The sequence below is a fragment of the Balaenoptera musculus genome, chromosome 2, assembly GCF_009873245.2.
Source record: "Balaenoptera musculus isolate JJ_BM4_2016_0621 chromosome 2, mBalMus1.pri.v3, whole genome shotgun sequence".
Taxonomy (NCBI): domain Eukaryota; kingdom Metazoa; phylum Chordata; class Mammalia; order Artiodactyla; family Balaenopteridae; genus Balaenoptera; species Balaenoptera musculus.
In genome coordinates this window covers 143922538-144175167 of record NC_045786.1, presented here as the reverse complement: position 1 = coordinate 144175167, position 252630 = coordinate 143922538, and the positions used below count along the sequence as shown (strand labels likewise).

The 252630-nt window shown below is 42.6% G+C and overlaps 1 protein-coding gene across 3 annotated transcripts; it reads left to right on the top strand.

Moving 5' to 3' along the window:
* The first annotated feature begins 80187 nt into the window (after positions 1-80187).
* Positions 80188-240579, top strand: SLC8A3 (solute carrier family 8 member A3). Of its 3 annotated transcripts, XM_036843743.1 has the most exons (8): positions 80188-80740; positions 100904-102749; positions 224962-225065; positions 230006-230023; positions 233998-234122; positions 234682-234781; positions 236446-236721; positions 238525-240579. In XM_036843743.1, the coding sequence occupies exons 2-8, from the start codon at positions 100966-100968 to the stop codon at positions 238899-238901; spliced, it is 2784 nt and encodes a 927-aa protein (XP_036699638.1). In that variant the 5' UTR covers positions 80188-80740; positions 100904-100965; the 3' UTR covers positions 238902-240579. The 3 variants fall into 3 exon arrangements, with proteins under 3 accessions (XP_036699638.1, XP_036699639.1, XP_036699640.1); XM_036843744.1 differs by lacking the exon at positions 230006-230023; XM_036843745.1 differs by lacking the exons at positions 80188-80740; positions 100904-102749 and adding an exon at positions 222358-222414.
* The last annotated feature ends 12051 nt before the right edge of the window (positions 240580-252630 follow it).

Below are 252630 nucleotides of genomic sequence, written 5' to 3'. Positions count from 1 at the left end.
TTATTTCATGTCTGTGCTCTAGATTTATGTTTTGTGGTTACCGTGAGGTTGTATAAGCTTTCTCTTGGATAAAATAGTCCTTTTTCTGCTGATAGCATCTTATCTTTATTTACCTATATGGGTTTCATCCTTTTACCCTTGCCTTTTGTGTTTTTGTCATCTCAAATTATCCCTTTTTATATTACAAGTTTATTACCAAATTGAAGTAGCTAAAGTTATTTTTCTGCTTCCCCCCTGCTTTAAACTTTATGCTATAATAAAGTGTTTAAAAACCTATTCTGGGGAATTCCCTGGTGGTCCAGTGGTGAGCACTCTGTGCTTTCACTGCAGAGGGCATGGGTTCAATCCCTGGTTGGGAAACTAAGATCCCACAAGCCACATGGCATGGCCAAAAAGAATAAAAAATAAAAACCTATTCTGGTAAAGGGTTGAGATATTCTGCTTCTGCCTGTCTATTTATTACCTTACTCAAATTTTTGTGTACTCTTGCCTTTTTGTTTCTTGTAGAAGAGCTGTTTTCAGCATTTCTTGTAAGTCAGGTCTACTGTTAATGAACTCCCTTAGCTTTTGTTTGTCTGGTAAAGTCTTTATTTCTCCTTATATCTGCATGGTAACTTTGCTGGATAGAGCATTCAAGGGTGATAATTTTTATCTTTCAGTATTTTGAGAGTGTTGTTTTACTCCCTCCTGGCCTGTAGAGTTTCTGTTGAGGAATCTGCCAATAGCCTACTGGATGGTAAGTTACCATCCTTTTTTCCCTGGCTGCCATTAAAATTCTTCGTCATTGACTTTTGACAGTTTTAATACAGTATGTCTTGGAAGAGATCTTTTTGCATTGGGCTAATGAAGTGTTCTCTTTGCCTCATGGACTTGTATATCCAGCTCCTTCCCCAGGTTTGGAAAGTTCTCAGCTATTGTTTCTCTAAATAAACTCTCCGCTCCCTTCTCTCTCTTTCTTCTTCTGGGATACCCATTACTCTGTTGCCCTTCCTAAAAAAGTCAGATAGCTCTCATAGAATTTCCTCATTTTTAAAGTATGTACTTCTCTTTCTTCTACTGGTATCACTTCTAGACTTCTATCTTTGAGCTCACTAATTCTCTCTTCCCTATGGTCTGCCCTATTTCCAATGATTTCTAATGCATTCTTCATCTCATATATTGAGTTCTTCAACTCCCAAATTTCCGTTTGTTTCTTTTTTAGAGTTTCAATACCTTTGGTAAAGTATTCTGTTCATTAATTTTATTTTTCAGTTCACTGAACTGCGTTTCTGAGTTTTCTTGTATCTCATTGAGTTTCTTCATGGTAGCTATTTTGAATTCTCTATCAGTTAGATTGCAGTATTCCATGACTTTAAGTTTGGTTTCTGGAGAACTGTCATTTTCTCTTTGTGGTACAGTGTTACTGTGGTGGGTATTCATGGTGCTTGATGAGTTAGTTGTTTATCTACTGATGCATTTGAAGTAGCAAACACCATTCTACTTGATTCTAATGATTCAACAGGTTAGAAATTAAAGGCTTTTATTCTGTATTCCAGTAGGTGGCACAATAGCACAAGTTTTTGTTTTCTCTTACCTGAGCTGCCTGTGGTTAGAATTGAGAGTTGGCCCTTTATGCACTCCACTGCCGCCTCAGAGGTGTCGCCCTGAGCCCTTGTTATGGCTTCTTGTGCCTCTAGGGTCATTGGTGCTGTGCTACTGTCAGTATCACTGGTGTTGCTGCCTGGGGCACCAGGATGGTGGGTTCTTCTGCTGTGTGTAGGTTCCCCTGAGTGTCAGCTCTGCTGCAGCAGGGAGAGAGGGAGGCTGGAGGATGGGAGCCAGGATGCATGGGAGCCTCTGCTGTGTCTGGTGTTTTAAGCTCCATGGGCTCTGCTGCAACAGGATTGGAGGAAAGGGGGTGGCATCGTGGGCACCTCAGTGGTTGGAGTGTCGGGGTCCCAGACCCCACTGCCACTGCTGCCCAGTTACCTGTGGCCACAGGTGCCACTGCGGCCAGGAGGCTGGAGTTGTATGCACCACCTCCCCTGCTACTACTGCGTCCTCTGGAATGCCAGGATTGCAGGCACCACCTCCAAGATTCCCCTGTTTCCACCTCCTCTGTGTGTTCCAGTCCACCCACCTTTAGATGAACAGGTGTGTGGAATTCTTTGGCACCCTGGTATGTTGGGTAGAGGCACCTTTGTTGAGCTGTGGGTGTTTTACTGGTTGTAGATGGAAGGGGAGAGACTGTGTCACTCTGCCACGCTGCTGATGTCACAGACTCCATCTCTTAATGGCAGAATGGCAAGGTCACCTAGCATAAGAGAATGTGGGTTGGGAGATATCTTTGGAAAATATTATCTGTCAGATATATGTAATATATATGTATATATTTGTGTGTGTCTATGTGTATACACAGAGAGAGATAGGTTCCCCCCACAAAGAACGACATTAGTAAATTAGTCTCAACTCTTTTTCTGTTCTTTTGTAGGAATCAAGGTTTTCACCCTGTCAGTGTTACTTCCTTCTCCTCTCCCCATTATTTTTTAGTAGCACAGATGACTACTATACACAAAAACATATCCTTAGATCAGGTAACTGCTTCAGGCAAAATGGCAAGTCTACCCACTTCCTTACCTTAGTAAGTGAACTTTTATAAAGAGGAGAGTAGTTTGGCTTCTCAACGTTCATAGCTAATCAAGAAATAGAGAATAGAGTATCTTCCCTATAATTTAGATGTTATACGTGATCTCAGTTTACTGGGGTTTTGCTAGAGCCCTTTAGCAGATTACCAATCCTTTTTTTTTTTTAATAGTAATCTTTTATTTATTTATTTAATATTTTTATTTTTGGCTGTGTTGGGTCTTCGTTTCTGTGCGAGGGCTTCCTCTAGTTGTGGCAAGCGGGGGACCACCCTGCATCATGGCGCGCGGGCCTCTTCACTATCGCGGCCTCTCTTGTTGTGGAGTACAGGCTCCAGATGCGCAGGCTCAGTAGTTGTGGCTCATGGGCCTAGTTACTCCATGGCATGTGGGATCTTCCCAGACCAGGGCTCGAACCCGTGTCCCCTGCATTAGCAGGCAGATTCCCAACCACTGCACCACCAGGGAAGCCCACCAATCCTTTTTATAGTGCCCTTTTTCCTGAACTGCAGCTAATAACTTTTTTTCTTACCACTCCCATGTTGCTTTTTGCTATTGGAGGAACATCATGTTGCATGCTTGAACTTATATTAGTAGATAGCCAGGTGCAATTTTGAATGTAACACAAAGACTTTGGAATTGTCGTGGTGGTTGTTCTCTTCACGTAGTCCAAGGCCAGAGAGAGAAGGTGCCTCATATTGTGGTTAACCTCAGTTTGCTCTAGTGTAGTTAGGTCAACAGAAACTTTCAGCCAACGGGTGAAATTCCTGAGACGGCAGAGAGCAGAAGCGGGAAGAACTACAATCCTGCAGCCTGTGGAACAAAAACCACATTCACAGAAAGATAGACAAGATGAAAAGGCCGGAGCACTATGTACCAGATGAAGGAACAAGTAAAAACCCCAGAAAAACAGCTAAATGAAGTGGAGATAGGCAACCATCCAGAAAAAGAATTCAGAATAATTATAGTGAAGATGATCCAGGACCTCGGAAAAAGAATGGAGGCAAAGATCGAGAAGATGCAAGAAATGTTTAACAAAGACCTAGAATATTTAAAGAACAAACACTTAGAATAATTAAAGAACAAACAAACAGAGATGAACAATAAAATAACTGAAATGAAAAATACACTAGAAGGAATCAATAGCAGAATAACTGAGACAGAAGAACGGATAAGTGACCTGGAAGACAGAATGGTGGAATTCACTGCTGTGGAACAGAATAAAGAAAAAAGAAAGAAAAGAAATGAAGACAGCCTAAGAGACCTCTGGGACAACATTAACCGCAACAACACTTGCATTATAGGGCTCCCAGAAGGAGAAGAGAGAGAGAAAGGACCAGAGAAAATATTTGAAGAGATTATAGTCGAAAACTTCCCTAACATGGGAAAGGAAATAGCCACCCAAGTCCAGGAAGTGCAGAGAGTCCCAGGCAGGATAAACCCAAGGAGAAACATGCCGAGACACATAGTAATCAAATTGGAAAAAATTAAAGACAAAGAAAAATTATTGAAAGCAACAAGGGAAAAACGACAAATTACATACAAGGGAACCACATAATGTTAACAGCTGATTTCTCAGCAGAAACTCTACAAGCCAGAAGGGAGTGGCATGACATATTTAAAGTGATGAAAGGGAAGAACCTACAACCAAGATTGCTCTACCCGACAAGGATCTCATTCAGATTCGATGGAGAAATCAAAAGCTTTACAGACAAGCAAAAGCTAAGAGAATTCAGCACCACCAAACCAGCTCTACAACAAATGCTAAAGGAACTTCTCTAAGTGGGAAACACAAGAGAAGAAAAGGACCTACAAAAACAAACCCATAAAAAAAAAAAAAACCCATAACAATTAAGAAAATGGTAATAAGAACATACATATCAATAATTACCTTAAATGTGAATGGATTAAATGCTCCAACCAAAAGACACAGGCTTGCTGAATGGATATAAAAACAAGAGCCATCTATATGCTGTTGACAAGAGACCCACTTCAGACCTAGGGACACATACAGACTGAAAGTGAGGGGATGGAAAAAGATATTCCATGCAAATGGAAATCAAAAGAAAGCTGGAGTAGCAATACTCATATCAGATAAAATAGACTTTAAAGTAAAGAATGTTACAAGAGACAAGGAAGGACACTACATAATGATCAAGGGATCAATCCAAGAAGAAGATATAACAATTATATATGCACCCAACATAGGAGCACCTCAATGCATAAGGCAAATGCTAACAGCTATAAAAGAGGAAATCGACAATAACACAGTAATAATGGGGGAGTTTAACACCTCACTTACACCAATGGACAGATCATCCAAACAGAAAATTAATAAGGAAACACAAGCTTTAAATGACACAATAGACCAGATAGATTGCATTGATATTTACAGGACATTCCATCCAAAAACAGCAGATTACACTTTCTGCTCAAGTGTGCACAGAACATTCTCCAGGGTAGATCACATCTTGGGTCACTAATCAAACCTCAGTAAATTTAACAAACTTGAAATCAAATCAAGCATCTTTTCTGACCACAGCACTATGAAATTAGAAATCAATTACATGGAAAAAAACGTAAAAAACGCAAACACATGAAGGCTAAACAATATGTTACTAAATAACCAAGAGATCACTGAAGAAATCAAAGAGGAAATCAAAAAATACCTAGCGACAAATGACAATGAAAACAAGACTATCCAAAACCTATGGGATGCAGCAAAAGCAGTTCTAGGAGGGAAGTTTATAGCAATACAAGCCTACATCAAGAAACAAGAAAAATCACAAATAAACAATCTAACCTTACACCTAAAGGAACTAGAGACAGAAGAACAAACAAAATGGAAAGTTAACAGAAGGAAAGAAATCATAAAGATCAGAGTTCAAATAAATGAAATAGAAACAAAGAAAACAATAGCAAAGATCAATAAAACTAAAAGCTGGTTCTTTGAGAAGATAAACAAAATTGATAAACCATTAGCCAGACTCATCAAGAAAAAAAGGGAGAGGACTCAAATTAATAAAATTAGAAATGAAAATGAAGTAACAAAAGACACTGCAGAAATACAAAACATCCTAAGAGACTGCTATAAGCAACTCTATGCCAATAAAATGGACAACCTGGAAGAAATGGACAAATGCTTAGAAAGTTAAAACCTTCCAAGACTGAACCAGGAAGAAATAGAAAACAGGAACAGACCAATCACAAGTAATGAAATTGAAACTGTGATTAAAAATCTTCCAACAAACAAAAGTCCAGGACCAGATGGCTTCACAGGTGAATTCTATCAAATATTCAGAGAAGAGCTAACCCCCATTCTTCTCAAACTTTTCCAAAAAATTGCAGAGGAAGGAACACTCCCAAACTCATTCTATGAGGCCACCATCACCCTGATACCAAAACCAAAGACACTACAAAAACAGAAAATTACAGACCAATATCACTGATGAATATAGATGCAAAAATCGTCAACAAAATACTAGCAAACAGAATCCAACAACACATTAAAAGGATCATACACCATGATCAAGTGGGATTTATCCCAGGGATGTAAGGATTCTTCAATATATGCAAATCAATCAATGTGATACACCATATTAACAAATTGAAGAATAAAAACCATATGATCATCTCAATAGATGTAGAAAAAGCTTTTGACAAAATTCAACACCCATTTCTGATAAAAACACTCCAGAAAGTGGGCATAGAGGGAACCTACCTCCACATAATAAGGCCATATACAACAAGCCCACAGCAAACATCATTCTCAGTGGTGAAAAACTGAAAGCATTTCCTCTAAGATCAGGTACAAGGCAAGGATGTCCACTCCTGCCACTATTATTCAACATAGTTTTGGAAGGCCTAGCCATGGCAATCAGAGAAGAAAAAGAAATAAAAGGAATACAAATTGGAAAAGAAGAAGTAAAACTGTCACTGTTTGCAGATGACACGATACTACAGATAAAGAATCCTAAAGATGCGACCCGAAAACTACTAGAGCTAATCAATGAATTTGGTAAAGTTGCAGGATACAAAATTGATGCACATAAATCTCTTGCATTCCTATACACTAACAATGAAAGATCAGAAAGAGAAATTAAGGAAACACTCCCATTTACCACTGCAACAAAAAGAATAAAATACCTAGGAATAAACCTACCTAGGGAGACAAAAGACCTCTATGCAGAAAACTATAAGACACTGATGAAAGAAATTAAAGATGATACAAACAGATAGATATACCATGTTCTTGGACTGGAAGAATCAATATTGTGAAAATGACTATACTGCCCAAAGCCATCTACAGATTCAATGCAATCCCTATCAAATTACCAATGGCATTTTTTACGGAACTAGAACAAAAAATCTTAAAATTTGTATGGAGACACAAAAGACCCTGAATAACCAAAGCAGTCTTGAGGGAAAAAAACGGAGCTGGAGGAATCAGACTCCCTGACTTCAGACTATACTACAAAGCTACAGTAATCAAGACAGTATGGTACTGGCACAAAAACAGAAATATAGATCAATGGAACAGGATAGAAAGCCTAGAGATAAACCCACACACTGATGTTCAACTAATCTATGACAAAGGAGTCAAGGATATACAATGGAGAAAAGACAGTCTCTACAGTAAGTGGTGCTGGGAAAACTGGACAGCTACATGTAAAAGAATGAAATTAGAACACTCCCTAACACCATACACAAAAATAAACCTAAAATGGATTACAGACCTAAATGTAAGAGTGGACACTATAAAATTCTTAGAGGAAAACATAGGAAGAACACTCTTTGACATAAATCACAAGATCTTTTTTGACCCACCTCCTAGAGTCATGGAAATAAAAACAAAAATAAACAAATGGGACCTAATGAAACTTAAAAGCTTTTGCACAGCAAAGGAAACTACAAACAAGATGAAAAGACAGCCCTCAGAATGGGAGAAAATATTTGCAAACGAATCAATGGACAAAGGATTAATCTCCAAAATATATAAACATCTCATGCAGCTCAATATTAAAAAAACAAACAACCGAATCAAAAAGTGGGCAGAAGACTTAAATAGACATTTCTCCAAAGAAGATATGCAGATGGCCAAGAAGCACATGAAAAGCTGCTGAACATCACTAATTATTAGAGAAATGCAAATCGAAACTACAATGAGGTATCACCTCACACCAGTTAGAATGGGCACCATCAGAAAATCTATAAACAAACGCTGGAGAGGATGTGGAGAAAAGGGAACCCTCTTGCACTGTTGGTGGGAATGTAAATTGATACAACCACTATGGAGAACAGTATGGAGGTTCCTTAAAAAACTAAAAATAGAATTACCATATGACCCAGCAATCCCACTACTGGGCATATACCCAGAGAAAACCGTAATTCAAAAAGACACATGCACCCCCAGTGTTCATTGCAGCACTATTTACAATAGCCAGGTCATGGAAGCAACCTAAATGCCCATTGACAGACGAATGGATAAAGAAGATATGGTACATATATACAATGGAATATTAGCCATAAAAAGGATCGAAACTGGGTCATTTGTAGAGACGTGGATGGATCTAGAGACTGTCATACAGAGTGAAGTAAGGCAGAAAGAGAAAAACAAGTATATATTAACGCATATATGTGGAACATAGAATAGTGTTACAGATGAACCTGTTTGCAGGGCAGAAATTGAGACACAGATGTAGACAGCAAACATATGGACACCAAGGGTGGAAAGTGGCCGGGGGTGTGTGTGGTGAATTGGGATATTGGGATTGACATATATACACTAGTATGTATAAAATGGATAAGTAATAAGAACCTGCTGTATAAAAAAATAAATAAAATTCAAAAATTCAAAAAAAAGAGTGAAATTCCTAATTTTGTCCATCTCCAAGGTAACCCTGCTTTCTACTTGCCAATTACAACTCTAGACACACGTGTGTCCCTCAGTATTCTTTTAGCATACAGTGCTTCCCAAACTCTGTGTCCCACTTCCACACTTTTCGGTAGTATGTGTGTACCAATTTACCATCTATATTAGTTTTCTATTGTTGTGGTAACAAATTACCACGAAGTTAGTGGCTTAAAAACAGTACAGATTTTTTATTTTACAGTTCTGAATCTGATGTGGGTCTCACTAGACTAAGATCAGGGTGGTCTCATGGCTGTGTTCCTTTCTGTAGGCTCTAGGGGAGAATCTGTTTCCTTGCCTTTCCTGGCTTCTAGAGGCCGCCCTCATTCATTGGCTTTTGGCCACTTCCTCTATCTGCAAAGGCAGCAATGGAGGTTAATCCTTCTCACATCTCATTGCGTCACTCTGGCCTTTTCTTCTGCCTTCCTTTTCCACTTTTAAGGGCCCTGGTGATTACATTAGGACCACCAGATCATCCAGGATAATTTTCCTATTTTATTTATTTATTTTTTATACTTTTATTTATTTTTTTTTTTAGAAATTCACGTTCTTTTATTTATTTATTTATTTATTTATTTATGACTGTGTTGAGTCTTCGTTTCTGTGCGAGGGCTTTCTCTAGTTGCGGCAAGTGGGGACCACTCTTCATCGCGGTGCGTGGGCCTCTCACCATCGCGGCCTCTCTTGTTGCGGAGCACAGGCTCCAGACGCGCAGGCTCAGTAATTGTGGCTCACGGGCCCAGTTGCTCCGTGGCATGTGGGATCTTCCCAGACCAGGGCTCGAACCCGTGTCCCCTGCATTGGCAGGCAGATTCTCAACCACTGCGCCACCAGGGAAGCCCAATTTTCCTATTTTAAGGTCAACTGTTAGCTATCTAAATTCCATCTGCAACCTTAATTCCTTTTTGCCACATAAGATAACACATTCACAGTTTCCAGTGATTAGAACGTGGACATATCTGGGTGGGTGGGTGGGGGGCAGGTGGCACAGCACTGTAGGAGGTATTATTTTGCCTGCCACAAGGAGAGTTTTATTATTTTGGAGAAGTCCTATCTGAGAAGTCTTATCACCAATATGATAGGAAAAAGGTGGAAATATATCAGAAATAACAATCATCATCATCACAATCTTCCATTAAGAAGTAAGACATCTTAAATATATTTGAAAGGTAAATGATATACAATTGATATATATCAATTCACTATAATACTTAATGATATAAAGCCATCTACAAGTCACCACTTAACACTTAAATTCTTTTCAGCCTTAATAACATCCAAAGAAATATGAATCAGTGAAATCTTTCCTTTTTTTAACATCTTTATTGGAGTATAATTGCTTTACAATGTTGTGTTAGTTTCTGCCGTATAAAGTGAATCAGCTACATGTGTACATATATCCCCATATCCCCTCCCTCTTGCGTCTCCCTCCCACCCTCCCTATCCCAGCCTTCTAGGTGGTCACAAAGCACCAAGCTGATCTCCCTGTGTGATGCAGCTGCTTCCCACTAGCTATCTATTTTATTTTATTATTTTTTTTAACATCTTTATTGGAGTATAATTGCTTTACAATGGTGTGTTAGTTTCTGCTGTATAACAAAGTGAATCAGCTATACATATACATATATCCCCATTTCTCCTCCCTCTTGCGTCTCCCTCCCACCCTCCCTATCCTACCCCACTAGGTGGACACAAAGCACTGAGCTGATCTCCCTGTGCTATGCGGCTGCTTCCCACTAGCTATCTATTTTACATACAGTAGTGTATATATGTCAATGCTACTCTCTCACTTCGTCCCAGCTTAGTTTTCCCCTCCCCATGTCCTCAAGTCCATTCTCTACATCTGCTTCTTTATTCCTGTCCTGCCCCTAGGTTCCTCAGAACCTTTTTTTTTCCCCTTAGATTCCATATGTATGTGTTAGCATACGGTATTTGCTTTTCTCTTTCTGACTCACTTCACTCTGTATGACAGTCTCTAGGTCCATCCACCTCACTACAAATAAGTCAGTTTCGTTTCTTTTTTATGGCTGAGTAATATTCCGTTATATATATGTGCCACATCTTCTTTATCCATTCGTCTGTCGATGGACACTTACATGGCTGCCATGACCTGGCTATTGTAAATAGTGCTGCAATGAACATTGTGGTACATGACTCTTTTTGAATTATGCTTTTCTCAGGTACCCAGAAGTGCGATTGCTGGGTCGTATGGTAGTTCTATTTTTAGTTTTTTTTTTTTTTTTTTAAAGTATTTGTTTTTATTTATTTATTCATGGCTGTGTTGGGTCTTCGTTTCCGTGCGAGGGCCCTCTCCAGTTGCGGCAAGCGGGAGCCACCCTTCATCGCGGTGCGCGGGCCTCTCACTATTGCGGCCTCTCTTGTTGCGGAGCACAGGCTCCAGGCGCGCAGGCTCAGTAATTGTGGCTCACGGGCCTAGTTGCTCCGCGGCATGTGGGATCTTCCCAGACCAGGGCTCGAACCCGTGTGCCCTGCATTGGCAGGCAGACTCTCAACCACTGCGCCACCAGGGAAGCCCTATTTTTAGTTTTTAAAGGAACCTCCATAGTGGCTGTATTGATTTACATTCCCACCAACAGTACAAGAGGGTCCCCTTTTCTCCACACCCTCTCCAGCATTTATTGTTTGTAGATTTTTTGATGCTTGCCATTCTGACCAGTGTGAGGTGATACCTCATTGTAGTTTTGATTTGCATTTATCTAATGATTAGTGATGTTGAGCATCCTTTCATGTGTTTGTTGGCAATGTGTATATCTTCTTTGGAGAGATGTCTATTTAGGTCTTTTGCCCATTTCTGGATTGTGTTGTTTGTTTTTTTGATATTGAGCTGCATGAGCTGCTTATATATTTTCGAGATTAATCCTTTGTCCATTGGTTCGTTTGCAAATATTTTCTCCCATTTTGAGAGAAAATAACTCTCTTCCTTCTAGAGAGTTTTTAATTTCATTTATTGTGTTGTTCATCATTGTTTGTTTGCTCTTTAGTTCTTCTAGGTCCTTGTTAAACGTTTCTTGTAGTTTCTCCATTTCTATTTCCAAGATTTTGGATCATCTTTGTTATCATTACTCTTAAGTCTTTTTCAGGTAGACTGCCTATTTCCTCTTCATTTGTATGGTCTGGTGAATTTTTACCTTGCTCTTTCATCTGCTGCATATTTCTCTGTATTCTCATTTTTTTAACTACTGTGTTTGGGGTCTCCTTTTTGCAGGCTGCAGGTTTGTAGTGCCTGTTGTTTTTGGTGTTTGCCCCCAGTGGGTGAGCTTGGTTCAGTGGCTTGTGTAGGCTTCATGGTGGAGGGGACTGGTGCCTCTCTTCTGGTGGGTGGGGCTGGATCTTGTCTTTCTGGTGGGCAGGGCCGCACCCAGTGGTGTGTTTTGGGGTGTCTGTGAACTTAATATGATTTTAGGCAACCTCTCTGATGATGGGTAGGGTTGTGTTCCAGTCTTGCTAGTTGTTTGGCCTGGGGTGTCCATCACTGGAGCTTGCTGGCCGTTGGGTGGAGCTGGGTCTTAGCGTTGAGATGGATATTTCTGGGAGAGCTCTTGCCGATTGATATTGCGTGGGGCTGGGAGGACTCTAGTAGTCCAATGCCTTGAACTCGGCTCTCCTACCTGAGAGGCTCAGGCCTGACACCCAGCTGGAGCACTAAGACACTGTCAGCCACATGGCTTGGAAGAAAATGGAGAAAAAAAGAAAGAAAAAAAATAATAAGTAAAATAAAATTATTAAAATAAAAAAATTTAGAAATATTAATTAAAAAAAGAGAGCAACCAAATCAATAAAGAAATCCACCAATGATAACAAGCACTAAAAATTATACTAAGATAAACATAAAAATTAGAAACAAATCAGTCACAGACTGCAAACCCCAAGTCTACAGTTGCTCCCAAAGTCCACAACCTCAATTTTGGGATGATTCGTTGTCTATTCGGGTATTCCACAGAATGCAGGGTACATCAAGTTGATTGTGGGGATTTAATCTGCTGCTCCTGAGGCTGCTGGGAGAAATTTCCCTTTCTCTTCTTTGTTTGCACAGCTCCTGGGCTTCAGCTTTGGTTTTGACCCCACCTCTGCATGTAGGTCACCCTCAGGCATCTCTTCCCACCCAGACAGGATGGGGTTAAAGCAGCGCTGATTAGGGAGCCCTTGCTCACTCATGCCTGGGGCAGGGGGAGGGAGGGGTACAGTAGTTGTAATTGCAATGTGGGCCGAGCCTGCAGCGGCAGAGGCTGGTGTGACCTTTCAACAGACTGAGGCACACTGTGTGTTCTCCCAGGGAAGTTTTCCGTGGATCACGGGACACTGGCAATGGCGGGCTGCACAGGCTCCCGGTGGGGTGTGGATAGTGACCTGTACTTGCACAGAGGATTCTTGGTGGCTGCAGCAGCAGCCTTAGCGTTTCATGCCCGTCTCTGGTGTCTGTGCTGATAGCCGCAGCTTGAGCCTGTCTCTGGAGCTTTTTTAGGTGGTGCTCTGAATCCCCTCTCCTCGTGCACCCTGAAACAATGGTCTCTTGCCTCTTAGGCAGGTCCAGACTTTTTCCTGGACTCCCTCCTGGCTAGCTGTGGCACACTAACCCCCTTCAGGCTGTGTTCACACAGCCAACCCCAGTCCTCTCCCTGGGGTCTGACCTCCGAAGCCCGAGCCTCAGCTCCCCGCCCACACCCGTCCTGGCCAGCAGGTGAGCAGACAAGCGTCTCAGGCTGGTGAGTGCTGGTCAGCACTGATCCTCTGTGTGGGAATCTCTCCACTTTGCCCACTGCACCCCTGTTGCTGTGCTCTCCCCCGTGGCTCCGAAGCTTCCCCCCTGCCCACCTCCCATCTCTGCCAGTGAAGGGGCTTCCCAGTGGTGGAAACTTTTCCTTCCTCACAGCTCCCTCCCCGAGGTGCAGGTCCTGTCCCTATTCTTTTGTCTCTCTTTTTTCTTTTTTCTTTTGCCCTACCCAGGTACATGGGGATTTTCTTGCCTTTTGGGAAGTCTGAGGTCTCACCCTTACATAATACAACAATCAAATATAGGAAGACTCTAAAAAGTGGAAAGAAGGTGACAGACTGCTTAGAGACCTTATGTAAAAGAAGTGAGATGACATAGTCACCTGCTTCTGGATAATGGGTATTTCCTTCATTTTCTATTACATCCAAATCTTTTAGTAAGTAGTAAAGTGTATTTAAAAACAAAGTCTTTTATGGCGAAGTCAGGGTTTTACAGAGTTACTCCTTAGCTTTGGAGTTGATATACTTGTGGGCAGGATGGCTGAAAACCAGACGATATTCCTTGAGGAGTCCCATGCTTCTGAAGAAACATTCTTATTATAAAAATTACATCTATGTAAGTGGGTGAGAAATAGAATCATTTTTATTAACAAGTCTCTTGTTCTACCTGAAAGACATTTACATAGAGGTTATTGGGACATGTGGATCACATAGCAGCCACTGAGGAAACCCTTTTGAAAAGCAATGGAATTTAAATGGCTTGGAGAATGGTGACAGGGAAAGAATATGGGAATTTTAGAAAAGAAAAATATGTGGAATGGATCATAGTCTTCTCAAGCAGGGCATGCCAGGGCAAGGACAAAAGGGGGTGGTCCACAGTAGAATCTGTCTTCCTGGATCATTTTATTCGCTTGTATCATCTACTTAATCCTTGGAAGTGTAATAAATCACTTTGGAATGACTCTGGGGTTCAAGAAACCTACTTTCTAGTTCTATAGGATATCTACTTCAATTTTTGAAATACTGAAAATAGATTGAATTCCCTTCTCAATTCCTTCACAAGATCAGGTTTCTCCAAAACTTATCATGCCCTTTCTTGCCCTCTCTTCCTCAGCATTCCCTGCTCTTCCCTATTCCATCCCTATTCCATCCCTATTCCATCCCTTTTCCTGTTGGTCTTCCTGTTTAGCAGTAGCAATAGCTCTACTTTGCCCCGGAGCACATCTAGCATCAGTACCCAGGATCTAGCTTTGTTGGTATCAGCAATACAAGTGCAGTATGTGGGCCTGCCGTCTGTGGAGCTAGGTTTGCTCTAGCTTCATAGTTACTGTGGTTGGCTCTCTGGCTTTCCCATATTCTGTGAGCAGCTTTAATTACTTAGCATCAGTTCCATACTTGAAAGTAAAAGCTTAGACTTTCATAACATTTGTAAAACATCTACTAGGTGACAGGGTCTGGTGCTGCAGAAATGAACAAGAAACAGTCCTTTTCCTCAAGGAATTCACAGTAGAGTTGGGGAAAACTGACAACTAAAGAAATAACCACAGGACTTCTAGTATCAATAGTGATAGACTAGGTAATTCAGATCAAACTCTGAGAAAGCTAGACCATCTAGATAAAATGTATAATAAGAAATCTACTTGAAGGCATAAAAGATGTAACAAGGTAGAGAATAATGATCAGGTTGAGAACAGAGAGAAGGAAGAAATCCAGAGAGTCAAGCATGGTATTTAGTGTTATTTTTCCCTTGGGAGTGTTTCTGCTATAGGCTTAATGTTTTCATCTCCCCCAAATTCATGTTGAAACCTAATCTCCATTGTTATGGTATTTGGAGGTGGCTTTGGGAGTTGATTGGTCATGAAGGTAGAGCCCTCATGAATGGGATTAGTGCCTTTGTAAATGAGGCCCAAGAGAGCCCTCTTGCTTCTTCTTGCCATGTGAGGTTATAGCCAGAAAACTCGGTGAGCCAGGAATTGGGATCTTACCAGACACTGAATCTGTTGGCACTATAATCTTGGACTTCTTAGCCCAGAACTGTGAGAAATAAATTACTGTTATAAATAAGCCACCCAGTGTATGGTATTCTGTTATAGCAGCCAGAATGGACTAAATCAATTTCCAGTTTTGAAAGTGATGGCTGAGATGCTGAGAGAGTAAGCAGCACATATGACATTGTTGCAGGTATTGTATAAGAACAAAAAAGCTGAAATCCAGGGCCCACCAAAAGGAGAACCTAGTAAACTCTCATGGCTTTGGATTGGAAAGCCAGAGAGCTGCACTGACTGACACTTAGAGGAACTTCAGCCCAGAATCCATTCACTTTGAAAACAGGTTGGTAGTTCCTTAAAATATTAAACATAGAGTTGCCATATGACCCAGCAATTCATATACCCAAGAGAAATTAAAACATCCACATAAAACCTAGTATGCACATATTCATAGCAGCAATATTTATAATAACCAAAAAGTGGAAATAATCCAAATGCCCATCAACTGATGAATGGGTAAACAAAAGTGGTATATCCATTCAATGGAATATTCTTCAGCAATAAGAAAGAATGAAGTACTGACACATGCTACAACATGGATGAACCTTGAAAACATTATGCTGAATGAAAGAATCTAGTCACAAAAGACCACATACTGTGTGATTCTTTTTATGAAATGTCGAGAAAAAGCAAAGCTATGGAAAAAAAAAGTGGATTAGTTGTTCCCTAGATTTGGGCAGGGAATGAATAGTGAGTACTAATTGGTATAGGGTTTCTTTTTGGCATGATAAAATTGTTCTAAAATTAGATTATGGTGAAGGTTGCAGAACTCTATGAGTATACTAAAGGCTCTTGAATTATATGTACACTTTAAACAAGTGAATTTTATGGCATTTAACTATATCTCACTGTTTTTAAAAAATCCAGTTGTCTCAATCCCTGAATTTGGATCAAGGTATTTTGGATTGCTGTTGCCTCTGGGCACTGGCAGAAGAAAAAAAAGTGAAATCCTCTCTGGAGAATGAAAATGTCCTCTTGGGCCACAAATTAATTCTGAGTTTGCAAATACAGTGTTAAACAAAAACTTTTTAAATGGCTAGGCACACAAAGAAATAAGATAACATAAACAAGAATCAGCAGAAACAACAAATATTAGATCCATGAGGACTCCAGCTATTGGAGTTATCAATCACAGACTTAGAAAACTGTGCTTAATAGATTTATGATGATAAAAGACAAGATTTTAAGTTTTGGCAAAGAACTAGAAACTATAAAAGACATAGTAAGTTTGAAAAAGATCCAAATAGAATTCCAATATGAAAAATATAATAACCAGTGTTTAAAACTCAATAGGTTAAAATAATAAGAAATGAAACCCAACTGAATAGAGAATTACTGTACTGAAAGAAAGGTCTGAAAAAAAAATCCAGAATAAAACATGGAGACATGAAAGGATTAAAAACAGTGATGAGAGGGTAAAATAAAAAGAAGAGGCTGTGAGAATATGTAAGTTGCATATAATTGAAGTTCTAGAACACAGATAAAAAAATGAATGGAACAGAAGAAACATTTGAACAAAACAATGGTGAGAATTTGCCAAATCTCATGAAAGATAACAATCTGCAAATTCAAGAAATGTTACAAACCACATGCAGAATAGCCATAACAGTAGTAATAACAACAACAACAACAACAATGACAACAGCAACAGTAAATGCACATCATAGAAAATCTGCCAGAAAACAATGACAAGGAAAATAACCATGAAAGCAGTCAGGGAGAAGATTTTTAGGTCATCTAACATAGCAATAGTACTAAAAATGGAGGGGAAATTTTTTATTCTGATTCAAGATTATCTATAGAAAACCTACAAAAAACTGTCAGGCTTAATGGTGAAATGTTGAAATCATTCCCTTTGACATCAGATTAAGGATCCCCACAGTATTCTCACTATTACCACTTCTATTCAACAGTGTACTAGATATCCTAGCCAATCCAGTAAGGCAAGAAAATGAAAACAATTGGTGAAAGATTGGGAAGAAAATTTTACATGTCATTTTTTGAATGTGATTGTTTGTCTGAAAAATCCAAAAAGCTTCACAGATGAGTTACCAGAATTAATAAATTAGTTTAACAGGTTTGGAAGATATAAGATCAATAGACAAAAGTCAGTTGTATTTCTCTATACCAGGGTAAAAAATTTGAAACTTTCAGAAACAATACCATTTATAATAGCATAAAAGTACCCAATATTTTACATTGAATAAAGGTATTCAAGAATATTTCACAGAAAAATAAAAAATATTACTGAGGTGAAACAGTGACCAAAAATAAACGTAATTCCATGTCATGGGTTAGAGGATTCAAAATCATAAAGATATCCTCTTGCTCCAGCATGGTGTAAAAATTTAACACAATCCAATCAAAATTCCAACAGCTATTTTGTGAAACTTGAGATGATTCTAAAGTTTATGTTGGAATTTTACGGGCCAAGATTTGCCCAAGACCATAATTAAGGTATGTGTGCAAGGATAATAGCCAAAATTTTTAATAATAGAAAGTCCAGAAAAAAAGACCTATAGAGATCAACACCTAATTTATCCCAAAAATAAATAAATAAATAAAATAAAAAGGCATAGAGCACAAGGTAAATGAAGACCTTATAAATATGTAGTGCTGGGACAAAGAAATATTCACATGGCAAAAAAATAAAATCTTGACTCTTGTCCCACACATACAAAATCAATATTCCATTAGCTGTACATCTACATGTAAAATACTTTTTATCATTTTAGATAATTCAGAGCAGAAAAGTAATTCTTAGGTGGGACATAAAAATCATTAAATAAAGGAAAATATTGATAAATTGGACAGTATTAAAATTAAGAACCTATGTTCACATTAAGATAACATTAAGAAAGAGAAAAGACAAGCTTTAAACTAGGAGAATATATTTGCCACACATAATGAAGGGCTTGTGTCCAAAATATAAAACGAACTTCTTATAAATCAGTAAGTAAAAGGACAAAGCCTTCACAATGGAGGATATCAAAATGGCTAATACAAATGTGACAAGGGCTCAGCTTCATTAATCAGAGAAGGAAATGCAAAAATAAAACTACAATGAGATACTGTTGCACATCTAGCAGAATGACTGAAATTAAAATTTGAAGAAAAGAAGGATAAGGAGAACAATATCAGGAATTGGCAATGATGTGGAACAACAAATCTCACACACTGCTGGTGGGGTGCAAATTGGTACAATTAATTCGGAAACAGAAATGTGTGCCTGTGCATTAAGATACATGTATAAGATTATTCATAGCCAGGTAATAGCATAATTCGTAGTAGTGAAAAACTGAAATCAATCAAAGTATCCATTCTCAGTACTAGAATGAAAAAAATAAATTCATACAATGGAATACTCTACAACAATGAAAATCAACAAACTACAACCATATGCAGTAACATGGATGAATTTCACAAATGTCATATTGAGTGAAAGAAGTCAAATATAAAAGAATACATAGTATAGACTTCCATTTATGTAAATCTCAAAAATAAGTAATTAAACTCCTCTGTTTAGGGATTCATGCTTAAATGGTAAAATTATGAAGAAGAGTAGCAATTACCATATAGGTCACAATAGTGTTTATCTTTTGGAAGAGGTAGGAGATAGTCATTAACTATGGGTTATATGGGAATTGATCTAGGTCAGGGGTCCGTACATCACAGCCTAGAGGCCAAATTCAGCTTCCTTCTGTTTTTGTCCATAAAGTTTTATTAGAACACATCCATATCCTTTTGTTTACAGTTGTCTATCAGTGCTTTCACTACAACAGATTTTAAGTAGTTGTGACAGAGTCCATCTGTCTGCAAAGCCTGAAACGTTTACATCTGGCCCTCTACAGAAAACGTTTGCTAAACTTTGCTCTGGGTGATTGTTCCATGAGTGTGTTCATTGAGCTTTATGGTTTTCTGCTTGTATTTTATATATGTATTACAATTTTTAAGTTAAAAAGATAAGCAGTGGAATGTAGTAAGTGTTCTAATGCAAACATTAACAAATCACCGGAAGCCAGCAAGGGGGTCAGAACTCTTGAGGTGTGAGAGTATAAGAAGGAGTGTCAGAGTAAGTAATCTTGAATCTGAGTCAGGAAACACGAATAAGATTGTCCCAGTTGCCTGAAATGGAGAAAGACATTAGCAGCACAGGCACCAACATGTGCGAAGGCAAGAGGTGTGAGAGAAGAGGGCACATTTGGGAGAACAGATATGGTTTGGTGAGGTGACATGGGCAGAGTGCTAAGAAATGAGGCTGAGGAGGTAGCTGGGATCTTGACAACAAATGATAGGGGATGTCATGATTACAGCTTTAGAACTGACTTTGCAGAGGTGGTAACTAAAGGGCATCAAGCAGAGATGTGAAAAACTCAAACTTGCAAAATAAAATATTAAAATGATTTTGGCAACAGTACAGAGGATGAGTAGGAAGAGGACAAGACCTGAGGGGGGAAAAGGCAGCTAGAAGACTGTTGTGTTACCGGGAAAGAAGCAATTTCAGTAGGCCCCTGCAGCATATGCCAAGCTCATTTAAAAGCCATTTTTGCCTTCTGCTATTACTGTGTTCGCTGGTGCTGTCCTGAACTTATCTCAATCTGTCCCTCACATCTTGCGCAGTTTGGATCTTAACACATTCAGCAGGTAATCTTTACTTTGCCTCTCAGATTTGAGAAATGATCTTGACTCAAAATAAAACACAGGAACAAGCTTGTGTTCCAAGCCAGGGTTACAGGGTAGCTGACAGGCAGTGCCCACTAGCCAGCTGTATGATCAGGTCACCCAAGGTGGCTGTTCTCTTGTTCTCTGTACCTCCCCTGCTTGACCAGTCCCTGCCTCACCTACACCCTACTCACCTGAATGACTTTCTCTCTTAATCATAGAGCCTAATCAGTAAATGCCTATGTATTAATGCTTGCCCCTGGCCCCAGCTATTGATTGTTCTAATCTTTAGATCAGAACTATCTCTACTATGACAGTTTACCAAAGGGGCAATGAGGGACATGCTCCTCTGCTGGTTTCCCTGGTAACCCATGAGCCAACCTGATGTCAATTCCCTCTGTAACTGGTAATCTCCCTCTTCCCCTGGGAGCAAAGACTGCTGCCACGTCCTGCCCTCTGTCTGCCGCACATGGTGGAGTGTTGGTCCAGGACCTTGCTTCAGACATGTAAGATCCCTCATCTATTAAACCATTCATGTGTCTGTTACCGATGCTGAGCTCTCTCTTTGGTCTTGAGGCTGGGCAAGTACCAGGCTTGCAGGCCTGCAGGGTGCAGCCCAACACCAGCTTTCCCTTTCCATGGTTGGCTTCAGTAGCAGCCACTGCCAACTTCTCTTGCAGCTCCTCCTGGCCTAGTCCATTCAAGCCTTCACTCATCTATTTCCCATGTATTACTTGGATGGCTACTAAGTGGTGGACATTGAGCTTGGTGTCAGATCAGAAAAAGTGAGACACATTCTATGCCCTCAAGGAACTCTCAATCTTGTAGATAAAGACAGATATATAAGCCAGTGAGTGAAATGGAGGGTTTGGGGCTTTGAGAGACATAAAGACATGGCATAGGGAGCGCAGAGGAGGAAGTGGTCCATTCTCTTGGGATTCAATTTTGAAAAGGGATGTTACTTTTAGAAGGACTATTGAGCAGATATTCAGGAGAAACAACAGCTTGAACCAAGCTACAGAGCCAAAAAAAGGTCTGTTGTGTTAGGGGAAACTTTTTGAGACCTTGCTGTTTGCATGGTTGTATTAGTAAGCAGCTGACCATGTTCATATATAAGGCAAAATTAATATCTATTCTTAAGATGAAGATAGTCTGAAGAAGATATAAGAACAGTGAATAGGTGCTCCAGAGGAGGCTAGGTACAAATCAAAGTAAAAACAAAAACAAAACCCAAAACCCACACAGACAGGTTTTGTCATGGAATGACATCGTACATGGGAGTTAAGGGAAGAATATTTTGCAGGAAGGAGAGAGTGTCCACCTGTGTTAAACGCTTGAGACTTTGTGTGAGAATAGAGAACTGATTCTTGAGTTTGGCGACATGAAGGTCATCCATGAAAGTCATTTCAGAGGAGGAGTACGGATAAAGCCAAATTGGAGTGGACTGAAGAGAGAATGGCAAGGAAGTGAAAACAGCTAATATAGAAAACTTCTGAGGAATATTTTGCAGTTGAGGGAGGTAGAGAAATGAAGTGGTAACTGGAGTGAGAAAACTAAGTTGGTTAAGGTCATACTATGGAGAACCTTTTTCACATTGGCAGTGGGAACCCCTGAAGATTTCAGAATCAAAAAATTCGTTGACAGTGTAGGGTTGAAAAGAGGAATGTGGCAGTAATGACTTGAGGGAGGGGTGAAATTGAGAGACCAGTGGGCAGATAGTCCAGAATAAGGGGGTAAAGATATGAACCTGGGGGGTGGCCAGCAGGATGGGAATTACCAAACAGAAATGAGGGCTGTTATAGAAGAATAGTGATCTTTGCTGAAAGATTTTCAGCACAATACCCAAATCACTTACTCAGACAAAACAGTAGAGCTGAAAGGAATCCAAGTATGATCTGACTTTACAGAAGAGGAAACTGAGACTCAAGAAAGGAAGGCGTTAAAGCATATATCTTACACGGAAAGAAATTATGTTATACGTACACGCATACATGTATATATTTGTGCATCCAGAACATAAATGTACCTGAGGACATCCGAGTTAGGGGTCCTGGATACGATCATCTGAGCAGTTGGCTCCTTGGTCTTCAACAGCCCCGATCTGGCAAATGGCAGGATCGTAGGCTTTCCTCATGCGTGTCTCTTAGGTGTTCCCCAAAGGGCAGGGCCATGGTACACCTCATCAGAACTCGCCCTCTGCTCTGGAGGATGTCAGCTTAGAAGCTGGGTTCCTAGGGCCTCTTCTGCATTTCTGTTCTGTGGTCATCTTGAGTGTGTCAGCTCTCACTCTCTCTCCTCTGCACATCTACCATCCTGGGTTGACCACCTCTCCTGACACTCCCAGTGTGGTGGTGCTACCTTGCTGTGCTCCAACTCCGGTTAGGATTTGGGTACCTGCTCTCCATCTTGCTGCCACCTGGAGCTACTCACCTCTGAATCAGCTGTTGGTAAGGAGGCACTTCCTTTTGTATTCAACTCTTTTGGAAGGGGAGTTGCTTAGGCTCTGGTGGCACAGCGCTTTAATGTAGTGTCCACTCTTCCCCCTGGGTTTACACATGCTTGCTTAAAGGAGTGGGGGTTGCTGGCTGAAGGCGTGTTCAAGGGTAGACTCATTGCCATTGCCATTCAGGCATCGCTGCTGACTCCAACACAGGGTGTCTGGTTCCTTCATCACTTATGGGGTCCTTCTCTCCCTCCCAATGGCTTGGCTACCCCAACCATTAGGTAGGTATGGCTATATCCCAACTCCAAGTAGAAACCCCAATAAAGTTATTTCCTATAGATCCTTAAGCTACACATGAAGCCAAGGATGTGGTTAAGCCTGTGTTACATATCCTCATCTATTCAATGACAGTAAAGGAAGCTTTGTTGGGAAGTCTCCTCTAACTTGACACTAGTCTCTACCTAGGGCAAGTTACTTAACCAGTCTGGGTCTCATTTTCCTTATCTGGGAGGGTGAAAAAAGTAAATATAGATAAGGCCCTCAGAATAATGCATCTCATTCACAGCTGGCATCTCAGCTCTGATCCAAATAAGGGGTGTGTGTATAATCACATGTTTACATATCAACCATTTACATACATGCATACCCACTTCAGTTGAAGAAGCCTTACAGAAGCGAAAGTGGAGTTTAAGTGAAAATGTTCCCAGATACTGCCTCTCCTTTCTTTCATTTAGTTTTCTCTTCCTGGAAGCCCAGAGTGTGACTGCTGCCTATAGGAAGATTCCGCACTCCTCTTAACCAGGAAAGAGAAAGCAAGGGACATTGAGGAGGAGAGGCAGGGGAAAGTTGAATGCTTAGAGCCTAAGATTGACCTGTTTGAGATCTCCATCTCCATTTGGACTTTATCTGCAAGGTTGCTTTCTGCACATGGACATGGTGTGGTGGGAGTAATGAGGCCTTCGAAAGGTGGGCTGATGTCTATGGCAGACAGCAAGAGACCCTATGAGGCAGAGACTGAGCAAAAAGCATCAGTATGTAAAACAGCATCAAATAGCCTCATCTGGAGCTTACTTAGCAGGAGGAAGATGGATACAGTCAGAGCTCTAGGTCGAATGGAGAAGTGTTTATAAAGTACAGACACTCAGCTTTGTATTTATTAACCCTCAGAGGGATGAAGATCAAGAAATTCAAAATTGGACCAGTTTTGTGTGTGTGTGTGTGTATGTGTGTGTGAGAGAGAGAGAGAGAGGGAGGATAAGCTGAACAAGCTGGGGTGATCCCATCCTTTAAGATATGGCTAAGACAGATAAAAAGCACCATATCTAATTGTGGAAATTCTAAATCACTCCCTAAGATTTCTGTAAATTTCTAGAAGGGTGTGTGTCTCCCAGGACCCCCACTGACCACACTTCTACTTCCACTGAATGCATTCAGTTTATAGATCTTCTCCACACCCTGTTTACCAACCTGCCTAAGCTGGAATTTGGTTTTGCCTCTTAGCTGCTGTATGACTTGGGACAAATTACTTAACCTCTCTGTGCTTTTGTTGCCTCACTTACAAAATGGTGAAAACACTACTGCTTATCGGTTTGCCTTGAGTTTATTAAATTAATGCATTACCATAAAGCACGTAAATACATTAATGTATGTAAAGCGCTTAGAACACCACTTGGCACACAATAAGTATTTTTACAATATTGTAATTATGCTGACCTGATATTAGGCATCAAACCAGATTTTGAGCTCAGGGTCTCTTTCTTTTCACCCAAAACAGCCCTACTCAAAAGGTTGTGTGTATGCATGTGTGTGCAGAAGACTTTACAAAAGACTGGGGAGATGAAGGAATTTGCATTTCATTTGTAACAACTTACAAACCAACAACTTACAAGTTCAGAGTATACAATTCTGCTCCTCAAAGTTCCTCAAACATTTCCAGTTTGATCTTAATCTTCTCTCAGTCTCCACTCATCCCACATTTCTAATCTTAATGAATGTGAGTAATTTTGCTATCTTTTTTTCATCTTTAGCTCTACTGACCTGTGCTCTCAGGGTGTCCTCATCCACCCTCAACCTGTTTATCAAGAATTTTCTTAAGCATGAGTATTTCCTTCTTCTATAAGCATATAGCAGGCAGTAGATACAGCTTCTAATGGTTCTCATGAATTCTTAGATATTGAAGTATGTTGAAAGCAATCTGATTAATTATTTTATCATTTGAGGCATCAGTGGGGCTGTAGGTTTTCTGTAAATCTACATTTTAACACCTCAGGCTGCAAAACTAATACAAGAGACTCTGAGCCCCTAGAGAGCAGAGATTGAATCTGCCATCTTTTTATCTGCAGCAAACCCCAATAGGTGGCTCAAAAAATTGGACACTTGTAATTCACTGTCTATATCTTTTCAGTAGGAATGAAATACCTTCTTCTGGGAGAAGGCTTCAAGCCTGGTGTTCATTTGCAGTTACTGGGTGTAAAGTTGCAGAATTTCTTCTCTACCATCATGGTAAAGCAAATGGGCTCAGCTAGGTACCAAAGAGACCCAAATGATATTTATTCCATGGCATAATCCCAGGATCTTTTAAACACCATGAGTAATTCCCATTCTCCTCACTCCACAGAACTTGACATCTAACTTTATGTTATTGCAGTAATTCCTCTTGGTATTCTGTTTCTTCTGTGGAATAATAAATAATTTTAAATTGCTACCAAATTTAACAATTTGACCACAGTTATTCTTCTAGTGGTATATTCCTAGCAGAAGAAAGAATTGGGAGAAGTGGTTGCTAAAAGGGAGAAGTGACATTCTTTCCTGTGCAGACATATTATCTTCCAAAAGATATTCCTTCTGTTTCTTATACAATTTTGTTTAAAGTATATTTGTAATAAAGACAGTGACTTTGTTTTTTTTATGTTTGACTGATATCTTTTAAGGTCCACCTCTCTCTTCCCTCTCTGTCCCATATATGGACAAGCTGATAAGAAAGCCCAGGTAGTCTTTCTTTTGTGCCTGTGACAGTTCAAATCATGCATCATGCATGAACCCTTGCTCTAGCCACCCTCCCTGAAACAGGCTGGGCCTGGGACCCTTTGCTGCAGTGCTGCAATGCTTGCACGTGGACAAATGTCTCCTCAAGCTACAAAATACAAAGAAACTATAAGGGACTAAAAATAACTGCATGCATGTGCAGTTGGGACAAATTATGGGTAACAAGATACAAAAGGACCAGAAAAACCCAACTGCCACTTCTGAAGAGCTGGAAGCAAAAACAGGGTGTCAGGAGCAAAAGCAGGGTACTGAGCACGCCCCCTGCACTCAACACCGCAAAGGGGCGGGCAGAACACTTAAGCCACCCTCCGGCCTGACCCCCGGACACACCCCTACCCTCACCCCATACAAGGAACCAACTCGCGCCCACCCCTCCCCCCACCAGGGAGTGAGCAAGGGAACCTGTTACTTATTTTCGAGCCTTGCCTGAATTTATCTGGCCTCTGATCAATTTCTGTTGATTGGGGAAGGCCAAGAACCCTGGTCAGTATCATCCCTAGTCACCATAAAAACCCCAAGTCAATCTTCTTTTCCTGCTCTCCCCAGAAAGTCTCATTTTGTGAGTAATAAATCTTTCCATACTTTCTTGGGGGTGTGTGCGCGCGTGTGTGTGTGTGTGTGTGTGTGTGTGTGTGTGTGTACGTCCAAACCAGACTTTGAATAGGTGTCCATCCTACCCCTACAGTGTGTCTGCAGCAATTTTATTAAATATTTAATGCACACGAGAGAATATTTATATGTTTAAAGTATAAAAGCAGCAATTTTAAAAAGTTCTAGACCTGTCATTTAACCTCAAAAATAGAACATTACCAATATATTTGAAGTGCTTTTATCTGATTTCATGCCTCACCCTCTATAAACCAGTCCCCACCCCAACTCACCAGGGTATTAATTACCCCAGATATTTGATTGTTTACCACTCCCCTTATTTTATTTTTACATTTTAACCACAGATATAAGTATTCCTAAATTATATATTTTTGTTTTACATGTTTATCTACTCAATATAGACAAAGTCATACTGTATATACTATTTGGGTATTTTTTTCCTCAATATTATATTTGAAAGTTTTATTTATATTGATTCATGTAGCTGCATGCATTCATTTTCTCTACTATATTGCATGTCCATTGTATGACTATATTACAAGTGATTTATGGATTCTTCTTTCAGTGGACATTTGGATTTTTCCCCTATTTTTTGAACTTATATGTAATATTGCTGTGAACATTCTTGTACATAATCGCTGGTAAAAATGTGCAAGAGTTTCTGCAGCATGTATGCCCAGGAGTGGAATGTCTGGGTCATACAATATCCAGTTTTAACTCTGTTTGAGGATGACAAATTGATTTCCAAAGTGGCTGTAAAAATTTACATTCCAATTTCAAATTTTCATTCAATTTCCAAATATAACTATTTGGATAAACAATTTTCCCAGCAACATTTATTGGAAGGTTCTTAACCCACTGATCTATATTGTCACCTCTGTCATAAATCACGTTTGCATATATAAGTCGTCTGTTTCTGAGTTCTCTATTCTGATCTATTTATTAGTCTCTTTTTGTCTGTTTCTGTATAATTTGGGCTTAGGAATATAGCTTAGTCATAAGCCTTGATATCTAACAGAACAAGGCTCCCACTTTATTCTTTTTCTTCAGGAGTGTCCTAACTATTCTTGCTCCTTTGTTCTTACATAGAAATTTTAGAAACGGCTTATTGAGCCACCAACCAGAACAAAACAAACAAAACTTAACTAGGCTTTTGAGGGTTGAATTGAATCTATAAATCAATTTATGGAGAACTGACTTCTTTGCAGTATTGGGTCTACCTGTATATGCTCATGGTATAACTCCTCATTTACAGAAGTCTTCTTCAGCATCCTTTGAGAAACTATTACAGTTTTCCCCAGGAAGGGCTTGCCAGGAAGTACTTGGCCCAAGATTTCTCGTGTAGTTATGTAATTTCTCCCCTAATAAAAAACTTGATTATCTCTTTTCTGCTTTTGTAAAATTTATTTTGTATTTTTCCCCTAATGTCTAAAGTTGGAATGCTTAGTTCGTTAGTTTTGAGCCTCTTTTGTGCTTAGTTAGGAATATACAATTATCCATTTCCCTCAAAGTAAGACTTTAGCAGTATCTCACAAGTATTGAATATGAAATTCTTTATCATTCAGTTCTAAGAAATTTTAGAAATTTTCTGATTTCTATTATGATTTTTTTTGACCTACAAATACATTTTTAAATTTCTAAACACATGGAAGTATTTCTATTTGTCTTTTTGTTATTGATCTTTAACTTAATTTTATGGTTGTCAAGTAAGTATTCTGTATACCTAGTTTTTGAAATTTCAGGGGACCTGTTTTATGCAGTATCATAAAGATTTTGTGCTTGAAAAGAATGTATATTCTGTAGCTGTTGACTGCAGTGTCCTGTATATGTCCTTTTCACTGAGCTTGTTAATTGTGTCTCTCAGAGTTTTTATATCCTCCCTTTTTTTGGTCTGTTTAATTTACTCTTAAATTAGTTAAAATCCTCCTTTTTGCTGGTGAATTTGTCCATAGATTTTGAGGCTATGTGACCAAGTGCATAAAGTTTAGGATTATTATATTTTCCTGATGAATCGAAGCTTTTATCATTATGCATTGACCATCTTTATTTCTAGAAATGCTTTTTACTTTGAAGTCTATTTTATATAATATCAGTATGGCTCCATCAGATTTCTTTCTTTATTTTTTATACCAGATTTATTTGTGTAGTATTTTCCCTATACTTTGACTTTCACACTTTCTCTGTCCCTATGTTTTAGATGAGGCACTTATGAAGAGCATAGAGTTAGATTGTTTTTGTTGTAGTCTGACAATATTTGACTACTAATTGCATAGTTTAGACAATTTCCATTTATTGGAATCAGTTTTATATCTGGTATGGTAGATTATTTTATTATCAAAATATTCACTGACCCTTCCTAACAACTCCTCCTTACAAGGCCCCTCTCTTCCAGGCCTATCCCTGTTAAAGTGTTATACTTCTAAGGCCATTAACATCTAAGCCCATTAACGAGCTTGACCATGTGATTTTATGTATTTATTTATTTTAATTTTATTTATTTTTTATACAGCAGGTTCTTATTAGTTATCCATTTTATACATATTAGTGTATATATGTCAATCCCAATCTCCCAATTCATCCCATCACAACCTGTTCCCCCCAACCCCCGCTTTCCCCCCTTGGTGTTGATATGTTTGTTCTCTGCATCTGTGTCTCTATTTCTGCCTTGCAAACCAGTTCATCTGTACCATTTTTCTAGATTCCACATATATGCGTTAGTATATGATATTTGTTTTTCTCTTTCTGACTTACTTCACTCTGTATGACAGTCTCCAGGTCCATCCACGTCTCTACAAATGACCCAATTTCGTTCCTTTTTATGGCTCAGTAATATTCCATTGTATATATGTACCACATCTTCTTTATCTTTTCTTCTGTGGATGGGCATTTAAGTTGCTTCCGTGACCTAGCTATTGTAAATAGTGCTGCAGTGAACATTGGGGTGCATGTGTCTTTTTGAATTTTGGTTTTCTCTGGGTATATGCCCAGTAGTGGAATTGCTGAGTCATATGGTAATGCTATTTTTAGTTTTTTAAGGAACCTCCATACTGTTCTCCATAGTGGCTGTATCAATTTACATTCCCACCAACAGTGCAAGAGGGTTCCCTTTTCTCCACACCCTCTCCAGCATTTGTTGTTTGTAGATTTTCTGATGGTGCCCTTTCTAACCGGTGTGAGGTGATACCTCATTGTAGTTTTGATTTGCTTTTCTCTAATAATTAGTGATGTTGAGCAGCTTTTTATGTGTTTCTTGGCCATCTGTATCTTCTCTTTGGAGAAATGTCTATTTAGGTCTTCTTCCCATTTTTTGATTGGGTTGTTTGTTTTTTTAATGGAGTATAATTGATTTTACATTGTTGTGTTAGTTTCTGCTGTAAAACAAAATGAATCATCTATATGTATACGTATATCCCCATATCCCCTCCCTCTTGTGTCTCCCTCCCACCTTCCCTATCCCACCCCTCTAGGTGGTCACAAAGCACCGAGCTGATCTCCCTGTCCTATGTGGCTGCTTCCCACTAGCTATCTATTGATTTCCTCCTTGATTTCTTCTTTGATCTCTTGGTTATTTAGTAACGTAGTGTTCAGCTCCCACGTGTTTGTGTTTTTTATGGTTTTTTCCCCTGTAATTTATTTCTAATCTCATAGCACTGTGGTCAAAAAAGATGCTTGATATGATTTCAATTTTCTTAAATTTACTGAGGGTTGATTTGTGACCCAAGATGTGATCTATCCTGGAGAATGTTCCATGTGCACTTGAGAAGAAAGTGTAATCTGCTGTTTTTGTATGGAATGTCCTATAAATATCAATTAAATCTCTCTGGTCTATTGTGTTATTTAAAGCTTGTGTTTCCTTATTAATTTTCTGTCTAGATGATCTGTCCATTGGTGTAAGTGAGGTGTTAAAAGTCCCCCACTATTACTGTGTTACTGTCAGTTTCCTCTTTTATAACTGTTAGCATTTGTCTTATGTGCTCCTATGTTGGGTGCATATATATTTACAATTGTTATATCTTCTTCTTGGATTGATCCCTTGATCATTATGTAGTGTCCTTCCTTGTCTCTTGTAACAGTCTTTATTTTAAAGTCTGTTTTATCTGATATGAGTATTGCTACTCCAGCTTTCTTTTGATTTCCATTTGCATGGAAAATCTTTTTCCATCCCCTCACTCTCAGTCTGTATGTGTCCCCAGATCTGAAGTGGGTCTCTTGTCAACAGCATATAGATGGGTCTTGTTTTGTATCCATTCAGTGAGCCTGTGTCTTTTGGTTGGAGCATTTAATCCATTCACATTTAAGGTAATTATCAATATGTATGTTCCTATTACCATTTTCTTAATTGTTATGGGTTTGTTTTTGTAGGTCCTTTTCTTCTCTTGTGTTTCCCACTTAGAGAAGTTCCTTTCGCATTTGTTGTAAAGCTGGTTTGGTGGTGCTGAATTCTCTTAGCTTTTGCTTGTCTGTAAAGCTTTTGATTTCTCCATTGAATCGAATGAGGTCCTTGCTGGGTAGGGTAATCTTGGTTGTAGGTTCTTCCCTTTCATCATTTTAAATATATCGTACCACTCCCCTCTGGCTTGTAGAGTTTCTGCTGAGAAATCAGCTGTTAACCTTATGGGAGTTCCCTTGTATGTTATTTGTCATTTTTCCCTTGTTGCTTTTAATAATTTTTCTTTGTCTTTAATTTTTGTCAATTTGATTACTATGCGTCTTGGCATGCTTCTCCTTGGGTTTATCCTGCCTGGGAGTCTCTGCGCTTCCTGGACTTGGGTGGCTATTTCCTTTCCCATGTTAGGGAAGTTTTCGACTATAATCTCTTCAAATATTTTCTCGGGTCCTTTCTCTCTTCTTCTTCTGGGACACCTATAATGCGAATGTTGTTGCGTTTACTGTTGTCCCAGAGGTCTCATAGGCTGTCTTCATTTCTTTTCATTCTTTTTTCTTTATTCTGTTCCACAGCAGTGAATTTCACCATTCTGTCTTCCAGGTCACTTATCCATTCTTTCTGCCTCAGTTACTCTGCTATTGATTCCTTCACATGTATTTTTCATTTCAGTTATTGTATGTTCATTTCTGTTTGTTTGTTCTTTAATTCTTCTAGGTATTTGTTCTTTAATTCTTCTAGGTATTTGTTCTTTAATTCTTCTAGGTATTTGTTAAACATTTCTTGCATCTTCTCGATCTTTGCCTCCATTCTTTTCCCCGAGGTCCTGGATCATCTTCACTATTATTCTGAATTCTTTTTCTGGAAGATTGCCTATCTCCACTTCATTTAGTTGTTTTTCTGGGGTTTTATCTTGTTCCTTCATCTGGTACATAGTCCTCTGCCTTTTCATTTTGTCTATCTTTCTGTGAATGTGGTTTTTGCTCCACAGGCTGCAAGATTGTAGTTCTTCTTGCTTCTGCTGTCTGCCCTCTGGTGGATGAGGCTATCTAAGAGGCTTGTGCAAGCTTCCTGATGGGAGGGAATGGTGGTGGGTAGAGCTGGGTGTTGCTCTGTTGGGCAGTGCTCAGTAAAACTTTAATCTGCTTGTCTGCTGATGGGTGGAGCTGAGTCCCCTCCCTGTTGGCTGTTTTCCCTGAGGCGATCCAGCACTGGAGCCTACAGGCTCTTTAGTGGGGTTAATGTCGGACTCATGCCAAGGAGTACTTCCCAGAACTTCTGCCGCCAGTGTCCTTGTCCATGCAATGAGCCACAGCCACCCTCTGCCTCTGCAGGAGACACTAGGAGGTAGGTCTGGTTCTGGAGGTAGGTCTGGTTCAGTCTCCTGTGGGTTCACTGCTCCTTCCTCCTCAGTCCTGATACGCACACTACTTTCTGTGTGCCCTCCAAGAGTGGAGTCTCTGTTTCCCCCAGTCCTGTCGAAGTCCTGCAATCAAATCCCCCTTGCCTTCAAAGTCTGATTCTTCGGGAATTCCTCCTCCTGTTGCCGGACCCCCAGGCTGGGAAGTCTTACATGGGGCTTAGAACCTTCACTCCAGTGGGTGGACTTCTGTGGTATAAGTGTTCTCCAGTTTGTGAGGCACCCACCTAGCAGTTATGGGATTTGATTTTATTGTGATTGCACCCCTCCTACCGTCTCATTGTGGCTTCTCCTTTGTATTTGGATGTGGGGTATCTTTTTTGGTGAGTTCCAGTATCTTCCTGTTGATGATATTTCAGCAATTAGTTGTGATTCCGGTGCTCTCACAAGAGGGAGTGAGCACATGTCCTTCTACTCTGCCATCTTGAACCAATCTCCTCCATGTGATTTTATTTATTTACTTATTTACTTATTTATTTATACCAGTTAAAAGTGAGTAGAAGTAAATGTGCCACTTCTGAGTAGAAGGTTTTAGAGCCACCATGTTGTTCTGAGTTTTTCTCTGCCATAATACATGTGGTGTTTCAGAGTGAAGCTTTTCCTTCAGTCTGGGTCCCAGATTGAATAGCTAAAGCCTTCTGAAGACTGGCATATAATGTGAGTGAGAAATAAACCTTAGATTCTGTAAGTCACTGAGATTTGGGGTTGAGTTATTGATGCATGATAACCTTACAAGATATGATTAATACATTTAAATTTATTTCTACCATATTATTTTTGCCCACTGTTGCTCTCTCTCCATTCCTTTTTTCTTTCCTATTGTGCTTTCTTCTTGATTGATTTTAAAATTTTTTCATTCCTTATCTCCCTTAACAGTTTGGAATTATATTCTTTTATGTTATGTCTCTATATATTTTAACTTATACATCAATATCCATTAAGATAGACTATATTATGTACTAGGAATTAACAATTCCAAATTCTCAGTGGCTTAGAACAATAAAGATTTTCATGCTTCCTCTGCAATGTAGGCTGACAGAGAATCCAGCATTTGGGAACATCAATTGTAGTAGCAAGGCAAGAGAATGGATATTTTGCGTGGTGCTTAAATGCATCTGCCTTGGATCACTTCTCATATTCCGTTGGACAAAAGCCACATTACCATACCTAAATTCATGGGAACAGGGAAGTACAATCCTCCTGTGAGAGGGGAAGGAGAGAAAAATTTGAAATATTGGTGAGGAGATATAATGTCTACTACAGTTTGCCCTCTGCTCACCAAATATTTGGGTCACTCTTTCTTCCACGTAGATTACACTTACTTCCACCTGAAAGGAGACAACTCAAAAAGTTGTCTCAGAATTAGAAAGTTTACCTCAGAGTCAGATTTCCTCTATGTTATGGGGTAGGGTGGATGCACAGCAATCACTACAAACAGATCTTGATGTGGTTACTCTTGATATAAGCTCTTCGAGCCAGAAAGACAAATTGTGTTCATTACATGTTCCCAATATACAATGATGAGACAGACACAGCATAACCAGAAAAGTACTTCTTCTTGGAAAAGAAAAACTCCATGATATATAACAATCACTGGTCCATAGCAATTTTGAAATTCTAGTAGGCAAATATTAGTAAGGCCCTCTGTCTTTGGGGTGGGACATGTTCCTTGATTAAATTTACTCCTGAGAGAGTGGAGGGATTTTTTTTCCCATTGTTCTTTGTGGCCGTGACTCTACCTCTGGAAAGCTCTTCCTTTTCCATTATCCTTCTGGGGCACATCTGAAATAGAGGGCAACAGAACTTCCTTGTGGACCATGCAGTTTTCTCAGCCCTTTTTTTCTCCCACTTCCTCTGACAATAAAACTTCCCAAAACTTAATAGGCTTCCTATCTATTTGATTCCAATCAGTTATGTGTGCCAGTATTCATATCCACAGATCTTTATAAGGTGGGCTTTCTTAGAGTGTTATATTTCTCTTTTCCCACACACATATATCCCTACATCCTCACTCTCTTTAATATCAGGTAACTTGAGTCTGTTAGTTGTCACTGGGAAAGATACATACTTTAGCTCTTTACTCTGAGTTATTTTATCTAAATGAAGCAGTTGGTTGGATAGTACACCCTTAATTGGCCTTTTGCCCTGAAGTTAGTCCATCTAATGTTTTTCACAAAGTTATAATGGGCATACCTTTAACTTGACTGCTGTCTCAAAGCTAAGTTTTGATTAGCCTTTGTTGCTCAAAGATTTTCTTACATTGAACCTTTACATTTTAGGGTGGTGAGGTAGTTTTCTTTTTTATCTCTGAAAGTCCATGAACTTATATTCTCTCTACTCCCTTTATTTTATTATTAATTTTTATTGGGATATAGTTGCTTTACAATGTTGTGTTAGTTTCTGCTGTACAGCAAAGTGAATCAGCTATACATATACATATATCCCCCCTTTTTTGGATTTCCTTCCCATTTAGGTCACCACAGAGCACTGAATAGAGTTCCCTGTGCTATATAGTAGGTTCTATTAGTTATCTATTTTATACATAGTAGTGTATATATGTCAATCCCAATCTCCCAATTCATCCCACCTCCCCTTCCCCCCTTGGTATCCATACGTTTGTTCTCTACATCTGTGTCTTTATTTCTGCTTTGCAGATAAGTTCATTTGTACCATTTTTCTAGATTCCACATATAAACGATATTATACAATATCTGTTTTTCTCTTTCTGACCTACTTCACTCTGTATGATACTCTCTAGGTCCTCCCATGTCTCTGCAAATGGCACAATTTCATTCCTTTTTATGTCTGAGTAATATTCCATTGTATACATGTACCACATCTTTATCCATTCCTCTGCTGATGGGCATTTTATTCCTGTTTGGGAACCTACAAATGCTTTCCTGAACTCAGGAAATGGTCAAATGCAGCTAACTATTACCAAAACTCACTGGTAATGTTTTGTTTTCCAACTTCCTCCCCTAGAGCTACATTTAACTTTATGTTGTATGATATGTCTCACAACTTATGGAGGATGGCATTCTACCAAATGTTTTGACGTTACATCTTTCTCACCTTCAATATGCATTTCCCTACTGCTTCCAATACCAGTGCTTGTTTCTGTTGGGATAAAATAATTTATACTATTATACAGACAACGTTGTGTAAGAAAATCTTCAGAAAGAAGCAAGATTTCATCCTCACTCTGGGTTATAGCCTGTTGAAGGTTCACAGGAATAGTACTAGTCACTTGTCACAGTGACAAAGGAAAGAGAGAATGGACACTCAAACTAATTCTTAAATACTTCCTCTTGGAAGTGATACCTTCATTCATATTTCATTGATCAAAGCTACTTTTGTGGCCAAGGCTAACTTACAATAGGCAAGGAGGTCCAGGCCCCCAAAGTTCCCCAAAGGAGAGTAGAATGATAAATACTAAAGAGTAGCATTAATTTCTACAACAAAATACAAAGCTTATACCTTAAGCCTCTTCTAAAATAATATAAAGACATTAGAAAACTTTAAATCTAATTTCCCCCAACCAATATAATATTTCCCAGGATATTAGTTTTTTTTAATTTTTGGTTGCATCTCTATTAATTTATTAATTTAATTAATGATTGCATCTCTATTAATCCCCTTCCCTCCTTTGTGGTTTAGGCAGTCAGCCTAGACCTTGACCTTCAGAACCTGACGCGTAGCTTCGGCACCAGTTCCCTATAAACTCAACAGAGTTTCTACTTCTTCCCAAGCCCAATTACATTTCTTGGGGTCTTCTATTCTCTAACTCACCATAAGGTACAGGAGGCCTAAGCAATGATGAGTTTAAAAAAGAGAGACCAGGTGAAGCAGCAAGTTGATTAGTCCAAGCTGACCTTGATTCAGTTTACCAATCCTACCACATGGGGGCAGTAGGAAACAAGAGAGAGGGAGCTACACACGTGCCCTTTTAATGAACAGTGGCTGCCAGTCTGTAACTGTGGCCCAAACAGTATGCCAGAATTTGACAAAATATTAGCGATTCCTCAGGATTGGGATGGATTAGGGAAGAGCAAAAAGGGAGAATGAAATAAGGGAATAAAGATTTTTCTTTCTATTTCAATATACATTTTCCAGTTACTTTTCTAAGCATAAAGGATAATGTAATATTGTTTAGTAATTTGTCTTTTAGTTAAGAGTATATTTCCATGTCCTTAAATATTTGATAGTACATAATTTTAAATCACTGGATAAATTTCCAGTCAAAGGCTACTATAATATATCTAATCGGACCACTATTTTTGGATAGTTGAGGTATTTTCAGACTTTCTAAGTTATAAAATAATTAACTATAATTAACTTACATAGGGTTAAATGTTTACCAAAAGTCATAGTTATTTCCTCTGACCAAATTACTATAGATGGAAATGCTGGGTTCAAATGAATATAGATTTTTAAGGATAAATATTGCTAAGTTTGCCAAGAAGTGTGTACTAATGTTTACTCCACAAACAACATATTACTTATTTCTCTGTCTTTACCATGCTAACACTTGGTGACTTTTTAAATCTTTGCCAAGCTGATTCTCTGTTTATTCATATTTCTTAAATTGTAATGATGTTGCATATTTTATTTTATTAGAATTATATTATTATATTATAACATTTATTATTTTATTCACATATTTGTTGCTTTTAAAATTTCTTTCTTGAATTTTCCATGAATATCCTTGATCCAAAAGCACTTTTTCTGAGTAATTTTGGTTCTGTTTGGGTAACCCTTGACAACTCCCAGGTCAAGAAAGCATTAGCAAAGAGGAATTTGTATCATTGTGTTTTTGAAAAAGCACTTCCCTTCATTATGGTGCATTTTGTTTAAGTTCTCTTTTCCTCTCTCACCTCATTAACAGCCACCTCCACTCCAACAGTTTCCACATTACATGGCTGCTCCTATAAAGAGTTTGTGTAGACATCCTGATCAGCCCCATTCAGAGTCCTCAGAGTCCTCACAACAGGAAATTGTACCCAGCACTCTGCTACCAAAAGGTGACCACCTGATAAAGCATCCTTTTTTTTTTAACCTTTCCTGGTCCCCTGTTTGTGATGCACAACCTTTCATTCAGTTAGTTTCCTGTGCAACCCATTCTGATGAATTCAGCTCAGACTCACTTTCACTATCAGTGGATCCATAATATTAAAATAGCACTTCAGATTTGGGTGAGGCAGTGACGAGGAAGACAAGAGAAAGAAGAGTGAGAAGAAAAAGAGAGGAAGGTGAGGTGGGAAACCTGATGCTTGAGGGGAAAAATTTAACTGGACTACCCTGGAAGTAGACACCACTTACTTTTGGATCAAACCCAGTATTTGACTGCTGGAGTAGACTATTTTTTAACATTTCTTCCTCTATATGACAAAGTTATTTTTAGGAATAATCATGAAATGAAAGAAATAATAATAATGGCCAGAAAAAATTTAGGCAGTGAACATTTTCCTTTATTGAACCTCATAATACAGTCATGTCAGTAAAAATAAATAAATGCAAATAAATTTGCATTTCAAAAAAGGAGAAGAGTGAAATTTTTATTTTATTGAACTTTCCATATGCTGATTAAAAAAAAAAAAAGCACAACATGAGAGTTGTGAGTTAAGTTTTATTTGGGGCAAAATGAGGACTATAGCCTGGGAGACAGCATTTCAGATAGCTCTGAGAAACTGCTCCAAAGAGGTAGGGGGGGCTTCCCTGGTGGCGCAGTGGTTGAGAATCTGCCTGCCAATGTAGGGGACACGGGTTCGAGCCCTGGTCTGGGAGGATCCCGCATGCCGCGGAGCAACTAGGCCCGTGAGCCACAACTACTGAGCCTGCGCGTCTGGAGCCTGTGCTCCGCAATAAGAGAGGCCGCGATCGTGAGAGGCCCGCGCACCGCGATGAAGAGTGGCCCCCGCTTGCCGCAATTAGAGAAAGCCCTTGCACAGAAATAAAGACCCAACACAACCATAAATAAATAAATAAATATTAAAAAAAAAAAAAAGGTGGGGGAAGGTTAGTATATATGTGATTTTGGTGAAGGGGGAGTACATGCATTCAAGCACATATTTTTTGCAGAAGGTTTCTGCTAGTCTCATGAAGGTTACTGCTCGTCACGAGGAGCAGATGTCACTATGAAGGATTTCAGGGCTTTTTTAGATATGAGGAGATACAAGAATTGGGCTCATAAAATCGTCTCCTGAAAATATCTAACTATCTGAAGACCTTTTCTGCCAGTTTTTCCCAGAGCACAGAGTGCCTCATTTCTGATCTCCACCCCAAACTCGTTTCAGGGTGTTGAAAGTCAGTAGCTGCAGCAGCTCATGATTTAATCCTTGTAGAGGTAGATGGCAGTGCCAATGGCAAGTGCCAACTTGTAGTTGACACGTATATAATTACACAATTGAAAAAGTGTTTTTAAAAAAAGTAAAAGAAAAAGAGAGAAGTACGAAAGAGAAAAGGTAGTAGATTAACACTTTTTAAAAACATTACTGTGACTATGTATATATATGTATACGTATTTGAAAAAATATAGTAAAACTTAAACCTTCATATTGGCCTATCATAGTAATGAATAACATTACAGTTTCTGTTTGAACCTTAACTTATACAGATTTGTCAATGACTTGGTCAAAACTGATCTCCACATACTCATGTTTAATGGACAGTATAGCCAGATTAATTTTTTATTAATTTTAACTTCAAAAGTTTTGTTAACATGTAGCAAGGTAGTAAGCTAGTTAAGAGAAAAGTTTTTATGAAAAAAGGTAAGCAGAGATTCATAAGAATCCAATTTCACAACAAAATCCAAAATTGCAAAACTGCACATGTCTTTATTTCTCCAGGATCAATTCTAGCAACTTGCAAATATCTCTACAATCTTAAATTTTGAATTTCATCTTAAATTTTAAACAAGTAAAAAACTTCATCATATCACACATAATGACAGAACTGAAGTAACTCAAGTTTTGTTTCTTTGTTTTTATAACCACTGTGCTATCATTGTTTATTTGTATCTTTTGTTTAAACACTGGAATATGTGCTATCATAAGAATTGGAGACTCAAACTGCACCCAAAGTTAGCTTGAATAATTATGAACCTTTACAAATTTACTCTCAAACAAATGCATGTAGCTAAGTCTGCATGGGCCAGGGCTCTCCTTATTAACCTCCATGTAGAATGCAATGTTTATTAAAGAAAAAGCAACAAAAATGCTAATTTGAAGGTCGTGTATATAAATAATTAAAACTCAAAAGTAGCCATGGCAATTATTTAGAACCTAATCCAACAAAGAAAGTATTCGGGGAGGCGTATTTATCACTGACTTTGTTTAGAATTACCAGTTCATAGTAATAATAAAAAGCAGGCAGACTTTCACTCAGTTTTTAAAAAATTCTCTACAGATAATGTATCCCTTTACTTTCCTGCATCTGGGGCAAACCTGCAGCCCTGACCTTGGCACAAAAATTAGAGCACATTCTCATAAGCTCAGCATAAAATAATAACACAAAAAAGCTACAATTTAGTGATGGGTCACTTGCTATGTTTCAAAGGCTATGCTTTCCTAATATTACTTCATTAATCCCTACTTTAATCCTATAAGGTTAAGTATCTTGATTATATACATTTTATTAATGAGGTGACTGAGGCATAAAAAGGTTAAATAACATAGCCACGATTACACAGCAGCTGGAAAATAGTCCAGTAATTTAGGACTTGAACCCACATCTGTCTAATGCCAAAGTATGTAGTCTTAATGACTACATGTCTACTAGAAAAGCAACCTATACTTCTCTTATCTGCCACAGGAATTTCATGTTTGTAGTAATGAGTAGGCGCTTATGATTACTGGATGGAGAAAGGAGGAAGCAAGAACCAAAATGGAGTCAGAAAGGTAACTGTGGTATAATGTGAAGAATACCAGACTTGGAGTCACAATACCTTTATCTGATTTGCCTAATGATCTATGAGACCAATAGTATTTGTTAGTGTTTCTGTAGGATGTGGTCCACAGAAACAACTGAGTATTTCTTTTTTTTTTTTAAATTTTGGGTTTATTTATTTATTTATTTATTTATTTATTTATGGCTGTGTTGGGTCTTAGTTTCTGTGTGAGGGCTTTCTCTAGTTGCAGCAAGTGGGGGCCACTCTTCATCGCGGTGCGCGGGCCTCTCATTATCGCGGCCTCTCTTGTTGCAGAGCACAGGCTCCAGACGCGCAGGCTCAGTAATTGTGGCTCACGGGCCTAGTTGCTCCGTGGCATGTGGGATCTTCCCAGACCAGGGCTCGAACCTGTGTCCCCTGCATTGGTAGGCAGATTCTCAACCACTGCGCCACCAGGGAAGCCCTGAGTATTTCTTTAGAATACATATGCCTAGAGCTCACTTCAGACCTGGTGAATTAGAATCTTTGGGGTTAGAGCTTAAGGATATGAAACACACCACATTTAAGTTAAAAAGACCACAAGTACCTGGGAAAAAGATGTGACAGACAAGATGTAGCAAAGAAGGTTTATGTAATAAACTTACAAATCAATGAAATAGTGACTATGTCCCAATAAAAATAGGCAATTAGATAAAGATGAGATACAAATAAGCAAGAAATACATGAAAAAATGCTCAGACTCTATGATTATCCCAGATATGCCTAAAGTTGGTCAGCATGTAGAGAAACAGGAACTCTCAAACTGATAGTTGCAGTATAAATTGACAAATTCCAAACTCAAAAGAAAATAATATGAGAGATTCCCATTTTGGACAATTTGGCCAAGGAGATACCTGGAATAACCCTTTTACACTGAAAATATATATATTTAATAGATATATTAATTATATATATATTAACATTATTTTATATATATTTATAATAATATATATATATAAAATATATAATTAAATTGTTGACACTAGATGTGGGGAGACCATTGGGAAGCCATAAAAAACAGAAGAAAAATTTCTGGTTTCTGGTCCAGCATGTAAGGAGCTTGGAAGTTATCACTTTGTCCAAACAACAAGGAAAAAGCTGAACAAACACAAAAATCAAAAACTTTTCTTAGATCCGTCAGAGAAGTGAGATCACAGACAAACTACTGCCCCCAAATTGAAGAGATACAGGGAATCAAACTTACAGAAGTAAAAACCCTGAAGCGGTAGCCTCCGTGGGAACAAGTGCTGGGATAGGAAAGCCTGACCTGTAATTGACCAATTGCTGGAGGTCATTTTGGACAAGTCGGATAGTTAAAATCTCCCAGGGGTGGAAGTGGTTTGCAAGTGATAGGGAGCCCTCACATTTTTTTGTGAGCTTACCTCCAGGAGTTCTACCAGGTGAATATCAGAGAAAAATCCCCTAGTGCGTCCAAGAGCTGGGGAAAAAAACATTTTGAAATACACCAGAATATCCTATTCTTCTTAGCAAAGCCTTCCCTCAAGAGAAGTTGCTTTACCAGAGCCTTACTTATTGGGGTTTTATCAGAGCTTAACCTCCTAGGAGAAGAAAAATACCCAAATCTAGCCCATTCTAGCCATCTGGTCCCATCTAAGGGAGGTGGGAAACTGAGAAGTATTTGTGAAGTTCACAACTCAAGGGCCCCAGCTCACTAATCATAGAACTATAGAACACTTCCCCTCCTACCACACCTTACCATCACATTACTAAAGGCCTACTTACCAGAATTCCTTTTACCCAGTGCATCATGTCTGGCTTTCAACAACAACAACAAACTACAAGGCATTCTACAAGGCAAAAACAAAACAGAAAAAACAAAAACCATAGTTTGAAGAGACAGAGCAAGCATCAGAACTAGACTCAGATGTGGCAGAGATGTTGGAATTATCAGATTAGGAATTTAAAACAACTATAATTAATATGCTAAGGGCTCTAATGGAAAAAGTAGTCAACATGCAAGAACAGACAAATAATGAAGTAAGAGATATAGAAATTTTAAGAAAGAATCAAAAAGAAATGTCAGAGATCAAAAACACTGTTACAGAAATGAAGAATGCCTTGATGGGCTCATTAGTAAACTGAATATGGTGGAGGAAATAATCTCTGAGTTTGAGGATATGTCCATAGATACTTCCAAAACCAAAAATCAACAGAAATAAAGACTGAAAAGAATGGAACAAAATATCCAAGAACTGTGGGACAACAATGAAAGGTATAACATACAAGTAATAGGGGTACCAGAAGGAAAAGAGAGAAAGGGAGTGAAGAAATATTTGAAGTAATAATGACAGAGAATTTCCCAAAATTAATGTCAGTCACCAAACTAAAAACTTAGGAAGTTCTGAGAACACGAAGTGGAAAACTACAGTTAGGCAGATCATATGCAAACTGCAGAAAATAAAAGATAAAAAATCTTTTAAAAAGCTAGAGGAAAAAACCACCTTACATATAGAGGAGCAAAGATAAAAGAATTACATCAGACTCCTCAAGAACAATGCAAGCAAGAAGAGAGTGGAATGAAATATTTAAAGTGTTGAATGAAGGACTTCCCTGGTTAAGAGTCTGCCTTCAAATGCAGGGGACGCAGGTTTGATCCCTGGTCAGGGAACTAAGATCCCACATGCCACAACTACTGAGCACACGGGCCACAACTAGAGAGCCCGTGCACCACAACTACTGAATCTGCGCACCACAACTAGAGAGAAGCCCACGTGCTGCAATGAGGAGCCCGCGCGTCATAGCTGAGGATCCTGCATGCTGCAATGAAGATCCCAACGAAGATCCCGCATGCCGCAACTAAGACCTGATGCAGCCAAAGATAAAAAATAAATAATAAATAAATAAATAAATATTTAAACAAAAAATAAAGTGTTGAGTGAAAAAACACCCCACCACCTAAAACTCTATATCCTCCAAAATTATCCTTTAAAAATGAACTTTGTCTAACAAACAAAAATTGAAAGAATTTGTTGCCAATGGACCTGCCTTGCAAGAAACGTTAAAAGTTCTTTAGAGAGAAGGAAAATCATATAGGCCAGAATCTCTGCTCTACATAAAGAAAGGAAGAGCATTAGAGAAGGAATAAGTGAAGGTAAAATAACAACTTTTATTTTTCCTATTCTTGAAAAAACATAACAGTTTATTCAAAATAATAGCAACAATATATTCAATCATTACAATTTATATATAAGTGAAATGGATGACAGCGATGATACAATAGACATGAGGGAGGAATTAGGAATCCTTTGTTATTATAAGGTACTTGCACAGCCCATGAAGCAGTATAGAGTTATTTGAAAGTGGACTTGGGTTGATTGCAAATGTATATTGAAAACTCTAGGACACCCACTAAAAAAAGTTAAAAATCAAAGAAGCATAATTGATATTTTTAAAAAGGAGAGGAAATGGAATCATAAATACTCAAAACTACAAAAGGCAGAAAAAGAGTGAACACAAAAATAGAAAAAAAACCAATGAGCAATGAATAGAAAACAGTAACAAATATTGTAGCTATTAATACATCTATATCAATAATATCTGAATGTCAGTGGTCTAAACATACCAATTAAAAGACAGAGATGAATCAAAGGCTATGATGACAGTCAATCAAACATGACCCAACTATATGCTGTCTATAAGAAATCAACTTTAATTATAAAGACACATATAGATTAAAAGTAAAGGAATGGAGAAAGATATCCATGCTAATAGTTATCAAAAGAAAGCTGGAGTAGCTATATTAATTTCAGACAAAGCAGACTTCAGAGCAAGGAAAATTACCAGGGATAAAGAGAATAATTGCATAATGATAAAAGGCTCAGTTCTCCAAGAAGACAAAACAATCCTTAATATGTATGCCCTAACAAAAGACTGTCAAAACATGTGAGACAAAAACTGATAAAACTTCAAGGAGAAATAGATGAATCCACTATCACAGTTCACAGTTGGAGACTTCAACACCCTTCTATCAGAAAGGGACAGATCTAGCAGGCAGATAATAAGTAAGGACATAGTTGAACACAACAGCATCATCAATCAACTGGATATAATTGATATCTATAGACAAGTTCATCCAACAACAGCAGAATACACATATATTCATACATTAATAATCAATTAATGTAATCCATCACATCAACAGGCTAAAGAAGAAAAATCACATGATCATGTCAATAGATGCAGAAAAAGCATTTGACAAAATCTAACAACCATTCATAATAAAAAACTCTCGATGAGCTAGAAATGGAGGGAAACTTCCTCAACCTGATAAAGTACATCTGCAAAAAAACCTACAGCTAATATCATGTTTAATGATGAGGAACTAGAAGCTTTGCCACCAAGATCAAGAAAAAGGAAAGGATATCCCCTCTCATCACTCCTTCTAAACACCATACTCGAAGTCCTAGAAAGGGAAGTAAAAGATACTCAGATTGGGAAGAAAGAAAGAAAACTGTCTTTGTTCTGATGACATGATTGTCTGTGTGGAAAATCTGAAAAAAAATTGGCAAAAAAAAAAAAAAAAAACTCGTCTGAAACTAATAAGTGATTATAGTAAGGCTACAACATACACTTTAATATACAAAAGTCAATCCTATATCCTAGATACCAGGAATGAACAAGTGGAATTTGAAATATAAAACTATACCATTTACATTAGCACCCCTTCTCCTCCAATGAAATGCTTAGGTGTAAATCTAAAAAATATGGACAAGATATATATGAAAACTACAAAACTCTGATGAAAGAAATCAAACAAGAACTAAATGAATGAAGATATATTCCATGTTCATGGTTAGGAAGACTCAATATTGTCAAGATGTCAGTTCTTCCCAACTGACAATCTGTAGTTTCAACGCAACCTCAGTCAAAATCCTAGCATGTTATTCTGTGGATATCAACAAACTGATTTTAAAGTTCATATGGAGAAGCAAAAGACTCAAAATTGAAGGAGAAGAACAAAATTAGAGGACTGACACTACTCAACTTTAAGAATTACTCTAAAGCTACACTATTCAAAACAGTGTGGTATTGTGAAAGAATAAACAAATAGATCAGTATAATAGAACAGAGAGCCCAGAAATAGAAACATATAAATATAGTCAACTGATCTCTAACAAAGGATAAAAGCTAATCTTTTTAACAATGCTGTTGGAACAACTGAACCTCCACATGCAAAACAAAAACAAATGAATTTAGATGCAGACCTCACACCCTTCACAAAAGTTAACTCAAAATAGATCATAGACCTAAATGTAAAACCCCAAATTATAAATCTCCTAGAAGATAACAGGTGGAAAATCTAGATGACCTTGGGTATACAATACAAAAGGTATGATCCATGAAAAAAAATAATTGATAAGCTGGACTTATTTAAAATTAAAAATCTTTGCTATGTGAAAGACACTGTCAAGGTAATGAGAAGACAAGGCATAGACAGGGAGAAAATATTTGCAAAGGATGTGTCTGATAAATGACTATTATCCAAAATATACAAAGAACTCTTAACAATAAGAAAATAAATAACCCAATTAAAAATTTGGCAAAAGACCTGAACAGACACCATACCAAGGATGATATACAGATGGTAAATAAGCATATGAAAAGATGTTCAACATTACAGGTCATTAGGGAATTGCAAATTAAAACAACAATAAAATACCACTACACACCTACTAGAATGGCCAAAATCCAAAACACTGACAACACCAAATGGTAGCAAGGATGTGGAGCAACAGGAACTCTCATTCGCTGTGGGAGTTCAAGATGGTACAGCCACAGTGGAAGACAGTTTGGCAGCTTCTTACAAAACTAAACATTGTCTTACTGTACAGCTCAGCAATCACACTCCTTGTATTTACCCAAAGGAGATGAAAACTTCTGTTCATTAAAAAAACTGCCAATGAATGTTTATAGCAGCTTTATTCATAATTGCCAAAATATGGAAGCAAACAAGATGTTCTTCAGTCAGTGAATGGATAAATAAACTGTGGTATATCCAGACAATGGAATTATGTTCAGTATAGAACATATAGAGCTATCAAGCCATGAAAAGACATGCAGGAAACTTAAATGCCTATTACTAAGTGAAAAAAGTCAATCCACAAAGGCTACATATCATATTATTCCAACTTTATGACATCTGGAAAAGGCAAATCTGTAAAGACAGTAAAATGATTAGTGATTGCCAGGGGCTAGGAGAGAGGGAGAGATGAATAGGTGGAAGGCAGAGGATTTTTAGGTGGTGAAACTATTCTATATGGCACTCTAATGTGGAAACATGTCATTTCACATTTGTCAAAGCCCACAGAGTGTACAATACCAAGAGTGAACCCTAATATAAACTATGGTCTTTGTGTAGTAATGATGTGTCAATGTAGGTTCATTGATGTAACAATTATACTACCCTGGAGCCAGATGTTCATAGTGGGGAAGCTGTGTGTGTGTTGAGAGTGGGGGTGGAGCAGAGGGTACATGGGAACTCTCTGCACTTGTGTTCAATTTTACCATGAACCTAAAACTGCTCTAAAAAATAAAAATAAAAATTTTAAGTAAAGTCTATTAAAACAATTTTGTTTAAAGTCTTTCTGATAGGATCCACAGTTAAGTGATAGGTTGCACAGAGGCCAAAAACAATACTATAGGAGAAACTCCAAGAAGTAAGAGAGCACCCAAGTCTGCTTTCTCCCTAATGGTTTCTCCTGATCCCTGGAGACTGATTTTTGGGGACCTGATTGCTTATATTATGCAGGGGAACAGGAGGTAAAGTCCTTAGAAGTCTGGACCTTAGAAGTCTGACAGAAGACCTCTTTATAGAGCTGGAACCCCAAAAGGAAAATGAGAAACAAACCTGCTACAAAAAGGAAGAGAGTGGGGAAAATTATTACTTGCCTCAAACTTGGCACAAAGGAGAGGTGGGTAATCTCCCATGAGAAATTATAACAACAGGCATCCCCAAAGCAGGTTTGAGGTCAAATTCACATAATCTATGTGACCCAAAAACTTTCTATGGAGAATTTAAAGTCATCTAGGTTGGTAGTGCCCTTAGGCAACTAGTAGAAGCAAAAGCAAAATCTTCTTTGCAGGAATGCAAATTCAACCAAATCCCAAAGCAATCCCAAAGGTTCCAAAGAAAATAAACAGCTCCAGGAAAACAAATTACAGAGCAGAAATAAGGCACTGTAAGTGAGAGCCAAAGAAGCACAGCAATATCAGGAACAAAAAGACTTAAAATATTCAAATTATCAGACACATTATAAAATAACATACTTAATATATTTAAATAAATTTTAAGAAGCTTAAAACATGTTCAAAGAATAAAAGAATTTGAAGAGAAACCAGTAAGATTTAGTAAATAATCAGCTAGAACTTCTAGAAATGAAAAATATAAATGATAAAACTCAATGGAGCAAGTTAGAACAGTTGGGAGAAAATTAGTGCATTGAACAATACATTCCAAAAAATTACCCAGAATGCAAATTATCCAGAAAATAGAAAAATGAAAGAAATATTAAGAGACAAGGAGGATAAAATGACAAGTCCTAACAAACATCTATTCAGTCTAAAACAGAAATAACAGAGAAAATGGGGAAGAGGCAATCTTCAAAGAGCTAATGGCAGAGAATTTTCCAGATTTTATGAGAAACACAAAGCCCAATACATTACAAACAGAATAAATAAAAGTAAATTTATACCTTGACAAGTCATGGTGAAATTGTAGACAACAAAGAGATAAGCTTTATAACAAGCAGAGAGAAGCAACTCAAATATATGAGCTCAAGGACATATATCAACCATTGCACTCAGATTTGGAGAATTCAAATTCCTTTCAACTTCACATGAACTTAGATGAAAATTAGCCGTACTGCACATTCCCTAACCGCAATACAATTTAGTTAGAAATTTTTAAACATAGCAAAAAAAAAACACTATATATTTAGGTATTTGAAAATATACACACATACCTCTAAACAACTCATTAGTCAAAGAAGAAGGCATAATGGTAAAAATATATATATTTAGAAATAAGCTATAATAATAGTATTATGAGCAATAAAGATCCCATTTTTTATATTTGACTGCTGACAACTTTCAGGCCCCACCCCTCTTTCTTCCCCTTCTTCCCTGCTCCTGGGCAAGCTGATAAGAAAGCTTGGCTGCTCCCTTCCTCCTCTGGTGCTGGTGAGAAGTTCAAACCATACAAGTCCCAGCCTACAAGAGGGAACCCTAACCTCAGTCCCACCCCCTAACCACCATAAAATCCCAAGCTGGTTGCCCCTTCCTGCTCTCTCCAGCCATCTTTGGAGTTGCTTTGAAGCTTGTCTTACTCCCCAGAAAGCCTCATTATGTGAGTAATAAACCTTTTCATACTCTCTTGGTGCACATGTGATGTCATGTCTTAATATCCAAACCAAAATTTGGATGAGGGTTGCATCCTTCCTCTGTGGGGGCCACAATGTTACATATCAAAACTTTCTATTTTAGTATTGCTAGCTTACAGGGATATTTATAGTCTTAAATAAATGCATATATTGGAAAAAAAGAAAGGTTGAAAATTAATAAGCTAAGTATAATTTAAGATGTTATGAAAAAATTGCAGAACAAGCCCAGAGAAAGGCAGAATGGAAGAAGTTAATAAATGAATATAAAACTGAGACTCATCAAAGGTGAAAGTTAGTTATTCAAAAAGACTTATAAAATAGGTAAACTCTAGCAAAGATTACCAAGGGAAAAAGAGAATAAACAAATTAAGAAATATGAGTTATAACTACAGGGAACAAAAAGACAATAAAATGAAAACTTTTTGACAACAAATTTGAAAACTTAGATGAAACTAATAAATTCCTAGAAAATTTAATTTACCAAAACTGACTGAAGAATAAAGAGAAAACCTGAATAGTCCCACAAATGATAATAAAACTGAATGAGTAAATAACTTCCAATTCAGATAAGATGGTTAGACTTGTTTCTCCCTGCTCCTCCACACTAAGTACAAATATATACCTTGGAAATAACAAAAGAGACAAGGAAAGGAGAACTCTGAAAGGTTGTAGAAAGAAGGCAAACTGGTTTGGGATCCCAGTACACAGCAGCAGGGTACTTTACATAACATCTCACCCAACAAAAGAAGGCAACTCAGATCCAGTGTTTTCTAACCCCCAAGCTAGCAACAGAAGGTCAGGCTTACTTCCCTCCCCCCTCCCCCCCATCAAACAGGAAGAATCCACCAGAAGAGCCTGGCACTACTGGCAAGGAGAACTGCTAATGATTAGTGGGTAGGAATAACACTTTTCTAGGCCTAAGATCCACTTCCCCCACCAAGAGATACTGAGACTGCCGGGCAGCACTGGACCACTGGCCCCCACCACAATAAGCATCTCAGGCAGGAAAGTGTCCTCATGGGCCTGAGACTCCCTTCTACTGAGAGACCATAGGATGATCACATGATGTGAACAAGACACCATACACCACCACGACACCAGCAAGGCATGGCAGGCCACTTTGTCTCCATGGGCCTGAGATTTCCCTTCCCCATCCCGAGACACTAGGGTGGCCAGGGTAGAGGGTGGGGAGAGATGTGATCAGCAAGAGGGACCCCATGACAACAAGCTGCCCAGCTAGGGAAGTTTCAGTGTCCTTGCAGACCTAGGATTCCCCTCTTCACTGGGGGACACTGGATGGGCCAGTCTGCAGAAATCATCTGCTCCCTCAGGCAGCAACAGCAGGAACAAGTGGGAATCTCAGTGCCACCAGATAAATCAAGCAGACCAAAATAATGCCAGAAAGAGAAAATTAGACTGTTTTTGGAAATACAGTCCACAAAAGTTGGCCAGTACTTGCATGCTTTATAAACCTAAACAAGGTAAATGCCTGCTAAAATAAAGTATTTAAATAGAGCCCAGAGTCTCCTAACATAATAGACAAAATGCCCAAGATATAATAAAAAGTCATCCATAATACCAAGAACCAAGAAGATCACAACTTGAGTGAGAAAAGTAGATCATCTAACGCCAACATGGAAATGAATCACATGTTGGAATTATCTGACAAGGATTTTTAAAGGAGCCATCAAAAATGCTTTAACAATTATTACAAATTCTCTTCAAACAAAAGAAAAAACCCGAAAAAATCTCAGCAAAGAAATAGAAGTTATAAAAAAGAACCAAATTGAAATTCTAGAACTGAAAAATACAATAAAAGGATTCTTGTAAATTGCTAGATGGATTCAACAGCAGAAAGGAGATAACAGAGGTTGGAATCAGTGAACTTTAACACAAATCAATAGTATTTACCCACCGTAATCAACAGAGGTGAAATAGACAAGGGAAAAAAATGCCTCAGGGGCTCAGACCTGTGGGACAATGCAAACATTCATATCATCAGAGTCTCAGAAGAATGGGAAAGTGGAACTGACAGAGTATTCAAAGAAATAATAGCTGAAAATATCCCAAACTTGGTGAAAGATACAAACCTACTTACTCAAGAAGCTGAGAAAACTCAAACAGGACAAACCTAAAGAAGTCTACTCCAACACACAACATAATTAAACTTCTGAAAACTAAATAAAAAGAAAAAAAATCTTGAAAACAACCAGAGGGAAATGATGTATTACATATCAAGGACACAAATTCTAATGACAGCAGATTTTTCATAGAAAACATACAAGCCAGAAGGAAGTGGCACATTTTTCAAGTGGTGAAAGAAAAGAACTGTCCACCATGAATTCTATGTCCTGTGAAACTATCCTTCAGGAATGAAGAGGAAATAAAGACATTCGCAAAAGAAGGAAAACCAAGAATTTGTCTCTAGCAGATCTACCCTTAAAGATTAGCTAAAAGAAATTCTCAAAGAGAAAAGAAATGATAAAAGAAGGAATCTTGGAGCATCAGGAAGGAAGAAAGAACTATGGAAAGAACAGAAATATGGATACATACAATAGACTATCCTTTTCTTCATGAGTTTTAGAAATAGTATTTGATGACTGAAACAAGAACTAACACCACGTGATACTCAAGAAAATGATATTTAAAAGTGGGGAAGGCAAAAGGACCTAAATAGCGGTAAGGTTTTAAAATTTCACTAGAGGTGCTAAAATGTTGATACCAGTAAAATATAATGGCACATATTTATACTTGTAATACTTAGAGCAACCACTATGAAAATTATACAAAGATATTTACTCAAAAACACTATACGTAAGTAAGAGAGAATCCTTAAAAATGTTCAAATAACGCACAGAAAGGCAAAAAAAGGAAACACATGAATGAGAACTAGAAGAAAAAAAAACAGAAACAAATAATAAAATGTCAGATTTAAGCAATAACAATAATCACCTTAAAAGTAAATGACCTAAATATACCAATTAAAAGACAGAGGTAAGCAGAGTGAATAAACAGGACTCAAAAATATGCTGTGTACAGGAAACTTACTTCAAACCCAATGAAATAGGTTGAAAATAAAAAGATTGGAAAAGATTAACCATGCAAACATTGATCAGAAACCAGGAGTGCTACATTAATGTCTGATAAAGTAGATTTCAAAGCAAAGAGACAAAGACAAAGACTAGAGACAAAGAGGAATATTACACAGTAATAAAGGATCAATTCACTAGTAAGATGTATTAGTTTCCTGGGATGGCTGTAACAAAGTACCACAAACTGGTGGCTTAAAACAGTGTAAATTATCTCACAGTTCTGGAGGGTGGAAGACTGAAATTAAGGTGTCATCAAGACTATGCTCCCTCTGAAAACTGTAGGGGAGAATCCTTGCTTTCTTCTTCTAGCTTCTGGTGTTTGCCAACAATCTTTGGTGTTCCTTGGCTTGTAGATGCATCACTCCAATCTCTGCCTCTGTCATCACATGGCTATCTTTTCCCTGTGTCTGTCTATGTCCAAATTTTTCTCTTCTTGTAAGGCCCACCCTAATCCAGCATGACCTCATCATCATCTGATTGCATCTATTTCCAAATGAGGTCACATACACAGGTACCAGGGTTAGAATTTAAACATCCTTCCCCCTGCCACCCCGCCCCGGGGGCACAATCTAGAGAAATCTTAGCTGAAGATATAATTATCCTAAATGTGTATGTACTCAACAACAGAGCCTCAAATTACATGAAGCAAAACTGATCTACCTGAAAGAAGAAATAACAAACCAGATTACAGTTGGGGACATCAACACGCCCCTCTTGGCAACTAATAGAACTCCTAGACAGAAAATCAACAAGATCCTATTGATTGGTTGCGTTGAATTCAACCAAGCAATCAAGAAATAAGATATTGGGCAGAATTCCCTATGCTGTAGAGTACATCCTTGTTGCTTACCTATTTTATGTATAGTAGTTTGTATCTGTTAATCCTATACTCCTAATTTGTCCCTCCCCTCTCCCTCATCCCTTTGGGAACCATAAATTTGTTTTCTATGTTTGTGGGTATGTTTCTGTTTTGTATATAGATTCATTTGTATTATTTTTTAGAGTCCACATATAAGAAAATAACACAATATTGTAAATCAACTCTACTTCAATAAAAAAAAGTAAATACTCCCAATCTTTACCCAATTTTTCCAGAAACTTACAGAAGAGAGAACACTCTCCAATGTAGCTTAAGAGATTGATATAATCATAATACTTAAACCTAAAAAGGAGAATACAGGAAAGAAAATTATAGGTAATGCTCAATAATGAACATGGATTTTAAAATCCTAAACAAAATATTAACAAACTAAATTTAGCAACATATAAAAAAGCCAGTATATTATGACTAAGTTGAATTTATTCCAGTAATGCAGCATTGGTTCAACATTTGAAAATAATTGATATAATTCACTACATTAACAGATTAAAGAAGAAAGATCATGTAACCGGGTCAAGTTCTATAGTTACTTGGTTTAAATTCAACACCCATTCATGACTTTAAAAAAAAAACACTGTTAGCAAATGAAAAATAGAAAGAAATTTCCTTCTATAACAAAAATAAACTTACAACAAACATCATACTTACCTCCAAAACAAGGAAGACTTCTCCTTAAGATTTATTACAAGTCACAGGTTATCTATGACCGCTTCCATTAATCGTTGTTCTCAAGTCCCAGGCCAGCAGAGTAAGGCAAGGAAAGAAATAAATGTGTAAGTATTGGAAAGAAGTAAATAAAACTGTTATAATTCATAAATGACATAATTTTTGTAAAAAATCCAAAATAAATTACTAGATTAAATGCACTTAGCAAGTCTGTTAGATAAAATGTAATTACACAAAATAATTACATTTTTATTTAGCAAGAAAAAACAGTAGAAATTATAAAATAAAAATATTTACAGAAACTTCAAAAATATAAATACCTAAGAAAAGTTAACAAAATACACATGACACCTTCACTGAGGAAATTATAAATCTTTAATGAATTAAAGTTACCCAAATAAAAGAAGAAATACACCATGTTCATGGATTGGGAGACAATGTCAAAATAGATGTCAGTTCTCTCCCAAATTGATGTATTTATTCAATGCAATTCCAATCAAAATTCTAATAAGTGTTTTGCTGATCTTAAAAGCTAACTCTAAGATGTTTATGGAAGAGCAAAGGGCCAAGAATAGCCAAGACACTTAAAGAAAAACTTCACGATGGAGAGGCATACCTACCAGATATGAAGAGTCTTATTTTTTTTTTATAAATTTATTTATTTATTTATTTTTGGCTGCATTGGGTCTTCGTTGCTGTTTGCGGGCTTTCTCTAGTTGCGGCGAGTGGAGGCTACTCTTTGTTGCGACACACAGTCTTTTTACTGCGGTGGCTTCTCTTGTTGTGGAGCACGGGCTCTCGGCTCATGGGCTTCAGTAATTGTGGCACACAGGCTCAGTAGTTGTGGTGCATGGGCTTAGTTGCTCCATGGCATGTGGGATCTTCCCAGACCAGGATTCGAACCCGTGTCCCCTGCATTGGCAGGCGATTCTTAACCACTGCGCCACCAGGGAAGTCCATGAAGAGTCTTTATACAGCTCCAGTAATTAAGGATGGTGTGCTGCTGTTGGTAGAGATGTAGACAAACAGTCTAATAAAATAGAATGAAAGTCCCTTTTCTCCTGGAAAGAGACTCACACCAATACTGAAACTTGATATACAATAGAGTTGGCATAGCAGATCAGTAGAAAAATGATACATTTCTCAATATATAGGGCTGGGATAATTGGTTATCTATATGGGGTAAATGAAATTATACCCATACCGAACATACATAAAAATTAATATCAGGTGGGCTAAGAATCTAATAAATGTCAAAGAAAACTCTACAAAAGTTCTAGAAGACAGTATAGACGAGTGCCTTTACAAGACAGTCTTCTCACTCCTGAGTCTTCATACAGGCTGGTCCTTCTGTCCAGAATAGTCCACTATGCCCTCGGTCTGCTTAACTGTGACTCACCCTTCAGATTCCAGGTTATATGTTACATCCTCAGAAAAGCCTTCCTTGATTATCCAAGGTTAATCAGATTACCCTGTTATAAATACTCAAAAGTAACTCTATTTTTTTCTTTTTCTATTTTTAATGCTTTCTTTGAGGTATGTCCTGATGGATTTTTACATGGGTAAATACCTATGTAACCACTACCCAGATCAGGACACTGAACACCCTTCTCCCAAGTTTAAGCATATGGCTTCTCCCTATTGTTAAATAAAAATGGAGTCAGTGAGGGCTGGACGGAGCTGTTGGCTAACAAATAACAAAAAAACTTGAAAGATTCATTGAGGCAGTAGTCAGCGCAACCCCCAGGCAGGGCCATAAAAGGAATGGATGTCACATATCGGCTCTGGAAAAAAAAACAATCCCGTTTATTCTACTCAAAGCAACTTCTAATTCACACTTATGTCACTACCTGAACTCTGTGAGTGTGCACACATGTGTGTGTATTTTCGATATGAGTTTCATTCTGATTTCAGTATTGTAAACTTTTAATATATTCTCATATATGATATTGGAAGTACCACCTCCATGCACTTATTCATCATTATCATTTTTCTTTTCAGAAATTTTTGACTGTTTTCACCATTATTTTTCCTTCTAGATGACTTTCAGAATAATTTTATCATATAACCATAAAAACATGAAACATTCTAGGAACATGCCATACTTTTTAGTTTGTTCAAGTTTTTCATTCATGTCCCTGTGGGGGGAAGGCATAAGGGGTAATAGCTAAAGGATATGGAGTTTCTTCCTGAGGTGTTGAAAATGTTTTAAGATTGACTATGGTGATAATTGCACATACTTGTGAACATACTAAAAATCATTGAATTATAGACTTTAAATTGGTGAATTGTGTAGTATGTGAATTATATCTCAATAAAGTTATCTTACAAAGGATGTACGAGAATATAGCTTACAAAATTTAAATATGCAATACAAAGTTTTAGAAAGAGTTAAAATAAATTGCCTATATCAGAGGGCAGAAAGAAACAATTATAAACAATTATAAAATATTGTTGTATTTTTCTTAGACATGATTTGTTTAATTGGTTCTACTATTATTACAAATTCTCACTATCAGCTACTCCTATGGTTGTATTGTTTAAACAATAACATTTATGTAACAGATAATAATACGGAATTATGTATAATTCCAATAAACACTTATTTTTCATATATTTCTTAAAGTAATAAAACATAATTATGTTAATTATAATTATAAATGGTATATAATAAATATATTACATACCTACAACATTGTATATTTGTTTATTATTTATGTTTTAGTCTGGTATGGCTGTGTTCCAAGTTGACACTTTAAAAAGTTGGTTGGGGCTTCCCTGGTGGCGCAGTGGTTGAGAATCTGCCTGCTAATGCAGGGGACACGGGTTCAAGCCCTGGTCTGGGAGGATCCCACATGCCGCGGAGCAACTAGGCCCGTGAGCCACAACTACTGAGCCTGCGCACCTGGAGCCTGTGCTCCTCAACAAGAGAGGCCGCGATAGAGGCCCGCGCACCGCGATGAAGAGTGGCCCCCGCTTGCCGCAACTGGAGAAAGCCCTCGCACAGAAACGAAGACCCAACACAGCCATAAATAAATAAATAAATAAATAAAATTAAAAAGTGTTTAAAAAAAAAATCTTTAAAAAAAAAAAAAAAAAGTTGGTTGCCTGAGTTAACCCCACATAAGCCCTATGTGATGATACTATTATCCCCACCAATTTATAGATGAGAAAAAAAGAGGTTCAGAGACATTAACTTGCTTAAACCACAACGTAAGAAACAATGGAGTTTTTTCCTCCCTTCCATCTAAGGTTCATCTGCTAGGTTATCTCCACTTTTTAGGACAATTGAACATAGAAATGCTTCCCCCCCTTCTTTTTTTTGGCTGCATCAGGCGGCATGCAGGATCTTAGTCCCCTGACCAGGGATCGAACCTGAGCCCCCTGCAGTGGAAGCATGGAGTCTTAACCACTGGACCGCCAGGGAAGTCCCAAAATGCCAATTCTTTTTAATATAGGGTTCAGAAATTAGTCATCCATGGTAGTGTGTGTGTGTGCATGTATGTGTGTGCTTTGGTCAGCAGTGTATTTTTAAATTAGGAATTTCACATAAAATCCAGATTTCTGTTTTCTCTTGAAAACTCAGATGATCTGGAAACACTGGGCTTATATTCCTCCACAGCAGCAGTTGCTTGCTAATAGCTGTTTCTTTAGTCAGGACATTCATCTCTAGTTTGCCCAACTCCCCCTTCTCCCTTTGCTTTACATCCTACCAGCTTCACTCAAGGACATTAGGCTTATTTACTACAGAGGTAGCAGACCATAATGGTTAAGAATCAGGCTCTGCTGCCAGACTGGAGTTCAGATCCCATCTCTGCTACTTACTGGCTCTATAACTTTGGACAAGTTACTTGACCTCTCTGTGTATAGGTTTCTTCAGTTTGTAAAATTGAACTAATAAGAGTATCTTCTTCACAGGCCTTTTTGAGGATTTAGGATAATAATTCAAGTAAAACCCTTAGAACATTCTTTAGCGTGTATAAGTGTTCCCTGTGAGTATCATTACTACCTGTCACAGTGTAAGCACTTCAGTTTGCATCCCCTGTTGTAGACGGAACTCCACCTCTTCACCCTCAGAGGTTTGGCTGTAGCCAGACAATGAGCTCAGACCTCAACAGTCCAGCAGCTGTGCTTTCTGGGTTATTCGGTCCTAAGTAATTCCACACGTGGACTTCAATCATCCAGCCCATGTTGAGCTAAACCATGGCCAGTCCAATTACTTTTTATAGTCTCTGGTCTAAACGGAATATACTGCTTCACATCCTTCATGCAGTTTTCAATTTCCCAGCTTCAGATATCCCGCACATCATTAACCAAAAAAGAACAAGCAACACTTGGCAAGTCAGTGCTCTCTAAATTCACAGGCAAGCAAGAGCATTTTTTCCACCTTCACTTTGAACCCTACCCCAAAGAAGTTACAGAGTCTCAGAGACAGCTCTGATTCAAACACACTTGAGAAGGCTCATTACCGAACAGAATTCTGGCCACTCAATATAAATCATCTGAATCAGGTTAAAGGTGACTCCCACCCCCCAAAAGCTGAAATCAACTCTCTACCTCTTTCAGGACTGAAAAAAGCTGGCAATTTATAAAAGATCCCAGAAGAATCTTAAGGGTCTGGCTTTAAATAATTATATCTAGATATAAATTTAGATTATAAATATAATATACATATAATTTTAGCAAAATAGATTCTACTCTCCATACTATCTTAAAATCTGATCTTTTCATTTAGTACTACATTACTAAAATATTTGATGTAAATACATTTACTTTTACAATATTATATTTAGTGGCTTTTTGGTATTCAGCTCTATGGATGTAATAATTTCCTGTACTTGGACACCTGGATTGTTTCCTGATGGTACCCAAGACAACAATGTTGTGATAAACACTCCTGTAAATTACATTTGGAGAGCGGATTTATTTGTTTACCCTGGGATTTCTTCTTAGAGGTGGTTCCCCTAAGTCCTGCCCACCTTTGGAAATAATCCATTTTTAAGGAAAAAAACCTTAAAATATCCTAATTTGAATATTCTATCTATTTCGTGTTAGACCTTAATTGACACAGAAGCTATTACTTATCAATATCTACTATGTGTCCAATAGTTTACATTCTTTACTTAAACCACCCAATAGTCTTTTGTGATGGGCATTATTATCCTCAGTTAAGAAATGAGGCTCAAAGACAAAGTAGTATGTCCAAGGTCACAGCTAATTAATAGCAGGAAATTTTAATACTTGTTGGTCTGACTTCAAAGTTAAGGAACTTTCCTTAATAGTATTTTTAAATAGATCCAACAACATTTTAGATACTGTGAGGAAGATGACCATTTAAACTGTCAGTAATGATTTGTAAAACAAATAATCACTCACTAAAAATTGATGGAAATTAAAATGTTTAGTTATAAGGTAGCTGAAATCAAGAGGTATTTCTAATTTCCTTTTTGTTCTGAAAACACATAATTAGTACCATCTGCTCTGAGAGGGATGCACGTGCCAGCTAAACTCTCTTCCTTAGTGCCTTACAGAGCTCTTTGAGAGGTCTCTATTCATGACACTAACTCCCTTTTCTTATACTATATAGGTTAACTTTTCTCTGTTAGGTGTTGTCAAAAACATATGTACTAATGACAACATGTTTTAGACTTAACAGAGAGCATGTTTAAAGAATATGTCACATACCTGTACTCAAGAGTATTGTGGGATATAGATTCTAGTCGGTTCCTTTTTGCCCACTGGCTGATCTACATCTGCCCATCTTTTGTAACGATCAGCTTCCACCAGTTAAAAGACAAATGCACCCTGTTCACCCAGCTGGTCAACTCCTGAAATTGAAATTGAATTTGTTGGTTTGTAGTTTGCAGTTACTACAATATTAAGGGTGCCCTTCAGAAAAGCTTAACCTCTCACTCTTTGACCATTCTTTGTATCAATTAGGATAGGTTCACTTGCAAGAAAAGTGTCTTAAACCATAAGACATTTTCTTGTTTCTTAAGAAAAATTTCCAAAGTGGGCAGTTCCAGAGTTGACTAGCAACTCAAACATGTCATCAGGGATCCAGCCACTTTTCATCCTTGAGTTTCAGCATCCTCATGCTTGTCACCTCACCATCACAAGGTGGCTGCTGAAGCTCCAGGCATTAGGTCTTCACACGACATTCAAAGATGAGAAAAGGGGGCAAAGGAAAAACACTTTTTCTGTTCATCAAGAAGGAAATATTTTCTAGATTTTCTCCTATGCCCATGATGGGAACTGGATCACACAGCCATCTCTGACTGCAACACAGGCTGAAAAGTGAGTATCTGGCAAAGGGGTTTAAGATTCCCCTGATTGGCTTCGACCAGTCACGATTTCATGCTTATTCAGCCTTTCTATTCCTACCTCTTCAGTGTGTTTTTTGATCTTTCACTCTCATTGTGGCCAAGGCTGAAGAAAGGGGAAAGGAGCTAATCGTGGCTGCTGCTCACGTGATGCAGTGTGTCATGGGATCCTCTGTGCTCCGATAAGAAAGGACAATAAAGTCACCTATATGCTACGATTAGAGCTGGTCAAGAAGTGGGTTTGGTTTACGTTTGGCTCCTTCTTTAGCCTTGGCCACAATCAGAATATAAAAGATAACAAAGACACCAAAATTGTAGCAATACAAAAGCCAGCTAAAATCTTCCAGAGGCTGAATTAGGAGTATGGGATTAACAGATACACACCACTATATACAAAACAGGTAAACAACAAGGGGTTACCGTATAGCACAGGGAACTATATTCAATGTCTTGTAATAACCTATAATGGAAAAGAATCTGAAAAAATATATATATGTATAACTGAATCACTTTGCTGTATACCTGAAACTAACACAATATTGTAAATCAACTATACTTCAATTTAAAAAAATCTTCCATAGGCTGAACTCATTATACATACCATTAAGAGGCTCAGCTGGGCCAAAAATAAGGAAGCAACTGTTATTTCCAAGTCAGGCAGAGAGCAGTTAATCTCTGATAGTATCTCTGCTGAAGACAGCTCCCCTTATCTCTTTAAGACTAAGAATAAGCCAATTTCCCTGGTTAGAAAGGCCCACTTTTTAGGGTAAAGGTCAGGATGTGTGTGCCATGGTAGGGGCAGTCAAAAAATATATATAATGCCATTTGTGTGGGTGTGTATGTGTATGTTCCTTAGCAATATACTGTGCATTGAAATGAGTCTTATTGACAGCTACACACTAAATAAAATAATTGGCTAAATAAAAACCAGTCCCCAGGTCTCTGAGTCTCGTCTATCCTCTTTGTAATAATACACACTTATGAATTGGAGAGGAGAGTCAAGGAGCTGCCAATGTTGTAACACAGTGATGTTTACCTCAGAAGACAACCACATGGGACATAATCTTGGCTTTCACCAACCCCAACCTCTCCCTGCACTAGTTCCCTTGGTATTGCTAGAGCCTAGAGCCCAGTTTGTGGAATTAAAAGGCAGTATCAATGGAAAGCTGATTACTAAATAATGCTTAATTTAAAATTAAGATACAAAATTGTAGCTACCAAATGCTTAGTTATACTCAAATACATATTAAGTGTGTAATTGTATGAAATTACGTATGTTATAATACTTACGTCCAGGTGGTGATATTTGGATGATTTTTCTTTATACTTCTCTGCATGTCTAATTTCCCAACAATAAATACGCATTGCTTCATAATTAGGTAAATATTATTGTTTTCTTTTTTTTCTCTCTTTAAAATCAGAATCACAGAGTAAGATACTGTTACAACAGCTGGTGCTGTTCACCACCTCGGGAAGAAGCAAACCTTTCAAGAGCTGTTTTCTTTTCATCAAGACGTACATTTCTCACTGGTGAAAGGGAGACTCATCAATAGATCAAGACCAGAAGTTTTGTGATGATTTCTCGGGGAAGAGACGGCCCAGGGTGCTTGGAGCTTGTGCTGTCTGGTTCCCTGTTGCCTCTGGCTCTCTGCAGAATTTAGCAAATTCATCACTGCGCTCCAGCGAGACTTTGTTATTTTTAGCTCTGTTGACTTCTAAACTGTAGCATACAGACATACAATAGACAAAGTACCTTGTAGATGGGCAACCAAGCCATGCAGATGGGAAAGAGCCCTCCATTAGGAAGAGGACTACGTACACCAAGAGGAAGAATGATATGATATCTTATGTAGAAAGAATTTAGGGATGAGGAAATCAAGCTAAAAGCCTCAGACATTTCAGGCTGCCTGACTTCAGCAGCAGCCAGAGCTGCAAGTCTCCTGTTGTCTCCTGCTGCTCCCTCCCCCGCCCCCCATCGTTCACTGGGCTCTAGTGGCTGCTGCCTACTTCTCAAACACAGCACTGGTCCTCTGCCCCCAGATCTGCACCTGCCTCACTCCTTCACTTCACTGAAGCTGCTGCTCAAACGTGACCTTTCCTGAGAGACCTTCTCTGAGCATTCAACCTAAATTGCCACCAAAATATCCTCACCACAGCCACTCTCTAACCTTCCACCTGGCCTGAGTTTTCTTCATACCACTTATTTTCATCTGAAGTTTCATAAAAATGCACTTCAGTTTATTTGCTGATTATCCCCCTTCTCCTGCACCATGAGAGCAGGAACTTTGTCTTGTTGACTGGCACATCGTCATACCCAGAACGCTCCCGTAGATAGTCAGTTTTCAGTAAGTGATTGCGTCATCCGTGAACCAATGAACAAATCATCCCCCTCACCTCACTTTTGAAGGTGATTTTGTGGTAGTTTTACTACCCCTCACTAAGGGGTGATAACTCCGAGTCTGGTGCGGAATACGTTTCCCTTTTGTATCTCTCTGTCATCACCATGATCACTGCCCAAGAACGCAGCCCTCTTGCTTACCTCACTTTCTTGTACTTTTATTCATGTCTAGTTCATTCCCTCAACCTTTCTCCTGGGGAGTCCCTCTAGAGCCTCAACCTTTTTCTGGGTATCTTCCTTGTGCTCTTGTTTTGTTTGGGGCTTTTCCTTGCCAGCTTTATTGAGGTTTGACTGACAAATAAAAATTGTAAATATTTAGGTTTACATGTTTTTTTTTTTTAAGGTGTACAACATGATGATTTAATATATATATTTTTTTGAGTGTGTGGTGAGGACACTTAAGATCTTCTGTTTTAACAAATTTCAAGTGTACAATACAGTATTAGTAACTATGGTCACTGTGCTGTACATTACATTCCCAGAACTTATACCTTATAAATAGAAGTGAAACTGAGCAAGTGGGCTTGTGACCTGCTCCACAATGGAAAGACCAAATACTGAGGAAATGGTCTTTTACAGAGAGAAACAGGCCTTATTGCAGGGCAGCCAAACAAGGAGGTAGGAGGCATTGTACTGTTTGACCAATATCTCTCCATTTACCCCAGCCCCAACCCCTGCAACCATAATTCTACTTTCTGGTTCTGTGAGTTCAACTTTTTTAGATCTCACACTACTCACCACAAGATAGACAAATAAATCGAGAGATGAGGTGTTGGGACAATGAATAGTGACTTTATTCAAAAAGCCAGCAGAAGATGGTGGACTACTATCCCAAAGAACCATCTTGCCCTGGTTTGGATGCTAGTTTCTTTCATACAACAAAGAGGGGGAGGTGAGGAGGTAAAGTGAAAAAGGTGATAAGTGGTTGCAAATATTCCCTGGTTCCAGCCAGACTCAGAAGGGATATGTTAATTTCTTTTTCCCTGCAGCCACTTACGGGTGGGCCTGGTCAGGATGTTTCCTGTGAGCTTAAACAAAAATATTTTAGCTTAACACACAGGCATGGGAGGCGGGGGTTCCAGGAGATGGGCCATCATGTATACTTTAAGCTATAGGCAACTTCCCTTTAGTGATTAACTTGTAGCAAAAGCAAGAGAATACAAAGGTAAAAGTAAAAGAAACAGACCCAATATGGAGTCAGGTTTGTTCTTCCCTATTACAATTTCCCACTGTAAATGTCCATTTGGCAATCTTGTGGGAAAAGGGGTGACGACTGCCCTTGCTACTTCCTACTGTATGGGGGCAGTGAGGGGGTGATCGTGGGATGAAATTGATCAACTTGGGACTGGAAGTATTCCTGAGTCCCTGGTTGGGCATACATGATTCCCCTTTTTATGGCCCTGTCACAGTACTTAGACAAGCACTTGAACATATACATACATTCCAGCACTTGGAATAAGGATATCCAGCATGCTCTGCTCTGTGTTATCTTTAGATCCTGCCAAACATTTAATAGAAGAGGTAGAGTTATTCCCCCTCTTTGGTCCTTTCCAACAAGAGGCTGTTACCGTGTAATGAAACAAAAGAGCAGAGCAAAAGTCATCATTACTTATCTGATAGGAAGCTTGGCTCAAAATAGTAACTTAAGCCCTTCTAACGGCTCATAAGACCAAGTCTGCTTTTCTTCATTCCATCCAGTTTCTGGAAAAGTGAGTAATACTCAGGTATGGTGAATCCATGGTCTTATCCCCACTAATTTAAAGAGGAGTCAGTGTTCAACAGTACCTTGTATGGTCCTATCCACTTAGTGGCAAATTGATGTTCTGGTCCTTGTTCTCTCCAGGTTTTGAGGAAGACTCAATCCCCAGGCAGGAAGGGGTGCAGGACTTCCTCATTTGGGAAGGCAGACCTATTGGAAGCAAACTCATGAGTGGAAGTTAGTATAGTGCTAAAGTCTTAACATAGTTGGTGACTGTCAAGTCCTTTAAGACATCTACAGATTCTCCTGCCCGGACAGACACCTGGAATGTCCTACTATACAATATTTCAAAAGGGTTTAATTTCAGCTTGCTTCTAGGAGCCACACTAATCCATAGCAGGGCAAATGGCAAGACCTTATCTCAAGTTAAATTAGTCTCTTGACATATTTTAGCAATGCTCCTTTTTAATGGATGATTCATTTTTTTGGTTTTTCCTGTGATTGTGGTCTCCACAATGAAGACAGTTTCCAATTAAAGTGCAGTGTTTTAGACACTTGTTGGGTTATGCTAGAGACAAAAACAGGCCTGTTATCACTTTGAAGGGTGCTAGACCATCCAAATTGGAGGATAATTTCCTTAAGGAGGGCTTTAACCATTTTAGGGGCTTTTTGCTGTCTGGGTAGGATCTGCTTCCACCCATCCTGAAAAAGTGTCCACAGGCACTATCAGGTATCTGAAATTTCCTGAAGCTCGAGGAATTTGAGTGAAGTCTATTTGCCAGTTCTTGGTGGGGTAGGTTCCTCTGTGTTGAGGCCCCATCTGGAGAGGTCTAACAGCAGTCTTTGGGTTATTTTTAGCACAAATTAAGCAGTTCTGAGTGACTCGCTGGATGGTCTTTTGTAGGTTAGGCCCCATTATATACTTTTGAATCCATTTAAGGTAGCATCTCTCCCATAATGGGTTCTATTAGGAATGTGCTGCAGCACAGTGTCCAGGAGTGCCTCAGGGATCAAAATAATTTCTTGTGCACTACATTTCCAGCCAGGCGATCAAGAGTGAAACCCTACTCTTTGGCCCTTTCTCTGTCCTTTTCTGAATACAATGGCTGGTATTCTGACAAGTCAATCTGTTGGAGAAGTGATCCTATCCTGGCTTGATAATCACCCTAATGAATTGTCCACAAATTGAGTAAAAGTCCTTCACCCAATATTAAGTTTCTAAGGTCCCTAGCCAACATTTCCCCAAACAAGGTAGGGGAATTTTTAAATCCTCGAGGCAGGACTGTCCAACAATACTGTTGGGCCACCTGTGTTTCTGGGTCCTGCCATTCAAAAGCAAATAGCTGCTGTGATTCTTCTGCAAATAGGAATGCAGAAAAAAAGTATCTTTTAAGTCCAAAAATTGAGAAACAGCTGTATTCTCCCAGAATAGTTGTGAGCAGAGCATACACAGGGTGCAAATCTTGGACTACTTCATTAATAGCCCTCAAGTCTTGGACAAAGCGATACTCTGCTGAGTTTGACTTTTTGACCAGGAGAATAGGGGTTTTGTATGGGGACCTGCAGGATTTAATCAGCCCTGTTTTCAAAAACTTTTTGAGAATTGGCTGAATTTCCTTTTGGGCCTCTTGCCTCAGAGGATACTGTTTTAGATTAGGTGTCCCATCATCCTTTTTAATGGGATCCGTATTGGCCATGCATTTTTGGCCTTCCCCGGGGTGCTGTCTGCCCACCCTTTTGGTCTTACCTTTCCATACACCTCCGTGGGGAAAGAGCTCTGTCTCCTTATCTGGGGTTTCTATGAGCGTCATCTGTAGGTTTACAGTGTGTTCTGGTGGGACTGTGATGTTAAGCTGTTCTGACAAAAAAAAAGAAGTTACTTGAACATTTAACTTTACAAGGGAGATATCCACCCAGAAGAGGGACTGGACACTCTGGCATATGTAAGAAGCTATGTTTCAGGGTGAGGTCCCCTAGTTGGCATTCTAGAGGTTGGAAGAACAAACGATTTTGTACTTCTCCAGAGACTTCCGTGACTGGGATGGATTGAGATGTTTTCTGTGCCACCTTGGTGTTTACCACAGAGTCTGTTGCACCCGTATCTATCAGAAAGTCAATCAGCTCATTCCCCACTGTTACAGGACTCCTGTGGTGAAATTGGAATTGGGTGCCTCAAGTCCTAGGGAGCCTCTGGGCCTCTTCATTTATCATCAGAATGTTGCTCTCTGTCTACCATATGAGAGGCTCCCATCTTTCTTTTATTGTTTTCCTTCTTATGTTTTAGCCTAGGACAATCTTATTTCCAATGCCCCTCCTCCTTACAGTAGCTCATTGTTCCTCCCTTAATGGTGGCTTACCTCTCTTTGGGTTACTCTGGGAATCCAATGCCATGCCAGAAGAGTGGCGTTCCATTTTGCATCTTCTGTCATTGTTCCCCATTGTTGAACACTTTAAAAGCAACGTCTACCGATTGAGAAGGGTTTGTTCCAAATGCACCATCTAATTTTTGCAATTTCCTCATATTTACCATTGTAGCATTTTCAGGGGGCTTGGGATCTGCTGTAGACCTGATAAATCCTTTCCAAAAATTCAGAGGGGTCTTCATTTGGTTTTTGCCGAATTTCTTGAATTTTGTTAAACCCACCCTGCTGGCTGTTTGCATTTAGGCCCCCATGGAATAGTGGCATAGGGAAAATTGCCCTGCAAAGGGAGTGGCTCCTGGTCTGAGCTGGGTGTCCTGTCAGGTCTTAGATGGCAATACCAAACCAGGTCCCTGTGCCCCAGGAACTAATACAGGATTTTCCAATTGATCCCTATAAGGAAGGGGAGCCAGTCCCATCACTTCCGAGCCCCAGCATTGGGAGTAGGGCGGGCTGTATAGAAGCAGGAAGTGGTGGAAGGGGTGGATACATTAGCATAGTGGCTGAGTGGCTGGGGCAGCCGGCTCAGCCAGAGAAGTTAAGGTTTGAAGCAATATATCGTCACTCTTGTTCCCTTCCTTTTCTTATTTTCCCTGATGTTATAGCACAAATGCTTGCACAAAGGGGATTTCATCATTCTTCCCCACTTTTTCACAGAATAGCTCTAATGGTAGGATTATATAGAGCCATTTGAAGACCACCATTCCTCAGCGTTTTATTGTAAAACCATAACTAGCAACTGATCCTCTCTAACCATTTTACCCTGGTATCAACCAACCCAGCTGAATTCTGGGCTGGGGCTTTTGGTGATTTTAGAAACCAAGTGCAACCTTTTCCTTCTCCATGGAAATGTCCCACTCTCAGACAAGAACAGACAGCGTTTTGTGTGTGTGTGTGTGTGTGTTTGTGTGTGTGTGTGTGTGTTTTTCTGTTCCTTTCCTCCATTTGACATCAGTAAAAGTTTTAAATAGCACAAAACTGATTTGGTGGTAAATGGAGAAATGGTACCAACACAAATTGAAGTGAAAACCCAAAGAACAAACCCTCAAGTTTGGTCTTGTGGTTTTACATATCACAAGAACCATCAATTCAGCCTCCATGCAATGTGACTCCCTGGCTAGACCAATGACACAGGAGACTGCAAACAACGATGTAATTAACAAAGCAAGGGTGATAGTACATGGTACACAGGGTCCCAAGATAACCCTGCATAAACCCTTTGTGGAGATCCTAACAGGTACTGTGGCCACCACATTGTTACAATAAAATATTATCTTTCTCTTAATCATGGGTTCATAGCTATAATCAGACCACTTATCCAAAATGCACCCCAGAGGACTTTCTTTAGGGATAGTTGAAACATTCTGCAGTTTTTAAAGACAGAAAAACAAGACAAAACACAAATGGCACACACAAATGCTAGCATTCAAAGAAACAAACGAACTAGTTCACAAATTGGGTAAAAGTTCAGCAACTATTTCCTCTCTCCAACAGGGTACCCACTCAAATACAAAATAAATTGGTTTATTCTGGAGGAAAAAAACCCAAATGGAAAGGAACAAAATTTCTGGCTGTATACACCAAAGCGACTTGCCCTACTGTATTGAGTCAGTCGGCTCCCAGATTTCGATTCCTTGCTGCAACTGCCAAGCGCTGGGGTAGCTGGTGCCACTTAAGGAAATTTTGAAGGGAAGATCCTCAGGAAAAGTGGTCCCAGCTGCTGCTAGGGCCTTACCCGAAAATTCCTCAACCAGGCCAGCCTGCTGGCCACGAGCAGAAAGGCTGCTGGCTGCCTTTGCCAAAATTTGTTACCAAGACCAAGCTCGTACTGCTCACTGCAGGACAGGCCAACAAATCGAGAGATGAGGTGTTGGGTCAAAATATAGCAATTTTATTCAGAAAGCCAGCAGACCAAGAAGATGGCGCACTAGTGTCCCAAAGAACCATTTTACACAAGTTAGAATTAAGGCTTTTTTATATGAAAAAGGGATGGGGTGTGGTTGGTTGTTGCAAACTTCTTGGTGTCCAAATCCTTTGTTCTTGCAGCCCTCCACGTAGGTTGGGTAACAATGTTCCCGTAAACCTCCAACAAGACAAATGTTATTTTCTGTGCTGCAAATTTTTCACTCTATATAAATGGGAAAGTGTTGTACCTTCAGAGGTCAGAGACTTGAGAACGGGCTATCTTGTATATTTCAGACTATAGGCAACATTCTTAACTTGTAGCAAAAGCAATAGAATACAAAGGTTAAAGTAAAAGAAACAGACCCAGTATGGCCTCAGATTTTTCTTCCCTATAACAGTTAAGTGGAAATTACAGAAAGGTCTTGCATCCTTAAGGACATTACTGAGCTGCTGAATTACCCTGAAATCACTTTCCTTTCGACTTCTTCTTATGGTTTAAACCGCTCTTGGTTGGGCACTCTGTTACTTACAGAGGGAAGAAATCTTAACAGGGCTGTGGGATTGAGCAAGGATTTCTTTAAGGATGGAAGATACTTTCACAAATGGAAGATACTTGCACATATAAATCCCTTTATTTTTTCTTTGCTCCTTAATAATAATCATAATAATAATTATTATATCATTATTTGAAAACATATATTTCCTTATCAAATTACCAGGGTACATTTGGGTTTACCTATAATTTCTATTTATAATAGTTCTATTAAAATAAGCAAAAAAGACCAAAAATGTGTATTATTTCTCCTGTTATTCAACACTGTTTTACAAGTTTTAGCCAATACAATAAGATCAAAAAATTATCAGAAATATGGCTAAATAGTAGAATTTTCATTTTCAGATTAGAAGATTGTTTTCCAAGGAAGACTAAGAAATTCTACTTTATGTCTCAGTTTCCTCATCTATAGAAATGATATAATAGTATCTACCTTATAGATATATTATGAGGATTAAATGAGTTAACGCACTAAAATGTTTGAAACAATGTGTAGCCCATTGTTAGTTCTCCATAAATGTTTGTTATTGTTTTTAAAATAATTGACTAAAGTGACTGGATACAAAATTAAAATACAAAAGTTAATAGTTTTAATAAACAGAAATTTAAATTTCTGGGGGAAGAAATCCCATTTTTAATAAAACCTCAAACTATAAAATACCTAGAAATAAAGTTCACAAGAAAGGCAAAAGACCTAAATAAGTAGAACTATAAAAATCTTATTAAAATGTGAAAAAAGATATCTAAATGGAGTGACAACTTCCTAAGATAGAATGAGATAATGTCATAACAATATCTACCCTTCCCAAAGGAATATATATATATTTAATGAAATTTCAACCAGAATCCTAGTTTGATATTTTTTACACTGGATATGATGATATTAAAGGTCAATGGAGGAATAGCTGAGAATAGTCAAGTAAATTTTTACAGAAAGATGAAAGCCTTGGCTATGGGCTTGGCACAATAATAGACAAATAGATCAATGAAACAGAATCCAAAGTTGGTTCAAGTAGAATATGAGTCTTAATTTTTGACCAAGTGGGAAAGGGTAGTTTATTTAGTAAATTATGTTGATGAAGTTAGCATCTGAAGGAAAACAAGTTAGACCCCATGCATCATACCACATACAAAAAAACAAAAACCAAAAAACTAGATAAATTAAATATATAAATGTAAAATATAAAATTTTAGGAAATCAATTTTAGGAAAACATTTTTATAAGATTGAAGTGAGAAAGCCTTTAAGCAAAACACAGAATCCAGAAGTCATAATGAAAAAAATGGGCATTTTATGCATATAAAACGTTTACATGAGAAAAGATACCATAAGTAACATCTTAAAAGGCAAATAGACTTTGGAAAAGTATTTACAACACATGTGGCAAATGAGGGGTTCGTATCATGAATTATATTGAAAACTCCTACAAATCGATAACATTAGAAACGGAAAACGGGCAAAGGATATAAACAAGAATTTTCAAAGGAGTATATGCAAGAATTTTCAAAGGAGTATATGCAAATACTCAATAAACATATTTTTTTAATTCTTTAAATATTTTGGGGTAAATTGAAATACCATTTTTCACCTATTAGATTGGCAAGAATAGAGAAAGTAGTAATAACCTGCAGTATTTATGTGGTTGGAAAAAGAAAGAAACAATTTGAATGTCTATCAACAGGGGAATGATTTAACAAATATGACATATATGTGGAATATTAGGCAGTTATTTTTAAATACATCTTTATACATTGATAAAAAGTTGTTGCAAATTGCAACATCATGTATATGTGTGATCCCATTTTTTAAAACGAACCCAAACTGTCTTCAACAATCTCTACATTTACATATATGAGCATAAAGAAATGGAAGGATACTCATTAGACTTTAACATTAGTTACTTCAATAAAGGAGACATTGGGGAAGGGGAATTATTAAACTCCTTCTTATATATATTTGTATTATTTGATTTGATAGAGCCAGCATACATTTCCTTTGTATTAAAAAAAATGTGATTTCCACTTCTAGCTATGATTTGAAGATCATAGAGAGCTACTAAGGCATTAAGGACCTGAAGAGTCAAAAAACATGAGGGAAGGGAGACACCAAGAAGAGAGCTAAATTCTTTAATGCTTTTCTTCTTGAAGCTCTGCATAACCACGATGTGTGGTCTACTGAAAAGCTAAACTGAATGTGGCAACTACAAGACTGAGAGATGAAGGAGAATTCTGAGCAGTCTAACCCATGTGGAGACAAAAACTTCAAAGTCCCTGGCTCACCATGGAAGTGACCCTTGAGTAATAAAAGTGACCAGAAATAGACCAATCCTCATGCAGTATGGAACTCAGTCTCAACTAAACTCAAATACAAACTGGATTGAGATGATTCATCCTGATCCTAACAGCCTACCCACACACCCCCTCAAAGAAAGTGATACCTCTCTCAAAAAGCTAACATAATCCAGAGACTCACCTTAACTCTATAATTTTTCACACATAATGTTAACATTCGGTCAAAAAATACCAGGCATACCAAGAGACAAGAAAAACTGATATATATATCTATATCTATGTGTATATCTATATATACATATACATATAGATATCTCATTCTCTATATATATATACAGAGAGAGAGAGAGGAACAAAATCTAGAAATAGACTTAGAAGAAATCTAGGTGTTGGAGATATCATACAAAGACTTTAAAATAGCTGTGATTAATAGATAATAAGATGGAATCTATAAAAAATGGAAATTTAATTGAAAGATAAATCAGTATAAAATATCTAGACTAAAACAGAGAGATAAAAAAGAACAGAAAATCCAGAAAAGAGTATAGGAGAAATATGGGGCATACTGAAAAAGTTTAACACACCTGTAATTGGACTTCTGAAAGAAGAGAAGAGAGACAATAGGACAGAAGTATTAAGAGGATACTAACTAAACATTCTCCAAGATCATTTAAAAACATTAAATTCAAGAAGTTCTATAAAATCCAAATAAGATAAATTCAGTGAAAGCTACACCCACGCACACCCAGTTTTACTGTAAGGCACATCACAGTAAAACTTTTAGGAACCAAAGACAGAAAAACTTAAGAGCAACAAGGAGATCCATTTACTGCAAAAGAGCAGCAATAAACTTATGACTGGATTCTCAACGGCCTCATTTGTATTACATATAATAAAGCAAGGGTGCATGTTGTAGTCTCTAGGTCAGCAAACTTTTCTGTAAAAGGCTAGATAGTAAATATTTCCCACTTCGTAGGTCATACGGTCTCTGCTGCAGCTACTAGACTCTGCTGTTGTGATGTGAAGCAATCATAGACAAGACACAAACAAACAGGCAGGTGTTGCTGTGCTCCAATAAAATTTTACTTACAAAAAGAGTCACAGGCCATAGTTTGCTAATCCCTGCTCTGGGATAATCACTAAAAATGGAGTCAAAGAGTGTGTAACTAACTCTACACACTCTTTCTGGGGGTCTCATCTGTTCCCACGGCTTCAACGACCACCTTTGTGCTGATGGTTCCCAAATCTGTGTCTGCAGCCAAACCTGTCTCCTGAGCTTGAGACACCCATCTCCAACTGCCTCTGAGATTGCCCATTTGAACATCACGCAGGTTCATCAGGTCCAAAATGACCCTTCCCTCCTTGTTCTCCAAACATGTTTTTCCTCCCATGTTTCCTAAGTCAGTGCTGCCATCCCTTGAGTTTCTCAAGCCAGACAGCTGGAAGTGATGCCAGACTGCTCCTTCTCCCTCATCCTTTAGCCATCAGCAAACAGATTGGGTTATTCTACTGTGGAAAGAGTTTCCCTCAAAGAACTCACAGTCTAGTGACAAAAATCTTCATAAACCAATGTAGAAATTGTGTGAGAGGTAAAAGAATGTGCTGAATGTTAGGTGAAGGGGCTTATATCTTATAAAGAAGATCACTAAATATCAAGAAAATGATTGCAATTTATGGCGAGAAAAGAAACTGTATGTGAGAGGGCCAAGAGGATGCTTTAATACTGACATGCCATTCATTCTTTTATTCCATGACAATAATCATCTACCTGCCATCGGCAGAAACACAGACTCCAAGAGCAGCCCTTTCCACCTAGCTGAAGTCTCCCATAGACATGTAGGGAGGCCCATTTGGGTTGGAAGAACACAGCAAGGAGAGAGTCTTCAAAGGCATGAAATTCAGGGGCTCCTCTTAAAGAGACCTGTTTGCTTCCATAGCAGATAAACAAAGTTCTATCCCTTTGAGTATTCTCAAGGTCACAGTGCACAGAGAGGGAAGGGAGAGGATGTGAGGACTGAACTGAGACAAAGGAACCTGGATGAATAGGGAACCTACTGACCAAGAATATTCTATATATTTTGTGTGTATGTGAAAAAACAAATTTGTGAAAAAAAATTTTTGTGAACGAATTTGTGAAAAGACAAACCTTTTCATTGTTCCAAAATGGAGGCAAGCTGCTTTCTGATTTTGTGTGATTTTACTTAGAACATATATAATTATTTGACATTTATATAGCATTTATGATTTTTAATTATACGCATAGATATGATCACCTTAATATTTGACAGATAAGGAAACAGAGGCCCATAAATGATTAAGCAATTTACTTATGGGGATATTATAGTAGGAGTGTTGGGACCAGAACCCACATCCTCTGAGTTTCAGCTCAGGGTCCTTTCTTCTATTATACGTTTCTTTCTGTAGAAGAGCTGTTAGGTTTCTGGTATTCTTTTTGGTTGACAAAAAAAAAAGTAGTCCCATTAAAAAGACCATAAAAACACTAACCAACAGATGAAAGATATAGCTACAGTAATATCAGACAAACACTTTAAAAGGAAGGAGCATTACTAGCAATAAAAGGGAAGATAATAGCAATTCTAAATATGGGTACATCTTATAGTATAGTCTTAAAAACATACAATGCACAAATTGTCAGACCTCACCCACAATCTTAGTGAGAGATTTGAACATATTTCTTTTAGAAGCTAAGAGAACATGCAGATTAAACGTAAATAGAAAAACAGATTTGAACAATATGAAAATTAACAAACTTGACCTAATTGAAACATAGAACACTGTATCCAGTAGTTGCAGAATACATATTTTTTCCCCAAAGGCATATGGAACATATGACCATATGCTCGGTTATAAAGCAAGTTTCAATACATTTGAAAGACTTAAGTCACACAAAGAATGTTTTTTAAACACAGTGGAATTAAGTTTGATATCAACAAGAAGATAAAATTTCTAGATATTAGACATTTAAAAGTACACTCCAAAATAACCCATGGGTTAAAGAAAAAAAATCACAGTGGAAATTATAAAATGTTTTAAACTGAATGAAAAATAAAATTGCAACCTATAAAATGTTATAAAATAAAGCTAAAACTGCTTAGAGTGAAATTTAAAACTCTATAAGCATGGACTCAAAAAGAAGAAAGATGGAAATTCAGTGGTAACGTATCTATCTCAAGAAATAAGGGAAAGACAAATTACCCATGACGTTTTTCATAGAACTAGGACAAATAATCCTAAAATTTATATGGAACCATAAAAGACCCAGAATTGCCAAAGCAATCCTTAGGAAAAAGAACAAAGCAGGAGGCATAACCCTCCCAGACTTCAGACAATACTACAAAGCTACAGTAATCAAAACAGTGTGGTATTGGCACAAAAACAGATATATGGATCAATGGAACAGAATAGAGATCCCAGAAATAAACCCACACACCTATTGACAATTAATCTTCGACAAAGGAGGCAAGAATATACAATGGGGAAAAGACAGTCTCTTCAGCAAGTGGTGTTGGGGAAGTTGGACAGCCACAGGTAAATCAATGAAATTAGAACACTCCCTCACACCATACACAAAAATAAACTCAAAATGGCTTAAAGACTTAAATATAAGACATGATACAATAAAACTCTTAGAAGAGAACATAGGCAAAACATTCTCTGACATAAATTGTACCAGTGTTTTAGGTCAGTCTCCCAAGGCAATAAAAATAAAAGCAAAAATAAACAAATGGGATCTAATCAAACTTATAAGATTTTGCACAGCAAAGGGAACCATAAACAAAACGAAAAGACAACCTACTTACCAGGAGAAAATATTTGCAAATGATGTGACCAAAAGGGCTTAATTTCCAAAATATACCAACAGCTCATACAACTCAATAACCAAAAAAAAAACAACCCAATCGAAAAATGGGCATAATAGACATTTCTCCAAAGAAGACATATAGATAGCCAGTGGACACATGAAAAGATGCTCAACATCGCTAATTATCAGAGAAATGCAAGTCAAAACTACAATGAGGTACCATTTCACACTGGTCAGAATGGCCATCATCAAAAAGTCTACAAATAATAAATGCTGAAGAGGGTGTGGAGAAAAGGGAACCCTCTTACACTGTTGGTGGGAATGTAAATTGGTGCAGTCATTATGGAAAACAGTATGGAGGCTCCCCAAAAAACTAAAAATAGAGTTGCCATATGATCCAGTAATCCCACTCCCGGGCATATACCCAGACGGAACTATAATTCGAAAAGATACATGCACCCCTATGTTCATAGCAGCACTATTTACAATAGCCAAGACATGGAAGCAACCTAAATGTCCATCAACAGATGAATGGATAAAGAAGATGTGGCATATATATACAATGGAATATTACTCAGCCATAAAAAAGAATGAAATAATGCCATTTGCAGCAATATGGATGGACCTAGAGATTATCATACTAAGCAAAATAAGTCAGAAAGAAAAAGACAATTTCATATGATAGCACGTACATGTGGAATCTAAAATACGACACAAATGAACATATTGACGAAACAGAAGCAGACTCACAGACGACCCCCTTGTGGTTCAAGGGGGAAGGGGAGTGGAGAAGGGAAGGATTGGGTGTTTGGGATTAGCAGATGCAAATTAGTATATATAGGATGAATAAACAACAAGGTCCTACTGTATAGCACAGGGATCTACACTTAATATCCTGTGATAAATCATAATGGAAAAGAATATGGAAAAGAATATATATGTATAACTGAGTTGCCTTGCTGTACAGCAGAATTAACACAACATTGTAAGTCGACTATACTTCAATAAAATTAAAAGAAATTTATTCAAGGAAAAAAAATCGTGACAAATTTTGGAAATATAAGTTATAAGAAGGTTAAAAATTACATAACCCATAGGGGAGAATTATGACTATAGGAAGGAGTTTATTATTACTATACTACCCCGTTATCAAATATTGCTTATTAAACTTTTATCTCCCCTACAGAGCTGCTCCAGAACTTATTTGAAACTTCAACTTGGTTGTCTGCTTCTGACTCTCCTAGACTGTACAATCCTAGGGCCGCGGAATGCTGGTACCTGGGTACAGCCGGGGCCTGTGACAACAACGCTATGGCTTGTGTGATGGAGCGCTAATGGCAGCCAAGGCAGGCAGGGCTGCTCCTTGTGAAGTACCTGAGGCCCCATGTTTGGAGAGGCACTAAGAGGCCCCGACTTGTGGAGTCCTGGGGCATAATGGTAAAGGATGGGGCATTACTGAGAAGCCACATGTCCCCTTCTTACTATTCATCCCTTCTGCCCTATCGTGTTGCCAGCCTCTGGAGAAAGAAGGGCAGTACCTGCTTTGTGTGTGTGACCTTGACGGGAGTCAGTTCACCTGTCTGAGATTTCCTCTTCCCTAGATAAAGGGACAGTATGCATCTCTCAAGGTGGAGTTGAGGTCTAAATAAAGTAACTTTCCCCGAACAAGTCTGATACACTCCTACTTCATTCACGGCCTGGGCGTTTGCTGTTCTGGAACCTTCTTCCCTCAGGCATCAGCATGGCTTCCTCTCCCACTGCCTTCAGGTTCTTACTCAACTGTCACTTTCTCAGTGAAGCTTCCAGGACTCTCTTCAGTTAAAGAGTCTAGCAATTTCCCTCCCTCTCTCAGCAGTCCCTATGCCCCTTACCCCCTCCCTTGCTATATTTTTCTCCCACAGCACCTACCATTTGACATGCACTATGTATTTTTTCCATTTTTTTTTTTTCTATCATCTATCTCTTCCTTTAGAATGTAGGTTCCATGAGAGCAGGGATTTTTGTCTTCATTGCTCACAGCTGTATGCCCAGCCCTTAGAATAGTATCTGGTACATAGAAGGTGTTCCACAAATATTTACTGAGCGAAATAATACATATAAAAATGCACAGCACAGTGTCATAGCAGGTATTTAAATAAAAGCTGGTTTCCTTGCTTCCTTTTTGTTAAATTGTAAAATCCAGGATGTTTCAAGGTTCCAAATGACCCCAGGTAACTCCTTGAAGCTGGAATATAACAAGGACTCATAGAATCAGCCAGAATACTTGGATTCTGTATTAGTTTGCTTGGGCTGCCATAACAAAATACCACAGGCTGGGTGGCTTAGACAAAAGAAATTTATTTTCTTACAGTCTGGGGTCTGGTCAGCAAGTTTGGTTTCTTCTGAAGCCTCTCTCCTGGGCTTGCAGATGGCAGCCTTCTTGCTGTGCCTTCGTGTGCTCTTCTCTCTGTCTGTCTTTGTCCTCTTCTTATAAGGATACCAGTGATTCCACTAAGGCCCACCCTAACGACCCCATTTTAACCTAATTACCTCTTTGCAGTCACATTGTGAGGTCCTAGAGGTCACCACCTCAACATATGCCTTTGGGGGCGGGGAACACCATCCCCTCCAGGGCAGATGCTATCTATTCCTTGCTGAGCTCTGTGACGGGGTCGAATCCCCTCACTTCTTTGGGCCTCAGTTTCCTCCCAACTTGAAAATAAAATCTGTGGCTCTTGCTGCTAATACTGACAATAAATTGCTGACCTGCTGTTTTTCCTGTGAAAATCCCCTTGAGTTCTAGCACAACCAGAAATAAAGGAAGAAACAATGGCAGAAATTAAAGGCAGGTTGTCATCAAATTTACCCTTTTCCAACCCAGTATGCATGTAGTAGAGAGAGAAAAAAAAGTGAAACTCTGTCCAGTGTTAAAAGGAGAAATTTGGTTGCAGAACTTACAGTGGGAGAGAAGCAGGGCTGGAGGGAGAAAGAAAGAGAATTAAGCTTTACTCTGTACCAGAAACTGTAAGCTCACTGAATCCTCAACCATCCCATGAGAAGAATATTATTGTTATTAATATTACTTCAATTTTACTGGTGAGGGCATGGAGGCTCAGAATGCAGACTTGGGCTTTGTTATTTCAGTCCGCCTAGAACTCAGAGAGCCCACACATGTCACTCTGCCTACAGCAGTGGTTGAGCATGCTTTGGCACCTCCCTCACCTCCCCCCCTTCCTACCCAGCAATGCCCTGCTCCAGGTGACAAGGTGAGGAAGCTCCTGTTGGTTTTTGGATAGTTCTTAAAAAAATGACAAGACCAATGCTATTATTATTGTTTCTGATGTTGTTTTAGTGAATGGGTGATGTTCATTGAAGAAATGTCAACAGATATAAATAGGCAAAAAGAGGAAAATTCTAAAAGAATTTTCTAAATTCTAAAAGAATTCTAAAAGAAGCAAAAACGAATCTATAGTGACAGAAAGCAGATCAATGGTTACTTGAGGGGAAGTGGGGGAAAACTGCCAAGGGGCCCGAGAACATTTGGGAGAGATGAAAATGTTCTGTACCTTGATTTGGGTTGTTGTTATATTTGTACGTACTTTTGTCAAAACTCATTAAAACAGGTGAATTTTATTTTATGTAATTATGCCTCATAAAGTTGATTTAAAGAGAAAAAGAAATCACCAGTAATCTCACCGTCCAAAGATAACCATCATTACCATTTTGGTATTTTTCTGCTGCCAGGGCTTGCATATGCATGCACATACACACACACACACACGCACTCACACACACACAGTATCACACTCTACGTTCTGTTTTATTTTCTCTCTCTCAATAACATATCATGAAAATCTTTCCATGTCAATGCACAGAATACTGCTTCAGCATTTTTACGGTGGTAGAATACACCATTACGACAATGTAACATGATCTACTCAACCAATTCTCTCTGTTGGAAAATTAAGATGCTTCCAATTTTTCACTCTTATAAATTTCACTACCAGGAATATCCTTATAACTAATATTTGAGCACATCCTTAATTATTGCCACAGCATAAATTTCTACCAGTAAAATTACTGAGGCAAAAGAGGTTCACATTTTTGAAGGAATTTGATATGTCTTCCAAAACTGCCCTCCCTAAAAGCCATACCAATTTATGGGCCACCAGCCAACTCTCGGTCTTGACTATAGACCGGTCAGCATCATGGGTCTCCACAGAAACAGACACACGGTAAATCCCACCAATTGACATAAGCTGAAATCCCACAATGTTAGGAGTTATTGAAGTCTTACAGAGTCAGTGTCTCAGCCCTTAACTGGATTCAAGGCCCCAGAATGCTCAGGGATCTGAGACCACAGTGCTCAGTTAGGACTGAGGATATCCAGGACTCAAACTCAGCACTGAAACCACCACGTGATTTGCTGAAGTAGCATTGTTCAAGGGACCAGGAAAGAACCCACACACCATGCCAAACTCAGACGCTCTCTAACTCCTATGCCCACTTAATCTCTTCGGACCAAACCTTGTTCCAGAGCAGTCCTCAGGAGAGCCAAGGATCTGGGAATTTGCACATACTGTTGCAGTTATCAGTGAAACTCCAGTTGATTCCACCTTATTCCAATCCTTGGTTCTGCTGCTTGTGGCCTTGGGATGGTTATTTAACCTCTCTAAGGCTCAATTTCCTCAAGAGAAAATGGAGTCTGTAATTGTACCTATCTCATAGAGTTTTGGGAGGATGACATGAAATTCGGCAATCAAATTCGTTAGCAGGGCGCCTGGCCCTAAGAAGGTGCTGACACTTGCTTAGTATATTATTCTCACTTGTTGGCCCATCATATTCGGCTTCAGGCAGTAAAGGCCTGAGAGCAACAACTTCCCTCCCGTATGTTCTGTCCCAGAATCTGCACTAGTGTCTCTACAAAAGGCCAGCCACCATGCTTATTTTAGATCTGCCTAATGTCATCCATACACTAGGGATGTGAAACCCCATTCTTAGGAGAGGCCTGCCCACCCCGCATGCCTCCAGGACCAAATCTGACAAATATAGCAGAAATTATAGGCATCTGATTTAAGGCTACGTGTGTACACTTTGCGTGAGCCAAGCCCCAAACCCTAGTTCTGTTGCTGCATCAAAGGACCATCTCTCTTCCAGACTCCAGGCCCAGAGGAATCAGCAATTTGGGAGACAGCCCCCTCTTATTTTTAGCCTTAAAAACCCCAAAACCAACATACCAGGGCTCACCCAAGCGTCTGTCACAGCTGTTGTTTGATTTGGGTTGAGAAAATGACAGACTGAGTTCTGCACCAAGTACAGATGGAAAAAAAAAAGGGGGGGGGGGGGAAGGGAGTTTTATTTCCCCTCCACTGCCACCCTCCATACCCCCTCAACTCCTCCCCTAGGCCTGGGTGGACCCTGCCTGGGTAATCGTCCCCTGCTATATTTAAAAACCACAGATGTGTTTGGTAGAGACTTAATTTCGGGATTGCAGGCGGCGTCTCCTGAGGACAAGGGGAAAGCCGGTGCTACGCTCCCGCCTGCCCGCCCTCCCCGCCGCTGCCCGGAACTCCGGACTCCACGGAATCCAGGTCAGGACGCGCCGCCGTCTTGGAACTACCCCTGGCCGGTAGGCGCCGGGCGCCAGGCTCCAAAGATTGGGTGGGTGGCCGCGGGCTACGGGTTCCGTCTGCACTTGGTCCTTGGGGCTCTCTGGACGCGACAGGCGGACTCGGCTTCCTCGCTGCTGGTCGGGAAGCTCTCTGAAAATTACCCCCATCGGCGCGCGAGGATAAATATGCGCGGCTTGTGATTCCGTGCAGCTCTCTCGCTCCCAGCTGATAGGGTGACGTTGGGTTTGGAGGCTTGGAGATTGGCTTTTTGATTTGGCTTCTTCCTGCAGCTTAATGGGCAAAGCTCTCGGCTCGCCCAGAAACCAGACCCTCCGCGCGTCCCCTCCGCGCGACGAGGCCGAGACGAGTCCCGCGGTGACGGCGTGCAAGGCGGTGAGCCGGCGCGCTCCCAGCCCCGGGAAAGCCCCGGCGCCGCGACCGCAAGCCCCGGGCCCTCGGAGCCGCCAGGGCGCGCCGGGCCGCTCGCCTTCTTGCCCCTCCCGGCAGGGATCCCCTCGCTGCCTGCGGCCGGGACTCCGGGCCTCTTCGGGGCTTAGTCCCGAGTCCGCCCCCGGGTCGGGGTTTTCCGGGGGGGTCTTCGGAGCGGTTCTCCCTGCTCCTTAAAACAGCGCCGAGGGACCCCTCCCCAGGCCCCCTGCTCTAGCCCCAGCCCTCGCACTCCGGATGCGCTGCCCCGCAGCTCCCTGAAAGCCGCTAGCCCACGAGCCCGGCCGGTGGGCGGCGGCGGCAGACTGACATGCCCCGGACGCGGCTGCGGCCGGCGGGCAGCCCGCGGGGGCGATGAGCCGCTGCGGCCGGTGAGGAGCCCGGCGGCGGGGGCATCGCGCACCTTCCTCACCCCCCTCACTTGCCCACCCCTCCCGGGAGATCGAGAGGAAACGGTGAGTGACGGGGAGAGCCTCCTGCCCTTCCCCCTCAACGGGCGGCCGAGGCCGGGGAGGCAGAAGTCGGGGGGTTGGGGATATCCCCGTGAGGGTTCCTGCTTGTGAATAATGGTGCTAATTAAGTTCTTTCTCAAGATCATTCCTATGAACTGCCTTCCTGCGGGTTGAGTGTCAGAAGAGGTGGGGGGGGGGGGGGAGGGTGCCCCGGAAAGTGTACTGGGCTGCCTGCGGTGCTGGGGGCGGGGGGCTGGCGTTCTGGCGGAGTGAGCGTCTACCGGGGGGTGCGGGGGGCAGCGCAGAAAGAGATGGCTGGGCTTGTGCGTGCAGTCGGGTCGTGGGTTTGTGGGGTTACCGGCAGGGGCGCGTCAGGGAGGCTGAGTGCTGTGCTGCATGCTGGATGAATGTGTGCATGTGTGTGCGGGCTGCGCCAGGGCGTGCTGAGCTCCCGGGGTGGTGAGCGCCCGCCGGGTTTGGGGGCCAGGAGGGGAGCGCGTTACCCGCTCGGCGCGCGCCCGCGGGTGCAAACGCACGCGCGCACCCAACCTCTGGACTCCACCGCCGCGGGTCGGGAACTGCAGCCCCAGCGCACCAGCCCGCGGCGGCCAAGGGGGCGGGGAGAAGGAGGGTTTCTCCCGGCCTCTGTTCTCCCGTACGCGGTGGTCTGGGCGGGCCGGGGCCGGGTGGAGAGCGGTGAAGTGTGTAACTACCTCGCCCTAATCCGTACCCCCCTCTCCCCGCCTACACACCCCTCACCACCACACACAAACACACACACACACACACACACACACACACACGCACACACACACACACGCACGCACACAGCCACAGGCCCTCATTCAGAGGCTAGCCTGCTCCTGCAGACCCTGCCTGACCTGCCCCGAGGACCCGAGCCACTGGAGGAGATGAAGAAAGCAATTTGTTCCCGGGGGGAAAAAAAGCTATCTTTCCTCTTTATTCATTGCGTTTTATTTTTAACCGTGGAGGGAGGGGGTGGGGGCTTTAAATAGAACAAACGCCTTTAATGCAGTGCCATAAATTTCCCCGCGCCCTACCCGCCTGCCTGCCGCCTGTCTCTCTCTGTCTCTCACTCTCTGGCTCTCTGGCTCCTGATGATTAAAAGCAAACGCAGAAGGTCTGGTGGTTCGGTCCCCTGGGCAGAAAGACTGAAACTGGGGCTAGTTTAGCAGAAAGGCAGGCCGCAGCTGGGAGCAAAGCTCCAAGCTCTTAGGTGGGGGAGAAACACCCCAAGCGGAGGGAGTTGTGGGGAAGTGATAGGAGCACATCCGGCCTCCTGGTGGGACACGAAAGGGAAGCCTCTGGGCCTTGGGGTGACCCGGTGCCTCGCAGCCGCGTGTGATTAATCTCCGCAGCTGTTGTGCCCTGTCCACTCGAGCTGAGCTCTTGTTTACCTCGATTTTCAAATATAGCTGCTGCGCCCTGCTCTCCCTGACAGAGGGGATCAGCTCACTCTGGGCGCCTGTCCACCTGCCAGCCCTTCTTGTTGCCGGCCTCACTGGATCCAAGTTTGAGAGGAACCTGCCCCTTCATGCCTTGCAGCTCTCCACGTGAAGACGGTTGAGCATCAGAGCTGGGGGTGACCAGGTGTGGCCCACCAACCCCTCCCTGCAGTCTGCAATTCCTGTCTGCAGTCTGCACATACAAGTCCACTCCACAACTTCCTTTTCCTTTAAATAAAATATAGATACAGGGTTGAAAAGAAGAAGGTGGGACCTGTAGAACTGAACTTAGTTGAAGTGGTTCTCGAACTTAATGAAGATGGGAAGGCTGTTCATGTGGTTTCCTCCACCTGGAATGCTTTTTTGCTCTTCCAACACTCCTAAATTCCAACTCCGTCCTTCTGTAATGTACTCCTATTCGTCCTTCAGCCCTTAGTTCATTGGTGACTTTCTCAAGGAAGCCTTCTGTACCTTCCCTGACTAGGCCAGATCCCCTTATTTTACACACTGAAAACTTGAACCTAATATTTTGAAGTAATTTAAAGATGCACATTCAATTTACTTATGTGATTGAGTAATGTCGGTCACGCCTCTGGACAGTAAGCTGCATGAAGGGAGGAAAGATAGCTGGTGTTTATTCACATTGTATCCCCAGGGCCTGGCACTGTGCCTGGCATAGAAGAGCTACTCAGTCAACGTTGGGTGAATGAATGGACTTGGAGGAATGAGTTACCTCTCCTCCCCGCTCCTGCCCCTCTGATCTCTACTTGGGCGTCTCTTGCACTGCACCCCAGAGTCTCCTGGTCAGAGAAGGAAGAATAGGGTTAGCAAACTGACCCTGTAAAAAACACGCCCTTGCCCTGGGCTTGTCCCTGGGCTGGGACCCTGAAGCCGAGGGAGTGTCCTTTTGCCCCAGCCCTGCCCTGTCCCTGTGCGAGGCGGTCCCTTGTACCGTCCCTGGCATAGTTGCTGCTATTGTCCGTGGGTAGTCATTGTGGGCATTGTTCCTCAGCCTGCATGGTCCAGTCACTGCCCACAGTATGGATTTGGGGGAATGTGTCACACATTTTGGCTTCTCTTCAAGCTACCAAGGTCAGATAAGAAGAGAGAATAACTCCCTTTGCGCTCAAGCCTGGTTGCTTTGCTTAGAAGTTCAAACATTCGATGAGGTTCAGAAATACATAAGACTCCAAAAGAGAAAGCCTTCATTTATTCATTCAGTCAGTTATTTATTCAATAAATATTCAACAACCTACTCTGCCAGGCATTTGCTGGGTACTGAGGCAAATAGAATAGAATGGTCCCTTTCCTCGTAAATATACATTCGTTCCAGCAGGGGTAACCAAGTAGGGAACACATAATTAACATATAAAGTGATTCCTTTCAGGGGAGGGTAAATCTGGGGTGCTGTCCCTAGGAGAACTTCTAGGGACAGTTAATTCCAGAAAGACAGGATAGGGAGGAGTTGGCTTTGGTGAAAGCAGGGAGGGGAGAGGTGGTGGAGAAAGTGCTTTGAGTGAAGGGATCAGTATGCAAAGGCCTAAAGTGGACAAGAGCCCTTCCAAATGACTGAAGACTGAGGGTAAAATTCGGGGAGATGAGTTTAGAGAAGCTCTAGGGGCCAAACCTTGAAGGGTTTGTACTCGATGCTAAGGATTTCCACTGAGTTTCCAGGGGGTTTAGGAAGGTTTTTAGAACTGTAGTGCGTGGTCAGATTTGCATTTTAGATAATATGTTGAGACCAGAATGTAGAGAGAGGGAGGTAGGGAGTTAGGGGGCTGTTGTAGAAACCCAAGTGCATGGTCATCCTGGTGGCCTGTGAGGGAGGGTTAGGGGGTTCCTCTTTCTGTTTTAGCGTACAAACCAGAGCTGTCCTTCTAGGAAGAAGTTTCCCTATTTTCTTTAATGAGATTGGTTTACGTTTGGTTGTCTATTTGTTTTCTGTTTGTTTGTTTTTTTTAATGAATTGACATGTTTTTATTGATTTATTGACTTATTTTTTGGCTGTGTTGGGTCTTCGTTTCTGTGCGAGGGCTTTCTCTAGTTGCGGCGAGTGGGGGCCACTCTTCATCACGGTGCGTGGGCCTCTCACTGTCGCGGCCTCTCTTGTTGCGGAGCACAGGCTCCAGATGCGCAGGCTCAGTAGTTGTGGCTCATGGGCCTAGTTGCTCCGCGGCATGTGGGATCCTCCCAGACCAGGGCTCGAACCCATGTCCCCTGCATTGGCAGGCAGATCCTCAACCACTGCGCCACCAGGGAAGCCCTGTCTATTTGTTTTTTGGATGGCACTCTAAACCCAGCACTGGGCAGGACGCCTCAGGGGAAAGGAAAAATGGCTCCAGCAGGTGTAAGACACACTTCCTGGTCGACTGAGCTGCCCAGCAAGGCAGACCCCCAAAGATCTGAGGTCTCTGGGGGCTGGGGAAGGTCTCAAGCAGGAGGGTAGTGGATTTAGATCCATATCGAAGTCCATAGAGACTATCGAACAAGACATCTAGATAGGAAGAATCACATGTGTATGTATATGTATATTTTTTATAATATGGAGAGTGAATAAAGGCTAATTCCCGAATCAAGTGTATTCAGATGTGGTATACAGAGTTGTGTCTATTAAGAAAACAGCTCTTGGAATGGGCCAGATAGCATTTACTGCCTTGATAGCTGAATGGCAAATAGTGCTTTCCTGGTTGTATACAGGAACGCTGGGTCATGTAGGGACTGGATCCAGAAGTGGGACTGGAAACTGTTTTCCTGCCCTGGCTTGCATGTGGCCATTTCCAAATCACTTGAGGAGAGGACCTCCCAGTCATGCACTGCTTTGTTCATCCTAGAGAATGAAGCCAAACAGTGTGAGCTTGGCCAACACTCTTCCTTTGCCCCCTGATCTCCCAACTTTGTCCCTCATCCTTACTTGTCACTGGTCTCACAGTAAAAAAAAGCTCTCCCTTCCCTTCCTGCACAGTGGCCCTCCTGCCCTGTCTTCATAAACTTGCCCTGAGCTCTCTCTTTTTCAGCATTGAATCTCCTCCTTCTAACGGTAAGCATGCTCAACAAACCCCATCCTGACAAGAATATCACTTTGTTCAATTCCTCCCCCGTCATTTTCTCTTCCCATCTTGCTTTCAACAGACTCTTGAAATTTTAGAGTAGACATCTGTGTCTATTTCCCCATCACTCATTCATTCACTTAGCCCCTTGCTTTCTCACTTTTTTCTACCTCCTGCCCAACTATCACCCACCAAGCACTTCTCATTCTCCCAAACATAATAACTTCTTCCTGATTCCCCCCAATGCCCGTCAGATAAGAATGATCATTAGCTCCTTGAAACTTTCTCCTCTTGGCTTCTATCACACTGAACTCTCCACTTACTCTCTAGGTGGTCCCTCTTCCACCTCCTCTCCAAGATCCTCTCCTCCCTCCCAGTTTTCCCCTTCTACCTTATCCCTCAGCATCTTCCTTAGTGGTTTGTGCGTGGAGAATTCTCAGTCAAGGACTCTAGCTCTCCAAGCCCAGCAGCTTGTTTCCAGCCACTTGCACAATATCTCCCACAGGATGTCCTGTCAGCCCCTCAAACTGAATCTTTGCTAAACTGACATCTCTGTCCTTAGGAGTTGCTCTTCCTGACTTCCCGCTTTCTATTGATGGCATCAGACAACTTCCGGTCACCCTGGCTGGAAGTCCCCAAGTTTACCTATGACTCCGCCCCCTTGTTATCCGAGAACAGTAGTCCTCCCTTAACCACACTTTCACTCTTTGCGGTTTCAGTTACCCGTCAACTTTGGTCCGAAAATATTTAATGGAAAATTCCAGAAATAAACAATTCATAAGTCTTAAATTGTGCACTGTTTTGAGTGATGAAATCTGGTGCCATCCTGGGCCCATCCCTCCCCAGATGTGAACCATCACTTTGTCCAGCGTATCCCTGCCCATTAGTCACTTTGTAGCCGGCTCAGTTATCAGATCGAGTGTCGCGGAATCGCAGTGCTTGTGTTCAAGGGACCCTTATTTTACTTAATCATGGCCCCAAAGCACAAGAATGGTGATGCTGGCAATTCGGATGTGCCAAAGAGAAGCCGCGAAGTGCTTCCTTTAAGTGAAAAAGCGCAAGTTCACCACTTAATAAGGAAAGAAAAAATCCTATGCTGAGGTTGCTAAGATCTACGGTAAGAACCATGAAATTGGGAAGGAAAAAGAAATTCATGCTAGTTTTGCTGTCGCACCTCTCTCACACTACAGAAGTTACAGCCACGGTGCGTGATAAAGTGCTTTGTTAAGATGGAAAAAGCATTAAATGTGTACTATAAGGTATTTTGAGCGAGAGAGAAAAAGACTACATTCACATAACTTTTATTAAAGTGTATTGTTATAATTGTTCTATTTTATTATTAGTTAATGTTAATCTCTTACTGGGCCTAATTTGTAAATTCAACTATAAGCATGTATGTACAGGAAAAAAACGTACTATATGTAGAGTTAAGTACTATCTGCAGTTTCAGGCATCCACTGGGGGTCTTGGAATTTATCCCACAAAGATGAAGGGGGACTATTGTATGTCTGTTAAGTTCATTCCTCTCTTCTCCATCCCTACTACCACTACCTCAGTACAGAGTTGATAACATCTTACATAATAATAATGATAATTATAATAATAATTATGATTATAGCAGCCAACATTTGTATGTTTGCAACAGAATCTGTTGCAAGGTGCCTAACATTGATTTTTCCCATTCAATCCTTACCATACCTGTATGAAGTAATTATTATTATGATACTATAAACAATAACTTTCTAACATCTTCCCAACTTCATTCTCCCAGTCCTTCAATTCATTTTAGCGACTGTTACGAGATTCCCCTCCTAAAACACCATTCTAGGCTTGTCATTTTCCCACACAAAAAAATCCTGAAGGTCCTTCCATTTTTTGCAGCAGTCCAACTCCTGGTATTCAAGGGCCTCCGTGGCCTGGTTCACCACTCCACTTATAGTCTCACTTTTTACAATTCCCATGTAGGCATATAAGTACACTTGTCCTTTCGTCTTCTGTGCCTTTGTTCATGGTTTACCTTTCACTAAGAATCCTACCCGTCCTTCAGTTTTCAGTTCAAATACCTCTTTCTGATGGGAAGGCTTTGTGGAGAAGCAGTCTCCTATTCTGAATATTTATAACACAGCATCTGTTTTTCATGAGACCCTTATATTTATTGAAATGCAGATTTTTAAAATTATTAAAAAAAATTTTTTTTTTTGTCTTGTGACTTACTTTCCTTCCTGGACCAAGTCCTTTTTCTCTCTCCCACTCCTTGTTGCATGATGCCTGAAACACAGTGGGTGTTCAATGAAAAATGAAGAAGTGAAGAAATGAATAACCTGCCTCACTTTTGAGGCATGTGAAACAAGGTCAAGAAAGGAATCTGTCCTATTTATCATAAAAGGAGCCAGTGATGGAGTCAAAAAATCAAACCAGGAGCAAGCAATGTGGTATCACAGAAGATGTGTTGAACGGGTAGCAAGAACATTATATTCTAGTTATTATCGCTTCTGACAACTACAGGCAAGACCCACTTCTTCTCTCTGGGCCTCACATTCGTTACGCTTAAAAAAAGGCTATGTTAGATGCGCTGATTTTAAGCTACCTCCCTGACCTGACAATTCTGTGTTCTGTGGGTCTTGTTCCACAGCCTAGAGATCACCTCCTACTAAGAATATTATTCGTGCTGACCGCCTCTTTTGTTTCAGAACCTTCCAGCTGCAATTTGAAGCCCCCAATTTGTTATCACATTGGGTCTCTAGAGGTCAAATGAGCAGCCAACCCAACTATCTGGATGTTTAGCCTACAAGACATCCTGAGCTGGTTAAGGGCCCTGATGGCCCGAGGTTGGCACTCCTGTGTGGAGTCCCTTCCCACTGTGACACTCTGGGCCATTCTCAGAATGACTAGTAGTGCTCGGTCCCCAAATGCTCCAGACAATTCTGTCTCAATTCCTGTGCTTCTGCTTTTCCTTTTCCATCCAGGAAGGATGTATTTGAATCCGTGTAGACTCTGTTGAGAGTCTACGTGGAATCACTTTGTCCAGCGCTTTCCAAAGGCTCTGCTCACTGCCTACCATACCACTGTACTCTCTCCCCTAGGATTCGGGAAGAATCATCTTGAGTCTGTGCCTTCCAGCCTCTCAGAAGGAACTAATGGGGGAGTCAACTTCGAGGAGAATCATTAGAGGGGTGGGGAGAAAGCACAGCTGTCAAGGCAGCGTCTGGATCTGCTGGGAGTCCTAGGAGTCTGCTCCTAGTACCCTCTTGTGAAAGGAGGCCCCAGAACACCCCTGGGGTTGAGTGTACAAGAAAATCCCCCAGCCACGTGTCAGAGAGAGTACTTTGAGTGCTTGCCTGAGTCCATTTGCTCTTCATTTGAGCAATGACATGACCTAATCCCATATTTTAACATTTAAAAATTAAGAGAAATTAAATGGCATTAAAATAAATCAGCCTCCTGGAGAATGTGCTGAGGAAAAGGTACATAAAAGCAGCTAATCACCAGCTTCCCCTTGATGGGTAGGCAACAGGGCAGAGGGATGTCAGCCCTCTCTCTGTGGATAATTCCAAAAGATAGAGCCCAAGTGGTTTTCTCTGGGGAACAGGGAGGGGCGGGAACAATGCCCCCTCAGGCTGTCCTGGGCCCCTGGCCCAGCCCTGATTTCCTTTCAGTGACAGGGGATGTTGTCTCTTGGTCTTGCCTGACATGATACTTTTTCAGGCTTGGCGGAAGGAGACCCCTGGCAGCCGGAGGACCAAGGTTTGGTTCTGGCTTCATTATTTCTTGGCTTGGAAACTCTAGGCAGTGAACTGAGCCTCTGTTTCTTCATCTGTATGAACAACCTCATGAGGATTAAATGAGATCATGTGAGTGAGAAGGCCTTTGTCAATTGTTGGTACAGACTATCACTGGAGATTTGTTGAGTGAATAGTGTACTATGAATGTTGGTTATCATGAGGCCACACACTCTGGAGGAAAAAAAGTAAGGTGCCCATGAGAGGGCTAAGGTGGAGAGAATGAAATGTGCTTAGAAACATCCTCACAACCACCCTCCAGATACTACTGTGGTCCTGTTGGTGCTTTCAAACGAACAAAACTGGCTGTTCTCTGAGGTCATTGGCTTTAACCATTTACCTTTCTACCCCAAGGCTTCCCAGGAAGCTTGACATCTCCCCTCACAGGTGCATCTTTCCAAAAACGCTTATTCCTGCAGAGTGAGCATTGATCTCCTCAAGAAATACTGACACTCAGTCTGCCAGGCTCCAGTCAAGGCCCTGAGAATACTGTGGTGAACCAAAAGACCAAGTTTTCTGCTCCCATGGAGTTTATGTTCTATGATAAACCAGTGAACAAACAGAAAAACAATGATGATTTCAGTCACTGTGTGTGCTCTAAAGAAAAGGAAGAGTGGGACTTCCCTGGCGGTCCAGTGGTTAAGATTCCACACTTCCACTTCAGGGGGCACGGGTTCGATCCTGGTCGGGGAGCCAAGATCCTGCATGCCGCTCGGTGCGGCCAAAAAAAAGAAAGAAAGAAAAGGAAAAGTGGTGTGACAGAGTGCTGAGGGAGAAGGATAGGATCATATTTAGTTAAGATGAGGGCAGGAAGCCTCTGAGAAGGCGGCATCTGAGACCTGAATGAGATCAAAAAGTGATCTATAGAGATCTTTAGGGTAGAGGTGTTGCCAGCAGAGGGAACAGTAAATGCAAAGGTCCTAGGGCAGGTACATGCTGGATGTGTTCTAGAAACTTCAGGGAACTCCACCATAGCTGGAGTGGAGTATAGCGGCAGCAAAACGAAGTAGTGGGAGGTGAGGGTGGGAAGTTAGAAGTCAGTAGGGGGTGGGGAGTTCTGCAGAAAGAGAAGGTTGCAAAGAATGGCATGATCTACAGTAAGTCCCCTACATATGAACCTTCAAGTTGCGAACTTTCAAAGATTCGAACAAGCGTTCCATCAATGTCACGCGTGAGTGAAATTGCAGCTTGTCTCCTATTGCTGACGATCCTTCAGCTCTACCATCTCCCACCTCCTCTCCCTCCTCCAGTCAGTAATTCTTCTTGCCTGTTCACTCGATGCCAGCCCCTGTATGCCAACTGTTGCACTGTACTACTGTACTTTTCAAGGTACTGCACTGTAAGATTAAAAATGTTTTTTTGTGTGTGTTGTTTGTTTTTTATGCATTATTTGTGTGAAAAGTATTATAAACTTCTTACAGTACAGTACTATATAGCCGACTGTGTCAGTTGTGTACCTAGGCTGACTTTGTTGGACTTACGAACAAATTGGACTTAGGAACGCACTCTCGGAACGGAACTCATTCGTATGTTGGGGACTTACTGTATCTGATTTACATTTTAAAAAGACACGGTGGCTGTTTTTCTGGAGCGTAGACTGTAAGAGATGTGGCAAGACTGACAGCTTTGCCGTAGTCCAGGTGAGGTAATATTGGACCTCCAGTAGCTGGAAAAGAATGTGACACGCATTTGGCACCCAATAAACTTGAGAACACATTGAGGCAGAAATGATCGTCAAAGAACCTACAACTGTGATGGGCACATAGTAAATGCCTGACAAACTTTTTCATGAATCAGTGAGCAGAATCAGGCTTTCTTGTAACCCACGCTAGGATTTGAGTTCATCTCGGTATTTTGGATCTTCTAAAAATACTTTTTACTTTTCTAGCTGGCAGTATTTTGTAGGGGCAGTGCATTTTATGAGTTCATTTTCTTCTGTGTAAAACTGCATTCTCCTTTGAAAGAGATGTGAGAAATCTGACTCCACCACTTCCGGGGCGGTGTGGGGTGACGGAATGGCTATTCTCAGTCAGTGTTGGTAATTCCTAAAGCCCTGTGCTCACATTTGGAAACCGATCTTGTGTACTTTTCTGTGCACTTCTCCACAGCAGGGACCAGACCTGTCTCATCTCCGTATCTCCTGAACTTATCACAGTCAGGACTATTGAGCCAACACATGGTTATTACCTTGACTAGACTGAGGAGCATTCTGGTGCCTTGGTGGAGCTCTGGGGCCTTCTTGCTGTCTTCCTGGAGAGCCCAGAACTCTCCTGGCCTCATTTGTCTTACAGTCCCAGGACATCCCTAAAACTAAACAGGTATCTAAGTTCGACGGATTTGTGTTGAATTTTTCAGCTCCCATTTCTTTGGGCCTGGAGATGCCTGAATCAGGAGAACCCTTGTGGGACCAGTGGGACGACGAAGGTGCCTGATGTGGTTTGGTCCTGCCTGTGGCTCTTCATCCCTTTTTCACCATCATTTTCTATTTTCAGTTAGTCCTCAACATGTATGGATTCTACTTTTGAAAAAGTTCTAAACCCCTGCCTCTCCTCAGCGGGCCCGCTCTCATTGCCTGTGCTCAGGTTCTGATCATGTCTCGCTCACATACCTCAAGAGTCTCTGAACCGGTCTTCTGCCTCGAGTCTTGCCCCACTTTCGTTCACTTATCCAGTTTCCACATTGTCGTCAGTCTAGGGCTCCATACAAAGGAAAAACAATGATCTTGTCCCTCCTGTGATTAAAAAACTTTCAGTGGTTCCTTATTACCTCCAAGATAATGCCCCAATACCTTGGCTGGGCGTACAAGGCCTTTTACAAACCATTCCTCACTTATTTCTGCAGCTTCTCTCAAGTGCCCTGTCCTTCAGACACCCTGCTCACTGTTCTTTAAACAGACACTGCTTGTTGAGGCTGACGTGCTCTTTAGCATGGCTTTCTCTTACCTTTGTTTGAGGTGCACTGGCTTCGACCCAGTTAACTCCTATTCATTCTTCAAATCCTAGATCTAAAGTTGCCTGGTCCATGAAGCCGGCCCTGATGATCCCAGGCAGCACTTGACCTTCCTTCCTCTGTACTCTCTTGGCACATTCCACATGCTTCCAAATCTAGGACTCGTTTTGTTGTAATTTGGTTTTCTGTCACTGTTCTCCAGTGAAGTGTGTCCTCCTCAGGGGGGGTTACATTTTGTTCATATAACTCAAATTGGAAAAACCTTGCTCACAGCATCCCTGACAGATGGGATGCTCCGTCTGAACACTGCCAAGAGTGGGAGAAATCACTGGCTATTATGCCTTCTATTTTTGCATGTTTATTCATGGATCTATTCATTCACTAAGTATATACTGAACACCCACTCTATGCCAGGCACTGATATAGACACTGGGGATACAGAAATACCAAACAGATAAAAATTTCTACCCTCTAGGAACTTTTATTCTAATTTTTCTGAATGTGCCAAAAAAAAAAAAATTGAGTTGGATACAAAGCAGAGTAACCTCCTCATCATAGTTCTGTGAAAGTTGACCTGTGCCACATGGACTGGATTTCATACAAGTGCATGCATGTATAAATGAATAAATGCATCACCAAACAAACAAAGATAGGGTGAGGAAAAAGGGAAAATACTTAGAAACATGTTTGCTGAAAATGGATGCGTACCATCATTTTCCAGTGTAGGTAAGGGAACTCTGGGTCTTTTCTATTTCTTTAGTAAAAGTGTAAATTTAGCAGACAGCAAGTTTAGGGGGAGACAAAGGGAAAATCTACTTATATGAGTAGGGAGTTGTTGCTGACTCTCCTTGGCAAGGTATGAAAGGAAGTGAGAGTCCAGGAGGGTGGGATGTTTGTCCAGTGTATAGAAAGGCTTTGTGGTACCCATTTATAAGTCAACTCATGATACACTAAGAGTCCTTTTTTTTGGTCCAAAGAAAGTCCCTAATGGTTGGAATCCCTGAGACGCAAATGTCTTAGTCAGGCTGTGTTCCTTTTCTTCTCTCCCCTGGCTGCACCTCAAAATCAACTAAGGAACTTTTAAAAAGGCTAAATATCTAGACTCCACTCCCAGAGAGTCCAAAACTTAGGTCTGGAGTAGGATCCAGATATCTGTATTTTTGAGAGCTCCAAAGTTATTCTAAAGCACAGCCCTGTCTAGCACGTGATCCTAGCTCCATTATTGCCTCCAACGTGGGGAATGACTTACATGCAGATGTAGATCCAGCAGCAGGAGAAGCAGAACTTTAATTAGGTGGGCAAAGCCCTTTCTCTTCCTTTCTCTCTGGCCCCCTCTCATGGTTTGTGACTCTCCAGATTTGTCAAGGACTTATGGAGGGCAAAGTCCTCTGGCTTCCACAGAGCCTGGTAAACCTTTGAATAGAATCAACAAGCCTTGGAATCATAGAATTTTAGAGGCAGAGTGAATATTAGAGATCAGGTCCAACCTCTTAGCCCTATCAGCTGAGTGTGATCACTTGCTAAAAAAGAAAAAGTCCCTTAGAGAATCCCTCAGGGAATTTCTCTAAGAGTGTAGGAGATGGACATGTAGACAGATAAGCCCAGATTAACGTGACAATGTGTGACAAGTGCTTCAGTGGTCATCAAAGTGCTAGAGGAAGGCGGGGGAGAAAAATGACTCATTTGGAAGGTAGAGGAAGAGGGCATTATCAGGGAAGGCTTCTCAGAGGAGGTAGAGGTTCCTAGGGCTGTAGGTTCTTGACCTAAGGGCTCCAGATTCCTACCCTGTTATTCCGCCATCCCTTTTAGATTTTGGCATTTGACATACCAAGTTTCATAGCTCAGCTGTGCCACTTGCTCAGCTAGTGGACCTTGGGTGAATTATTAATCATCGGGCCCAAGTCTCCTCATTTCTAAAACAGATAATACTACCTGAATCATTGTGGGATACTTAGGTATTAAGCAGCAGCTATAAAAGTACCTAATGCAGTGCCAGCCATAGAGTAAGTACTCAATGAATAGACATGATGATTGTTGTTGTTGTCGTCGTTTTTAGAGTCTTTGGTTTATACACAGCATGAGGAGAAGGAGGCCTGCTGGTGCTTCCTCTTCTTGTGTGGTAGTGCCTGGGAGAGAGCCAGCAGGGTTTTACGAAGTTATCATATGGCTTGGACATCATTAAGGGTTTGGGGGCTTCAAGGAAGGCAAAATATGACAATTGCATGAGATCAGAGAAGCAAGAACAGTAAAATACCAACCATATCATGTGCTACTGCAAGGTTCTTGATATTAGAAAGCCGTGCTGCATTGCAACCACTGTCTGCAAGGTTAGAGGCAGCTCTGCAGCGACCAACTTGAGAGCTTAGAGCAGAACAAGAAAAAGACAGTACTTCCCATGACATCATCGTAGACACTTATGTCCATAATTCCTTGTTTGTCTCTATTCCTCATCAGAAGGTAAGCGCTATAAAGTTGGGGATGTGGTGTAGCTCGTTCATGGCAGTACACCCAATCCCTAGGACAGTGCTTGGTCCAAAATGGGCATTCAAAGAGCAATTGTTTGAAAAATGGGTTTAATCCAAGGTGCCTTTGGTAAATCCAGAACGTAGGCTCTCCTTGCCTTTTTGGGGCCCCCTTTTCCTACCACCCTCCCTTAACTTAATCTCTTATCCTCTGAGGTCTCCTTGGGCCAACCTAACTTAAATGTGTGCCTTCGCTTCTTTGCCTTTCGTGAGAGACGGCCCTGCCTGCCATCAAAGCATCTTTGACTCAGAGGAACTATGGAGATTATCCAACCCGACACAGATTTTCTGGATGAGGAAGCTGAGGCCATAAGAGGTTCACTGACTCTTCAAAGTCTCATAGCTTGTTGAGGCAGAGCTGGGAAGAAAGATCTTGCCTCCTGCTTTCAAATTTGGGGCTCTACCACTGCTCCGGGCTGCCTTGGAGTATGTAGAGCCTCCAAGCTCGTAGCAAGGGCTCCATATCCAGAAAGACTCACCACCCCCTCCCTAGGCCCTTGCTTTTCAAAGGGGTACCCAAACGTAGGGCATCTACCCGGCACAGTGGTTTTAACATCATGTGCTCTGGAGTCAGGCTGCCAGAATTCAAGAGCCTATTTTTGTACTTACTGTGATTTGGGCAAATTCTTTAACCTTTATGAACTCAAATTTGCGTATCTGTAAAATAGGCGTGATGATAGTATTAACTTTTTCACTCTGAAGATTCAAAGAGATCATGATGCACGAAAAGCAGCATCATTGTAATTTCCTCCTTGGATCCAAGTTCCAATTGTGGCAGACAAACTACCTAAGCAGCCGAGGTCACGTCTTTCCTACTCTTTGAGAGTGCCGGGAATTTTGTTCCTGTGTTTCTGGGAGAGCACTGCCACAGAGAGGACGCTGCAGACTCTTATCCCCTGTAGGCAGAGGAAGTACAGGAGAAGATGCGGTGTTCCTGGACTCGGGTGACACTTCAGATCCAGCACAGCCTAGCTGCACCTAAAACTTTAATGTAAATTGGCTGTGACACCTGTGCAGGGGCCCAGATTTAGAAGCAGAGCCGGATGAGTCTACCCAGGCTGGTGACAAGCCCGGAGCAGTGTTCCCCGCTGGAGAAAGTGGAGGGCGTAGCAGGAGGGAGAATTTGCTCAGTCTGGCCTGGTGGCACTGTTTTATTAATGATCTGGAAGAGCAGAGGAACAGTGACTTTCATTAAATATGCCAGTGATATTGAAAGATGTCAGGAGCCACTGCTGAGGACACAGACACCTTGCAGACGGCCCCGGGGGCGTTAGGAAAATAATCCAGGAAAAAGATGAGAGGCCGTGGGCTGAGCTGAGGGGACAGAGGGTCATCATATGCAGAATATACCCTAGGCCCACCCTCTTTATCTGTATCTGTTCAGTTTCCAATAGATTTCGAACTGATTTTCCTGCTTTGGTTTTGTTCCTCTTACAGTCATCCTAAACCCTTTAGCCAAATTAGTTTTTCTGAAATACAAATCAGACCATGTCATTCTCCTGTTCAGAATCCTATCATTGGCTTTTCACTGCCCTTAGGATAAAAAAAATCCCATCTTCTCAGTCTGGCATATAAGACTTGCCATGAATTGGGTCCTCCCTCCATGACCAGCCTCATCTTCTGCCTCTTCTGCCTCGCACTGAATTCCTTGTAATCCTGTGCACACAGCAGGCTTTTCCATGGCTTCGTGTCTTTGCTTGGGCTGTTCTCTTTGACTCAAGTGCCCTTCCCACTTTCTTTCTTTCTTCTTCTTCTTCTTCTTTTTTTTTTTTAAACTAAAGCTCACTCATGCTTGAAGCCTCATTTCAGGGATCACTTCCTTCAGAACGCCTCCCTGAATCCCCAAGCTGCCTCACTGCCCTCCTCGCGTTCGGCAGCATTCTGCCCATACCTTCACTGACGATAGTAGAAGTGCCTATGTGTGCAGCTCTCCACCCCTGCTAGATGGTACCTTCGAGGGCAAACCCTGTATCATTTTTTATTTTGCCCACTGGCATCTAGTACCAGGCCTGGAGAACCATAGGCGTTTGTTAATGTTTGTCAAACTGAACTGATGGGAAGGAGAATATTCGGGTGGGAGATGGCCTCGGGCAACCAGGACAACCCCAGGAAACCTGGAGACTGGGCAACTCTACCAAATGGTTGGTCTCTCCTGTGAGGGTACGTGGGGCAGTCATATTGCTTCTAAGTCCACAGAAGACTGGAAGCTGATTGGGGCTCATGGACATTCTGCAACAAATTGGGACATCCTAGTAAAGTGGAGTGGTTACGACCATAAATTTTATGTCATCTGTGTGTGAGCTCTGGCTCTGCTACTTCTTTGCTTTATGCTTTGAGTAAATGACTCAAATGACTTAACTAAGACTCAGTTTCCCAAAATGTAAAAGAGGGATAAAAATAGTACTAATCTCATAGGATTGTTATGAAGATGAAATGGGATCATACTTTATGCACACAATAAGCACTTTTAAGCGTTAGTTACAGTCATTAATATCTTCCTTATTTGGGGTGGTTCTGGGGGGTCTCAAGCTGAGTCACCTCCCTGACTTAGGGCTGATTAAAAGCCTTCTGGAGCCACCAAAGATCACTTGGGTCTCTGAGGGACTGCAGTGGACCCCCCAGGAGGTTGGGATCTGTCTCAGTTGGTGTCTGGGGCTGGGGCAATGGCACAAAAAGATGACTGTTGGCTTGTTCATCAGAGACGTCCCCTCTCCCTCTAACGTCTCAGGCAGAAACCATCTCCTGGCAGGGCCGGAAAGAACAACTGGGCATCTACAGCTCGTTTTCCACCCTCAGTTCCAAAAACTTGATGCAGGCAATTCTTAGCCACCTTCTTGCCTTGTTTTATTTTATCCTTTCCTTCAGTTCATTTGTTTTCGCAGGGAACAGCCTGATTCTGACCACATGATAGCATAGTCCCCGTAAAAACCTATTGCCACAGGTGTCTGTAGGACCAAGGGAAATAAAGACCATGATCCTGGTTAATTCTCCGGGTAGGTAAGATCAGTAGGAGTCCTCATCCCCTTTTGATCAAGATAACTCTACTATCTCAATGTTACATGTCCCTTGACTGCAGCAGGCCAGCCCTCTTCCCTAACCTGTGGCTAGCCCACCCCTGTGGGCTTGGCCAGCCATGCAGCTGCCACTGCCTGTCACCATGTTGGCTCTTGCTCAAAGAGCTGCTCCAGCTGTGCCCACCTTCTGTCTCCTCATGTCTGGGGCTTATCAGAATTCACAAAGTGTTGTGTTTTCAGAGGTCAAGGCAAGGAGCCAGGATCTGTCTCTGTCCACATTTCTCTGACTAGGTGAGTGCCAAACCTATGAATAGGGTCACTGTGTGCATCACAGATTATGAGGGCTTTGAATATGGATGTCGAACACCTTCAGCCTCTCTACTCCTCCATGGTCATTGTCATAGCCTCTTCTCCTCTGAGTGAGGTCAAAGCTCCAAGCACCTTCTGGGATGACCCCCAGTACCTGGACTAATGGGGAGTGTGGTCCTCAGCAGTTGGCTCTGTGGATTAACGAAACCAAGTTAATCCACAGAGCCCTTTGGGAGGAGGGCCTTCAGGATTACAGTATGCACCAGGGTGTACTGTGTCCCAAAGGGAATTTCTCTTTGAGTACAAGCCTTGGGAATTTAAAGAGGTCCTACATAGCCTCTAAAATCTAGTCCAGATTTGTCTATGAGATCTTTTTTTTTTTTTTCCTAAAACAAATGGCTATAATTCAGATTGTAAAATGACTTTAAAGAAGGGTGATTTCTGAGTTTATTAGTCTTCAGGCTACCATAACAAAATACCATAGACTGAGTGGGTTAAACAATAGAAGTTTATTGGGAGGCTGGGATTCCAAGATCAAGATACTGGCCAATTTGGTTTCTGGATAGAGGTCTCTTCCTGGCTTGCAGATGACCACTTTCTGCCTATGTCCTCACAAAATGGAGAGCTCTCTCTCTCTCTCTCTCTCCTCTGTCTCGTCTTCTTATAAGGCCACCAATCCTATTGGATTAGGACCCCACCCTTATGACTTCATTTCACCTTAATTACTTCCTAGAAGTCCTATCTCCAAATAAAGCCACAGTGTGGATTAGGGCTTCAATATAGGAATTTGGGGAAGGGCACAATTCAGTCCATAGCACTGAGGAAGCTTCCCTTAGGGCCACATTTATTTATTCCCAAACATATGTTTACTGAGCATCTAACTAACTACTTAGGATACCATGATAAACAGAATAGACATAATCTTTGCCTTTATATCATTCATAGTTTAATGGATGAGTTAGTCATTAATCATATAATCCTACAAATACCCATGTAATTTCAAAATGTTATAAGTGCCATGAAGGAAAATTAAAGAGGGAGTTGACCATTTTTAGGGTGAATGTAAGTTTTTCTGAGAGAGTGACACTGAAGCTGAGATCTAAAGCATTGTTAACAGTGGGGATATGAAGAAGGAACAGTCATTTTGGTCATGGGTGATGTTATGGGCAAAGGTCCCGAGGCGGAAAATAAGTTGGTGTACTCCAGGACCTGATATGGCCATTATTGCAGTAATGCAGTGAGAGGGACAGTGGCAAGAGCTGAGGGGGAAGAGGAGGAAGAAAGTAGCTCGTGCGAGGCTTGGCGGGTCATGGTAAGGATCCTGGTCTCTATATTAAGAGTGAGGGGAAAATACTGAAGGGCTTCAAACGGGGGAGTGAGAGCATAGGTTTGGGTTTTTAAAAAAAAGATGACTGTGGCTATATGAGAAGATGGAATAGAGAATGGTCAGAGTTGGAGTGAGTTCAGTGAGGAGGTGACTGTAGTAGATTCATCTGGTGAGGAGTAAGGGGGCTTGGGCTGTGATGGTGGTGAGAGAGTTGGGGAGAGAGTTGGTAGGGTTTAGTGTGGACTGGAGAAAGAAAGGCTTGCAGACAGGCAGTGGTTTTTGAGCATGAGAAACCAGGTGAGTGGAAGTGCTATTTTCTGAAATGAGAAACAGAGGAGAAGAAGGAAGAGCAGGTAGGGAATAGCAGCATTCCTCCATTACTAACAATACCCCTACATGGTTATAGAAGAGGTGGAAAAATGGGCAAATTGCTTTTTTTTAGGTATTGAATATTTGCTTTCTCATTCCATCTGAATGAGGCAATGAGTAGAAAGATAAGTCTGTAGTTTCAGCTGAATTTCTTCCATTCTTCTGAACTCATACTCACCTTTTACTGCTTTGAGACCAGCAGAGGAGGCTGCATCTCACCCCAAAATTTTGCCTACAGATGAAAAAAAAACTTATTTGAGAGCCACTTGCATGTTATTTATAATGCTTTCTACCACCTGGCCCTTTCAGTATTTGGGTTTGCAATTTGAGTGACTGACTGATCTTCACCTTCCTGTAACCGGATACCTAAACTCTTTCATAAGCATGTTTTGCTGGAGGGCTAAGAACTGCCGTGGACTGGTCTTGGACACAGCTTACAGGGCCTCGGTTTAGCTATATGGCAGGTAATATTCACTACAGAACACCTCTTGATTTCCCAAGCGATCTCAGAATTACAGCTTGCCTCCCTAAATTTTTCATATGGGGACGGAGTTTTTCCCAACCAGGCTCAACTGCACACAGAGCAAGGTGTTCTATTTGGGGGGAGTAGCCCAGGGAAAAAGTTCAATATGTACTCCTGCAAACCTATGTTATGCAAGATTCTTAAGTATCTTTTTTTTTTTTTTTTTATTTATTTATTTATGGCTGTGTTGGGTCTTCGTTTCTGTGCGAGGGCTTTCTCTAGTTGCGGTGAGCAGGAGCCACTCTTCATCGTGGTGTGCGGGCCTCTCACTATCACGACCTCTCTTGTTGCGGAGCACAGGCTCCAGACGCGCAGGCTCAGTAGTTGTGGCTCACAGGCTCAGTTGCTCCGCGGCATGTGGGATCTTCCCAGACCAAGGCTGGAACCCGTGTCCCCTGCATTGGCAGGCAGATTCTCAACCACTGTGCCACCAGGGAAGCCCTGATTCTTGAGTATCTTAAGTATGATGACCGTGTGATAAGGAAGGCTGAAAACTCTAGAGACAGTAGAAGTGAGGATGAAGATTCATGTTACACTTGGCCAATTTTAAGTTGATTCTTGAGAACTCTCACTGATAACAAAGGGGTTGGGAGACAGGACTAAAAGGGTACCACTTAAGTTTCCAATACCAATATTCCCAGGTATTTTAAGCCATTTTTCAACAGAGTCTACCAGAGGGTCCTGAGGACAGAGCAGCTATTTGTACCTCTCAGTGACATTTATTTTTCCAAGTGAGACACTGCCCAATGTGTTAGTGCAATACGTCACTCAAGGTGAAGCATCAGTTTGTATTGGTGGGAACCTGCCATTTGCTGTCCTCCTTTTCTTCATGCCTTTTTCTGCCCCTCTGATCTCTTCTAGGTCTCTGGACTGTCAGGAGGACCATTGGTGCTGCAGTGGAAGCCAGCGGCTAAGTCTCGTGTATGGCGTGGTTAAGGTTGCAGCCTCTTACCTCTGCCTTCCTCCATTTTGGGCTGATTACCTTTGTGCTCTTCCTGAATGGTCTTCGGGCGGAGGCTGGCGGCTCAGGGGATGTGCCCAGCACAGGGCAGAACAATGAGTCCTGTACAGGGTCATCGGACTGCAAGGAGGGTGTCATCCTGCCAATCTGGTACCCGGAGAACCCTTCCCTTGGAGACAAGATTGCCAGGGTCATTGTCTATTTTGTGGCCCTGATATACATGTTTCTCGGGGTGTCCATCATTGCTGATCGCTTCATGGCATCTATTGAAGTCATCACTTCTCAAGAGAGAGAGGTGACTATCAAAAAGCCCAATGGAGAGACCAGCACAACCACGATTAGGGTCTGGAACGAAACTGTCTCCAATCTGACCCTTATGGCCCTGGGTTCCTCTGCTCCTGAGATCCTCCTCTCTTTAATTGAGGTGTGTGGTCATGGGTTCATTGCTGGTGATCTGGGACCTTCTACCATTGTAGGCAGCGCAGCCTTCAACATGTTCATTATCATTGGTATCTGCGTCTACGTGATCCCCGATGGAGAGACTCGCAAGATAAAGCACCTCCGAGTCTTCTTTGTCACTGCTGCTTGGAGCATCTTTGCCTACATCTGGCTCTATATGATCCTGGCTGTCTTCTCTCCTGGTGTGGTCCAGGTTTGGGAAGGCCTCCTCACTCTCTTCTTCTTTCCAGTGTGTGTCCTTCTGGCCTGGGTGGCAGATAGGCGACTGCTCTTCTACAAATACATGCACAAAAAGTACCGCACAGATAAACACAGAGGAATCATCATAGAGACAGAGGGTGACCACCCCAAAGGCATCGAGATGGATGGGAAAATGATGAATTCCCACTTCCTAGATGGACATCTGGTGCCCCTGGAAGGGAAGGAAGTGGATGAGTCCCGCAGGGAGATGATCCGGATTCTCAAGGATCTGAAGCAAAAACACCCAGAGAAGGACTTAGATCAGCTGGTAGAGATGGCCAATTACTATGCTCTCTCCCATCAACAGAAGAGCCGCGCCTTCTACCGGATCCAGGCCACCCGTATGATGACTGGCGCAGGCAACATCCTGAAGAAGCATGCAGCAGAACAAGCCAAAAAGTCCTCTAGCATGAGCGAGGTGCACACTGATGAGCTGGAGGACTTTGTCTCCAAGGTCTTCTTTGACCCGTGCTCTTACCAGTGCCTGGAGAACTGTGGGGCTGTGCTCCTGACAGTGGTGAGGAAAGGGGGGGACATGTCCAAGACCCTCTATGTGGACTACAAAACAGAGGATGGTTCTGCCAATGCGGGGGCTGACTATGAGTTCACAGAGGGCACTGTGGTTCTGAAGCCAGGAGAGACCCAGAAGGAGTTCTCTGTGGGCATCATTGATGATGACATTTTTGAGGAGGATGAACACTTCTTTGTGAGGTTGAGCAACGTTCGCATAGAGGAGGAGCAGCCAGAGGAGGGGATGCCTCCCAGAGTACTCAATAGTCTTCCCTTGCCTCGGGCTGTCCTGGTGTCCCCTTGTGTGGCCACGGTCACCATCTTGGATGATGACCATGCGGGCATCTTCACTTTTGAATGTGACACTATTCATGTCAGTGAAAGTATTGGTGTCATGGAGGTCAAGGTTCTGCGGACATCAGGTGCCCGGGGCACAGTCATCGTCCCCTTTAGGACAGTAGAAGGGACCGCCAAGGGTGGTGGTGAGGATTTTGAAGACACATATGGGGAGTTGGAGTTCAAGAATGATGAAACTGTGTAAGTAACCTTTCCACAGTCCGTCTGCTTCTGTCCCTTGCCACCCCCTTCTCTCCTGCACCACGTTTTAAAACTTTTTCTTGTATTTGTGTTAATGTCAAACTTTGGTTCCATCACAGGTATGCAGGATCAGCAGACCCTCCTGCCAGGTTCTGCTTCCAAAATCTCCTTCAGCTTTCTCACTTTAAATTGTTTTCGGGCAAGGAATCCTGTGGCAGGATCTAAGGACATAGAACATTTTGTTCACTGAAACTCAAAATGATGGCTGGTGGAGGTGTGGGATGACAGAAGTTCTGATATCAGATTTGGGGGGATTCTTGTGAATTCTCCTAGCAAGAGCTAGGAGACTGCTTGGGTCTCTCCTTCCTCCTCTTCTCAGGCCAAGGGCTTACGTGAGCTTTGAAGCCAATCCTTTCCATTCTGAGATGGTGGTAGCCCAATCAGGACATCCTCAAGAAAGTGAGTGGCATTGGCTTTTTTTTTCCAGTACCATATTGCAACTGTATTGTATAAGCAGATTTCAGGCACCTCTCCTTCAATTTGGAAATTGCAAAATTGATTGAAACTTAGCAGTCTCTTTAAACACCAATAGGCTATTTTATGGTGCGAGGCTTGCCCAGTTTAGGTGCGATGAATCAGTATGGCTTGGGTCCTGGAGGTATCTTGGAGAAGCAGAGCTCCCAGGGCAGCGGCCACCTGTCTTTATTCACAGGTCTAAGCTCCAAAATCTGGGTAAGCAGTGGAGGAGAAGCCTCTTAGGAATTGTGGGGGAAAAAATACATCTTCTGTGTGGTCATCTCTTTTCATAGTCCAGAGTTCTCCTAAAATACTTCTCAGGTTACTGCCCCATTTAGTCCTTCAGACACTGTGGGTCTTGCACTTCTATTGCCTTTGTCACTCTGAGGCCTCTCCCCATTGAAACATCTTGTACTGGGTATTCTGTCCCATTCTCGGATGGATATCTTTAAAGAAGATAGCAGACTGACTCTCCCCAGGATTTGCAGCTTATGAGAGGGTAGACTTTCCAAGGTGGCCAAGAAGAAAGGGGATGAGAAAGGGGAACATTGGTTTCAGAATTCCTGCTCACATCCACAAGCAATAAGCAGTAGAGGGGAAGGTGTGAAGAACAAAAGGGGCATATATAGACAGTGGGAGATGTCAAACTGCTCCAAGAACCTGCTAAAAACACTTTCAATGGGAAATGAAAACTCTCATCTGTAAAGTGGGAATAACAATACTTTCCTTGCCTCAAGGCTGGGCTTGTCTCTTTTTGCAGTTCCTCCCAGCTGTAGGATTTTCTGAACTATAGACATAGGCGCTCATACCTACAGCAACCAAAGATGGAACGGGGGATACTGTCTTCTGAAATGAAATGGCCATTGACAAATTGATTTATTAGAGCTCTGTTTAGTCATTTTGCTGGGAAGGATAATAACTTGTTAGCATAAGTAAAAACCTGTGTCTTCTAGAGAATACTATCCATTTATATGTGCTCTCCGGAGAATGCTCATACATAAAATGAAGGCCCTCGCTGGTAGGAAAAACTCCATGAAATTTCACACATATTTATGGCAATGTCAGTAGATAAGAAGTTATTGTCAGGCATTAAATGACATCAAGACCACAGCATTGGCCATAATTGGACAGACTTGGGGTTCCTCCTATTCAGTACCTGGCTACTGAGGGAACTGAAGGGTAGTTTTTGAGAGATCAGAAGTTGGGCTCCCAATTTCTTCACCTCATTAATAATCAACGTGCACCTAGGATCTCTAAATGTGACTAAACCTTCCTCAGACCTGTGTGTATTTTCAGCTTGATTACTGTCTTGGTGTAAAGGAGCCTCATGAATTATCGCTTCTGGGTGATATTTGTTTTAAATGTATATGCACTTCCACACGTTTGAGATGCTGGTCCAGGGTATTGTAGGGTTTCCCATCTATTCCTTTGCATTATTTTTTAGACTTCAGTAGACTTTAGACTACCCTCTTGGCCTTCTTTATTGCAGAAGAATGAGTCCAAAACCTGCTAGTCTCTTCTCACAAAAGGAGCCCTACCTTTGATACTTTAAATTGTAATTTTACAACTAGAGGCGGTATGATACAGCCAAAAAAACCCATGGGCTCTAAGTATAGTACTCTGGGTTAGGATTCTGGCTGTACTACTGATTTAACTATGTAGTTTGGAGAAATTTTATTAACTTAGATTATTTCCTCATTGAAAAAATGGGGATAATAATGGCTCTCATGCAGGGCTGTTATAATGATTCAAGATATTATACGCAGTGTTCCTTGTACATGGTATGTGCTCAGTAAACAAGGCCATTAATAGTAATATCAATGAATTAGCAATATTCTTCAGAAGACACCATTGATCCAATCAGGTTACCTGATTGGATCTCTGTGTGACCCTAATTAATAAGCATGCTAGTTTTTTGGTTACCATGAAGATTACTAATCTAAACTCATAAAATACTGGAGCCAGAAGGGACCTCAGACTATCTTCTAGGTATCATAGAGTAGAGTTTCTCAAATTTTAATGTGCTTATGAGCCACTCAGGAATCTTGCTAAAATGCAGATTATTATTCCAAAGGTCTAGAGTAGAGCTTGAGATTCTGTATTTCTAGCAAGCTCTTGATGCTTCTGGTGCCAGGTTAGAGTTGAAAGGCTCTAAAGCTCTTGACCAAACCATGAAACCCAGGAAGGAAAGTGACATTTCAGATGATTTTCATGATTGGATCATGAATGCTTGCTTTCCAGTTCCAATGTTCAACTTCATCTTATCTAGAATGTAGCTCTTACCCTGAGACCCTGCTAATCGCAATACCAATCTGGAAACTGAAATTAAAACCCTCGGGAGGACTTAGACAGAAGCTGAGTGATGCCTGGAACGATTTTACTTTCTAATCCTTCTCTATTTGTGTAGCTTTATTTGCCCACCAAGTCTGGTAGCATTGTCACTTTTGCCCTCACCATACTCCTCTGAATCTATTCAGGATGAAGCCAGGCCTATGCTCTATCAATAATATTAGGTCCGTGAATTCACTCATTTGGTTTTGTGCTTTACTTCTTCAAAGGTTTCCTTAGCACCATGGTAGGATGAAAAAACATGAACTTTGGCGTCTGACAAACAGGTGTGAATCCATCACTCACCAGCTATGTAACTTGTAATGAGTCACTTCAGCTGTCTGAGTCCCAGATATTTTGTTGGAATGATAGGAACGATAATATCTATCCTTCAGGATTGTGATAAGTACTACATACAAATATGAAGAAAATGCACCTTTAGCACAGTGCCTGCTCATAAAAGGTGCTCATTCATTCAGCAGACAGTTATTAAATGTCTGCTACATCCTAGGTACATTACTAGGTACCGGAGAGAAATAAGTGATTAAGATAAGCTGGCATTTCAGCTCCCAAGGATCTTATTCTCCAGTGGAGAGGATACAAGGTATACAGACAAATCAAAACACATGGGAGAAGTATGGTTGAGATAAGCTCAATAAAAGGGGAATGAAACTCCTCATTGTGTGTGTGACACCACTAAAGTTTTTTGGGTTTTTTTTTTAATTTATTTTTTTACTTATTTTTGGCTGTGTTGTGTCTTTGTTGCTGTGCGCGGGCTTTCTCTAGTTGCTGCGAGTGGGGGTTGCTCTTTGTTGCAGTGCGCGGGCTTCTCATTGCGGTGGCTTCTCTTGTTGTAGAGCATGGGCTCTAGGCACGTGGGCTTCAGTAGTGGTGGCTCGTGGGCTCTAGAGTGCAGGCTCAGTAGTTGTAGCGCACAGGCTTAGTTGCTCCACGGCATGTGGGATCTTCCTGGACCAGGGCTCGAACCCATGTCCCCTGCATTGGCAGGTGGATTCTTAACCACTGCACCACCAGGGAAGTCCAACTAAAGTTTTTAAAGTCACCTTCATTAAGGATGTAGTAGTGAAGTAGATGAAGTGGGGCGGGGGGTGGGTGGAAACATGATTACTTTAAACCCACGTTACAATAAAGTCGTGATATTTGAGAGGGATACTACTGACATCTTCGTGCTCCAGAAGAATCCATACCCTTGTGACTACCACTGCAGCACATCCTGGGATTTATAGCCTCTGAGCCTCCTGCATATAATAATAAAGCCTCACTGAGATACGGGTGCTTGCCAGCACGTTAATCTCACTCACTGAACGTGTGACTGGCTCCTGTATCCCAGGCTCACAGCGCGCCTCTGCAAAAATAAGATTATTGCGGCTCATTGACCTTTGGGGTCTCTGGGAATAGTCAAAGCCACAGATGTCAAGATCTACTGTAATTAAATAGCATAGGCCTCCTTCAAAGAAGAATGGAATATTGGCTGTACCACGCATTTTCCAAGCAAATTAGAATGTTAAAACTGGAAGGTATCTGACCTCCCAGTTTTATAAATCACGAAGTTGAGAATCAGAGATGCAAAGTGACTTGTCCAGGATCACACAGGTAGATATGATAGAAAGTTAGACTTTTAGATAGAAAGGACTTTTTAGATGCTACTGATTTAATGTCTCCCCCTCCCGATTTGGACTTTTCCATTTTATTTTTATCCATCAAAATGTCAACTTCGGAAAGAATATGGAAATTCTTGGGTGACAGATGCTCTGGAAGTGCACATCCAGGAGTGTTATGTGACTAATGTCTTAACTAAGAATAATAATATATTATGGACTATTTTTAATCTCTTGGTTCACCTTGAAACTGTTGAAGGAAAATAGTGAGCCCATAGAAAAATTTTAAAAAGCTTTATCTTCGTGATCTCTTGCTGAGGGAGACACGTGTAGCTGAGACATCTTTTAGTGATGGTTAACTTCAGACTAGACCTTGTTGCGTGAAATAATGCAGGGTTTGTTTGTTTTTTTTCAGAATGATGCAGGCCATTCTCTTCCAGGGGTGCTTTCTCTGTAAAGTTTCAGCCCAAGGCATCTTCCCATCAAAACCTATACAAATCTGGAGTTATCCAGGACACAATTTTTACATTCTCCAAGTTGACTGAAACACAGTGGACTTTTCTCTTTTTCTTTGGCTCAGCAGGGTGATAGGATAGTCTTTATCTGGCCACGGAGGAAGATTATTTGCCTCTAGAATGCCCTTCCTATGCTTGAGAAAAGTCACAAGCTGCACGCTTAGTGAGGGTGGGAGTGCAGTGGAGGTAGATGTATTTCCCCCTTAGCTGTCATCCCTCCCTTTCTCCTTTCTTCTGCCTGCAGTGCCTGACTTCCAGTAACAAGCTGTCTTTGTGGCTTTAGGTAAACAGTCGGTCACCCGGGCCACAGCTTCATGGAACTTACAGTGGAGCTGTGTGCTTGGTTCAGAGAGGTCCTGAAGAACGGAATCCATGTCTAAGCCAATTGTTTAATGGGGGGACTTAACAGTACAGTGGAACATTTCAGGTAGGGTTGTTCAACTACAATTCTGTCTCTTTTGGGCCCAAAGGAGTTATTAGAGGCTATGTGGACTCTTTAACAGAAGCTTTGGATGTTGTGCCCCGAAAGGCCCCAGGTCCTGCTAATTTTTTTCTTTTCTTCTTAATTACTGAAATTGCCAAAGAATGTCAAAGGGTGACATATTCCAACTTCAGGATTCATAAAGCACCCCAAGTATACTTAAACCATACATGTCTGTAAATATCTCCAGGAAGTCCAGAGCCTTCCTAGTTAATTTGTTTTAGGGTCTAAGGGTACAACATTCCTGGCAATACTGGATCAGGCAACACTTCCTCTACTTGACCTGGTCAGGGACCGTGTACAGCAGAGCATTCAGTGTGCCTGCCCTGGGTCTTCTCACTTTGGTCTGCCGTCTGGTATGAGAAAGTTCAGGGTGCAGTGTTAGAGATTCTGCCAGGAAGAATGTCAGTCTGGGTTTGAGGAGAAAGGCACACTGCCATTGGAGATGATCACATGACCAGCCAATCAGAAGGTGAAACAGTCTCGGCCTCAAAGCAGGGTCTCCTGTGCACTGCTTGGAATGATACTAGTTGGGGCGTCAGGCAATAATAAAGGAATGACAATGGAGATCCTGCTATGGGCCTTGATTCTTTTGTCTCGACTCTTCTGGCTCTTAAGGTTGAAGTTTCCTCATTCACTCACAAGCATGATGGAAAGGGATACTTGGGCAAAGTGAGGTGGCTGAGTGGGGAGGACTCTTCCTTGTTGTCCAACTTTCATCAACTTCCCAGGTGTATTTGGGTCATACATGAGCACGCATTCCTTCCCCATCCTTTGGCTGTGCCCCTGTCAACTCCATGAAGAATGGAGTAGACTTCAGAGCTACAGTCTTCGGTTTATTCAAGACGTTGTTTTCTTGCTGTCTTTTTAAAAGAAAAACTAACCTGTGCTTCCAGAACCCAATCAGAAGTCCTGGCATAGAGCCAGTAGTGTGTATCTGATAGTTGGAGAGAGAGAACTCCTTGACCTGCAAACAGAGCAAAGTCCCCGTATTTAAATTCTACACCGTCCAGAAACTCTTGCAGGAATCCCATGCGTTGAGAATTTTGCTAAAAGGCCATGAAGGAAAGCACTAGGTAAACATTCTCAGGTGGAGTGATAATTATCATTCATAGGAATTATATTCCCACCCCTGCCGCCTACCACGCACCCAAGTAGGAAGTTATCTGAGTGAGTACAGAAGAAGATAAAATTGAAAGTAAAATTTATTCACTATGGAAAATTTTGTTTTTCTAAAATTGAGTCATCACTAGGTGTGTGCATATATTTGAGTTTAGTTATCAGTGTGGCACCAACCTGACCCTCTCTAGCGAAGGGTCAGCGTGCGTGGACACAGCCTTGTTAACCTGCCCTTGCCTGAGCCCAGTTCACTTACCACTTGGTGGCAAGGGTTCATGAAGAACCAGTTAGTTATGATACAGACAACACTCTAGATTCTTTAGTTGGTGCTTTCAAAATGAGTGACATCTTGATAGCAACTTCCTACTCAGAATATGGCTGTGGAACAAATTATGGATTACAGATGACTAATTCTGCCATTTCTCCATAGTAGTCCATCTTTTTCCAGAGCTCTTGGTCTTGATTTGTCTCCCTTTTGGTTTCCTCCTCGTGTATCCCATGCGATTTCTCCTCGGGACCCCCACTACCACCGACCCTCTCTTTCTGAGATGTGGTGATGGAGAGTGTATCCTGCAACCATCCCTAGAGCAAGCCCTGGCCCTGGCTGCAAATCTTCTACGTGTTCACTTTATTTCCCCTCTTGTACCTTCCTTTCTGTTTGGATGCACTTTTCTTACACTTGCTCTGTCTTCTAAACGTCCTCGGCTGCATCTTTTCTTTCTCTACTGTGTATGCTCCAGGCGCTGCTGACACTCACGCCGTGGTTTCTACTTCTGCTTGAGCTCAGTGCCTTCCACCCCACGTCCTTTAGTCCCATTTCCTCTCTTACTCTTATCCTATTCCCTACGTCCCTTTCCTTCACACTGTTGGCATCTGTATTTGGATTGCCTTCGCTCTACTGTCTGATCTATGATTTCTTTGGGTGACCAAGAGTGCACTGTGGGTATCCCTTAAGAAGGCCCGGCATTTGGACAGAAAGAACTAGCCTCACGATAATACCAAGAAGACTGATGTCTCCCAGGAAACAAACCACGTACTCTGGTGCTCTTTTTTTCCCTTCACCACAAAGTGTTTGACTGTTAAGACAAGAAGGTTGAATTGTAAGGATCCAGCATAGACTGGAACTGGTATTGGAAAGGCATCAGAGGCTGCGGGAGCCCTAGGGACCACCTTCTCTTTCTGACGCTGTCTCTCTAGGCCATGGGGTCTCTGTCTCCTGGCATCTCTGCTTCTCTCTGTGGCCTTCTCCATTATTGCTTTGATGATACCTCACAGCCCAACAGTCCTATCTCCTACTTGGAAAGATCTTTCTATTCTTCTAGCTCAGATTCTCAAGGGAGGAACTCTGTTGCCACCTCCCCCCAACCCCCGCCTTTTTTTCCACCTTAACTATGTCGAAGGCCACTGGCCCGATATGTATTGGTTGCCCTGTGTCAAGCCAGGTTTTCACCCACCCCCAACTTGACAGTTAATCTGCCATAATCGGGTGGTGGGGTGGGAAAACAAAGTTGCCCAGGGGTTTCCATGGTAAGCTACCTGAGCAGTTGTGTCTCTAAGTGGTGGACAGTGTCACTTAGAAGGAAGTCCCAAGTGAGACAGTCATCTGTCACCTCAAAACTGACACAGTATATAAGGTTTGCAGTGCCTCTGAGAGAATGCTGATTTTACAGTGGTCAGTGCTGGGGCGGTAGGCTGGAGAATGGGAGAAATTGCCACCTCTGGAACCCTCAGCCCTACCGTATTCATCAAGCTGGCCACAGACTCAGCAGCCAAGGTTCAAATGGCCTCTGCCCAGATCAACAGAAAACATTCCTAGTGGGTGATGCTCAGTGACACAAATCTCAAGGTTACTAGGGTCATTCCTCCTCCTTTGCCCTCTTCTGGTCCGTCCTCTCCAGGAGACTAACGTCAGAAGATAATCTGCCGTCATTTTCAGGTGCACTATTTGGGTACTGAGTCGCTGTCAAAGCCTCTTCATGGATTTGGGTTTCCAGAGCAGGCTGTGTTCCCAACCAGGACAGAAAGCTTCCCTGCCACTCATGCTTGCCAGGGATAGAATGACAGCCTTTCCCTCCCCACCCCTCCCCTGCTAGACAGCTGGTCTGCTGGGCTTAGCCCGAGCCAGCAGGCACACCCCCCCCACCCACCCCCACCCACCCCCACCCCCCCTCCACTGCCTTATCTTTGCAGCTGTAATTTGATGCCTTTCCAGGAACTCCCCGGAAGCCAGAGTATTCTCATCTCCAGGTGGCACAGTATGTGACTCTGTCACGTGTCCATGTCCCAGGACACAGGGCTGGGTGTAAAATAAGACTCTTTCTGTGTCAGTTCCAGTCAGTCCATCGTGGCTGTCCAGGCCATCTTGGAAAGGATCTTTGAGGCTGTATCTGGACTCAGCCGTGGATGTGAGAAGAAAAGCCAACTATCTGTCAACTCTAGTCCTGGGATGACAGATGGAAAGACCCTCATGGGATAAAGAAAGTAGGAGTCTCCATTTCACTGAGGTGCATTAGCATGAAGTTGTCACTATCTCTCCAATACTGGACCAGTCCTAATGTGAAAGTGATCCTCATTGGATCACTCTCTTCTTCATCCTGCATAACACAGAACTTTCTTCTAATCCCTGGATGAATCCACAGGGACATAAATCCCCATTGGACGCATGATGCAGATAACTTTCTTATCAGACCAGAATCTTCCAGAAACCTTGCTAACCTAGTGGGCTTCATAAACTAGACCAGTGGTTCCCAACCAGCTCCCCGTCAAAGGCCATTTTAATTATTTATTCCTTCTCATGGATCCCAGGTGTTAGAAGATTCTTAGCTGAAAATTAATTAGATTTCCCTTTTCTCATAAAATATAGCAAAAGATAACTAGTGTTACGACAATGAGTTAATATACTTCTAGCCAAAGTAGACAGAAGTGACATTTTAATTAACCTGTGTGGACTGTTGTAAGAATACATACTTTCTATCTTGGGGGTTGGGGAGAGAGTAGAATAAACACAGCCACGGGCTGACTTTCAAAGAACAAACTGATGTAAAACGCTTTGAAAATATTAGGCACTAATTGTTTAAAGTTGTTTTGAAGAGGGTGAGCCCCTGGGGAGATCCAAATATTCTGGAGAATATATCAGAATATAGGACACAGTATTGGTTATCGAGGCTTCAGCATTGTTTAGACCTTGGAGAAAGATTACTATTGTTGTTGTTTTTCTTCTTACATAATAAAACTTCTAATGTTTGTATGAAAATATAAAATTCCACTTTTAAAAGTAAAGGATTTGTCATACCTCTAGAGTTAATATTATCACTGTCTTCAGATGAGGTAACTGAAAGTAAGAAATATTAATTTATCTTAGAACACAGAGCTTTTAAGGGTCAGTATCCAAACCTAGATCTTCTGCTTATAAATCACATATTCTTTCAACTATGTTACATACTTCAGCCTCAGAATAAGGTCATGAAGCTGAAAGCAGCAGGCTTTCTTCTCATATGGAAGGAGTTAAGAGGACATCTCTTCCTTAACAGCAAGAGTTGGCTGTCCTTTAATTCAGGGGCAACTGGGCCCAAGAAATTTGGCAAGGGCCAAATAGACTCCTTAATGCCCAGCTCAGAAATCTGGACTCATCACTCTTGACTGCTGGCTCAGACGCACCCTCGTCCAGGCCGGTACACAGAGGGGCCTTGTTTGTGTCACTTCACCATCAGGAACTATATCAACAGATAATGCTTTGGCCTGCTGCCTGGGGAACAGGGCAAGGCTGGCTCAGCACCATGTGTTCAGATCGAGGGGCCTCCTTTGAGGCTGTGACCCTGTTGTCTGAGGACATCCCAGACCAGGGGTTAGAGGAGGAGGATGGTAAGAGAGTGCAGGTGGGTTTTGCCTGCAGCCCCCAGAGGGCCTATGAGAGCCCTCCCTCCAGAGGGGAGGTGGGGAAGCAGGTGCCAGTCGCTCAGGGTACAGTCAGCAGACATTCATGGAGCTCATTCTGTGGGCTGAGCACAGTGAGAAGAGGCACTGCCCCTGTCTTCAGGAAGTTCCCAGGCTGACGGGGAAGGGAGCGCGTGTGAGAGTTGCTGTGAAAGAGGGATCGCCGAGCCCCAGCCACGCAGGCACTCCCTCCTGCCTTTTGCTGGGATTCAGTTTGGAGTGATTAAAGGTGACTTGCACACCCCCTCCTCCAGTCAACTCAGAAGGACTTGTTAGAAGGAGGGCTGGTTGGCTTCGGCTTGTGGGACATGCACGGATAGAAGTAGAAGTTGACCTCAGGAGTAAACGGTCCCCGGGCAGGGTGCGTCCTCAGATCAGAGCAGCACTTGCTTCATCTCCATCACACATCATAGGGACACAAAAGATGTCTGTTGAATGAGTGAATGAATGAATGAACAGAGTGAATTCTTGGCCTGTCCTCTGGCTCTGTACTAACCTCCCGGTCGTAGCAAGCCCGGGGGATATGGGATTTGAACACATCTCTTAGGTATGAGGTCCAGGGATGCCCACCATCCCCCGCCCTCCGTGCCTTCCTCCTCTTCTCTCCCTGTGTCAGCGACATCCACAGAGCCCTCTGGCTTCAGGCATCTGAGCTCCTCCCCAGCCTGACCCCTGCCCTGCACTAGCTCTGCAGAAGGTCTGTTCCTGGGCTGCTCGGCTACGTCTGAGCACAGGCTGCCTTTGATGCTCAGGAGACACCCTGTAATTCAATTAGGAGCTCCCTCCAGGGAGCATGTCATTATGTCCTATCTGGGCCTTGTAATGACAGCCCCTTGCCACCACCCAGGGAGCTGCCCTGCTCAGCTGCCCAGAACCTTTCCCTGGGAGGGAACTAATCTGCTTAGCCCAGATTGGATGCAGTTCTGCACAGCACCTCCCTGAAGGCCTCAGAAATGAGTCCCCACCAGCAGAAAGGGCTTCCTTAGGGGAACCTGAGGGTTCGCTCTGTTCTGTTCTGCTCTTTGCCATGAGCCACCCCCCCCCCACCCCCGGGATTGTTCTTGGCTGAGTGGCAGTCTTAGAGAGCTCCGTTCCCCTCTCAGCCAGAGCCCCTGGATGTCCCACAGCCCTCCTGGGGGTTAGAGGGGAGAGGAAAGGAGATCGAAGGAATTTGCCTGTTTTCCATGTCAGCTTGGGGAGAGGGGGTCACCTGGCATCCTACCTGGATAATTCTCCTGTTGCACTTTGAGGGGGAAGGGGCCTGGTCTGTTTTGAGCTATGGGGGAAGTTGCCTTAGTTCTCTGCATGACTTTCTTTGCTCCATTGGACTTGATTTCTGTGAAACGTTTTAGATGCACGGGTGCTGCCTCAGTCTGACATGAACACTTCCCAAGGTGGTTTCTCCCCTCCGCCTCCCCACCTGCATCGAGGTTTACCTGAGCCTTTCTCTTGAGGAACCCAAATCCTCTCTTTGCTCTTATGTGGGATCAGCCAAAATGCCACTGGCAAGCTGTGTGGGGTTGAATAGAGTCCCCCCACTCCCCACTCCCAAATCCATGTCCACCCACAACCTCTGAACGTGACCTTATTTGGAAATAGGGTCTTTGCAGATTTAATTAGTTGCAGTGAGGTTATACTCAATTAGGGTGGGCCTTAGAGCCTATGACTAGCGTCAACATAAGGAGGCCATGTGACAACAGAGATGAAGTTGCGGAGTGATGCAGCTACAAACCTGGGGATGCCAAGGATTGCTGGCAAACACCAGAAGCTAGGAGAGAAGCATGGAATAGATTCCCCTCAGAACCTCTGAGGAAGGAATCAACTCTGCTGACCCCTTGATTTCAGGCTTCTAGCTTCCAGACCTGTGAAAGAATAAATTTCTGTTGTTTTAAGCCATCAAGTTTGTGGTAATTTGTTACAGCAGCTGCAGGACACTAATACCCAAGCCTTGCGTAATGCCTGCTCTGGATTTCAGTAACATGGTCAAAGGACTGGTGGTGAGAAGAGCATTGCCCATGGGCTTAACTGCCCTCAGGACACTGACCCACAGCTTCTGAGGTGGAAGGAGGCCAGAGCTCATGTAACAGCTTTGTTATATATGGACTGTAATTGTAAGCCTTTCCATTCCTGTTTGCAGTTTAGATGAGGGTTCAAAAAAATAATCTGGCCACTTTCTCTAAGCCACAATCCCCTATCAGTTTAGTTACTTTATGACAGCTATTTTAATGGCCTCCTCTTTTATCTTCCAATCTCCTTAGTCCTGGTCCATTGATGGTTCTTTTATATATGTATAAAAAATATATATATTTTTTCTACTGTCAATATTTTTTATTTAAGTATAGTTGATTAAAAATGTTGTGTTAATTTCTGCTGTACAGCGAAGTGATTCAGTTATACATATATATACATTCTTTTTTAATATATTCTTTTCCATTATGGTTTATCATAAGATATTGAATATAATTATTTGTGCTATACAGTAGAAACTTGTTTATCCATTCTATATATAATAGCTTGTATCTGCTAATCCCAAACTCCCAATCCTTCCCTCCTCCAGCCCCCCTCAATCTTGGCAACCACAAGTCTGTTCTCTATCTCTGTGAGTCTGTTTCCGTTTCATTGACATGTTCATTTGTGCGTATTTTAGATTCCACATGTAAGTGATATCGTATGGTATTTTTCTATCTCTGTCTGATTTACTTCAGTTTGGTAGGATAATCTCTAGGTCCATCCATGTTGCTGCAAATGGCATTATTTCATTCTTTTTTATGGCTGAGTAGTATTGCATTGTATATACGTACCACGTCTTTTTTATCCATTCATCTGTCGATGGACATTTAGGTTGTTTCCATGTCTTTGGCTATTGTGAGTAGTGCTGCTATGAACATGGGATGCATGTATCTTTTTGAATTAGAGTTTTATCTGGATATATGACCAGTAGTGGGATTGCTGGATCATACGGCAATCCTATTTTTAGTTTTCTGATGAACCTCCACTGGTGGTTCTTAAACAACAGCCTAGAGGTTCCAGCTAATGCTCCATGAACTGCATGCCCATTTCTCCTTTTCCACCCTTCCAAAGGCTTACCTCTGGGCCATTGAAAAGAGTGCCCCACAATGTAGTTAAGAGTCACTCATCTTGTGACTGGGGAGGCAAAAGAAGTACCTATTCTCCAGGCCCTCTTTCCCATTCGTGTTCCCTGATGCTTTGCAGCTGGTCCTGAGATCCAGGCGTGTTACCTGCTTGTCCTGAAATGCAGATGTTACCTGCTTCCCTCTGCAAAGCAAGGTGGGCCTGGCTGGGGAACAAATGGAAATGCCACGGGCAACCTAAGAGCAAGTGACCCATGCCTGTCTGTGATGAAAGGAAGGCAGCCCTGATAGGTGAGAAGCGGGCACTGAATGAGTGTCAAGGAGCTGAAGACAGAATTTTGGTTTATTGTTTGCACCATGAATTGCCGATGACAGAAGCGGGAGAGCAGGATGTAGGTAGAAGCCCATGTAGACATGGGGGCGGGTAATAGAGCAGGGTGATGAAATGCATGGACAAGGCGTTACACGGACCAAACTGGAATCCCAGCTCGGCTATTTATTGGTGATGGGATCTAGGGAAAGTTACCTGGCCTTTCACTTTACTCATCTATATTATGTGCATAATAATGGTACCTACCTCCTAGGGTTGTTGTGAGGATTGAATAGGACTATAAAACATTTAACATGGTGCTGAGTCTCAATTACTCATCAAATGCATTATGTGCCAGTTATTCATTAAGGAGTTAAAGAATCTCTGCTGTTCTCAAAGCCATTCTGACCCGTGGGCCAGTGTTTTGCTCAGACGGCTTCCGCCATCAGTAATTATATTCCCCACCTGAGCCCAAGGTGAGCTTTGGGGAAGAGACAGTTGATCTAAAGATAGAAAGTCAAAGAGTTTTGTCTGGAGGAAGGTGGAGGAAAGTTTCGTTATCAAGGCTTTCTTTGACGATGTCAGGGAACACGACAGAGTTCTCTCCAGGGAGAGAGCAGCCCCAGGCCGGGGTAGAAAGTGACCTTGGGGTGGATTCCTCTGCATCCTGATGTGGACTTTATTGAATTTGTTTGGGAAATGAAGAGAAAGAAAGAAGGGATATGGAGAGAGAATGAAAATAAAAAGAGAGGGAGGAAGGGAGGAAGAAGGGCTGGGAGGAGGATGCATGTTCTTATCTGGAGGATAATTACATAGGAAATCCCTTGCTGGTGGGGCTCTGGGGCTGGCACAACTCTAGTAATTATTGTACAGGCTCCCGAGGGCTCTTGGGCACGTCTCTGAGCAGCAAGTAGGCGGTGTTGAGATTTCTCTAGTTCGACCCGCTTCCTAGGCCACACGGTACACCGTCCCCCTTAGAGCCTTTCTCTGATCAGGAAGCTTAAGCAGAACAGTTACTGTTTCAGAGCGGAGTCCCATCTATGTGCTCGTGTGATGAAAACCACAAATCTGTCCATCCTGGATGCCTTCAGGTGGAGAGCCCTACTATTGATGGCCACGTGTCTGGAGCAAGAAAGCAACTCTGCCGAAGTGCTGGCCCAGGTGCTGTCCCTTCCCTCACGCCGCCCCACAAGAGGAATTTCAGTGACTAAAGAATTAAATATTTTCCAGCCTGATTCTGGTGCTCCCAGTCAGGGCCTCCTACCTTTCATTTTTGTCCTGGTATTTAGAGACGACTCGCCCTTACCTTCATCTTACATAATAAGCAAGGCAGTTTTCTGTCATCTAATGAAGTGCCAAATACTGATGTGGCCATTTATTTGGTACTTACCACGTGGCAGGTACTACATCAGGTGTGTGACATGTGTTCTTATGATCCTTACACTAATCCTGCAACGGCCTATAACCCCATCCCTGCCCTGGCCACTCTGCCCTGTGCTTCCCCTTTCATAGCACAGCATATCACTAGATCAAAGTCAGAGATTTGAAGATTAAGCTTGGGTTTCGTAGGTGTTCACCCTTCCCACAGTTGTGCAGAGCCCTCAGCTGAAATCTCCATGGTTGAGGCATGAGCGTGGTCACTGACCTTGTTCCTCCTGACTCCGAACACCAAGCTGTTCGATTCTTGCTTTGACAGTGTCCCCATTCACATCTCTTCCCACTCAAGAAGTCCTTCCCCGCAGAACTCCTGGCTTCTTTCTTGCTTCCGGTCTCTGATCTGGCATTTCCTAACTACCGGCTGAATCACATGTAATCACCATTTGAGGATATCAGAAACGATCATATTGGCCTTTTCATGTGGTTCATCCAACACTAGGGACCCAGTGTTCTTCGCTTGCCCCTATGCGAACGCTGCTACCCCCGATTACCTTTACCTTTTTCCTGAGAAAGAGGAGATAAACTGCTTGCCCACTCCCAAAACTAAGAGGCTCCTCACTTTTTTACTGGTCACAGTTACTGCCACTACCCGAGGCTGAAGAGACTCCCTTTGTGTTAAGGCTCAGATCTTAGCCATTGTATCTGAATGTCTTTCATATCTCCTTCTGCCATTGTCTTCCCCCCATGGCAACCAAACAAGCAAGCCAAGCAAATGAAATCCAAACACGGTGTGGTATTACACAGTATAAAGGACAGAAACATCAGCTTTGGAGGCAGGTGGACCTGTGTTTCAACCCTGACTCTGCCACTCCTTAGCTGTGTGTATTACTTTTCTTTTGCTGCGTAACTAATTACCACGAACAACACTGATTTATTATTGCTCAGTTTCCGTGGATTGAGAGTCTGGGCACAGGTTAACTGCAGTCAAGGTGTCAGCTGGGAATGCCGTCTTATCTGAGGCTCAGGGTTCTTTTCCAAGTTCAGATGGTTGTTAGCAGAATTCAATTCCTTGCAGCTATAGAACTCATGGCTTCTTTCTTCAAGGCCAGCAGGAGAGAGATTCACGCTTTAAAGGACTCTTCTGTTTAGGAGGCGCACACCAGGATAATTTCCTTTGAAGTCATGACTTAAAAGTCAACTAATCATGGACCCTAATTATATCTGCAAAATCCCTTCACCTTTGCCTTATAACATAATCATGGCATCTAATCATTGCCATGTTCACGGGTCCCATCACACTTTAGGGATGGCGTTATATAGGGCATGTACAGTAGGGAGGGGAAAGGATCTTAGGGCCACATTAGAATTCTGCCTACCATGCTACGTGACCTCAGGTAAATTGCCTAAGCTCTTTAAGATTCAGTTTTCTTACCTGGAAGAAAGGGGCAATAAAAGCAGCCATATAGAGTTATTACAAAGACTAAAGAGACATATTATGTTGAAAAGTCAGAAAGAGAAAAACAAATATCGTATATTAACGCATATATGTGGAACCTAGAAAAATGGTACAGATGAACTGGTTTGCAGGGCAGAAATAGAGACACAGATGTAGAGAACAAGCATATGGACACCAAGGGGGGAAAGTGGCGGGGGCGGGGGCGCATGATGAATTGGGAGATTGGGATTGATATGTATACACTAGTATGTATAAAATAGATAACTAATAAGAACCTGCTGTATAAAAAAATAAATAAAATTCTAAAATTCAAAAAAAAAAAAAAGAGTGGCAGACAGTAGACACAAGTACATAATTTCCTACTTACCCTCCCTTTAGTTGTTCATCTATCCTTAAGTCTCTGTGATTTGAAATACCATGGAAAACCATTCCAAGTAGTCAGAATTGTGCCAAAAAGTATGGTTGATTCTCATTATTTGTAGTAATGTTCCATAAAGTTGCTGCAAACAATGAATTAGTGAATACTGAAGCATTACTCATGGGGTAATGCAGAGTTAGGTTCCCGTGAGCCCCGATCACATTTTCACCAACTGACCCATACGTTATCTTGTTTCATGTGTTTCTGTTTAATATATGCTTATTTAATGTATGCTGTTCCTTCCTTAACATTAAACTCAAAGGCAACAGCACTATAACTCGTGCCTGAACGAAGCTTATCCAATACAAGTATTTCCTCCATAAGGTGTATATAGCCTTCCTGCACCTAGGAACACTGGACAGCACTTCAACGCTAGGCTGGGGGCCATTTAAAAGAGAAAAGACCAACAAACCCCCACAAAAATGTAAAACAAAAGTGGCACCAAACAGACTGCAGAAAGGACACTTGTTTATGGCATGAGATGAAACAAGAAGGCAGAGCATCACCTTGTTGGACCTCACCTGGGATCATGAAGTCAGGTGACCCAAATATTATATAACATTTTATATATTTTATATAAATATTAAATATATATATGTATATATATACATATAAAACAGGCAGGTTATTTTTTAACTTTTATTGAAGTATAGTTGATTTACAATGTTGTGTTAATTTCTGCTGTACAGCAAAGTGATTCAGTTATACATATATATACATTCTTTTTCATATTCTTTTCCATTACGATTTATCACAGGATATTGAGCATAGTTCCCTGTGCTATACAGTAGGACCTTGTTGTTTATCCATTCTATATGTACTAATTTATACCTGCTAATCCCAAACTCCCAATCCTTCTCTCCCCCACGGCAACCACAAGTCTGTTCTCTATGTCTGTGAGTCTGTTTCTGTTTCATTGATATGTTCATTTGTGTCATATTTTAGATTCCACATATAAATATCATACGGTATTTGTCTTTCTCTTTCTGACTTACTTCGCTTAGTATGATAATCTCTAGGTCCATCCATGTTGCTGCAAATGGGATTATTTCATTCTTTTTTTTATGGCTGAGTAATATTCCATTGTATATATGTACCACATCTTCTTTATCCATTCATCTGTCGATGGACATTTAGCTTGCTTCTGTGTCTTGGCTATTGTAAATAGTGCTGCTATGAACATAGGGGTGCATGTATCTTTTTGAATTATAGTTTTGTCTGGATACATGCCCAGGAGTGGGACTGCTGGATCGTATGGCAACTCTATTTTTAGTTTTTTGAGGAACCTCCATACTTAAAACAGATAGGTTATTTTTTCCCCCAAATCTTTTTTCTAGTGTTTTTCCAATGCCTAGAGGCAGGAGCTGGAGTGAGGGTCAGAAGCAAGGACCCTCCTTCCTTTTCCCTTGCTGGGCCTCTTTGGAGAGCATTCATCTCCTCAGTACATTTTACAACTCTTCTAAGGCACCATTAAAAAAGAGAAACCGAGTCAATACTGATTAAAAAAAAGCCCACTTGCCCATCACTCCGTACTAAGAGGTGAAATGTTCTAGGGGGGCCTTCTGAAGACAGGGCCTCAGCCCCCATGGCCTCATTGCAGACCCAGATTCCTGCTAAAGGTACTTGGGTTTGAACTTCCTGGCCATGGCATTGTGGACGTGACAGATCTCCTGCAGCTCAGAGTGGGGAAGACATCCACAGCAGGCATTATATTTCACGCTGAACGCTGAAGGGGTGATGCCCCAGTGGCTAGAGCTGGGTGCGAGCTGGCCAAACGAGATGCCACTTCCTTTCTCTCTTCTGCCTGTGGTGACAGATTGCAACCAACTCCAGCTGGCAGTGGCTTTGAGACACACTCTAAATGTTCCAGAAGACACCTTAACACCGAGTCTGTAATTCTGATGCTGTCGGACACGCTGTCTTCCAGCTCTACCTTCCTTCCTTAGACTCATCTGCTTTAAAACCGGCTTCCCTGAGCTCTTGTCTTCGTGACTCCTCATTAGTGACATCAGAACCCTTCCCTTCCTACCCTGCTAACTGCGGCTCATTAGAACTCAGTAGCAACAGCTGTGTGTGCTGGGCAGCAGCAGCTGTGAGGCCAAAAATGGGGCTGGGGATTTGGTGTTGGGCAACAGGGTGGTGCAATGATTTTCTGGGGCAGGTGAGCTCATTTGTTTCTTTTGTCCCCTTTCTCTCCCTTCCCCACCCACCTCCCCCAACACACACTTTTACTGCACCAAAAGAGAACAGAAAGCAATGATGTGGCAATGTGGCTGTCATGGATACCAAGCCTGCCATCTGCGGGGAACACTTCTGTATCATCAGTCAGCAAAACAGAGCAGAACCCTGTGTTTTGTAGCTGGTAAAGCAGGGCAACCTCTCCACTGAGGCGGCCGGGGCATCTGTTTGCTTCATTAAGAATGAAATAGCAGACCTGATTCCATATTTAGAAATCGCACTTGGGTGCAAGTGTGGCATGCGGGCACCAATCGACACAGCTGGCACCACTGTCTTTTCTCTGCAGTGACTTGTTGAATTTAATAATGGAGATGTATGAAATCCAGAGTGATTTGAACTGAAGGTTTAGGGGCTTTGTATAAAATTGATATGTAAGGGATTTGGAAGGGGATGAGGGATTCCTCCTGATACTTCTCATTCAATTTTGGAGCCAAATAACCAAGCATTTACAAAAAGTAAAAGAGAAATTGAAATAGGATTAATCTGGGAATTTCTGTGCCTCATATGTACCACATCTTATATAATAAGAATTATGTTTTTTTTCATTTCATGCCCAGTCAGCAAATATGATTAGTGGGTATCTAGTGAGTTCAGGGCACTGGGCTAAGAGGGGTTACCAAATGTCTTCACTTAACAAAGTCCTGCTGAACTCCTAAGTTGTGCCAGCACCGTGCCTGGTGCTGCCACGTAAAGAGTAATGTCAGGGAGCGTCAGACCTCAAGGAGCTTACAGTTTGTCAGGAAACATCAAACAAGTGAGCCAACAAAATGATCTACCATCTTCGAGATAGTCCCCAAATTCATAGAGTTTACAAGGAAAGTAAAACATAAACGTGTGAGCATTCAAAACACAACCACTGAAGACAGTAACAGAAGAATGCAATTGACAACTGAATTATACAGACTGTAATGACTATAGAAGTTCACTGAAAGAGATCATCATGAGCTGGGGACAATCCAAGAGACTTCCTTTTGGAGGCAAGTTATGAGCCAAATCTTGAAGGGTCAATTACTTTTGTTTTTTGCTTCCTATAAAAAAAAAGTCTTTGTGTCAAATGGAGGTGAATGGAAGGAGAGGTTGTGACAACAGAAGGAAAAAGATTTCTCTAAAGAGTTTGCTGATATCAGAATCTAGCTCTTCGGGTCTGAATGTATTCTTTCAACCAATGTTGTTTGAGTCCATCCTCTGTGCCAAGTGCTGCATCACACAGTGGGAATACAGGGCGTGAGATTCTAGAACAGCAGTAGCAAAACTGTTATTGAAGCTGTTAGAGCTCAGCTCAGCTCTGGGATCTCGAATCCAAGCAGTCTTTTGGGCATGAGTTCAGTTCCTTCCTGTGGATGAGTGGTTCTCAGCCTGGCTTCTTGTTAAGAGTTACCCAGGGAGCTTAAAAAATACTGATGTATGGGTCCTACCTTCAGAGATTCTGATTTCATTGGGCTCAGGTGGGGGCCTGGGCCTCAGTATATTTTAAAAGCATCCCAGGTGATTCTAATACATAGCTAGGGTTTGAGCCTCTGCTCTAGATTAGCTATCTGCACTCCAGAGGTGCTCCCAGGCCCATCTCTCCATGAGTTAACAAGCTTTTTGCAGCAGCAAATGGAGAGAGTTCTGGCCAAGGCTCTGGAGCCAAGTACACCCGGGTGTAAGACTTGATGCCACCACTTAGTGACCTTAGGCAAGTCACTAAACAGCCTAAGCTTTACAAATTCTTAATTTGTAAAATGGGGACCATGCTAGTACCTCCTCCTAGGATTATTGTGAGGTTTACATGGAATAATTCCCAGCTCATAAATAAGCACTCACAGAGGTCCCATGGGCTAGGCCCTCAACACTTAATGTTTCAAACCACAGGGACTTATGCCACCAAATCAAAAATCTGTGACCGCTGTTTCGAAGTAAAAACCTGTCTCCAACAGGTTGCATTCAGGGGAAGTGTGAATTGCAGAGGGAAGAGTGAGCCCCACGGGGTGACCTGGGAGTAGCTGGGAACAGGATGAAGCTCAGGAAAACACTTGAATGCCACTCTTATTTGTGCTCAGAGATGACATATTGAAATGAGGACAGCTAAAACTGGACTAAAACTTTGCTGGTGAAGCAAAGGCAATGAGTTAATTTTGCATCCATTGAGGAACAATTCTAGAACTGTGACTTCTTTGAAGGGAGGAGAAGAATCTAGATTATATTTAATCCAAGTCAATGCCTAGGACAGAGTCTTGCCCTCTCGACTTGATGGGAAAAAAGTCAAATGAGAGAAAGAACCAAAGGACCCTCCACCAAAATGCTAACAGATAACTGCTTTTGAGTGAGGTCTCCCGGAGTGAAGTTTCCACTCATAAAAGAATGGATTTCTATCCAGTTCAATCGTCAGAAGGCAATACTGGACTTAAGTATGATTCCCAAGAGAATATCTAATGTCATTCCTGTGTTTGTCTTTGAGAGAAATCAACCACCCTATGCAAGATTGAGTCCAAGAATGCAGCCTTATACTAATTCTAGCAGAGAACTACTCGATGCCTTATTTTATACACATCTGTGAATATTTGTATGGAAGCTCAATCATATTTTGAGGAGCCCTGTGGTCAAGTAAAGAATCTTTCAGATAAACTAATGATTAGATGCACCGCTGCCCTCATCTGCCCCATCCTACTTTTACACCAATCTGAATGGTCAGTCAGTCTGAGTTTCTGAAGGTTACTAGCTCCTTTTCTGGGCTCTGCAAGAACAAGGTACAACATCTCCTAAAGCAAGCCCAGGGTTGAGAGATTGGAAGCCTATCTGATCATGGTAATGTGAATCGGTTGAAATATCACCCTACATATCAGACCTTCTTTGAGTCAGCCCAACGCTGGTGACTAGCGCTCCCGATTTTTCTCTCCTGGCTCATGAGGGGCTGCGTTGACCATTAGGTGCTGAGCTGGACTCTCTGGAGCTGGGTTCTATGGCAGGACTCTTGTCATTGTTGAGACAGAGGCCACTGGGGCCATTGGGATGGATCTCCAAGCCGCAGGGGTAGCAGCTAGGTGGGCACCTTTTCAGAGCAAAGAATGGATTACGAGGTGAAAGAAGTCACACTGTGAGGTAAGCCAGGGAGTAAGAGAGCTGATCTGAGAAAGGTACCAAGTCCTTAGGGGTATAAGAGGAGGGTATCAGGGATGGGTCTCTACAAGGTAATATCTCTAAAATTATAGCATCTAAGTTCTGGTGGTATATATTAATTGATTTATGACCCATTGAAACTAGGGGGTTTTTCCTTGCCTCATCCCAAGCCTTATTATTCTTTCCATTAAGTCTGAGGAGAGCTTGTTCTGTTGACAAGTACAAGTGGTTAGAAGAGGGACCCATGAACTCTTTTGTCCTATGGGGGAGGACCACAGATTGAAACAAACAAATGCTGCGTTTATGAACTGCTGCTTTGGAGTCCTGCTTCTGCTACCTTACTTTGAACTCACTGAGTTCTAGATCCAGGGGGTTCACGTCTCCAAACTCTCATTTATTACCTACATATACTTTGGCAAGTCAGCTATCCTATTAGCACGATAGCACAGGGGTTAAGTCTGTGCTTTGGGGACACGTTTCAAGGACTTGAAACTTAAATCTTTCATTTTCTAGCTGTGTGACTTTGAGCAATCTATTTAACCTGTCTGTACCTCTATTTTTCTACCTATAAAATGGGTATACTAGTATCTATCATACAGCTTTGCAGTAAGGTCTGAGTGGGATAACACACTTTGAACAGTGTCTGTGCATATGGTAAGCTCTTGATAAGTGTTAGCTAAAGCCAACCAGCTGACCTACCAATAAGTAAAACCTTGTAGCCACGGTTGGTGGAAGGAGTCCATACATTCAAAGCACCCTCGTACCACGCCTGACACAGGGTCAGTGCTCAATAAATTAGTTGTTCTTATTGTCAGGATTGTCATCATCATCCTCTTTCTCTTCCATAGGCCTCAGGTTTTCCCAGCTTTTTCACAGAGTAATAGTTCAGCCGAAGCATGGATTTAACTGAGCCCCTACTGTGTGTGTGCCTAGATGCCCTAGAAAAGAGGTGCAGACAGAGAAGTGTGAATTTGGTCCCCTCCCCCACCTTAAGTAGCTTATAGTGTAATTAGGAAGAGATGTAATCAGATGCAAAGGAAATAAGACATATGCAAAGGAGTTTATAGGAAGTGCCGAGTGCTGCAGGTAAAGGGTTCAGTGAGAAGATCTAACTGATGCTATAAGACATCAAGGGAGAAGGGTGCACCTTAAACTAGGCTTTCAGGAAAAGAGCTGAAAGCAATGTTCATAGCAACATTATTTACAATTGCCAAGATGTGGAAGCAACCTACGTGTCCATCAGCAGATGAGTGGATAAAGAAGATCTATCTATCTATACTACATCTATTATATATATATATATATATATATATATATATATATAATGGAATACTACTCAGCCATAAAGAAGACTGAGATTTTGCCATTTGCAGAAACATGGATGGACTTGGAGGGCATTATGCTAAGTGAAATAAAATCATGCAGAGAAAGACAAATACTATATTGATATCACATATAAGGGGAATCTAAAAAATATAACAAACTAGTGAATATAACAAGAAAGAAGCAGACTCAGATATAGAGAACAAACCAGTGGTTACCAGTGGGGAGAGGGAAGGGGGGAGGGGAAACATAAGGGTAGGGGGTTAAGAGGTACAAACTATTAGGTACAAAATAAGCTACAAGTATATATTGTACAACACAGGGAGTATAGCCAATATTTTATAATAACTGTAAATGGAGTATAACCTTTAAAAATTGTGAATCACTATATTGTACACCTGTAACTTATATAACATTGTACATCAACTATACTTCAATTCTTTAAAAACGGGGAGAAAAAGGGCTGAAAGAATTAGTTGTTAATGTACATCTGCATTATCTGCCAGGCCCTATGCAAAAGTGTCCTGATCAAATCCTCACAATATCTTGATGGTAGGTACTATACCCATTTTATAGAGGAGGAAGGTAAGGTTCAGACTCATTCAGTCATTTCCCCAGAATGCCAAGGTGTGAGGTGGCAGCGCCATGACACAAATCCATTGGGACCTTGCCCCTAATCCATGTTCTAGATCCCCCATAGCATCTGCCTGTGAACAGATCTGGAGCTCAGTCCACAGGGGGGAATCAGGGAGGCAATGTCCTGTAAAAGTTCAGAGAACTGATACCTACTTTTGGCAAGTTATTCTTACCTCCGTAACCCTCAGTTCCTCATCCATTCAATGAGGATTGTATGATCGATCACACCTTACACGGCTGCTGTAAGTATGCAGTGGTATCATGTATGTGTAACTAGTTTATTAGACAGTCTGAACTCAGTATGTATAACATGGGACAGTTTTATTTTCCCCCAGTCATTGTCTCCAAAAGCTTTACGTTGAATTGCCCTCCCTCTCTGGGCATGTACCTTAAGCTCATACTTGACTGATGTCTTGGACAGCATCCATGATTTCCTGGCAACTCCTGTTGTTAAAATTATTCCGTCCATCTTGTTTAAAGCAATCTCAAATCTAACTTGAAGCTCCCTCCCCCAGGTTCGTGACTCGAGGGGGACTTCAAGTGTGATCCACCGCATGATTCCTCCCTCTCCCGTGGTCCTTGGAGTGGTACTGGGGCTGTGTGGTCTGCCACTGGGAAGCCTCCACCCTGGCCCCCTTCTAGGCTCGAGCTCCTCTCTTATTTTGAATCAGGGACAGGGAGTAAGAGAAACATCTGGGGTTGTCACTCACTCTTGCTTCCGCCCTCTGTTGACATAGAGGCTATTTGAGGACAGAGTTCAGCTTCACCTTAGCCCCAAGTCACTGTGGACTCTCTAAGAGTGGGACAACTATACTTCCCTTGGGTCAGACCCTTCCTCCAACCCCTCTCGTGTGGCGGCACCCCCTGGCTTGATCCGGCAGCTGCCGGGGCAGCCTCACAGCTCCTCTTGACCTTCTAGCCTTTACACTCTGCTTTGTGGAGCCATGGGAACCTCTAGCCTCCTCTTTCATACCGTCTGAGACCAGAGGGAGCTGGAGGAAGAGGAGGGACATTAGGACATTATAGTGGCTCCACTGGTCCAGCAGGCCTCCTGTGGGGCAAGAAGCAGCAGGCGTGAATCTCTGTGCTCTCGTATGATTCCAACCTCTTGGGATCTCACCCCAGCTCTCTGAAGAACTCTCAATCCTCTGCTTTGCTCATTTTAATGGCAGCACCGAAGAGGGCATGCAGATTATCAGCTGGGAGTGAAATATCAGTGTCACCTTCTTAGAGGCACCTCTAATATTCTGGACACTTTTCTTGGTGCCCCCTTCACTTGGCTTGGTGGGAGTGAGAGAAAGCACTTCTCTCCTTTCCTTCCCAAAAGGAGAGGGAGGAGCCAAAAATCTCCCCATTAGTCAGCAACTCAGGCACCCCCTCCTTTTCTCCTTCTCTGTTTCATAGGCTGGGAAGAGGGTTGCTAGAGTGATAGTAGGGGGACAGGGCGAGCAGAACCAGTTCAGCGGCCTTTTACAGAGTCCTGAGGAAGGTGTCTGGCCTCAAGTGTTGGCTGCTCTCTTTAAGACTGGGGAGACTTAAGGCCTCTTTGCCTCATCTCTGCGCTGCCAACATTGGGACAGTGAGTCTGACATCCTGTTAAATATTTAATGCATATTAACACAGTGCCTGGCACCGGGCAGGTGTTTTCTAAGTGAGAGCCAGCGAGAGACCTACTATATTATTTTCCTCTTTGCTTAACCTCCGAGGGAGCTAAGACCATTTGTTTGTCCACACGTAGCCAGATAAACAGAGCACTGAGACCATGGTACTCTTTGCCCTGTGTCCTCATCCCACCTGGGAGTCTGGAACATGCTCATTTCACAAATGTTTATTGGAACCTGCAAAGCACTGGACTAGGCCAGAAAGACCATCTTTTCTGAACTCCACATTGGGGCCAGTTGGCCAGTTGGATAACTTCAAACATGGGGAGCAAGGGAGGATATGGTTATTGTAAAAGCAGAGCTCCAAGTCCCCTGCCTTCCAGGAGCTTACAGCTGGTGCAGTGATGGGAGAGGTTTGAGCCAGAATTCAATCTGCTGGATCTAGATGTCTGGTACAGCGGGCAGAGCTATGAGCTTAGAGCAGGAGGGCACCACTGGTTCAAAGAAGGGTCTGTCACATCTCAGCTGCTTTATATGGCTGGTGGAAGCATACATGATCATTCATCCTTTCTTTCCTTCAGTCAACAAAGATGTCTGAGTCCCTACTATGTGCCAGGCACTAGTCTAGGTACTGAAGATGCTGCAGTGAACAAAATAGGTAAGATCCCTGCCCCTTGGAACTTACAGTGTAGAGATGAAAGCCTCTTTTTCAGTGGCCTCTCTCTTTAGTTGAGAAACCACAGCCTGGGCTCCTTCAGTCCTGAGGCTGATAGCTCCATAGAATCACGTAGGCCCTCAGGAAGCTCTGCCATCCACCTACGCCCTCAAGGGCAGGGGCTGCAGCCGCTGGCAGTGTGAGCAGGGCCGCCCCCTACCCTGCTGCCTCCCTTCTCCTGAAGGCAAGATCTCGGGGAACATGCCATCCTTTCTCCTTCCTGAAGAGCGCCAGGAAAGGTGTATGAAGGAACTGAGAGGGGTGATGGATCGAGGCACAGTGGACGTGAATCATTGCCCAGCATGGAGAGTGAGGAGACTTGCTTAAAGGACAGGTCATGCCAAGTCATCCATCCTTCTCCCCCACAGAGGTGAACTGAAGATCCCATTTTCCCCAGAGAGTCAAATTAACAAGGTTCTGGGAGATTTCCAAATTAACAACAAAAAAAAAGTCACCAGCAGCTCAAATCAGATAGACTGGTAGGCGGTTTCGTTGACTAGCTCAGTGCACTTGGTATCCGACGCTGCAGTGGGGCTGAAAGCAAGGAGTTTGTATTGAAAAGTCATCCACTTCAGTGGCTCTAGAGACTGTCAAACAGAGTGAAGTAAGTCAGAAAGAGAAAAACAAATATCGTATATTAGCGCATATATGTGGAACCTAGAAAAATGGTACAGATGAACCGGTTTGCAGAAATAGAGACACAGATGTAGAGAACAAACGTATGGACACCAAGGGGGGAAAGCGGCGGGGGTGGGGGTGGTGGGGGTGGTGTGATGAATTGGGAGATTGGGATTGACATGTATACACTGATGTGTATAAAATGGATGACTAGTAAGAACCTGCTGTATAAAAAAATAAATAAAATTCTAAAATTCAAAAAAAAAAATCCTGCGAAGTTTTTAGTGGCCTCTCTCCCCTGAAATAAAATGAATTATTAACGAGGTAAGAAAAAAAAAAAAAAAAGTCATACACCTCAGAGCAGGTGGTACAAATAAGCATCGCTGTGTTTTCAGAGGCAGGAATCACGGTCGTGCCTCGATACCAGCTACCTCAGTAACCGCAAAGCTGAATTTTCACAAATTAGGAGTTAGGAAACTGTCACTCATTTTACAAACTGGTTTACCTCAGGATTCCTTTTAGGTGACCAGCTCCCTCACTACTTTAAAATATGACTTAATTTCTAAAGATTTGATATAGAAACAGATTTTCATGATATTCTCAGCGCGAGCTGGTAGAAAAAGCTTGACTCACAGGTCTCGGAGGCCTGGTTTCCATTTTATTTCTGACTCCAACAAAAGCATGCTGTTACCTCCATTGATCAGCCCTTCCATGCTTCTTGGCAGGTGTTCCTTCCTTCAATAAAGAGAGACATAGCAGCTCGAGGCTTAAATGTAGTATTCATTCATTTATTCGTTCAGAAAATTCACTGAGTGCTTTATATGTGCTGAGCCCTGTGCAAAATGCCAAGGATATATTAGTGAACAAACTCTTTCAAGACACTGACCATGAAGCTCAGCTTAGAACAGCAACCCCATTAATGGTCGATGCCCTCACGTGGCTTGTAGTCCAGTGGCAGAATAAAGTAAACAAATGGCTAGAAAAATTAAGCAATCTTAGGTTGAGATGGGTGCTGTGAAGGAAAGAAGCAGGGTGCTTCACACCTATGTAGATAGGATGGTCTGGGAAGGTTCCTCTGAAGTGGTGACATCCAAAGCAAAACCAAAAAGTTAAGGAGATGCCAATTACATGAAGAGCTGGAGGAACAATGTTATATGGAAAAGGACTAATCCATGCAAAGGCCTTAAAGGCAATAACTGTGGGCTTACTGTGTTCTAGAACGTGTGTTCTAGAACGCGAAGAAGGTGCCTTACTGGAGTACGGGTGAGATGGCATAAAAGGAGTTTAGTGAAGTAGGCAGAAACCTCACCATACAGGTTCTTAGAAGCTATGTGTATTAGCATCTTGGGACTGCTGTAACAAAGTACCATAAACCAGATGGCTTCGAGCAGCCAAAATTTATTGTCTCACAGTTGCAGAGCCTAGCAGTCTAAAATTAAGGTGTCAGCAGAGCCATGATCCCACTGTAGGGAAATCCTTCTTTGCCTCTTTCTTGCTTCCGGTGGGTTGCTGGCAGTCTTTGGCATCCCTTGACTTACAGCTGCATCACTCTAACCTCCCTCCATCATCACATGGCATTCTCCCTGTGTGTCTGTGTCTTCACTTGGCCATCTTCTTCTAAGGACACCAGTCATATTGGATTCGGGGCCCATCCTACTCCACTGTGACCTCATCTTAACCTAACTAATTACACCTGTAGCAACCCTATTTCCAAATAAGGTCACATACAGTGGTACTAAGGGGTTAGGACTACAACATGTAAGTTTTAGTGGCACACAATTCAACTCATAACCCCATGGTAAGGAGGTTACCATGATTCTGCATACAAATCCAGAGTGATCTTAAGCAGGTGGATGGCATGATGTGATATATGTTCTAAAGGCTGCTATATAAGGATGGAGGAAGGGTGGTGAGGATAGAAGTAGATGACTAGTAAATCACGTGTAAAGGGCTGGTCCAGGTGAGAGGTGATGGTGGCATGGATTAAGATGATTGTGGAAGTTGGAGAAGTGAGTGGAGTTTAAATACCAAAGAACAGGACGAATGACAAGATGTGTATGGCCTGGATGTGGGATGAGGGAAAGGAAGGACTTGGGGTTGGTATCCAGTCCTTTACTTTAATTGTGAGGGGATGATGGTACCATTTACCATTTATCATGGTACCATTTACAGACTTGGAGAAGACCAGATTTGGGGCTGGAAGTGGTTTAGGTGGGGATCAAGGAATGGTAAAAATGCAGGGGATGAAAATTAGAAAGCCCACCCTTTTCTAATCACCGCCATCTTGCTTTTGTCTGAAATATCAGAAACAAAATAAATTCTTTTGTCAGAAAGCTCAGTCCCCTGTTAAAATGAAACATCCCTGGAGAGGAAACACAATCCGTCAGAGAACTTTTCCCAAAAGCAGTTGTTGATTGGAGATCAGACAAAGCAGCAAACAAGACACCAGAAGAAAGCGTAAGGAAAGAAAGAGCCATGAGGCTCCAAGGCAAAGTGCCTGGTGTCACAGTTTTTCCTTAGACTGGCTGTAAGTGTGTGTGCTTAATTTAATTCTACCACACTGCTCAAGCTGGACCAGGACCCAAAAGCAAATAGCCAAAAGTGCCAGCAAAATGGGATTGGGGTATAACAAGTTCCCTCCACAGGGACCAGCTGGAAGAAAGTAAGATAGAGGGGAATTTTAGGGGTAGGTTGGGGCATGAAGTAAGAAAAGCACAGCAAACAGAAACAGGGCTTGAAGTAAAAAGTGGGCTGAAATCCAGGCTTTTAAAAGAGAACTGTTCCCTGAGCTTAACTCACCATCACCATGGCTTTCTCTTGACTCAGTCGTTTTTGATACCCCATCTTCTTCTGCATTCCCAGCAATAGCTCTTCCAAACCCCAGAGTTTTGCTTCTACCAGAACTGGGTTTTCAACACAGCATCCCCTTAAGCTTGTATCTCCATTACCTTTTTTGTTTGAATTCCTGTCAGATCAGTTGAATGTGGGCATTTGGAATGATCACCATCAAGAGCGGCATCCTGGCTTTGGTACTTGACACAGTGTGACCTCATTGGTCCCCACCAATTGTGTACTGTCACCCTGTCCTGAGTTCTCCCCACTGTGCATGGCTTTTGCCAAAAACATGCTGAGTGTGAGCTCCTCTCCAGCATCAAATGCACCTTGTTCTGAAGAGGAGAGTATTAGGATGGTTGCCTATGCTGGAAGGGGTCCCTGGCCCTCTTGTAGCTTTTTCTAGGGGACAGTGAAGGAAGGAGTGGCCACAGATCTACCATCTTTGGACAGACCACCTCCCAGCTTGGCATCAGGATCACTCATCCAACCTGTTGAGTGGAGGTTATTCTGCCCGAGCTGGGAACACAAGAGAGTTTAATCATCACTTATATCCTATTGTCTCTTTTGTCTTCCTTCAAGGCCTCACTTTTTGGCTTAAACAAATGGCAAAGGCTATTCCACTGCAGGTACCAGGTGAACCTTGCCTTGGTTTTATTGCCGTACTAGTGGGGAAGGAAGCTCCCCTTTATGGTGTATAACTTCAGAAGACATCTGTTTGGTTTGGGAGATGGGAGGAGGGGCTGCTTCTGGAGGAAGGAAAGATTTTCATCCTCGTGTTTTCTCGGCTTTTCCTGAGTGTCAACCTTGGCAGTAAGTTAGAAGCAGAAGATAGCAGTCAGTGATAAGCAGAGGGGGCCAAGGGTGATACAAGAGGCAGGCAGCGGAGAGAGGTGCATTGCTGGCTGGCCCCAAGAAAGGGATGTGAAGGTCTCATTCTGTTGTGCGGTGAATCCCCAGATGCCTGAGGCAGGACGGTGATTACCTGAGCTCCTGCCTGCGCTGTCTTGTCCCGCCTCCCCTGGGACTGACAAGCAACACACGTTTGCTCACAGAGCCAGGTATTCAGCACCAAAGCAAAGAGCTGAATTTATCTGGTCAACCTGGACCGCCCTCTCTGTACACCACATTGCTAGAATCACTGCTTCCAAAGGCTGCCCTGAGATGCAGATGGAGGGTGGGACAAAGGGCCTCCTGTTTCCTCCACATTTGCCTCTTGAGCTACTTACAGCAGCAAGTTAAAGCCACCAGAGCCCCACTTGCTTGCCCACACTGCACACATACAAGGGTGCTCCTGTGGCTGGAAGTCTGAACACCTCAATTCCAGTCTCAGCTCGGCCTCAGTTCCCTGTGTGCTTGGCAAACTGTTTCCTTCATCTGTAAAACGAGTTGGCTCTTCCATAACTGTGTTTTTTGTTTTGTTTTGTTTTAGCACAACCATACTAGGATTTTCACTAATAAACTAAAATAGTATATAAGACAAGGGGCTGAGTCCCTACGTATTACAGTAAAGCCTGCAGCATTTCCTGAATTTGCTACTTTCTTTGATGGAGGGTTTTCTTAGTCTCAGCTTGGTTTCCTCTTTCCCATCCCAATCCAACAAGAAGTGATCACCAAAACAAGGCAAGCTGACTGTTTCATTTTAATTCCTTTCAAGCAAACAAATGCCTCGGAAAGAGCCAAGGCATCCAGGTTCTAGCCCCGAATCTGCTGTTAACTGTGTGTGTAACTCCTGTAAACCAGCTGTTCTGGCTCCAGCTCTTCCTTTGCCTGATGACCGGGCGACCTGGATGATTGCTAACTGCTCTTTCCCCCGCCAGGATGAGAACTTGCTCTCTTGGAAACTTTCTCCTGAGGCCTCCTGTCCCTCCTTCTATTTAAAGACAGCCCTTTTTCTATTTTGTAAATAAGTTCGTTTGTATCATTTTTTTTCAGATTCTTCATATAAGCAATATCATATGATATTTGTCTTTCTCTGTCTGACTTACTTCACGTAGTATGATAATCTCCAGGGCCATCCATGTTGCCGCAAATGGCATCATTTCATTCTTTTTAATGGCTGAGAAATATTCCATTGTATATATGTACCACAGCCAGGGGGGACGTGTGCGGGGGAAGGATAGATTGGGAGTTTGGAATCGACACGTACACACTGCTGTATTTAAACTAGATAACCAACAAGGATCTACTGTGTAGCACAGGGAACGCTGCTCAATATTCTGGGAAAAGAATTTGAAGAAGAATAGATACTTGTGTATGTATAACTGAATCACTTTGCTGTGTCCCTGAAACTAGCACAACATTGTTAATCAACTGTGTTCCAATATAAAATTTAAAAATTTTTTAAAAGACAGCCTTTGACACCCTCCCTTCCTTCTCTGTGACCTTGTTTCCTCTGCAACCTCATTTCCATTTCTTCGCTTGTTCTCTCACTGTACTTATCACTTCTCAACTGTCACTGTGATCTTTACCTTTGACTGTCCCTGAACTTCAACCTGATTTTCACACAGACACAGTGCCTTCCGAAACTATCACAGACTCTGTCACATTCAGTAACTGACACATTTCCCAGCATCAAGGGCAATGATCTCGGAAACCCACAATTACTCCCAGTGTCAGCAAGAAAAATCAGCAGCACTTGAATTACACAATTTGCCATTATGAGGGCCAGTGTCTGAATTTGCCTGTCTTTACTTATCACATCTGTTCTTCTTGTCTTTTAAAAACCTCTCCTATGACCCTGTGTCATCCTCCAGCTCCACCGACTGAGTAAGGTGGTCTCCAGGAGCAGACGGACCCACCCAGGGTAGCCCTGCAGCTAGATTGCAGCCTGGATCCCTATCCCCCCGTGAACCCTGTGGTCTAGCTTTTATTATGCTCGCCTTACTGATGAAGAAACGGGCTTGTTATATCCACTCCAGCCCACACAGTTGTATGGAAGCTGAGTGTCTCCCTGAGCCCTGGGGGACCCCAAAACATTGCAGAAGCTCCCCTGCCAACATCGTTTCAACTCCTTCCCTCTCCCACCTTCACTTCCCATCCAGACTTCTCCAACATCTCCCTGTCTCTGTGTCCCACTTCCTGCCACTCCTCTGCCCCCTGCAGTCTGACTTCTCTGAGATCATCAGGGCTTCTCTGCTGTGTTTGACAGCGCTGATCTCTGGCCTTCGGAAGCTCCTCACTCCCGTGCACTTCAGAACAGAGCATCCTTCTAGCTCTTCTCTTTCTGTCTCTGTCTCTTTCACTGGTAGCTTTTTCTCCATCATACATCAATATTGATGTTCCTCAGCGTTTCACTTTGCTTGTCAGTCTCCTTGATCTATTCATCCACTCAGGTTTTATCCACAGCTTCTGTACTGACGTGACCCAAATCTCCACCTTTAGCCATATATTCCATTGCCTGCGGGACATCTCTCCCTGTGAAGGTCTCACAGACGTTCATCACAGCTACGATCCCCACAGGACTGCCTCTTCCTCAGTTGGTAGCATTATGCTTCACCTCGTCACTGGAGCTAGAATAACCTGGGATCCTTGCAAGCCACCCTTGATTTGCTCTGCATCCAATTAAATACCACCTCCTTCTTCCTAACAACTGGTTCTCACAGACATATCTCAGGATGGACAACATCTCCTTTCCATCTACCTATCACTACCTCTCTATCAAGCCTTCATCATCTCCATCTTTTTATAGTGCAAGAGTATAAATGGTCTCTGTGTCTTTTTGCTTCGAATACCCTCATCCCATTTTTTGCCCATAAACTCCTACCTACCCTATAAAACTCAGATGTAGGTCACCTCCTCTGGGAAGTCTTCACACACACACACACACACACACACACTCCACATAACCCAGGCTGCTTTGGGTATCCTTTCTTAGTCTTCCCTAAACTACTTTGTACAGACCTTCATCCTCCCACTCATACTATGTCAGAACTCTCTGTTCATGTGTTTGTCATCCCCATCAGAGTGTGAGGACAATGACTCATTCACCTACAGTGCCTGACCTGATGCCTGGTACACAGCAGGTGCTAAATAAATGTTTAGAGGATAAATGAGTGGGTGCATCAAGTGCAGAGCAAATCTTAAGCTTAGATATCTGGACATAGTTTCCTTTTCCTCTCTCTTCCTAATATTTAGTCTCTCATTCTAATTAACCAAAACACTTGACTGGACCATACAATCTAGAGATGAAGAGTGCTTTAAAACACATTAGGGCATGGGAAAATATGTCACCTGATTTCCGGGCTACGCGAGTGACATTTCTGAATTTTAGGTTTTCTCCAATTCATGTATAAACAGATGAGACACCCCCCGGGATACAACTTTTTCAAAGTGAGATTAGCCAAGGGTCAGAGAATAGTAACAATAGGAGATGACCTTTATATCTAGTGTGGTTACATGTACCAGGCACTGTTCCAAGCATGTTATATAGTTAATATCATTTGTTTAATCCCCACACCAACCAGATGAGTGAGGTCCCTTTACTCCCCCACTTTGCGGATGAGGAAACTGAGATACAGAGAGATTATGTAGCTTTCCCAAGGAAACATAACCAGTAAGTGGCACACATAGATATTCAAATGTTTAAATAGCATTAAGTGCTGATGAGACCAATTCTGCAGGCCACGTTCTCATGGGCCAGTTAGCCTCACTTCATTCAGAACCACATTGTATCTTGAGTGGGAAGAAAGGGAAAGAGAGGGTAAGACTTGCTATTTTTGAGCACCTATTAAGTGTCAAGAACTGCATCCAGGGTTTTGCAAAGATCGCCTGATTTGTCACAACAGCCTGACAAGATAGATGCTCCTGTTTTACAGATGGAGAAAATGAGACTCAGAAAGACTAAGCAACCTGTCTGAAATTGCCTAGTGAGTGGCAGAGCTGGCCTGGAATGCAGGCCTGTCTCATTACATTGACATTGCTCCACAGTCAGCCCTCAAGGCAGACAGGGCCAATCCATGGGAGCAGAATGGCGACGTGCTACCCAGTACCAGGAAACACAAGTACAAGGAAGTGGTTTCATTGGTCAGGATAGGCTTGAGTGTACTGCAGTAACAAAGAAACCCTGAAATCTGTCTAGCTTAATATAACAGTTTTATTTCTTGTTCACTAGAACACAGAGCCCAATGTAGAGCACACTGCCTTCCTTCATCTCATGGCTACTCCACCAGGAATGGATGGCCTCCAAGAACACCATGGAGGGGTAGAGAGAGAAAGAGATGGGGGGAGACACACAGGCTCTTAACTGCCTTGACCTTGACATGATACATTTCACTTTCAACTACAGCCTTTTGGCCCAAACTGGTCACATGGCCCCATCCAATGGCAAGGGAGGCTGGGAAATTTAGTGGAGGGCGTGGAATTGAGTGAGCGCTAGCTCTGCCACAGCACTTCAGTGGCATCTACTTCTTATCCCCAATGACTGTTAAAAGATGTGGAAGGTATGAGCTTGGAGGTCTCCTGGCATGCCTCTAAATCTTTCCAACACAGTTCTCAGGGCTCCTTCCTCCTGTGTAGAAGGGAGACCAGAAAGTTCTCAACAGGACAAGTTAGCAGATGCCTTTTGAACCCCGTGCCCTCTGGCTCTGGGTCTTGTGAAATTCAACTTGATCTTTTCTCACTCCCAGGAGAGAAAATGCAGTGCTGTGAAACTCACCTCTGAAAGGTACTGCCTTGTCTTCATTGACCGAGAGTCAGGAGAGAGTAGACCTGGAGATGGAGCAGGGAAGCTTTGGGAGGGGAGTGGAAGTGAGGATGGGGGACTCCAGTTGCCCTCACTCCACGGCTGAGTCCAGACTCTGCAGCAGAGAGCGATCCTCTTATTATCAAGGTGTAGTGCCTCTTTCAAAATAATTTACAGCACACAACGAAACCTGCTGTGCGACATTACAATTTGTCATTAAAACTCCATTCCTCTTGCCATAGTAAATGAGCCATTTACAGCCAGGGCGCCAAGGTGGACTGTTGTTATTTTTTCTCTCTTTGTTATTATGAATGTTCACAGCTCTTCTCAGACAAGCCCTTAGGGATTCCCAGAGGATGTGCCTTGACATTCAGGCCAATTATCCAGGCTTGGTGTGGTTTCCTGGATATAGGTAACATCCTTGCAGAGGACTGCAGGAAACCAGATGTGGGTTCCCCCAATGTGGTTGGTGATCCTGAGAAGTATCACTTGTCCTTACATGTGCTAACACACACACACACGAGCTCTCACATGTGTATACACAGGACACAAGCAAACACGGGGAACCCAGCATCTCTGTTGTACCTCCGTTAAGGGTGAGAACGTGTGGATGAGCAGATGAACTTTAGGTGAGTTATTAAGGAAGGTTAGCAAACCTCCTCTGAAATATGTTCATAGACGGGCTCAGAGAGTGACCTGCAAATGTCTTAGGGTGGGAAACTCTTTCCCATGGTCTTCCAGTCTCAGAATCCCAGTCCTAGCTGCTGTTCTTGACAGCAGGTCAAACTCTGACCTAGACGAAGCAGGGGGCAGTCAAGTAAACGAGTCCATCAAGTATTCACTGAGGGAGAGAGAGTGAGGAGCTTCCTTGGGCGGCTGGAGGAGGAGATACTGCTAGTGACTAAGGAAAGAGTTTGTCCAGAGGCCTGAGGGCAACAACTCTGTCTTGTTTATCTTTATATCCCACCCCTCCTCATACGCACAATACCCTGGCAGGTACATAGAAGATGCTTGATGAAAACCTCTTGCATCTATTGAGATGATCATATGATTTTTATACTTCAATTTGTTAATGTGGCGTATCACTCTGATTGATTTGCAGATATTGAAAAATCCTTGCATCCCTGGGATAAATCTCACTTGATCATGGTGTATGATACTTTTAATGTGTTGTTGTATTTGGTTTGCTAGTATTTTGTTGAGGATTTTTACATCTATGTTTGTCAGTGATTGGCCTGTAATTTTTTGTGTTATCTTTGTTTGGTTTTGGTATCAGGGTGATGGTGGCCTCATAGAATAAGTTCGGAAGTGTTCCCTCCTCTCCAATTTTTTGGAATAGTTTCAGAATGATAGGTGTTAACTCTCCTCTAAATGTTTGGTAGAATTCACCTGTGAAGCCCTCTATCTGGTCCTGGACTTTCGTTTATTGGGAGTTTTAAAATTACTGATTCAATTTCAGTACTTGTAATTGGTCTGTTCATATTTTCTATTTCTTCCTGGTTCAGTCCTGGGAGATTGCACCTTTCTAAGAATTTTTCCATTTCTTCTAGGTTGTCCATGATAAAAACCTCTTGAATTGAACTATGCATAAAGGATTTGATTCTGCCCTCAAGGGGTTTCCAGTTTAGTTTCCCAGAAAACACATGCCTTCCTATCTCTGCCTTTGGAAGTCTGGTCTACCTTGCAATGACACTGGCCCAAATCCTTTTCTTTAAGTAAGACCACTGAGTCAATACCACCCTCTCTCTTTCTATAACAAAATGTGGCTTACTTGAATACTTAACTGTCTCCTCCACTGGCCTGTGAACATCCTGGGTCAGGGAGCGTATCTGATTGATCCTTGAATCTCCCACAATGTCTAGCACAGTAGCTGGAGTAAAATGCTCAATAAATGCATTAAAACATTAATAAAGCTCACTAAATTCTCTGTTTTATGAGTCACAAAACTCAAAGCTCTCTTAACTTTTTCTTCTCTTTAAAATAAGGATAATAATATTAATACCCACAGAGAATTGCTAGAAGGGTGAGATGATGTATATAAACCTCTTAGCACAGTAATATTAGTCACTATGTAATGGTAGCTTCTAGGACAAGTCTTTTCAGCATGATTTACCGCTCCTTTACATCCAGAAGTCCAGATCACAGTGGTCAAATTCCAGGACCCCACGTTTTCTGTAGGTTCTTCCTTAGGAGTATAAATAAGGTGATTTGGGTTCACACTATGCTCTGTTGAACTCTCTTTCCCCACTCACAAGCACTGTGTGTGGCCTTTCCAAGCTTGATCTGAGATGGGCTTGAGTGTAGAGGGGATTTATATTTAGATCTACCCTATATAGGAAAATGTGCCTTCCCAAGGTTTGTCTGGCCTAATGCAGTTATAAATGGGTATTTTGGCCCAGAGCCCAAGCCAATAATGGGAACCACTTCGTACATGCAGTCACCTCCCACTCTCCCGACCATCAACTCCTACTTGTACTCATAACTACAACAGAGGCTAATTAACCTTGTGATAACATTGACAAATGTCAAGGCACCATAGTTTCAGACTCCTTTGGTGTTCTACATGAGCTTTTAAACCAGTAAGGAAGCAAAACATTTATACCTACACCTGTCATGAAAGGCAGGTGGTAAGAGCTAAAATAAAGGTACAAAGTACAGTGGCAAGGTAGGAGAATTTTAACAGCCTGAGGCCTGACCCATTAATCGGGAGAAAGAGAACACATTAAAAGAGGCCACCGTATGGCCACCTTCTCTGGGTTTCTCATGGTTTTGCTTTTGTACTACTTCTTCTAACATATTCTTATCATAGTCTCAATAAGCAGCATGTCACCAAATTAACTTTAAAATGCTAAAAGTCACCACTCTGGGACAATGTGTAGGATGGGAGATGAGTTCATTAAAGAAGTGAGTCTTAAAGAAGAAATAGGGCTTTGTCAAAGTAATATGGAAGGAAGGACATCTCTGGTCAAGAGAAGGAATTGCAGGGCCTATTGAAGAAACAATGAGTAAAAAAAAAAAAAAAAAAAAAAAAAAAAAAAGAAACAATGAGTAGTGAAACTTGGCTAGATCAGGTGCAGAGTGAAAGAACTTCAGAGAATGACCGAATTGTAGATAGTCTTGACAACAACTGGAGAGTTTGGACAATACTCTATAGAAAGCAAAGCAACCACAGAAGCTCATTTTGAGTAAGAGAATGACATGACAGATCTTTGTTTTAGAAAGGCTAATCTGGCAGCAATATTGAGGATGAATAAGGGGCAGATGGGGAGAAGCCAGAAAGAGGGCCACCGATTAAGGAAATATCACAGATATGTAGGTGAGGGATGATGGGGGGCCTAGGTTGTGTCTATTGAAATAGACAGGAAATGGGTAAGAAGGCATTCTATGATGGGAATCAGTAGATTTGGAGCCTGAGTGGCACTGAGTGGAAGGAAAATAAGAGGGCAGGGTCAAAGATGACTACCTAGTTTAATCTAGCAAAGCGGAATGGATAGAATTGCCTTTAAATAAGACGGAGAGTTTAAAAGTGGGGATCAAGTTTGTAAGGTATTTGGGGGTCAATGATGAGTCCTTTTTGGGGCATGTTGGTTTTGAGACAGTAATGGGACATCCATGGAAAAACTTTTTGGTCCCGTAGAAATATGGACCTGGCATTCAGGATAGTTTCAGAGAGAAGGTCATGAGAATGGAGGTGAGATTGAAGTCATGGGGGTAGATGAGATCACTGAATGGAGAGACTTTAGAATGAAAAGAGGCCAAAGGCTAACTCTGTCTTTTCTTTTCATGTACCCTTCGGACCATCAGAGTATCATGATGCTCACACCGCCTTGTGGGTGACCATGGGCAAGTCTCTTCTCTAGAAGGGATCGATTTCCTCATCTGTAAAATCAGGGGTTGGATTAGATGATTCACATTCTGTGAAGCCAAATTTGGAGAGAATGTAGCAAACTGGCTGGTATCAGAGAAGGCCATTCTGAGGCAGAACTGAGCAAAGGAAGTCTAGCACAGGGAAGACAGTTTCTGGTGCTGGTCCCAGGGAGTCAGGACTCAGTTTAATCCATTGCCATCACTGTCAGAAGCCTTCAGCTACCACTGATCACACTCACAAGGAGAGAAACTGTTAGAATTGAGAGTTAACCCCTGGGAGATGACCAGAGAACACTGGTCTGCAAGACCTGTTGATAAAGTGCTATGATGCCTGGGTAGGTTCAGAAAGTCTGCTTCCTCAGCACACAGTGCCCAGATGTCTGACCTTTACCGAGTGCACATTCACCACGTTCTCTGGATGAACCTGGTCTCGGCACCATCCAGACTGTTTCCAAGGAGCAGAACATTTGGTTCTCAATTGTAGGTGTTTCGGATTCACTTTACTTTCTCTCCCCACCCCCATCCTTTCAGCCTCTTCCTAGTCTAAATTGCTTGTAAATTACTTGGGTATGAATTTGGGAGCCATTACTAGGGGAGTAGAAGGCAGGGATGATGGGAAGGGTGGAAGATGTTTCTTGCTACTTCCTGCTATGCTCAGCAATTATATGGCATCCTGGGAGCCCCTTCCCATGGCCAGGAATTGGTCATGGCATGAATAAGGCTGAAAGTAGGGTCAGGATGATACCAGCACTTTAAGGTTCAAAAGACCTAGCTGGAACTGATGGGAAGAATATGGATCTTTCCCTTCCCTGAGTGCTACCTGAACACTTACTGTCAGGGTCCTGTATTTAGTTCTAAATTGTGCGTGTGTGTGTGTGTGCGTGTGTGTGTGTGAATTTTCTTTCCTCAGTTATAGTCTAAGTTTCCCAGAACAAAATTTTGTGTTTCTTTGTATTCTCCACACAGTCCCTTGCATAGTTCTAAACAACAATAAGGACTCATTCAAGTCCTGATTTTAGGCAGCTCCAAATTTTCTACGTAAGAGATGGCTTAGAGGCAACAATCTGGTTGCAACAGAGGTTTAGGAACTTTTCTTAAAGCACATTTTGCCTGTGAGAAAGTGTCAATTGTGCATATCTAAGAAGGGGTGGGGCTTAATGACCCCTAAATTATCCTTACCATCATCAGTCGATTGATTGGTTGATTGATTGATTTAAGAAGTAATGTTTCCAATGGTTAGAGCAGGCTGTAATAAAAAGAAGAAAAAAAGAAGAATGTACATTGGAAGAATGTAAATTGGAAGCTTTTCATTTCTTCCAATTCTGGGATCATCTGATGAAGTCCTTTAGATCCCTCAATGTAAGAGCCAGACTCTGCTGGTAGAGAAACTCTTTAGAAAATAGAAGAAAAAATTGTTAGAACTTAATGCACCTTGGATCTAATCCAGTAAAACTCTATTTTCTAACAGGTAAAATGGAGCTCCAGTGAAGTAAAGTGATTTGTTCATGATCACACAGCTATTCAGTAAAATCAGGACTTCTGAGATCCACTGCCCTTCTCTTAAACCAGTTGTTCTTGACCTTAGAGAGTTTTAAAAAACTGCTAGTGTTAGATCCTTCCCAGACTAATTGAATCAGAGCCCATAGGGATGAGGCCCAGACATCAGTGATTTTTTTTAAAGTTCCCCAGGTTGAGAGCCAATGCTCTATACTATGGGCCTCTGCTTTATTGTAGCTCAAAATGAGTTTAGAAAAAGTTATGGATCAATATAAAAATATTTACTGAGTATCTACTGAGTGCAAGGCACTGTGTTAAGTGGCTATAGGGAAATTCTACTGGGGAAGAAAAGCAAGATCATGGCCTAGATGAGCTTTACACTAATAGAAAAGACAAGTGATCATGAAATGCCACATTCTTCCATCCCTCCTCCCCATCCTTTTGACAATGGAAGGTGTAGCTAATTGATTTTGGCACCCTTTATCTCTGACCCAAATATGATCTCATAAGCCTTTCAGACCAGGGCTCTAGGCAGACATCAACTTTTGATCTCTCGACACCTGGGAAGAGACCCATTTACTGTTCTTAGACAGGTCATACATGGCTAGAGCTGAGTGACTAAGTAGAGGAGTAATAAGAATTAAAGCAAGGATTAAAGGTTCAGGAGATAGAGAAGGGTTTTGCCTGTCAGGCAGTGATCTTGAACTTTATTAGTAGGAAATCAAAAGCTATTGAGATCTTTGCACAAGAGACTATAAATAAGATTAACCTGGTTACCTTGAAGGACAAAGAGGTTGGAGTTACTGAGTCTAATTGGAAGGCAATTGCATAGTTGAGTCATCAGTATGTATAGGAGGCAACAAGGGCCTGAACATTAGGGGTCATTGTGGAAACTGAGAAAAAGGGGCGATAGAAGAGACATTGAAAGAGAAGAGTTGACAGGACTTCATGATTGATAAAGTGGTGGAGAAGAGAGTGAGAGAAGTCAGATTCCTGCCAGGTCTGGGCACTGGGTGAGGGAGGAGATGATGATGCCATTACTGAAAAGAGAGAGGCTGGAAGAGTCACTAGATTCAGTGGAGGGATAATCAACCTGGCGTGTCCAGACATTTTACCCTTGGGGAAGCCTGCTCTGAAGTGGCATCAGCATACTGGGTTCAAATTCCTAGTTCCGCCATTTATCTACTGACTGAAGTGTACATGGAATAGCTAATGCCTTTTAATGTGTCTCAGTTGTTTCTTCTGTAAAATGGGGGTGATGATATTCATAATTATATCACAGGGTTATTTTGCGGATTAAGTAAGACAAGTATGGCAGGGCTGTGTAAACAGTAATAAACCCTGAGCAATTGATTAATGATGGATTCTTCTGGCTCATCCACATGGATATATGCTGGCCCAGGGAGACCAGAGTCTGGGAGGGAGGCCAGGCCCGGAGATGGAGACTTGGAAATACCCTCTGTGGAAAAGACAGTTAAAATTAAGCAATGTTTAAGACCCATTAAATAGATGTCAGAAAGAGAATAGAGATCACACAGAATGTTGGATAATACCACTTTTTAAAATATTCTATTTTATTTCTATCGTAAGAGAAAAAAAATCACTCCACATGGTCTCCTACCACCAAACACATTGTTCACATTTTATTGTATTTCTTTCTTCCATGTTCTTTGTGTTTAGCATAAACAATTATTTATAAAGGAGAATAAGAAAAGGAGAGAGTGAATATGACATTAAAAATGGTTGAAATAATTCTAACCCTGGAGAATAGTCATAATAAATTTTTTTTTTTGAGAAGTGGGGATAAAAATCACATACTCCTATAATTGGGAAAACTGTAAAAGTCATTTAATCTAAACTTTTTTTTTTTTTTTGGTTAAATCTTCATCCATTAAATACACATTATGATCCAGGTCCTTAGCTAAATGGTATTCATGCACTATATCACATAATATTCCCAGTAATCCTATGAGGCAGATAGTATTAGTATCCATTTTACAGATGAGGAAACTGAGACTGAGCCCTAGTATCCTGATCGCGGTCACAGAGCCAGACCTGTCTGGTGTCGGAGTGCATGCTTTTAACTGCTGCGCCATCAGAGCCCTCCTCACGGTCCTTGGCCTGGTAAAACTGGAGCTCTTCATAAGGGATGATTGCGGGACATGGCCCCCGGGGGCGTGTCTGAGTCAGAAACAGCTGGGGATGGGCTGATAAATGAGTCTTCTGTGAAACAGAGTAAAAGACAAAACAGGTCAGGAGACAATAATCGTTGTCAGTCTTTGTGGGAACATGTGGTGTGGGAGTGGGGGCCATAAGGGTTTCCAGAGTCACTTAGAAGTGACGTGTAGCTGCTCACTCTCTCCATTCACACACCTGCCCCCTGCCAAATCACTGCTGTGGCTCTCCTCCTGGCTATCTCTGGCTTCTTTAGACAAGGGATGCCCAGTCATCGTGTCCTCATGGGGCAGGAATACGGCTGCACCAGTGGAGATGAGGAAAGCTCTCGTCCTCGGTGAGTCTGAATATTTAAACAGAGAACCCTACTCCATCGTCATTTGGCGTGAGCCTTGGGCCATAGCCTCTTTTCTTGCCAGCTGGGCAGTGCTATGAAAAAAAGATGCCTTAGGGCTAGAGGCCGGGGAATCACTCCCAGCCCCCTCAGGAATCAGAGGTCTGACAGAATTGTTTTTCCACAAACAGCCTTCCTGCCTTATTGGAAAGAAAGCCCTCTCCCCAGCTCTGCTCTAAGGCAGCCTCCTGCAGAACATGCATAGCAGTGCTGAGCTGTTCCCATGGCAACAGAGGAAGGGGCTTTTTGTTTCCTGCAGAAGGTTGAATCCTTCCAAACAGAAGGTTGGCTGTTGACTCTTCCCCACAATCCACACTCCACCCTCTACTCTTTTTTGGCTGCATGACTAGTTTTGCAGTTATGGAGTTTTAAGCATAATTAAAACAGGTATAATATGTGGAAACTGAGGCTGAAAGGCTTAAGGAGGCAACTAGTCTAGAAATTTCTCAGCAACTGAATGTTAGAGCTGTGGATGTTAGACCTGATTAGAGCAACACTCACCAGAATCTGCAGGAGTGTCACAAAGAGGCTTCAGTTACTTCAAAAGCATCTGCAAAAGAAATCTAGAAGTTTCGAAGCAAGGAATCTAGGTGGCGTTGCAGTGGGAAACACTGACCTGGCCACTCTTTGGGCCATAGAATGGGATGATTTTTCAAATTTCCCTTCCTTTCCAAGGCCATGAGTCAAGATGACTGGCATAGAGGACCTGGACCTGACCTTATCTTCAGGTAAGTGACCTCAGATGAGCTATCTAGTCTCTCTGGACCTTAGTTTCACTTGTAAAATGAGGGCATATGAGATAACAGGCTCCTTTTGGGTCCAAACTGCAGTGCTTTGAGTTGCTGGGGGGGGGAAATAAGAGACTTTTCTGAATTTCTGCCATGTATTTTGGACTGTTCCAGAATGAACACCTTGCTTAGGGTATTTGCCTTGTAAAGTAGTCCTTACCTCCTTGGTCCTATATTATGCATCAAGGTATATGAGTCCTATAAGTGGCCATGTAGGAAGAGAACACTGCGCGCAGATCGCCTCCATCATGCCTGAGTCCAGGACAGGCAAATCCCCTCTAGACTGTGAGCACCTGAAGGCCAGAGACCATATCTTAAAGATCTTTGTCCCTCCAGCACCCAGCACAGTGCTCAATAAATGTCTGTTGAATGGAAGAACTTGTAAAAAACCCAGATCATTAGAGCTGAAAGGATCCCTCGAGCTCCTTCAGTCCCTCATTTCATAGATGAGGAAACTAAGGCTTAAGACATTATTTGGGAGAGAGGAGAAGATGGCGGAAGAGTAAGATGCGGAGATCACGTTCCTCCCCACAGATACATCAGAAATACATCTACACGTGGAACTGCTCCTACAGAACACCCACTGAACGCGGGCAGAAGACCTCAGACCTCCCAAAAGGCAAGAAACTCCCCACGTACCTGGGTAGGGCAAAAGAAAAAAGAAATAACAGAGACAAAAGAATAGGGGCGGGACCTGCACCAGTGGGAGGGAGCTGTGAAGGAGGAAAGGTTTCCACACACTAGAAGCCCCTTCGTGGGCGGAGACTGTGGGTGGCGGAGGGGGGAAGCTTCGGAGCTACAGAGGAGAGCGCAGCCACAGGGGTGCGGAGGGCAAAGCGGAGAGATTCCCGCACACAGGATCGGTGCCGACCAGCACTCACCAGCCCGAGAGGCTTGTCTGCTCCCCCGCCGGGGCGGGCGGGGGCTGGGAGCTGAGGCTCGGGCTTCGGTAGGATCCCAGGGAGAGGACTGGGGTTGGCTGCGTGAACACAGCCTGAAGGGGTTAGTGCGCCACAGCTAGCCGGGAGGGAGTCCGGGAAAGTCTGGAGCTGCCAAAGAGACAAGAGACTTTTTCTCGCCTCTCTGTTTCCGGGTGCGCGAGGAGAGGGGATTCAGAGCGCCGCTTATAGTAGCTCCAGAGACGGGCGCGAGCCGCGGGTATCAGCGCAGACCCCAGAGACGGGCATGAGACGCTAAGGCTGCTGCTGCCGCCACCAAGAAGCCTGTGAGCAGCACAGGTCACTATCCACACTGCCCCTCCCAGGAGCCTGTGCAGCCCACCACTGCCAGGGTCCCGTGAGCCAGGGACAACTTCCCCAGGAGAACGCACGGCGTGCCTCGGGCTGCTGCAATGTCATGCCGGCCTCTGCTGCCCCAAGCTCGCCCTGCCTCCTCTGTACCCCTCCCTCCCCCCGGCCTGAGTGAGCCAGAGCCCCCGAAGCAGCTGCTCCTTTAACCCCGTCCTGTCTGAGCGAAGAACAGACGCCCTCAGGTGACCTACACACAGAGGCGGGTCCAAATCCAAAGCTAAACCCTGGGAGCTGTGCGAACAAAGAAGAGAAAGGGAAATCTCTCCCAGCAGCCTCAGGAGCAGCGGATTAAAGCTCCACAAACAACTTGATGTGCCTGCATCTGTTGAATACCTGAATAGACAACGAATCATCCCAAATTCAGGAGGTGGAATTTGGGAGCAAGATATATTATTTTTTCCCCTTTTTCTCTTTTTGTGAGTGTGTATGTGTATGCGTCTGTGTGAGATTTTGTCTGTATAGCTTTGCTTTCACCATTTGTCCTAGGGTTCTGTCCATCCGTTTTTTTGTTTGTTTGTTTTACTTAAAAAAATTTTTTTTCTTAATAATTATTTTTTATTTTAATAACTTTTTTATTTTATCTTACTTTATTTTATTTTATTTTATCCTCTTTCTTTCTTTCTGTATTTTCTCCCTTTTATTCTGAGCCGTGAGGATGAAAGGCTCTTGGTGCTCCAGCCAGGCATCAGGGCTGTGCCTCTGAGGTAGGAGAGCCAAGTTCAGGACACTGGTCCACAAGAGACCTCCCAGCTCCACGTAATATCAAATGGTGGAAAACTCCCAGAGATCTCCATCTCAATACCAAGACCCAGCTCCACTAAACGACGAGCAAGCTACAGTGCTGGACACCCTATGCCAAACAACTAGCAAGACAGGAACACAACCCCACTCATTAGCAGAGGGGCTGCCTAAAATCATAATAAGGCAACAGACACCCCAAAACACACAACCAGACGTGGACCTGCCCACCAGAAAGACAAGATCCAGCCTCATCCACAAGAACACAGGCACTAGTCCCCTCCACCAGGAAGCCTACAAAACACACTGAACCAACCTTCGCCACTGGGGACAGACACCAAAAACAATGGGAACTACGAACCTGCACCCTGCGAAAAGGAGACCCCAAACACAGTAAGATAAACAAAATGAGAAGAGAGAAAAACACACAGCAGATGAAGGAGCAAGGTAAAAACACACCAGACCTAACAAATGAAGAGGAAATAGGCAGTCTACCTGAAAAACAATTCAGAATACTGATAGTAAAGATGATCCAAAATCTTGGAAATAGAATAGACAAAATGCAAGAAACATTTAACAAGGACCTAGAAGAACTAAAGAGGAAACAAGCAACGATGAACAACACAATAAATGATATTAAAAATACTCTAGAAGGAATCAATAGCAGAATAACTGAGGCAGAAGAACGGATAAGTGACCTGGAAGATAAAATAGTGGAAATAACTACTGCAGAGCAGAATAAAGAAAAAAGAATGAAAAGAACTGAGGACACTCTCAGAGACCTCTGGGACAACATTAAATGCACCAACATTCGAATTATAGGGGTCCCAGAAGAAGAAGAGAAAAAGAAAGGGACTGAGAAAATATTTGAAGAGATTATAGTTGAAAACTTGCCTAATATGGGAAAGGAAATAGTTAATCAAGTCCTGGAAGCACAGAGAGTCCCATACAGGATAAATCCAAGGAGAAACATGCCAAGACACATATTAATCAAACTATCAAAAATTAAATATAAAGAAAACATATTAAAAGCAGCAAGAGAAAAACAACAAATAGCACACAAGGGAATCCCCATAAGGTTAACAGCTGATCTTTCAGCAGAAACTCTGCAAGCCAGAAGGGAGTGGCAGGACATATTTAAAGTGATGAAGGAGAAAAACCTACAACCAAGATTACTCTACCCAGCAAGGATCTCATTCAGATTTGATGGAGAAATTAAAACCTTTACACACAAGCAAAAGCTGAGAGAGTTCAGCACCACCAAACCAGCCCTACAACAAATGCTGAAGGAACTTCTCTAGGCAAGAAACACAAGAGAAGGAAAACACCTACAATAACAAACACAAAACATTTAAGAAAATGGGAATAGGAACATACATATCGATAATTACCTTAAATGTAAATGGATTAAATGCTCCCACCAAAAGACACAGACTGGCTGAATGGATACAAAAACAAGACCCATATATATGCTGTCTATAAGAGACCCACTTCAGACCTAGGGACACATACAGACTGAAAGTGAGGGGATGGAAAAAGATATTCCATGCAAATGGAAATCAAAAGAAATCTGGACTAGCAATTCTCATAGCAGACAAAATAGACTTTAAAATAAAGACTATTACAAGAGACAAAGAAGGACACTACATAATGATCAAGGGATCGATCCAAGAAGAAGATATAACAATTGTAAATATTTATGCACCCAACATAGGAGCACCTCAATACATAAGGCAAATACTAACAGCCATAAAAGGGGAAATTGAGAGTAACACAATCATAGTAGGGGATTTTAACACCCCACTTTCACCAATGGACAGATCATCCAAAATGAAAATAAATAAGGAAACACAAGCTTTAAATGATACATTAAACAAGATGGACTTAATTGATATTTATAGGACATTCCACCCCAAAACAACAGAATACACATTTTTCTCAAGTGCGCATGGAACATTCTCCAGGATAGATCATATCTTGGGTCACAAATCAAGCCTTGGTAAATTTAAGAAAATTGAAATCGTATCAAGTATCTTTTCCGACCACAATGCTATGAGACTAGATATCAATTACAGGAAGAGATCTGTAAAAATTACAAACACATGGAGGCTAAACAATACACTACTTAATAACGAAGTGATCACTGAAGAAATCAAAGGGGAAATCAAAAAATACCTAGAAACAAATGACAATGGAGACACGATGACCCAAAACCTATGGTATGCAGGAAAAGCAGTTCTAAGAGGGAAGTTTATAGCAATACAATCCTACCTTAAGAAACAGGAAACATCTCAAATAAACAACCTAACCTTGCACCTAAAGCAATTAGAGAAAAAAGAACAAAAAAACCCCAAAGTTAGCAGAAGGAAAGAAATCATAAAGATCAGATCAGAAATAAATGATAAAGAAATGAAGGAAATGATAGCAAAGATCAATAAAACTAACAGCTGGTTCTTTGAGAAGATAAACAAAATTGATAAACCATTAGCCAGACTCATCAAGAAAAAAAGGGAGAAGACTCAAATCAATAGAATTAGAAATGAAAAAAGAGAAGTAACAGCTGGCACTGCAGAAATAAAAAACGATCGTGAGAGATTACTACAAGCAACCCTATGCCAATAAAATGGACAACCTGGAAGAAATGGACAAATTCTTAGAAATGCACAACTTGCCAAGACTGAACCAGGAAGAAATAGAAAATATGAACAGACCAATCAGAAGCACTGAAATTGAGACTGTGATTAAAAATCTTCAAACAAACAAAAGCCCAGGACCAGATGGCTTCACAGGCAAATTCTATGAAACATTTAGAGAAGAGCTAACACCTATCCTTCTCAAACTCTTCCAAAATATTGCAGAGAAAGGAACACTCCCCAACTCATTCTACGAGGCCACCATCACCCTGATACCAAAACCAGACAAAGATGTCAGAAAGAAAGAAAATTACAGTCCAATATCACTGATGAATATAGATGCAAAAATCCTCAACAAAATACTAGCAAACAGAATCCAACAGCACATGAAAAGGATCATACACCATGATCAAGTGGGGTTTATTCCAGGAATGCAAGGCTTCTTCAATATACGCAAATCAATCAACGTGATACACCATATTAAAAAATTGAAGGAGAAAAACCATATGATCATCTCAATAGATGCAGAGAAAGCTTTTGACAAAATTCAACACCCATTTATGATAAAAGCTCTGCAGAAAGTAGGCATAGAGGGAACTTTCCTCAACATAATAAAGACCATATATGACAAACCCACAGCCAACATCATCCTCAGTGGTGAAAAACTGAAACCATTTCCACTAAGATCAGGAACAAGACAATGTTGTCCACTCTCACCACTATTATTCATCATAGTTTTGGAAGTGTTAGCCACAGCAATCAGAGAAGAAAAAGAAATAAAAGGAATCCAAATCGGAAAAGAAGAAGTAAAGCTGTCACTATTTGCAGATGACATGATACTATACATAGAGAATCCTAAAGATGCTACCAGAAAACTCCTAGAGCTAATCAATGAATTTGGTAAAGTAGCAGGATACAAAATTAATGCACAGAAATCTCTTGCATTCCTATACACTAATGATCAAAAATCTGAAAGAGAAATTAAGAAAACACTCCCATTTACCACTGCAACAAAAAGAATAAAATATCTAGGAATAAACCTACCTAAGGAGCCAAAAGACCTGTATGCAGAAAATTATAAGACACTGATGAAAGAAATTAAAGATGATACAAATAGATGGAGAGATATACCATGTTCTTGGATTGGAGGAATCAACATTGTGAAAATGACTCTACTACCCAAAGCAATCTACAGATTCAATGCAATCCCTATCAAACTACCAATGGCATTTTTCACAGAACTAGAACAAAAAATTTCACAATTTGTATGGAAACACAAAAGACCCCGAATAGCCAAAGCAATCTTGAGAACGAAAAATGGAGCTGGAGGAATCAGACTCCCTGACTTCAGACTATACTACGAAGCTACAGTAATGAAGACAGTATGGTACTGGCACAAAAACAGAAATATAGATCAGTGGAACAGGATAGAAAGTCCAGAGATAAACCCACACACCTATGATCAACTAATCTATGACAAAGGAGGCAAGGATATACAATGGAGAAAAGACAGCCTCTTCAGTAAGTGGTGCTGGGAAAACTGGACAGCTACATGTAAAAGAATGAAATTAGAACACTCCCTGACACCATACACAAAAATAAACTCAAAATGGATGAAAGACCTAAATGTAAGACTGGACACTATAAAACTATTAGAGGAAAACATAGGCAGAACACTATGATATAAATCACAGCAAGATCCTTTTTGACCCAGCTCCTAGAGAAATGGAAATAAAAACACAAATAAACAAATGGGACCTAATGAAACTTAAAAGCTTTTGCACAGCAAAGGAAACCATAAACAACATCAAAAGACAACCCTCAGAATGGGAGAAAATATTTGCAAATGAAGCAACTGACAAAGGATTAATCTCCAAGATTTACAAGCAGCTCATGCAGCTCAATAACAAAAAAGCAAACAACCCAATCCAAAAATGGGCAGAAGACCTAAACAGACATTTCTCCGAAGAAGATATACAGATTGCCAACAAACACATGAAAGAATGCTCAACATCATTAATCATTAGAGAAATGCAAATCAAAATTACAATGAGATATCATCTCACACCGGTCAGAATGGCCATCATCAAAAAATCTAGAAACAATAAATGTTGGAGAGGGTGTGGAGAAAAGGGAACACTCTTGCACTGTTGGTGGGAATGTAAATTGATACAGCCACTATGGGGAACAGTATAGAAGTTCCTTAAAAAACTAAAAATGAAACTACCATACAACCCAGCAATCCCACTACTGGGCATATACCCTGAGAAAACCATAATTCAAAAAGAGTCATGTACCACAATGTTCATTGCAGCTCTATTTACAATAGCCAGGACATGGAAGCAACCTAAGTGTCCATCATTGGATGAATGGATAAAGAAGATGTGGCACATATATACAATGGAATATTACTCAGCCATTAAAAGAAACGAAATTGAGTTATTTGTAGTGAGGTGGATGGAGTTAGAGTCTGTCATACAGAGTGAAGTAAGTCAGAAAGAGAAAAACAAATACCCTATGCTAACACATATATATGGAATCTAAAAAAAAAAAAAAAAGTCATGAAGAACCTAGTGGTAAGACAGGAATAAAGACACAGACCTACAAGGGAATGGACTTGAGGATATGGGGAAGGGGAAGGGGAAGCTGTGACAAAGTGAGAGAGTGGCATGGACATATATACACTACTAAACATAAAATAGATAGCTAGTGGGAAGCAACTGCATAGCACAGGGAGATCAACTCGGTGCTTTGTGACCACCTAAAGGGGTGGGATAGGGAGGGTGGGAGGGAGGGAGATTCAAGAGGGAAGAGATATGGGAACATATGTATATGTATAACTGATTCATTTTGTTATAAAGCAGAAACTAACACACCATTGTAAGGCAATTATACTCCAATAAAAATGTTAAAAAAAAAAAAAAAAGACATTTTTTGGCTTGGCCAAAGTTATGCAGCAAGCTAAAGGCAGAGGGAAAACCAGGCCCAGGCTGTCTCAACACCGCACTGCCACCCTTCCTGCAACGTTTCTAATTCTTTTACCATTCTTGCAAGGGATTTTATAGGAGCATAGGGCCAGGGCTGAAATCGTTTAGAATCCTCTTACCATTCATCAGGAAAGCTACATCAGCCTCTAGGGAGGACAGAGCTAGCCCGGGCTCTGCCTCTTTGCCCTCTGCTGTTTAATAGCAGGAGAATGTAGGCTTTTGAGCATGAGGATTAGTTTAAGTAGGGATGCTGCAAATACATACCTTTCCCACCTTCAAACCCAGAAGTTGTAGCTAAAGGTCATACCAGCTAAACACTCCAATTTTCCCTTTCATTTTCTCAACATACGTCCTACTTTAGTAATTACAGCAATAGCATATTAGTTAGGGTACTTCATGCTAGCTCTCCTAACAACCCCCAGATGTCATTGGTTTCCACGATAAAAGTTTACTTCTTACTCTTGCAAAGTCTATTGTCCCGGACAGGCAATTCTCCTCCAAGCCATTACTCAGGGACGCAGGCTGCTTCCATCTTGCAGCTCCACCAGTTTGGGGCTGCAGCGTTGCTCTGGCAAAATCCGATCAACAGAGGAGGGCAAACTTTGTACCTGTTACTTAATCACCTTGGTCCAGCAGCAGCACACATCACTGTACTTGTACTCCTCTGGTGAGAACTCAGTCATGTGACCCTACCTAGATGCAAGGGGGACTGAGAAATGTAGCCCCAGTCTGGTCAGCCATGTCCCAGTGACACCTCAACTCTACATTGTGGAACAGGAGCCCAGATCTGTATTGGTCTCCACCACAAGGAGCTAGCACTTAAGCAACACTAATTATTTGTCAGGCAGTGTGCTGGGTATTATTTCATTTAATCTTCACAACACCCCTACAAGATTATTATCATCCTCCATGTACAGATGAAAAAACTGCTTGTACTTTTGACAAAATTCAACACCCATTTATGATAAAAACCCTCCAGAAAGTAGGCATAGAGGGAATTTACCTCAACATAATAATGGCCATATATGACAAACCCACAGCCAACATTGTTCTCAATGGTTTAAAACTGAAACCATTTCAGCTAAGATCAGGAACAAGACAAGATTGTCCACTCTCACCACTATTATTCAACATAGTTTTGGAAGTTTTAGCCACAGCAATCAGAGAAGACAAAGAAATAAAAGGAATCAAAATAGGAAAAGAAAAAGTGAAGCTGTCACTGTTTGCAGATGACATACTATACATAGAGAATCCTAAAGATGCTACCAGAAAACTACTAGAGCTAATCAATGAATTTGGTAAAGTAGCAGGATACAAAATTAATGCACAGAAATCTCTTGCATTCCTATACACTAATGATCAAAAATCTGAAAGAGAAATTAAGGAAACACTCCCATTTACCATTTCAACAAAAAAGAATAAAATACCTAGGAATAATCCTACCTAAGGAGACAAAAGACCTGTATGCAGAAAACTATAAGACACTGATGAAAGAAATTAAAGATGATACCAACAGATGGAGAGATATACCATGTTCTTGGATTGGAAGAATCAATATTGTGAAAATGACTGTACTACCCAAAGCAAACTACAGATTCAATGCAATCCCTATCAAATTACCAATGGCATTTTTTACAGAACTAGAACAAAAAATCTTAAAATTTGTATGGAAACACAAAAGACCCCAAATAGCCAATGTGATCTTGAGGGAAAAAAACGGAGCTGGAGGAATCAGACTCTCTGACTTCAAACTATACTACAAAGCTACAGTAATCAAGACAGTATGGTACTGGCACAAAAACAGAAATATAGCTCAATGGAACAGGATAGAAAGCCCAGAGATAAGCCCACACACCTATGGTCAACTGATCTATGACAAAGGAGGCAAGGATATACAATGGAGAAAAGACAGCCTCTTCAGTAAGTGGTGCTGGGAAAACTGGACAGCTACATGTAAAGGAATGAAATTAGAACACTCCCTGACACCATACACAAAAATAAACTCAACATGGATGAAAGACCTAAATGTAAGGCCAGACACTATCAAACTATTAGAGGAAAACATAGGCAGAACACTCTATGACATAAATCACAGCAAGATCCTTTTTGACCCAGCTCCTAGAGAAATGGAAATAAAAACACAAATAAACAAATGGGACCTAATGAAACTTAAAAGCTTTTGCACAGCAAAGGAAACCATAAACAAGGCTAAAAGACAACCCTCAGAATGGGAGAAAATATTTGCAAATGAAGCAACTGACAAAGGATTAATCTCCAAGATTTACAAGCAGCTCATGCAGCTCAATAACAAAAAAACAAACAACCCAATCCAAAAATGGGCAGAAGACCTAAATAGACATTTATCTGAAGAAGATATACAGATTGCCAACAAACACATGAAAGAATGCCCAACATCACTAATCATTAGAGAAATGCAAATAAAAACTACATTGAGGTATCACCTCACACTGGTCAGAATGGCCATCATCAAAAAATCTACAAACAGTAAATGCCGGAGCGGGTATGGAGAAAAGGGAACCCTCTTGCCCTGTTGGTGGGAATGTAAATTGATACAGCCACTATGGAGAACAGTATGGAGGTTCCTTAGAAAACTAAAAATGGAACTACCATACGACCCAGCAATCCCACTACTGGGCATATACCCTGAGAAAACCATAATTCAGAAAGAGTCATGTACCACAATGTTCATTGCAGCTCTATTTACAATAGCCAGGACTTGGAAGCAACCTAACTGTCCATCAACAGATGAACAGATAAAGAAGATGTGGCACATATATGCAGTGGAATATTACTCAACCATAAAAAGAAACGAAACTGAGTTACTTGTAGTGAGTTGGATGGAACTAGAGCCTGTCATACAGAGTGAAGTAAGTCAGAAAGAGAAAAACAAATACCCTATGCTAACACATATATATGGAATCTAAAAAAAAAAAAAAAGTTCTGAAGAACTTAGGGGCAGGACAGGAATAAAGACGCAGATGTAGAGAATAGACTTGAGGACACGGGGAGGGGGAAGGGTAAACTGGGACGAAGTGAGAGAGTGGCATGGACTTATAAATACTACCAAGTATAAAATAAATAGCTAGTGGGAAGCAGCCACATAGCACAGGGAGATCAGCTCGGTCTTTTGTGACCACCTAGAGGGGTGAGATAGGGAGGGTGGGAGGCAGACACAAGAGGGAGGAGATATGGGGATATATGTATATGTATAACTGATTCACTTTGTTATAAAGCAGAAACTAACACACCATTGTAAAGCAATTATACTCCAATAAAGGTGTTAAAAAAAAAACTGCTTGTAGAGATGTAACATAACTAATGCAAGGTTAAGTAGTTGGTGGCAAATCCAAAATTCAAGCCTTAACTCCAGAGCCCAGGGTCATAACTGCTCCATTACATCCTTTCAAGACTCTGGGCTGAGAAACTACATCAGCCACTAAGTAGCCTATATAGGCTTCAGCAGTTTACTTTTCCCCTCTGCACCTTGGGTTCATTCTCCGTAAACTGAGAATGTTAAGCTGGATGAGATCTGAGCTAGCCTGACAGCTGGGACATTATATGGTTCTTGGGGTGAACAGATCAGATGTGTGTGTCTCAGTGATCTTGGGCTGATATAACAAAATACCATAGGCTCGGTGCTTAAACAACAGACATTTATTTTTCACATTTCTGGAGGCTGGGAAGTCCAAGATCAAGGTGCTAACAGATGTGTATCTGGAGAGGGTCTGTTTCCCAAGTTGCAGACAGCTATCTTCTCACTATACCCTCACTCTGGTGTTTCCTCCTTTTCTTATAAGGGCACTAATCCCATCATGGGGGCTCCACCCTCATGACCTCATATAAACCTGTATACCAACCTCTCACTTACCAATACCATCACGTTTGGAGTTAGGGCTTCAACATATGAATTTTGAGAGTGGACATAATTCATTCCATTACAATAAGATCCCCATGGTTGCTTGACTATAGCAAGGCCCTTCTAAAGGTTTCCTAATTCCCTATAGAAACATGAAGACTCACAGTGTCCACATAGGGGAAAACAGGTCAAATTATTCCCCTTTCTCTAGTAAAAAAAAATAATATACTGAAAAAGGAGTGCTTTTCCCTGCAAGGTCTCAGAGTGACTTAGGGGTATCCTTGGAAACAGGACTTTTTATCTACTGCTCTTGTCATTAGAGTGAGGGAAAAAACACTACTTCTGCACCCAAAATGCTGATTTCCTGAAATTAAAAGATGTCACATGGGCACAAATCATTCCCAACAAAAAAATACTTGCACTTAAATGCAATTGTGAAGCTGCAGGACTTTAATGAGCAGGGTCCTGTAGGATCCCTGCATTGACATGCTCTTGAAGGGCTCGAGATGGATGAATTATTCAGAATGACTTCTCCTTAGAGATTTCATATGGTAGTGGAGTGAGTTCCAAAGTCATTCCAGGTCCAAATATTTAAGGAAAGGACCATCTTTGAATGGCTGTGTACAGCAAAGCTATATTTCACTGTGTATGGAGGAGACCAATTTTATGTTTGTGTGTGTGGTTGTGTTTGTGTACACCTTCATGTGTCTTTTCTACCTCCATCCTCTGATGCTGCCACCCACAGCATCCTAAGTTTCTGGAGATTCCCAAACTTGGAGGTAGGAGAAGCTCCAAAGTCCTCTTACAATGTCTTTTGAAGGCTTTTTTGTGTGTGTGACATGTTGGACAGGTCGTTAAGGAGCAAAGAGATGACCAACAGGATTTCTATTTTTATGTGGGGGTGTACGTGAGGAAGTTGAATGTGGACAGCTCTAAGGCTCCCTACTTGTGGAGGAAGTGAAGGGAGCATGACTGAGCAGAGGAGAAATTGGGCTGTGATGCCAGTCACCCAAAGACCTTGGCGATCTTGGTCCACGGGGAGCTCTGGAGCTCAGAGGGCCCTACAGAGATGTCCTGAATTGGGACAAGGGGTCAGACCAGTCACTGGGTGCAGGCTCCGCATCATGCCCTCAGAGGGTTGTGGTCTTAAATGAGTGAGCTTTCTGTATACAGGTCACTCTAGTGGGGGTTCAGCCACCAACACCCCAGCAGCCAGAGGAGGGAATGCTTTGGTCCTGAAGGGGAATCTGGGTGGCATACCTGGGCATCCATTAGAGTTAGGATAGAGAATCCATCTCAAAAATAGGCTAGAGGTTTCTGGGCAGGAATCCCCTGGAAGACAGGGGTCATATTTTATTTTAAATCAAGCTATGTGTCTGAAGCTATGTGGTGAGACATCTCAATTTGCTGCTGAGGGGAAGTGACCAAACTAAACTGGCTTATTCATGTTGAAAAAGCTGAGAATAACCCTCAGATTTTGCTGATGATCCCACTCAGGTAAAACTTATCTATTGGTATGCTTGTGGTATAGTGGTACCATTGCTAAAAAATCCCATAAGGAGAATCTAACCCAAGGCATTTTCTTCCTCATGGATTTTTTTTTTCAAACTTGTTAATAATATTTTATTTCTCCAAAACTTTGGTATTTTATTTCTCCAAGAGACCTTTTCCCCATAGGAAATATTTCAGTATTTCAAACCCTTCACTTCTCACAAGCAAATGACATCAGAATGTTTCTGAACACTGGCATAGGGACTTCCCCGGTGGTCCAGTGGTTATGACTTCGCACTTCCACTGCAGTGGGCATGGGTTCAAACCCTGGTCAGGGAACTAAGATCCCGCATGCCGCATAGCACAGCCAAACAACAAAATAAAATAAAACACTGGCATAATAATAATAATGAGTAGAAAATTATATTCTCATTATGAAACATAAGATTTAAAACTATAAAAAATACTCAATAATTTCTTTCTTCAATTAGATCTATAACCAGCTATTCTAGAATTTGTGTATCAGAACTCAACTGCCTCTTTTTTGTTAGCTATCACTTAAAATCAGTTTATATCATTCACTTATTCAGTTTTTCATTCACCAAATATTTATGAGCACGTGCCATGTGCATGGATTTGTTTTTAAAGATGGAAGTTTACCTGGTGCCCCTCTGGGTCTTACATGGAAGTGTTAGCTTTCTCTTTGAAATGGGGAAGAACCAACCCTGCCAGTAAGCATGGCTGGAGTGCCCTTTGGGGAGAGGAAGAGTTAGTGGAAATTATTTGTTTTGAGAGCCACAGATGAAGGCACACCATGGCTTTTTCTTTTACCTTCCAGTCCCTGTAGATCACAGACTTACCAGTGTACCTGAGAATCAGGGATGAAGTGGGTACTGTGCCTTAAAGGCCTGGAGCTGTCAGGTAGCACAGCCCCACCGTAGTCATCTGGGTTTTGCTTGGTATGATAATGTGTCCAGTTGAGGGCTTATATAATTGCAGAGTCAATGATGATCTCCAGACTAATTTCAAGTCAAAGCTATTTTTAATGGAATTGCCAAAGGAAGGTAGGGTTGGGGGCTGAGAGAAGAGATGTTTACAGAATGCTTTTTAAAGCCAATACATCTCCCAAAATTTTAGCCTTTGCATTTCTGAACCTGAATTTTCGGGTCGGAGGGATTGGGGAATGCAGATTAAATCATAGCAGAAGTATGTGAGAGCAGGGTTCACTTTCCTGCACCTACATTTTTCTTTTGGATGCTGTGGCATGTAGTGGGAAGATGACTGGGCTGAGAGTCAAGAGACCTGAGTCCATTCCCAGATGAGTTAAAAGCCCTTAATGTGTCCTTGAACTGGTTACTCCTCCTATCAGTTGCTTCATTTACAAAATGAAAAGGCTGAACTGAAATGATTCTCATGTCCCTTCCAACTCTAAAATCCTAGACGATCCACAGACGTCAGCAGTGCTAAAGCCCCAGAGCTGTGAGATGTCATGTGATCCATGAGGGATTAGATTCTTTCTGCTTAAATTCTTTCCTCCACCCAAGACTTCTCACTTACCTTTATTGATACAACCTTGCCTGTCCTCCTAAGTATCCAAGGACCCAGGGCTCTATTTTATAAGCTTTCTTGGGGAAGAAGGTAAAAGGCTTCTCTGGGTTCTGAACACCATCTAGGAAGAGCATAATTTGAGTTATTTATTCCAGTGCTGGTAGTTCATGAGGCTTAGTATCAAATCAGAGAAGAAATTTCCACCAACACCTAGCAATGTCAGGAAAAAAAAAAAAAGTCCGCTCTGCCACAGTCAGGTTAGGCTGCTGAATTCTGATTTGACCTTGAACTTGAACTGAACTTAACTGAACAATATAGACAAGTGACCTAATGGAATACTTCAGCATTCCTTTAGCACGGAGGTGGATTTCTGAACCACTTTTAAGCAATCCTGGCTCCATCTGTGCCTGTCGATTTAGCTGTGGTTATGGTCCTAACAGTTTAGTCATTCACCTCATTTTTAATCTCCCTTTCCCTTTAGCAGGATCATTTTCTCTGTCTTAAGGGATTAACATTGAGGCAAGAATGGCTAAATAACCCTTTCTGGAATACAAATGACTTTATAAATAAAGGAATATAAAAGGAAGACAAAGGAAGAGTTCTTAGTGCTATTGCAGTTGGCAAATGCCGTAGGCCTTCTCCCCTGTGCACTAGCCAGGCCGGGCATGGCATTAAGAGTTCAGTTCTAGACACTCTCTTTCAAGACCATCCCCATGCTTGAGTCTCCACTGGGCACAAAGACCAGTGTACTTAGTTGAATCATGTGTTCCCCAAAATTTCATGTCTGCCTCCCAATGTAACCTTGTTTAGAAATAGGGTTTTTGCCGATGTAATAAGATGAGATCATACTGGAGTGGGGTGGTTCCTAAATCCAATATGACTTATGTCCTTACAAGAAGAGGAGAAGAGACCCAGATACACAGACAGATGGGGAGAAGGTCAAGTGATGACAGAGGCAGAGATTGGAGTGATGCTTCTACAAGCCAGGGAAAATCAAGGATTGCTGGCAACCGTCAGAAACTAGGAAGAGTTAAGGAAGTATCCTTTCCTAGAGCCAACAGAGACAGGGAGCATCAGAGAGAGAGCATGGCCCTGCTGGTACCTTTATTTCAACCTTGTAGCCTCTCGAACTGTCAGGCAATAAATTTCTGTTGTTTCAAGCCACCCCGTGTGTAGTACTTTATTACGGCAGCCCTAGGAAACTAATGCAACCAGGCTGGAGGGGCGTCTGGGAGCCACAGGAGAACAAATTGTAAGAGCCAGAAACCCCCCCAGCCTTGGCTGGTCCACTGCGCGTTGCCTTCATTCCCGTTTCCAGGCTTCGAGATGGCAGGAAGTTGTGAGACTTGCTGATGGTCTCCCTGTGGGTCCTGCTTTCTAGTCCTATCCAGACCACCATGGCTGCGTAGCCAGCCTGTCATCCCTGTCTTGCTGGCTGCCTGTCCCATCCCCTCAATGACCAGTCCAAACCTTTCTTGTCTTTCTCAAGTCTCCAAACCCACCCCACCTGCCTCACCCTCAATGGATGATTTACTCTGAGACAGTGATGAGAACACCCTTCACTTCACGCCTCACCTTAGAATTCCTCTCTGCGTCCTACGTCTGAAGGAAGGTGTGCACTTCTTGCTTGCTAAGGAGACTCTCTTCACCCGTGCTCTTTTTTTTTTTTAGATATTAAAAGTATTAACATTTTACTTATTCATATATTTTATTTGTGAACACAGTGAACACTCTAATTTTTCTCAGATTCGTTGCTTCATGTGTTGAATCATCAAACTTCTGCAAGAACAACCTACTGTTCATGACAAATGCAGGTTTGGGAAAGAGATTCTTTTAAAGTCTGCCCCTGTGCAGACTCAAAGCAAATAAAATACGTAAAGTTCAAAATAGGGTATATGTATTTAACATTATATGTAGAAATTTTATGTTCAATGTAAAAAAAAATTATATAAATAAATGCTTCAAAATGCATATGACAGTCAAGAATCATAAATTAACAGTTTGGTTTTCTTTTTTTAAAATAATTAATTAATTTATTTATGTATGGCTGCATTGGATCTTCCTTGCTGTGCACGGGCTTTCTCTAGTTGTGGCGAGCGGGGGTTACTCTTCGTTGCAGTGCGTGGGCTTCTCATTGTGGTGGCTTCTCTTGTTGCAGAGCATGGGCTCGAGGCATGTAGGCTTCAGTAGTTGTGGTTCACAGGCTCTAGAGCACAGGCCCAGTAGCTGTGGCGCATGGGCTTAGTTGCTCCGCGGCATGTGGGATCTTCCCCGACCAGGGCTCGAACTTGTGTCCCCTGCATTGGTGGGCGGATTCTTAACCACTGCACCACCAGGGAAGTCCAGTTTGGTTTTCATGCTGTGCTTTCATATGCCTGGGGTGGAGTGATCTTGGGGAAACCACACCCAACTGACCTGTGGAAAATAGCATGCCTAAGCATTTTATAGAACATAGATGACCTTCTGGGGGTGGGCAAAGTGTTCCTGGGATGTTGCAAGAGATCACTGTGTTAGGCTAATTAGGGTACACATAGACATAAGTGTATTGGACAGCCAGGGGTCCACAGAGACAGTCAGTATGCCTTTGTACACTTCCGTTTTTTTTTTTTTTAGTTTTTAGTTTATATTGGAGTATCGTTGATTAACAGTGTTGTGTTAGTTTCAGGTGTACAGCAAAGTGATTCAGTTATACATATATAAGTATCTATTCTTTTTCAAATTATTTTCCCATTTAGGTTATTACAGAATATTGAGCAGAGTTCCCTGGGCTATACAGTAGGTCCTTGCTGGTTATCTAGTTTTTTTTTTTAAGTTTTTTTTGATGTGGACCATTTAAAAACTCTTTATTGAATTTGTTACAATATTGCTTCTGTTTTATGTTTTGGTTTTTTGGCCACAAGGCATGTGGGATCTTAGATCCCTGACAAGAGATCGAACCCACACCCCCTGCATTGGAAGGCGAAGTCTTAACCACTGGACCACCAGGGAAGTCCCTGGTTATCTATTTTAAATATAGCAGTGTTGTACAGTTCCATTCTTTATAGGTTCTGTTGGACTGAGATTGGGGCTCAAGAGCAGCCAAGACCATGGTAGCAGTGGGAGTCAAGATTTCACCTGTACTCTTGACCCCAACAATCTCTGGCAACTTCAGGGTCTGTACTCCAGCATCCAAGCCCAGCTGCTGGTTTCAATCTCTCCCTCTCTGGTGCTCCCCTCCCTCCCCATGCTCAATGCTTTTCTACAAACAGGCCTAGGTCTCTCTTAATAAAACCAAGCCAAACCAACAAACAAATACATTCCTCAGACCACTACTTGATCTTTTCCTTCAAGTTTCTTTATGGAGGTATTATTAGTCACCCTTCCATTTCATCAAACTCTTGTAGACAGACTACTGGCCTCACCCTCTAACATGAAGCCACTAGGGACTTTCCAAATCAATAAATCAAATGGTCATCTCTCTGTTAACGTTAAAGACATCTCAAATATTCACTTTTAAAGCATCACACATAGTCTCACACTGAAACAAAATGTTTTGTTTTTGCAATTTTCCTTTCACACACACATATGTTTTTATGTAGTTAACATGGTTTGTATGCCCTCTGCAGCATTTCTCACTGCGGCCACTCTCTTCTTGAAGCTCGCAACTCGCTTGGTCCCTGGTTTCTTCCTACCTCTCCAACTGTTCCTTCTCAGTATCTTTTTCTGGCTCCTCTTCCTCTACCCGCTTTCGTTCCTCAGTCTACAAGCTTTCCATGAATAATCTCATTACTCCTATAATTTCAATGACTACCTGCATGCCAAGGGTTCACAATTTCCTATCCTCAGCCCAGACCTCCCACTGATCTCCAGACCTTTCTTCAACTTCCTGCGAGGCAGCTCTGTCTTGATGTCTCACAGACACCTCATTTTCAACACATCTAAAGCTGAACTCATTATCTTTTCCCAAACGCTGTTTTCTGTGCTTTTTCTCTCTGCACATGTCATCTTCATCCATGCCGCCACTCTCCTGAGCAGCTGGGAACTATCTTAGGGCTCCTCCTCCTCCATCTCCACTGCAACCCTATTCCTTCTGTGCCCCCGGCTTCTGTCCATGGTACCACTACTTTCTCTGAAGTCATTATGGAGTCTATCATCTCCAGTTGCTTCTCAAATCTAATCAGTGGTCTAATCCTCTGGATTGTCCTGCAAAGTTTGCTGCTTCTTGTTTTTTTCCCTCCATTCCTAATACCCCCAATGAGGCTTTCATTACATTTCATCTGGACCATTGCAGTGGATTACTGACTAGTCCTTATGACTCAGGTTTCTCCGTGAGCCAACGCCAACTTAAATATTGAAAGAAAAAAAATGCCCAAAGTATTGTTTGAGGTCTGAGTTGGAAGGAGCCTGACTCCACCCTGCTAAAAAAAATTCTTCCGTGGCAGAAGACTTAAGCTGGCCTCCAAATACCTGCACCATGTGGTTTTGTTTATATCTCTCACCATTTCCTGTACTTACGCTCTTGCTTGGGATTCCCTGGTGCTTTTAAGCCTCTGTGTCTTGGCTCTGAGTGCCACACCCTCCATCGAAATGATTCCATTCCACCCCACCCTCGCACCATCAAGCACTACGCATCAAAATCCAGGACACACTTTAACATCTATCCCAAATCATCGTTGCCATCATCATCACCGTCACCTTATGTTTGAATAGGATTTCACAGTTTACAAAATGTTTTCACATGCGTTTTCTCACTTGAGCCTCACAAAATCCCTATAGCTCAGAAGGGTAAATATTTATTATTCCTTTGACCAGTGTGTAAACAGATCAGAAAAGGTAAATTGCTAGCTAATATGTCACTGTTTTGGAGGCTTCTCTTTATATTTCTCTTGTCTCCCATCATATTCTTCCTCCTATTAGGATTCTTTCTACTCTGATCATACCTTTTATTCTATGTTTTAAATCATTTATGATAGCAAACAGTAGTAAGAATGGTTTACTCTTATATTACACTTGATGGTTTGCAAAATGCTGCTTTCAAATTAAGCATGGTCCTTAATCCTCAAAATATTCATCGGTTAAGAATGATTACCCCCATTTTAACATACAAGTTTGTTACTTGGGCCAAATTTCCTTGTTATAATAGTTGGTACAGGTCCTCATCCATAGGATGAATGCAGTATTTGTGGATTGTCATGATAGCTTGAAAATCTAGTACTCAAAAATCTGACCATGGAAGAGCAAGAGGTGACAATATATGTGTCCTCATATTGTAAAATTAAAACCGGTCAGTAGACTTTAGAGGAAGGGCATCATGGGCTTGACGTAAAAACAACTTTATAACACTTGGAGCAGCCTAACACTGAAACTGTCACAAGATGTAGTGAGCTCTTTATTTCTGTGTCAGGCATATTACCGAGGTCATTTCTGCATTGAGAAGAAGGAGGGGAGATGACCAGGTAGAATAGATTCTTTCTTTGTTTATTAAGAAATTTTTTTAAAAATTGAAGAATAGTTGATTTACAATGTTTTGTTAGTTTCTGCTGTACAGCACAGTGATTTAGTTATATATATATGTATATATATACTTTTTCAGTTTCTTCCATTATAATTTATTGCAAGATATTGAATATAGTTCCCTGTGCTATACAGTAGGACCTTGTTGTTTATCTATTTTATATACAGTAGTTTGCATCTGCTAATCCCAAATTCTTAATTTATCCCTCCCCTGCCCCCATCCCCTGTGGTAATCATAAGTTTGCTTTTTATGTCTGTGAGTCTGTTTCTGTTTTGTATATAAGTTCATTTGTATAATTTTTTTAGATTCCATGTATAAGTGATAAGATAGATTCTTTATATAAAAAAATATTTATTAAGAATCATCTATGTGCCAGTAGCTGTGCTTGGTGATGAAAGTGCAGTCGTAATTCAAAACAAAATCCTTTCCCTTGAGGAATTTTCAGCCCACTGGGAAAGACTGGTTTAAGTAATAAATAAATAAATATAAAAATTACAGGGCTTCCCTGGTGGCACAGTGGTTAAGAATCTGCCTGCCAACGCAGGGGACACGGTTCGAGCCCTGGTCCAGGAAGATCCCACATGCCGCGGAGCAACTAAACCCATGTGCCACAACTACTGAGCCTGCGCTCTATAGCCCGCAAGCCACAACTACTGAGTCCGTGTGCCACAATTACTAAAGCCCGCACGCCTAGAGCCCGTGCTCTGCAACAAGAGAAGCCACCGCAATGAGAAGCCCACGCACCTCAATGAAGAGTAGCTCCCACTCACCGCAACTAGAGAAAGTCCGCACACAGCAACGAAGACCCAACACAGCCACAAATAAGTAAAAACAAAAATAAATAAATTTTAAAAAAATTACAACTTATGACAGTGCCATAAAGAAAATAAAAAGGTGCTAAGATGAAAATAATGTGTATACTTTGTATTGAGAAGACCCCTTGAAAGCAGCATTTAAGGTGTAGAAGTTAAACAGGCAGATATTGAGGAGAGAGCAATCCAGGCAGAGGAAGCATCAACCGCAAAGGCCCTGAGGTAGAGAAGAGCCTGGAGAAGAAATGAAAATCAAGGAAGGCCAGTATGGCAGGACCACGGTTACAGTACAGAGCTAGACAGGGCCCTACGGGCCAGGGTAAGTAAGTAGTTTAGATTTTCTTCTCAATGCACTAGGAAACTGTGGGAAGTTAGAAGGTAGTTTTGCATTCTAAAATAATGTGATTGCTATTTAAGAGGTAATTTATCTAAGGATGGCAGCTTCTTCAATAAACTCTCATATACTTGGACTACACCACCAGGAGTGACAGCTGTTCTAATTCAGGGTAGGTCCTCCTGCCAAACACTGTGTGGGACAGGGCTCTGATTCACAAAGATGGCATTTTTCTCTGGGAGGAACTTAACCAACTGCCTAGGGAAGTACCTGAGTCTCAGAGAAGACGAGTCGGCAAGGGAAGACAATCTGTTGGGATAGAGATTTGTAAGGATGAGAAGAGAAAAGGAGACCCTGAACCCTTTTCCCTAATCCACAGCCTTCAGTTGGATACAGAGGAGCCTGTCTTCAGTGTTTTCATTCAATAGCTGGAGAAAACTTGGAAGAGAATCTCAGAAATAACGCAGGTTGCTCATCCAGTTGCTCAGTGAATTTTTTTGAGCCTCTATTATGTGCCAGGCTGTACCAGCAACTGTGGATATGACAATAAACTGGACAGGCAAAGCTCTTGCCATCAGAGGGCCTACATAGCAGTGGACACAACGGGGTGGGAAGCAACCCTTTAGGAAGTCATTGTAAGCACATCCAAGAGAAGGAAGGCTAAGGGCAAACACATCCATTCATGCCAAACATCTATCAGAGGCAAGAGAGAGGGGAATTTTAAGACCTGACCTGAATGATAAAAGGAGGTTTTTGGAAAGGAAAATAGAGAGGAAGGACAAGGGAAATTCTCCGGGTGGCAGAATTTGTCTGCTGTACTGCCTCACCCTCTCTCTAATCCTTTTCTACCCCAGTCCCAAGTTTGAAAAGATGGCCGGGAGCTCCTGCTGGAGTCATTTCTTGGTTAAGTAAATGTGCAGAAATGAAGACTTCTGGACTGACTTTGCAGACTTCCCCATATTTCATCCCTATCGTAGAAAGCAGCTTATATAAAAGGATGTGCTATGGCCCTTTGGACTGCTGTGATAATGTTAGGACCCCACTGAATGGCATTTGTATGAATTAATCTACTGCAGTATCTCTACAAATCAAGTTGTGACTTTTGGAAATGTATCAAGGCACAGGGCAAGCCAAATGTCTTCCCATACTGAGACTGAAAATGTCTTGGGTACCCTTGCTGATAAGATCTGATGTATAGATGCATGTCTACAAGCACTCGGCGGCTGCTGGCAACATTTATTACAACTCGAGTGTGACATGTGCTATCCTATTCATGGATTCTGATAAAAGTTATCAGTCATGGTAGATGTATAAGGAACCTGGCTTCACTGTGACTGATTAGAGTTACCTTATTTCCTATTTCCATACCACTTTTAGTCTGGGAATTGAGCAGGAAGTTGCTCCCGAATGCTCTCCCTTCTTAGTTATGAAGGTGTGGTTATTTGGTTTTCTGTAGTAAGAGACATAAACCAATCACATTAAAGCATATTCTACTGATGTCAGAACAATCGGTCCTAACCTACTTTTCCAGTTTCAGCTCCTACCTATTCTTTGTTACTCTTGCTCCTCCAAACTAAACTACTTGTGGGATCCTGAACTTGTCACCTTTATTCGGTCTGGTCATTTTGCCAGGAATGCTTCAGGGGAGTTTTCTCTCATCCTTCGTGACCCAGCTGAAATCTGTGTCTCTGAAAATTCTTCCTGCCCTGCTGGAGAGCTCCTTTCCTCTGCATTCCCGTAGGTCAGGTCCTGTGTTTAGCATGGGAGATGCAAAGTCAAGTAATATATGTCTGTGCCCTCAAGTCCTCATAACCTGGTGGGGAGGCAAACGCCAATAAATACACCATGTGTAAACTTCCTGTAACAAAGACATAAAAAGAGACACAAACTAAAGAATTAAATCAAATCAGATGGAACATGGGCCCCAATTCTGAGCTCTTCCATCATTATGAAATTACCAGTTTGCTCTAGCGATATCACAATCTCATCCTGGCACTCTTCTGAGTACATTAGCCTCCTTCCTATAAAGGTGATCACCATTCTCGTCACAGTCAGCCAGCAACCTGATAATCATAAAATTATAAAAACAGAGTTGACAATATGTGAACTTTCCAAATCAACAATGTATGTGATGATTATTCATATTATAAGGATGATTCTTCATGTTCTTTTTTTAAAATAAATTTATTTATTTATTTATTTATTTTATTTATTTTTGGCTGTGTTGGGTCTTCGTTTCTGTGCGAGGGCTTTCTCCAGTTGTGGCAAGCAGGGGCCACTCCTCATCGCGGTGCGTGGGCCTCTCACTGTTGCGGCCTCTCCCGTTGTGGAGCACAGGCTCCAGACGCGCAGGCTCAGTAGTTGTGGCTCATGGGCTTAGTTGCTCCGCGGCACGTGGGATCCTCCCAGACCAGGGCTCGAACCCGTGTCCCCTGCATTGGCAGGCAGATTCCCAACCACTGCGCCACCAGGGAAGCCCCTATTTTTTATTTATTTATTTTTGGCTGCGTTGGGTCTTCGTTGCTGCGCGCAGGCTTTCTCTAGTTGCAGTGAGGGGGGGCTACTCTTCGTTGCAGTGCTTGGAATTCTCATTGCGGTGGCCTCTCTTGTTGCGGAGCATGGGCTCTAGGTGCGTGAGCCTCAATAGTTGTGGCATGCGGGCTCAGCAGTTGTGGCACACAGGCTTACTAGTTCTGTGGCCTGTGGGATCTTGCCAGGCCAGGGATCGAACCAGTGTCCCCTGCACTGGCAGGTGGATTCCCAACCACTGGGCCACCAGGGAAGTTCCTCTTCATTTTCTGAAGGCATCTCTAAATACCAAGATTCCTGCTACAATAAAACTTACATTCAATTTACAGATACTGAACATAGTCCATTTTTAAAAGAATATTTATTTCATAAAATAAAATAAAAACGCACGTGAGAGTATTAGCACAAAGGAGTTGCAAAATAAATTTTTAGTCAGATATAAAATAAGACGCACATGCATTGAGAATGGGAACAGTGATGATCATTGTCATATTCATAACATTCATATATCTCTAGTCAACGTGCCTGTTCTTTGTAGTACTTAGAGTTGCAATTATTGGACAGAGTACCAGTTGCTCAAATACCCTGTATTAGAGGTTTTCTTCTTGTACTTAGGTAACCTAATTTTCTTTAAAAATTTGTAGGCATAATTTCTTATCTATCAATTTATCTTCCATGGAAACTAGAAACTCACTATTCTGTTACATTGCCAATGCCATACTGGCTTAATTATTGTGGCACTTTAGTAAGTAGTGTGAGTTCCCCAACTTGGTTCTTCTTGTTCAAATATTATTCTAGTTCCTTTGTATCTCCATATACATGTTAGAATCAGCTTATTAATTATAAAAAACTAGTTGTGACTATAATTAGAAATGCAGTGTTGAATGTATAGGTCAATTTGGGGAGAGTTGAAATCCATATACTATTGAGGCTTCTAATCCATGAACAATCCATGAACATGATACATCTTTCCATTTGTTTAATCTTTAAATTTTCTCAGGAATGTTTTATAGTTTTCAGTGTATATGTCTTCCATATAATTCCTTAAATTTACCTCAAAGTATCTTTTTGTTTTTGATGCTAAGTGAATTTTTAAAATATTTTTCAAAATTTCATTTCCAATTGTTTGCTGCTAGTGTACAGAAATACAATTGAGTTTTGTATATTAGCCTCTGTCCTATGACCTTGCTAAATTAACTTATTAGCAACTAATAGTTGATTTATGTTTTTCTTAGGGTTTTTAATATAAACAATCTCGTTATCTACAGTTTTTACTTCTTTCTTTATGCTTTTTATTTCTTTTTTCTTGTTTTATTGCACTGGTTAGTGTAATGTTGAATAGGAATGGAAAGAATGGGCATTCTTACTTTGTTCCCAGTCTTCTTCAATATTATATCTATAACTTTTTCATTGATGCCATTTATTAACTTGAAGAATTTCCTTCTATTTCTGTTCCCTGTTAATTTTTATTTGTTTTTTACCATGAATGGGTTTTGAATTTTGTCAATTTTTTTCCTGTGTCTCTTTAGATAATCATATGGTTTTGCTTTTAAAGCTGTTAATATGGTTTAATTACATTGCTCAATTTTCAAATGTAAACCAGCCTTATATTACTGGCATAAATTGTACTAGGTCCCTTTTATATACTGAAGGATTCAAACTAATACTATTTTGTTAAGAATTTTTGTGTATGTGTCTACTTTCATGATGGAAATTAGTCTGCAGTTTTTTCTTGTAAAGTTTTTGCAAGAGTTTAGGGCATCAAGGTTATGAGGTGTCACAAAATGAGTTGTGAAGTACTTTCTCCTTCTTAATTTTTCTGAAAGAATTTGTGTGGCATTTGAATTATTTCTTCCTTAGATGGTCAGTAGAATATACCAGTGAAACCATTTGGACTTAACAGTTTCCTGTGGGAAACTTTTTGATAAAGAATGCAATTTCTCTAAAATATAGCACTTATATTTTCTATATCATCTTGTGACAGTTTTGGCGAACTGTGTTTTTCAAGGAATTTGTCCATGTCATCTATGTTGTAAATTTATTACTATAAAATTGTCCATAATAGTCTTTGAATGTCTGTAGGATCTGTAATATTGTCCCTTAATTTTTTTTCAAGAATGCTTGCTAGAGGTTTATCAGTTTTATTAATCTTTTCAAAGAACTACCTTTTGGTTTTGTTTATTTTTCCTCTTGTTTGTCTATTTTACATTAGACAGATTTCTGTTCTTATTTTTATTATTTTCTTTCTTCTACCTACTTTGGGTTTTAATTTGTTCATTTTTTTCTGGCTTCTTGAGATGGAAGCTAACATTATTGATTTTGAAACTTTCTCCTTTTCTAATATGTGCATTTAAACTTATGTTACCCTTTAAGCACTGCTTTAGCCATGTCTTACAGATTTTGATATTGTGTTTTTATAATCATTAAAGTCAAAATATTCTAATTCTCCTTAGGATTTCTTGTTTGACCCATGGGCTATTAAGAAATATGCTGTAATTTCCAACTGTTTGGGGGCTTTCAAATATATCTTATTATTGTTGGTTTCTAATTTAATTCTGTGGGGTCAGAGTACATACTCTATAAGGTTTTAGCCTTCTGCAATGTATTGAGAATTGGTTTTTGACCTAGCAGATGGTTTATCTTGGTGAACATTTTATGTGCACTTGAAAAGAAAATATATTCTGTAATTATTGGGTGTAGAATGGGGTAATTGATAATGTTGTTTAGATCATCTATATCCTTACTGAATTTTAATTGTTTCATGAATAACTAAGACAAGGGAGTTAAAAATCTGTATCTATGATTGTGGATTTGACAGTTTCTCTCCTTAGTGTTGTCAGTTTTGTTTCATGTAATTTAAAACTCTTATTAGACACATATACATTTACGATAGCTGTAGGTTCCTGATGAATTGACTCTTTTTAAAAATCATTTATGAAATGCCTTTCTTTATCTCAGGTAACATCCCTTGCCTTGAAGTCTTTTCCTGATATTAATATAGCCACTTCATCTTTCCTATGCTTACTAAGCATAGTTTAAATTTTTTCTATTATTTTACTTTCACTCTCTGTCTTTACATTTAAAGTGCATGTCTTATAGACGGTATGTAGTTTATCGTATCTTGATTATTTTTACTCCTATCTGACAATTTCTTCCTTTTCATTTAATATGTTTACTAGTATAGTTGGATTTAAGTCTACCATTTTGTTATTTGTTGCATCTCCCATCTTCTTTTGTTGTTGTTCCTTAATATTCCATTTTAATTCCTCTATTGGTTTTAAAGCTATAATTGTTTGCATTATTTTTTATTGATTGCTCTAGGGATAGCAATATGCATCTTTGACTTATAGTCAACTTAGAGTTAATATTATACTACTTTACATAAAGTAAAGAACTTTGCAGCAATCTATGCCTCTTTACACTCATCCATTCTTTGTGATATTGTTACCATACATGTGATAGCTACATACGTTTTATATATATATATACCCACAGTAGAGTGTTGTAACTTTTGCTTGAAACCCTCATGTGAGTTATAACAATTTTATGAGTAGAAAAATATATATAGTATTTTGTTCTTACTTACATATTTACCAATTCTACTGTTTTTAATTATTATCCATAGACCTGTCTCCATTGGTATTATTTCTTTCAGTCTGAAAACTTCCATTAGCATTTCTAGTGCATGACTGCTGGAAACATATTCTCTGTTTTCATTTCTCTTAAAAGGTGTTTATTTTGCCTTCATTTTTGAAATATATTTTTATTGGACATAGAAATCTAGGTTGACAGGTTTTTTTCCCCTTTCTCTTGGGTTCCGTTGTCTTCTGGCATCTGTTGTTTATGAAAAGAAGTTATCCATTATTTGTTGTTTCCCTATATGTAATATGTTATTTTTCTTTGGCTGCTTTTAAGATTTTTCTCTTTATCTATGGTTATCAACACTTTGAATACGATATGCCTAAGTGTTGTTTTTTTATATTCATCCCACTTGGTGTTCACTGAGCTGCTAGGCTATGTAAGTTAATTTTTTCAGCAAATTTGGGGAATTTTAAACCGTTATTTTATGTTTCTTCTTTCCTATTCTCTCTCCTCTCTTCCTGGCACTCCAGTTACACATAGGTTATACTGCTTGATGTTATCCCACAGGTCACTGAGGTTCTGCTTTCTTTCTTCCTTTCTTTTTCAATTTTTTCCTCTCTGTTCTTCAGATTGGACAATTTATCTTGATCTATCTTAAAGTTAATTTATCTTTTCTTGTCCCATTTCCAATCTGATATTAAGGCCATCCAGATCTACTGATAGAACTTGTATTAGGTTCTTTTTTATAGTTTCCATTTCTCTGCTAAGATTCTTCATTTGCTCATTCATTAAGATACATTTTCCTTTAAGATCTTAAACATATTTGTAATAGCTATTTTAAAGTTCTTGTCAGCTAATTTCAACATCTGGGTTATCTTGAAGTTATTTTCTATTGAGTGATTTTTCTCTTGTCTGTTGGTTACATTTTCCTGTTTCTTTATATGTCTAGTAATAACTTACTGTCTGCTAGGCATTGAGATGAAATATTGTAAAAGGTCTCAATAATGTCATCTTCCTTTAAAGGGTATTGAATTTTGTTCAGAAAGTAATTGCATTGCTGTAACTTTTGTTCCTGTCAAGCTTGGTCTTATTCTTTGTAAGGATAGGCCTATTTTTAGTTTTAACCAGTTCTATAGCATAGCCCTTGGTCTATGGTATGGTCCTTACTTCTACCGGGCTTATCCTTAATGCCTGAGATGCGCAGTGAGATCTCTACTCTGATTGGGCTGGAACTGCAGTATTTCCCATCATGGCCTGATCTCTATTTTCATCATTCAGCTCCCAGGCCTGCAGACGGAGATCTCTTCTGGGCCTTGTGGAATCTTGCCTGCACTTGTACCGTCCAACCCTGAACTGAAGGCCTGCAGGGAACCTCTGTGCAGACTTCTGGCCCTCCCCTATATAGCTTCCTCTTCTCAGAGACTCTACTATGAAAATTTCAGCCACCCTAGCAATCCAGAACTCTAATATCTGCCTTCTCAGCTCAGCCAAACTACTACTCTCTTTCAGCTCCATCTTCCTGCTCCACAACAAGAAAAAGGAAAGTATCTCCAGGAAGGAAGGCTGGACAGCTGTGGAGTGATTATGGCTCTTGATTCATGTGTTTTCTTTCTCTCAAAGATCACAGTTCTGTCCTGTGTGTTATTCAATACCTGAAGACAGTTTCTTCAAATATTTTTTTTTAAGTTTTATGGTTGTTTTCAATGGGAGATCATGTCTAGTACCAGTTAACTCTGTCATGACTGGAGACACAAGTTCAACTTGTATCTTTTTTAAAATACAAATTGGGTCATATCTCTTCCTTCCTGAAACCCTTTGGTAGCTTTCCATTGCTCTTAGGATATGTTTGTGATCTGTAACATCATCTTCAAGGCCCTATATGACATGGACTCTGGCGTATTTCTCTAGTTTCTTATGGCACCACCTTTCCCCCTCATACACTACGCTCTTGTTAGTTTTCTCACTTTCCATGAACTTCTCCCACTGGGGGCTTCTCACATGGTATTCCTTCCACCTTAAAAATGCTCCACTATCTCCTTGCCTCATCCACTGCTACTCATCCTCAAGTTTCAACCAAAATGTTATTTCTTGAGGATGGCCATTCCTGACCCAGCCAGTCTTAGGTTCCATCCCCTGTTATATGCTTTCATTTCACCCTGTATATTTTCCTTCAAAGCACTTACTAAAACTGTAATTATGTGGTTATTTTTTTTCATATCCCTCTACTCCTCTAGAATGCACAATCCAGCAGCACAGAGATCCTATCCCTTTATTTATTCCACATCCCCAGTATTTATTAGTGCCTGGCATCCAGTAGGTAGTTAATATGTACTTGTTGAATAAATGAATCTACCTCTGTCTTTTAGATCTTCTACTCACTTTATCATTGATAGTAAATATAATATCTTACATTTGTATGGTCTTTTTTACTTTTCAAAGGGGGATTTCCTGCATACTCCTCTGAGCCTCACAAAACCCTGTAAGGAAACTTTGTGCTTATTATCAGGTAAAGATTTTTGAGACACAGAAAAGCTGGATAATATGTCAAAGCTCATACTACCAGAAGTAGAAACATGGCTAGAACAGTCTCCTGGCATCTAATCAGGAATTCTTTCCTAAGACCCCCTGGGCTCCCATTCTCTTGGCTTCTTTCTACCTTTATAAGGAAACATGTGTACACAGTATAATCCTCTTTTTGAAACAGGTCTCTAGTTTTTCAGAATGGGATCATGTTGACATTTTAGGCTCTTAAAAAATATCAGTGAGCACAGAGGAGACTTTACGTGGGTTTACATTCATTTTGCTCCTGTCAGTTCCCACACTGAGCGGTTTCCCCATTTCCATTCTTGGCCCTGTGGGGCTCTTTGCCATCTGGTTACAATTTAAAAATGCTTGGGCCTTTTTGTTGAAGAACTACATCTCAAACATTCTAATGCCTCTTTGTCTTTTTTAAGCTAATAAACACTGTGCCGAAAATCAGCCATCGGTCTAGAAAGCCTGCAGTCATCTGTGTGCTGTTGTCCCTAAGTAGATGTGAATGTTCTGAGCTCTATCCCCTCCCTCTAGCTCCCTTCTGTAACCAGAGCGGATATTCACAGGACAACTGGCTGGGAACACCATCTGAATTTTTGACCACACAAAGCCCTATGGCTGATCCAGGTTTAACCTTGACATCATCAGCATGACCTTCTCAGCACCACTTTGGCTCAGCAGTTCAGTTATTTATTCCAAAGGATGAATAAATGCAGTGTCAGGGTCTCCTTTATCTGTTCAATCTTTTATAAAAGCTGAAGAGGAGAAAAGGTAGGCCAGAGTAGTTTTGTACTATTAAAGGTTGTCTGATTTCTCACTACATGTTCTTTGCCACTTTTCTCCTGTTCCACAGTTCTGATGATGTTGGTTTTAGTAGGTCTTGTGCGTAACGGGACTAATGATCGCACAAGACTTGTATGGTTGTGATTTGGGTGAGCAGCAAACCCTGCCTTTAGGTGTTCATCATCAGAGCCTTTGTCAGACTCCTTGTGGCCCAGAATCCCTGTCTCCATGGAACGCCTTTGAATTCTGGGAATTCTAATTCCTGAACCAATTGTGAGGAGGTGTATCTGATGCTTATCCAAACCGAGGGGCAGAATATTTGCAATTGGCATAATTCTGCAAGAGAATCTAGGTCATTATCCTGCCATATTTCATCCTTTTCCATCCTTCCCAATGGTAGTGCTAACTACCATTTGTAGAGCATTTATGCAGTGAACACTGTGCTAAGCTGCTATCTTCCTTCTCCATGAGATGGATACCTCGCCGAATTTTACAACTGGGAAAACTGAGATGCAAAGTGAGAAAGTAAATTCCATAAATTCATTGAGTTAGTCCATGGAGGCCCTGGGATTTGAACCTCATTATGTCTGTCTGAGTCCGTAGTCTTTGCTCTTAACTAGGGGTTGGCAAACTATTTCTGTAAAGGGCAGATGGTAAATATCTCAGTCTTTGCAGGGAATATGTGGTCACTGTCACATATTCTTTCCTTCTTTACAACCCTTTATAAAAGCGAAAGCCATTTTGAAATCACAAGCCACACACACACACACACACCCAAAAATGGATTATGAGCCTGAGATGGCCTGGATTTGGCCTGTGGGCTGTAGTTTGCTGACCTCTGCTTTTAATCGGTGCACACACTGTTTCTCAGGATGTGGAAACTCTGTGTTTCCAGTGGAAAATAGTGAGAAAAATGGTGAGTGCCTGGGAGAGGTAGCAGGATTACAGTAGGTGCTATCCCTGCTCTGGTGAGATGAGCCAGGGGTCATTTAACCACTGGCCGCTGTGCCTGGAAGGGTTCAGCTTTCCCTTTGCAGTTCTGTCAGGAACCTCATGGCTCCAGAAGGCCAGAGGGAAAGGCCTCCTCGTGGGAGCAGGAAACCTGCAGGGCAGAAATTGTCTTCACATTTGCCTGCTCCTTCTCAACCTTTCCCCTCTGCACCCTCTTGGTTATAATCAGAGCACTATCAGGAACCCTTGAGTCAGTGGCTCTTTATTTTTATGCTTTAATTTATTTCCCTTTTCAGTTACCAAGCATTTGACTGTTTAAGGGACTCCTGTGGTGAATATTTATCTCCCTCCTGGAAGAAGCGAGGTTCCCTTTGCTGAGCTCATACAGTGGGGTTCTTAGGCTGCTGCTGACCAGGACAGCTGACCATCTCTAGGAGGTGAAGTCCCCAGCTGTGGGCTGAACCCCTTCCAGAAAAGGCTGGAGGGCCAAGAAGCTTCCTGTGACTCCCCACTACCCCCATCTAACCAACACCTCCATCTCCTTGCCACACACCTCCCTGCCTGCCCCCTTTCCCTGGCGCAGACACATTCTTCTGCCTGGCAAAAGGAACTGTGTTTCCATGGAAGCCTCATTAACTCTGCATCTTGCTCAGTTTGGGTCTGATCACGGCTGCCAGAAGTATTTTTAGCCCATGCAGTTGCGTAATGAGATGGGAATCGGGGAAGAGAGAGGGGACAGTATGGACAGAGAGAAGATTTAAAAAAAGAGGAAGGAAGGGAAGGAAAACCTCAGGAAGAGGGTCCCACCAAAGGAGGGAAGGATGGAGCACTTTTTGGGTGGTGAGGACCGCTGCTCCTGGCTAGCTCCATCTTACTGGAAGCCTGTGGGCATTTGCCATGACAACTGTCCTGGTCACATGTCAGGGGAGCCTCTGATCTCCCTTTCCATGAGCTCAGCTGGCCCCAACCAGGGTGTCACTTAAACCAGGGAGTGTGGTGGACTGATGCCGCTGCTCATGGGTTTCCCTCCCGGGGGGGGGAGGGGCCAGGGAAGGAATAGTAGCCAAGCTGAGGGCCGGGGTTCTCAGGGTCTGCAGTTGTAACGGCCACAGGTGATAGCAGGGGAGAGAGGGTGTCTTAACACATCGGAGGTTTATACCCAGAGACAGGATTTTGGGGGTCAGAAAGGGCATGCCGTGTGATTGTGCCAGAACCTGATACGAAGGCCATCCCCTGGCTGCTGAGGTTCTCGGAACTTTCACGTTGGCCCTTCAGCCAGACTGTGCCCTCACTCTGCCCTTGCATGTGAGAGAGCTCTTGATAACCTGGTTGGTTGTTTGCATTGGAGTTGTTGGAGTGTGTGTGTACCATACATGCACAGGACCATGTATCACACCACATAATAATATAAAAACCACAGGCAGAGGGAATAGCTAACGTTCACTGAGCGCTCCCTGTGGCCACACAGCGTTTTAGGCATTGTATACATGGTAACTCATTTTCCCTTTCCCTAATTCTATGGACTAGACACTTACCATCTCCATTCTACAGACAGGGAAACTGAGGCACAGAGAAGTTAAGAAACATACTCAAGGTCACTGAGCTGATTAGCAGTGGAGCCAGGTTTTGTACCCAAGCAGCCTGACTTGAGAATCCGCAGTTTGAAATCAGTAACTTTAGCATAGGCCTGTCATACATTGGAAACGATTTTCTGCACAGAACCATTTATAGTAACTTTGGATTGATGAGCTGAAAGGAGTCTGCAGATGTGTGCTGCTGGGATTTCATTCATCCTTAAAGAGGTGGTGTGGTTTTTTTACCCGAAGGTGTTCTGAGGGTGGTATCCAAATTCATAAAAATCTTTACGATCAAGATTTTCGCGAGCAGACATAGAGAATGGACTTGAGGACACGCGGAGGGGGAAGGGTAAGCTGGGACGAAGTGAGAGAGTGGCATGGACATATATACACTACCAAATGTAAAATAGATAGCTAGTGGGAAGCAGCCGCATAGCACAGGGAGATCAGCTCGGTGCTTTGTGAGCACCTAGAGGGGTGGGATAGGGAGGGTGGGAGGGAGACGCAAGAGGGAGGGGATATGGGGATCTATGTATACATATAGCTGATTCAGGTTGTTATGCAGCAGAAACTAACACCATTGTAAAGCAATTATACTCCAATAAAGGTGTTAAAAAAAAAAAAAAAGAAAGATTTTCGCGAGCTTCGTTCTGACTCTCCTGCGTTGCCGTTCTTCCCGCATTTCTGACTGGTTTTTGCTGCCTCGTCTCTCTCTTGAGCCCCATTGCTCCCCAGTGTTGGTGTTGGGGTGCGCTCCCCTTCTTATTCTCAGGCAGAGTGAGTTTCTCTCCTTGCTCAGCCTCACGGTCCGGCTTCTTCTTCCTCGGGACAGCGTTTCATTTCTCCAGTTGCATCCCCGAGCGATCGCCCTGAGGCCCTCCTTGAGCCTGGCAAGCTGTTCCCTTCTTTGCTCTTCAGTCTCTCTGATGACCTCTCTTTCTGTCTGCCCCTCTTCAAGGCCTTGGTTTTCTCTGAAGTTACCAGCTTCCCTCCTCAAAACCAAAGTGGAGAGGAAACCAAAATCCTTTCACTGCCCCACTAGCCTCCTCTCTAAATGCTTTCTGTGTTCTGTTTAGGACATGAAAATCCTAGGGCGTGTGTATTGGTGATTTATTCATTATACTGCACAGCTCAATCTTTACAATATCCCTATGAGCCGAGTACCAGCGATACCCTCCATTTTACAGGTGAGTAAACCGAGGCACATAGAGATAGAATAACTTGCTCCAGGTCACACGGCTAGTAAGTGGTTGGAACTGTGAGGCAAAACAGGGCAGTCTGGCTCCAGAGCCTGGGCCCTTAATCAGCATTCTGTCTCGCCTCCTACTTGAAAACAGCCAAGTAAAAGTTGGAGATAGATCGACGGCCATCTTCTTGCACAATAAAGCAGAGGCCAACTGTCTGGAGCTACACTGGCCTGATTGCTCTTTGCCAAGGCCTTGTGTTCAGCCATAGCCTCTGAAGTTCAAGGTCTTGCCCGGGCGCTGTGACAACTGGGCACCAGCAAGAAAAACCAATGACTATGATTTCATCAGTGATGTAGCCCATCTAAGGGCGAGGTCAGAAGAGCACACATGTACAATCCGTGTCACTCTCTTTTGGTTACAAGAAGCAGGAACCCACGAAAGCCAGCTTATATTTTTTTTTTTAAAGTTGAATGTATAAGATATAAGCGTATCTTACAGAATTTGGTTTAGGGCAAACAGGCCTTCTGAGGTGCTGAAAGCAGGAACGGGGATGTTGCCAGTGCCTCCTGCCTTTTCCTCTGGAACCCAATGGTTTCTTACCTGCTTCTCTCTACATCTTTGCCTCATTTCTCTCCATCTCCTCTGACTATCTTTTATGACCTCATCATGCATGTGGAAAAACCTGCATCAGCACTTCCAAGTTCACAGATCCTCATTCAGGGCAGCCATAGTACCCTTAAAACTCCACATTCCAGGGAGAAAGTTTGGGTCAAGGGCCTGGCTGAAGGGCAGTGAAATGGAGAAAAAGACACGGCTGCCAGGCCCAGGGGCAACAGGGAGGCCGGGCAGGCAGCTGTTGTCGTGGTCCAAGGGATAGTTTAAAAGGTCAAGGCAGAAGAAAGTCACATCCTTTTCACAGATGGAGAAACTGAGGCACAGAACGAGCCTGGCTGGGGATCCAGATCTCTGGCTTTTGTGTCTATACTGGATCTACCAGACGTGAGGGGAAGTGAGGTTTCTCTGAGGGGAAGTGAGGTTTCTCTACTTTGTCTCTCCACCACCAGGGGTCCTGGGGCCTTCCTAGGATAAATTCATTTCAGGACTCCCAGGAAAAAAAAGCATGCAAAATGAAGTTCTGGAACAACTCAGGTTCTGGAATTGTTACGGACCAGGGTTCTTGACCTCCTTAATCAATAGAAATTGATAAGAGGCCAGACAAGAAATTCAGGCAAGGCTTTATTGGGGCTCTTGCTGCAGCAGGAGGGAGCGAGAACAAACAACATGTTCCCTTGCTTGCTTGCTTGTTTGCTGAGGGGAGTGAGCTGGTTCCTTATATGGGGTGAGGGTAGGGGCGGGTCCAGGGGTGGGGCCGGAGGCGTGGCTTAGGTGGTCTGCCCCTCCCTCTGGTGGTGGTGTGTGCAGGGGGCATGCGCAGTACCCTGCTTTTGCTCCCGGCTCTTCAGAAGTGGCAGTTGGGCTTTTGGTCTTTTTGTATCTTGTTGTCCATAATTTGCCCCAACTGGCATGCATGCAGTTACTTTTAGTTCCTTAAAGTTTCTTTGTATTTTGTTGCTTGAGGAGACATTTGTCCAGGTGCAAGCACTGCAGCTAAGGGACCCAGGTCCCAGGTCCCAGCCTGTCTCAGAATGAGGACCCCTGGGTCCTGGGACCAGCTCTTTGCTAATCTGTCATGTGGGGCCCTCATGGAGCTAATACCTAGCACTCCTGGATTTCAATACAGGTCTTCAAAGCTTCTGTTCCTTCTACCATGTAACAAACCCTCATATACCTCACAACAACCCTACGGGACGGGTGCTTTCAGACCCATATCCCAGGAGAGCCAGTTGGGGCACTGAGGGTAAGCAGCTAGTTCAAGGTCACACAGCTGAGCCAGGATGTGAGCGCAGCCCCGTCTGATTCCCGAGTGCCACTTGCCATACTCCTCCCTTCTCTGCTTCATTTCCTTGTCTGTCAGATGGGAATGATAATGCCCATCTCACTTGGATATTGTAGAGGGAAACACAGACAAAAGAAGAGAAAGTGCTCTGAAAACGTAAGCAGCCCCTGCAAATGGGAATTATTTTTGTTGCTGTCACATACCGCCAGCCCCCGGAGCTTTGCCGAGCTCTACCCAGCCCCGGGCTCCTCCCCACCAACAGCAGGGCAGGGAGAGCCTGTCTTCACCCTGAGCGAGGCTAACAAAGTGAGCCCCACTCCCCTCCCACCTCCCCAGGCCTGGAAGGAGTGTAGCTCATGCTGTGTCCTCCCTTGTTGCTGGGAGAATGCAAAACCTAGAATTTGGGTCTCAGCAGGTTGAAGAGATGAGGACATAGATTTTCCCCTCCAAATTTATTTTTGAAATATTTGTATTTGTAGATTCACATTTGCTTGCAAGTTTCTGCCAGAGATATAGAATATCCCAATAATGGGGATTGTTTAATGATTGAGGGAGGGGAAAGGAAACATCGGTTACTGAGCACCTGATGTATACTGGGCAACTGTGTGACTGTTGGTCATCTTTGCAATGTAATATGAGCTTTATTCATCCCCATTTTACAGATGGGAATATGACCCAGCAAGGCTGTGTTCCACAGACTAGTTCCACAGTGATGGCAGGGCTGGGATTTGAACCCAGGTCTCCAAAGCCTCTGTCTTTCTACCACTGCCTCCCATTGGAAGGGAGGCAGTGGAATAGGTGTCAGAGATGTCCCTTTCCAGTCAAGCAGACTGGGAAGCTGCTGGAAGCTACTTATGCAAAGGTCAGCAAGGAAGGAAACAGAGTCAGAGCTGGATTGGGCCCCCAGGCAGCTTGCCCGTGCCGGCCCACACAGTGTGGCCAGCTGTTACCACCCGGGCCTGCCCAGGCTGGCTGTGTTCTACAGAGACATTCTGAACATTGCACAAGCCACAACAGTCTGTCAGGTTTCACCAAGCTTCAGCCCAACTTGTTAGCTAGGGCAGGTACCTGGGGGCGTGTTCCAGGGGATGGAACAGGTAAGCAGGAGATTCAGGATCCATTTTCATGACCAAAGGCTGAGCTGAGAGGCTTTCTGAGTAGTGACAGAGTGGGAAGTGGCCAGAAGCTTTGTTTGACCATCCAACCAGGAGGAGAGGAAAGAAAGAAAGCAGGTGTTGGACGTGGGAGGGCTCACCTCAGCTCCTTGACGAAGGTGTGTTGGGCCAGCTCTTGAAGCAGTGACCCTGCCTTTGGCCACGTGTTTATCAGAGCAGCCGTGTCAGCCCTGCAGTGGGCTCTGTGTTTAGAGAAGGGCCCGATATGATTGCCCTCGAAAGGGTTTGACAACAACAACAAAGTGCCACCATGTGTGTTTTCTCTTCTCATCCTCTCAATAGTCCTGCGAGGTAAGCAGGGCCCAGAGAAGTTAAGTTGCTTTTCCAGAGCCACACAGCTGGTAAACAGTGTCCGTCTCAGCTGTCTTCTCTCCCACATCTGTGCACGGTGCAAATAAAAGCCAACCAGGCAGCCATATGGAGCATGTATGCATGTGACAGTCGCCCTCATTTTGTCTTTCAGGAAGAGCTCATTATTCTTGGTTAGACAAGAAATAATCAGATCAGCCAACTCTTCTGCAGGTTGGTTAATCAAATACACAGAACAAACTCAGACCCAAATAGATGCTCGGAATGTGCATGGAATCACTGCTTCACCAGACAGCGTTAAGGTGTGGCCCTCATACACCTATCATAGTGTGACATGTGTTCACACTCTCACCTCAGTCCCTGATTCCACATTACAACAAACATGATTTCAGGCTTTGTTTACAGAGCCTCTAGTGAACGCCAAGCCCTCAGTCAGCGACTGGGGGTAGAGACATGAAGAAGTCGGTCAGTATCACTTGAGAGGATTCTTTGGTTGCAAACAGCAGAAACCCAAGTTGCATTTGCTTTGGAGAAAGGCTGCATTGGCTCTTATAAGCAAAGCACGAGAAGGGCAGTCCCAGGGATGACCACAACCTCCAGGATGCTTTCTGTCTTCTCCTTTCATGCCAGATTTCTTCGCCCGGAATGGCTCCCCTCACCGGGCTGGAGACATAGCTGCAGGCAGCCACCAGACTCACAGCTTAAGCTTAGACATTGGAGGTGACCGTGCCTCCTGTGTCAGACGCCACTGACACCATTCACTGTGCCAGGTAGGTAGGATATGCGAGAAGATGGCAGCTCTGAGTGGGCTGCCATCTTTCCTTCTGCATGATATCAAGTTTTCTACTTATCCTATTATGAGATTTTATTTTATGGCAGCAGAGCTCTGATTCTATGATGGAAGTCAGCACAAAATAGCTCCTTCTTTTAAACAAAAATTGGCCTTACAGTCATTTCAGCTAAAACAAACCCACTTTTTAGCAAGAGGGAGGAGAGGGGAGGAGGAGCCTTCTGTGTAGAAAGAGTTGCAATTGTTGCCACTCCCCCCTCCCTGCCTACAAAAGCCCTAGCTCCTCACTTTCTCTAATACCTTACACTCCCTTGACTTCTACTTGCCTTTATTAGGTCTCATTTCATTTTCTTGAAGCTGGCGCCTGAAAATCCTATATCAGTTCCAATCTTTCGAACGTCTGATGTTCACTTATCTCATTCCATAATGCTTTGCACATATCTGATTTCTGAGCTGTACGCTATTCCCTTGAATCCTAAGGGGCAGCTTCGTGCTTTAGATCATTTGTATCACCAACCCCTATGTTCTTTTTTAACTCAAGGCAACCTAACCCCCTCCTTCAAAGTTTTTTTACAAAGTTAACTGACCTTTAATTTTTGAAAACCATGTTAAAAGCATGACCTGAAGGATAAGCCAACTTAGTAACCGCTAATTGCAAACTGCACTGTTTTGCCTGTCTCACCATCATCCCCATAATCACATTTCCTAAGATTTTATATGTAGAGGGAAACATTAATTACTCAGACAATTTGAGATTTTCCCCTCTCTTCCCAAAGGAAAATCCTCTAAAACACCATCACGTTACAGATATGGTTTTCAAGCCAACATTCCTCACCACGTTACTTACTATCCAATACCTTCCAGCCTATATACTTTTTCAGGTTGTTCTTTGATCCTCTTCTAAACAAATCCTTTCAGGGTTCTTAAGAGCCTAACTCTACAAATATGTTCGAAACCTTTATTCTTCTACCCTTGACATCAGGACCTCACCACCCTCCCTTTTGTACCTTGGCCTCCAGCAATGCTGAGTCACTTGCCTTTCCCAAGTGCTCACACGCTTCTGGATTTTTGCTCATGTGGTTGTGTCTGGCTGGAATGCCCTTCCTCCCTTGTACACCTGGATGATTCTAGTCATCACGTGTCCCTCAGCTCCGTGTAATGCTTTCCAGATGACCCTTCTCACCCCAGTGCAGACCCACATTGATGCCCCTCCTCTGGCTTTCATGGCTCTTGTGTCGTAGAGCTTACGGGACTGTTATAGCTGCTGACGCTCTAGTCTACACCCATAATCCCCACTAGACTGAAAGGCCCTTCAGGTCAGGGACTGGGTATTGTTTGTCACCTGGAGTGTCCTTCCTCCAAGCCCCTGCTCTGGGGTATGTTCACTCCTCTAATTCTGACCATGTGGCTGAAACGGGAGCTGCCATCTTCTCGCATATCCTACCTCCCTGGCACAGTGAATGGTGTCAGTGGCGTCTGACACAGGAGGCACGGTCACCTCCAATGTTTAAGCTTAAGCTGTGAGTCTGGTGGCTGCCTGCAGCTATGTCTCCAGCCCGGTGAGGGGAGCCATTCCGGGCGAAGAAATCTGGCATGAAAGGAGAAGACAGAAAGCATCCTGGAGGTTGTGGTCATCCCTGGGACTGCCCTTCTCGTACTTTGCTTATAAGAGCCAATGCAGCCTTTCTCCAAAGCAAATGCAACTTGGGTTTCTGCTGTTTGCAACCAAAGAATCCTCTCAAGTGATACTGACCGACTTCTTCATGTCTCTACCCCCAGTCGCTGACTGAGGGCTTGGCGTTCACTAGAGGCTCTGTAAACAAAGCCTGAAATCATGTTTGTTGTAATGTGGAACCAGGGACTGAGGTGAGAGTGTGAACACATGTCACACTATGATAGGGCTGGGCATGATTGTACACAAGCCACGCATCTCCTGCTGGGAGTTGTAGCTACTATCCAGCAGTTCACATTTTCTTTGCAGCTGTTTTCTCTTCATTCTGAGGTTACTGAAATCCATCACCCATCAACAATTGATCTTTAGCCCTTAGTCCGGGGGTTATTAACCCGGAGGGGCCCAGGGACATTTAGGGGATCAGTGACTGGTTTTTCATGGGGTCTGTGAACCCTCTGAAATTACATACAAAATGTTGTGTGTGAGTGTGTACATTTTTCTGGTAAAAGGCATCTGAATTATCAAAACAGTTCATGACCACCCAAAAGATTAAGAACCATTCCCTAGAATAAAGAGAGTTTTTGCTGCACTTAGAGACTTCCAGATTTGACCAGGGCAGCTCACACAACTGGGATGCAGTTTCACACTTCAAAAGCAGGTCTATTTCCAGCTGTAGAAATTCGTCAAGGACATGTTGTAGTAATTCCATAAGAATCAGAAATTTAGTGTATTGAATATATTTACAGTAAGGACCACTATGTACAAATTCTTTCAAAAGACCAAAGATTCTGCCCTTGACAGGAAAGAACATATCAGATTCATGCAATGCTCTTATATTTATATTTCAACCCTGAAAAATAATTGTGGTTTCACTAAATAAAACCTTTATATTTCAATTAGGAAAATGTTGGCTGATTTTGGCTTCTAGGGGTAAAATGTAGCCCTTATGATGTGCCAATGCATTGTACTTTCACTAACAGGACTTTTGTAATTGACAGGTAGGCATAACGATGTGCCCATATTATGTGATATGTTTAAGGACTCACAAATGTTCACTTGAAATTGAGGAGAATAAAATTCAAAACACAGAATTTCTTATGGAAAATCAACTTAGAGGAGGCAAGAGGAAGAGTGAGCAAGAATATTTCTGATAAAACTTGGATGGATCAATAGCAGCCAATATGTTGATCAAAGAAATTATATTGGGGGAGAAAACAGTAGAATACAACTGAAAAATAAGCATCCTACTGCAAAAAAACAGGCAGCATAAACCACAATGGCCTGATTGTGTAATGAGGTAATTAACAACTGGAGTTAGCAAAATATGCTCAAAAAAAAAAAAAAAAAGAGTAAGAGTAGTTACGAAGACAGAAAACAAAAACAAAAGCAGAACAGCAGATCTTCCAAATCAGAAACAATGGAGATAACTATTCAGAAAATTAAGAAGCCGAACTTAGACCTGAATTCTCTGAATAATTGGTAAAGCTTCCTACATGAAGCACCCTCTGTCCTCTGCTCTTTTCTCTGTAAATTCTGTATTGAAGACATCTTCCGTGGAGATGGCTTCAAAGAGATCCTCTTTGTGTATAAATCGCAGATCTGTGTCTCCTGGGCTTTGTCTAGCCGTCATTTCCCAGTCAGCCTGCCCAGATTGAAAGCATCATTTACGTTCACCAAAAACAACTCTTTCGGCTCTTCTGGAAGTCCCTCTTTCTGTCCATTGCCCCATCATCCCTACCTCCTTCATCAAGTGTGAAACCTTACATTTATCTTTTAATACTTTGCCTTACCTCCCATATCTGCATTCAGAATGTTTTCTCATACATCCCTTCATTCATTCATTCCCTCACTCCTTCGTTTGTTCATTTTACAAGCATTTCTGAGCTCCTGCAATGTTCTGGAAACTGTGTTTCATGCTGGAGATGGTCTTGTGAAAAAGCGATTTCAACTGAGTGTGATAAGTGTCATCACAGAGGCAAGCAGCGTACTGTGGGAGGACAGGAGAGGCTTACCAAATCAGTTCAGAGAGGTTGGGAAAAGCTTCTTGGAGAAGGTGATGTCTGAGGTCTGGAGGATGTGTGGGAACTGAGCAAGAAAGAGGGCAAGCAACAGCATTCCAGAAGGGCGATTTACAGCTTGCTAAGAAGTTTGGAGGACAGTGAAAAACCATTAAAAAGAGAAGGAGGGGCCTAGTGAGATTGGCAACTTGAACAGACGGCCCCAGCTGTGCTGGGAGAATGAAATTGAGTGGGCATGAAGCGGGTCAGGGAGATGAGTTAGGAGACTGTTACCGGAATCTGGGCCAGAGGTGATGGAGGCCAATGAATAAGAGTTTTATAACGCCATTTGCAGCACCATGGATGGACCTAGAGATTTTCATACTAAGTGAATTAAGTCAGACAGAGAAAAACAAAAACCATATGATATCACTTATATATGGAATCTAAAAAAAATCATACATATGAACTTATTTCCAAAACAGAAAGAGACTCACAGACTTCAAAAACAAACTTATGGTTACCCAAGGGGAAATGTGGGGAGGAGGGATAAATTAGGAGTTTGGGATTAGCATATACACACTACTATATATAAAATAAATAATCAACAAGGACCTACTGTATAGCACAGGGAACTCCACTCAATATTCTGTAACACACTATACCATAGAATACTACATATTAGGCACATGTATTGCAATCTCTTGGTGGACCAGAATCCAACTTATACTTTGTCAGTTTCTAGCACAATTGCTTGCACACTTAGATGCACCCTGAATATTTAGAAGACTGGTTAGTTAATTTCCTACTTGGAAGTTACATGAGTTGCAAAGTTCTGGCCCCTGTGTTTCTTGTATGAAGTAAGAATGACAGACAGTACATGGAGCTCAAATTCCATGAAGCAAAAGCCTGTAAGGGATGGCACTGAATTATTTGTTTCCTTTTAGCTTTTGTAGCAATTGTTTTGAATTTGTTTGATTTGCCTGAGAGCTGGGATTGTGAATGGCAGTTCAAGTGATTTGTCTGTACATCCAGAAAATGAAATTGAGTACTTGATAGAGAGTAACTGCTTAAGACAGGAAAAAGAGGAGATTGTAAGTGCTCAAAAAAAAATTTTATAGCAGAGCAATAAAAAATGAAAATAAATGAGGTCAAGTAGCAAGTATCTAAACCTGTTGGACACAAACCCCTGTGGCCATTAATGGACAGGGTTTATATGGCTGCTGGGCCATTGATAGATGTACATCAGTGACCAGTATTCCAGGAAGTTTAAGGAGATGAATGGAAATTGAACAGCAACCCAAGCGCTTTCTTAGGATGGCAGTACTCCTTCAGAGCACCATTTGCCTATTCTTTATTCTTCACATTAAACTGTCTTCCTTTTCTCATTTTAATGATGGTTATCCTAATAATACTCTAGCCTGGACTTTGGCCGGGACATCTGGAGATAGGAATGATCCTGAATTATTATTCCCTTCAGGTAATGATTTTAAAAACTTGTTAGATGGCTAGAGATCCTTGGAGAATTTCTGTTTTCTTGAATAGTTGTCAAAGATAATGAGGACTGTGCTTTGGATAATGGTCCCTATGGAAGGTGACGTCATCAGTAACCCCCAGACTTTAGTCAGTGAGGACCTTTGGAACTGCAAGGGGTTCATCTACTGATCCCCCTGACCCTTCCCTCCAGTACTCCTACTTTGGCACTGGCTGTATGTAGTAGGGGGTCTGGTTTACGGAATCCGACTCTCTCAGCAGGAGGTGGATACAAGCACATTCCCAGAGTGAAGGGCTTGGCATGGCTGATCTTAGGCTGAGGGAACTAGAAAAACTTATCCTACTTTCTTGAAACTCCAGAATTTTAGGGGGACACAAACATTCAGTCCATAACAGGGCACAGCGCTAGTACCTGGCTCATTGAGCTGTAATGAGGGTTAAATGAGATGTGTTGAAAGCACTTAGCACAGTGTCTGGCACATAAGGAACACTCAAGAAATTGATAAATGCTGGTTGAGAGTACCAGAGAGACCCAAAGGTGACAGTGGATGACAGAGGCCATAATCTCTTCTGTTTCACTGAAAAGCAATTTTTTCCATCTCATTTGACAGTCGGTATAGTCTGGTGGTTAAGGGCATGGACTGTAGGCCTAGACTACCTCAGTTCAAATTCTACCTGTCATTTAAGCTCTGTGACCTTAGGCAAGTGACTTAACCCCCCTGTGACTGAGTTTTATTGTCTCTAAAAGAAGATAATAAATAAGAACTCCAAAGTCTTTGAGGTGCTTCCCAGTTTCATAAATCAGACTGAGTTTGAAGTGTAGATATCTACTTATGTGTCTGCCTTCCCCATTGGACTGTGAATTCTTGAAGAGCAGAGAAACAGTTTTATTCATCTCCGTGTAGCATAGCATCTTACGGTGATGCCTGATGTTTTCGAGGTGTCGACCACAGTACTGAGCACACTGTAGGGCCTCAGTCAATGTGGGTCGGTGCAGCCAGGGCGGTGGGTAGGTTAAAGGTCAGAGAAGGGCTTTGGGGGCATCACACACACTAAATAGTCATCAACATAAACTGCAAACATTGTTATCCAGGAGAAATCAGATCAGTATTTCACCTTCAGTGTCAACACCAAAAGAGCCTGAGGAGAATACGTAGGAGAGAAAATGATGATTTGCTTGTACATGATTTAATATTATCATTATTAGCACTATATGGTTTTACGTATGTGTTGTGTGTTTTGTTTTGGTGTGCATGGAAAATGAGGTGCCAATCCACTCCCCTTCCCAAGACTACAGCTCAAGAGAAATTGCCACAGACGTGAATCTGTAAGCTGGGAATTTGGCCATGAGAGTTTCTAGGTCACTATTTCTCAACATTTGTAATCTGTGTCATGCCAAGCTCCTTGAAGTAAAAAACATCTTACTCATGTTTGAAACTCCTTCAGCCCCTAATGCCTGTCACATACTTTGCCCATAGACACTCAATAACCATTAGAAATGGCATTGAATTTCTGAAGTCCAGGAAGGCACTCTTATTTTCCCATCCCTCGTGTATGACACACTTTGTCTATCCTTCTCTTCCCTTCCCTCACACCTTGTAAACAGCACGTGATGATATCCTAGGTATCTTCTTCCTCCATCATTGTACTTGACAGCTCCACTGCCCTGTGTCTCTCGTGTCAAGAATTTCAAGTGCCCTTTGGGAAACAGAATTCTAGAAATCAGGAGACTTAAGGCTCTTCAGACCCTGAAATCCAGTTTTTGTTTTTTTTATATAAATTTAATTATTTATTTATTTTTGGCTGCATTGGGTCTTCGTTGCTGCACGTGGGCTTTCTCTAGTTGCGGTGAGCGGGGGCTACTCTTCGTTGCGGTGCACGGGCTTCTCATTGCGGTGGCTTCTCTTGTTGCAGAGCACGGGCTCTAGACGCACAGGCTTCGGTAGTTGTGACACGTGGGCTCAGTAGTTGTGGCTTGCAGGATCTAGAGCGCAGGCTCAGTAGTTGTGGTGCATGGGCTTAGTTGCTCTGCGACATGTGGGATCTTCCTGGACCAGGGCTTGAATCCATGTCCCCTACATTGGCAGGTGGATTCTTAACCACTGCTCCACCAGGGAAGTCCTGCAATCCAGTTTCGTGACTTGAGGCAGGTCCCTAATTTCTCTCCCCAACTCTATTTCTCCGCTTCTTCAGTGAATATTTTCTGAGTCCCCGTGAGGCATTAGCAATTCTAGAAATATTCCATGTTCTCCTCTCTTAATGCCACGCTCCTGGACACCACTTTCCCTCTAGACACTGAATGCTGGAGAGAAATGGAAAAGTACTTTGAAAGCATGTGTGTGTGAGAAAAATGCTAAGTGTTCTGTCTGATCACTTCAGTGACAAGTTTGCCTCTTCAGAAACTTGACTAGATAAGAGTGTGAGGGAAAAATGAAAAGGCAGATGTGTGTTAAGCTTGGCTGAATAATGACCATCAGGGTGAAAAGATAAGATAACCACCCACCCACCGGATTTCTATCCTCAAGACCCAGAAGGTTGACAACAACAGCATTGAAACCCTCTTAATGGAGGGTTTGGTAAAAAAAAAAAAAAAAAAAAGCAACTTTACAGCCACTTTTTCAAAACACGATAGGGAAGTTTGTAAAATAGAGAAGATGCCTAAGCATGTGGGATCACACCTCCGTTCTTGGAAAATAACCACTATGATATGATCTTATTCAGGATCATTTAGTTAAAACAGATCCAGTGATTAATGTCACTGTTGCTGTCAACAATCACAACAGCAGTGAGTATATACTGAGGAATTTGTGCTAAGCAATTTGCAGGAGGAGGTATCACTTAATCCTCATGCTGTCCTTTTACAGACAAGAAAATCACCTTTAAACAGGTGATTTCCCCACTGTTATCTGGCTATAAGTGGCAGAGGTGTGATTCAAACTTAGGCCAGTCTAACTGCAAGATCTCTGCTCTTCTTTCCTATATTGTAATACGCCCAGTCCATGGAAATGGACCCTCTTCGTACACTGCTTCTGTTACCTTCAGAATGCCTAAGTGTGGATTGAGTAAAACTCATAGGCTGGGAGGCAGAATGGAGTACTGAAAAGAGTATTGACCTTGTTTCTGAAGATGCGAGCCTAACCCAGGCAGTATCACTTACCAGCTGTGTGACCTCAGGCAGATCCTATCACTGCCCCAGGTCTCAGTAGCCACACCCCTCAAATGTGTGATTATAACTGCATGCACTTCCCTGGGCTGTTGTGAGGCTAAAATGAAATAACTCTCTAAACCGAAATGCCCAATGCAAATACAAAAGATTATTGGCATTCCCTACTTCCAGGTATTAGAAGTTGGTACTAGGCAACTAGGAACACAAAACATGGTCAGTTGTCTGCTGACTGGTGCTATAATTAATTTTGGCTCCTCTTTCTCTTTCTCCTCAAAAACTTAAGATGTTTGCCAGCTGCCTTTCCAATAGGATTCTTTTTTCCTTTGGAAAAGAGGAAATAGACCAAGATGCCCAATAGCTAACCCCATCATTCCATTCTCGGCAATAAACAGAATGGTGTCCCTGATAACTGCCCCGCCCACACCCCCAGTGTGTTTGGCAAACTCTTGAATGGTCATGTGTGGGAGAGCATTTCATAAACTGTAAAGGGCTATCCAGAGAGAAGAAATCTCAGTCAGAGGGCCCCATGCTTGATGGATGGATTCTTGGAAAACCATTTACTCTACATGTGGCCAGAATCTGAGGGAGGTGCTGCGGAGAGGAGCCAGGTGAGTCTCCAAAATGGAACAGAGGAAACTAGTCATGTCAAATCTGAATTTGTGAAAGCTTTAGAACCAGATCAGCCAACTTCCTTTGGACCATGGGCTGGCATCACGAGTTATGGCTAGATCATGTCCCCTTCCTGCCCCTATTCCCCTCTCCCTCCTTACCTCTTCTCCATGACCCCAGGACAAGTGATAAGCAGAGCAGGTTATGATCCAAGGGAAGTATACAAAGGGAAAAGGGAGGAACGTATTCAAGAGCGTTTCTACCCATATTGAAATTGCACAGGAGGCTGGTGAGTTCAGGCTGCCCATTCTCACCTCCCTCTGTGCCCACGATTCCTTGGTCTCCTTCAATTTTGGTCTCCCTTTGGTTCAACTTTCTGCTGCTGTATGAATGCTCCATGGTTCAGAGTAACCTCACTCCGCCAAATGCTGGAGAAGCAGAGACATACAACATGGCTGTGGCCCCATGAGGCTCACAGGACAGTAAGGATGTGAGAAGGCAGAGGTTGTGTAGGTGCTGGGTGCCAAATGGTTGCTACAAAGTGGACATGGGACCAGATGTGAGGAGGGAGAGGCCCTGCAGGCTGAGTCACTGGGGAAGGTTTCTGGAGGAGATGGAACCTCGGCTCTCCCTTAGAGGTAGGACTTTCATAATAAATGTGTTGCAGTCTTTGGTGTTGGTTTTTTTTTTTAATAAATTTTTGTAGAGACAACTTTACAATGCAATCTGCTGAAAGAACAGGAAACAGCAAGGGAGAAAATTGGGAAAAGAACCCTCTTGGAAATATTCCTTCATTTACCCAATACTGGATCACCCAAAAGCATCAGCTAAGTAGAGTCATCCCCCAAAAAATTAGAAAAAAATTGAAATAATTTGAGATTTTAAAAAATCTTATCACACTAAATAAAGAAAGAAAAAAAAACCAAAAAGAAAAAAATACAAAAAGAAAAAAATCTTATGGGAACATAATTGGACTTCTTCTATTTATTTTACGGGTTAGTTTGGGGTTAGAGTACACATAGACCCTGGCATCAGACCACTTACTAGCTGGCTAACCTTGTGCAAAATTACTTAACTCCTAACAGTTCCAGTTTCCTCACCTGTAAACTAGAAATGCTAATAGTATATACCTCATAGGGTTCTGGGAAGGATTAATGAGTTATCTGTATAAAGCACGGTGTCTGGCCCAGAGGAAGCTGTTACGTATAGGGGAGGGGGCATCATAAGGTCTTCAGAATGGAGGAGAGCTAAAAATCTTAATCCAACACTGACTGCCCCCTCAACAACATCATCAGAACCTCCATCCTTTGTCATGTAATTCTCTCAAGGCTTCAATGACTGAGCAGTTGAGCATTATTTCCCTGTATATTTCTCCAGACTTTGTGCTTGGCCAATAAATGTATTTTCAGCCCAACTCTTACATACTCCTTTAGGACTTTTCCCCAGATCAACCTCTCCCATGTGCTCTTGAGTACGGTACCCTTCTCCTCTGCCCCGCCCAGAACTTCCTTGGGTGGCCTTCCGCTCTGTTAAACACAATGGTGACCCCACCAAGGTCAGACAATGGCTGTGGCCTCATCTGAACCCTGATGACAAGTTCATAGGCTAGAACCCAGGGTTCACCAACTGGCTGGAGTCCAGGTGGCCTCAATTCAAATCCCTGCTCTGCCATTTACCAGCTGTGTGACATTGGGCAAGTTGCCAACCTCTCTGTGTCCTTTCCTCATATAAAGATAATCCTACCTCACCAGGCCATTTTGAGGATCCAGTGAAATGACGTATGAGTAACAACTTTAGGAACACTGGATTGTTCTGCATTGCAGGTTTTTTTCATCATCTTGGAGCCTACTATGCCCACATTCAAATCCAGTAGGTATATGGAGCTCTTCATATGAATAAAGGAAACTTCTCTTCCTTTCTGCCCTTGTTTGACTTTGGTTTTCCTTATGTACTGCATCCATGATGTGTGAGCCTGGGCCATGATGTGGCTCCCCTGGATTCTGTTGTTTCTTCCTCCAAACCCTCAGAGCTGAGGACAAGAGTTTTCCCAAGTTCAGCAATAAGAGAGGGGACTTTCTTCTTGGGAAGGAGTCTGGTCTGAGCATCTTCCAAACTCCAACATCACTGATGTCACTCCTCCACCAGCCCCATCTGCTGCCTCCTGACTCGATTGACAGAGAAGTCATTTGAGGAAGGCTCCAGGAGCTAAGGCTGTGGCTGGGCCAGTGGGGTGAGCAGTTTTCAGCAGTTATTCCTCTTTCTCTCCTCTTTTCTTAAGCGTCTTTCCTAGGCAGGGACTCCTCTCGTCTCCTTGCAGCACCTGCTGATGGAATGCGCAGGTAGGGGTCCTGAAGAGCATCAGCACCGGGAGAAATCCCCAACCAGAGCCACCGATCTTCATGGCTAAGCTTCATCTTTCCTTTCGGGCTGTCCTCCCTGCTTCCTTCCTCACCATCACCATAGCAACACAGTGGTGTAAAAAATAAAAGAGCTAAGGCATATAAATATAGTCGGAATCCCAGCACCTCTAGCACGGAGCCTGAAACGTAGGGGGTGACAACTAGAAGCATCCGAAGGATAAGCGGCAGCCAGGAGGGAGGATAAGTCAAGGAAGGGTGGAGGATAGAAGGGAAAGAAGGGGAACAGCCATCCACTGAGGCTGCTGCCTGTGTCTTCTCATTTGACCCACACCCGCTGATGCGGATGGTATCACCTCCATGTTACTGCTGAAGACACAGAAGCTCAGAGGGGTTAGGAACTTGGCCAAGGTCACACAGCTGTAAGCATTAGAGCTCAGATTTTCACTCATGTCTTTGGGACCTCAAAGTTTATGTGTTTTTCCCGCCATACATATATTAGATGCAGGCGAGAGATTGTGCTGCGGACTTGGGCTTTGATCATATAAATAAGCTGAGGCTAGAGTTCAACTAAATCAATGGATGAGATTCAGCCTAGTAGGGTGAGGGATAAGGAGAAGAGAGCAAATATATGCCTTCTACCTAAGCAGTCCCTGTGTGTTCCTTGAAGACAGGGGAGAATGAAGAGGGGAGTGTTGGTGAGAGTTTCCCAGGGTGCATGACGATGTGGCGTGGGAGCGGAAGCTGTTTTGATGCCCTAAAAGGAAAGTAAACCTGTAAAAAAGGGCATGATTAGAAGCCCTAAACCAAAGAATGCTCACTGTGGTTTATGCCATCACTCTTCCATTCATTCAAGAAATATTTTTATTAAACATCTGACATGTGCTCAACTCTGGAGATATGGAGACAATTAGAAAAAATACAGCCCCAGCCCTCATAGAGCTTAGGACAGGGGAAAAGACAAATCAGGAAATAATTACACACTTGATTGATTCTTTACAACTGTGACATGTATAAGTACAGAAGTACATCAGCCCCCTGCTGGAATCAGTGTAAGGGAAATACAGATGCTGTTACAAATGAAAGAAATCCACTTAGTCAGTCTTCAAGATCATGTCCATTTTCAAGGTGAGGCACTAATAACTTAGCTTCAGCCATGAGCCTATGTGACCAGTGTACCCTGCAGACCCATTCCCTGCCCTGTCTCTTCATAATAATCATGAGGTCCATCTGATAGCCAGACAGGTGAGGCTTTCAAAACCCAGCAACCAAGACCCGGTTGAAATCTGACAGTAAGGCAATGTATTATTTCTTCTTCTTACAACCCATGGCATCACTGGCATAAAAACAAGTGTGTGTTACTGTAAACAAGGTGAGTCAAGCTGTGGTATTGGCTCCTTAGGGTTACCAGGAGCAGCATTGGGAAGTACCTTGAATTAAGCAGGAGCGGGAGGGGAGGGAGGAGGCATTAGAAAGTTGTAAGTTTCTGTGGATCCAAAGCTTCTCCAAACTACCTGCAAGGCAGCAAATATGGGGGATGTTGTATGAATGAGTTAGAATTAGATAATATAATGTGTGTGGAGCCCTTTAGCTCTTCAGAGTAATGCTGTCTAAATACGTAGTGCTCGCATCAAAGATAATGATACAGTACTTTATTTATAGCACTCTGCTACCTACCTGCCAGCTCTTTCCCAGGAATGTGGTACAGATGAATGGGCAAGATCTGGGAAATGTGCTTTGAAAGCTTGATTAAAGGCCCTGCAGGCAGATGTAGAATTTCAAATGTATTACATTACTGTCATTGTCGTTAGGTTTTCTTTTATCACCCCGGAGTGTCACTGCCTTCCGTTTCAGGTGAACGACTCCGCCTGACTGTTGCGCACCCTGAATGTCATCAGAAAGCCAGCAGCCCACAGATGTGCAGTACAAACAAACATGTTTTTAACTGAGGGCTCCAGGGGCATGCAGGGCTGACTCTTGCCCGCCGCTCCTCCCCTCTCTGTGAACCCAGGCTCTCCCAAGCTCATTTTATTTCCACCACTAGGACAGGAAGATGCAAATGTCGTGCTGGAAATGAGTATTGCCTGCAAACCTTCTGGTCCTGAACAGGGGGGAGAGGTGGCAGTTGGAGGAAGGGCAGCTAGATGTGTCAGGAAAGGGAAACAGACTCTCTTCCCCCACCTCACCCAGTTAGGCCAACAGAGAAAGGGAGCACAGCTCAGGAGAAGTCACGGAAGTGGGGGCAGGCCAGGAAAGGAGCTCGAGGAATTGGCACTAATTGCAACCATGAAATCAGATTCTTGCATCTCTGGGAACAGAGAAAGGTGTGGATGAGTGGAGAGTTGGGGGGCTTATCTGTCAACAGGAGCAGCCAGGATTGGGCTGGAAGGAAGTGAATTCAAATGCTGCCTCCATCTACTTGACCTCCCATGGAGAACTTCTCCTCTTCCAAGGTCAAGAAGCCTTCAGTAGGACAAACTGGTACCATTGCTTCTTCCTCACATTCCCCCATGGACATCAAACAAGACCCCTCAAGGCCCTTCTCTAACCAATGGGATTAAAATATGCAAATGAACCACCTCTGCAACCAGTCTCCCAACTCCTGTCCCAGGAGAGAACCAAGAGCAGGGTTGGATAATAGGGAAGGTTACATTCTGAGAGGCATGCGGCTAAAATTGGGGCAGCAGGTGTAGGAGAAAGATGATCCTCGTTTCCAAACAGACTTCCTAAGACAGGCTAAGGTCCATATGCGGTGATAGGAAAGTGAGGAATGATGTTGAGGAAACACAAGCCCTCTCCAGGCATACACACCCCTTTGTAATTCTTCCTCAGGCCAGACCATGGAGTTCAGAAAATGCTCCGCCTGGTCCCAAACCAGCACTTGTCAAACTCCCAGTCATCTCACCCTCTTCTGACCCTATCCTGGAAACTAGGGAAGGAATAATCCCTTCACTGGTTGCTCTAGTCATAACAATAGACCATCATCAAATTAAGCGAAATTTATGGCTGCTTATTACATGGCAGTTACTATACTATGAGTTTTACTTGCATTGCCTCATTTAATCCTCTCAAAACCCCTGTGAGGTAGGTTTTATTATTGCATCCATCTTCAGATAAGGAAACCAAAGCTCATAGAGATTAAGCCATTTGCCAAAAGTCCTAAATCTCTTTTTCTCCCATATGTTAACTTTGCTTTATCTTATTTATTTTAATTATATATTTTTAAATTTTTATTAAAGTATAGTCTATTTACAATGTTGTGTTAGTTCCTGGTGTACAGCAAAGTGATTCAGATATATATATATATATAGACATAGACATATATACACACATATATACATGTGTATATATGTCCTTTTTCATATTTTTTCCATTATGATTTATTACAGGATATTGAATATAGTTGGCTTTGCTATACAGTAGGACCTTGTTGTTTATCTATTTTATATATAATAGTTTGTACCCACTAATCCCAAACTCCTAATTATCCCTCCCTTACTACCTTTGTTTTCTATGTCTATGAGTCTGTTTCTGTTTCATAAGTAAGTTCATTTGTGTCATATTTTAGATTCTATATATGTGATATCATATGGTATATATCTTTCTCTTTCTGACTGACTTCACTTAGTATGATAATCTCTAGGTCCATCCATGTTGCTGCAAATGGCATTATTTCATTCTTTTTGTGGCTCAGTAATATTCCATTGTATGTATATACCACATCTTCTTTATCGATTCATCTGTCGATGGACATTTAGATTGCTTCTGTGTCTTGGCTATTGTAAATAGTGCTGTTATAAACATTCGAGTGCATGTATCTTTTTTAAAATATTTATTTATTTATTTATTTAGGCTGCGCCAGATCTTAGTTGCCGCATGTGGATTTCTTAGTTGTGGCAAGCATGCAGGATCTAGTCCCTCCACCAGGGATCAAACGCCAGCCCCCTGCATTGGGAGCGAGGAGTCTTACCCACTGGACCACCAGGGAAGTCCCTGCATGTATCATTTTGAATTATAGTTTTGTCTGGATATATGCCCAGGGATGGGATTGCTGGATCATATGGCAACTCTATATTTAGTTTTTTGAGAAATCTCCGTATTGCTTTCCATAGTGGCTGCACCAATTTACATTCTCACCAACAGTGTAGGGTGGTTCCCTTTTCTCCACACCCTCTTCAGCATTTATTGTTTGTAGACATTTTTAATGATAGCCATTCTTACCAGTGTGAAATGGTACCTCATTGTTGTTTTGATTTGCATTTCTCTGTTAATTAGTGATGTTGAGCGTCTTTTCATGTGCGCATTGGCCATCTGTATGTCTTCTTTGGAGAAATGTCTATTTAAGTCTTCTGCCCATTTTTTGATTGGGTTGTTTTTTGGTTATTGAGTTGTATGAGCCGTTTGTATATTTTGGAATTTAAGCCCTTGTCGGTCCCATCATTTGAAAATATTTTCTTTCAGTCCATAGGTCGTCTTTTCTTTTTGTTTACAGTTTCCTTTGCTGTGCAAAAGCTTATTGATTTTGATTTAGGTCCCATTTGTTTATTTTTGCTTTTATTTCTATTGCCTTGGGGAGAAAAGTCCTAAAACTCTTTAAGTACTGAGTCCAGGTACCTCTGACCCTAGGGCTCATGCTCTTAACCACTAAATGACAGAACAGAAAATTGTTTTCCTGGCATGGGTCACAGGAAGGAACAATGGAGCATATTAACACTTCACTAAAGTCATGACTGAATTACTGAAGTGACAGCAGAGTCAGGTTCCAGCCAAAAGGGCCTCCATTCATGCATGGTTTGAAGGCCAAAGGAGTTTAGATTTGTTTGGGAAGGGAAAGGGGAGCGATTAAAGTGATCTTTTCATAAGTGTAGTCCAATAACGATGCTCTGAAGGGAGTACTATGGGCAGGAAGGGAGTCAGGGAGCCCAGCACCGGTCTGCCCCGGCACTGCTTCCAGTATAATCACTTGTTAAGAGTTAAGTGTAGGCTCCGCAGTCAGTCCCCAGCTCAAATCCTCGCTCCGTCACTCAGTAGTTTTCATTAATCATTCATTCATTCATTGAACAAATATATATGGGGGGTACCTCCTATGTGCCAGAGACTGTTCAGGCACTGGTAAATGAGACAGTCATGGTTTCTGCTCTCATGGAGCTTATATTCTGGTGGGGAAAACACACTGTACACAGATAAAACAAATATGTAAAGAAGATAAAAACGAAACAGGGTGATTGGATGGAGAGTAGTTGCAGAGCCAATTGGATTGGATGGACAAAGAAGTAACAGGTAAACTGAGGCATTTAAAAAGGCCCTGGGCATTGACATATATACACTACCAAATGTAAAATAGATAGCTAGTGGGAAGCAGCCGCATAGCACAGGGAGATGAGCTCGGTGCTTTGTGACCACCTAGAGGGGTGGGATAGGGAAGGTGGGAGGGAGAGAGACGCAAGAGGGAGGAGATATGGGGATATATGTATATGTATAACTGATTCAGTTTGTTATACAGCAGAAACTAACACAACATTGTAAAGCAATTATACTCCAATAAAGATGTTAAAAATAAAATAAAATAAAATAGATAACTAATAAGTACCTACTATATAGCCCAGTGAACTCTACTCAATACTCTGTAATGACCTATATGGAAAAGAATCTAATAAAGAGTGGATATATGTATAACTGAATCACTTTGCTGTACAGCAGAAACTAACACAACATTGTAAATCAACTATACTCCAATAAAATTTTTTTTTAAATTCAAGCTAAAAAAATAATAAAAAAAAAATTTAAAAGGCCCTGGTGATAAGAATCTGGAGGAGGAAAGTCCCAGACAGAGGAAACAGTGCAAAGGCACTGAAGCAGGAATGAGGTTGATGCATCTGAGAAAATGGAAAGGAGGTGAGCACAGCTTGGGCAGAGTGGATGAAGAGTGGTAGGAGGTGAGCTGGGGGCAAGCCAGGCTGAGCTCTGCAGGCCCCTTAAGGTCCTCAGGGTGGCTCTGGAGCCTGCAGCGTCAGTGCCACTGGAAACGTGTTCGAAATGCAAATTCTCGGGCCCTACCCAGACCTCTTGAATCGGAAACAATGGGGATGGGGCCCAGCATTCTGTTTCATCAAGCCCTCTTGATGATTCTGAGTATGCTGAGGTTTTAGAACTCAGGGCTCGATTATGCAGTTTTAACTTTATTCTAAGTGCACTGGGAACCCACTAAGGGTTTAAGTACAGGGGAGTGGCATGTTATGATTTTCTTTTAAAATTTTTTAAAAGCCCCGTGGCTGTTAAGCAGAGAATGGACTCTAATTTGGCAAGAGGAATGGAAGCAGGGAGCCAGTTTGGGTTAGGTGGCTATTGCAAGAGTCCTGGCCAATGGTGACAGTGCTTTGGGCGGGCTGTGTGGCAGCAAGGAGAGCTGGACCATGCCTGACAAGGGCAGGGGGCAGAAGCTAGGACCACAGAGAACTGGCTGCCACTGTCCAGAGGACAGTTCAAAAGCAGTGTCTTCAGAGAAGACATTCTGCCCTCCCAGTTTCCTCCTTTTTGCCTAAGATTAGAGAGTTCAAAGCAGAGGTCAGGCCTGTCTCAAGAGGACAGGGGCTTCCTCTGGTGCATAGACACAGGTGATGGGGGAGCAGTGATGAAGGGATGGACTCTGAAAGGCTGAGGAAGTTGGGTGGCTTCCCGAGAGGCCTAAGGGGTTAGTTCCAGAGGGTGAAGTAGGAGCCCTACACACACACACACACACACACACACGAGTGAGACCTGTAGTTTCCAAAAGCAAGGGTTGTGCTTTTTTGCTCATGTCATTATCCACAAAAATCCCAAGAGAGAAATAAGGCCTCCTGTATAGGCTCAACGCGGGTGAATGCCTTAGGAGAAGGCAGCAAATAAGAAGCAGCAGCAGAATTCAAACTCCCGTCATTTGCTTCCAAGCCTAACACCCTCTCCATTATCCCACAAGGCACCAAATGACCCCTGGAATGAATTAGGATTAGGGTGAGGTGAGTCCTGCACGTGCAGGTGGGTCCTGTCTTGACTTAAAATTTTGGTATTTTGTTCATTATGGATTTTTTACATTAATTCTTATTTTTTTTAAAATGCTGCATTAAAATATTACTTATCTTGATTACTGAGTTGCCTGGTGGACCCTTAACTTTTGCACCTTTCCCTTGCTTGCCTCATCCTGGTTCTAGCCCTGGATCTGTTACACGATTTTGTATCAGCCTCTTGCATTGACCATTAGCAGCACTTCAGACCTTAAACACAAAGCAAATAGGATTTCCATTCCCCTCACCCTTGGGAAAAGCTCAGCTGCAGATTTTAGACTCTATTCCTCAAGAAGTTTGCCTACCATGTTCCTGCCGGGATCACCACTTAGCAATAGACTAGGTCCTCACATTGGAGCAGAGGGGACAGTGCTCAGCCCTGCCGACTCCAACCCTTTGACAGCCTGGGCCCCATCTTCTTTCTAGGTGGTGCAAAACAAGAACTTGCTGTTTGGCAGGTAGAAGAAGGGAAGAACCCTGAACTGGAAAACAGGTCATTTAGACATCTCACAGGCAGGGAATTCCCAGGTGGTCCAGTGGTTAGGACTCTGCACTTCCACTGCAGGGGGCACGGGTTCGATCCCTGATCGGGGAACTGAGATCCCGCATGCTGCATGGCCAAAATAAAATAAACTCAGCTAGTCTCTTTTTTAAAAAAAAGTCTTATGGGCAGAAATTTCTGACAACCCTTTTGGGACGCACAACGCAAGGCACCAAAAATGGTGACAATGGTCGACAGTAACCTGGATGCTCTCCTCTCATCCAGGGCCACTGCCTTGCACAACCCCAGGGCCAGCATTCCCGTGGACATCTACGTGAATGGGTGGAATGCTGCAGCTCTACCTTAGCTTAGTCCTGGATTGATTCAGTCAACGAAACGCTTGTAGAATTAGCTCATCTTCCATGTAGTTAAGTCACTAATTGAAGGAGTTTCTCTGCCCAGACCTGGGACAGTAATCTTTCCTGGACTTGCTATTCCCTGGGATCTCTAGAAATTACCCACCAGAAGGATGGGCTTTATCAGTGCTCGAGAGGACAGGAATGTGAGGCGGAAGGTGGAGCTTTGACTGTGTTTGACTCAGGTCCTGAGGATCCAGCTCCTCTCTCTTTCTAATTTTTAGAAGCTTTTTCTTGGACCTGAATTTTCACATCTGTACAAACTTCTCTCCTTTCTGCTTGGATCAAAATCATTCTGAAAAAATGAGATCCCCAGCAGAGAGAGAAAACAAGACAGAGAGACCCAGCATCTCTAAAGCCATGAATCAGATAACCAGTCACTTGTTCTCTTCGGAGCTGGAGCAGACACACTGTTAAATGACATGATTTTATAGATTATTCTCACTACCTTTCCAAGAAAGGGATTTATCAATTTCAAGGTGCAGAAGTGCTTTATTCCCAGATCATCGGTGGGTTTTTTTTTTTTTTTTTTTTCCCCCTGTTGACTTAGAAGAGAAAGAGAATTGGAGCTGTGAATCGTCCTCTCTCTCCACCCCACTCACGTGGGGTGAGGCAGGGCACACGTGGAACCCAAATAGTCCTGTAGATAACTGAGTCACATATGGAACTGAGACCCACACATGTCCACTGCCATGGGGATTGGAAATTTAATTCCCCTTTGAGGATAAGTAAGCAAGGCCCCTACAGAGATTACTTTCAAGAAGACCAGATTCTCCCTCTAAGGTACAGTGGAACGTTCCTTACCCCTCACCCCACCCCGTCATAGCCCCACTCATATGCACACACACACACAATCAGGAATATGAAGCACTCCCCACCACAGGGCAGCAAAGAGGGGGAGAAATCTTTATTGTGATTTGAAGAACACCCTTCTCCTAGCAGAGACATTGTAGTCAGACGATGGAGAAACACACCCTTTCCCACGTGTGTGAGCATGTGCACACACAGAGACTTTCATCTTTGCATGGTGGCCGTGAGAAACAGTCAAGCTTAGGAGCCTCCTTGAGGTTTGCAGTATTCTCAAAGCAAGACGGACTTGAGCTGCCCGAGGAATGTAAGCTGATGCCCTCCACTGACACACTAAATTTCTTTTTATTTTATTTTATTTTATTTTATTTTATTTTTTTAACACCTTTATTGGAGTATAATTGCTTCACAATGGTGTGTTAGTTTCTGCTTTATAACAAAATGAATCAGCCATACATATACATACGTTCCCATATCTCCTCCCTCTTGCATCTCCCTCCCTCCCACCCTCCCTGTCCTACCCCTCCAGGTGGTCACAAAGCACGGAGCTGATCTCCCTGTGCTATGCGGTTGCTTCCCACCAGCTATCCACCTTACGTTTGGTAGTGTATATATGTCCATGCCACTCTCTCACTTTGTCAATATTACCTCCTATGCCATGGAAATGCCATAAAAGCCAACGTCAGGGGCAAAAGGGTACTTTCTGTAAATGTTCATACCACTAGGCTCTAAGCTCCATGGGAGCAGGAACAGGCTTTTGATCAATAATGAGCGGGTGGGTGGGTGGATGTACAGATGGACATTACAGAGAGCATCTAATTCCTGGAATGAAGGGTCCAGTCTTTATCCTCTAGGAAAAGGTAGAGAGATAAAAATTTGTGATTTCAAATCTTTTCTACCCTGTAGAGCTGCTCTGTGAGGCATGACAGCCTTCAAAAGAAAGGGTGCCTATTTAGAAGACCTACAAAATTAAAATTTTTCCTCATTTTGCCCTGAACTTTGGGAAACAGAATGAGTGGCTCCTTTGGGATTTTTGGCACCATTTTGCCTCTGACCATACCCTGAAGCCTTAGGTTCATAATCGTACAGTCATTTCAGATGTCCTTTTCCCTTTAGCCACAGGTAAGAGGCTCCTCAGGTATGGGAAAACTGGGGATTAGGAGAGCAAAGGAATCGGTCATGAGTTACAGTGCCCAGTGATGAGCCCAGACATTCCCAAATGGACAGAATGCACATCAAGTCCTCAAATATGTGGGTGTGCGCCCATCGACTTGCCCGGCAGTCGGGTCTTAATTGTCAGTGGAGACAGAATGTTCCTACATTTTGCCTAGGGGAAGGCACATCCTTGTGGGTTTTCCCTGATCAGCGCTGCTAGTCATAGGTATGGAGAAGTTGCAAGCAGCAGCAGGCTCATCAGAAGGGTCCAAAATAGATGCCACAGCAGCAAAGATCATTTGTGCACGCTCCTCCTTACAGACCCAAACATCCTTCCCTCCCACTCTGTACCTCCCTGCCTGCTCATCCTCCCACCCTCCTGGCCACTCCCCCAGGTTGCAGAAAGTTCTTCAATGAAATCCATGTCTCTGCCTCCACCTGTCCCATATTCTTGTTGGTTCAGGCACGTGTGTGGCATAACGAATCAGGCAAAAGTCTGCCAATCAGGACTGCCATGTACAGTTGTGCAGGTTGTGCACTGCATAAAGACCCTTAAGTGGAGGCTGAAAATCTAGCCAGCACTCTCCACACCAAGCCCAGTGCCCTGACATGCTGCTCTGCAAGCCGGAGGAAGGCGCTCTCTCCTCACCAAGCTGTGTATCTCCAGGGCTGTATCTTTTCTCAGTTTTGCACAAAGGTGCCGTAGAGCCTAACAGTGGCCCTGCCATCAGGACGACATAGTCTGATTACAAAATAGACACTGCAAGACAGTTCTAAGAGATCATCTGGCTCAGTTCCTGACTTTATAAAATTTTAAAAGCCTTTCATATTAGTTGCCTATTGCTGTGAAACAATGTGTCATAAACTTAGAGATGTAACGCAATACCTATCTCACGGTTCTATAGCTCAGAAGTCCAGGCATGGCCATGGCTGAGTTCTCTGCTCAGGGTCTCGCAAGGCTGAAATCAAAGTTTGGGTGGCTGGGCTCTTATCTGGAAACTGGGGAAGTGTCCGCTTCCAAGCTCATTCAGGGTGTTGGCAGAATCCAATTCCTCGTGGCTTTAGGTCTAAGGGCCCCCATCCTTGCTGTCTGTCATCCAGGGACCACTCTGCTCCTTGAGGCTGCCTGCATTCCTGCTCATGTGATGCCTTCCATCTTGAAACCAGAAACAGCATGTTGAGTCCTTCTCATGCTTCAAAGGGATTCATGCATGAATCCCTCTGGCTTCCTCTTCTTCAGCCAGAAAAAAAGCTCTCTGCTTTTAAGGGCCCCTGTGATTAGATCAGGTCCACCTGGATAATCTCCCTATTTTAAGGTCAACTGTATCGTATAACATAACATATCACATAACATTATGGAGGTGGTATCATATTCAGAGGCTCCAGGGATTAGGGCAGAACATCTTTGATGGGACATTTTATTTTATTTATTTTTTTATTGAAGTATAGTTGATTTACAATGTTGTGTAAGATGGGACTTTTTTTTTTTTGGTTTTGAACCTATAATAAAAGTAAAAAATGAATGCGGAAGAACACAATGCTAAAAACTTAGTATGAATGTGAATCTCACTAAATGTTCAAATCTGGTATAGTGCAAATTTTGTTCATACTATTTTGCATTTTTACAAACTCAAATCACTTTGGTTCCTATACTTGCTATAAAGTATTGGCAGCAAAATTCTTCAGATTCACATCTTTTGGCTACATTGTTTCTAACAGATATAGATTTATTTCCAGTTTAAGAGAAAAAATACTTACAGTTTGTGCATGATCAAGTATATTTGAAAGATTCAACAACTGCTTTCATCTGATAACTTCTGGCTTTTCATAAAATGCAGACATCCTCGTTGAAAAATCTTTTCACGTGGCTGATCATTTTCGTTTTCAGAAAATGTATAAGGGGTCATTGCAAAGTTCAGAATGATCCTTTTCTTTTAAACAAAATTCCTCTAAAACAAAGTAGCTACAGTAGACTAAAATTTACCCCAGGATATCTTCCTCAAAACGAAACCAAACCGCAACAAGGACCATCATGCAAGTGGGGCCGAGGGCGCAGTCCAGAGCCAGTGGCAGTGGCTCCGCCTAAGAGGGGACATTTTAGAAATTCAATCTACCACAGCCTCGTCACACACCCACATTCCTTTCAAAAGCCAAATCTTTGAGCCTTTTTTTCCCCCAAAGGCCTGTTTGAATAAGCTCATTCAGATAGCTACCCATTTTGAGCAAGCAGTAGCATGTGGTAAAATAATTTGTAAATCGATCAGAACTACCTTTTCTCAACATAACTCCTCTCGAACATGCTGGCAGAAGCTGACACTGTCAGTGGTCAGCTGGAACTGGCTCCCACCAGTTCCTAAGAGCTGATTGTTAAGTGTTTAAGATTTTTGCAAGCTGGTTGTTCAAACAATTAGTACCTTCAAATTGACTATAGTGGGAGTATTTACACCATGGAAGGCATCACCCCAAATCAGGGCTCCTTTTTTTTTTTTCCAGTGAGCAGGTTTACCAGCATACCACTGGGTGCCGACCTTTCTTTACAGGTCATCTCCTTGCTCTCCTGTAGCACGCAGGATCCTTTCCACAGCCTTTTTTCTTGCATGGTCATCACCCTACCCACCAGGAAAGGGGCAATAACTCCCTTTTAAATCAGTTCATCTCTTTGATGTAATGGTATGTGGTAGAGTTGAATTCTGCCTCCCCTCCAACAGACTCAGTCCTTTGGACGAACCACCTGTGACAGCCCCAGAACCATTTGGAGTGGGCGCCATCTCCCCCAGGAGACATCTCTCCTCCGGATTCACATATCAGATCTCAGTTAGAAGCTCAGTCTTTAGAGCCACACTGTCTGAGTTCAAATTCCAGCTCTGCCACTCATTTAACTGTGACCTTGGGCTAGTCTCTTAACTTTTCTGGGCCTCTGGTTCCTCATCTATAAAATGGGGATAAAAACAGTACCTACCTACATGGGTTACAGTGAAGACTAACTAAATGAGATGATGTATGCACTTTGCCTGACATGTACCTACCTTATGGATTTGTTGTGAAGATTGAATTATTTAATATAACTAAAGTGCCAGAATAGAACAGTGCCTGGCATAAAGTAAGCACTATTAAATATTAGTCAATTAATTTGAAACATGGTTTCTAGACTCTTCATCGTCTTAGTCTCCCTGTTCTGGGTGCACTCCAATTTCCCTCTCAAAATGTAGTGTCAGAATGGACCTAACTCCAGCCTTTGGCTGAAAAGCTACACTTTGATTCCAGCCCCTCTCTCCCTGACTGGCAGTAGTTTTGAGTAGCTGCCTCCTTTTCCCTAAGTTTTTAGTAGAGTCAGAGAGAATTCCCCCAAAAGTACTGGCCCCTAGACCAGCAGCATAGGAATACCAAGGTTACTTGTTAGAAATGCAGACTCTCAGGCCCCACACCAGACCTACCTAATCAGAATTTGCATTTTAACAAGATTCCCAGGGAAAACATATGCACACCAAAGTTTGAGAAGCGCTGTTTTCGGGAACCCTATGCCACACCTATTTTCAAGAGAAAAATCAATGAAAGCATCCTAAGCCTTCTCATGAGATGAGGAGCTTTTTCCCCAGACCTTGGTAGGGGTCGGGGGAGTGTCAGTGTTGGGTTGTCAGGCTGTGATTGGAGGTGGGAGGGGTTTTTCAGCCCTGGTTTAAAGCCAGAAACTTGGCAAGGAAAGAGAGGGGGGCTGCTGGCACCAACTAGAGAGATAAAAAAGAACTAAAAGAAGAACCCAACACGGATGTGAGTCTTCTGAAAGCTCCCACAGAAAGGCTAACAGTTCTGCTGCCAGCTCTGTCCTGCAGCCCCAGGTCAAGGAAGCTTTGAGAGCATTAGGTGGCCTGGGGCAGTCAGGATAAATTTAGAAATGATGAAAAGGAACACTTGTTGATGTGGTGAAGAGTCATTTAGTGGAAATCAGGAGGGAAGAGGTCACCAAGTCAGAGATTCTTTAGAGATTATTTCCAGCAAGGAAGGGCCAAAGGGTTAAGAAGCCAGCTACTCACATCGCAAAGCAGAGGCAGATCCCTTTATTACCTGCCTATGCTGCCTGAATTTAAATGGGAGAATTCTAGGGTTCTTACTGTGGCCACAGCTTGGGAATGGCAGCCAGAGTTTACCCACCCACTTGTACAAAATAAGCTATAGGAGTAATAGAGGACATATGCCAAAATCCCAACTCTGCTGTTTACTAGCTGTGTGACTCTGGGCAAGTTACTTAACCTCTCTGAGCATCTGTTTTCTCATCTTTATTTATTTTTTTTAAACATCTTTATTGGAATATAATTGCTTTACAATGGTGTGTTAGTTTCTGTTTCCTCATCTTTAAACTGGAAGTAATAATACCTAGTTTACATGGCTGAAGTAAGGATGAAGTAAGAAAGTTCTCATGGCGCTGAAGGCAGTGTAAATGTATATATTACATTAGATTCCTTCCTTGTGTAAAGTGAAATTCACAAAGTCCTGATTTGGAATTGGGTGTCCTCATATAAAGGAATGTTCTGAGAGGCCAGCCAGGAAGCCCAGAAATGTGTTTCCTAATCCCTTCCAGGTTGCTGGTGGGCGAGCTCCTGGGGGCATCTTTTCCAGGCAGCACAGTTAGGTCTTAGCTGGGAATGCTGCATGCTTTGGCACCTCCTTCCACAGAAGGCTCGGAGGAGAGGCAAGTGCAGGCCTAGAGCCTCTGAAAGCATTACTGGCTCTTAGGAGCAGCTGCTTAGGATGATCTGACCTCATGATCATTTAGTAACTGCCACTGGGCAGAAGGAGGAATTGGGAATAGGAGAGATATGGGGCTCAAAAGCCCTAGCCTAAACCCATGAGTTAGATTCCGGCTTGTTGTTGGAGAGAGCTCCTGAAAACTGGACAAATAGAGTAGGTTAAGTACGCTGAGGTTGTAGTTCAATGACATTTGGGCTTCTGGCCTCTTTGTGCCACTGAGAATGCTTAGTCATTCCACCAAAGTAGCTTTCAGTATATTTTTTTGTTCCTAATGAGTTACATTTTTACTGTGAAAAGACAGAGTAGATTTATTTCAAGAAGCTTCGGGTTCATGATTAATTTCATGAATTTCAGATTAATTTCATGAAATTAGAAATTTTGTGAATTTCTAATGTGTTAGAAATTGGCCACTAGCAAGTCACTTGGGAAGACATGATTGAGGGCCTCCTCTACACCAGGCACTAGGACTATAGTGGCAAGTAAGAAAGACATGCTCGGAGAGAGGAGAAGATGGCAGAAGAGTAAGATGGGGAGATCACCTTCCTCCCCACAGATACATCAGAAATACATCTACATGTGGAACAACTCCTACAGAACACCCACTGAACGCTGGCAGAAGACCTCAGACCTCCCAAAAGGCAAGAAACTCCCCACGTGCCTGGGTAGGGCAAAAGAAAAAAGAAATAACAGAGACAAAAGAATAGGGATGGGACCTGCACCAGTGGGAGGGAGCTGTGAAGGAGGAAAGGTTTCCACACACTAGGAAGCCCCTTCCCTGGCGGAGACGGCGGGTGGCAGAGGGGGGAAGCTTCGGAGCCGCGGAGGAGAGCACAGCAACAGGGGTGCGGAGGGCAAAGCGGAGAGATTCCCGCACGGGTGATCAGTGCAGTCCGCCAGTGCCAGGGTCCCGTGATCCAGGGACAACTTCCCCGGGAGAACACACCACGCGCTTCAGGCTGCTGCAACGTCACACCGGCCTCTGCTGCCGCAGGCTCGCCCCGCATCCGTACCCCTCCCTCCCCCCGGCCTGAGTGAGCCAGAGCCCCCGAATCAGCTACTCCTTTAACCCCGTCCTGTCTGAGCGAAGAACAGACGCCCTCAGGCAACCTACGTGCAGAGGCGGGTCCAAATCCAAAGCTGAACCCCGGGAGCTGTGCGAACAAAGAAGAGAAAGGGAAATCTCTCCCAGCAGCCTCAGGAGCAACGGATTAAATTCCCACAATCAACTTGATGTACCCTGCATCTGTGGAATACCTGAATAGACAACGAATCATCCCAAATTGAGGAGGAGGACTTACGGAGCAAGATATATTATTTTTTCCCCTTTTCCTCTTTTAGTGAGTGTGTATGTGTATGCGTCTCTGTGAGATTTGGTCTGTATAGCTTTGCTTTCACCATTTGTCCTAGGGTTCTGTCTGTCCGGTTTTTTTTGGTTTTTTTTTCTTTACTTAAAAAAATTTTTTTTCTTAATAATTATTTTTTATTTTAATAACTTTATTTTATTCTAGCTTACTTTATTTTATTTTATCCTCTTTCTTTCTTTCTATTTTTTCTCCCTTTTATTCTGAGCCGTGTGGATGACAGGCTCTTGGTGCTCCAGCCAGGCGTCAGGGTTGTGCCTCTGAGGTGGGAGAGCCAACTTCAGGATACTGGTCCACAAGAGTCCTCCCAGCTCCACGTAATACCAAACGTCGAAAATCTCCCAGAGATCTCCACCTCAACACCAAGACACAGCTTCACTCAATGACCAGCAAGCTACAGTGCAGGACAGCCTATGCCAAACAACTAGCAAGACAGGAACACAGCCCCATCCATTAGCAGAGAGGCTGCCTAAAATCATAATAAGTCCACAGACGCCCCAAAACACACGACCAGACATGGACCTGCCCACCAGAAAGACAAGATCCAGCCTCATCCACCAGAACACAGGCACTAGTCCCCTCCACCAGGAAGCCTACACAACCCACTGAACCAACCTTAGCCACTGGGAACAGAAGCCAAAAACAATGGGAACTATGAACCTGCAGCCTGCGAAAAGGAGACCCCAAACACAGTAAGATAAGCAAAATGAGAAGACAGAAAAACACACAGCAGGTGAAGGAGCAAGGTAAAAACACACCAGACCTAACAAATGAAGAGGAAATAGGCAGTCTACTTGAAAAACAATTCAGAATAATGATAGTAAAGATGATCCAAAATCTTGGAAATAGAATAGACAAAATGCAAGAAAGATTTAACAAGGACCTAGAAGAACTAAAGAGGAAACAAGCAATGATGAACAACACAATAAATGAAATTAAAAATACTCTAGAAGGGATCAATAGCAGAATAACTGAACCAGAAGAACGGATAAGTGACCTGGAAGATAAAATAGTGGAAATAACTACTGCAGAGCAGAATAAAGAAAAAAGAATGAAAAGAACTGAGGACACTCTCAGAGACCTCTGGGACAACATTAAACGCACCAACATTCGAATTATAGGGGTCCCAGAAGAAGAAGAGAAAAAGAAAGGGACTGAGAAAATATTTGAAGAGATTATAGTTGAAAACTTGCCTAATATGGGAAAGGAAATAGTTAATCAAGTCCTGGAAGCACAGAGAGTCCCATACAGGATAAATCCAAGGAGAAACACGCCAAGACACATATTAATCAAACTATCAAAAATTAAATATAAAGAAAACATATTAAAAGCAGCAAGGGAAAAACAACAAATAGCACACAAGGGAATCCCCATAAGGTTAACAGCTGATCTTTCAGCAGAAACTCTGCAAGCCAGAAGGGAGTGGCAGGACATATTTAAAGTGATGAAGGAGAAAAACCTACAACCAAGATTACTCTACCCAGCAAGGATCTCATTCAGATTTGATGGAGAAATTAAAACCTTTACACACAATCAAAAGCTGAGAGAGTTCAGCACCACCAAACCAGCTTTACAATAAATGTTAAAGGAACTTCTCTAGGCAAGAAACACAAGAGAAGGAAAACACCTACAATAACAAACCCAAAACATTGAAGAAAATGGGAATAGGAACATACATATCGATAATTACCTTAAATGTAAATGGATTAAATGCTCCCACCAAAAGACACAGACTAGCTGAATGGATACAAAAACAAGACCCATATATATGCTGTCTACAAGAGACCCACTTCAGACCTAGGGACACATACAGACTGAAAGTGAGGGGATGGAAAAAGATATTCCATGCAAATGGAAATCAAAAGAAAGCTGGAGTAGCAATTCTCATATCAGACAAAATAGACTTTAAAATAAAGAGTATTACAAGAGACAAAGAAGGACACTACGTAATGATCAAGGGATCGATCCAAGAAGAAGATATAACAATTGTAAATATTTATGCACCCAACATAGGAGCACCTCAATACATAAGGCAAATACTAACAGCCATAAAAGGGGAAAACGACAGTAACACAATCATAGTAGGGGACTTTAACACCCCACTTTCACCAATGGACAGATCATCCAAAATGAAAATAAATAAGGAAACAAAGCTTTAAATGATACATTAAACAAGATGGACTTAATTGATATTATAGGTCATTCCACCCAAAAACAACAGACTACACATTTTTCTCAAGTGCTCATGGAACATTCTCCAGGATAGATCATATCTTGGGTCACAAATCAAGCCTTGGTAAATTTAAGAAAATTGAAATCATATCAAGTATCTTTTCCGACCACAATGCTATGAGACTAGATATCAATTACAGGAAAAGATCTGTAAAAAATACAAACACATGGAGGCTATACAATACACTACTTAATAACGAAGTAATCACTGAAGAAATCAAAGGGGAAATCAAAAAATACCTAGAAACAAATGACAATGGAGACACAACGACCCAAAACCTATGGGATGCAGCAAAAGCAGTTCTAAGAGGGAAGTTTATAGCAATACAGTCCTACCTAAAGAAACAGGAAACATCTCAAATAAACAACCTAATCTTGCACCTAAAGCACTCAGAGAAAGAAGAACAAAAAAACCCCAAAGTTAGCAGATGGAAAGAAATCATAAAGATCAGATCAGAAATAAATGAAAAAGAAATGAAGGAAACAATAGCAAAGATCAATGAAACTAAAAGCTGGTTCTTTGAGAAGATAAACAAAATTGATAAACCATTAGCCAGACTCATCAAGAAAAAAAAGGAGAAGACTCAAATCAATAGAATTAGAAATGAAAAAGGAGAAGTAACAACTGACGCTGCAGAAATACAAATGATCATGAGAGATTACTACAAGCAACTCTACGCCAATAAAATGGACATCCGGGAAGAAATAGACAAATTCTTAGAAATGCACAACCTGCAGAGACTGAACCAGGAAGAAATAGAAAATATGAACAGACCAATTCCAAGCACTGAAATTGAAACTGTGATTAAAAATCTTGCAACAAACAAAAGCCCAGGACCAGATGGCTTCACAGGCGAATTCTATCAAACATTTAGAGAAGAGCTAACACCTATCCTTCTCAAACTCTTCCAAAATATTGCAGAGGGAGGAACACTCCCCAACTCAGTCTACGAGGCCACCATCACCCTGATACCAAAACCAGACAAAAATACTACAAAAAAAGAAAATTACAGACCAATATCACTGATGAACATAGATGCAAAAATCCTCAACAAAATACTAGCAAACAGAATCCAACAGCACATGAAAAGGATCATACACCACGATCAACTGGGATTTATCCCAGGGTTGCAAGGATTCTTCAATATATGCAAATCAATCAATGTGATACACCATATTACCAAATTGAAGAATAAAAACCATATGATCATCTCAATAGATGCAGAGAAAGCTTTTGACAAAATTCAACACCCATTTATGATAAAAGCCCTGCAGAAAGTAGGCATAGAGGGAACTTTCCTCAACATAATAAAGACCATATATGACAAACCCTCAGCCAACATCATCCTCAATGGTGAAAAACTGAAACCATTTCCACTAAGATCAGGAACAAGACAAGGTTGCCCACTCTCACCACTATTATTCAACATAGTTTTGGAAGTTTTAGCCACTGCAATCAGGGAAGAAAAAGAAATAAAAGGAATCCCAATTGGAAAAGAAGAAGTAAAGCTGTCACTGTTTGCAGATGACATGATACTATACATAGAGAATCCTAAAGACGCTACCAGAAAACTACTAGAGCTAATCAATGAATTTGGTAAAGTAGCAGGATACAAAATTAATGCACAGAAATGTCTTTCATTCCTATACAGTAATGATGAAAAATCTGAAAGTGAAATTAAGAAAACACTCCCATTTACCATTGCAACAAAAAGAATAAAATATCTAGGAATAAACCTACCTAGGAGACAAAAGACCTGTATGCAGAAAATTATAAGACACTGATGAAAGAAATTAAAGATGATACAAATAGATGGAGAGATATACCATGTTCTTGGATTGGAAGAATCAACATTGGGAAAATGACTCTACTACCCAAAGCAATCTACAGATTCAATGCAATCCCTATCAAACTACCACTGGCATTTTTCACAGAACTAGAACAAAAAATTTCACAATTTGTATGGAAACACAAAAGACCCCGAATAGCCAAAGCAATCTTGAGAACGAAAAATGGAGCTGGAGGAATCAGGCTCCCTGACTTCAGACTATACTACAAAGCTACAGTAATGAAGACAGTATGGTACTGGCACAAAAACAGAAATATAGATCAGTGGAACAGGATAGAAAGCCCAGAGATAAACCCACGCACATATGGTCACCTTATCTTTGATAAAGGAGGCAAGCATATACAGTGGAGAAAAGGCAGCCTCTTCAATAAGTGGTGCTGGGAAAACTGGACAGGTACATGTAAAAGTATGAAATTAGAACACTCCCTAACACCATACACAAAAATAAACTCAACATGGATTAAAGACCTAAATGTAAGGCCAGACACTATCAAAGTCTTAGAGGAAAACATAGACAGAACACTCTATGACATAAATCACAGCAAGATCCTTTTTGACCCAGCTCCTAGAGAAATGGAAATAAAAACACAAATAAACAAATGGGACCTAATGAAACTTAAAAGCTTTTGCACAGCAAAGGAAACCATAAACAAGACCAAAAGACAACCCTCAGAATGGGAGAAAATATTTGCAAATGAAGCAACTGACAAAGGATTAATCTCCAAAATTTACAAGCAGCTCATGCAGCTCAATAACAAAAAAACAAACAACCCAATCCAAAAATGGGCAGAAGACCTAAATAGACATTTCTCCAAAGAAGATATACAGATTGCCAACAGACACATGAAAGAATGCTCAACATCATTAATCATTAGAGAAATGCAAATCAAAATTACAATGAGATATCATCTCACACCGGTCAGAATGGCCATCATCAAAAAATCTAGAAACAATAAATGCTGGAGAGGGTGTGGAGAAAAGGGAACCCTGTTGCACTGTTGGTTGGAATGTAAATTGATACAGCCACTATGGAGAACAGCATGGTGGTTCCTTAAAAAACTAAAAATGGAACTACCATACGACCCAGCAATCCAACTACTGGGCATATACCCTGAGAAAACCATAATTCAAAAAGAGTCATGTACCACAATGTTCATTGCAGCTCTATTTACAATAGCCAGGACATGGAATCAACCTAAATATACATCAACAGATGAATGGGTAAAGAAGATGTGACACATATATACAATGGAATATTACTCAGCCATAAAAAGAAATGAAATTGAGTTATCTGTAGTGAGGTGGATGGAGTTAGAGTCTGTCATATAGAGTGAAGTAAGTCAGAAACAGAAAAACAAACACAGTATGCTAATACATATATATGGAATCTAAGGGCAAAAAAAAAAGGTCATGAAGAAACTAGTTGCAAGTCGGGAATAAAGACACAGACCTACTAGAGCATGGACTTGAGGATATGTGGAGGGGGAAGGGTAAGCTGTGACAAAGTGAGAGAGTGGCATGGACATATATACACTACCAAACGTAAAATGGAAAGCTAGTGGGAAGCAACCGCATAGCACAGGGAGATCAACTCGGTGCTTCGTGACCATCTAGAGGGGTGGGATAGGGAGGGTGGGAGGGAGGGTGATGCAAGAGGGAAGAGATATGGGAACATATGTATATGTATAACTGATTCACTTTGTTATAAAGCAGAAACTAACACACCATTGTAAAGCAATTATACTCCAATAAAGATGTTAAAAAAAACAAAACAACATCAAAAAATAACTACAATCAGCAATATGAAGGCAGCTGAAAAAAAAGAGACATGCTCCCTGTCCTCAGGGAGCTTACACTCTAATGTGGACAGATAGGCTGTAAACAAATAAGTTAATAACCTACCCAGCTGACTTTGGGCTGTAATCGGTGCACTGAAGGGAATGAGCCGAGGAAATAACATGATGGAACATGATAGAAGGTGACCCAGGGTGGAGAGGTGGGCATGGTGTGGAGGAAAGAGACCCAAAGAGATAACATGGCCATGGAAGGCCACACAGAGGAAGGAATGTTTATGAGGCAACCAAAAGGACGAGGATAAGCATGGACCCAGCACAGGGAACAGCAAAGATGATGCCCTTAGTGGGAAAGGACTTGATTTGAGGAACAGAAAGCCCAGTCTGTCTGGGACTCACGAGCAAGAGGACAACGTGATGAATTAAGTTGGGTTATACAAGATCCTATAGGCAGTGGTAAAGACTTTGTATTTATTCCAATTAATGAGGCATGATAGGACCTGGATTTTATTTTCAATAGATAACCCTGGTTGTCATTTAGGGAAGGGATTTAAGGAAGAGGGCAAAGTCAGGAGCAGGAAAACCTCTTAGGAGGCTGTTGTAAAGTCCAAGGGAGAGGTAATGGTGCTTTGATCTAGGTCTTGATAGCAGAATAGGCAAATTAAATGGTTTAGGGTCAGAGGTGGGTGTCGGGCTGGTAATGGGGAGGGATGAGGGAAAGGAAGGACTTGGGTGATTCTGGGTTTGGATAGATGATGGTGCCATTGACTGAAATGGGGGAGAACAAGTCTGGAAAGAGAACGCAAGACCTGGCTGGTGACTCTTAATAAATTTAAATGTTCTTGTGGCCTCATGTGTGGCTTGAGCAGAACTGCAACTTTCTCGGTTTTCTCCCGGCAAGGTAACACCTTAAGCCCAAACAGATGTGGTGCCTTCCGCACGAGCCATCTCAGGGAGGGAGTCTTACACCGTGCCTCCTCCACGCATGATACCGTCCAGCTGGGGGTTCCACCTAGCTCACCTCAGTTTCTTCTGCCACTGCTTAATGCCTGGCCTCATTTCCCTGTCTTCAACTAAGTTGTCAGTGGCTTCTCTCCTTCCGTTTGTCTGTTCACTAAAAAATCAAACAAGCACAAGCCGTGCTGTGTCTGATGTGGGGTGTGTCCAACCCAGAGCTTGTCACTGACAGGGGCACAAAACCAGATCTGGAGAGAATATAAGAGTCTGTCTCCATGCTACCACCTTTAACATGCCAATCCCCTCTAAGAACCCATTTGGGATCTCTCATCCTGTTTTATCCAATTCTTTCTTGACCTGACATCTATTTCCAGCCTGTGCCACCTCTTGGGTCACCAGTTCTATTGCCTGATTTCCTTTTATTCTCTGACTCAGTGACTGGAGGTGAAAAGATTTCTTTACATATTACTCTCAAACTACCAGACTGGGGTAATATTACTCTTAGTAACGATAGTTGCTATTTATTAAATATTTACGAGGGAACATACACCTTGCCAAGTGCTTTGCGTGCATTTTCTCAATTAAGAACGCTATGAAGAGGTATTAGTATTCCACTTTACAAATGAGACTTGGCGAGCTTTAGCAAGCCGCCCGAGGTCACCCAGCTCACGAGAGGAGGGGGCTGGGTTTGATCCCAGGTCGCAGTCTCCCCTCCCAATGCCACCGCCCTGGAGGAGGGAAGGCCAAAGTATTGTGGCCTTTCAGAGGCGGGACACTCACACGATCTCTGGTGGCCAGCCAGGTTTTCCTGTGACTGGGGGTAGGTGTAGCAAGTGTGGAGGGTTTGGAGTCTGTTTCTGAAGCACTGGGGTGGCGGGAGCTGGGTGGGTTAGTAACTGCTCTTACATTCACTTCAGGAGCGACGGACCCACATCTGGTTCTACAGGATCGACAGTGTGGCCGACGGAAGCTCTGTAGACATGCAAAGCTCCAACGGTGACTTGGGAAACACGGGAGAGCTGAGAGTTTGTTCCAAGTCAGAATGTAGCAATATTCCTACTTTATACAAATGAATAAAGGCTGGAGCGGAAGGCCTCAGTCTCCTCAACAAAGGGCAGGCCTCGCTCGGGGCACCCGTGTGCTAAAGGGTGGGTGCCCGTGGGCAGCTGAGCAGGGCTTCTGCGTGGCCCCTTCTTTCCCACCGCTGAGGGGAGACTCAGCTCCATGCCCACCCCCGTCCGGCAATGTCTCACACCCTCTGGGAGAGAACTTAAACGTCTTGTCCGAGGTCTGATCCGGAAATGTCCCCCTCATCAAGCAAAGGCTGGGAGAAGCTCAAGTCCACCTCTGTTTTTAAAGCTTCTAGTAATATATTTTTCTAAAGCAAAGAAATGCAAAACAGGGTTCCTGGCTTGGTTTATAATTTTCAATGTTTAAATTAACAAAACAACTCCTTTTAACATAAAAAATATATATAATTGTGCTAGTCACAAGATCATTGTAGGATTTATGAACTAATCATAATTCAGAGAGCCCTAGAGTTCCTGTGATCTAGCCAGTGTATTCCTCTGAATGCAGAAGCTCACTTGGAGATCAGGTCGGTAGTGCTCGATGCCTGCTGTGAATTACCAGAAGGTGTGACTTGAGCCAAATAGCCCTCCTGGCTTCCCTGTGATAGCCACGACCACAGAGAAAGGGGCAGGCTCCAACTGCGGCCCCCCACACTCTGCCCTTTCTATAAAATACAACTTTCAAGTCGATATCAGCTGATTTCAAAAGAAAAAAAAAATTGTTTTAAATTCCCCCTTGCCCCAGAAGCAAGAGAGAATAAGGAAGCAAATGCTTTAGGAGAACCTGAATGCCTGAGCCTTTATATGTATATTATTTCATAGCTCTCACGACTGCCCTGAGATGGTGTAATTTACGCATTATTCAACCTGTTTGTGTATCAGGGAAATAATTCGTCCAAGGTCACCTAGCATATCCAGGATTAGAACCTAGATCCTTTGACATCAAAGCCTGAGCTCTTTCTAATCTTCCAGTCTGATCATGCCATGAAGCCACACGAAGCCCAGGAGGAGCCCAGTGGGGCTGGAAGGGGGCCTGGGGTGGTCACTCTCCTCCGTGTCCCTACCGTGTTGGGGCAAACTTTGACTTTTCTGGATCTTTTCACTGTTTCTTTCTCTTTCCGTTTCTTATCCTGGCTGGCTGGGCCCCCACTCTGCCCCTTGTTTATGATACTTATTTTTCCATCCACAGCAAAATAATTCACATCAAGGTAATTGATCATGAGGCGTATGAGAAAAACAAGAATTACTTCATTGAGATGATGGGCCCCCACATGGTGGATATGAGTTTTCAGAAAGGTGTAGTACCCTGTCCTGCACACTAATGTCAACTCTCTCCTCTCCTCTTCTGTTTCCTCCTTTCTCCACTCCTTTTGTCTCCTTCTCTTCCCCTTTCTTCTGCCTCTCTGGTTCACTGTCCCTTGTTTCTTTTCTGTTTCTCTCTTTTCCCCTCTCCTTCTCCCTCTGTTTTCTCTGCACCCAGCTCTGTCCTAACACCTGCCAGCCTGTCACATGGTGTTGTAAGAGGGATGCACAAGAGCCCATGGCAATTTTTGTGGGATGGGGAAATGGATATGGGGAAAAAACCGCAAGAGAGAGAAAGAGAGAGAAAAAAACCACCAGTCACAGCCCCGAGAGTATCGTATATGAGGCTCTCTGCTTCTCCTGAGTGGTTTAGGATACAAGGAAGAAAAAGATAGTGCAATCCCAGGCAGAAGGGCAGCCCTGAGAAACTGGCCCAGCTCTCAGCATAGAGATCCGTGGGGCAGCTCTTCTCAGGGCTAAGCTGATAATCTCTGGATGTTGACAATCAATGTATTTGTATTTGGGTTCTGTTTGTGGTTCATCCCATTCCCCAGGACAGGCTTTAGGAGCCATCTTATCTGCCATATCCCTGCCAGCAAGTGTGTTTTTCCCTCCCTGACCTTGACTGAGCTGAAAGTACAGGTTTGAGTTCTAGGTCTAGGTCAAAGACTTACCTGCTGTCTTCTGTCTTCCCTAAGCAGGGCATCTAGGTGTGAAGGCAGTTAGAAGAGTGGGAGAGAGGATTCTGACCTGAGGCGAGGCTTCCCCAAGAAGTCACAGGACTTCTCAGAGTGGACGCAGCTTTTGCCTTTGATTTAAATGGCCCCATACACCCCAGCCGCCAATAGACAGTCAGAAAATCCTCTTCTGGATGGATCATACTGTGGAAGAGGGAGCCGTCAATCATGCTCCTCCAGACCATGCCCATGGTCACAGAGCAAGCACACCCTTCCCATCCCACAGCAGAGTCCCTGCAGTGGAAAGACAGGCCAGGCTCACAGCCCTTAGACAGCCCTAGAGTACCATATCTAGGGCAAGAGAGATTCCCAGAAAATGCTTCTCGACAATCAGTGAGCTTTGTCTTTTGTGCAATGAGCAGGGTGTGGAAAGGTGTCCAAAAAGTGCCCAAAAGGTCACACACACACACACACACACACCACAAATGCACAGCAAGTGCTGTGCCCAAAGCACCTTAGATCCACCTACCACTTTGTAGAAAACAAAGCTGAGCCTGTCTTCAGAATGGAACAGAAACATCAGAGGCTCTGATGAGACTTTTTAGGCTATTGTTTGTTAGCACCTTTTTGCCCTTTAGAGAGCATTTAGGTCCCAGGCCAAAAAGGAAGAAAAAAAAAGAGAGAGAGAGAGAGAAAGAGAAAAAGAAAAGAAAAAACCCCACAAAAATAAAACAAACAAAACCAAAAATAAAAGCAGAAAATAACAATTAGGGCTCACTATTAGGACCCGTTGACACCACTGTGGTTCCATGAAGGAACAGGAGAAGCCACACAGGGAGACCCAGGCCCACATGGCAACTTCGCCAAAGACAACGGACCTGAGCCAGCCTCAGGCCAGGCTCTGGAAGGAAGTGATTTTCGAGAAAACTTTGCTTCCCTGTATGATTTGGTTTTATTAAAAGACACTGTGCTTTGTTGAGATACCGAGAAATGAACAGAAACCTCCATTATCATGTCCACCAGACCCTTGGTAATCAGCATGTAAGCCAGCTTTGGTACACATCACTGCTATATGATAGAAGTCCGAAGATGATTTAGAATTGATGATTTACATCATTTTTACCACATTTTTCAGGAGTGCATCAGCTGTAGATATTAAAGGAATACTACATCCTATTGTGGTTAATACATATTTATTTTACTTCCCACCACTGAAGCCCTGTGAGATAAAGAATGAGAAAGATAATAGAATTCTGCCTTCTTTCCTTCCCTTCTCTCTCTCTCTCTCTGGTTTCCCTGCCTCATAAATACTTTCAAGATTTTCCTTATGAGGCCCACATAAGAAGTGGGTATAGACACAAGGAGGGGAAACAAGCCCCTAGATAGATACTGTTGACATATTTCCTGTTGTAGAAAAGCCCTGGGTCACCCCAGATGGGCCAGCAGTTCACCTATTGCCCAAAGAAATGCCAATTACCATGTGACACCCAATAGAATGTGCTGCCCAACTCACTTCCTACTAACCATCAGCAGGATCGAAAATGACTCCTCCCCACCATCAGCCCCCTTTTTCCTTCCCATTTCCCTCCTGTCCTCCTGGATCCCTTCCTTTGCCAACTTTTCCTTGCCTCCTGGCTCCCTTTCCCTCTCACCTGTAAGGACAACTATGACCAAGGAGATAAGAAAAGCTAAGACCATTTTTGACACAAGAGCAATACAATCCACCAAGTCCTGTCAAAAGCCACCATGGCAGCGCTGGGCTGCATGTGCCAGGAGTGATGGGGAATGATTTTAAAGGCTGGGCTCCGGGTGACCAACCAATCTACCGACCCAGTCGACACTCTCTCTCTTGTTGTCCCTACAGGAAAACCGTAAGGGTTAAAATAGTAGATGAGGAGGAATACGAAAGGCAAGAGAATTTCTTCATTGTCCTTGGTGAACCGAAATGGATGGAACGTGGACTATCAGGTGTGAGATTCTTAAAAACAAAACAAAATAAAACAACGAAAGAAAAAATTTAAACAAGTTGAAAAGCAACAACAACAAAAAGCAACTATGTTTTTTTCTCCCCCCTTTTCTTTCCTTTTCCTCCTTCCTCCTTTTGACCAAGGGACTTTTTTATTCTTTTCCCCCCTGTACTCTCGCTCTTACCCTGTTTCGGTATCATTTCTGCCTTCTTAGCCATAGCTTTTTTCCACGTCCTCCTTTTTCACCTTTTGGACACACTACAGCCTCAACCCCTCATGACCCTGATGAGTTACTTCTGCCTTGTGCTCCAGTTATCCGATTACCAATGTCCCCTGCACTCCCCACCCTCACAGCCCCCCACCATACCCACAGAGTCACCTGTAAATGTGCAAACTCCTTGGTGGGTGGGGAGGAGAAGATAAAGAAAGGAATGTAATGTGATGCATGCCTCTGTCCCTTCCCTGCCTTGTTCCCCTTCCACCCCTCACTCTCTAGCCTGGATTGAATGGGGGAGGGTCTGGGATGGGGGCTGGAACCCGTGTTGCCATGATGCTTTGAGTCTTCTGCTGCATCTCCCAACCTCCGTTGAGTGCTTGGCAGGTTATTCACTTGCAGAGTGGCCCATGGGCCCCTTTGTCCTTCATGGAGGTAAGTGTTTTATCTGGCTATTTCACAGCTGGGTAGAGCAAAACATGGAAAGGTATACCAATTGTCAGAGGCCACGCTTCTGAGAGCTCTCTGAGAGAAAGCTGCCTTCTGAGGTAGTCGTGCAATCTGGAATCCTGAGCTGTTCATCCTTCCCTTGACATCCCACCCCAACCCACTCTACCTCTGTTCTAGCCCAAGGTGGGGTACTTTATTCAGACTACTTTAGGATAATGCAGTCCCGAAATCAGAAAATTGAGTCTGCAAAATGAAAGTGGTTAACTCCAGGTATGGAAATCTCCTTAGCCGGAGGGTCCTGGAAGAGGATTGACATTGGGCAGGCCCAGAGTATGGTCTTACAGGTTTTCCAATGGAAGGGACTCCAATAGATGGGCATGCTTGGTGTTGATCTCTGAGAAACAGGTGTTGGACGGTTCACAGAAGCCTGCCTTGGCTTGACATCTGCAAATGAGCGTATCACCCAGGTCTCGAGATAACCCTCATCCCACACCAGAGACGTGGCCTCCTCTCCTCCTTTCCTCAGGCCCTGCATCTTGGGATACCTGCCTAAGGGACTGATTACATTGCAACCAAGGCAGTAGTAAGGAAAAATTTCTTCCCTTGAAGAAAATGATTAGAAGCTACAACTTTGAAAGTGTTGGAGGAATATATGTGGGTAAGAGTCCTCTTGGGAAATACCAAGAGGAGGTCATTCACACTCCCCTTCAGGAGAGATGTGCTGCTGGAGCCTCATGAAGGATAGAACGGTGAGACCTACTTGTTTGTCAAAAAGGTGATGATTCTGCAGCTACTTCATAGTCACGTGACAAAGGGCAGCATGAAGCCTTTCACTCAAGGACAAATCTAAGAGATTCGGTCACTATGCTCCGAAAGGCTCATGCCCAGGTCTTCTCAGACACGAATGATTGTTCAGTTCTCCTTGCCTTCTGGGGACTCTCTCTGCAGACCTGACCGGTTCTGTGCCCACACTGGTTTTACACCTGGTGTTAGAGAGGCAGAAGCCCTCTCTGCCTTCCATTATTCATCCTTTTGTTGGCCACCTAATAAGATGTTGCCATGAGTCTGATTGCCAAAGAGTGCTGGAAGAAAAGAGAAAATCTCCAGTTCCCTTGCTTCCCAGATTGTGTTTCCGCCACCCAGAATATTTTCAGAAATTGTCTCAACACCTGCCCTACTTCATTCTCATCTCCCTTGTGCATTTAATGCACATCTTCATGATTGGATGGGCATAGCAGACACCTAAGGCCATTGTAAACTAGCGTCATCAATTTCCACAGTCCCAGCTACTTCCATGCAAATGAAAGCAGGACAAAGGATTGCACAGGGTAGCTGAAAAGAAGGCAGTCTTCTCCAGACAAGAAGAATGGGTTGGAAGTCCATCTCTGACTTTATTCTCCAGTAAAGAGACTCTTCTTTTCTGCTTCCCCAATAAACCCCATTCAACAGCTGGACAGAGAGTGACCTAAAATAAACCTTGCGGTCTTCAAGAGACTTGGCCAAACATGAATGCCTATGGCTACTCCTCATTTGAGGACCCCTTTTTACTGCATTGGATTTTCTGTCCAAGGAGATGTCAGCAGAGTCCTAGTGGAGCCCAGTCCTGGGGGAGGGAGTAGGTGAGAAGGTAAGGATTTTATCGAGCTATTGGTGTGATATGCCTCCAGATCTTCCCAGTAACCAAGATGCCAAGATGGAAGGTGCCAATAGGAAAGGTGTCAGTCTTCTGTCAGTTTCTATTGTCTATAGGGTTCATTTTCACTTTCTTCAGATCTTCTCATATTTTGGCATTAGAGCACAAGTTGATAGGTCATAGAACTTGATTGTCTAGATTCACAGTCAAATGAAACCCCATCCTGATTTCCAGAATGTCCTGCTGTTCTCAAAGTGAGAAACAACACAGCGGAAATTGCTTTACATTATCACTGCTGCATGGGAGAGTCTTAGGCATTCAGAACAGCATAGTATAGTGTGTGCATGGTCAAAATGACAATTGCATTACAAAAAAAGTAAAGGACTATATTTGAAATAGGAGATTCTATTCTTGGCAAACAAAACAGACTTCAGAGGTGAGATTAAATGCTCTGGACAAGTTGGGGGAGGGAATAAGGGAGGATGAATAGGAAACACAGTTGCCTTGGAGTAGAGGAAGCCCTGGGGTCTAGCAGTGGACAGCTGAGAGCAACTCTGAGCAGCATGGTCGAGGCTGTCAGGCCTGGGCCTGGACATTGGAAGCCTCAGGTGGGAAAGGAAAGCTCTCTCCCCCAGGAATGGGGCCTGTTTGCGCCCCCTCTTACCACATCCATGGGCTCACCCTAACAAGCTGCCCAAATGCGCCCAAATTCTTCCAAATACTCAGAGCTATGCTGTTTCCTGCTTGTCCCTGGGATGTCTGAGCAGGGATAAATGACTCTCACCTGACCCTGGGGATCAATGCAGGGGAAAGTTCAGCTCCAGCTTCTCTCATCAGCAACAGCAGGAAAAACACCCTGGAGATATCATGTCACTCAGAGTTGGTCTACCTAGATCTCGCTGACCCATCCATAACTGCTAAGTGGAAAGTCTCAGATTCGTGTAGACATGACAGCAAATGGTGCAGGTCAGCTGACTTAAAGCCCTCTCATAGTGCTAAAGATGATCCTGGTGTTGGGAGTGATGTCTGAGTAAAAACCAGGGCAGCAGGGACCTTTCTGGAAGAGCTGCCCCTTGTCTGGCCTCCCTGGATACACTAATGTGTTTGGATCTCTAGTTTCTGCTGGAACCTGGGGGGCAGGAGGGGCTGTTCTGTCCAGATCCACAGAAGGAGCAGAATGAACAAGCTCTCTTGCTATCTATCGTCTATCTATCTATCTATCTATCTATCTATCTATCTATCTATCTATCTATCTATCATCATCTATTATCTATCTATCTATCATCATCTATTATCTATCTATCTATCATCTATTATCTATCTATCTATCTATCTGTCTATCTATCTATCATCTCAGTGTAGTAAGGAGATCCATTGATCCATTACCCCTTAGAATTCCATATGGGAGAAGCCAGAAAAAGTCAACTGCTGTTCTCCCTGCTTATGTACCATAAAGATTCTGGATCCATATGTGTTTTCAGTGGCTGTGAATATGGGATTACAGACCTGAGTGGCATTCTTAGAGATTTTTAGAAAAAACAATCTACAGACACTTTCCCCCACCCCCTGCCCCACTCCTTCCTCAGCAATCTCCCTCAGTCGCCAGCTGCACCAGGAATATGTAACAGGATGTTCCCAGGCTTTTATTTGACAAGAGCCAGGGAGTGAGGTACCGTACTAAGACACCATCAAGGTGAAAATGTGGTATGTTACAAGAATTTTTTTTATTTTTGGATCTTGAAATCGAAGAGAGTTTAGCATAAGTGAAAACTCAGGGGCTAGGGATGACCTGTGCTGGGTACATCTTTAACCAAACCATGGTTCCCAGGCCATGCAGGGACCTTGTATTTGTCATCTCCATCTACCAATAGCTTTCAGTATGACAGTCTCCCTGGTCCAGAATATCTGGACTCTGACTTAGCCTGTCCTTTCTGAAACAAAACACCATCCAGAGATGCAGCTCCACAGGATCTATGAAAAATACAATTGCCAAAATAGGTGACCAACAGTAAATCTCTAATGAGCATCTACTAATTACAATGACTCTGCAATTGACTTTGCAGTGACCTTGTAGGCACAGATGATACAAAATGGGAGGAGTCCATGGCCTCCAACCTCCAGGCTATCTCTCTAAAATGGCACACTATTCAAGGAAAACATTTTGCAGGATTTACCTTTTCACAAGTTCATTCTTTTAGGGGTACTCAAAGCCGGGTCAGGGTTGCAACCTATACAGTTTTCAAGATAACTGGATTCTCACTCCTTTACAGAATGGATGTGATAACCTGATCCCTTAGAAGACCACAAATGACCAACTCTGTCTCTTCTCCACCCACTTGGTTCCCCCATCCTCATTCCTCTATCCCTGGCCCTCAGAGTTGCAGGGAAGGTGTGGGGGAAATTTGCAGCTGCAGGCCCCTGGTGCTCAGCAGTCTCTCCAGGAGTTCACACCTCTTGCTGTGGCTGCGGCTGCTGCCCATGCTCCAATTGCTGCCTTTTGCATGTGGCTGCAGAGTTCTCATCTGCTAAGTTCACTGCTTTCCTTGTGCTACTGCAACCACAAAGCCTGGGGACACTTTTAAGATGGGACCTTAATGCTCTTTCCTTTTCTTTCTTCCCCTGTCTGGTACCCATTTGCAAACAGCGCTCCTGTTGTCTCCAGGTAAGGGGAGTCTTCCCCCCTTTTTCTGCTTCTTGCCAGTGCCATTATTTAGTTTAAGACCAATGTCCTTTGATTTATTTACTAGGAACTGTGGGCCCAACTTAACCTAACAAGTTCTCCTAAGGACTTGGAGATATTTCCCCACCTGAAGTAATTGTGAGGAGGTAGACAATTCCTTGAGCACCATTTCAGTGGATGTGGGTAAAGGCATAGCTGGGCCTCTCTGAGACCAGGAAGAGAATTGAAACTTACCACAGAAATGGTGGGTCATAGACTTCCCCTGAGTCTTAATTCCTCTGTCATCTCATGTTGTGGGGCAAGAGAGGATGAGAGTCAGAGCTGACTCTCCTAATAGGATCATGATGAGATGAGAAAGAAAATACTTTGATCTTGAGGGGTCCAGGGATAAATAATCAGGAACTGCTGTGAGAACATGAAAAGCAATTTTTAAGGAATCTGGAATTTTATTGATCCTGAAGATCTTCCATTTCATCACAGCAGAGACCTAAATTTCTAGAACTTTGGTTCATTTGTCATTGATCCTTGAAATCACATGTGCCATGAACAACAAGAAGAATTAGAATATTATGGCAGGGTGGGGGGGGGCAATGATCTGGTTGGATATAGAAATTTGGGGGAATTTATTTTGGAGATATTCTCACACAGAGTCTAGAGCCTGTTGTAGGAAACACATCTCCTTTGAGAGTATGCTTGCATCAGTGGAATCAAATCATAGACAATGTCCAACTTTGTGAGCAGTTAGGAAAGCATTTCCAGCATATCAGCAATACTATAACTCTTGGTGCAGGCAGAGTGAGCTATACAAGATGTCTCAACATATGTTAAAATAACATTTTATACTTCATCAGTTCTTTGAATGTATAAAAATTTTAAGGTCATTTGAGAGGCAAACCATCTTACAGAATTCATTGGTACTCAGTCACCATAGGCTGTATGCTGAGTTTGAGAAAGGGGCAGTGCACATAGTAAGGACATTTACCTCCTTGGAGTCTCAAACCAAAATAAAAAATATAAGTAGGAAAACCCCTACATTTTCCCTTTATGGAAAAAATTACTCCAGCTTCCCTGGCCTCTTGCTTCCTCTTATATCAATAGGATAATGACTATCTCCGGTCCCATATATTCCACTCTTCTCCCAGGGTTTTAATGTCAGAGTATTGGGTGTTCTCCACTTCACTCATCTTCTCGCCTGAGGAGGCATTTGGGCTTTTTTGTTCCAACTCTTGCCTCTACCCCCCCACCAGCCACACACATATGCACACACCAAAGGTTGTGATTTAATTTAAGCTTCATTATACTTTTAACACATTGGCACAGATACTAGTAGAAGCTAAAACAGGAAAAGAAGGTGTCATTTCCTAGATCTTTCAATCTGTAAACCTGCAATTTAGGAGCCCTTGGTTAGACTTTAAATTCACTGGAAATCTCAACTCCTTGTTTGGATTTTCCCGTGTGGCCAAGCAAACATGATTTACAATGCCTGGTGATGAAAGATGGAGAGAAAATATGTTCAATCTGAACTACACCACCAAGCTCAGGGACCTGGGAGTTAGAGCACTGTCTGCACCGCCCCATTTCTTTCTGAGGATGTCTGTAGAACATTCATGGCAATCTATTCCAGTCTTACCTGGCAAGCTCTTTTCTCTTCCAATATCTGTTTAATCTTCTATCCTATTAATAGTCTCATTCTCTCTTTTTCCTCTTCCTCCTCCTTCTCCTAGACCTGAGAGTTTGTTTAGTCAGTCTGAATATCAAGATCACCTGTCATTTATTCTCTACACTTGAAATTCAGAGGAGTTACATAAACAAGTGATCAGAATAATTATGGTCTTTTAGGTTTGAGACTCATGACTCTCTCAAGAAATTAACTATTTGAGTGTAAGGGAATGATAATTACAGAAGTAGAAAAAGGCAGAAATTGATACCAAACCCAGATACTAAATCAGAGTTGATTTAAAGACATGTGAATCAATCAATTAACAGATATATATAGAGAGAGAGTGAGAGAGTACCTCTGTGGGGTACTGTGGGGCTGTGGGAGATCCAAAGATAGAGGATTGGTTATTTGTCAAAGAGATTTCTGCAGAGAGCTAGAAGGAAAAACTGACTGTCACCACAGGGGTGGACAGGTCAGTAGCTAGATCAATATCCTGTCAGATGGATATAGTGCTAGATTGATAGCTAGACAAGGGGTTAGACAGGTACATTTATAAGTCACTGGAGAGCTCATTACATTGGTATAAAGTTCTTGTGGCACATGTAAAATATGACAAGGGGGAATTGGGGAGGGAGGAGTGGAATAATACTGTCACTACTAGGATAGGCATTGTGATATGGTGCCAAAAGCTACAAGTAGAGGAAAAGAGTACCCATGCTTTTAAAGAATCTACGTATACATCTTTTTCCAAAGACTTTTATTCAGAGTGGCTTGCAGTCTGGCTTCTAGGATCACTGACTTCATAGCCAGACTTATATTCAGAATTAACTAATAAGAGGCTCATATGGACTAAATGAAGTCAGGCTGCTAGGGGGTGTCTGCATAGAAATGTACAGGAGGACATTGATCGTTGAGAAATAATTGTTTCCTAAAGTGGTCACCAACACTAAAGGGAGGACAGCACCACGGACAGCTCCCCCAACGTTTTGGGATTGCCTTCTGTGTTTGGTGCCAGAAGCACTGAGTAAAACAGCCAGCTCAGGAATCCTCCGCATACTCTTACCAGCTTCATTCAAGACAACTCAGAAATTTTTATATAAAACAGACTCTCTGCTTGGTTTATAATTTTTCCAGTGAATTCTTTTCCTTGCAACCTCGAGAGCTCAAGTCTCACCCCTCCCCATGCTTCACAAATACCCAAGATAAAAAGAAGAGAAGACCTTTTGGCCTCTGACCCATTTCGTCCTTGAGATTATTCAAGGACTAGAGAATTCCCCTAGGAGATTCACTGTGTGGAATGAAAGCAATTAAAGAGGCAAATAAAAGAATTAATTGCATGTAAGAATGTGGACTCGGCTGGAAAGATGTTTAAACGAGCTGTGAAAGAAACAGGATGCCAAGAGCAATTTTCTAATCAAAGGGGAATAAAAAGACTCAATCTCTAGTCCACTTTAATCTAGAAAACGCGTCTTCATGGTGAAGTGGTCTTTAAATGGACTCACCAGCTGAAGTGCAAAAAATTTCTAACTGTTCAGCATGAGAAGGGACCACCGGTAAATGAGTTAAGATGCTGAGGGGTGACAGGGAATGCCTCAAAAGGAAATAGAGGAAGAGCTTTCTTTTGTTTTGTTTTTGAACAAGTATTTGTGTTTCAGAAGAAATGTGCCTGGTTCCTTAGAAATCCTGGGGATCTTTCATTTGGAAATCATGAAGTTTGGGGGGAAATCTTCCAAGTTTCTCATGGTGAGGATAATATTCACTAGTATGAAATGTAGATATTCCTGGAAACATCCCTTCTTCCTCCTTTATAGAGGAGAACACTCCCAAGAGTGTTGGAGACAGATGTTAATGGGAACCAGTGGACATTCCCTTTGGGTGAAAATGTGCTTCTGACCCCCAAGAACTCTTACATGAAGTAGTTGACCAGTCATGCCCAACAGTTCAAAATTGTTAAAGGTCAAGAGATTTGGCTTTTGTTCCCAGCTCTTCAATATCTCACCAAATGTCTTGGGACTTCACTTGGTGCTATTTCTCAGAAGATCCTTGGGTCAGATTGCCCACCCAGGTATAAAATCAAAAGAAGAATGTTTAGCCCAGGCCTGCAAGGAACACTCTCATGGTCTGATGATCATAAAGTGTTTAGCACCTTATAGAAAAAGGCACTAAAAAGTACGCAAAATAATCATCCTCAAGAGCTATTTGCCGTGTGCCCACTGCCCATGCCTAATACTCTGAGCTTTAGACTTCCAGGGAATGGCAAATGGGCTAAAGCTAGTCTGATTTTGTTTTGTTGCAGAGGTGACAGACAGGAAGCTGACTGTGGAGGAAGAGGAAGCCAAGAGGATAGCAGAAATGGGAAAGCCAATATTGGGTGAACACCCCAAACTAGAGGTCATCATTGAAGAGTCCTATGAGTTCAAGGTCAGGCCATAAGTGAAATGTAATTGAATAATAAAGTAATGAGGTGGGAGGTAGAAGACCTGGAGTCTTGTTCCAATGTCACCACTGAATACGTGAAGTTGAAACTGAACAACTCACTTACCCCAGTCTCAGTTTTCCCATTTGTAAAGCAGAACAAACAGTGCTGGCCTTTTGTATCTTAGGAATATTGTGAGGAAACATAACATAGCCTATGGAATAAATAAGCTATAAAGCTCCTAAATGTATCATCACTATTTAATTGTATTTTTAAAACAAATATACTAAAATTCACTACTCCAGGCTAGGTTTACTGACATCATTAGAGTTATTCTCTGTTGTATTGCTCTAAATATCCAATGTCAGCAGTCACAACTGAAGAAAAGGACAATAGAAAGACTATGCCAGAAGACACCCCCTAAGGCCATTCCATGCATAACTTTCAGAACTCACGTGGAGCCCCCTGGAGTACAGGGTATCTTTCATTCCCATGAAGCGCCAGACTCTACAATGGTTCTGAGCATTCTAACCTCATGGTTCCAAGTTTTAATCTTCCTGACAGACTACCGTGGACAAGCTGATCAGGAAGACAAACCTGGCCTTGGTTGTGGGGACCCATTCCTGGAGGGACCAGTTCATGGAGGCCATCACTGTCAGTGCAGGTAAGAGGGTCTCAAGATGGGCACAGGAAGCTCCAGGGAAGCAAAAGCACAGCCATGTCAACAACTCACCAGTCTCTGGGAGGGCCCTGTGGCCGGTCTTCCCAGCTCTAACCCTAGATGTTTGCCTTTTCACTGAGTCATTTTGGAAGAGACCTATGGGGTAACTAGAAGAGCATGGCTGTCTCTGGTTTCAAACCCTGGTTCTACTGTGTGAACTGGGACAAGCTATCCTCTCTGTGCTTTGATTTCCTCATCCAAAAAGGGAACCATTGCTACCTTTCTCAGCAAAGAGAGTAGAAAGCTACAGAGTCTGGTACTGAACAGGAACTTAAGAAATTCTGTTTTTCATCATTCCGTCCTCTTATTAATTTGTTCCTCCTTTTCTGTAAAATGCAGGGCTATTCTGATTTAGAGATGTGGGGGTCTGGGGTTGGTAAAAACTTTGCATTGACTGACAAACCCCTGCCCTGGATGACTTCAGACCTCTCCTCGGCATTTAGTGACAGGTTTCCTCCGTGGGGACCCACAGCACAGCCAGCATCCCGGAGGCCTACATGCGGGTTGGCATGGGGATGGGAGGGGTCTTGCCACCACTCACAGTATTGTCTCTTAGCACCATGGAGGCCTCCTGTACTGCCCCGCACTCCTGGCCTTGTCTCTTTTCATGAAGCTTTGTTGTCATAGCAACCCACGGGGTCACATCCCTGAGGTCCCAGCACCAGAGCCAAAGTACAGCCAGGAAGAGAGGGCCACTGCTGCTGCATTCGCTGCCCCTCTTTTCCTATCACCTGCTTCAGATACTTTCAGTCCCCCCCTCTGATGACCTTTCTTTGCCCCTATAGAGAAAATAAGTGGAATATCAGCCACATAATCTAATTCCCTCCTTTTTCAAAGGAGGGAGCTGAGATTCAGAAACCAAAGATGATTTACCCCAGGTTCCAGACTCTCTTCATAGCAAAGCTGCAATTGGAACCCAAGTGTCCTGACTCCTGCTTCCACCGGTTATGTCAAAACATGACAGAGGTTGCCTTTGACAGGGCACCAGCACATCCTCTCCCCCTGGACTGCTGAATGGGCAACTCTGCCCACATTTCCTGGCAAGGACAAACCAGGCCCATCCCTGCTCCATCCCACGGGGTATTTGGAGGACGGCACTGTCTCCCCAGGATGCCCACATGATCTGGAACGAAAGCTGTCCTGCTGGGGATGGATAATGACCAGAACCATGAGGTTATTGCAGCAGTCACGTCAGGAAGATTAGAGAGGAGCCCCACGGGTGTCCAGTGAAGAGTGGAAACAGCTGATTTCTCTTTCCTTCACCTAGGCAACCCCGCGCCTGTTCCGTCCTCCTTCCTCTCTCCCCCACTGCCCTGTCCCTCTCACGTTCTCACATCCTTTCTCTTCATCTCTTTCTCTTCCCTTTCCTACTCCCCTGTCCTCTCACCCACTCTCCCTGGGTGCCCTGCATTCAAACTGACCAATGGGGCACCCCCAACTCATTTTCTATTTCCCGCCTGTTTTCTGGTGCCTGCACCAGCTGCCCAGGAGAGAGCTGGAGTCTCCGTGCAGCCAATGATGCTCATGATGTGGGTTGGACTTGACTTGCTCATGAATGGGGATCTGACCCTGCTGTCCTTTCCCGGGCCTGTTTGTCTTGCCTGCAGCCGGGGACGAGGATGAGGATGAGTCAGGTGAGGAGAGGCTGCCCTCCTGCTTTGACTACGTCATGCACTTCCTAACGGTCTTCTGGAAGGTGCTGTTTGCCTGCGTGCCCCCCACAGAGTATTGCCATGGCTGGGCCTGCTTCGTCATCTCCATTCTCATCATCGGCATGCTCACAGCCGTCATCGGGGACCTGGCCTCCCACTTCGGCTGCACCATTGGCCTCAAGGACTCGGTCACGGCTGTTGTTTTTGTGGCGTTTGGCACCTCTGTGCCAGGTAAGAGTGAGGGGTGCTTGGATTTGCAAAGAGGGTATTACCTGGTTCGAGTGACCCCTACACACTTTGCCTCATTATCTTCCTTACCATCTCAGATCTGAGCTTAACAGAGCCTCTGCCCCTAACGTTCACAGAAGTCAATCAAAGGGGTCACTGCCACTATTAAGAATGATAGCTAACATTTCTTGAGCACTTTTGATGTGTCAAGAAGTATGTATGCTAAGCAGCTCACCTGTTTTAGCCCTGTAATGCTCACCCAAACCTTATTCAATAAGGAGAGTTATTATCCCCACTTGACAGATGAGGAGACTGAGGCCCACAGAGGTTAAGTTACCTGCTCAAGTAAGTGGCCAATTTCTTAACCTCCACATCAGATGAATAGGCCATTTCCCTCTGGCTGCAGACTAGCCTGCTTGAAGATGTGCTGGAGAAATGCCCACCAGCCTCCTCTGCTTAGGACACCTGTGAGTACAAAGTGTCTCACAGCAGGATAGGTGAAGGAAGCTTTGCAAGCTCTCGTCCTTTCATATGATGAATTACATATTCTTTTTTATTCTTATAAACACCTAAAGATGAACAGGAACAGGCATGCCTTTATTTATTCATTAGACAAATGTTTACTGAGCCTGATCCAGTCTTGTGCTGGTTGCTGGGACAATAATGGGAAACAAGACAGACATGCTTCCCTCTCCATGTGGAGTTTATAAATCTCCATGTGCGATTTATTTCTGTGCTCCAGAGCCTCGAGGGACTGGAGCCATCAGAGGGGAAGGAGCAGATATGGGTAAAAGGAACAGATGTGGGAAGAAGTTGCAGAGAATCAGAGGTAAAAAAAATTTTAAAAGCAAGGTCATAGGCAAGAAAAGGCAAGAGGTTTTCTCTGGGAGAAAATTGGCAACAAGGAGGGAAGCCAGGACAAGCCGGGCAAGGGAGAGTTTGGGGCACATCCAAGTCCTTGCAGTGTGTCCGGAGAACAGCTGGCAGCATTAGAGGCTTGAAGGTTATCCTGTGGTCCACTCAGCTGATGTGTGGCTTTGGCTGAAGCTCTTTGGATGTAGGGTGATACTACGGAAAGGGCTCTTAACATGAGGGTTTTCAGGACAAATCTCCTGATAACTTACCTTGAGTAGATTCCTTGAACCTTATTTTTCCTAACTTGTCAAATAAAAGGGTGGCTGGCAGTCCTTCCAGTGCCTACAAGTCATGCTGACATCTAAAGTCAAACAGCCTGCAAGGCCCTGTGCTCTGTATATTAACTGCAAAGGCAGAGCCCCGTCTTCCTTGAGTCCACAGCTCCCCTTGTATCTCCCCATCACGGTTCCCCAGCATGTCCTCCGTCCCCATAAATCCAGCACCTAGCGCAATGCTAAGCCCATGGGCTCAATCACAGTCTGTTACGTAAGTAAATGCCCCGTGTGACAGGTGCAATCAGGCACTTAACTGTAAGAAGCTTCCCTGGATGTCAAAGTTCCCTGGGGAGATATTATGGGACAGCAAACTCCCCTTACTGAAAAAGTAGTCAAAAGAGAACAATAAACCCATTCAGTAAATACCAGGACCAGAAAAAACCTTGGGAATCTTTCAGACGCAGGCAGATGAGGAACGGGAAGCCCAGAGAAGTAAGGTGACCCATCCAAGGCCACACAGCTTATTCATGGCAGAGCTGGGGGTAGCCCCCAAGCCCCCACCTGTCATTCCCGGACTTGGCCTGATGGCCCCAGCTGCCTTACTGGACACACTCAAAGGTAGGCCCTCCACGCCTCAGCCTCCCACCAGCTCTTGTTTGTCTCTGCCTCTTTCCAGATACGTTTGCCAGCAAAGCAGCCGCCATCCAGGACGTGTACGCAGATGCCTCCATTGGCAATGTCACGGGCAGCAACGCCGTCAACGTGTTCCTGGGCATTGGCCTGGCCTGGACCGTGGCCGCCATCTACTGGGCCCTGCAGGGACAGGAGTTCCACGTGTCAGAGGGCACGCTGGCCTTCTCTGTCACCCTCTTCACCATCTTTGCGTTTGTGTGCATCAGCGTGCTCTTGTACCGCCGGCGGCCCCACCTGGGCGGGGAGCTGGGCGGCCCTCGTGGCTGCAAGCTGGCCACGACTTGGCTCTTTGTGAGCCTGTGGCTTCTCTACATACTCTTTGCCACGCTGGAAGCCTACTGCTACATCAAGGGGTTCTGAGCCACAGCAGCCCTGGAGAGGCAGTATCAGGACCCGAGCCCCAGGAACTTCACCCGACTAGGCCCTGGCAGCGAACTGAAAGGGCGGAGTCTTAATCAATCCAACAGAATGGAGGAAATACCCATTTTACAAAGTATTTAATTCAATACAAACCAACAACAGCGACAAATCCAACTCCAGCCCATCTTCCCGCCATGTCCCTGACCCATAACAAAGTCAGACCCTTTCACCACCTTCTGTTCCACCTTCTGATTATTCCTTTGCTTCTACTTTCCTCGGGGGCAGGGTTTCTCCTGTCTGTCCAGTTGGATACATCACCGTTCTCTCACTCCACTGGCGAGGCTTGAAAATGAGTCCTATCCACGTGGCTGGCTCGGGGTTCTCTTTTCATTATCGTGGTGGCTTTCATTTTCCCATCAGGTTTTGCTCATCATTTGTTTGTTCGTCTTGTCTTTTCTCTCTGAGGTTAGTGACAACGGTGCTGTGAAGGAGCTCAAGGTCTGAGCCGATGGGTAGAGGCATGAACTTGCAGACACACCCTCTCCCACTTGCACTGGGTAACAGCTGTCTCTTGCTCCATCGAGGTCCTTTCCCCCCCCTCTCCGTTTATTCTCTTCATTCTTGAATGGACTGGTGGCATTTGGGTGGCAGTAAGTTTGCACACCCTGGCGGGGCACTAAAGAACGGGGGCTCTGGCAGGAGCACAGCTTTCTATCAAGCTTCTGTCAAAATCCAGTTTAAAACAAGAAGTCATTTTTCTCTTCCCTGCCCGAGCCTTTCGAATTCTGTCTCGTTGTGTCAATGTCTATATGTTTACCCTTCTGCAGGAAGACCCACTAAGCGGGAGATAGGGGACAAAAATAGGAATGGAATATGATGACATAGGGCAGCTAGGGAAACAGAAGGGCTATATGCCTTCTAGAACATCTTTGGCTTCGTATCTGAGGCAGGAGAGACGCGATGTCCACCTAGTGAGATCTTTAAGGGAAAAGATTATATTTAAAATGTCAGTGCTTCTGAGAAATGTCAGCTTTACCACACCCTCACTTCCTAATGCACCAGACTAAGAGCTCTGACTGTATCTTTTGATTTAATGCAAAAACTTAGAGTTTTATAAGAAAATGAGGGCCTCCTTCCACCTCTCCTGGACTCTCCGGTCACATTTGAAAGCATTTTCACAAGACAGGAACTGGAATTCCTCATCTCTCCCACATTCCTGCTTGTTTTTAAACCTCTTGAAGCTCTTTTTCCAGCCTATGGGCTATTTCTTGCCCCAGTAGGAGGAATCAAAGCTGCCATAATCCCATGGAGCCTGAGTTTATAGAGAGATTCGCGTGCCCTACAGATCTTTTCCCAACAAATTTTGAAAGGACCTGGCTTTAAAACACACACACACGCACGCACACACATACATGCGCGCATGCACGCACACACACACACACACACACACAAATAACCACACATATGAAATCGCCAAAAGACTGCCCACAGATCTTTAGGCTTTCTGCATTGACATAAATACATTTTTTAAGGGAAAAGAAGAAATTAAAAAACACCTGTTTAATTTTAAACACATTTTTTAAGAAAAAAATAGCTGAAAAAGAAACAGTGTTCATGTCATAAGCTGTGTTGACAGTTGCCAGTGGAAATGTTGGGTTGGTTTAAAAAAAAAAATAAAAGCTACACTTATATCTCTCTAAAGACAGCTTGCTTCTCCCCATGTTGCCTCAGGAAAAGGTCTAGGGGGTCACCTTGGGTTCCTTCTGGAGCTGAAGTGGTTGAGGTGAAAGTGTCATCTCCTATTTGTGTCTCCTATTTGTATCTGTCGTCTCCTCAGATGCCAATGTGCCAGACCCAGGATTTTTAAAGCAAAAAATGCTTCAGGACAATGCCACCTGTCAAAGTCTGGACTTTAAGACGCTGGAGGACGTAAGAGGTGGAGCTGTGATGATTAAAGGGGAAAGAGCTTTTTGTATTAGAAAGGCCTGGTAGGGCAGGATTCCAGCTGGACAAACAGCGCCGTGTATTAATTACCAATAGGCACATTCATTCATTCATTTATTCATGACTCTTTCAACAAATGTATTTTGAGCACCCTGTGTGCCTTTAGCTACATTCTGGTGCTACCATGAAGAGTAAGATAGAGTTCCTGACCTCAAGAAACTCACAGTACAGAGAGGCAGGTAGAACTTCTTTTAACCAAGGCTCTTCTGGTTACAAGAAGCAGAAACCCATTAAGCTAGTTCAAGAAATGAAGGGGGTGGGGGCGATACTGCGAAGGCCTGGTGGGGGGCTCTTGTGGAACCCAAGGCAGGAGCACGGCAGGCCATGGGCGCCTGAAAGCCCTCAGGAACCAAGGCCACGTTCCACCTCCCCGAAACCACAAGGTGTCCCCCATCCTTCCTCCTTCTCCCTGTCAGTCCTATCCACTTCCTCCCCCACCCCCAAGGTGCTCTTGCTTTGTTTGTCTTGCACGTGGCCGGCACTGCCACCAGCCCTGACACTCTACCATGACCTCACAGCTCTGTTCCCCACAACGAGCTAGAACGTCCCTTTTTAAATCTGAGTGCGGGTTCAATGGAGAAAATGTGGCCCATTTTCCATCCCCAAAGGGCCAGTCCCCAAAGGCAGAACCCTTGTAGAAGGCTGTGTCAAAGGGGTTGGGGTGCTGTGGTCTGATTACTTTGTGTCATGTGTCCAGTCCTGGTCTGAACAACTCAGGTAAGGAGAGGAGGGTGGCGACCACGTTGTATGTACTGTCACCCTTTCCAAAAGTTAAGTGATGGGAAGAAGCCTATGAAGCATATGAGCCATCAAGGTGTGAAGAAAAATTACAGTTCTATGCCATGAGTGGTCGAAGAATGTCATAGGCAGGGCATCACAGGGACATGACAGAAAGAAACACTGACTCAGCCTGCAAGAATTGAAGAAGACTTCACAGAGAATGGAACAGTTAGGTAGGATCTTGAAGGAAGAATAAGTAGTGATTTAACTTGGTGAGGGGGCTTGGTGGTGAAGAACATTCGAGAAGAAACAGCATGCTCGAAGGCACAAGGGTAAATCAGGGGCTGGTGGGGTCATGGGTTAACAAGAGTTGTCATGGCTAGAGGATAGCATTCAAAAGGACACAAAACAACACCAAAAAAGCAGTCCGGGAGAAGGACTTGGCTGGAAGACTCTTTCAATTTTTTGCCAGCCACAAAGTTGATAATGAAAAATGCCCTTCAGCCGACGAAATGGTAGATGCAGAATCATGAAATCAGTTCCTCCCCATCTCTCCCCTTTTGTGAGTCCTTTCTGGGTTATCCAGATGTTAGGCTTTGTCAAGCTGGGATAAACCACAGAGAATGAGGAAGAGGAATCTGAGGACCTGGTACTAGTCGAATTGCCACCACTGACTAGTTCTGTGGACTTGAGCCAGTCCGCCTCCTCTCAGTTTCCTGAACTACAAATAAGGTTTTAATAGATGGTCTCTGAAGCCCATTACTTCTACCTTTAACACTGAGATTCTAGAATATATATACAAGAGCAGTGTGTGTGTGTGTGTGTGTGTGTGTGTGTGTGTGTGTGTGTAATCAAACTGCCCGGCAACCTCATCTGACGGAGCATAGCAGATGTCCATTCGCAATCCCTTGGCTCCATGGCCTGTCTATTAGTGTGAAAAAGACACGGCCAGCCGTTGTGCACATGTCATTTTCAGCATTTTTTCCTGGCGGAGCCACAGCATTCCCATCCCCTTGACTCATTTATTACTTAGAGTAATGTTAGCTGCTATAATAAAGAAACCCCCTTATGTCGGGGCTGAGCAAAATGAAAGTGCATTTCTCACTCACGTAATAATCCAGTGAGAATGGTCCCAGTCAGCAGGTGGCTTTCTTCTACACGAGGCAGCAGGCTTGTCAGTGTTTTAAAACAAACATTTTGTGTAAAAATCTGGATTTGGGCTTCTCTGGCCACACCGCGTGGGCATTCCCTCATGGCAACACTCCAATGGAGCTGATCAGTGGTCACCCCGTGTAGACAGGCTCTATGTTCTCGATTCACCAGAGTCCCTACCCAGCCTGCCACTTTCATTCACAGGACCTCCTGGTCCCTGGAGCCATTTATGCATGTGACACCTGCTATGGGGTCACGGTCTGGGTTTTGCATTTTGGCCTTCCACGTGTTGGTGCTAACCTCCAGTATTCTGTGAGGTTTGAATCCCAGTTATACCATTTTTACCTTTCGTGGGATTTTTAAACAAGTGACTTTAACCTCCCTTAGCCTCAGTTTCTCCAATCCAGACATACAGTTGTTGCAAAGGTTAAATGAACGATTTTTCAAGGCAATTACCATAGTGCCCTATACCTAGCATGTACCCTGGAAATATTCCTTTCACCTCACATTAATGGTTTGTGGCAAAATCCCTTATAGCTGGTGCCATCGGGGTCTGACATGTTCCAGGGGACTGCCAGTGTACGGGGTTGGGGGGGTGGTAGATGGATGGCCTCAGACCACTTCATCCAACATACCGTTCCTCTATATGTTGGTCCAGGCAGGCTTCATGGAAGTGGAGAAAAGCTCTCCATGGTCTTGCTTCTGTAGCAGAAGCAGGTCTCTAGCTCCTCAGCCTGCATGGGGCACAGAGGTTAAGATTTAGAGGGATGGCCAAGGGGCACCAGGACCCCCATGTCAGGCAAGCCCCTTGGCACATTGGAGAAGTGGGGCAGATATGTTTGGCATCAAAGAAAGAGTGATAAAGAAAGGGACAACAGCCCATATAGAGTCTTTCATGCTAATAGTAAAGTGGGTCATGGTGGACAGAAATACCTGCGGGCTTGCAGAAGGAGGTGAAGCCTTGGGAGAAGCCACGTAGTCTGGCCAAGGTCATCCTGCAAGTGAGTGGCAGAGCTGGACTTAACTACATAGGTCTACCAGATTTCAAAGTCACTGCTTATTATCTGCATATGCACCTGTTGGGTGTGTAAGACAAGCATTGTTTACTTTCATAGTATTCAAGAAGAAAGTTAGGAACATAAATAGGATGACTTGTCTTGGTTTCTCCAGGACTTTCCTGGGTTTAGCACTGAAATTCACATATTTTAGGAAACCCCTCAGTCCTGGGAAATAGGGATGGTTGGTCACCAAAAAATATTACAACTGTCTTACAGAGTAAGACTTAGTACAGAATTGCTACTACTAGTAAATGGTAGTCCCTGCACACACACCTTCTACTATGTCATGCTGTCATCTTTTCCCAAACATTCCATGTCCCATTACTCTCAGCTAGCACTTCAGCTGGATGAAGTTCTTTACCTGGTGTGAATACTCAAATCTTCATCCCACAGAATTTGAATTCTTGGTGCATTGCTCCAGTTTTTCATTGATCCGTACGCTCAGGAAATGGAGTACGAAAAGGCACCCCCAATGAATCCCGAGGTTCCGAACATAGTCCTTCTTACTCCCATTGTGTAGCAGCCCAGTTCCCCCTAAGTAACTGGGATAATCACCCCACCCAGCTCAGTGATCTCTTCTGCCTGTTAGTTTCTTGGCATAAATAATCTGAAATGGTTAGAGAGTAGCTTCAGCTTCTAAATCATCAAAACCACAACTGTGTTCCCTGGTGGAGGCATTTCTCCATTAGGCATTAGGACCTCCAGACCTACTGATCCCAAGGTTGTAGGGGGCAAAAAGTAAAATTTTTCAAGAGGATTATTGGGCATAATGATGAGAGGGGTCACCCCACCTCCACTCCTTGATCCTCAGACGTAGGCATCCTGTCTAGAAGAAGTCAGCACTGTATACTGGCCCCCAATTTAAAGCATACACTGCATTCACTGGGATAGCATCCCAACCTCACAAGATATTATCTCCTAGCTGGTGCTGTAATTGAGCCTGCAACAGGTCATTCCAATATTATGTCAAGACAGCCACCTTTGAGTGATAAGAAATGTGCTAAGACTAGTGCCTCTGATTAAAGGCTGTGTTAAAAAGATATCATGGCAATAGATAAGGCACTCTGAGTCCATGAAAGATGTTAGCAGAAACACTATGGCCAAATCCCTTAAGTTTGCTTTCTATGTCTGTGTGTCTATTTCTGTTTTGTAAATAAGTTCATTTGTATCATTTTTTAAGATTCCACATATAAGTGATAGCGTATGATATTCATCTTTGACTTACTGCACTTAGTAGGATAATCTCTAGGTCCATCCACGTTGCTGCAAATGGCATTATTTCATTCTTTTTTTATGGCTGAGTAATATTCCATTGTGTATACATACTGCATCATCTCTATCCATTCATCTGTCGATGGATACTTAGGTTGCTTCCATGTCTTGGCTATTGTAAATAGTGTTGCTATGAACATAGGGGTGCATGTGTCTTTTCAAATTATAGTTTTGTCCAGACATATGCCCAGGAGTGGGATCACTGGATCATACGATAACTTTATTTTCAGTTTTTTAAGGAATCGCCATACTGTTCTCCATAGTGGCTGCACCAATTTAATTCCCACTAACAGGGTAGGAGGGTTCCCTTTTCTCCACACCCTTTCCAGCATTTATTATTCGTAGACTTTTTGATGATGACCATTCTGATCAGTGCGAGGTAATACCTCATCATAGTTTTAAAATATCAAACAAAGAAAATCTTTTCACCAACTCAAGGATTTTCATTGACCACTCCCCAGTGACAAATTAAGAAAATATGCTAAAATAGTGCCTGCAATTTTCACTGTATTCCTCCTGAAAGCTCAGGACCATAGCTAGGGTACGATCAGGGTGGTTTAGGAGAATTCAGGAGGAAGCACCAAGAGTCAGACTGGGTGAGCCAAGTTTAGAAGGACAAGACATAATTAGCTATACAAGGAAGACAGGTGAGGACACACATCCCAGGCAGTTTGACAACGCTGTATGGAGAAGTGATGGAGAGAAGAGAGTGGCTTATTTGTGGAGACCTGGGTTCAAGTTCTGCTGTCATATCACTGGCAGAGTGACCCTGGCTGTGTCACCTAAGGTGCTGAAGTCTCGTGTTTTTCAATCCATTACATAATTAAGGTACTTTTACCTCCTCTAGAGTTTGGGGGATTAAAATATACAACTGATATAATTTATGCATCTCACTGCCTAGTAGATTTCTCATTATTTATGTTATTATTGATATTATTGCCCCAGGAGGAAGCATGAGAAGTGAAGGCACTGAACAGCGTGGGGCACGGAGCAGTGTAATGTGCATGATTGAAGAGTGGACTGAATGTGAAGGCAGCAGGGCTTAACTGGACGTACACCAGTGTAGCGTGCCAGCATCACAACAAGATGTGCACAATTTTCAGGAGACTGTGTATGGGAGGAGTGCTTGAAGATCACAACCAGATCAAGAAGTTTAGCTTTGTGGGCTAAACTAAGGCAACTATATTCATCTCCAAATCTATTGTATTAGTCTGCTCAGGCTGCCATAACAAAATAACACAGACTGGGTGGCTTAAATAACAGAAATTTATTTTCTCACAGTTCTGGAAGCTAGAAGTCCATGATCAAGGTGCTGACAGGATTGGTTTCTGGGGAGGCTTCTCTTCCTGACTTGCAAATGGTCACATTCTCACTGTGTCTTCAAATGGCCTTTTCTCTGGGCACAGAGAGAGATCTCCGGTATCTCTTCCTCTTCTTATGAGGACACCAGTCCTATTGGATCAGGGCCTCACCCTTATGACCTCATCTAACCTTGATTACCTCCTTAAAGGGCCCATCTCCAAATATAGTCACATTGGAAGTTACGGCTTCAACATATGAATTTGTGGGAGGGACACAATTCAGTGTCCCCCCACTGAGGGACTTTTTGAGCAGGAGGGTAACATGATCTGATTTGCCTTTTCATTAGCTCAGTCTGAGCTGTCTGTGTCGTGGAGGATGGTTGAGGTGGGGAGTGGATGGAGGGGAGACCAGAGACCATTTACAACTATCGACCACTGAAGGAAGCAGATGGAATTGTGGCAGTGGGGGGGGGTTGGAGAGGAGGTCCCAGGGGAGAGAGAATTAAGAGGGGGAATTCACAGGACACAACAACGGACTGGATGGGCAAGGAGGGAAAGACATTGTAGGGAGGAAGCAAGCAGGGCTCTGGGGTCCCAGGCTTGGGGGAGTGGTTGGCTGGTGTGCCCAGCACTGAGGAGAGGTGGGTGGAGATGGCGTGTCCAGTTTTAGTTATATTGAGTTTTCAGGGCTTGTGGGACACCCAAGTGGAAGTGTCCAGGAGCCTGGATTCAGCAGAGACCTGGGCTGAGTCTGGAACAATCTCCCTAGCAGATTTCCAGAGCAGTTGCCATTCTCCTGAGAGTCTATTCTGAAATTACTTAAAATAGCCACACGCTGCCCTGCAGCCCTCCTTAGTCACCAGTGTGAAAACCTCAAACCCCAGCAGCCCAGCAGAGACACCTCAGCCAATTTCTAGTTTGTTTTTCCAGTTTGAGGTGTCTCATTCCTCCCAACCCCTCTTCCTCCACCCCTCCCCCAGGCCTTTCATTCCTCTCACACGTCCCCTCCCCCACCATAGTTTTTTTCCCCTGAACTCAGCCTATCCTGGCTCTTTATCAGCCTTGACCCTTCCTCATGGCTCTCTCAGCTACTCCTAATTTCCTTCTTGCCTCTCTTCTCCCTCCCCCTGCACATCGCTTTACCTCTTGCTCTGTCTGCATTTTATTTCCTCTCTAAAGCATACACATCTTCTCATTATTTTTCTTCCTTTACTGCCAATCACAGCCCCATAATGTGGATCCCCTCCAAGGAGGCTTTCTAACTCCTGTCCCACTTCCTAAAGATACATTTGTTTCATCTCCCCATTCTGCACCAGCCCCGCTTCACGCTGTGGACCCTCAGCATGTCTTCCCGTTTGGTGTGCCTCCTCATTCCCTGAAACGCACAAACCTCCTGCAGTGCAAGACCTGTTTACCTGTGCACAGAAGAGCAAAGAGCCCAGAAAGAAAGAATCTGTCTGTGAAAAGTGAAGGGAGTTACCTGAAGCCAAAGGTAGTCCAATGGCTGAACCAGGATGAAAAGCTGACCTTCTGACTTCTAAGTCCAGGACCCTGGGAAATTAACACCACCAGGTGCACTAGGGTCTACATAGACCCTGACATCTCCCCTCAGCTGGGCTCCTGCTGCTGCCCAGGGGTCCTTCCCACCATCTCCCGCTGACTCCCCACTACCCTCCCCAAGGAGAATGCTGCAAAGCTTTCCCAAACCTCCTGCCTCAAGCCAGTAGACCTCCTCTGGTCTCTGAGCTCTGCTGGGTCCTGGTCTCCACCAGGCCATTCCACACCCGGTCAGGGATTTTAAAGGGTCCTAGCTTCAACGGGGTCAAAGTAAATACTCTGGAGTCAGCTCTGCCCCACATGGCTCGACCTGGGTCTCAAGGGTGACCCCTCAGGAAGCAGAGTTTGCGTCTTTAGCGGGGAGTAGGGATGCCTGGAGAAGAGAGTTGCTGAACACTGGCCGGTGGAGAGGATGGGGGACTGAAAACCCTGGGGTTTCTGTTTGCAGCTACATAGCGCATCTCTAAAAGTACTCCCCTTAAAAAGCTCCAACTCCTTCCTCTGGGCCAGTATCACAGGGGGTTAAAGAATAACAGAAATGGGCCACTCATGGGAATATAGGAGATGTATTTATACAGCACAGAGGTCTGTGGGAGGACTGGAGGTGAGTGGGTCACCTGGAGTCTTACCTGGTCCTGGGGTCGATGCCCCGAGGGCAAAGTTGTCTAGGACAGCAGGCCCATTAGGGCTCTGAGATGATGGGAGCCTGAAAGTCCCTGGGCCTGGAGTTGGAGCTACTGGGAGATTCTCTCTGGGATCATCTTCCCTTGAATCTATCACTAAACCCACCATAATAGGACTTTGAGGGGGGGACATTTTCTACTTTCCCAGAATTGGTGATAAGGGCCCAAAATGAAGAAAAAAGAGATGCTAAGTATCCCATATCATAAAGAACAACAGTTAGGGCCTGATACCCTCCCCAAAGAGAGCATGATACTTGAAATAGCTCTGTAACTAACCACCCTTCTCCATCCCATCCTATAAAAGAAGGTTGGGGGGAGAGAGCGGAAGGAGATAGACAAGAAACTCTGGGTTGCTTCCTCCCCTCCTTGAAGCTGAGAGAATTGTTCGTGGGGATTTAAGCTGGCTGCTGGCCTGACATCTCCTTTCCCACCGGACATCTGTGACGCAGCCGACTTGCTGATCAGTCCCCTCTACCTAGTGAAGCAGGGAGGGGAGAAGTGGGAGAGATGCAGGGCCGAGAGAGAAGGCATTGAGGATCGACCTGCACCCCATCAATTGGTACAGGAAGGATGTGTAAGTTTCCCACGGGTGAATGGACACCCCAGAAGGGAGCCAGGTGGGAGCCATAATTCAGGTACAAAACCCAAGGCAGGGTCCTCGGAGCAAAGTGGACATGGGGTATATTGCTGTAGGGAAGTGTGGAAAAGGTCAAGCCAGAGCTGGACTTCCCACATAAAGGCCCTGTGCAGTGGGGGACCCCACCCAGACCCAGCGTGGGCTCCATACGAGGACCAGTATTTGAGCATCTGCTACAGAGAGGGCAAGCAGCGCTAACCTGAGAAGCTGCTACAATGAATGGAGAGGGCTACAGCTGTTGTCTGTTAGGAGGCCTCCACAGTGTTCCTTTCCCTCTTCCCTACCCCATCATCTCAGGAGAGCTGCATCAGGATAAAGTGGAGGACGAATTGTCTCAGAGCCTGACCGAAGCCCCCCTGCTCTCCTCCAAGCCGTCGGCCGCCAGTTAACGATTGTGCCAGGGCAAGGAGGGGAGGAGGATCTAAATCAAGCTGGAGACTGAAGCTTTGTCATTGGCTGGAACCGAGCTTGTAAATACCTGAAGTAACCAGGAAGTTACGGGAACTGCCCAAGTTGTCCTGAGGGATCCACTACGCGGAGGAAGGAGGATGCAGAGGGGCACAGCTGAAAGCGATGATTGCGGAGGGAAAGTTTCACATCTGTACCCCAGGGTGCTGCCATTCCCCAATTGCTTTCACCCAGAGTTACTTGACGCCCCACCAAGTTCTCAAGCACTGGGGGCCTGGCTAGCTACTCCAGGGCCTCAGTTACCTGAGACTTAGCTCCCAGGTGAGGTGGGGGGAGCTCACAGGAGGGAAGGTGCATTCACCCTCTGCTTTACCAACGACGGGGAGAACGGTAATTACCGTAAATGTGATAGATCCGTCAGAAATAATAGATGTAAAATGCACCATGTAAACTGTGAAAAGCAAGTCTTTTTATTCTTGGACAACGTAAAAATTGCAGATTTTTTCATCAATATGGAAAACACAAAGATAATCTACATTGTGATAGTCAACAGAGCTGTTCACCAAATATTTCTAATTCTACTTCTGGGCACTTACCAACTGCCTTTGAGCTAGATGGGACCATGTGATTTGAGATAGTAGTCATCTGAGATGTGAACAAAGTGACAAGTCACTTCCAGATGGAAGCTTTAAGAACCAGGGTACAATTTAGCATGTTCCCCCTTCCCCCTCCCCCCCCCCCTTTTTTTTTTGCCTCCAAGATCATGGAGAATGGAGCCTCCCTCAACCTGGGTCCCTGATGAAGAGCAGCGCCCCCTGCTGATGTATGATGGATATGTTCCAGGAGCGAGAAGAATAGCTTTGTGATTTAAGGGTGGGGGGGATGTATATTACTGCATCTTATCCTGGTCTCTCCTGATTCTTATGAGTAATTCACCAATGTGCCCATCATCCAGTGAAGACACCACATCCAGGTATTCAATGCCCCTCCACCACCAAGCGTGTGGATGATCAAGGTTGCCCTGGTTGGGTGTGTCACATACAGGATGGTGCACCATTAGCTGTACTACAGTCAAAGCTTTGCTACGAAGACCCCAGGCAAAAGGACCTTCACAGAGCAGCTGAGGGAAGAAGGGAAGCAATGCAGACAGTGGGAGGGATGAGGCTATTGGCTGGGGTGTTGGCTGGGGTGACATAGAAGAGTATAAGGGATGAGCCAGATTTGATAAGAAATGACAAGAGATACCTGTGTCACACACCTAGCACAGGCATTCATTGGCAGGCATATAACCAAGGTCATGACCCTTCCCTGTATTAATTCAGGAAAGTCAAAGGAGAGTAGTGATCCAGGCCATAGGAATGAGGGCTTGATTTGGTGGTACGGCATGAAAAATGTCAAGTTTCACCTGTCACCCCTTGTACAATTTAAAAAAAAAAAAAAAAGACAAATGTCATAGACCAGAAGATCAGGTTGCCAGGAAGCTCTTCAACCTCCTTGGTGGGCACACCTGTGGCCCTGTGGGTCATTCAGGAACTTGGGAGTAAATGGCCAGATGAGCAGGCTGGCTCTCTCTCTGGGAGCCCTTTTTCTACGAGGGCTCTGGTGCTGCCAGCTTCCCATCCCACCCAGATCCCCTGGGGAACCAGGGATGAGTACCAGCCTGGAAGCCCCTCCTCTGATGGCATCTGAGGGGCCCTGGCAAGATGCCTGGCCCCAGCAGCAGCCATCTCTCTTTTTTTTTTTCTTCTTTCTTTCTGGTCGTGCTGTGCGACATTTGGGATCTTAGTTCCCTGACCAGGGGTCAAACCTGCACCTCCTGCATTGGAAGTGCAGAGTCTTAACCACTGGTCCACCAGGGAAGTCCCAAGTCATCTCTTGACAATGTCCCCAGTCTTCCCCTCCCCACAGAGGCCAAGCATGGCTCAGGAGACTTTTGGTGAAGGAAGAAACAGGATGGATCTACTGTTCACTTCTCCTTGACCGCTGCTGGGAATGGCCCTCCTGTCTTTGGAGAAAGCAGAGGAAGGCTGAGCGGGGCTGCCCGCTGGCCCTGCCCCCTTCCCACATCAGCCTGGATCTCTCTGCTGGAGGTTAGGTCAACCCCAAGTCTCCCAATGAGGTCCTGCATGGGCAAATACCTCCGTTATTCCTCTTCCCCAAATCCCTGAAGCCCATGATAGACCTCTACAAATTAGTGGTTTTTAATAAGACTCTAAACTATGCAGAGAAAAAGGTGTACTCACAGCTGAATGCAGCCACCCGGGGTTAAGGAGGGAGAAGGCTGTTGTTCTGGCCCCTCCAGGAAGGCAGCTGGGCAGGAGGCAGAGCTCCAGGCCTGGAGAGGAAGATCTGAGGGTGACACCCAGCTCTGCCTTTCCCAGCTGGGTGTAACCCAGCAAGTCACTGAGCTCCCAAGTTTGCGTCCACACCTGTGAAATGGGATTAATGACGCCAGTAGCACTGGGCTGGGCTGAGTATTAAGTATTTCAGGGCCTGTGGACAGAGCAGCTCAGTGTCAGCATTAGAGGAGGGGGACCTATATGACCCCATTCAAAGGCTGAGATCCTTTCCCGGGAAAAAGCTGAAGGAAAGGCTAGGGGAGAATTTCTCAAGGGCATTATCTTCTGTTCACCTGCAAAGGACAAGGGAACAGAGGTGACAAAAAGAGACTGGTGAGGAAGCCACATCCGGAGACAGCTGCGTGTGGGCGGGGGGGCGGGGGGTGGATACAAAGGGAAAAGACGCCCCGTAGCACCAGATACAATCTAGAGCCTCGTCTCTGCTGCAATGTCCACGCTGAAGGCCTCCAGCAATGCCAAGCAGGCCAGCAGCCTTGACCTGAATATGTGACCTGAACGTGTGTCCCACAAAAGCGGGGCACGGACGGTGTGAACCTCATTGGGGGCCTGCTCCCTGTCTACGGCTGCTTTCCAGCCT

Bases quoted from the DNA above. Each gene is read 5' to 3' on its own strand.
- SLC8A3 (XM_036843743.1), top strand. From the start codon at position 100,966: ATGGCGTGGTTAAGGTTGCAGCCTCTTACCTCTGCCTTCCTCCATTTT. The intron at 234,123-234,681 runs GTCAGGCCATAA...TCTTCCTGACAG, and splicing joins AAGAGTCCTATGAGTTCAAG to ACTACCGTGGACAAGCTGAT. The intron at 234,782-236,445 runs GTAAGAGGGTCT...TCTTGCCTGCAG, and splicing joins GGCCATCACTGTCAGTGCAG to CCGGGGACGAGGATGAGGAT.